Source organism: Ips typographus, linkage group LG12 (assembly GCF_016097725.1).
Source record: "Ips typographus isolate SLU linkage group LG12, UJ_Ityp_2.0, whole genome shotgun sequence".
Taxonomy (NCBI): Eukaryota; Metazoa; Arthropoda; class Insecta; order Coleoptera; family Curculionidae; genus Ips; species Ips typographus.
Window position 1 is genome coordinate 2987304 of NC_138433.1, and position 288358 is coordinate 3275661.

The 288358-nt window shown below is 36.8% G+C and overlaps 3 protein-coding genes and 1 long non-coding RNA gene across 12 annotated transcripts in view; 2 read left to right on the forward strand and 2 right to left on the reverse strand.

Annotated features, from left to right (window-relative positions):
- Positions 1-13550: 13550 nt before the first annotated feature.
- On the reverse strand, positions 13551-163005 carry pdm3 (POU-domain protein pdm3). Of its 4 annotated transcripts, none has more exons than XM_081990380.1 (12): positions 162764-163005; positions 117922-118055; positions 32533-32719; positions 32319-32471; positions 26881-27084; positions 22652-22804; positions 22292-22597; positions 22034-22214; positions 18763-18807; positions 18245-18328; positions 17995-18131; positions 13552-14016 (listed from the first exon to the last, which is right to left on the reverse strand). In XM_081990380.1, the coding sequence occupies exons 2-12, from the start codon at positions 118030-118032 to the stop codon at positions 13892-13894; spliced, it is 1686 nt and encodes a 561-aa protein (XP_081846506.1). In that variant the 5' UTR covers positions 118033-118055; positions 162764-163005; the 3' UTR covers positions 13552-13891. The 4 variants fall into 4 exon arrangements, with proteins under 4 accessions (XP_081846507.1, XP_081846506.1, XP_081846505.1 ...); XM_081990379.1 differs by having other exon boundaries at positions 17995-18146; XM_081990381.1 differs by lacking the exon at positions 18763-18807 and having other exon boundaries at positions 13551-14016; positions 17995-18146.
- Positions 163006-241851: 78846 nt separating this feature from the next.
- LOC145736591 (uncharacterized) lies at positions 241852-242791 on the forward strand. Its single transcript, XM_081991035.1, has one exon. The coding sequence runs from the start codon at positions 242012-242014 to the stop codon at positions 242651-242653; it is 642 nt and encodes a 213-aa protein (XP_081847161.1). The 5' UTR covers positions 241852-242011; the 3' UTR covers positions 242654-242791.
- A 9191-nt stretch (positions 242792-251982) lies between these two features.
- Hmt4-20 (Histone methyltransferase 4-20) overlaps positions 251983-288358 on the reverse strand; it is a 59355-nt gene continuing 22979 nt past the window's right edge. For 4 of the 6 annotated variants that reach the window (XM_081991162.1, XM_081991164.1, XM_081991163.1 and 1 more), the window contains 5 exons: positions 286304-286503; positions 286086-286242; positions 277530-277951; positions 270474-270743; positions 251983-264163 (listed from right to left, as the gene is read on the reverse strand). In XM_081991162.1, coding sequence (XP_081847288.1) covers positions 264044-264163; positions 270474-270743; positions 277530-277951; positions 286086-286242; positions 286304-286503 — 1169 coding nt within the window. In that variant the 3' untranslated portion in view covers positions 251983-264043. The remainder of the gene's footprint in view (positions 264164-270473; positions 270744-277529; positions 277952-286085; positions 286243-286303; positions 286504-288358) is intronic. The other 2 variants (XR_014180102.1, XM_081991165.1) reach the window with 2 other exon arrangements.
- Positions 284362-285432, forward strand: LOC145736765 (uncharacterized). Its single transcript, XR_014180103.1, has 3 exons — positions 284362-284421; positions 284704-284984; positions 285267-285432. It is a non-coding gene; the product is annotated as an uncharacterized LOC145736765 (long non-coding RNA).

Here is a 288358-nt window from a genome sequence, read left to right on the forward strand (position 1 = left end):
CTAATTGAAAAAAAAAAAATGTCCGCCAGCATTATTCGCTTTATTAGAAATAATTTGGCCTTCAATCGTAATTTTTTTTTTACCGACTTTGACGCCCTCTAGCGGCCGAACGGTGCAACGTATCAACGTCCGCTCCACGTCACGTGATAGCCCCATTCGTTAGCTTTCTTTTGTTATACGATGTGTTTATACCGGGTGTTTCAAATAAGCGAGTTATTCACGTTTGAATGCAGTAACGCATGGAGAAACTTAGAAAAAACTAGGTTTTTCATTTTTTGTCTATTCCGGACCTGTAAAAACAGGGACGGACTTAAGGCAGGGTTGCAATTTTTTGACGTGTCATTCCTGGGATTTTCCTTGATAATTCAGCGCAAAAACGACCTTGATACCTCTTTTACTTCCCGAGATATTCAGTTTTTTCTCATTTCAGCCCTGTGACAGGACGTCCTGGGCCGCCATTTTGAATTTTCTGTCAAAAAACAATGTTGCACCTCATTTTAAAGGAAATTTTCTGTTCATTTTGAAAATTGCAAACGAAATGGTGTCGCAGCCCGCCATTTTGAATTTTCTGTCAAAAAACCGTTATTTTTGATGTTCAAATTTTGACAGCACTTTTCTCCCTGACTGTACCTGATTTTTTAGTGTTTTTCCAGGTTGTTGGATAGGAAATTTAATGGAGATTCCAAAAATGTACAAAAAACACTCACTTTTCCCCTCCAAGTGTGTTTTACAAGCGATTTTGTCCCTGACTGTCTTTCAGACAGATCAAACTTTGACGCCGCTTTTCTCCCTGACTGTACTACATTTTTTAGTGTTTTTTCAGGTTGTTGGATAGGAAATTTAATGAGGATTCTAGAAATGTTCTTAAAACTGTCACTTTTTTACTCCAAGTGTGTTTTACAAGCGATTTTGTCCCTGACTGTCCTTCAAACAGTGTTTCAGACAGTTCAAACTTTGACACAGCTTTTCTCCCTGACTGTACCAAATTTTTTAGTGTTTTTCCAGGTTGTTGGATAGGAAATTTAATGAGGATTCCAAAAATGCACAAAAAACAGTCACTTTCCAACTCCAAGTGGGTTTTTCAAGCGATTTTGTCCCTGACTGTCATTCAAACAGTGTTTCAGACTGTTCAAATTTAACACCGCTTTTCTTACTGACTGTACCGAATTTTTTAGTGTTTTTCCAGGTTGTTGGATAGGAAATTTAATGGAGATTCCAAAAATGCACAAAAAACACTCACTTTTCCACTCCAAATGGGTTTTTCAAGCGATTTTGTCCCTGACTGTCTTTCAAACAGTGTTTCAGACTGTTCAAACTTTAACACCGCTTTTCTTACTGACTGTACTCGATTTTTTAGTGTTTTTCCAATTTGTTGGATAGGAAATTTAATGGAGATTCCAAAAATGCACAAAAAACACTCACTTTTCCACTCCAAGTGGGTTTTTCAAGCGATTTTGTCCCTGACTGTCTTTCAAACAGTGTTTCAGACTGTTCAAACTTTAACACCGCTTTTCTTACTGACTGTACCGAATTTTTTAGTGTTTTTCCAGGTTTTTGGATAGGAAATTTAATGGAGATTCCAAAAATGCACAAAAAACACTCACTTTTCCACTCCAAATGGGTTTTTCAAGCGATTTTGTCCCTGACTGTATTTCAAACAGTGTTTCAGACAGTTCAAACTTTAACACCGCTTTTCTTACTGACTGTACTAAATTTTTTAGTGTTTTTCCAGGTTGTTGGATAGGAAATTTAATGGAGATTCCAAAAATGCACAAAAAACACTCACTTTTCCACTCCAAATGGGTTTTTCAAGCGATTTTGTCCCTGACTGTCTTTCAAACAGTGTTTCAGACTGTTCAAACTTTAACACCGCTTTTCTTACTGACTGTACTCGATTTTTTAGTGTTTTTCCAATTTGTTGGATAGGAAATTTAATGGAGATTCCAAAAATGCACAAAAAACACTCACTTTTCCACTCCAAATGGGTTTTTCAAGCGATTTTGTCCCTGACTGTCTTTCAAACAGTGTTTCAGACTGTTCAAACTTTAACACCGCTTTTCTTACTGACTGTACTAAATTTTTTAGTGTTTTTCCAGGTTGTTGGATAGGAAATTTAATGGAGATTCCAAAAATGCACAAAAAACACTCACTTTTCCACTCCAAATGGGTTTTTCAAGCGATTTTGTCCCTGACTGTCTTTCAAACAGTGTTTCAGACTGTTCAAACTTTAACACCGCTTTTCTTACTGACTGTACTAAATTTTTTAGTGTTTTTCCAGGTTGTTGGATAGGAAATTTAATGGAGATTCCAAAAATGCACAAAAAACACTCACTTTTCCACTCCAAATGGGTTTTTCAAGCGATTTTGTCCCTGACTGTCTTTCAAACAGTGTTTCAGACTGTTCAAACTTTAACACCGCTTTTCTTACTGACTGTACTAAATTTTTTAGTGTTTTTCCAGGTTGTTGGATAGGAAATTTAATGAGGATTCCAAAAATGTACAAAAAACACTCACTTTTCCACTCCAAGTGTGTTTTACAAGCGATTTTGTCTCTGACTGTCTTTCAAACAGTGTTTCAGACTGTTCAAACTTTAACACCGCTTTTCTTACTGACTGTACCGAATTTTTTAGTGTTTTTCCAGGTTGTTGGATAGGAAATTTAATGGAGATTCCAAAAATGCACAAAAAACACTCACTTTTCCACTCCAAATGGGTTTTTCAAGCGATTTTGTCCCTGACTGTCTTTCAAACAGTGTTTCAGACTGTTCAAACTTTAACACCGCTTTTCTTACTGACTGTACTAAATTTTTTAGTGTTTTTCCAGGTTGTTGGATAGGAAATTTAATGAGGATTCCAAAAATGTACAAAAAACACTCACTTTTCCACTCCAAATGGGTTTTTCAAGCGATTTTGTCCCTGACTGTCTTTCAAACAGTGTTTCAGGCTGTTCAAACTTTGACACAGCTTTTCTCACTGACTGTACTAAATTTTTTAGTGTTTTTCCAGGTTGTTGGATAGGAAATTTAATGGAGATTTCAAAAATGCACAAAAAACACTCACTTTTCCACTCCAAGTGGGTTTTTCAAGCGATTTTGTCCCTGACTGTCTTTCAAACAGTGTTTCAGACTGTTCAAACTTTAACACCGCTTTTCTTACTGACTGTACTAAATTTTTTAGTGTTTTTCCAGGTTGTTGGATAGGAAATTTAATGAGGATTCCAAAAATGTACAAAAAACACTCACTTTTCCACTCCAAGTGTGTTTTACAAGCGATTTTGTCTCTGACTGTCTTTCAAACAGTGTTTCAGACTGTTCAAACTTTAACACCGCTTTTCTTACTGACTGTACTAAATTTTTTAGTGTTTTTCCAGGTTGTTGGATAGGAAATTTAATGAGGATTCCAAAAATGTACAAAAAACACTCACTTTTCCACTCCAAGTGTGTTTTACAAGCGATTTTGTCCCTGACTGTCTTTCAAACAGTGTTTCAGGCTGTTCAAACTTTGACACAGCTTTTCTCACTGACTGTACTAAATTTTTTAGTGTTTTTCCAGGTTGTTGGATAGGAAATTTAATGGAGATTTCAAAAATGCACAAAAAACACTCACTTTTCCACTCCAAGTGGGTTTTTCAAGCGATTTTGTCCCTGACTGTCTTTCAAACAGTGTTTCAGACTGTTCAAACTTTAACACCGCTTTTCTTACTGACTGTACTAAATTTTTTAGTGTTTTTCCAGGTTGTTGGATAGGAAATTTAATGAGGATTCCAAAAATGTACAAAAAACACTCACTTTTCCACTCCAAGTGTGTTTTACAAGCGATTTTGTCCCTGACTGTCTTTCAAACAGTGTTTCAGACTGTTCAAACTTTAACACCGCTTTTCTTACTGACTGTACTAAATTTTTTAGTGTTTTTCCAGGTCGTTGGATAGGAAATTTAATGAGGATTCCAAAAATGTACAAAAAACACTCACTTTTCCACTCCAAGTGTGTTTTACAAGCGATTTTGTCTCTGACTGTCTTTCAAACAGTGTTTCAGACTGTTCAAACTTTAACACCGCTTTTCTTACTGACTGTACTAAATTTTTTAGTGTTTTTCCAGGTTGTTGGATAGGAAATTTAATGGAGATTCCAAAAATGCACAAAAAACACTCACTTTTCCACTCCAAATGGGTTTTTCAAGCGATTTTGTCCCTGACTGTCTTTCAAACAGTGTTTCAGACTGTTCAAACTTTAACACCGCTTTTCTTACTGACTGTACCGAATTTTTTAGTGTTTTTCCAGGTTTTTGGATAGGAAATTTAATGGAGATTCCAAAAATGCACAAAAAACACTCACTTTTCCACTCCAAATGGGTTTTTCAAGCGATTTTGTCCCTGACTGTCTTTCAAACAGTGTTTCAGACTGTTCAAACTTTAACACCACTTTTCTTACTGACTGTACTAAATTTTTTAGTGTTTTTCCAGGTTGTTGGATAGGAAATTTAATGGAGATTCCAAAAATGCACAAAAAACACTCACTTTTCCACTCCAAATGGGTTTTTCAAGCGATTTTGTCCCTGACTGTCTTTCAAACAGTGTTTCAGACTGTTCAAACTTTAACACCACTTTTCTTACTGACTGTACTAAATTTTTTAGTGTTTTTCCAGGTTGTTGGATAGGAAATTTAATGGAGATTCCAAAAATGCACAAAAAACCCTCACTTTTCCACTCCAAGTGTGTTTTACAAGCGATTTTGTCCTTGACTGTCTTTCAAACAGTGTTTCAGACAGTTCAAACTTTGACACAGCTTTTCTCCCTGACTGTACCAAATTTTTTAGTGTTTTTCCAGGTTGTTGGATAGGAAATTTAATGAGGATTTCAAAAATGCACAAAAAACAGTCACTTTCCAACTCCAAGTGGGTTTTTCAAGCGATTTTGTCCCTGACTGTCTTTCAAACAGTGTTTCAGACAGTTCAAACTTTGACACCGCTTTTCTCTCTGACTGTACTAAATTTTTTAGTGTTTTTCCAGGTTGTTGGATAGGAAATTTAATGAGGATTCCAAAAATGCACAAAAAACAGTCACTTTCCAACTCCAAGTGGGTTTTTCAAGCGATTTTGTCCCTGACTGTCTTTCAAACAGTGTTTCAGACAGTTCAAACTTTGACACCGCTTTTCTCTCTGACTGTACTAAATTTTTTAGTGTTTTTCCAGGTTGTTGGATAGGAAATTTAATGAGGATTTCAAAAATGCACAAAAAACAGTCACTTTCCAACTCCAAGTGGGTTTTTCAAGCGATTTTGTCCCTGACTGTCTTTCAAACAGTGTTTCAGACAGTTCAAACTTTGACACCGCTTTTCTTACTGACTGTACCGAATTTTTTAGTGTTTTTCCAGGTTGTTGGATAGGAAATTTAATGGAGATTCCAAAAATGTACAAAAAACACTCACTTTTCCACTCCAAGTGTGTTTTACAAGCGATTTTGTCCTTGACTGTCTTTCAAACAGCGTTTCAGACTGTTCAAACTTTAACACCGCTTTTCTTACTGACTGTACTAAATTTTTTAGTGTTTTTCCAGGTTGTTGGATAGGAAATTTAATGGAGATTCCAAAAATGTACAAAAAACACTCACTTTTCCACTCCAAGTGTGTTTTACAAGCGATTTTGTCCTTGACTGTCTTTCAAACAGCGTTTCAGACTGTTCAAACTTTAACACCGCTTTTCTTACTGACTGTACTAAATTTTTTAGTGTTTTTCCAGGTTGTTGGATAGGAAATTTAATGGAGATTCCAAAAATGCACAAAAAACACTCACTTTTCCACTCCAAGTGGGTTTTACAAGCCATTTTGTCTCTGACTGTCCAGAAAAAAACAAAAATACTGAAACTCCATATTTATTTCCATATACAGTAGTACAATCTAGTTACGAACAATTACAGCACTTTCTTCCACACGTCACTTACTACATAAGTCTTAAATCGTACTAAATACAGTATTATTACTCTATATACATAAATATGTACAAATTTTAGTACAATCGCGGCAAAAAATAGAAACAAACATTGATTGATACGAGATTAGTCAAAAAAGGGGAAGTAAGTTTTGATTGTCCGATTTTTTTGATTTTTTTTTTCAAACTTAAATTTTTTTGCACCACCCTGTATATATAAAAAAATAAAATTCCACAAATCAAGGCCGCCTACCATCTAAAACGCTTTATGTACAATTTTACTTCTAAAAAGTACAATTTTTATGTATTTTTTCCTATTATATACACTTATGTACAATTTAGTGTACATTACATATATATGTTATAGGAACTTTGGTTTTTTTCCGAAAAAAAACACATTCACCCTGTATACTATACATATATATATAAAAATGTCAAGAAAAAAAAATAAATATATATTTAAGGGGCTGGGGAGGGGGGGAAATAAGGGGAAGGAGGGGGGTAATTCAAGTATATAAATCGTATACACCCGGTACATATACAGGATGACCACCCTGTACACGCAGCATATATATAGATATAGTAAATACACGAAAAATCACAGATTCGCCTTCAAACTGTGTTACTGACAGTTCAAATTTTGACAGCGTTTTTCTCTCTGACTGTACTCGATTTTTTAGTGTTTTTCTAGGTTAGGGGATAGGAAATTTAATGAGGATTCCAAAAATGTGCTTAAAACTGTCATTTTCTCACTCCAAGTGTGATTTACAGGCAATTTTGTCTCTGACTGTCCTTTCAAACTGCCTTTCTGACAGTTCAAACTTTGACAGCGTTTTTCTCCTTGACTGTACCAAATTTTTTACTGTTTTCTTATGTCATTGGATAGGAAATTTAATGAGGATTCCAAAAATGTGCTTAAAACTGTCATTTTCTCACTCCAAGTGTGATTTACAGGCAATTTTGTCCCTGACTGTCCTTTCAAACTGTGTCACTGACAGTTCAAATTTTGACAGCGTTTTTCTTCCTGACTGTACTCGATTTTTTAGTGTTTTTTTAGGTTAGGGAATAGGAAATTTAATGAGGATTCCAAAAATGTGCTTAAAACTGTCATTTTCTCACTCCAAGTGTGATTTACAGGCAATTTTGTCCCTGACTGTCCTTTCAAACTGTGTCACTGACAGTTCAAATTTTGACAGCGTTTTTCTTCCTGACTGTACTCGATTTTTTAGTGTTTTTCTAGGTTAGGGGATAGGAAATTTAATGAGGATTTCAAAAATGTGCTTAAAACTGTCATTTTCTCACTCCAAGTATGATTTACAGGCAATTTTGTCTCTGACTGTCCTTTCAAACTGTGTTTCAGACTGTTCAAACTTTAACACCGCTTTTCTTACTGACTGTACTAAATTTTTTAGTGTTTTTCCAGGTTGTTGGATAGGAAATTTAATGGAGATTCCAAAAATGTACTAAAAACACTCACTTTTCCACTCCAAATGGGTTTTTCAAGCGATTTTGTCCCTGACTGTCTTTCAGACAGTTCAAATTTTGACGCCACTTTTCTCCCTGACTGTACCGAATTTTTTAGTGTTTTTCCAGGTTGCTGGATAGGAAATTTAATGGAGATTCCAAAAATGTACAAAAAACACTCACTTTTCCACTCCAAGTGGGTGTTACAAGCGATTTTGTCCCTGACTGTCTTTCAAACAGTGTTTCAGACTGTTCAAACTTTAACACCGCTTTTCTTACTGACTGTACTAAATTTTTTAGTGTTTTTCCAGGTTGTTGGATAGGAAATTTAATGGAGATTCCAAAAATGTACAAAAAACCCTCACTTTTCCACTCCAAATGGGTTTTACAAGCGATTTTGTCCCTGACTGTCTTTCAAACAGTGTTTCAGACTGTTCAAACTTTAACACCGCTTTTCTTACTGACTGTACTAAATTTTTTAGTGTTTTTCCAGGTTGTTGGATAGGAAATTTAATGGAGATTCCAAAAATGTACAAAAAACACTCACTTTTCCACTCCAAATGGGTTTTTCAAGCGATTTTGTCCCTGACTGTCTTTCAGACAGTTCAAATTTTGACGCCACTTTTCTCCCTGACTGTACCGAATTTTTTAGTGTTTTTCCAGGTTGCTGGATAGGAAATTTAATGGAGATTCCAAAAATGTACAAAAAACACTCACTTTTCCACTCCAAGTGGGTGTTACAAGCGATTTTGTCCCTGACTGTCTTTCAGACAGTTCAAATTTTGACGCCACTTTTCTCCCTGACTGTACCGAATTTTTTAGTGTTTTTCCAGGTTGCTGGATAGGAAATTTAATGGGGATTCCAAAAATGTACAAAAAACACTCACTTTTCCACTCCAAATGGGTTTTTCAAGCGATTTTGTCCCTGACTGTCATTCAAACAGTGTTTCAGACTGTTCAAACTTTAACACCGCTTTTCTTACTGACTGTACTAAATTTTTTAGTGTTTTTCCAGGTTGTTGGATAGGAAATTTAATGGAGATTCCAAAAATGTACAAAAAACACTCACTTTTCCACTCCAAATGGGTTTTTCAAGCGATTTTGTCCCTGACTGTCTTTCAAACAGTGTTTCAGACAGTTCAAACTTTAACACCGCTTTTCTCCCTGACTGTACTGAATTTTTTAGTGTTTTTTCAGGTTGTTAGGTAGGAAATTCAATGAGGATTCCAAAAATGCACAAAAAACACTCATTTTTCCACTCCAAATGGGTTTTTCAAGCGATTTTGTCCTTGACTGTCTATCAAACAGTGTTTCAGACAGTTCAAACTTTAACACCGCTTTTCTTACTGACTGTACTAAATTTTTTAGTGTTTTTCCAGGTTGTTGGATAGGAAATTTAATGGAGATTCCAAAAATGCACAAAAAACACTCACTTTTCCACTCCAAGTGGGTTTTACAAGCCATTTTGTCTCTGACTGTCCAGAAAAAAACAAAAATACTGAAACTCCATATTTATTTCCATATACAGTAGTACAATCTAGTTACGAACAATTACAGCACTTTCTTCCACACGTCACTTACTACATAAGTCTTAAATCGTACTAAATACAGTATTATTACTCTATATACATAAATATGTACAAATTTTAGTACAATCGCGGCAAAAAATAGAAACAAACATTGATTGATACGAGATTAGTCAAAAAAGGGGAAGTAAGTTTTGATTGTCCGATTTTTTTGATTTTTTTTTCAAACTTAAATTTTTTTGCACCACCCTGTATATATAAAAAAATAAAATTCCACAAATCAAGGCCGCCTACCATCTAAAACGCTTTATGTACAATTTTACTTCTAAAAAGTACAATTTTTATGTATTTTTTCCTATTATATACACTTATGTACAATTTAGTGTACATTACATATATATGTTATAGGAACTTTGGTTTTTTTCCGAAAAAAAACACATTCACCCTGTATACTATACATATATATATATAAAAATGTCAAGAAAAAAAAATAAATATATATTTAAGGGGTGGGGGGGGGGGGAAATAAGGGGAAGGAGGGGGGTAATTCTAGTATATAAATCGTATACACCCGGTACATATACAGGATGACCACCCTGTACACGCAGCATATATATAGATATAGTAAATACACGAAAAATCACAGATTTGCCTTCAAACTGTGTTACTGACAGTTCAAATTTTGACAGCGTTTTTCTCTCTGACTGTACTCGATTTTTTAGTGTTTTTTAGGTTAGAGGATAGGAAATTTCATGAGGATTCCAAAAATGTGCTTAAAACTGTCATTTTCTCACTCCAAGTGTGATTTACAGGCAATTTTGTCTCTGACTGTCCTTTCAAACTGCCTTTCTGACAGTTCAAACTTTGACAGCGTTTTTCTCCTTGACTGTACCAAATTTTTTACTGTTTTCTTATGTCATTGGATAGGAAATTTAATGAGGATTCCAAAAATGTGCTTAAAACTGTAATTTTCTCACTCCAAGTGTGATTTACAGGCAATTTTGTCCCTGACTGTCCTTTCAAACTGTGTCACTGACAGTTCAAATTTTGACAGCGTTTTTCTTCCTGACTGTACTCGATTTTTTAGTGTTTTTCTAGGTTAGGGGATAGGAAATTTAATGAGGATTCCAAAAATGTGCTTAAAACTGTCATTTTCTCACTCCAAGTGTGATTTACAGGCAATTTTGTCTCTGACTGTCCTTTCAAACTGCCTTTCTGACAGTTCAAACTTTGACAGCGTTTTTCTCCTTGACTGTACCAAATTTTTTACTGTTTTCTTATGTCATTGGATAGGAAATTTAATGAGGATTCCAAAAATGTGCTTAAAACTGTCATTTTCTCACTCCAAGTGTGATTTACAGGCAATTTTGTCCCTGACTGTCCTTTCAAACTGTGTCACTGACAGTTCAAATTTTGACAGCGTTTTTCTTCCTGACTGTACTCGATTTTTTAGTGTTTTTCTAGGTTAGGGGATAGGAAATTTAATGAGGATTTCAAAAATGTGCTTAAAACTGTCATTTTCTCACTCCAAGTATGATTTACAGGCAATTTTGTCTCTGACTGTCCTTTCAAACTGTGTTTCAGACTGTTCAAACTTTAACACCGCTTTTCTTACTGACTGTACTAAATTTTTTAGTGTTTTTCCAGGTTGTTGGATAGGAAATTTAATGGAGATTCCAAAAATGTACTAAAAACACTCACTTTTCCACTCCAAATGGGTTTTTCAAGCGATTTTGTCCCTGACTGTCTTTCAGACAGTTCAAATTTTGACGCCACTTTTCTCCCTGACTGTACCGAATTTTTTAGTGTTTTTCCAGGTTGCTGGATAGGAAATTTAATGGAGATTCCAAAAATGTACAAAAAACACTCACTTTTCCACTCCAAGTGGGTGTTACAAGCGATTTTGTCCCTGACTGTCTTTCAAACAGTGTTTCAGACTGTTCAAACTTTAACACCGCTTTTCTTACTGACTGTACTAAATTTTTTAGTGTTTTTCCAGGTTGTTGGATAGGAAATTTAATGGAGATTCCAAAAATGTACAAAAAACCCTCACTTTTCCACTCCAAATGGGTTTTACAAGCGATTTTGTCCCTGACTGTCTTTCAAACAGTGTTTCAGACTGTTCAAACTTTAACACCGCTTTTCTTACTGACTGTACTAAATTTTTTAGTGTTTTTCCAGGTTGTTGGATAGGAAATTTAATGGAGATTCCAAAAATGTACAAAAAACACTCACTTTTCCACTCCAAATGGGTTTTTCAAGCGATTTTGTCCCTGACTGTCTTTCAGACAGTTCAAATTTTGACGCCACTTTTCTCCCTGACTGTACCGAATTTTTTAGTGTTTTTCCAGGTTGCTGGATAGGAAATTTAATGGAGATTCCAAAAATGTACAAAAAACACTCACTTTTCCACTCCAAGTGGGTGTTACAAGCGATTTTGTCCCTGACTGTCTTTCAGACAGTTCAAATTTTGACGCCACTTTTCTCCCTGACTGTACCGAATTTTTTAGTGTTTTTCCAGGTTGCTGGATAGGAAATTTAATGGGGATTCCAAAAATGTACAAAAAACACTCACTTTTCCACTCCAAATGGGTTTTTCAAGCGATTTTGTCCCTGACTGTCATTCAAACAGTGTTTCAGACTGTTCAAACTTTAACACCGCTTTTCTTACTGACTGTACTAAATTTTTTAGTGTTTTTCCAGGTTGCTGGATAGGAAATTTAATGGGGATTCCAAAAATGTACAAAAAACACTCACTTTTCCACTCCAAATGGGTTTTTCAAGCGATTTTGTCCCTGACTGTCTTTCAAACAGTGTTTCAGACTGTTCAAACTTTAACACCGCTTTTCTTACTGACTGTACTAAATTTTTTAGTGTTTTTCCAGGTTGCTGGATAGGAAATTTAATGGGGATTCCAAAAATGTACAAAAAACACTCACTTTTCCACTCCAAATGGGTTTTTCAAGCGATTTTGTCCCTGACTGTCTTTCAAACAGTGTTTCAGACTGTTCAAACTTTAACACCGCTTTTCTTACTGACTGTACTAAATTTTTTAGTGTTTTTCCAGGTTGCTGGATAGGAAATTTAATGGGGATTCCAAAAATGTACAAAAAACTTACTTTTCCACTCCAAATGGGTTTTTCAAGCGATTTTGTCCCTGACTGTCTTTCAAACAGTGTTTCAGACTGTTCAAACTTTAACACCGCTTTTCTTACTGACTGTACTAAATTTTTTAGTGTTTTTCCAGGTTGTTGGATAGGAAATTTAATGGGGATTCCAAAAATGTACAAAAAACACTCACTTTTCCACTCCAAATGGGTTTTTCAAGCGATTTTGTCCCTGACTGTCATTCAAACAGTGTTTCAGACTGTTCAAACTTTAACACCGCTTTTCTTACTGACTGTACTAAATTTTTTAGTGTTTTTCCAGGTTGTTGGATAGGAAATTTAATGGGGATTCCAAAAATGTACAAAAAACACTCACTTTTCCACTCCAAGTGGGTTTTTCAAGCGATTTTGTCTCTGACTGTCTTTCAAACAGTGTTTCAGACTGTTCAAACTTTAACACCGCTTTTCTTACTGACTGTACTAAATTTTTTAGTGTTTTTCCAGGTTGCTGGATAGGAAATTTAATGGGGATTCCAAAAATGTACAAAAAACACTCACTTTTCCACTCCAAATGGGTTTTTCAAGCGATTTTGTCCCTGACTGTCATTCAAACAGTGTTTCAGACTGTTCAAACTTTAACACCGCTTTTCTTACTGACTGTACTAAATTTTTTAGTGTTTTTCCAGGTTGCTGGATAGGAAATTTAATGGAGATTCCAAAAATGTACAAAAAACACTCACTTTTCCACTCCAAGTGTGTTTTACAAGCAATTTTGTTCCTGACTGTCTTTCAGACAGTTCAAATTTTGACGCCACGTTTCTCCCTGACTGTACCGAATTTTTTAGTGTTTTTCCAGGTTGTTGGATAGGAAATTTAATGGAGATTCCAAAAATGCACAAAAAACACTCACTTTTCCACTCCAAATGGGTTTTTCAAGCGATTTTGTCCCTGACTGTCATTCAAACAGTGTTTCAGACTGTTCAAACTTTAACACCGCTTTTCTTACTGACTGTACTAAATTTTTTAGTGTTTTTCCAGGTTGCTGGATAGGAAATTTAATGGGGATTCCAAAAATGTACAAAAAACACTCACTTTTCCACTCCAAATGGGTTTTTCAAGCGATTTTGTCCCTGACTGTCTTTCAAACAGTGTTTCAGACTGTTCAAACTTTAACACAGCTTTTCTTACTGACTGTACTAAATTTTTTAGTGTTTTTCCAGGTTGTTGGATAGGAAATTTAATGGGGATTCCAAAAATGTACAAAAAACACTCACTTTTCCACTCCAAGTGGGTTTTTCAAGCGATTTTGTCTCTGACTGTCTTTCAAACAGTGTTTCAGACTGTTCAAACTTTAACACCGCTTTTCTTACTGACTGTACTAAATTTTTTAGTGTTTTTCCAGGTTGCTGGATAGGAAATTTAATGGAGATTCCAAAAATGCACAAAAAACACTCACTTTTCCACTCCAAATGGGTTTTTCAAGCGATTTTGTCCCTGACTGTCATTCAAACAGTGTTTCAGACTGTTCAAACTTTAACACCGCTTTTCTTACTGACTGTACTAAATTTTTTAGTGTTTTTCCAGGTTGCTGGATAGGAAATTTAATGGAGATTCCAAAAATGCATAAAAAACACTCACTTTTCCACTCCAAGTGGGTTTTTCAAGCGATTTTGTCCCTGACTGTCTTTGAATTGTCAATTGTCTTGTCTAAATAAGGGAAAGGAGGGGGGTAATTCTAGTTAATAAATCGTATACACCCGGTACATATACAGGATGACCACCCTGTACACGCAGCATATATATAGATATAGTAAATACACGTAAAATCACAGATTTGCCTTATGGAAATAAGTTTTGATATGCCCCATACTAGACCATGCCTTTTGACATCATTCTGACGGTGTTTTTCAGCGCTTGACGCTTGTTGCAGAACCATATTCGGATCACTTCGCGCTCGTACCCGAGCTGGTGCGCCAGGCCGGTAATTTCGGTACCTGTAATCGGTAAGTGATTTCAAACCGTCATAACTCCGTTAGGAGAGCAGCTAAGGCGAAAGTGTATAGAAGGAAAGTTGTAGGGAATTTGATTCTCTACAAAAAAGGTTCTTTGCGATTTTTTTGTAGCTGGCTTGGTAAGGGAGGTATTTGGCGAAACAGTTGTAGAGGGCACTTAAGTGCCCTCAAACTCTTTTAGGTTGACAGTGAGAGGAAAAGTGTACAGAAGGAAAGTTGTAGGGAATTTAATTCTCTACCAAACTACTAAAGGGTGTTTTTGCCCTAAAGGGCTTGGTAAGGGAGATATTTAGTAAAAAGTATTGTGAGGCACTAAAGTGTGTCAAGCAGCCATTTAAGGGCTTGTAACTCCCTTGGGAGGGGAGTTATAGTAAAAGTGTATAGAAGGAAAGTTGTAGGGAATTAAATTCTCTACCAAACCAGTTAAGGGTGTTTTTGCCCTAAAGGGCTTGGTAAGGGAGATATTTAGTAAAAAGTGTCACCAGTTGGCCCAGCAAGGGGAGAGAAGTTATATGTATAGAAATATTCAAAAATTTCTCAAAATTACAAATTTTGAGAAACGCCATTTTTGCAGGAATGATAAGGTGACTCACCCTGTATATTCTGTAATTTTTTCCAGAATTTTAATCCTTCATTTAAGGGAGATACAGGGTGAAACACGCTAGTGTCACTTTGACAGTTACACCAATTTTCAAAAATTTCTCAAAAATCGCAATTTTTAATTGAGAAACGCCATTTTTTTTAGGAATAGTACTCACCCTGTAATTTTTTCAGATTTTTTTTAGCTTTTCGAGAAATACACGGTGAAACACGTTAGCAATCTTTTAAAGGCTTGTAATTCCCTTGGGAGAGCAGCTAGGGGAAAAGTGTACAGAAGTGAAGTTGTAGGGAATTTAATTCTCTACAAAACCACTAAAGGGTGTTTTTGCCCTAAAGGGCTTGGTAAGGGAGATATTAAGGAAAAAGTGCCGTGAGGCAGTAAAACGACACCACTTGGTGCGGGCAGCCATTTAAAGGTCTGTAACTCCCTTGGGACAGCAGCCAGGAAAAAAATTGATAGAAAGGAAGTTGTAGGGAATTAAATTCCCTACAAAATACCTTCACGGTGTTTTTCCCCTAAGTGGCTTGGTTAGGGAGTTATTAAGGAAAAAGTGCCGTGAGGCAGTAAAACGACACCACTTGGTGCGGGCAGCCATTTAAAGACCTCTAACTTCCTCGGGGGAGCAGCCAGGAAAAAAACTGATAGAAAGGAAGTTGTAGGGAATTAAATTCCCTACAAAATACCTTCACGGTGTTTTTCCCCTAAGTGGCTTGGTTAGGGAGTTATTAAGGAAAAAGTGCCGTGAGGCAGTAAAACGACACCACTTGGTGCGGGCAGCCATTTAAAGACCTCTAACTTCCTCGGGGGAGCAGCCAGGAAAAAAACTGATAGAAAGGAAGTTGTAGGGAATTAAATTCCCTACAAAATACCTTCACGGTGTTTTTCCCCTAAGTGGCTTGGTTAGGGAGTTATTAAGGAAAAAGTGCCGTGAGGCAGTAAAACGACACCACTTGGTGCGGGCAGCCATTTAAAGACCTCTAACTCCCTCGGGGGAGCAGCCAGGAAAAAAACTGATAGAAAGGAAGTTGTAGGAAATTAAATTCCTTACAAAATACCTTCACGGTGTTTTTCCCCTAAGTGGCTTGGTTAGGGAGTTATTAAGGAAAAAGTGCCGTGAGGCAGTAAAACGACACCACTTGGTGCAGGCAGCCATTTCAAGACCTGTAACTCCCTCGGGAGAGCAGTTAGAGGAAAAACTGATAGAAAGGAAGTTGTAGGGAATTAAATTCTCTACAAAAAAGATTCTTAGCATTTTTTTTGTAGCTTGCTTGGTAAGGAAGGTATTTGGCAAAAAAGTTGTAGAGTGCACTTAAGTGCCCTAAAACTCTCTTGAAGTGACAGCTAGAGGAAAAGTGCATAGAAGGAGAGTTGTAGGGAATTAAATTCCCTACCGAACCACTTAAGGGTGTTTTTGCCCTAAAGGGCTTGGTAAAGGAGATATTAAGGAAAAAGTGCTGTGAGGCAGCAAAATGTCACCACTTGGTGCGGGCAGCCATTTAAAGGCCTGTAATTCCTCAGGAGGAGCAGTTAGGGAAAAAACTGATAGAGAGGAAGTTGTAGGGAATTAAATTCCCTACCGAACCACTTAAGGGTGTTTTTGCCCTAAAGGGCTTGGTAAAGGAGATATTAAGGAAAAAGTGCTGTGAGGCAGCAAAATGTCACCACTTGGTGCAGGCAGCCATTTAAAGACCTGTAACTCCCTCGGGAGAGCAGTTAGAGGAAAAACTGATAGAAAGGAAGTTGTAGGAAATTAAATTCCTTACAAAATACCTTCACGGTGTTTTTCCCCTAAGTGGCTTGGTTAGGGAGTTATTAAGGAAAAAGTGCCGTGAGGCAGTAAAACGACACCACTTGGTGCAGGCAGCCATTTCAAGACCTGTAACTCCCTCGGGAGAGCAGTTAGAGGAAAAACTGATAGAAAGGAAGTTGTAGGGAATTAAATTCTCTACAAAAAAGATTCTTAGCATTTTTTTTGTAGCTTGCTTGGTAAGGAAGGTATTTGGCAAAAAAGTTGTAGAGTGCACTTAAGTGCCCTAAAACTCTCTTGAAGTGACAGCTAGAGGAAAAGTGCATAGAAGGAGAGTTGTAGGGAATTAAATTCCCTACCGAACCACTTAAGGGTGTTTTTGCCCTAAAGGGCTTGGTAAAGGAGATATTAAGGAAAAAGTGCTGTGAGGCAGCAAAATGTCACCACTTGGTGCGGGCAGCCATTTAAAGGCCTGTAATTCCTCAGGAGGAGCAGTTAGGGAAAAAACTGATAGAGAGGAAGTTGTAGGGAATTAAATTCCCTACCGAACCACTTAAGGGTGTTTTTGCCCTAAAGGGCTTGGTAAAGGAGATATTAAGGAAAAAGTGCCGTGAGGCAGCAAAATGTCACCACTTGGTGCGGGCAGCCATTTAAAGGCCTGTAATTCCTCAGGAGGAGCAGTTAGGGAAAAAACTGATAGATAGGAAGTTGTAGGGAATTAAATTCCCTACAAAAAAGGTTCTATGCGATTTTTTTGTAGCTCGCTTGGTAAGGGAGGTATTTGGCAAAAAAGTTGTAGAGGGCACTTAAGTGCCCTCAAACTCCCTTGGATTGACAGCTAGAGGAAAAGTGCATAGAAGTGAAGTTGTAGGGAATTTAATTCCCTACAAACCCACTAAAGGGTATTTTTGCCCTAAAGGGCTTGGTAAGAGAGATATTAAGGAAAAAGTGTCTTGAGGCAGCAAAACGTCACCAGTTGGTGCGGGCAGCCATTTAAGGGCTTGTAACTCCCTCGGGAGAGTAGTTAGAGGAAAAACTGATAGAAAGGAAGTTGTAGGGAATTAAATTCCCTACAAAAAAGGTTCTATGCGATTTTTTTGTAACGGGCTTGGTAAGGGAGGTATTTGGCAAAAAAGTTGTAGAGGGCACTTAAGTGCCCTAAAACTCTCTTGAAGTGACAGCTAGAGGAAAAGTGCATAGAAGAGAAGTTGTAGGGAAATTAATTCTCTACCGAATAACTTAAGGGGGATTTTGCCCTAAAGGGCTTAGTAAAGGAGATATTAAGGAAAAAGTGCCGTGAGGCAGGAAAATGTCACCACTTGGTGCGGGCACCCATTTAAGGGCTTGTAACTCCCTTGGGAGAGTAGTGAGGAAAAAAACTGATAGAGAGGAAGTTGTAGGGAATGAAATTCCCTACAAAACACCTTCACGCTGTTTTCTCCCTAAGTGGCTTGGTTAGGCAGTTATTTAGGGAAAACTTCTGGAGGAGCTTACAGTGGGACAACTAACTTTGACGGGCCGCCAAAAGGTCAATTTTAGGGTTAGAAAGTTGATTTTTTTACCAAAACGGTCCAGTTTAAGGGGGGAATTTTCCGGGAAACTTTCCACTCACCCGAAGGATGCGTGTTGCGCTCAAAATGGGCGTTGAGCAGTTCCAAAGCTTGTGGGGTAAACGAGGTTCGTCGTTTTCGTTTTTTCGACGGCTCGATGCCGATAAAGTCGGTCAAATGATTTTGGCCGCTTTTGTACCTAAAATCCATCGAACTATTAAAAAAAAAAAAAAAAAATTATTTAATTTTTTTTTTTTTTTTTAATTTTTATTTTTTTTTTTAATTTTTTTTTTTTTTTTAAATTTTTTTTACCTTTCTTCCGCCTCCTTCATCCACCGTTCCAGGACCGGCTTGATTTTTTGCGCACTTTTGGGCGTAATGTCCAATTTTTCAAACCTTCACAAAAAAAAAAATTAAAAATATACAGAGTGAACCAAAAAAAATCAAACAAAAATACTCAGTGACGTCTAAATGCGTAATTAAGCCCACCCTGTATACTAGAAAGGTCACGAGACTTTATTTTAGTGACGCAACAATATACAGGGTGTCCCAAATCAAGTTTTATACTTATATTTGTTTTTCTTTTTGATGACGTCACTGAATACTCGTTTGATTTTCACTCTATCAGTCAGGGCACTAGCATATCGTCGACTCGAAACTTTCTTCCGCACTTTTTTCCTATTTGTATTACTATATATACACACGTAATGACGTAAACAATATGCCAGTGCCCTGGCGCCATCTATACAGCACCGACTACACTATGCATAGGCTACTTAACAAAACGGTGAAACAAAAGAAAAAATGGCGAAAACAAGTGAATAACGTACATGGCTTGCTGTTGGGCAGCTGCAACCATCTGGGACGCCAGGGCACTGGGAACAAAATAGAAAGTAAGTTTTGAGTGTGAAAAAATACGGAAAAAAACCACTGGCGGAATTTTTTTTTGGGAAAAACCTTACAGGGTGGTCCGCACAAAGTTTGACGCCCTCTAGCCGCGTTATTTGTACCTCAACCACGTGATTTTAGGACGTTTTTGGAAAGCCTGAAATTTGCTCTACAAATTCGTTTATTTGTCATTTTGACGTATCTGTCAAAATAACCGAGTTATAGGCGGTTAAAGCCATGTGACAACATGTCAAAATTTCAATTTTTTTCTGAAAATGTACGAGCAACAAACAAACAACTTTGAGGCCCTCTAGCGGCGTTATTTGTACAGAGATCATATAATTTTAGGACATTTTTGGAAAGCTTAAAGTCTGCTCTACAAAATCGTTTATTTGTCATTTTGACGTATCTGTCAAAGTAACCAAGTTACAGCTGGTTGAAGCGATCTCACATACTGTCAAAAATTGTGATTTTTTCAAAAAAATGTACGAGCAATTTGGACGCCCTCTAGCGGCGTTATTTGTACCTCAATGACATAATCTTAGGACATTTTTGGAAAGCTTGAAATCTGCTCTACAAAATCGTTTATTTGTCATTTTGACGTATCTGTCAAAATAACCGAGTTACAGCTGGTTGAAACTGTTAAAGTTTGAAATGTGAACTAAAAATGTTTGAGCAATTTTGACGCCCTCTAGCGGCGTTATTTGTACCTCAATGACATAATTTTAGAACATTTTTGAAAAGCTTAAAGTCTGCTCTACAAAATCGTTTATTTGTCATTTTGACGTATCTGTCAAAATAACCGAGTTACAGGCGGTTTAAGGCCTGTGACAACATGTAAAAATTTCAAATTTTTCCTGAAAATATACGAGCAACTTTCAGGGCCCTCTAGCGGTGTTATTTGTACCTCAATCACATAATTTTAGGACATTTTTGGAAAGCTTAAAGTCTGCTCTACAAAATCGTTTATCTGTCATTTTGACGTATCTGTCAAAATAACCGAGTTACAGACAATTAAAGGCCTGTGACAACAGGTCAAAATTTCAAATTTTCCCTGAAAATGTATGAGCAACACTTTGAGGCCCTCTAGCGGCGTTATTTGTACTGCGATCACATAATTTTAGCACATTTTTGGAAAGCCTGAAATCTGCTCTATAAAACTGTTTATCTGTCATTTTGACATATCTGTCAAAATAACCGAGCTACAGCTGTTTAATCAAATTTGAGTTACTAACCAGCAAACTTGACGCCCTCTAGCGGTCAAACGGTCCAGCTTAACTGCGCCCGCTCAACGTCACGTGACAGCCCCATTCGTTGGCTATCTTTGGTCACATGCTGCGTCAATACAGAACGTTTCAAATAAGCAATTTAACGGACAAATGTAGCGTAAAACGAATTTTTGTGCGCAGGTTGATTTTTGACGCGCTTGTCAAATTTGACAGTTGACACTCACGGCGCAAGTTGGCCGGATTAAGAAGCCTACCTAGGGGAACGCCCATGAAATTTTTCAGAATTTTTCCTTTGACACTTTGCCCCCTAGGGGGCGCTCAATTTATGACGTAGGCGTGGTAGTCAGGGAGACTTTTAAACAGCTGTCAAATTTGACAGGAGTGACCTACGACCTTGAAATTTGGCACTGTGGTAGACCACACCCAGGAGGGTATTAAGCAGTTTTTTTCAAATTTTTCCGTTGCACCGTTTAGCCGCTAGGAGGCTCTCAGTCCAGACGCAGTCTCAGACTCAAAAATGTTGGTTAAGGAACTTTTAAACAGCTGTCAAATTTGACAGGAGTGACCTATCACCTTGAAATTTGGCACAGTGGTAGACCACACCCAGGAGTGTATTAAGCAGTTTTTTAAAAAATTTTCCGTTGCACCGTTTAGCCGCTAGGGGGCGCTCAGTCCAGACGCAGTCTCTGACTTAAAATTGTTTGGTTAAGGAACTTTTAAACAGCTGTCAAATTTGACAGGAGTGACCTATCACCTTGAAATTTGGCACAGTGGTAGACCACACCCAGGAGTGTATTAAGCAGTTTTTTTCAAATTTTTCCGTTGCACCGTTTAGCCGCTAGGGGGCTCTCAGTCCAGACGCAGTCTCAGACTTAAAAATGTTGGTTAAGGAACTTTTAAACAGCTGTCAAATTTGACAGGAGTGACCTATCACCTTGAAATTTGGCACTGTGGTAGACCACACCCAGGAGTGTATTAGACAGTTTTTTTAAAATTTTTCCGTTGCACCGTTTGTCCGCTAGGGGGCTCTAAGTCCAGACTAGTCTCTGACTTAAAATTGTTTGGTTAAGGAACTTTTAAACAGCTGTCAAATTTGACAGGAGTGACCTACCACCTTGAAACTTGGCACTGTGGTAGACCACACCCAGGAGGGTATTTGACAGTTTTTTTCAAATTTTTTGGTTGCACCGTTTGTCCGCTAGGGGGCGCTCAGTCCAGACGCAGTCTCAGACTTAAAATTGTTGGTTAAGGAACTTTTAAACAGCTGTCAAATTTGACAGGAGTGACCTACCACCATGAAACTTGGCACAGTGGTAGACCACACCCAGGAGTGTATTAGGCAGTTTTTTTCAAATTTTTCCGTTGCACCGTTTGTCCGCTAGGGGGCGCTCAGTCCAGACGCAGTCTCACACTCAAAATTGTTGGTTGAGGAACTTTTAAACAGCTGTCAAATTTGACAGGAGTGACCTATCACCTTGAAAGTTGGCACAGTGGTAGACCACACCCAGGAGTGTATTAAGCAGTTTTTTTCAAATTTTTCCGCTGCACCGTTTGTCCGCTAGGGGGCGCTCAGTCCAGACTAGTCTCTGACTCAAAAATGTTTGGCTAAGGAACTTTTAAACAGCTGTCAAATTTGACAGGAGTGACCTATCACCTTGAAATTTGGCACAGTGGTAGACCACGCCCAGGAGTGTACTAGACAGGTTTTTTCAAATTTTTCCGCTGCACCGTTTGTCCGCTAGGGGGCTCTCAGTCCAAACGTAGTCTCACACTCAAAAGTGTTGGTTAAGGAACTTTTAAATAGCTGTCAAATTTGACAGGAGTGACCTATCACCTTGAAACTTGGCACTGTGGTAGACCACACCCAGGAGTGTATTAAGCAGTTTTTTTCAAATTTTTCCGTTGCACCGTTTGTCCGCTAGGGGGCGTTGACTTTTAAATTTACTTTTTTGGCACATTCGGACCACCCTGGTACGCTACTGACCTGCAGATGGCGCTTTGACTGTAGGCGGGGCCTTCGGTGACGCTCAACGCCTGGCCTACTTGAGTCTGCGTCAATCCCAGCGAGAGTCTGCGCAATTTGAACGCTTTCGCGAAATCCTTGATTTCGTCCAAATTGATCCCATCTACCACGTTGCTATTGGTCTGATTGATGGTGGGCTGATCTGATTGGTTGAAATTTTGTTTTTTGACAAATGACAGATGACAAATGAAGCGTTCTGATTGGTGGGAGCAAACTTACTGGGCGAGTCAATCAACAAATCAGCTGTCGAACTGTCATTGCAGGGACTCAACGAGCTGGGCGATCGTTTCATGGTTGACGTTTCTGATACGCCTGCGCTGCTCCGCCCACCCTGAGGCGACGCTTTCGATTGGTAGAGGGGTTTGGCCTCCGGATAGGCCAGCCTATGGGGAGGCGTCTGCGATGCGGGGGGCGTGGCCTGCGCGGCCTGGTAGAGCTGCGATTGGCCGAGCAGCGGATGAGTGGCGGGGGGCAGGGGCGTTCCTATTGGCGGGAGGAGGGGCAGACCGTTATTAGTGGGCGGGGCTGTCAAAACCCACCAATTAGCAACGCAAAAAATGTAAACCAATCACAAATTACCTGAATTCATTAAGGGGCTCTGATTGGCCATCGCCTGTAGACTGGCCAGTGACGTTTGCATCATTTGGCCATTGTTCAAGGCCAAGTTGACCATTTGGTCGTTGCCGTTGATATGGTTCACTGGTATGGTGAGGATGGTTTGGGTGGCCAAACCTGGAAAAAACCATAAACATTAAAAATACATACAAAACCATTCAACCGGCTGTAACTCGGTTATTTTGACAGATACGTCAAAATGACAGATAAACAGTTTTGTAGAGCAGGTTTTAAGCTTTCCAAAAATGTCCTAAAATCATGTGATTGAGGTACAAATAATGCCGCTAGAGGGCGTCAAAGTTGCTCGTACAGTTTTTGGAAATATCTCAAACTTGAGTAGCTTCAAACACTGTAACTCGGTTATTTTGACAGATACGTCAAAATGACAAATAAACAGTTTTGTAGAGCAGACTTTAAGCTTTCCAAAAATGTACTAAAATCATGTGATTGAGGTACAAATAACGCCGCTAGAGGGCCTCAAAGTTATTCGTACCTTTTTGGAAAAAATTACAAATTTAAACAGGTTTCCACCTAGCTTCGACAGGCTGTAACTCGATTATTTTGACAGATACGTCAAAATGACAAATAAACAGTTTTGTAGAGCAGACTTTAAGCTTTCCAAAAATGTACTAAAATCATGTGATTGAGGTACAAATAACGCCGCTAGAGGGCCTCAAAGTTATTCGTACCTTTTTGGAAAAAATTACAAATTTAAACAGGTTTCCACCTAGCTTCGACAGGCTGTAACTCGATTATTTTGACAGATACGTCAAAATGACAAATAAACAGTTTTGTAGAGCAGACTTTAAGCTTTCCAAAAATGTCCTAAAATTATGCGATTAAACTACAAATAACGCCTCTAGAGGGCGTCAAAGTTGCTCGTACATTTTTTGAAAAAATCACAAATTTGAACAGGTTTCCACCTAGCTTCGACAGGCTGTAACTCGGTTATTTTGACAGATACGTCAAAATGACAAATAAACAGTTTTGTAGAGCAGACTTTAAGCTTTCCAAAAATGTATTAAAATCGTGTGATTGACATACAAATAACGCCGCTAGAGGGCGTCAAAGTTGCTCGTACAGTTTTTGAAAAAATCACAAATTTTAACAAGTTGCCACCTAGCTTCGACCGGCTGTAACTCGGTTATTTTGACAGATACGTCAAAATGACAAATAAACAGTTTTGTAGAGCAGACTTTAAGCTTTCCAAAAATGTCCTAAAATTATGCGATTAAACTACAAATAACGCCTCTAGAGGGCGTCAAAGTTGCTCGTACAGTTTTTGAAAAAATCACAAATTTTAACAAGTTGCCACCTAGCTTCGACCGGCTGTAACTCGGTTATTTTGACAGATACGTCAAAATGACATTGAAACAGTTTTGTGGAGCAGATTTCAGGCTTTCCAAAAATGTCCTAAAATTATGTGATTGAACTACAAATAACGCCTCTAGAGGGCGTCAAAGTTGCTCGTACAGTTTTTGAAAAAATCACAAATTTGAACAGGTTTCCACCTAGCTTCGACCGGCTGTAACTCGGTTATTTTGACAGATACGTCAAAATGACATTGAAACAGTTTTGTGGAGCAGATTTCAGGCTTTCCAAAAATGTCCTAAAATTATGTGATTGAACTACAAATAACGCCTCTAGAGGGCGTCAAAGTTGCTCGTACAGTTTTTGAAAAAATCACAAATTTGAACAGGTTTCCACCTAGCTTCGACAGGCTGTAACTCGATTATTTTGATAGATACGTCAAAATGTCAAATAAACAGTTTTGTAGAGCAGACTTTAAGCTTTCCAAAAATGTCCTAAAATTATGTGATTGAACTACAAATAACGCCGCTAGAGGGCGTCAAAGTTGCTCGTACATTTTTTGAAAAAATCACAAATTTGAACAGGTTGCCACCTAGCTTCGACCGGCTGTAACTCGGTTATTTTGACAGATACGTCAAAATGACATTGAAACAGTTTTGTAGAGCAGACTTTAAGCTTTCCAAAAATGTACTAAAATCATGTGATTGAGGTACAAATAACGCCGCTAGAGGGCCTCAAAGTTATTCGTACCTTTTTGGAAAAAATTACAAATTTAAACAGGTTTCCACCTAGCTTCGACAGGCTGTAACTCGATTATTTTGACAGATACGTCAAAATGACAAATAAACAGTTTTGTAGAGCAGACTTTAAGCTTTCCAAAAATGTCCTAAAATTATGCGATTAAACTACAAATAACGCCTCTAGAGGGCGTCAAAGTTGCTCGTACATTTTTTGAAAAAATCACAAATTTGAACAGGTTTCCACCTAGCTTCGACAGGCTGTAACTCGGTTATTTTGACAGATACGTCAAAATGACAAATAAACAGTTTTGTAGAGCAGACTTTAAGCTTTCCAAAAATGTATTAAAATCGTGTGATTGACATACAAATAACGCCGCTAGAGGGCGTCAAAGTTGCTCGTACAGTTTTTGAAAAAATCACAAATTTTAACAAGTTGCCACCTAGCTTCGACCGGCTGTAACTCGGTTATTTTGACAGATACGTCAAAATGACAAATAAACAGTTTTGTAGAGCAGACTTTAAGCTTTCCAAAAATGTCCTAAAATTATGCGATTAAACTACAAATAACGCCTCTAGAGGGCGTCAAAGTTGCTCGTACAGTTTTTGAAAAAATCACAAATTTTAACAAGTTGCCACCTAGCTTCGACCGGCTGTAACTCGGTTATTTTGACAGATACGTCAAAATGACATTGAAACAGTTTTGTGGAGCAGATTTCAGGCTTTCCAAAAATGTCCTAAAATTATGTGATTGAACTACAAATAACGCCTCTAGAGGGCGTCAAAGTTGCTCGTACAGTTTTTGAAAAAATCACAAATTTGAACAGGTTTCCACCTAGCTTCGACCGGCTGTAACTCGGTTATTTTGACAGATACGTCAAAATGACATTGAAACAGTTTTGTGGAGCAGATTTCAGGCTTTCCAAAAATGTCCTAAAATTATGTGATTGAACTACAAATAACGCCTCTAGAGGGCGTCAAAGTTGCTCGTACAGTTTTTGAAAAAATCACAAATTTGAACAGGTTTCCACCTAGCTTCGACAGGCTGTAACTCGATTATTTTGATAGATACGTCAAAATGTCAAATAAACAGTTTTGTAGAGCAGACTTTAAGCTTTCCAAAAATGTCCTAAAATTATGTGATTGAACTACAAATAACGCCGCTAGAGGGCGTCAAAGTTGCTCGTACATTTTTTGAAAAAATCACAAATTTGAACAGGTTGCCACCTAGCTTCGACCGGCTGTAACTCGGTTATTTTGACAGATACGTCAAAATGACATTGAAACAGTTTTGTAGAGCAGACTTTAAGCTTTCCAAAAATGTCCTAAAATCACGTGATTGAACTACAAATAACGCCGCCAGAGGGCGTCAAATCTTCCCACACATACTGTGCCCTGACTAAATATATGGTGACAATCAAACGTGTATTCGGTGACGTCATCCCCTGATAAAATACCCGGGGGGGGGATTCGACTTGCTCACGTGACCTTTCCCACTATACAGGGTGGACTAGATATTACACAGTGGTTTTCTAGATTGAACGACGTCACTGGATATTCATTTTTTTTTTTTTTTTTTTGGGTCACCCTGTTTATGTACAATTTTTTTTTGTAAAAGTTTGAAAAAGTGGACGGTCTGCGCTACTTTCAGCAAAAAAATCGAGTTTCCAACGTTAAAATTGACGTTTTGCCGGCCTGTCAAAGGTAAAGTTGTCCCACTGTAAGCTTCCTCAGCTCCTCCAGCAGTTTTCCCCCAATAACTCCCTAACCAAGCCACTTAGGGGATAAACACAGTGAAGGTGTTTTGTAGGGAATTTAATTCCCTACAACTTCCCTTCTATCACTTTTTTCTCTAACTGCTCTCCCGAGGGAGTTACAGGCCTTTAAACGGCTGCCTGCGCCAAGTGATGACTTTTTCCCGCCTCACGGCACTTTTTCCTTAATATCTCCCTCACGGAGCCACTTAGGGAAAAAACTCTTATTAGCTCTTTTGTAGGGAATTTAATTCCCTACAACTTTCCTTCTATACACTTTCCCCCTAACTGCGCTCCCTAGGGAGTTACGGAGCTTTTAAACAACTATATGAAATGTGACGTTTGATTGACAGTGACAGTTGACAGAACAATGACAGCGAGCGCCACCTACCTTGCGACGTCGGTATTAACAGTTGAGCGCCCTGAATGCCCTGCACCAACTGTCCAGAAGCCAGTATCAGTTGAGGCATGGGCGGCACTTGGTTGGGCGGCAACAAATGATTGGGCGGCGGTGGGTGGGGCAGCGATGACGTCACCGGCGGCTGGGCGTTCATCGTGGTGGTGACGTCACACGGCGGTCTTGGCGGCGCCGAACCTAGAAAAGTGATAGTGCTCGGTAACTCTAAAAGTGTAACTTCAATGGAGCGTAGCTCCGTTATTTGAGGAGTTAGAGCAAAAGTGCAAATAAATGGAGTTGTAGGGAATTTCACGCTCTACAACTTTGCTTCTAAGCACTTTTGCCCTAAAGGGCCTATTAAAGGAGTTACAGGCCGAAAACTGTTTGCAACGCACTCAGTAACTCTATAGAATATCTTCAACAGAGCGTAGCTCTGTAGCTCTGTTATTTGAGGGGTTAGAGCAAAAGTACAAATAAATGAAGTTGTAGGGAATTTCACGCTCTACAACTTTGCTTCTAAGCACTTTTGCCCTAAAGGGCCTATTAAGGGAGTTACAGGCCGAAAACTGTTTGCAACGCACTCAGTAACTCTTGAGAGTATCTTCAACAGAGCGTAGCTCTGTAGCTCTGTTATTTGAGGAGTTAGAGCAAAAGTGCAAATAAATGGAGTTGTAGGGAATTTCAGTGGTGATGTTTATTTTAGCGTATCTCCCACACAAGTCGACTTGGAACCCAGTTTCTGGGCTTGGGTAAAAGATACCGGAAAATGGACAACGGGAATGAATTCCCCGTCCCCAAATTAGTCGAAAACGACCCCTAACTCAGCTTTTTCTTACAGAGTGACCCTACGGCCAGTATTAAGACCCTACGGCCTATTAGGGTCAAAATTTCAAAGTTTTACCAGGAAATCGAGCAAAGTGTGGTTATATACTAAATCGGGGACGGGGATTTCAGTGGTGATGTTTATTTTAGCGTATCTCCCACACAAGTCGACTTGGAGCCTAGTTTCTGGGATTGGGTAAAAGATACCAGAAAATGGACAACGGGAATGAATTCCCCGTCCCCAAATTAGTCAAAAACGAGTACAAACTCAGCTTTTTCTTACAGAGTGACCCTACGGCCAGTATTAGGACCCTACGGCCAATTAGGGGCAAAATTCCAAAGTTTTACCAGGAAATCGAGCAAAGTGTGGTTATATACTAAATCGGGGACGGGGATTTCAGTGGTGATGTTCATTTTAGCGTATCTCCCACACAAGTCAAGTTGGAGCCCAGTTTCTGGGCTTGGGTAAAAGATACCGGAAAATGGACAACGGGAATGAATTCCCCGTCCCCAAATTAGTCGAAAACGAGTACAAACTCAGCGTTTTCTTGCAGAGTGACCCTACGGCCAGTATTAAGACCCTACGGCCTATTAGGGTCAAAATTTCAAAGTTTTACCAGGAAACCGAGAAAAGTGTGGTTATATACTAAATCGGGGACGGGGATTTCAGTGGTGATGTTTATTTTAGCGTATCTCCCACACAAGTCGACTTGGAACCCAGTTTCTGGGCTTGGGTAAAAGATACCGGAAAATGGACAACGGGAATGAATTCCCCGCACCCAAATTAGTCGAAAACGACCCCTAACTCAGCTTTTTCTTACAGAGTGACCCTACGGCCAGTATTAAGACCCTACGGTCAATTAGGGTCAAAATTTCAAAGTTTTACTAGAAAACCGAGCAAAGTGTGGTTATATACTAAATCGGGGGCGGGGATTTCAGTGGTGATGTTCATTTTAGCGTATCTCCCACACAAGTCGAGTTGGAGCCCAGTTTCTGGGCTTGGGTAAGAGATACCTGAAAACGGACAACGGGAATGAATTCCCCGTCCCCAAATTAGTCGAAAACGAGTACAAACTCAGCTTTTTCTTGCAGAGTGACCCTACGGCCAGTATTAAGACCCTACGGCCTATTAGGGTCAAAATTTCAAAGTTTTACCAGGAAATCGAGCAAAGTGTGGTTATATACTAAATCGGGGACGGGGATTTCAGTGGTGATGTTTATTTTAGCGTATCTCCCACACAAGTCGACTTGGAGCCTAGTTTCTGGGATTGGGTAAAAGATACCAGAAAATGGACAACGGGAATGAATTCCCCGTCCCCAAATTAGTCAAAAACGAGTACAAACTCAGCTTTTTCTTACAGAGTGACCCTACGGCCAGTATTAGGACCCTACGGCCAATTAGGGGCAAAATTCCAAAGTTTTACCAGGAAATCGAGCAAAGTGTGGTTATATACTAAATCGGGGACGGGGATTTCAGTGGTGATGTTCATTTTAGCGTATCTCCCACACAAGTCAAGTTGGAGCCCAGTTTCTGGGCTTGGGTAAAAGATACCGGAAAATGGACAACGGGAATGAATTCCCCGTCCCCAAATTAGTCGAAAACGAGTACAAACTCAGCGTTTTCTTGCAGAGTGACCCTACGGCCAGTATTAAGACCCTACGGCCTATTAGGGTCAAAATTTCAAAGTTTTACCAGGAAACCGAGAAAAGTGTGGTTATATACTAAATCGGGGACGTGGATTTCAGTGGTGATGTTTATTTTAGCGTATCTCCCACACAAGTCGACTTGGAACCCAGTTTCTGGGCTTGGGTAAAAGATACCGGAAAATGGACAACGGGAATGAATTCCCCGCACCCAAATTAGTCGAAAACGAGTACAAACTCAGCTTTTTCTTGCAGAGTGACCCTACGGCCAGTATTAAGACCCTACGGCCTATTAGGGTCAAAATTTCAAAGTTTTACCAGGAAACCGAGAAAAGTGTGGTTATATACTAAATCGGGGACGGGGATTTCAGTGGTGATGTTTATTTTAGCGTATCTCCCACACAAGTCGACTTGGAACCCAGTTTCTGGGCTTGGGTAAAAGATACCGGAAAATGGACAACGGGAATGAATTCCCCGTCCCCAAATTAGTCAAAAACGAGTACAAACTCAGCTTTTTCTTACAGAGTGACCCTACGGCCAGTATTAGGACCCTACGGCCAATTAGGGTCAAAATTTCAAAGTTTTACCAGGAAATCGAGCAAAGTGTGGTTATATACTAAATCGGGGACGGGGATTTCAGTGGTGATGTTTATTTTAGCGTATCTCCAACACAAGTCGAGTTGGAGCCTAGTTTCTGGGCTTGGGTAAAAGATACCGGAAAATGGACAACGGGAATGAATTCCCCGCACCCAAATTAGTCGAAAACGAGTACAAACTCAGCTTTTTCTTGCAGAGTGACCCTACGGCCAGTATTAAGACCCTACGGCCAATTAGGGTCAAAATTTCAAAGTTTTACTAGAAAACCGAGCAAAGTGTGGTTATATACTAAATCGGGGACGGAGATTTCAGTGGTGATGTTCATTTTAGCGTATCTCCCACACAAGTCGACTTGGAGCCTAGTTTCTGGGCTTGGGTAAAAGATACCGGAAAATGGACAACGGGAATGAATTCCCCGTCCCCAAATTAGTCAAAAACGAGTACAAACTCAGCTTTTTCTTACAGAGTGACCCTACGGCCAGTATTAGGACCCTACGGCCAATTAGGGGCAAAATTCCAAAGTTTTACCAGGAAATCGAGCAAAGTGTGGTTATATACTAAATCGGGGACGGGGATTTCAGTGGTGATGTTCATTTTAGCGTATCTCCCACACAAGTCAAGTTGGAGCCCAGTTTCTGGGCTTGGGTAAAAGATACCGGAAAATGGACAACGGGAATGAATTCCCCGTCCCCAAATTAGTCGAAAACGACCCCTAACTCAGCTTTTTCTTACAGAGTGACCCTACGGCCAGTATTAAGACCCTGCGGCCAATTAGGGTCAAAATTTCAAAGTTTTACCAGGAAACCGAGCAAAGTGTGGTTATATACTAAATCGGGGACGGGGATTTCAGTGGTGATGTTCATTTTAGCGTATCTCCCACACAAGTCGACTTGGAGCCCAGTTTCTGGGCTTGGGTAAAAGATACCGGAAAATGGACAACGGGAATGAATTCCCCGTCCCCAAATTAGTCGAAAACGACCCCTAACTCAGATTTTTCTTACAGAGTGACCCTACGGCCAGTATTAAGACCCTACGGCCAATTAGGGTCAAAATTACAAAGTTTTACTAGAAAACCGAGCAAAGTGTGGTTATATACTAAATCGGGGACGGGGATTTCAGTGGTGATGTTCATTTTAGCGTATCTCCCACACAAGTCAAGTTGGAGCCCAGTTTCTGGGCTTGGGTAAAAGATACCGGAAAATGGACAACGGGAATGAATTCCCCGTCCCCAAATTAGTCGAAAACGACCCCTAACTCAGCTTTTTCTTACAGAGTGACCCTACGGCCAGTATTAAGACCCTGCGGCCAATTAGGGTCAAAATTTCAAAGTTTTACTAGAAAACCGAGCAAAGTGTGGTTATATACTAAATCGGGGCCGGGGATTTCAGTGGTGATGTTCATTTTAGCGTATCTCCCACACAAGTCGAGTTGGAGCCTAGTTTCTGGGCTTGGGTAAGAGATACCTGAAAACGGACAACGGGAATGAATTCCCCGTCCCCAAATTAGTCGAAAACGAGTACAAACTCAGCTTTTTCTTGCAGAGTGACCCTACGGCCAGTATTAAGACCCTACGGCCAATTAGGGTCAAAATTACAAAGTTTTACCAGAAAACCGAGCAAAGTGTGGTTATATACTAAATCGGGGACGGGGATTTCAGTGGTGATGTTTATTTTAGCGTATCTCCCACACAAGTCCTGTTGGAGCCCAGTTTCTGGGCTTGGGTAAAAGATACCGGAAAATGGACAACGGGAATGAATTCCCCGTCCCCAAATTAGTCGAAAACGAGTACAAAATCAGCTTTTTCTTACAGAGTGACCCTACGGCCAGTATTAAGACCCTACGGCCAATTAGGGTCAAAATTTCAAAGTTTTACTAGAAAACCGAGCAAAGTGTGGTTATATACTAAATCGGGGACGGGGATTTCAGTGGTGATGTTTATTTTAGCGTATCTCCCACACAAGTCGACTTGGAGCCTAGTTTCTGGGATTGGGTAAAAGATACCAGAAAATGGACAACGGGAATGAATTCCCCGTCCCCAAATTAGTCGAAAACGAGTACAAACTCAGCTTTTTCTTGCAGAGTGACCCTACGGCCAGTATTAAGACCCTACGGCCTATTAGGGTCAAAATTTCAAAGTTTTACCAGGAAACCGAGCAAAGTGTGGTTATATACTAAATCGGGGACGGGGATTTCAGTGGTGATGTCCATTTTCTCGTAGCTCCCACACAAGTTGACTTGGAGCCCAGTTTCTGGGCTTGGGTAAGAGATACCTGAAAACGGACAACGGGAATGAATTCCCCGTCCCCAAATTAGTCGAAAACGAGTACAAACTCGGCGGGGTAATTTCAACACCAGAGGGCGCCACTTACTCGAATTAACGCTCAAATTCAACGGACCGTTGGCAACACTGGCGGTGGTGGTTTGCATGGTTGCCATACTGCTCAGATGCGACGCCAAACTGGTCACTTGCGGCAGCGTCTGGTGCAGCGACGCCAAGTTTTGCAGCGTTGCCAGGTTGGCCACTTTGAACGGAAAAACGCGCCGATTTAGCCAAATTTCCGGGGGAAAATCGTAAAAACTCACTGTTGCCATTCGACGGATGACCTGGAGCGGCCATTTTGACGTCCGAGTGATGCGCGCCGCCATCTTGTTGCGCCTGGGGCGCCATCTGCGGCCGATTGTTTGCGCACATTGACAGGTCGGTACAGTCGGCGCCGGCCGTCGCGGGCGACGGCGATCCTACGCTTGACGTGTCGGTACAGTCGCTTTCCTGTTGACAAATGACATCTGTCAGTTTGACAGTTACAACTTAACCAAACTTAACCGGTTTTTTAGTGTTTTTTCGGGTTATTGGATAGGAAATTTAATGAGGATTCCAAAAATGTGCTTAAAACTGTCATTTTGGCACTCCAAATGGGTTTTACAAGCGATTTTGTCGCTGACTGTCCTTTAAACAGTGTTTTTGACAGTTCAAGCTTTGACAGTGTTTTTCTCCCTGCCTGTACCCAATTTTTTAGTGTTTTTTCAGGTTATTGGATGGGAAATTTAATGAGGATTCCAAAAATGTGCTTAAAACTGTCATTTTGGCACTCCAAATGGGTTTTACAAGCGATTTTGTCGCTGATTGTCCTTTAAACAGTGTTTTTGGCAGTTCAAATTTTGACAGCGATTTTCTCCCTGACTGTACCCTATTTTTTAGTGTTTTTTTGATTATTGGATGGGAAATTTAATGAGGATTCCAAAAATGTGCTTAAAACTGTCACTTTGGCACTCTAAGTGGGTTTTACAAGCGATTTTGTCGCTGACTGTCCTTTAAACAGTGTTTTTGGCAGTTCAAGCTGTGACAGCATTTTTCTCCCTGACTGTACACGATTTTTTAGTGTTTTTTTAGGTTATTGGATGGGAAATTAAATGAGGATTCCAAAAATGTGCTTAAAACTGTCACTTTGGCGCTTTAAGTGGGTTTTACAAGCAATTTTGTCGCGGACTGTCCTTTAAACAGTGTTACTGACAGTGCAAACTTTGACCGCGTTTTTCTCCCTGACTGTACCCAATATTTTAGTGTTTTTTTGGTTATTGGATGGGAAATTTAATGAGGATTCCAAAAATGTGCTTAAAACTGTCATTTTCTCACTCCAAGTGGGTTTTACAAGCGATTTTGTCTCGGACTGTCCTTTAAACAGTGTTACTGACAGTTCAAATTTTGACAGCAATTTTCTCCCTGACTGTACCCGATTTTTAGTGTTTTTTTAGGTTATTGGATGGGAAATTTAATGAGGATTCCAAAAATGTGCTTAAAACTGTCATTTTGGCACTCCAAATGGGTTTTACAAGCGATTTTGTCGCTGATTGTCCTTTAAACAGTGTTTTTGACAGTTCAAGCTTTGACAGTGTTTTTCTCCCTGACTGTACCCAATATTTTAGTGTTTTTTTGGTTATTGGATGGGAAATTTAATGAGGATTCCAAAAATGTGCTTAAAACTGTCACTTTGACACTCTAAGTGGGTTTTACAAGCGATTTTGTCCCTGACTGTCTTTCAAACAGTGTTTCAGACAGTTCAAACTTTGACAGCAATTTTCTCCCTGACTGTACCCGATTTTTTAGTGTTTTTTTTAGGTTATTGGATGGGAAATTTAATGAGGATTCCAAAAATGTGCTTAAAACTGTCATTTTGGCACTCCAAGGGGGTTTTACAAGCGATTTTGTCGCGGACTGTCCTTTAAACAGTGTTTTTGGCAGTTCAAACTTTGACAGCGTTTTTCTCCCTGACTGTACCCGATTTTTTAGTGTTTTTTTAGGTTATTGGATTGGAAATTTAATGAGGATTCCAAAAATGTGCTTAAAACTGTCACTTTGGCACTCTAAGTAGGTTTTACAAGCGATTTTGTCGCGGACTGTCCTTTAAACAGTGTTACTGACAGTTCAAATTTTGACAGCAATTTTCTCCCTGACTGTACCCAATTTTTTAGTGTTTTTTCAGGTTATTGGATAGGAAATTTAATGAGGATTCCAAAAATGTGCTTAAAACTGTCACTTTGGCACTTCAAGTGGGTTTTACGGGCGATTTTGTCGCGGACTGTCCTTTAAACAGTGTTTTTGGCAGTTCAAAATTTGACAGCAATTTTCTTCCTGACTGTACCCAATTTTTTAGTGTTTTTTCAGGTTATTGGATGGAAAATTTAATGAGGATTCCAAAAATGTGCTTAAAACTGTCACTTTGGCACTTCAAGTGGGTTTTACGGGCGATTTTGTCGCGGACTGTCCTTTAAACAGTGTTTTTGGCAGTTCAAAATTTGACAGCAATTTTCTTCCTGACTGTACCCAATTTTTTAGTGTTTTTTCAGGTTATTGGATGGGAAATTTAATGAGGATTCCAAAAATGTGCTTAAAACTGTCACTTTGGCACTCAAAGTGGGTTTTACAGGCGATTTTGTCCCTGACTGTCTTTCAAACCGTGTTACTGACAGTTCAAACTTTGACAGCAATTTTCTCCCTGATTGTACCCAATTTTGTAGTGTTTTTTCAGGTTATTGGATAGAAAATTTAATGGGGATTCCAAAAATGTGCTTAAAACTGTCATTTTCTCACTCCAAGTGGGTTTTACAAGCGATTTTGTCCCTGACTGTCCTTTAAACTTTGACAGTCCATAACTCTGTCATTTTGACAGTTACACGGTGGTTCAATATACCAAATTGTAGCCCTTGAAATTCTCTCTCGACCACCCGGTATAGCGTCCATCGGCCGGTAGGGGAAGAGGGCGAAAACGGGGCTGAAAGGGGCGAAGGGGGTAATCTCCTACATATTTGATTAGCACGTATACAGGGGCGTGTCTAAATTATGTACAATGATTGGCAAGGATAACACAGTCTGTAATTTACAACTGGACAAATAGCGTCTAATTCAATTCTAATTAAGTACAGACGAGAGAACGATTGGGGTGGGGGGAGGGGGAGGGAGGGGAATCGATCAAACAGGGGAGGGGGGAGAAAAGGGGGTTAATTAGTTTAGGCAGCTCAGAGCCCTTCGATTCCCTCCAAAATCGCTTTGGACACCTCCATGGGAGGTGTCTGTCAAGTGTCAACTGTCAAAACTTGCGCGTCCATCGAGCTGTAAATGTGCCAGACACTTTGAAGAAAAACAACAGCTACAACCCCCGGTAACTCGGTTAACTGGCAAAATTTAGGAAAATGCCAGAAAACAAAAATTGTAGAGAATTTAATTCTCTACAAAAACACTAAAATAGTGTTTTGCCCTCCAAGGCATCAGAAGGGAGATATTTGCTTAAGAAAGTTTAGTGGGGAGGAAAGTGTGTTGAGTTGACTTTACGTAACTTCAACCCCCTGTAACTCGGTTAATTGGCAAAATTTAGGGAAATGCCAAAAAACAAAAATTGTAGACAATTTAATTCTCTACAAAAACACTAGAATAGTGTTTTGTCCTTAAGGGCTCCAGGAGGGAGATTTTTGCTTAGACAGTTTAGTGGGGGGGTAAAGTGTGTTGAGGTAGTTTTAAGTAACTACAACCCCCTGTAACCCGGTTAATTTGCAAAATTTAAGAAAATTCCAAAAAACAAAAATTGTAGAGAATTTAATTCTCTACAAAAACACTAAAATAGTGTTTTGCCCTTAAAGGCCTCTTAAGGGAGATATTTGCTTAAGAAAGTTTAGTGGGGCGGAAAGTGTGTTGAGATGACTTTACGTAACTTCAACCCCCCGTAACTTGGTTAACTGGCAAAATTCAGGAAAATGTCAAAAAACAAAAAGTGTAGAAAATTTAATTCTCCACAAAAACACTAAAATAGTGTTTTGCCCTTAAGAGCTCCAGAGGGGAGATATTTGCTTAAGAAAGTTTAGTGGGAAGGAAAGTGTGTTGAAATGACTTTACGTAACTTCAACCCCCTGTAACTCGGTTAATTGGCAAAATTTAGGAAAATGAAAAAAAACAAAAATTGTAGATAATTTAATTCTCTACAAAAACACTAAAATAGTGTTTTGTCCTTAAAGGCTCCAGAAGGGAGATTTTTGCTTAGACAGTTTAGTGTGGGGGTAAAGTGTGTTGAGGTAGTTTTACGTAACTACAACCCCCTGTAACCCGGTTAATTTGCAAAATTTAAGAAAATTCCAGAAAACAAAAATGGTAGAGAATTTAATTCCCTACAAAAACACTAAAATAGTGTTTTGCCCTCCAAGGCATCAGAAGGGAGATATTTGCTTAAGAAAGTTTAGTGGGGAGGAAAGTGTGTTGAGTTGACTTTACGTAACTTCAACCCCCTGTAACTCGGTTAATTGGCAAAATTTAGGAAAATGCCAAAAAAAAAAAATTGTAGATAATTTAATTCTCTACAAAAACACTAGAATAGTGTTTTGTCCTTAAGGGCTCCAGAAAGGAGATTTTTGCTTAGACAGTTTAGTGCGGGGGTAAAGTGTGTTGAGGTAGTTTTACGCAACTACAACCCCTTGTAACTCGCTTAATTTGCAAAATTTAGGAAAATTCCAGAAAACAAAAATGGTAGAGAATTTAATTCCCTACAAAAACACTAGAATAGTGTTTTGCCCTCAAAGGCCTCAGAACGGAGATATTTGCTTAGAAAGTTCAGTGGGAGCAAAATAAGTGGTTCAAAACACCAAAATGTCACAAGAATGACACCAGAACTCCACAAACTGTCTTTTGTTGATCAGAAACACTGTTACGCCACAGCGGCCTTTAAACTGTCTTCTGAGCCTTACCAGGGGATCTCAAACGGTTTTAACAGCTCAGAAACAAATGACTACACCATCAGAAGTTCTAAAACTGTTTTTTTAGTGGCTCAGAAACGCCAAACCATCCTCAGAATACTTCAAACTGTTTTTAAAAGATCAGAAACACCAAAATGTTACTATAGTGTCTTCTGATCCCGGAAACTGGTATCGCAGGTTCTCAAACTGTTTTTACTAGTTCAGAACAGCCATCAGTGGCTCTAAAACTGTCTTCTGATCTTTTCTCAGGTTCTCAGGAATTTACAAGTAGCGTCTAGTAGCTCAGAAGCACCCAAAATGACATCGGTGGCTCTCAAACGGTCTTCTGAGTCTGTAAAATGTTTGCAGTAGTTGTCAAACTGTTTTTCTTGCTCAGAAATGCAAAAAATGCTGTCAGTGACACTAAAACTGTCTTCTGAGCCTCGAAAGTGTTATAAGAGGTTCTCAAACGGTTTTTGCAAATTATTAAAAATTATAAAACTGTTTTTGACAGCTCAGAGGGCTCAATCTGTCTTCTGATCCACTAAAACGTCACCAAAAGTTCTCAGAAAGGTTTCCAGTAGCTCAGAAGCCCCAAAATGACATCGGTGGTTCTCAAACTGTCTACTGAGTCTCTAAAATGTCTGCAGTAGTTGTCAAACTGTTTTCATTGTAATGCTGCCAGTGCCTCTAAAACTGTATATCTCGGAAAGTAAACAATTTTGACGAGACTTTTTTGGGTCACCGTGTAGCTGCTGGCAAGCAGAATCGAATGACGTAACAATTTACAGGGTGTCCCATTTGATTTAAGTGACTTTTGACACTTTGAACGCAGTGACGTCACTTTCTACACCGAGCTAAGTTTGACTTTAACCTCAAATATCTCAGAATCCAGACACTTTTTGTCAAGACTTTTTTAGGTCACCCTGTAGCTGCTGGCAAGCAGAATCGAATGACGTAATAATATACAGGGTGTCCCATTTGATTTAAGTGACTTTTGACACTTTGAATGCAGTGACGTCACTTTCTTCACCGAGCTAAGTTTAAATTTAACCTCAAATATCTCAGAATCTAGACACTTTTTGTCAAGACTTTTTTGGGTCACCCTGCAGGCCTGGACGAGCAGAATCGAATGACGTAATAATATACAGGGTGTCCCATTTGATTTAAGTGACTTTTGACACTTTGAACGCAGTGACGTCACTTTCTTCACCGAGCTAAGTTTAACTTTAACCTCAAATATCTCAGAATCCAGACACTTTTTGTCAAGACTTTTTTGGGTCACCGTGTAGCTGCTGACAAGCAGAATCGAATGACGTAATAACATACAGGGTGTCCCAATTGAAATAAGGCACTTTTTCACCCTTGAAGACAGTCAGTGGTGAGTTATCCAGTGTCTCGCGCCATTTTCGCCGGTTTTTTTTTCAATTAAAAGCAAATTAATTAGGGAAATACTAAATAAACTGTCGTACGCCACTGATTCCCTTAAAATAGCCCCAATTCCGGCCTAATTTAGCGCAGGGGAGACGTTTTAATCAATAGCTTACATGTAGAGTTCTATTAGAGGCTGCCTTTGCAGACCACCGCTCTCTATTCTAAGATGACCGTCTCAGACCAATTCTCCCCCACCTTCCCCTCGCCCCCCCTGACCCTTAAAACAGCCCCCAGTTGCCGCCCCCGCCGCCCCTTCTCAGCAAAAAGGGGTCGTATTTCTCTTATTGCCCATACACACTGTCCATGGGGAACATCTGGCTGGATATACGGGGTGTCGCAACCGAAAATGCTGGTGACTGTCATTTGTCACGTGTCAACTGTCAGTGTCAAACGCTTAAACTGTCAAGGAAAGCGTCAAAATTGCTGCTGAGTGCTTGGGTAGAGTTTCCGGCCTGTAACTGCCTTAAACGGCCCTTTAGGGCAAAAATGCTAAGAAGCTCATTTATAGAGCGTGAAATTCCCTACAACTCTATTTATTTGCACTTTTGCTCTAACTCCTCAACTAACGGAGCTACGCTCTGTTAAAGCGATTCTAGGGAGTTACTGAGTGCTTGGAGGCAGTTTCCGGCCTGTAACTCCCTTAAACGGGCCTTTACGGCAAAAATGCTAAGAAGCTCATTTATAGAGCGTGGAATTCCCTACAACTCTATTTATTTACACTTTTGCTCTAACTCCTTAAATAACGGAGCTATGCTCTGTTGAACTTACACTTTAAAATATCTCCCTTCTGGAGCCCTCAAGGGTAAAACACTATTTTAGTGTTTTTGTAGAGAATTAAATTCTCTACAATTTTTGTTTTTTGGCATTTTATCTGATTTTTGCCAATTAACAGAGTTAAGCGACCTCAACACACTTTACCCCCACCCAAAATTTTGTTAAGAAAATATCTCCCTTCTGGAGCCCTTAAGGGTAAAACACTATTTTAGTGTTTTTGTAGAGAATTAAATTCTCTACAATTTTTGTTTTCTGGAATTTTCCAAAATTTTGCAAATTAACCGAGTTACGGGGGATTGTAGTAACGTAAAACTATTTCAACACACTTTCCTCTCCACTAAACTTTCCTAAGCAAATATCTGCCTTCTGGAGCCCTTGAGGGCAAAACACTATTTTAGTGTTTTTGTAGAGAATTAACTTCTCTACAATTTTTGTTTTCTGGAATTTTCCAAAATTTTGCAAATTAACCGAGTTACGGGGGGTTGTAGTTGCGTACAACGACCTCAACACACTTTACCCCCACACAAACTTTCTTAAGCAAATATCTCCCTTCTGGAGCCCTTAAGGGCAAAACACTACTTTAGTGTTTTTGTAAAGAATTAAATTCTCTACAATTTTTGTTTTTTGGCATTTACCTGATTTTTGCCAATTAACAGAGTTAAGCGACCTCAACACACTTTACCCTCACACTAAACTTTCTTAAGCAAATATCTCCCTTCTGGAGCCCTTGAGGGCAAAACACTATTTTAGTGTTTTTGTAGAGAATTAACTTCTCTACAATTTTTGTTTTCTGGAATTTTCCAAAATTTTGCAAATTAACCGAGTTACGGAGGGTTGTAGTTGCGTACAACGACCTCAACACACTTTACCCCCACACAAACTTTCTTAAGCAAATATCTCCCTTCTGGAGCCCTTAAGGGCAAAACACTATTTCAGTTTTTTTGTAGATAATTAAATTTTCTACAATTTTTGTTTTTTGGCATTTACCTGAATTTTGCTAATTAACCGAGTTACGGGGGGTTGTATTTACGTAAAACTACCTCAACACACTTTACCCTCACACTAAACTTTCTTATGCAAATATCTCCTTTCTGGAGCTCTTAAAGGCAAAACACTAATTTAGTGTTTTTGTAGAGAATTAAATTCTCTACAAGTATTGTTCCATGACATTTTTTTGAATTTTGCCAATTAACTGAGTTAAGCGACCTCAACACACTTTCCCCCCACACTAAACTTTCTTAAGCAAATATCTCCCTTCTGGAGCCCTTAAGTACAAAACACTATTTTAGTGTTTTTGTAGAGAATTAAATTCTCTACAATTTTTGTTTTCTGGCATTTTCCTGAATTTAGCTAATTAACCGAGTTACGGGGGGTTGAAGTTACGTAAAGTCATCTCAACACACTTTACCCTCACACTAAACTTTCTTAAGCAAATATCTGCCTTCTGGAGCCCTTGAGGGCAAAACACTATTTTAGTGTTTTTGTAGAGAATTAAATTCTCTACAAGTATTGTTCCATGACATTTTTCTGAATTTTGCCAATTAACCGAGTTAAGCGACCTCAACACACTTTCCCCCCACACTAAACTTTCTTAAGCAAATATCTTCTTTCTGGAGCCCTTAAGGACAAAACACTATTTTAGTGTTTTTGTAGAGAATTAAATTCTCTACAACTTTTGTTTTCTGGAATTTTCCTAAATTTTGCAAATTAACCGAGTTACGGGGGGTTGAAGTTACGTAAAACGACCTCAACACACTTTACCCCTACACTAAACTTTCTTAAGCAAATATCTCCTTTCTGGAGCCCTTAAGGACAAAACACTATTTTAGTGTTTTTGTATAGAATTAAATTCTCTACAATTTTTGTTTTTTGGCATTTTCCTGAATTTTGCCAATTAACCGAGTTACAGGGGGTTGAAGTTACGTAAAGTCATCTCAACACACTTTACCCTCACACTAAACTTTCTTAAGCAAATATCTGCCTTCTGGAGCCCTTAAGGGCAAAACACTACTTTAGTGTTTTTGTAAAGAATTAATTTCTCTACAATTTATGTTCCTTGACATTTTTGTAAATTTTGTCAATTAACCGAGTTAAGCAACCTCAACACACTTTACCCCTACACTAAACTTTCTTAAGCAAATATCTCCCTTCTGGAGCCCTCAAGGGTAAAACACTGTTTTAGTGTTTTTGTAGAGAATTAAATTCTCTACAATTTTTGTTTTTTGACATTTTCCTGAATTTTGCCAATTAACCGAGTTAAGCGACCTCAACACACTTTACTCCCACACTAAACATTCTTAAGCAAATATCTCCCTTATGGAGCCCTTAAGGGTAAAACACTGTTTTAGTGTTTTTGTAGAGAATTAAATTCTCTACAATTTTTGTTTTTTGACATTTTCCTGAATTTTGCCAATTAACCGAGTTACGGGGGGTTGAAGTTACGTAAAACGACCTCAACACACTTTACCCCTACACTAAACTTTCTTAAGCAAATATCTCCCTTCTGGAGCCCTTAAGTACAAAACACTATTTTAGTGTTTTTGTAGAGAATTAAATTCTCTACAATTTTTGTTTTCTGGAATTTTCCAAAATTTTGCAAATTAACCGAGTTACGGGGGATTGTAGTAACGTAAAACTATTTCAACACACTTTCCTCTCCACTAACCTTTCCTAAGCAAATATCTGCCTTCTGGAGCCCTTGAGGGCAAAACACTATTTTAGTGTTTTGGTAGAGAATTAAATTCTCTATAATTTTTGTTTTCTGGAATTTTCCAAAATTTTGCAAATTAACCGAGTTACGGGGGGTTGTAGTTACGTAAAACAACCTCAACACACTTTACCCTCACACTAAACTTTCTTAAGCAAATATCTCCCTTCTGGAGCTCTTAAGGGCAAAACACTATTTTAGTGTTTCTGTAGAGAATTAAATTCTATACAATTTTTGTTTCATGACATTTTCCAAAATTTTGCAAATTAACCGAGTTACAGGGGGTTGTAGTTACGTAAAACAACCTCAACACACTTTACCCTCACACTAAACTTTCTTAAGCAAATATCTCCCTTTTGGAGCCCTTAACGGCAAAACACTATTTCAGTGTTTTTGTAGAGAATTAAATTCCCTACAAGTTTTGTTCCTTGACATTTTCCCGAATTTTCCCAACTAACCGAGTTACGGGGGGTTGTAGTTGCGCACTGTTTCGGTCGAAATTGGCTTGAAACTACGTCCAATTTAAACGGGACTTACCGTTAAAAGCCAGTTTAAACGCCAGCCAAAAATGACCCTTAATGCCAATTATTTTTTTTTTTTCGAATTAAAACGCTCAGACAGGGGAGCAGGGGAAGGGAGGGCAAAACAAAACAAACACCGTCAAAGTTTGCAGTCCACTCGGAATCCAAACTTTACATAATCTATTCCGTTATATAATGATAATCAGGCAAGTCGGAGGGCATAATGGGGGGGGTCAAAGGGGCGCTACCCCCTTAACGAGGGGAAGGGAGGGGTAAAACCGGACCGAGCCGGAGAGCTCTTTGTGTAGTTAGTGTAATTAGAGCCAGGGTTTCGTACCGGCTACCTTATTTAAATGCAAATGAGCTTCATTTCGCAATATTAATGTTTCCCCACTAACCGCCCCTCCCCTCCCCATCCCCCCCTTGATTCGTGTATAGCCCCTTAAGGGGGGCGGGAAGGGTTAAGATGTCCGCGTGGTTGTCGGATTGCACTTAACCATTAAAATTCCATTCAGTTTTCCGGTATTTATGTCGCTAAACACCCAGTATATGGAAAAATTGCAAGAGTCAACTTTGACGCCCTCTAGCGGCCGAACGGTGCCACTTAGAGCCGCCCGCTCAACGTCACGTGATAGCCCCATTCGTTGGCTATCTTTGTTCATCTGACACGTTTATACAGAATGTTTCAAATAAGCGAGTTATTTGGGATTTTTTGCTAAAATGCACCGGAATTTTGCCCAAAATGATTAGTTGCGTTGGCCTACTATACTAAGCGCCGCCATTTTGGATTTCAACCTGTCAAAGTAGTCATTTTGACTAATTTCGGTCTGAAAAACCCGATTTTTACGTCCGTTTTGCTCTAAGTGTCATCGTTTCGGAACTAACCTAAAAAATATGACATTTTTGTTATTTTTGACAGTTTTCCGGGCGTGGCACCGTTAAAAAATGACATTTTGACAAATGACACTTTACGTCATGTTTGCAGTGTTAATCAAAAGATATTTAGGCAGTCAAAAAGAATTTTCAAAATTCAAATTTTTTTTCCAAAATTTGATGGGGTAACCCCTTTGAAAACTGTCAAGAAGACAGTTTTTAATTTTTCCAGCCCACACGGTACATTTTCCAAAAAAAGTTTGTAAAAGGTAAAAGTTGCGTTTTTCTAAGGTACATTCATGGTAAAAATTTGAAAGTTGTAACTCACCTACTTTTCGAGATATTTACAAAAATGTGCTAAAAAATTTGATCAACTTTGTCGCCCTCTAGCGGCCGAACGGTGCCACTTAGAGCCGCCCGCTCAACGTCACGTGATAGCCCCATTCGTTGGCTATCTTTGATCATCTGACATGTTTATACAGAATGTTTCAAATAAGCGAGTTATTTGGGATTTTTTGAGAAAGTGTACCAAAATTTTGCTCAAACTAACTGGTTTTCCTGGCCTACTATACTACACGCCGCCATATTGGATTTCAACCTGTCAAAGTGGCCATTTTGACTAATTTCGGTCTGGAGAACACGAATTTTGTGTCCGTTTTGCTCTAAATGTCCCCGTTTCAAAACTAACCTAAAAATATGACATTTTTGTTATTTTTTGACAGTTTTTCGGGCGTGGCACCGTTAAAAAATGACATTTTGACAAGTGACACTTTAAGTCATTTTTGTACCGTTAATACAAAGATATTTAGGCGGTCAAACTGAATTTTCAAAATTCAAATTTTTTTTCCAAAATTTGATGGGTAACCCCTTAAAACTGTCAAGAAGACAGTTTTTAATTTTTCCAGCCCACACGGTACATTTTTCAAAAAAAGTTTGTAGAAGGTAAAAGTTGCGGTTTACTAAGGTACATTCATGGTAGAAATTTGAAAATTATAACTCACCTAGTTTTCGAGATATTTACAAAAATGTGCTAAAAAATTTGATCAACTTTGTCGCCCTCTAGCGGCTAAACGGTGCCACTTAGAGTCGTCCGCTCAACGTCACGTGATAGCCTCATTTATTAGCTATCTTTGATCATCTGACACGTTTATACAGAATGTTTCAAATAAGTGAGTTATTTGGGATTTTTTGCTAAAATGCACCAAAATTTTGTCCAAAATGACTGGTTGCGCTGGCCTACTATACTAAGCGCCGCCATATTGGATTCAAAGCTGTCAAAGTGGCCATTTTGACTAATTTCGGTCTGAAAAACCCGAATTTTGCGTCCGTTTTGCTCTAAGTAGCACCATTTTGGAACTAACCTAAAAATATGACATTTTTGTTATTTTTTGACAGTTTTCCGGGCGTGGCACCGTTAAAAAATGACATTTTGACAAATGACACTTTACGTCATGTTTGTACCGTTAATCCACAGATATTTAGGCAGTCAAAGTGAATTTTCAAAATTCAAATTTTTTTTCCAAAATTTGATGGTGTAGCCCCTTTGAAAACTGTCAAGAAGACAGTTTTTAATTTTTCCAGCCCACACGGTACATTTTCCAAAAAAAGTTTATAAAAGATAAAAGTTGCGTTTCTCTAAGGTACATTTATGGTAAAAATTTGAAAATTCTAACTCACCTAGTTTTCGAGATATTTACAAAAATGTGCTAAAAAATTTGACCAACTTTGTCGCCCTCTAGCGGCCGAACGGTGCCACTTAGAGCCGCCCGCTCAACGTCACGTGATAGCCCCATTCATTAGCTATCTTTGTTCATCTGACACGTTTATACAGAATGTTTCAAATAAGCGAGTTATTTGGGATTTTTTGCTAAAATGCACCGGAATTTTGCCCAAAATGACTGGTTGCGTTGGCCTACTATACTAAGCGCCGCCATATTGGATTTCAACTGTCAAAGTGGCCATTTTGACTAATTTCGGTCTGAAAAACCCGAATTTAGCGTTCGTTTTGCTCTAAATGGCACCGTTTCGGAGCTAACCTCAAAAATATGACATTTTTGTTATTTTTTGACAGATTTTCGGGCGTGGCACCCTGAAAAGATGACATTTTGACAAATGACACTTTACGTCATGTTTTTACAGTTATTTAAAAGATATTTAGATAGTCAAAATAAATTTTCAACATTCAAAAATTGTTTTACAAAATTTGATGGGTTAGCCTCTTAAAACTGTCAAGAAAACAGTTTTTAATTTTTCCAGCCCACACGGTACATTTTTCAAAAAAAGTTTATAAAAGATAAAAGTTGCGTTTTTCTAAAGTACATTCATGGTAAAAATTTGAAAATTCTAACTCACTTAGTTTTCGAGATATTTACAAAAATGTGCTAAAAAATTTGATCAACTTTGTCGCCCTCTAGCGGCCGAACGGTGCCACTTAGAACCGCCCGCTCAACGTCACGTGATAGCCCCATTCATTGGCTATCTTTGTTCACCTGACACGTTTATACAGAATGTTTCAAATAAGCGAGTTATTTGCGATTTTTTGCTAAAATGCACCGAAATTTTGCCCAAAATGATTAGTTGCGTTGGTCTACTATACTAAGCGCCGCCATATTGGATTCCAACCTGTCAAAGTAGTCATTTTGACTAATTTCGGTCTGAAAAACCCGATTTTTACGTCCGTTTTGCTCTAAGTGTCATCGTTTCGGAACTAACCTAAAAAATATGACATTTTTGTTAGTTTTTGACAGTTTTCCGGGCGTGGCACCGTTAAAAAATGACATTTTGACAAATGACACTTTACGTCATGTTTGCAGTGTTAATCAAAAGATATTTAGGCAGTCAAAAAGAATTTTCAAAATTCAAATTTTTTTTCCAAAATTTGATGGGGTAGCCTCTTTGAAAACTGTCAAGAAGACAGTTTTTAATTTTTCCAGCCCACACGGTACATTTTCCAAAAAAAGTTTGTAAAAGGTAAAAGTTGCGTTTTTCTAAGGTACATTCATGGTAAAAATTTGAAAGTTGTAACTCACCTACTTTTCGAGATATTTACAAAAATGTGCTAAAAAATTTGATCAACTTTGTCGCCCTCTAGCGGCCGAACGGTGCCACTTAGAACCGCCCGCTCAACGTCACGTGATAGCCCCATTCATTATCTATCTTTGATTATCTGACACGTTTATACAGAATGTTTCAAATAAGCGAGTTATTTGCAATTGTTTGAGAAAGTGCACCAAAATTTTGTCCAAAATGACTGGTTGCGCTGGCCTACTATACTAAGCGCCGCCATATTGGATTTCAACTGTCAAAGTGGCCATTTTGACTAATTTCGGTCTGAAAAACCCGATTTTTACGTCCGTTTTGCTCTAAGTGTCATCGTTTCGGAACTAACCTAAAAAATATGACATTTTTGTTAGTTTTTGACAGTTTTCCGGGCGTGGCACCGTTAAAAAATGACATTTTGACAAATGACACTTTACGTCATGTTTGCAGTGTTAATCAAAAGATATTTAGGCAGTCAAAAAGAATTTTCAAAATTCAAATTTTTTTTCCAAAATTTGATGGGGTAGCCTCTTTGAAAACTGTCAAGAAGACAGTTTTTAATTTTTCCAGCCCACACGGTACATTTTCCAAAAAAAGTTTGTAAAAGGTAAAAGTTGCGTTTTTCTAAGGTACATTCATGGTAAAAATTTGAAAGTTGTAACTCACCTACTTTTCGAGATATTTACAAAAATGTGCTAAAAAATTTGATCAACTTTGTCGCCCTCTAGCGGCCGAACGGTGCCACTTAGAACCGCCCGCTCAACGTCACGTGATAGCCCCATTCATTATCTATCTTTGATTATCTGACACGTTTATACAGAATGTTTCAAATAAGCGAGTTATTTGCAATTGTTTGAGAAAGTGCACCAAAATTTTGTCCAAAATGACTGGTTGCGCTGGCCTACTATACTAAGCGCCGCCATATTGGATTTCAACTGTCAAAGTGGCCATTTTGACTAATTTCGGTCTGAAAAACCCGAATTTTGCGTCCGTTTTGCTCTAAGTAGCACCATTTTGGAACTAACCTAAAAATATGACATTTTTGTTATTTTTTGACAGTTTTCCGGGCGTGGCACCGTTAAAGAATGACATTTTGACAAATGACACTTTACGTCATGTTTGTACCGTTAATCCAAAGATATTTAGGCAGTCAAAACAAATTTCCAAAATTCAAATTTTTTTTCCAAAATTTGATGGGGTAACCCCTTTGAAAACTGTCAAGAAGACAGTTTTTAATTTTTCCAGCTCACACGGTACATTTTTCAAAAAAGCTTATATAAGGTAAAAGTTGCGTTTTACGAAGGTACACTCGTGGTAAAAATTTGAAATTTCTAACTCACCTAGTTTTCGAGATATTTACAAAAATATGCTAAAAAATTTGATCAACTTTGTCACCCTCTAGCGGCCGAACGGTGCCACTTAGAACCGCCCGCTCAACGTCACGTGATAGCCCCATTCATTAGCTATTTTTGATCATCTGACACGTTTATACAGAATGTTTCAAATAAGCAAGTTATTTGTGATTTTTGGGTAAACTGCACCAAAATTTTGCCCAAATTGACTGGTTTTCTTGGCCTACTATACTAAGCGCTGCCATTTTGTATTTCAACCTGTCAAAGTGGCCATTTTGACTAATTTCGGTCTGAAAAACCCGAATTTTGAGTCCGTTTTGCTCTAAGGGGCACCGTGTAGCCATTGACGGGCAGAATTGCACATACAGGGTGGCCCATATTTGGAATAGGGCAGTTTTTTAGGCATTTTTCTTGATTCAAGCCCGATATCTACGAAACGGAAATAGGAAAAATTTTGAAAAAATTTCAGGGTTAATCTACAAGGTCAGGGCTACTTTAAACCCAAATTTCAAGGTCGCAACCTGGAAACTGTCAATTTGACGTCGTTTCGAATGTTGCCACGTTCAGTGGCAAGTTTTAGCCAGTGTCGCCATTTTGTTTGAATATCTCCGAAAGGGTAAGAGGGAAAATTTTGAAAAAATTCCCTGATACACTACAACAGTCCACGCTTCTCCTGTAAAAATTGCAACCCTGTAGCTATACAGGGTGAGCCAGGGTAGAGGGTCAAACTTAACCAACCAGAAAAAAACCCATTAAAATTTTTCCTGGTATCTATGAATGGTCTGAAATTTATGCAAAGTAATCACGCGCCCATTGAGTTGGTATACGACCCATCGCAATGGTATGATTAGTATGGACGACGTCATTATTCACGTTTCGGTCTCGGATTGGTTTACGACCACCTCCGCTTGTTCCCCGAGATATATAATAATGGCCGACCGCTAATTTACCTTAATTACCATCTCATGGTAGCTGAAAACCAGCCCTAATATATTATACATAACCGGTACCGAGTACCATATGGACGATTTATGGGAGCGGTGGTACCTTTCGTCTGTGGCGCACGGTTTATGAGATATTGACAAATTTGGAAAAAAATTTCGTATTTTTGAGGTTAGCTCCGAAACGGTGCCATTTAGAGCAAAACCGACACAAAATTCGGGTTTTTCAGACCGAAATTAGTCAAAATGACTACTTTGACAGGTTGAAATCCAATATGGCGGCGCTTGGATAAATTAAATAAGCCAGGACAATCTGTCATTTTGAGTAAAATTTTGGTGCACTTTCTCAAAAAATTCCCAATAACTCGCTTATTTGAAACATCCTGTATAAACGTGTCAGATGATCAAAGATAGCTAATGAATGGGGCTATCACGTGACGTTGAACGGGCGGCTCTATGTGGCACCGTTTAGCCGCTAGAGGGCGACAAAGTTGATCAAATTTTTTAACACATTTTTGTAAATATCTCGAAAACTAGGTGAGTTAGAATTTTCAAATTTTTACCATGAATGTACCTTAGTAAAACGCAACTTTTACCTTCTACAAACTTTTTTTGAAAAATGTACCGTGTGGGCTGGAAAAATTAAAAACTGTCTTCTTGACAGTTTTCAAAGAGGCTACACTATCAAATTTTGGAAAAAAAAATTGAATTTTGGAAATTCAGTTTTACTGCCTAAATATCTTTGGATTAACGGTACAAACATGACTTAAAGTGTCATTTGTCAAAATGTCATTTTTTAAGGGTGCCACGCCCGGAAAACTGTCAAAAAATAACAAAAATGCCATACTTTTGAGGTTAGTTCCGAAACGGTGTCATTTAGAGCAAAACGGACAGAAAATTCGTGTTCTCCAGACCGAAATTAGTCAAAATGGCTACTTTGACAGGTTGAAATACAAAATGGCGGCGCTTAGTATAGTAGGCCAGCGCAACCAGTCATTTTGGGCAAAATTTCGGTGCACTTTACCAAAAAATCCCAAATAACTCGCTTATTTGAAACATACTGTATAAACGTGTCAGATGATCAAAGATAGCTAATGAATGGGGCTATCACGTGACGTTGAGCGGGCGGCTCTAAGTGGTACCGTTTAGCCGCTAGAGGGCGACAAAGTTGATCAAATTTTCTAGCACACTTTTGTAAATATTTCGAAAACTAGGTGAGTTAGAATTTTCAAATTTTTACCATGAATGTACCTTAGTAAAACGCAACTTTTACCTTTTATAAACTTTTTTTGAAAAATGTACCGAGTGGGCTGGAAAAATTAAAAACTGTTTTCTTGACAGTTTTCAAAGAGGCTACCCCATTAAATTTTGGAAAAAAAATTTGAATTTTGAAAATTCATTTTGACTGCCTAAATATCTTTGGATTACCGGTACAAACATGACGTAAAGTGTCATTTGTCAAAATGTCATTTTTTAACGGTGCCACGCCCGAAAAACTGTCAAAAAATAACAAAAATGTCATATTTTTGAGGTTAGTTTTGAAATGATGCTATTTAGAGCGAAACGGACGCTAAATTCGGGTTCACCAGACCAAAATTAGTCAAAATGGCCACTTTGACAGGTTGAAATCCAAAATGGCGACGGTTAGTATAGTAGGCAAGGGAGTTTAGTCATTTGGAGTAAAATTTTGGTGCACCTTTGCAAAAAATCGCAAATAACTCGCTTATTTGAAACATTCTGTATAAACGTGTCAGATGATCAAAGATAGCTAATGAATGGGGCTATCACGTGACGTTGAGCGGGCGGCTCTATGTGGCACCGTTTAGCCGCTAGAGGGCGACAAAGTTGGTCAAATTTTTTAGCACATTTTTGTAAATATCTCGAAAACTAGGTGAGTTAGAATTTTCAAATTTTTACCATAAATGTACCTTAGAAAAACGCAACTTTTATCTTTTATAAACTTTTTTTGAAAAATGTACCGTGTGGTCTGGAAAAATTAAAAACTGTCTTCTTGACAGTTTTCAAAGGGGCTACACCATCAAATTTTGGAAAAAAAATTTGAATTTTGAAAATTCAGTTTGACTACCTAAATATATTTAGATTAACACTGCAAACATGACGTAAAGTGTCATTTGTCAAAATGTCATTTTTTAACGGTGCCACGCCCGGAAAACTGTCAAAAAATAACAAAAATGTCATATTTTTTAGGTTAGTTTTGAAACGGTGCCATTTAGAGCAAAACGGACACAAAATTCGGGTTTTTCAGACCAAAATTAGTCAAAATGGTCACTTTGACAGGTTGAAATCCAATATGGCGGCGCTTAGTATAGTAGGCCAACGCAACCAGTCATTTTGGGCAAAATTCCGGTGCATTTTAGCAAAAAATCCCAAATAACTCGCTTATTTGAAACATTCTGTATAAACATGTCAGATGATCAAAGATAGCCAACGAATGGGGCTATCACGTGACGTTGAGCGGCCGGCTCTAAGTGGCACCGTTCGGCCGCTAGAGGGCGACAAAGTTGATCAAATTTTTTAGCACATTTTTGTAAATATCTCGAAAACTAGGTGAGTTAGAATTTTCAAATTTTTACCACGAGTGTACCTTCGTAAAACGCAACTTTTACCTTATATAAACTTTTTTGAAAAATGTACCGTGTGAGCTGGAAAAATTAAAAACTGTTTTCTTGACAGTTTTCAAAGGGGCTACCTACACCATACATTTTGGAAAAAAAAATTGAATTTTGGAAATTCATTTTGACTGCCTAAATATCTTTGGATTAACTCTGCAAACATGATGTAAAGTGTCATTTGTCAAAATGTCATTTTTTAACGGTGCCACGCCCGGAAAACTGTCAAAAAATAACAAAATGCCATATTTTTGAGGTTAGTTTTGAAACGGTGCTACTTGGAGCAAAACGGACACAAAATTCGTGTTCTCCAGATCGAAATTAGTCAAAATGGCCACTTTGACAGGTTGAAATCCAATATGGCGGCGCTTAGTATAGTAGGCCAGTGCAACCAGTCATTTTGGGCAAAATTTCGGTGCACTTTACCAAAAAATCCCAAATAACTCGCTTATTTGAAACATACTGTATAAACGTGTCAGATGATTAAAGATAGCTAATGAACGGGGCTATCACGTGACGTTGAGCGGGCGGCTCTAAGTGGTACCGTTTGGCCGCTAGAGGGCGACAAAGATGATCAAATTTTTTACCACATTTTTGTAAATATCTCGAAAACTAGGTGAGTTAGAATTTTCAAATTTTTACCATGAATGTACCTTAGTAAAACGCAACTTTTACCTTCTACAAACTTTTTTTGAAAAATGTACCGAGTGGGCTGGAAAAATTAAAAACTGTTTTCTTGACAGTTTTCAAAGAGGCTACCCCATTAAATTTTGGAAAAAAAATTTGAATTTTGAAAATTCAGTTTGACTGCCTAAATATCTTTGTATTAACGGTACAAACATAGCGTAAAGTGGCATTTGTCAAAATGTCATTTTTTAACGGTGCCCCGCCCGAAAAACTGTCAAAAAATAACAAAAATGTCATATTTTTAGGTTAGTTTTGAAACGGGGACATTTAGAGCGAAACGGACACGAAATTCGGATTTTCCAGACCGAAATTAGTCAAAATGGCTACTTTGACAGGTTGAAATACAAAATGGCGGCGCTTAGTATAGTAGCCAGGAAAACCAGTCAGTTTGAGCAAAATTTTGGTGCACTTTCTTAAAAAATCCCAAATAACTCGCTTATTTGAAACATTCTGTATAAACGTGTCAGATGATTAAAGTTAGCTAATAAGTGGGGCTATCACGTGACGTTGAGTGGGCGGTTCTATGTATCACCGTTTGGCCGCTAGAGGGCATCAAATTTGATAAAAAAATCCAAACACTTTGCCTGACCAGTTTTTCCTCAATAACTCGAAAACTAAAATCAATTTGGCAACGCGGCTTTCACTGGTCGAAAGAGCATTCAATTTGCCACATTTTCTCTAATTTGGACCACCCTGTAATTTTTACCATTTCGTAGATATTACAGGTGGAAGAGGAGACTACAACAGTCAAGTAGGTCAAGAAACCTCATTTTTCAATTTTCTCCAATTTTTTATTTTAATTATGCACAAATCTTAGAGATTTTAAATGGGACACCCTGTATATTTTGGAGTCGAAAAATGTACGATTTGGCAACAACAAAGCAAAAATTTCGCACAAAAGAATTGTCGCTTTGGCAACACTGTAGAAAAGCGACTTGGTCTGGTTTTACGAATGTGATCGATCTGACAACATTGCATTCAATCAAATTAGTCAATTACACGTCACAACTGTCAAAAATCCACCCATGAAACTATAAAATGCAATTAATGTGAACTTTTGTCACTTTATAGGTTTATGGAGAGGATTTTGACAGTTTTTCTGTACCAATAGAGGTATAAAGTTAAAAGTAGTTAAAAAAGTCATTTTGATTGACCAAAATCCAATATGGCCGCGGTTAGAAGGTTAAAGCAATACTACTACTTTAATCTGCAAAGCGTACTTTTGACGCCCTCTAGCGGCTAAACGGTATAAGAAACCAACGTATTGAGTCCCATTTTTGGAAACCTCACAGTCTGGACTATCTTTTACCTTCTTTGACTTTTTGACGTAAATTGTCAAATAACCGAGTTATTTACGGTTAAAGAACAAAGTAGTCAAAGCCACTGCTTTAGTCTGTAAAGGGAATTTTGACGCCATCTAGCGGCCAAACCGTTAAAGTTACAAGGTCATGTGACCATATTTTTAGAAACCCCACAGTCTGGACTATTTTTTACCTTCCTAGACTTTTTGACGTAAATTGTCAAATAACCGAGTTATTTAGATTTGAACGACAAAGTGCATTAAAAATTAATGCGAAAAACATAAATGAACGTTACTTGGGTTTGGGCGATTTGACAGCGTGATTGCCATTTTGGTTTTTTTTTTTGACAGTTGACACTTTATTGACAAGCAGGCGCTTAAAAACAGGACAAACGTCACAACTGTCAAAAAAATAACCCAACCAGAGGCTTCTGGCAGTTTTTAGACAGTTTCAGCAGTTTTTAGAGGCTTCTGGCAGATGTTAGACAGTTTTAGCAGTTTGTAGAGGCTTATGGCAATAAAGCGTTTCATGGGGAACATTTTCGGTTATTTGCTCTTTTTTCGTAACTCTAACCGTTTTCGAGTTATTAACCAAAATAAGTTAGTACAGAACAAAAATTGACATTGAAAATTTCCGTGCAGTTTTTGGCCAATAACTTCTTTCCCCGACTAAATACGACAAAATCTCAAATTAGCTTTCTTGAAGATCATTAAATTCCCTATAAAACTTTTTTTTAACGACAATTTTAGCTCCTCAAATAAAGGAGATATGAATTTTTAAAGTTGTTGGTATTTTAATTGCCTCAAAGTTGCTTAATTAAAATTTTTTTGTTTTTAGAGCCACTAAAATTTCAAACCTCTCTGTTTAAGTTATTTTTAGGATTTGGGGGAGTTTCGACCACTCAAAAGAACCGTTTTCAGCTCCTCTTTCCAGTGGTATGCGGCAAAAAAATCTAACCCCAAAAATACGTACAGGGTGTGGCAAAAACTGGACACACGTTACTTTTCACGCACCCCCTGTATACTGCCACTCGTTTTGGAGTTTTAAACTTACGTAGGCCGATTCAGCGTTTCAGGGGGAACATTTTTGGTTAGTTGCACTTTTTTTGTGACTCTAACCGTTTTCGAGTTATTAACCAAAATAAGTTAGTACAGAACAAAAATTGACATTGAAAATTTCCGTGCAGTTTTTGGCCAATAACTTCTTTCCCCGACTAAATACGACAAAAAGTCAAATTAGCTTTCTTGAAGAGCATTAAATTTCCTATTAAACGTTTTTTTAACGACAATTTTAGCTCCTTAAATAAAGGAGATATGAATTTTTAAATTTGTTGGTTTTTAATGGCCTCAAAGTTGCTTAACTGGATTTTTTTTGTTATTAGAGCCTCTCAAATTTCAAACCTCTCTGTTTCGGTTATTTTTGGGAGTTCAAAAGGTTTCGACCACTCAAAAGAACCGTTTTGAACTCCTCTTTCCAGTGGTGTGCGGCAAAAAAATCTAACCCAAAAAATACGTACAGGGTGTGGCAAAAACTAGACACACGTTACTTTCCACTCACCCCCTGTATACTACCACCCGTTTTGGAGTTTTAAATTTACGTAGTTCGATTCAGCGTTTCAAGGGGAACATTTATGGTTATTTGCACTTTTTTCGTAACTCTACCCTTTTTTGAGTTATTAACCAAATTAGGTTAGTATTGAACAAAAATTAACAGTCAAAATTCAAACCTCACTATTTTGGTGCACTTTCGCAAAAAATCGCAAATAACTCGCTTATTTGACACATTTTGGCAAAACACACCCAGAAAACAAAAGGAAGCTAAGAAATGGGGCTATCACGTGACGTTGACAGAACCGAGCTAAGTTGTACCGTTCGGCCGCTAGAGGGCGTCAAAGTTGCCGGACACATTTTGACTTAATAATTAAGTTGCGGTGTTATTCGAGATTTTAGGTTAAAACACTATACGGGGTGGTCAAAAGAGGATTTCACGGGCTAAAACTTGGTATACAAAACAGGCGTTACATGAAGTCACGATGGTCGAAATTCGCTTGAAATTGACTGCTCCCTTAATAGGAGTTTAGCGTAACAACGCCAAACAATCGCAAGCGAAAATCGACCTTACGGACAGACAAACCTTAGAAATACGCGTTTCTGACCGTGGAAGAAGCTATCAAAAGAGGATTTACACTGTAAAATGCAATTTCCACTATTTTCCAATTCATTTTAGCGGCTTTTCCCCAAATAGCTCCCACGATGGAATATATACTGAATGTATAAGGAATTTCGACAAAACTGAATTTTTATTAAAATGACCGCGGTCCGAATCAGCATAAATCCAATAAGAGTGAGAGAGAGAGGGGGGGGGATATTTCGTTTTGTGGGGAGGATTTCGTCTTTTCCGAGTCCATTTGAAAAATTTTTATTTAGATCATCGATATATTGAAATATTATGCGGTGGCCGTAGCCAATGCATAACAAATAGGTTAGGGGATGATTTTACCACCTCCCCCCCTCCCCTTTTTCCCCTCGTTTTAGCCCCCCTTACAGCCCCGTTAGCGGTGGAGAAGACCCTGAAAGTGTAAATCTGCCAGATGCCTCTAAGCGCCATTTGCAATTGCCAGAAGCCTCTAGAAACTGTCTAAAAGCTGTCAGAAGCCTCTGAAACTGCTAAAACTGTCTAATAGCTGCCAGAAGCCTCTAGCAGCCATTTTTACTGCCAGAAGCCTCTAGAAACTGCTGAAACTGTCTAACAGCTGCTAAAAGATTCTAAAAACTGCTAAAACTGTCTAATAGCTGCCAGAAGATTCTAGAAAGTGCTGAAACTGTCTAATAATAACCAGAAGCCCCTGGCAGCCATTTTTTTATTGCCAGAAGCCTCTAAAAACTGCTGAAACTGTCTAACAGCTGCCAGAAGATTCTAAAAAGTGCTAAAACTGTCTACAAGTTGCCAGAAGCCTCTAGCAGCCATTTTTTTATTGCCAGAAGCCTCTAGAAACTGCTAAAACTATCTAATAGCTGCCAGAAGCCTTTAGAAACTGCTGAAACTGTCTAATAGCTGCCAAAAGATTCTAAAAACTGCTAAAACTGTCTAATAGCTGCCAGAAGCCTCTGGCAGCCATTTTTTTATTGCCAGAAGCCTCTAGAAACTGCTGAAACTGTCTAATAGCTGCCAGAAGATTGTAAAAACTGCTAATACTGTCTAATAGCTGCCAGAAGCCTCTAGAAATTGCTGAAACTGTCTAAAAGCTGCGAGAAGATTCCAAAAACTGCTAAAACTGTCTAATAGCTGCCAGAAGCCTCTGGCAGCCATTTTTTGTTGCCAGAAGCCTCTAGAAACTGCTAAAACTATCTAATAGGTGCCAGAAGATTCTAAAAACTGCTAAAACTGTCTAATAGCTGCCAGAAGCCTCTGGCAGCCATTTTTTGTTGCCAGAAGCCTCTAGAAACTGCTGAAACTGTCTAACAGCTGCCAGAAGCCTCTAAAAACTGCTAAAAGTGTCTAAAAGCTGCCAGAAGCCTCTGGCAGCCATTTTTTTGTTACCAGAAGCGTCTAGAAACTGCTGAAACTGTCTAACAGCGGCCAGAAGATTTCAAAAACTGCTAAAACTGTCTAACAGCTGCCAGAAGCCTCTAGCAGCCATTTTTTTATTGCCAGAAGCCTCTAGAAATTGCTGAAACTGTCTAATAGCTGCCAAAAGATTCTAAAAACTGCTAAAACTGTCTAATAGCTGCCAGAGGCCTATGGCAGCCATTTTTTATTGCCAGAAGCCTCTAAAAACTGCTGAAACTGTCTAACAGCTGCCAGAAGATTCTAAAAAGTGCTAAAACTGTCTACAAGTTGCCAGAAGCCTCTAGCAGCCATTTTTTTATTGCCAGAAGCCTCTAGAAACTGCTAAAACTATCTAATAGCTGCCAGAAGCCTTTAGAAACTGCTGAAACTGTCTAATAGCTGCCAAAAGATTCTAAAAACTGCTAAAACTGTCTAATAGCTGCCAGAAGCCTCTGGCAGCCATTTTTTTATTGCCAGAAGCCTCTAGAAACTGCTGAAACTGTCTAATAGCTGCCAGAAGATTGTAAAAACTGCTAATACTGTCTAATAGCTGCCAGAAGCCTCTAGAAATTGCTGAAACTGTCTAAAAGCTGCGAGAAGATTCCAAAAACTGCTAAAACTGTCTAATAGCTGCCAGAAGCCTCTGGCAGCCATTTTTTGTTGCCAGAAGCCTCTAGAAACTGCTAAAACTATCTAATAGGTGCCAGAAGATTCTAAAAACTGCTAAAACTGTCTAATAGCTGCCAGAAGCCTCTGGCAGCCATTTTTTGTTGCCAGAAGCCTCTAGAAACTGCTGAAACTGTCTAACAGCTGCCAGAAGCCTCTAAAAACTGCTAAAAGTGTCTAAAAGCTGCCAGAAGCCTCTGGCAGCCATTTTTTTGTTACCAGAAGCGTCTAGAAACTGCTGAAACTGTCTAACAGCGGCCAGAAGATTTCAAAAACTGCTAAAACTGTCTAACAGCTGCCAGAAGCCTCTAGCAGCCATTTTTTTATTGCCAGAAGCCTCTAGAAATTGCTGAAACTGTCTAATAGCTGCCAAAAGATTCTAAAAACTGCTAAAACTGTCTAATAGCTGCCAGAGGCCTATGGCAGCCATTTTTTATTGCCAGAAGCCTCTAAAAACTGCTGAAACTGTCTAACAGCTGCCAGAAGATTCTAAAAAGTGCTAAAACTGTCTACAAGTTGCCAGAAGCCTCTAGCAGCCATTTTTTTATTGCCAGAAGCCTCTAGAAACTGCTAAAACTATCTAATAGCTGCCAGAAGCCTTTAGAAACTGCTGAAACTGTCTAATAGGTGCCAGAAGATTCTAAAAACTGCTAAAACTGTCTAATAGCTGCCAGAAGCCTCTGGCAGCCATTTTTTTATTGCCAGAAGCCTTTAGAAACTGCTGAAACTGTCTAATAGCTGCCAGAAGATTCTAAAAACTGCTAAAACTGTCTAATAGCTGCCAGAAGCCTCTGGCAGCCATTTTTTTATTGCCAGAAGCCTCTAGAAACTGCTGAAACTGTCTAATAGCTGCCAGAAGATTCTAAAAACTGCTAAAACTGTCTAAAAGCTGCCAGAAGCCTCTAGCAGCCATTTTTTTATTGCCAGAAGCCTCTAGAAACTGCTGAAACTGTCTAACAGCTGCCAGAAGCCTCTAAAAACTGCTAAAAGTGTCTAACAGCTGCCAGAAGCCTCTAGAAACTGCTAAAACTGTCTAATAGCTGCCAGAAGCCTTTAGAAACTGCTGAAACTGTCTAATACGTGCCAGAAGATTCTAAAAACTGCTAAAACTGTCTAATAGCTGCCAGAAGCCTCTGGCAGCCATTTTTTTATTGCCAGAAGCCTCTAGAAACTGCTAAAAGTGTCTAACAGCTGCCAGAAGCCTCTGGCAGCCATTTTTTTGTTGCCAGAAGCCTCTAGAAAGTGCTGAAACTGTCTAACAGCTGCCAGAAGATTCTAAAAACTGCTAAAACTGTCTATTAGCCGCCAGATGCGTCTGGCAGCCATTTTTTGTTGCCAGAAGCCTCTAAAAACTGCTGAAACTGTCTAACAGCTGCCAGAAGCCTCTCTCAAATCTCTAATTTATCTAGTTTTCGAGATTTAACATACAACGATGTTTAAAAAAAAGATCAATTTTCCCTGCCCTCTAGCGGCTAAACGGTGTAACATAGCGCCGCCCGCTCAACGTCACGTGATAGCTTCATTCGTTGGCTATCTTTGATCATCTGACACGTTTATACAGAATGTTTCAAATAAGCGAGTTATTTGCGACTTTTTGTGAAAGTGCACTGAAGTTTAACTAAAATAGAGAGGTTTGAATTTTTAGTGTATTTTGGTTAATAACTCCAAAACGGTTAGAGTTACGAAAAAAGTGCAAATAACCAAAAATGTTCCCCATGAAACACTGAATCGGCATAAGTAACTCTAAAACTCCAAAACGAGTGGCAGTATACAGGGGGTGTGTGAAAAGTAACGTGTGTCCAGTTTTTGCCACACCCTGTACGTATTTTTAGGGTTGGAAATTTTTGCCGCACACCACTGGACAGAGGAGCTCAAAACGGTTCATTTGAGTGGTCAAAACTGTCCCAAATCCCAAAAATAACCGAAACAGAGAGGTTTGAAGTTTGAGTGGCTCTAATAACAAAAAAATTCTAATTAAGCAACTTTGAGGCAATTAAAAAACCAACAACTTTAAAAATTCTCATCTCCTTTATTTGAGGAGCTAAAATTGTCGTTAAAAAAACGTTTTATAGGGAATTTAATGCTCTTCAAGAAAGCTAATTTGACATTTTGTCGTATTTGGTCGGGGAAAGGAGTTATTGGCCAAAAACTGCATTGAACTTTTAAATGTCAATTTTTGTTTTGTACTAACTTATTTTGGTTAATAACTCGAAAACGGTTAGAGTTACGAAAAAAGTGCTAATAACCAAAAATGTTCCCCATGAAACGATGAATCGACCCATATAACTTTAAAACTCCAAAACGGGTGATTAGTATACAGGGGGTGAGTGATAAGTAATGTGTGTCCAGTTTTTGCCACACCCTGTACGTATTTTTTGGGTTAGAAATTTCTGCCGTACACCACTGAAAAGAGGAGCTCAAAACGGTTCATTTGAGTGGTCGAAACTCCCCCAAATCCCAAAAATAACCGAAACAGAGAGGTTTGAAGTTTGAGTGGCTCTAATAACAAGAAAAAATCCAGTTAAGCAACTTTGAGGCAATTAAAAAGGAACAACTTTAAAAATTCATATCTCCTTTATTTGAGGAGCTAAAATTGTCGTTAAAAAAACGTTTTATAGGGAATTTAATGCTCTTCAAGAAAGCTAATTTGACATTTTGTCGTATTTAGTTGCGGAAAGGAGTTATTGACCAAAAACTGCACGGAAATTTTAAATGTCAAATTTTTGTTCAAAACTAACCTATTTTGGTTAATAACTCAAAAACGGTTAGAGTTACGAGAAAAGTGAAAATAACCAAAAATGTTCCCTATGAAACGCTGAATCGAACTACGTAAATTTAAAACTCCAAAACGAGTGGTAGTATACAGGGCGTGCGTGAAAAGTAACGTGTGTCCAGTTTTTGCCACACCCTGTACGTATTTTTTGGGTTACAATTTTTTGCCGCACACCACTGAAAAGAGGAGCTCAAAACGTTTTTATTTGAGTGGTTGAAACCTTCTGAACTCCCAAAAATAACCGAAACAGAGAGGTTTGAAATTTGAGTGGGTGTAAAAAATCAAATTTGGCAACTCGCGCAAACAAACCAACCAACTTTAAAATATCATATCTCCGAAACCGTTCAAGATATTCGAACGATTCTTGAACTGAGACCTAGTCAAGGACGTGGGGAATGTAGTGAAAAAGTTTGGTTAAGATCGGTGAAAAACCAGGGCCGCAATCGGGAAAATTGCAGTTCAGCTTCATGCAAAACGCAAAACTGCAATTTCTTGATAAAAAAAGCGGACAGGAGCAAACTGGTCCCGGTAATTTATATGTAAATTGTCCCCAGAGTTTATTTATTCCATTTCAAGCCAAAAAAAATCAACTTTTACTTATCAATCTACTGGGCGATTTAAAATGTGAAAAGTAACGTGTGTCCAGTTTTTGCCACACCCTGTACGTATTTTTAGGGTTAGAATGTTTTGCCGCAAACCACTGGAAAGAGGAGCTCAAAACGGTTCTTTTGAGTGGTCGAAACTCCCCCAAATCCCAAAAATAACCGAAATGGAGAGGTTTGAAATTTGAGTGGCTCTAATAACAAAAAAAATCCAGTTAAGCAACTTTGAGGCAATTAAAAACCAACAACTTTAAAAATTCATATCTCCTTTATTTGAGGAGCTAAAATTGTCGTTAAAAAAAAGTTTTATAGGGAATTTAATGATCTTCAAGAAAGCTAATTTGACTTTTTGTAGTATTTAGTCGGAGAAAGGGGTTATTGGCCAAAAACTGCACTAAAATTTTGAGTGTCAATTTTTGCTCAATACTAACTTCATTTGGATCATAACTCAAAAACGGTTCGAGTTACGAAAAAAGTGAAAATAACCAAAAATGTTCCCTATAGAACGCTGAATCGAACTACGTAAATGTAAAACTCCAAACCGAGTTGTTGTATACAGGGGGTGAGTGAAAAGTAACGGGTGTCCAGTTTTTGCCACACCCTGTACGTATTTTTTGGGTTATCATTTTTTGCCGCACATCACTGAAAAGAGGAGCTCAAAACGGTTCTTTTGAGTGGTTCAAACCTTCTGAACTCCCAAAAATAACCGAAACAGAGAGGTTTGAAATTTGAGTGGGTGTAAAAAATCAAATTTGTCAACTCGCGCAAACAAACCAAACCAACTTTAAAATATCATATCTCCGAAACCGTTCAAGATATTCGAGCGATTCTTGAACTGAGACGTAGTCAAGGACGTGGGGAATGTAGTGAAAAAGTTTGGTTAAGATCGGTGAAAAACCAGGGCCGCAATCGGGAAAATTGCAGTTCAGCTTCATGCAAAACGCAAAACTGCAATTTCTTGCTAAAAAAAGCGGACAGGAGCAAACTGGTCCCGGTAATTTATATGTAAATTGTCCCCAGAGTTTATTTATTCCATTTCGAGCCAAAAAAAATGAACTTTTACTTATCAATCTACTGGGCGATTTAAAATGTGAAAAGTAACGTGTGTCCAGTTTTTGCCACACCCTGTACGTATTTTGGGGGGTTAGAATTTTTTGCCGCACACCACTGGAAAGAGGAGCTCAAAACGGTTCTTTTGAGTGGTCGAAGCTCCCCCAAATCCCAAAAATAACCGAAACAGAGAGGTTTGAAATTTGAGTGGCTGTAATAACAAAAAAAATCCAGTTAAGCAACTTTGAGGCAATTAAAAACCAACAACTTTAAAAATTCATATCTCCTTTATTTGAGGAGCTAAAATTGTCGTTAAAAAAGCGTTTTATAGGGAATTTAATGCTCTTCAAAAAAGCTAATATGACTTTTTGTCGTATTTAGTCGGAGAAAGGAGTTATTGGCCAAAAACTGCACTAAAATTTTGAGTGTCAATTTTTGCTCAATACTAACCTAATTTGGATCATAACTCAAAAACGGTTCGAGTTACGAAAAAAGTGAAAATAACCAAAAATGTTCCCTATAGAACGCTGAATCGAACTACGTAAATTTAAAACTCCAAAACGGGTGGTAGTATACAGGGGGTGAGTGAAAAGTGACGTGTGTCCAGTTTTTGCCACACCCTGTACGTATTTTTTGGGTTAGAAATTTCTGCCGTACACCACTGAAAAGAGGAGCTCAAAACGGTTCATTTGAGTGGTCGAAACTCCCCCAAATCCCAAAAATAACCGAAACAGAGAGGTTTGAAATTTGAGTGGGTGTAAAAAATCAAATTTGGCAACTCGCGCAAACAAACCAAACCAACTTTAAAATATCATATCTCCGAAACCGTTCGAGATATTCGAGCGATTCTTGAACTGAGACGTAGTCAAGGACGTGGGGAATGTAGGGAAAAAGTTTGGTTAAGATCGGTGAAAAACCAGGGCCGCAATCGGGAAAATTGCAGTTCAGCTTCATGCGAAACGCAAAACTGCAATTTCTTGCTAAAAAAAGCGGACAGGAGCAAACTGGTCCCGGTAATTTATATGTAAATTGTCCCCAGAGTTTATTTATTCCATTTCGAGGAAAAAAAAATCAACTTTTACTTATCAATCTACTGGGCGATTTAAAATGTGAAAAGTAACGTGTGTCCAGTTTTTGCCACACCCTGTACGTATTTTTAGGGTTAGAATGTTTTGCCGCAAACCACTGGAAAGAGGAGCTCAAAACGGTTCTTTTGAGTGGTCGAAGCTCCCCCAAATCCCAAAAATAACCGAAACAGAGAGGTTTGAAGTTTGCGTGGCTCTAATAACAAAAAAAAATCCAGTTAAGCAACTTTGAGGCAATTAAAAACCAACAACTTTAAAAATTCATATCTTCTTTATTTGAGGAGCTAAAATTGTCGTTAAAAAAACGTTTTATAGGGAATTTAATGCTCTTCAAGAAAGCTAATTTGACTTTTTGTCGTATTTAGTCGGGGAAAGGAGTTATTGGCCAAAAACTGCATTGAACTTTTAAATGTCAATTTTTGTTTTGTACTAACTTATTTTGGTTAATAACTCGAAAACGGTTAGAGTTACGAAAAAAGTGCTAATAATCAAAAATGTTTCCCATGAAACTCTGAATCGAACTACGTAAATTTAAAACTCCAAAACGGGTGGCAGTATACAGGGGGTGAGTGAAAATTAACATGTGTCCAGTTTTTGCCACACCCTGTACGTATTTTTTGGGTTAGAATATTTTGCCGCACACCACTGGAAAGAGGAGCTCAAAACGGTTCGTTTGAGTGGTCGAAACTCCCCCAAATCCCAAAAATAACCGAAACAGAGAGGTTTGAAATTTGAGTGGCTCTAATAACAAAAAAAAATCCAGTTAAGCAACTTTGAGGCAATTAAAAAGGAACAACTTTAAAAATTCATATCTCCTTTATTTGAGGAGCTAAAAGTGTCGTTAAAAAAACGTTTTATAGGGAATTTAATGCTCTTCCAGAAAGCTAATTTGACTTTTTGTCGTATTTAGTCGGGGAAAGGAGTTATTGACCAAAAACTGCACGGAAATTTTAAATGTCAAATTTTTGTTCAAAACTAACCTATTTTGGTTAATAACTCAAAAACGGTTAGAGTTACGAAAAAAGTGAAAATAACCAAAAATGTTCCCTATAAAACGCTGAATCGAACTACGTAAATTTAAAACTCCAAAACGAGTGGTAGTATACAGGGGGTGAGTGAAAAGTAACGTGTTTCCAGTTTTTGCCACACCCTGTACGTATTTTTGGGGTTAGAATTTTTTGCCGCACACCACTGGAAAGAGGAGCTCAGAACGGTTCGTTTGAGTGGTCGAAACTCCCCCAAATCCCAAAAATAATCGAATCAGAGAAATTTGAAATTTGAGTGGGTGTAAAAAATCAAATTTGGCAACTCGCGCAAACAAACCAACCAACTTTAAAAATTCATATCTCCGAAACCATTCAAGATATTTGAACGATTCTTGAACTGAGACGTAGTCAAGGACGTGGGGAATGTAGGGAAAAAGTTTGGTTAAGATCGGTGAAAAACCAGGGCCGCAATCGGGAAAATTGCAGTTCAGCTTCATGCGAAACGCAAAACTGCAATTTCTTGCTAAAAAAAGCGGACAGGAGCAAACTGGTCCCGGTAATTTATATGTAAATTGTCCCCAGAGTTTATTTATTCCATTTCAAGCCAAAAAAAATCAACTTTTACTTATCAATCTACTGGGCGATTTAAAATGGCGGCGGCAAACCAGAAATCGGCTCGCTCGGGCCATTTAGCATTAGTTACGAGCCTCTCTTAATGACTTTTGAAAGCCAGTAGCCATAAAGCATCGCCTTTGCACATTGATACCTTCATGAATAGGTTAATATACTAAAGGCGCCCATGGAATGCGGCTACTTGGGCGTATATGCACGCCCATAGTTTTTTGCGACGTTGCCGCTTCTACGGGGACTCGTTTTGGTGAATTAGAGTTTGTGCGATCGAAAGTGAATTGAAAAAGCTTTCGATCGGTGGGTTGAATCACCCTGTAGCTGTCCTAGCAACCGAGCTGTGGACGATTCAAGTTGGCACTGTCCAAGAGTGTTTTTGATGGTAAATAACTCGGTTATTCGACGTTTGAGGTGAAAATGCAATACCGGGTGGTCAAACGAGAATTTCGAGGGCTTTAAAATGGTGTATTGAATCACCCTGTAGCTGTTATGGTAACGTAGCTAGGGGCTGTCAAATTGTTGTTTGTGGTTTTTTAGTAAGTATCTCGGGAACGTTTCAAGTTAGAAGTTTGGTATTTTTACCACAAACGCACACACGACCATTTTGCAGTATTTTTAGACAATTTCAAGCATTTTTGACGTCAATTAAACATTTCTAGGTTGTTCCAAACGTTTTAAGACAATTTTGAACATTTCTAGACAAGTTTGAACATTTTGAGACATTTCTGAACATTTTTAAGCATTTTTAGACAATTTCAAGCATTTTTGACGTCATTTAAACATTTATAGATTATTCCGGACATTTTAAGACAAATTTGAACATTTTGAGACATTTCTGAACATTTTTGAGCATTTTTAGACTATTTCAAACATTTTTGACGTCATTTAAACATTTATAGATTATTCCGGCCATTTTAAGACAAATTTGAACATTTTGAGACATTTCTGAACACTTTTCAGTATTTTTAGACTATTTTAAACATTGTTGCCGTCATTTAGACATTTCTAGGTTGTTCCAAACATTTTTAGATAATTTTGAACTTTTCAAGACATTTTTGAACATTTTGAACATTTATGCACATTTTTAAGCATTTTTAGACTATTTCAAACATTGTTGACATAATTTAAACATTTCTAGATTATTCCGGATATTTTAAGACAAATTTGAACATTTTTGAGTCAATTTTGAACATTTCTGAACCCATTTCAGCATTTTTAGATAATTTCAAACATTTTTGACGTTAATTAAACATTTCTAGGTTGTTACAAACATTTTTAGACAATTTTGAACATTTTAAGACATTTTTGAATATTTCTAGACAAATTTGAACATTTTGAGACATTTTTGAACATCTCTGAACGGTTTTCAGAATTTTTAGACTATTTTAAACATTGTTGGCGTCATTTAGACATTTCTAGATTGTTACAAACATTTTTAGACAATTTTGAACATTTTAAGACAATTTATGAAAATTTCTGAACGCTTTTTAGTATTTTTAGACTATTTCAAACATTTTTGACGTCAATTAATTATTTCTAGATTGTTCTGAACATTTTAACACAATTTTGAACATTTCTGAGACAATTTTAAACATTTTTGGACAAATTCTAACCTCCAAAAATACGTACAGGGTGTGGCAAAATTTGGACACACGTCAATTTTCACTCACCCCCTGTATACTACCACTCGTTTTGGAGTTTCAAAGTTATGTGGGTCGATTCAGCGTATCATGGGGAACATTTTTGGTTATTTGCACTTTTTTCGTAACTCTAACCGTTTTCGAGTTATTAACCAAAATAAGTTACTACAGAACAAAAATTGACATTTAAAATTTCCGTGCAGTTTTTGGCCAATAACTCCTTACCCCGACTAAATACGACAAAAAGTCAAATTGGCTTTCTTGAAGAGCATTAAATTTCCTATTAAACGTTTTTTTAACGCCAATTTTAGCTCCTCAAATAAAGGAGATATGAATTTTTAAAGTTGTTGGTTTTTAATTGCCTCAAAGTTGCTTAATTGGATTTTTTTTGTTATTAGAGCCACTCAAATTTCAAACCTCTTTATTTCGCTTATTTTTGGAAGTTCAGAAGGTTTCAACCACTCAAAAGAACCGTTTTGACCTCTTCTTTTCAGTGGTGTACGGCAAAATATTCTAACCCCAAAAATACGTGCAGGGTGTGGCAAAAACTGGACACACGTTACTTTTCACTCACCCCCTGTATACTACAACTCGTTTTGGAGTTTTAAATTTACGTAGTTCGATTCAGCGTTTCATGAGGAACGTTTTTGCCTATTTGCACTTTTTTCGTAACTCTAACCGTTTTCGAGTTATTAACCAAAATAAGTCAGTACAAAACAAAAATTGACATTTAAAATTTCCGTGCAGTTTTTGGCCAATAACTCCTTTCCCCGACTAAATACGACAAAAAGTCAAATTAGCTTTCTTGAAGAGCATTAAATTCCCTATAAATCGTTTTTTTAATGACAATTTTAGCTCCTCAAATAAAGGAGATATGAATTTTTAAAGTTGTTGGTTTTTAATTGCCTCAAAGTTGCTTAATTGGATTTTTTCTGTTATTAGAGCCACTCAAATTTCAAACCTCTCTATTTCGCTTATTTTTGGGAGTTCAGAAGGTTTCAACCACTCAAAAGAACCGTTTTGAGCTCCTCTTTCCAGTGGTGTGCGGCAAAAATTTCTAACCCAAAAAATACGTACAGGGTGTGGCAAAAACTGGACACACGTTACTTTTCACTCACCCCCTGTATACTACCACTCGTTTTGGTGTTTTAAATTTACGTAGTTCGATTCAGCGTTTCATGAGGAACATTTTTGCCTATTTGCACTTTTTTCGTAACTCTAACCGTTTTCGAGTTATTAACCAAAATAAGTTACTACAGAACAAAAATTGACATTTAAAATTTCCGTGCAGTTTTTGGCCAATAACTCCTTTCCCCGACTAAATACGACAAAAAGTCAAATTAGCTTTCTTGAAGAGCATTAAATTCCCTATAAAACGTTTTTTTAATGACAATTTTAGCTCCTCAAATAAAGGAGATACGAATTTTTAAAATTGTTCATTTTTAATTGCCTCAAAGTGGCTTAATTGGATTTTTTTTTTATTTGAGTCACTCAAACTTCAAACCTCTCTATTTCGGTTATTTTTGGGATTTGGGGGAGTTTCGACCACTCAAAAGAACCGTTTTGAACTCCTCTTTCCAGTGGTGTGCGGCAAAAAATTGTAACCCAAAAAATACGTGCAGGGTGTGGCAAAAACTGGACACACGTCACTTTTCACTCACCCCCTGTATACTACCACTCGTTTTGGAGTTTTAAAGTTACGTAGGCCGATTCAGCGTTTTATGGGGAACATTTTTGATTATTTGCACTTTTTTCTCAAACTCTAACCGTTTTTGAGTTATTGACCAAAATAGGTTAGTTTTGAACAAATATGTGGAGACTCAAAATTTCCGCGCAGTTTTTGGCCGATATCTCATTTATCTCACTAATTACAACAAAAAGTGTAATTATATGTTTTAAAGAGAATTAAATTTCCTATAAAACGTTTTTTTAAAAACAATTTTATCTCCTCAAATAAAGGAGATATGAGCGGTTGAAGTTGTTGGTGCAGTTGCACGTAAAGACTACTTTAGTGCTGCGGTGTAGTTTTTGGCTGCTATCTCCGTTACACGAACAAATACAGCAAAATATCAAATAATATTTTTTAAAAAGCATTAAATTCTCTACAAAAACCTTTTTTAAAGACAATTTTAGCTCCACAAATAACGGAGATACGAGCGTTTGAACTTTGGTTGTCACAGGGCTGTTATGCTCAAAAGTCAACTAAACATAAAAAAATCCATATCTCAGGAACTGAAAGAGGTAGCGGGGTGGTTTTTGCGTTGAATTACTTGGAAAACTGTCAGGAAAAACGTATAAAAAAAATCACAGTCCTACGTCAAGTCTTTCAGGCTTTTCACAGGGCTGGATGGGGGAAAAGTGCAATTTATCCATAAAATAAGAAAAAAATCAATATCTCACAAACCAAAACACTTACAGGGGTGGTTTTTGCTGTGAATTGTTGCAAAAACTGTCAAGAATGACATATCCAAAAATCACGGTCCTAGTTGAAATATAACCTAGTTTTCACAGGGCTGGAATATGAAAAGTGTGTGAAAAACTCAACTGAAAAAGAAAAATCCATATCTCAGGAACCAAAAGAGCTAGAAGGGTGGTTTTTTGTGTGAATTACTCAGAAAACTGTCAAAAATGACATGTCCAAAAATCACACTTGTACTCCTCTTTTTTGAGGGTTTTCACAAGGCTGGAATGGACAGAAGCAGAAAAAAGTCAATTAAACATGAAAAAATCGATATCTCAGGAACTAAAAGAGCTAGAGGGCTGTTTTTTTTGTGTGAATTGTTAAGAATACGTTCAGGAACAACATACCAAAAAATCACAGTCCTATTTGCAATATAACCTAGTTTTCACAGGACCGGAGTTGAAGAAAGTGCAATTTAGACAAAAAAAAACAACTTAACAAATAAAAATTCATATCTCAGGAACTAAAAGAGGTAGCAAAGTGGTTTTTGCTTTGAATTACACAGAAAACATTCAGGAAAATTATGTAAAAAAATTACAGTCCTAGGTTAAGGTTTTGATGGTTTTCACAGGGCCGGAATGGGAAAAATCTACAATTTAGGGTACTAAACATTAAAAAATCCTTATCTCGGGAACCAAACGAGTTAGAGGGGTGATTTTTGCTGTGAATTGTTCAAAACACTCTCAGGAAAAACATACTAAAAAATCACAGTCCTATTTTAAGTTTAACCTAGTTTTCACAGGGTTGGAATGGACAGTTGTGCAAGAAAGTCAACTAAACATTAAAAAATTCATATCTCGGGAACCAAAAGAGGTAGAGGGTTGGTTTTTCGTGTGAATTGTAGAGGAAACTGTCAAGAATGACATATCCAAATATGACACTTCTACTCCTGTTTTTAGAGGGTTTTCACAGGGCTGGAATGGACAGAAGCTGAAAAAAGTCAACCAAACTTAAAAAACCCATATCTCGGGAACCAAAAGAGGTAGCGGGGTGGTTTTTCGTGTGAATCGTAGAGAAAACTGTCAGGAATGACATATCCAAAAATCACACTTGTACTCCACTTTTTTGAGGGTTTTCACAAGGCTGGAATGGACCAAAGCAGAAAAAAGTCAATTAATCATAAAAAAATCGATATCTCAGGAACTAAAAGAGCTAGAGGGTTGGTTTTTTGTGTGAATTGTTAAGAATACATTCAGGAACAACATACCAAAAAATCACAGTCCTATTTGCAATATAACCTAGTTTTCACAGGACCGGAGTTGAAGAAAGTGCAAATTAGACAAAAAAAAACAACTTAACAAATAAAAATTCATATCTCAAGAACCAAAAGAGGTAGCAAAGTGGTTTTTGCTTTGAATTACACAGAAAACATTCAGGAAAATTATGTAAAAAAAATTACAGTCCTAGGTTAAGGTTTTGATGGTTTTCACAGGGCCGGAATGGGAAAAAAGTACGATTTAGGGTACTAAACATTAAAAATTCCATATCTCAGGAACCAAAAGAGTTATAGGGGTGGTTTTTTGTGTGAATTGTAGAGGAAACTGTCAAGAATGACATATTCAAAAAATGACACTTCTATTGACATTTTTAGTGTGTTTTCACAAGGCTGGAATGGACAGAAGCGGAAAAAAGTCAACTAAACTTAAAAAATCCATATCTCAGGAACCAAAAGAGTGAGAGGAGTGATTTTTTGTGTGAACTGTTAAGAATACACTTAGGAACAACATACCAAAAAATCACAGTCCTATTTGCAATATAACCTAGTTTTCACAGGACCGGAGTTGAAGAAAGTGCAAATTAGACAAAAAAAAACAACTTAACAAATAAAAATTCATATCTCAAGAACTAAAAGAGGTAGCAAAGTGGTTTTTGCTTTGAATTACGCAGAAAACATTCAGGAAAATTATGTAAAAAAATTACAGTCCTAGGTCAAGGTTTTGATGGTTTTCACAGGGCCGGAATGGTAAAAATCTACAATTTAGGGTACTAAACATTAAAAAATCCATATCTCGGGAACCAAACGAGTTATAGGGGTGATTTTTGCTGTGAATTGTTCAAAACACTCTCAGGGAAAACATACCAAAAAATCACAGTCCTACTTTAAGTTTAACCCAGTTTTCACAGGGTTGGAATGGAAAGTTGTGCAAGGAAGTCAACTAAACATTAAAAAATTCATATCTCGGGAACCAAAAGAGGTAGCGGGGTGTTTTTTTGTGTGAATTGTAGAGTAAACTGTCAAGAATGACATATCCAAATATGACACTTCTACTCCTGTTTTTAGAGGGTTTTCACAGGGCTGGAATGGACAGAAGCTGAAAAACGTCAACTAAACTTAAAAAAATCCATATCTCGGGAACCAAAAGAGGTAGCGGGGTGTTTTTTTGTGTGAATTGTAGAGAAAACTGTCAGGAATGACGTGTGCAAAAAATCGCATCCAAAATCCGATTTTTCGACCGTTTTCACAAGGCCGAACCGAACGCTCGTCCATAAATCAAACGGGGGACGCGTCCATGGAGCTATAAAACTGATGCGAGCGACAATTATTACGGTCGAATTTCTGCACAGGTGGACCGATATAGGACCGGCGAGACGTTTCGGCCAATAAATAGGAGAAAAAACTGTTTTTTTTTTTGTTTTCAAATGAGCGACCGGTGGGTGCATCCATCGCGGCTATCTCTGGAAAAATAATGGAAACGCGGAACGGAATAAACAAAAAATGCTCGCGCGGGTGGCTTTGGAGATAGCGGCCATTTTTAATAGACGACGTGGAGGAAAAAAAATCATAAAGGCCGCCGGCCAATAATGGTGATTTATACTGGACAGAAGCGGTCGGGATGTGGATGACTAATGCCCCCCCCCCCCCCCCTGGGCCCCTAAAACCGTACAAGTGGGAGGGGGGGGAGGAAAAGGGGGCCGAGAGACGGATACTTTATTATATTTTTACGGGAAATTTGAATAATGCGAATCGGCCGTAATTGGATGTCGTATTTTGCGCCCGAACGGCAAGAAACGCGTTATCCGCTTTGTTCGCTTTTTCCAGCCCCGTGAAAACCCTCGTAACCACCCGTCAGGATCGTGATTTTTGGATATGTCATTCCTGACAGTTTTCTCTATAATTCAAAGCAAAAACCACCCCGCTACCTCTTTTGGTTCCTGAGATATGGATTTTTTGAGTTTAGTTGACTATTTTCTGCTTATGTCCATTCCAACCCTGTGAAAACTAGGTTAAACTTCAAGTAGGACTGTGATTTTTTGGTATGTTTTCCCTGAGAGTGTTTTGAACAATTCACAGCAAAAATCACCCCTCTAACTCGTTTGGTTCCCGAGATATGGATTTTTTAATGTTTAGTACCCTAAATTGTACTTTTTTCCCATTCCGGCCCTGTGAAAACCATCAAAACCTTGAGCTATGACTGTGATTTTTTTTGCATGTTTTTCCTGAATGTTTTCTGCGTAATTCAAAGCAAAAACCACTTTGCTACCTCTTTTGGTTCCCGAGATATGGATTTTTTAAGTTTAGTTGACTTTTTTCTGCTTCTGTCCATTCCAGCCCTGTGAAAGCCCTAAAAAAATGTCAGTAGAGGTGTCATATTTGGATATGTCATTCTTGACAGATTTCTCTACAATTCAAAGCAAAAACCACTCCTCTCACTCTTTTGGTTCCCGAGATATGGATTTTTTAATGTTTAGTACCCTAAATTGTACTTTATTCCCATTCCGGCCCTGTGAAAACCTTCAAAACCTTGACCTAGGACTGTGATTTTTTTACACGTTTTTCCTGAATGTTTTCTGCGTAATTCAAAGCAAAAACCACTTTGCTACCTCTTTTGGTTCTTGAGATATGAATTTTTATTTGTTAAGTTGTTTTTTTTTGTCCAAATTGCACTTTCTTCAACTCCGGTCCTGTGAAAACTAGGTTTTAATGCAAATAGGACTGTGATTTTTTGGTATGTTGTTCCTAAGTGTATTCTTAACAGTTCACACAAAAAACCAGCCCTCTACCTCTTTTAGTTCCTGAGATATAGATTTTTTCATGTTTAATTGACTTTTTTCTGCTTCTGTCCATTCCAGTCCTGTGAAAACCCTCAAAAAAGTGGAGTACAAATGTGATTTTTGGATATGTAATTTTTGACAGTTTTCTCAATAATTCACACAAAAAACCACCCTTCTAGCTCTTTTGGTTCCTGAGATATGGATTTTTCTTGTTTAGTTGAGTTTTTCACACACTTTTCATATTCCAGCCCTGTGAAAAGTAGGTTATGTTTCAACTAGGACCGTGATTTTTGGATATATCATTCTTGACAGTTTTTGCAACAATTCACAGCAAAAACCACCCCTGTAAGTGTTTTGGTTTGTGAGATATTGATTTTTTTCTCTTTTTCTGGCTAAAATGCACTTTTCCCCCATTCCAGCCCTGTGAAAAGCCAGAAAGACTTGACGTAGGACTGTGATTTTTTTATACGTTTTTCCTGACAGTTCCAGACGCAAAAACCACCCCGCTACCTCTTTTAGTTCCTGAGATATGGATTTTTCTATGTTTAGTTGACTTTTGACCACAACAGCCCTGTGACAACCAAAATTCAAACGCTCGTATCTCCGTTATTTGTGGAGCTAAAATTGTTTTTAAAAAAGATTTTTGTAGAGAATTTAATGCTTTTTAAAAAATATTATTTGAGGTTTTGTTGTATTTGTTCGTGTAACGGAGATATCAGCCAAAAACTACACCGCATCACTAAAGTAGTCTTTACGTGCCACTGCACCAACAACTTCAACCCCTCCTATCTCCTTTATTTGAGAAGATAAAATTGTTTTTAAAAAAACGTTTTATAGGAAATTTAATTCTCTTTAAAACATATAATTACACTTTTTGTTGTAATTAGTGAGATAAAGGAGATATCGGCCATAAACCGCACGGAAATTTTGAGTGTCCATATGTTTGTTCAAAACTAACCTATTTTGGTCAATAACTCAAAAACGGTTAGAGTTACGAAAAAAGTGCAAATAACGAAAAATGTTCCTCGTGAAACGCTGAATCGGCCTGCGTAACTTTAAAACTCCAAAACGGGTGGTAGTATACAGGGGGTGAGTGAAAAGTAACGTGTGTCCAGTTTTTGCCACACCCTGTACGTATTTTGGGGGTTAGAATTTTTTGCCGCACACCACTGAAAAGAGGAGCTCGAAACGGTTCTTTTGAGTGGTCGAAACTCCCCGAACTCCCAAAAATAACCGAGATACAGGGTGTCCAAGTTTTAATTCTAATTTTGTGCAAAAAGTGCATGAAACCAGTTTTGGGTAAATATCTCAGAAACGGTTAAAGTTACAAAAAATTGACAAGAGAGCAAAAATGTTCCCAATGACCTGCTGCATCCAACCATGTAAGTTTCAGCGTCAATTTTTGCTCCTAATATACAGGGTGTGCACGGAAAGTGCAGTGCTTCCCTTGTTTTGACCACCCTGTAAGCAGTTTTTCAGATAGATTTTTTTCCTCAACACCATTGGAAAGAGCAGTTCAAGACGGTTCTTTTGAGTGGTTGAACCACCCGAAAGTCCCAAAAATAACCGAAATACAGGGTGTCCAAATTTTAATTCAAATTTTGTGTAAAAAGTGCATGAAACCAGTTTTGGGTAAATATCTCAAAAACGGTTAAAGTTACAAAAAAAGTCAAAATACCAAAAACGTTCCTAACCAACCACTGAATCGAACTACGTAACGTTCAAACCTCAATACTGTTGTTGGTATACAGGGTGAGCGCGCAAATACAAGTAATTCTAGTTTTTGCTACACCCTGTATATATTTTTTAAAATAGCATTTTTTGCTTTACACCGTTGGAAAGAGCAGTTCAAGACGGTTCTTTTGAGTGGTTGAACCACCCGAAAGTCCCAAAAATAACCGAGATACAGGGTGTCCAAGTTTTAATTCAAATTTTGTGTAAAAAGTGCATGAAACCAGTTTTGGGCAAATATCTCAGAAACGGTTAAAGTTACAAAAAATTGACAAGAGAGCAAAAATGTTCCCAATAAACTGCTGCATCCAGCCATGTAAGTTTCAACGTCAATTTTTGCTCCTAATATACAGGGTGAGCACGAAAAGTACAGTGCTTCCCTTATTTTGACCACCCTGTAAGCAGTTTTTCAGATAGATTTTTTTCCTCAACACCATTGAAAAGAGCAGTTCAAGACGGTTTTTTTGAGTGGTTGAACCACCCGAAAGTCCCAAAAATAACCGAGATACAGGGTGTTAAAGTTTCAGAGTAATTTTTGAGTTAAATTTACAAAAAGTGCATTAAAAGAGTTTTTGGTAAATATCTCAGAAACGGTAAAAGTTACAAAAAATTGACAAAAGAGCAAAAATGTTTCTAATAAACTGTTGCATCCAACCATGTGAGTTTCAACGTCAATTTTTGCTCCTAATATACAGGGTGTGCACGAAAATTATAGTGGTTCCCTTATTTTGACCACCCTGTAAGCAGTTTTTAAGATAGATTTTTTTCCTCAACACCATTGGAAAGAGCAGTTCAAGACGGTTTTTTTGAGTGGTTGAACCACCCGAAAGTCCCAAAAATAACCGAGATACAGGGTGTTAAAGTTTCAGACTACTTTTTGGGATAAACTTACAGAAAGTGCATTAAAACAGTTTTGGGTAAATATCTCAGAAACGGTTAAAGTTACAAAAAATTCACAAGAGAGCAAAAATGTTCCCAATGACCTGCTGCATCCAACCATGTGAGTTTCAACGTCAATTTTTGCTCCTAATATACAGGGTGTGCACGGAAAGTGCAGTGGTTCCCTTATTTTGACCACCCTGTAAGCAGTTTTTCAGAGAGATTTTTTTCCTCAACACCATTGAAAAGAGCAGTTCAAGACGGTTTTTTTGAGTGGTCGAACCACCCTGAAGTCCCAAAAATAACCGAGATACAGGGTGTTCAAGTTTCAGAGTAATTTTTGAGTTAAATTTACAAAAAGTGCATCAAAACAGTTTTTGGTAAATATCTCAGAAACGGTTAAAGTTACAAAAAATTTAAAAGAGAGCAAAAATGTTCCCAATGACCTGCTGCATCCAACCATGTAAGTTTCAGCGTCAATTTTTGCTCCTAATATACAGGGTGGGCACGGAAAGTGCAGTGGTTCCCTTATTTTGACCACCCTGTAAGCAGTTTTTAAGATAGATTTTTTTGCTCAACACCAGTGGAAAGAGCAGTTCAAGACGGTTTTTTTGAGTGGTCGAACCACCCGAAAGTCCTAAAAATAACCGAAATACAGGGTGTACAAATTTTAGGTACTAATTTTGGATAAAACTTAAAGAAAGTGCATTAAAACAGTTTTGGGCAAATATCTCAGAAACGGTTAAAGTTACAAAAAATTTAAAAGAGAGCAAAAATGTTCCCAATGAACTGTTGCATCCAGCCATGTAAGTTTCAACATCAATTTTTGTTGCCACTATACAGGGTGGGCACGGAAAGTACAGTGCTTCCCTTATTTTGACCACCCTGTAAGCAGTTTTTAAGATAGATTTTTTTCCTCAACACCATTGGAAAGAGCAGTTTGAGACGGTTTTTTTGAGTGGTCGAACCACCCGAAAGTCCCAAAAATAACCGAGATACAGGGTGTTAAAGTTTCAGACTACTTTTTGGGATAAACTTAAAGAAAGTGCATCAAAACAGTTTTGGGCAAATATCTCAGAAACGGTTAAAGTTACAAAAAATTGACAAGAGAGCAAAAATGTTCCCAATGACCTGCTGCATCTAACCATGTGAGTTTCAACGTCAATTTTTGCTCCTAATATACAGGGTGTGCACGGAAATTGCAGTGGTTCCCTTATTTTGACCACCCTGTAAGCAGTTTTTAAGATAGATTTTTTTGCTCAACACCACTGGAAAGAGCAGTTTAAGACGGTTCTTTTGAGTGGTTGAACCACCCTGAAGTCCTAAAAATAACCGAGATACAGGGTGTTCAAGTTTCAGTGTAATTTTTGGGATAAATTTACAAAAAGTGCATTAAAAGAGTTTTTGGCCAAAATCTCAGAAACGGTGAAAGTTACAAAAAATTTAAAAGAGAGCAAAAATGTTCCCAATGAACTGCTGCATCCACCCATGTGTCAATTTTTGCTCCCAATATACAGGGTGGGCACGAAAAGTGCCCAATTCTTTTGACCACTCTGTAGCTTTTAATCGTCACAAAAACCTCCCCCCTCGTCTGGACTGTGAGGGGAAGGGGGGGCAGAAATTCTCGTTCCTGGAACTGTAATCTTATTAAATTTACATATTAATCAACGGATTTTAATTATCCCCCCTCCCCCCTGCCCCTTCTTTGCTCCAACCCCCCCTTTCCCCCCCCTCCCCCAGCACAACGCGTCGCCGTAATTTACATTAATCCAATAATTGCATGGAGGTTTGCTAATTAGAAATTCAAATGAGGTAAAAGGGGGGGTAAGGGGGGGGGAAGGGTTGCACTGGGGGGGGGAGGGGAAGTTCACCCTTTCGCTTGAGAAGCAAACTGGCCCCCCCAAACCCCCCCCCACCCCCCCAAAGTCCCCCCGTTTCTGTCCGAATCACATCGATTTACACGTATTTCGACAACTGGTCACGTGACCGTAAAAGTTTTCATTTTTTTCCCCTTAAACGACGTTTCTTCCGCATGCGCTATACCGGGTGGTCACTAGAGAATTTCACGGGCTACAAATCGGTATTTTGAACCACCCTGTAAGTGGAAAAATAACCGAGTTAGGGGCTGTCAAAGTGTCAACTGTCACAATTTAGTAAACTCACTTTTTGACATTAAATAACTCAGTTAGTTGACGTTTTAGGTAAAAATGCTATACCGGGTGGTCTAAAGAGAATTTCAAGGGCTACAAATTGGTATATTGAAACACCCTGTAACTGTCAAAATAACCGAGTTATTGGCTGTCAAAGTGAAAACTGTCGAATTGAAACTTTACCGCAAACAACTCAGTTTTAACAGTAAATAACGCAGTTATTTGACGTTTTAGGTAAAAATGCTATACAAGGTGGTCAAAAGAGAATTTCAAGGGCTACAAATTGGTATATTGAAACACCCTGTAACTGTCAAAATAACCGAGTTATTGACAATAGAATGGAGTAGTTTACAGGGTGATTCATTGAATTTCTAACATCTCCGTAACTTGTTTATTATTGATTTTATGAACAAATTACTATAAATAATAATAATAAATTATTATTTCTAGATAATCATTTTGTATACAGGGTGTCCCAAATTTGAGCAACAAACCAAACTTGGAGGAAGCAGAAATTCCCAATTTGAGCGAAATTTTGGTGCACTCTTCCAGAAAATCGTCCATAACTCGCTTATTTGAAACACCCTGTATAAAACCACCGTATAACAAAATGAAGCTAATGAATGGGGCTATCACGTGACGTTGAGCAGACTACGCTAAGTGCCACCGTTTGGCCGCTAGAGGACGTTAAAGTTGACTCTCGTTTTTTTGCAGTTTTTCGTCAATATCTCAGGAACTTTGCAGGTTAGAGGTTTGAAATTTTTATCACAAACGCACCTCGATGGGTTGCAACTTTTACCTTCTATACACTTTTTTGGTACCATGCACCCAGTGACCGTGAAAAATTAAAAACTAGAATTGTCAAGAAATTTCAAGGGTGGTACCTTCTGATTGTTGTCAGAAAATTTTTAATTTAAAAAAATTTTTTTTACTGCCTAAATACCTTCTGGTTAATCGTAGAATAGTGACGTAAACTGTCATTTGTCTAAATGTCACTTTTTAAAGGTGCCACGCCCTAAAAACTGTCAAAATTGACCTACTGTCAAGGTCACCTCCAAAACAGTGTCAATTAGAGCAAAATGGAGGTCAAATTCGTGTTCCTGAGGTTGAAATTAGTTAAAAACGTCACTTTGACAGGCCAAAATCCATTATGGCCGCGGTTAGTATAGTAGGCCCAAAAAAAACACAAATTTGGGCAAAATTTTCGTGCATTTTCCCAGAAAATCGTCCAAAACTCGCTTATTTGAAACACCCTGTATAAAACCACCGTACAACAAAATGAAGCTAATGAATGGGGCTATCACGTGACGTTGAGCAGACTACGCTAAGTGCCACCGTTTGGCCGCTAGAGGACGTTAAAGTTGACTCTCGTTTTTTTGCAGTTTTTCGTCAATATCTCAGGAACTTTACAGGTTAGAGGTCTGAAAATTTTATCACAAACGCACCTCGATGGGGTGCAACTTTTACCTTCTATACACTTTTTTGGTACCATGCACCCAGTGACCGTGAAAAATTAAAAACTAGAATTGTCAAGAAATTTCAAGGGTGGTACCTTCTAATTGTTGTCAGAAAATTTTTAATTTCGAAAAATTTTTTTGACTGCCTAAATACCTTCTGGTTAATCGTAGAATAGTGACGTAAACTGTCATTTGTCTAAATGTCACTTTTTAAGGGTGCCACGCCCTAAAAACTGTCAAAATTGACCTACTGTCAAGATCATCTCCGAAACGGTGTCAATTAGAGCAAAATGGAGGTCAGATTCGTGTTCCTGAGGTTGAAATTAGTTAAAAACGTCACTTTGACAGGGCAAAATCCATTATGGCCGCGGTTAGTATAGTAGGCCCAAAAAAACCTAAATTTGGGCAAAATTTTCGTGCATTTTCCCAGAAAATCGTCCATAACTCGCTTATTTGAAACACCCTGTATAAAACCACCGTACAACAAAATGAAGCTAGTGAATGGGGCTATCACGTGACGTTGAGTAGACTACGCTAAGTGCCACCGTTTGGCCGCTAGAGGACGTTAAAGTTGACTCTCGTTTTTTTGCAGTTTTTCGTCAATATCTCAGGAACTTTGCAGGTTAGAGGTTTGAAATTTTTATCACAGACGCACCTCGATGGGTTGCAACTTTTACCTTCTATACACTTTTTTGGTACCATGCACCCAGTGACCGTGAAAAATTAAAAACTAGAATTGTCAAGAAATTTCAAGGGTGATACCTTCTGATTGTTGTCAGAAAATTTTTAATTTCGAAAAATTTTTTTGACTGCCTAAATACCTTCTGGTTAATCGTAGAATAGTGACGTAAACTGTCATTTGTCTAAATGTCATTTTTTAAAGGTGCCACGCCCTAAAAACTGTCAAAATTGACCTACTGTCAAGGTCATCTCCGAAACGGTGTCAACTAGAGCAAAATGGAGGTCAGATTCGTGTTTCTGAGGTTGAAATTAGTTAAAAACGTCACTTTGACAGGGCAAAATCCATTATGGCCGCGGTTAGTATAGTAGGCCCAAAAAAACCCAAATTTGGGCAAAATTTTCGTGCATTTTCCCAGAAAATCGTCCATAACTCGCTTATTTGAAACACCCTGTATAAAACCACCGTACAACAAAATGAAGCTAGTGAATGGGGCTATCACGTGACGTTGAGCAGACTACGCTAAGTGTCACCGTTTGGCCGCTAGAGGACGTCAAAGTTGACTCACGTTTTTTGCAGTTTTTCCTCAATATCTCAGGAACGTTTCAGGTTAGCGGTCTGAAATTTTTACCACAAACGCACCTTGATGGGATGCAACTTTTACCTTCTATACACTTTTTTGGTACCATGCACCCCGTGACCGTAAAAAATAAAAAACTAAGATTGTCAAGAAATTTCAAGGGTGGTACATAAATTTTCGTGTACTTTTCCAGAGAAAATCATCTATAACCCGCTTATTTGAAACATTCTGCTAAAATACACCGGATAACAAAAGAAAGCTAATGAATTAGGCTATCACGTGACTTTGACCGGACCAGGCTAAGTGCCACCGTTCGGCCGCTAGAGGGCGTCAAAATTGACTAACACACATTTTGCTAAATATCTCAAAAACGCCTTAAGTTAGAAAGTTGAAATTTTTACAATGCAAGCAGCTCACCAAGACGCAATTTACAAGCAGTGTGATTTAAGAAAAAAAAAAAATTAAAAAATCCCATCCTTAAGTCAATTAAGACTCCCCCCCCTTAAGGGTCCCCTTCCCCTCGCCCTTTTTCAGTCCGATTTCCCAATCGATTTTCTATTACACAACCAAACTAAGTATATATCGCTCGGGGCCTTAATTTGTCTTGTTTCTTGCCCCAGCATGTTATTTCCGTGCCGGCAAATACAATTACCCCGACTGGGCTAAGGGTGCGAATGTGTTCGAACCCTTTTTTCACCCCTTTCGACTATTGGAATCGACGAAAAAATTGCACACGCCGAAAGCCCGGTAAAAGTAGTACAAAACCTGAAATTTTCAAAATTTTACCTCTTACCGTTTTCGAGATATTTAATTTCGAACGTTTAGTTTGAAAAAACCGAAAAAGTATCTAACCTAAGTTTTTGCCCGATTACGGACCTGTCATGCATTTGTCATTAATGAAAATTTTTACCGGAGGTACTCCTGACATGTGACAGTTTATGACAGAAATTTGGCGACTGTCACTTGTCAGGTTTTTGACAGAGAAAATGTCAAACTTTGGACTGAACGTATTTAGTACACTACTGAGTCACAGACCGGCATTTTGACAGATTACGGCCCTGTCAGACAACTGTCATTAATTAAATTTTTACTGGAGGTAGCCCTGGCATGTGACAGTTTATGACAGAAATTTGGCGACTGTCACTTGTCAGGTTTTTGACAGAGAAAATGTCAAACTTTGGACTGAAAGTATTTAGTACACTACTGAGTCACAGACCGGCATTTTGACAGATTACGGACCTGTCATGCAACTGTCATTAATAAAATTTTTACTGGAGGTAGCCGTGACATGTGACAGTTTATGACAGAAATTTGGCGACTGTCACTTGTCAGGTTTTTGACAGAGAAAATGTCAAACTTTGGACTGAAAGTATTTAGTACACTACTGAGTCACAGACCGGCATTTTGACAGATTACGGACCTGTCATGCAACTGTCATTAATGAAATTTTTACTGAAGGTAGCCGTGATATGTGACAGTTTATGACAGAAATTTGGCGACTGTCACTTGTCAGGTTTTTGACAGAGAAAATGTCAAACTTAATGCTAAAAGTGATTGGTAAACCAACGACAGTGACTGGCATTTTGACAGATTACGGCCCTGTTAGGCAACTGTCATTAATGAAATTTTTACTGGAGGTAGCCCTGACATGTGACAGTTTATGACAGAAATTTGGCGACTGTCACTTGTCAGGATTTTGACAGAAAAAATGTCAAACTTTGGACTGAACGTGTTTAGTACACTAATGAGTCACAGACCGGAATTTTGACAGATTACGGCCCTGTCATGCAACTGTCATTAATGGAATTTTTACTGGAGGTAGCCCTGACATGTGACAGTTTATGACAGAAATTTGGCGACTGTCACTTGTCAGGTTTTTGACAGAGAAAATGTCAAACTTAGTGCTAAAAGTGATTGGTAAACCAACGACAGTGACTGGCATTTTGACAGATTACGGACCTGTCATGCAACTGTCATTAATGGAATTTTTACTGGAGGTAGCCGTGACATGTGACAGTTTATGACAGAAATTTGGCGACTGTCACTTGTCAGGTTTTTGACAGAGAAAATGTCAAACTTTGGACTGAACGTATTTAGTACACTACTGAGTCACAGACCGGCATTTTGACAGATTACGGACCTGTCATGCAACTGTTATTAATGAAATTTTTACTGGAGGTAGCCCTGGCATGTGACAGTTTATGACAGAAATTTGGCGACTGTCACTTGTCAGGTTTTTGACAGAGAAAATGTCAAACTTAGTGCTAAAAGTGATTGGTAAACCAACGACAGTGACTGGCATTTTGACAGATTACGGACCTGTCATGCAACTGTCATTAATGAAATTTTTACTGGAGGTAGCCCTGACATGTGACAGTTTATGACAGAAATTTGGCGACTGTCACTTGTCAGGATTTTGACAGAGAAAATTTCAAACTTTGGACTGAAAATATTTAGTACACTACTGAGTCACAGACCGGCATTTTGACAGATTACGGCCCTGTCATGCAACTGTCATTAATGGAATTTTTACTGGAGGTAGCCCTGACATGTGACAGTTTATGACAGAAATTTGGCGACTGTCACTTGTCAGGTTTTTGACAGAGAAAATGTCAAACTTAGTGCTAAAAGTGATTGGTAAACCAACGACAGTGACTGGCATTTTGACAGATTACGGCCCTGTTAGGCAACTGTCATTAATGAAATTTTTACTGGAGGTAGCCCTGACATGTGACAGTTTATGACAGAAATTTCGCGACTGTCACTTGTCAGGTTTTTGACAGAGAAAATGTCAAACTTTGGATTGAAAGTATTTAGTACACTACTGAGTCACAGACCGGCATTTTGACAGATTACGGACCTGTCATGCAACTGTCATTAATGAAATTTTTACTGAAGGTAGCCCTGACATGTGACAGTTTATGACAGAAATTTGGCGACTGTCACTTGTCAGGTTTTTGACAGAGAAAATGTCAAACTTAGTGCTAAAAGTGATTGGTAAACCAACGACAGTGACTGGCATTTTGACAGATTACGGACCTGTCATGCAACTGTCATTAATGAAATTTTTACTGGAGGTAGCCCTGGCATGTGACAGTTTATGACAGAAATTTCGCGACTGTCACTTGTCAGGTTTTTGACAGGGAAAATGTCAAACTTTTCGCTGTCAGAAAATCGTGAAAAAACAACTTGGCAACGTCGTTTTTGTAGGGGAAATCGGGCAATAATGTCCCCTCTCCCCCCTCAAGACACCTCATCAGTCAGAGTCATTACGAACACAGATAATTAATTACATTTACTCTCCCACCTTCGTTTGAATTGCATAACATTAATTTCCCCCCCTCTCCTCGCCCCCCCCCCCGAGCCCTGCGACGTTGCCGCTTCGCCCAAATTTACGTCATAAAACGGAGAACACCGTAAATAGGGGGATTTTTGATAAAACGTGGCAACGTCGCCAAAAAGGGCTACAATCAACGTTTCTCATTATGCGAAACAGAAGGGGGTGAGGAAAGTGGGGGAAGGGGGGGGTGAAGAGGGTGTTTAGGGGAATAAAGAGACGAATAAATTATAATTCGTAATTGCCCTCGAACTTAGGGGGTGGTGGATTTCCAAAGGGGGGGGGGAGGGACAAGGCCCTTAACCCTTGAAACTAGCTTTTAAAATCTTTTGTAATTTGACAGCCTGTAACTCAATTATTTTGACAGTTACCGGGTGGTTTTTTTAGACCAAATTGTAGGCCTTGGAATTCTCTTTTGACCACCCTGTATAACATTTTTTCCTAAAACGTCAAATAACTGAGTTATTTAGTGTTAAAAGTGATTTGACAACAAAATGTGTGAGTCAATTTTGACGCCCTCTGGCGGCCAAACGGTGACACTTAGCGTAGCCTACTCAACGTCACGTGATAGCCCCATTCGTTAGCTTCATTTTATTATCCAGTGGTTTTATACATGGTGTTTCAAATAAGCGAGTTATGGGCGATTTTCAGGGAAAATGCACGAAAATTTGGCCCAAATTTGGGTTTTTTTTGGGCCTACTATACTGACCGCGGACATATTGGATTTTGCCCTGTCAAAGTGACGTTTTTAACTAATTTCAACCTGGGGAACACGAATTTGACCTCCATTTTGCTCTAATTGACACTGTTTTGGAGGTGACCTTCACAGTAGGTCAATTTTGACAGTTTTTAGGGCGTGGCACCTTTAAAAAGTGACATTTAGACAAATGACAGTTTACGTCACTATTCTACGCTTAACCTGAAGGTATTTAGGCAGTCAAAATAATTTTTTAAAATTAAAAATTTTCCGACAACAATCAGAAGGTACCACCCTTGAAATTTCTTGACAATTCTAGTTTTTAATTAGTTTTACGGTCACTGGGTGCATGGTACCAAAAAAGTGCATAGAAGGTAAAAGTTGTGACCCATCGAGGTGTGTTTGTGATAAAAATTTCAGGCCTCTAACCTGAAACCTTCCTGAGATATTGAGAAAAAACTGAAAATAAACGAGAGTCAACTTTGACGCCCTCTAGCGGCCAAACGGTGACACTTAGCGCAGTCTGCTCAACGTCACGTGATAGCCCCATTCGTTAGCTTCATTTTGTTGTACGGTGGTTTTATACAGGGTGTTTCAAATAAGCGAGTTATGGGCGATTTTCAGGGAAAATGCACGAAAATTTTGCCCAAATTTGGGTTTTTTTGGGCCTACTATACTGACCGCGGCCATAATGGATTTTTCCCAGTCAAAGTGACGTTTTTGACTAATTTCAACCTCAGGAACACGAATCTGACCTCCATTTTGCTCTAATTGACACCGTTTCGGAGATGACCTTGACAGTAGGTTAATTTTGACAGTTTTTAGGGCGTGGCATCTTAAAAAAAATGACATTTAGACAAATGACAGTTTACGTCACTATTCTACGCTTAACCTGAAGGTATTAAGGCAGTCAAAATAATTTTTTAAAATTAAAAATTTTCTGACAACAATCAGAAGGTACCACCCTTGAAATTTCTTGACAATTCTAGTTTTTAATTAGTTTTACGGTCACTGGGTGCATGGTACCAAAAAAGTGCATAGAAGGTAAAAGTTGTGACCCATCGAGGTGTGTTTGTGATAAAAATTTCAGGCCTCTAACCTGAAAGGTTCCTGAGATATTGAGGAAAACTACTGAAAAACAACTTTGACGCCCTCTAGCGGCCAAACGGTGGCACTTAGCGTAGCCTGCTCAACGTCACGTGATAGCCCTGTTTGGTAGCTTTCTTTTGTTTTCTGACGCGTTTTACCAGATTTTTTCAAATAAACTAGTTATGGACGATTTTCTGACACAGTGCACCTAAACAGGACTTACCAAGTTAGGATACTGAGTGAAAGGGAAAATTCAAAAATTCACCCTGTCCATACAGGGTGAGCTAGAAAACTGAAATTTTTACCGTTAATAGAGGACAGGGTGTAGTACTAGCACACCAAGTTTCGTCGCGCTGGGTTCATCAGGAGCGGAGCTATGACGTTTCAAACATTATCAGCTACGCCACTGGTTTATGCGATTTAATTATGCAACAAAATGGACGCCACTGGGGCAATAACAAATTTCCAACGATATTTAGCATTAAAACGAGTTAATAATTCAAATTCCTGGCATTCTAAGGCAAAAACTCGATTACCGAGTAAGTAAATGAGATAATCAAAGATATTGGTTGCATTTACGATTAATTTGTAAATAATCGTACATTTCCGACCGAGAAAACTAATTAAATGACCTTTCACTTGCTGGGTATATCGGGAAAAACAACTTTTACCCGCTAGGTGGCGCCCCCCTGGCAAAATTCAGTTCCGCCATTTTGTTTCCATAACTCCGCCATTTTGAAAGATGGAATTTTGCTCAAAAATTCTACTTAACCTTCAAGGTCAAGGCTATCTTGACCTAAAAAATCAAGGTTCTAACCTTAAAACTGAATTTGTGACGCCATTTTGAATGTTACGTTGCACAGTCAAATGGTTGGGGCAGTGACGCCATTTTGTTTCAAAAACTGTGTTATTTTAGGACAATTTTGGAAAAAAATGTTTGACAGCTGTCAACCTGACCTGTCACAATAAGTGTGCAAAATTTGACAGCTGTCACTTTCCTACAAGTCTGTCAAAAATGGTGTTGAAGCACTAAACAAGAAATTTCCAGTTTTGTCATCGAGTAACTTTGACGTGACATATCTCAGAAACTTGTCAAAGAATCGAGCTGCAATTTTTGACAGCTGTCAAACCTGACCTGTCAGAAAAAGTGTGCAAAGTTTGACAGCTGTCACTTTCCTACAAGTCTGTCAAAAATAGTGTTGAAGCACTAAACAAGAAATTTCAGTTTTGTCATCGAGTAACTTTGACGTGCAATATCTCAGAAACTTGTCAAAGAATCGAGCTACAATTTTTGCCAGCTGTCAACCTGACCTGTCAAAATAAGTGTGCAAAATTTGACAGCTGTCACTTTCCTACAAGTCTGTCAAAAATAGTGTTGAAGCACTAAACTAGAAACTTCCAGTTTTGTCATCGAGTAACTTTGACGTGCAATATCTCAGAAACTTGTCAATGAATCGAGCTGTCATTTTTTGACGGCTGTCAACCTGACCCGTCAGAATAAGTGTGCAAAATTTGACAGCTGTCACTTTCCTACAAGTCTGTCAAAAATAGTGTTGAAGCACTAAACAAGACATTTCCAGTTTTGTCATCGAGTAACTTTGACGTGCAATATCTCAGAAACTTGTAAATGAATCGAGCTGTAATTTTTGACAGCTGTCAACCTGACCTGTCAAAAGGAGTGTGCAAAGTTTGACAGCTGTCACTTTCCTACAAGTCTGTCAAAAATGGTGTTGAAGCACTAAACAAGACATTTCCAGTTTTGTCATCGAGTAACTTTGACGTGCAATATCTCAGAAACTTGTCAATGAATCGAGCTGCAATTTTTGACAGCTGTCAAACCTGACCCGTCACAATAAATGTGCAAAATTTGACAGCTGTCACTTTCCTACAAGTCTGTCAAAAATGGTGTTGAAGCACTAAACAAGAAATTTCCAGTTTTGTCATCGAGTAACTTTGACGTGCAATATCTCAGAAACTTGGTAATGAATCGAGCTGTCATTTTTTGACGGCTGTCAGCCTGACCTGTCACAATACGTGTGCAAAATTTGACAGCTGTCACTTTCCTACAAGTCTGTCAAAAATGGTGTTGAAGCACTAAACAAGACATTTCCAGTTTTGTCATCGAGTAACTTTGACGTGCAATATCTCAGAAACTTATTTATGAATCGAGCTGCAATTTTTGACAGCTGTCAAACCTGACCTGTCAGAAAAAGTGTGCAAAGTTTGACAGCTGTCACTTTCCTACAAGTCTGTCAAAAATAGTGTTGAAGCACTAAACAAGACATTTCCAGTTTTGTCATCGAGTAACTTTGACGTGCAATATCTCAGAAACTTATTTAAGAATCGAGCTGCAATTTTTGACAGCTGTCAAACCTGACCTGTCAGAAAAAGTGTGCAAAGTTTGACAGCTGTCACTTTCCTACAAGTCTGTCAAAAATAGTGTTGAAGCACTAAACAAGACATTTCCAGTTTTGTCATCGAGTAACTTTGACGTGCAATATCTCAGAAACTTGTCAATGAATCGAGCTGTAATTTTTGACAGCTGTCAAACCTGACCCGTCAGAAAAAGTGTGCAAAGTTTGACAGCTGTCACTTTCCTACAAGTCTGTCAAAAATAGTGTTGAAGCACTAAACAAGACATTTCCAGTTTTGTCATCGAGTAACTTTGACGTGCAATATCTCAGAAACTTGTCAATGAATCGAGCTGAAATTTTTTGACAGCTGTACACCTGACCTGTCAAAAGGAGTGTGCAAAGTTTGACAGCTGTCACTTTCCTACAAGTCTGTCAAAAATAGTGTTGAAGCACTAAACAAGAAATTTCAGTTTTGTCATCGAGTAACTTTGACGTGCAATATCTCAGAAACTTGTCAATGAATCGAGCTGCAATTTTTACCAGCTGTCAAACCTGACCCGTCACAATAAATGTGCAAAATTTGACAGCTGTCACTTTCCTACAAGTCTGTCAAAAATGGTGTTGAAGCACTAAACAAGAAATTTCCAGTTTTGTCATCGAGTAACTTTGACGTAACATATCTCAGAAACTTGTAAATGAATCGAGCTGTAATTTTTGACAGCTGTCAACCTGACCTGTCAGAAAAAGTGTGAAAAATTTGACAGCTGTCACTTTCCTACAAGTCTGTCAAAAATAGTGTTGAAGCACTAAACAAGAAATTTCCAGTTTTGTCATCGAGTAACTTTGACGTGCAATATCTCAGAAACTTGTCAATGAATCGAGCTGCAATTTTTGACAGCTGTCAAACCTGACCCGTCACAATAAATGTGCAAAATTTGACAGCTGTCACTTTCCTACAAGTCTGTCAAAAATAGTGTTGAAGCACTAAACAAGAAATTTCCAGTTTTGTCATCGAGTAACTTTGACGTAACATATCTCAGAAACTTGTAAATGAATCGAGCTGTAATTTTTGACAGCTGTCAACCTGACCTGTCAGAAAAAGTGTGAAAAATTTGACAGCTGTCACTTTCCTACAAGTCTGTCAAAAATAGTGTTGAAGCACTAAACAAGAAATTTCCAGTTTTGTCATCGAGTAACTTTGACGTGCAATATCTCAGAAACTTGTCAATGAATCGAGCTGCAATTTTTGACAGCTGTCAAACCTGACCCGTCACAATAAATGTGCAAAATTTGACAGCTGTCACTTTCCTACAAGTCTGTCAAAAATGGTGTTGAAGCACTAAACAAGAAATTTCCAGTTTTGTCATCGAGTAACTTTGACGTGCAATATCTCAGAAACTTGGTAATGAATCGAGCTGTCATTTTTTGACGGCTGTCAGCCTGACCTGTCACAATACGTGTGCAAAATTTGACAGCTGTCACTTTCCTACAAGTCTGTCAAAAATGGTGTTGAAGCACTAAACAAGACATTTCCAGTTTTGTCATCGAGTAACTTTGACGTGCAATATCTCAGAAACTTGTCAATGAATCGAGCTGCAATTTTTGACAGCTGTCAAACCTGACCTGTCAGAAAAAGTGTGCAAAATTTGACAGCTGTCACTTTCCTACAAGTCTGTCAAAAATGGTGTTGAAGCACTAAACAAGAAATTTCCAGTTTTGTCATCGAGTAACTTTGACGTGCAATATCTCAGAAACTTGTCAATGAATCGCGCTGCAATTTTTACCAGCTGTCAAACCTGACCCGTCACAATAAATGTGCAAAATTTGACAGCTGTCACTTTCCTACAAGTCTGTCAAAAATGGTGTTGAAGCACTAAACAAGAAATTTCAGTTTTGTCATCGAGTAACTTTGACGTGCAATATCTCAGAAACTTGTCAATGAATCGAGCTGCAATTTTTGACAGCTGTCAAACCTGACCCGTCACAATAAATGTGCAAAATTTGACAGCTGTCACTTTCCTACAAGTCTGTCAAAAATAGTGTTGAAGCACTAAACAAGAAATTTCCAGTTTTGTCATCGAGTAACTTTGACGTAACATATCTCAGAAACTTGTAAATGAATCGAGCTGTAATTTTTGACAGCTGTCAACCTGACCTGTCAGAAAAAGTGTGAAAAATTTGACAGCTGTCACTTTCCTACAAGTCTGTCAAAAATAGTGTTGAAGCACTAAACAAGAAATTTCCAGTTTTGTCATCGAGTAACTTTGACGTGCAATATCTCAGAAACTTGTCAATGAATCGAGCTGCAATTTTTGACAGCTGTCAAACCTGACCCGTCACAATAAATGTGCAAAATTTGACAGCTGTCACTTTCCTACAAGTCTGTCAAAAATGGTGTTGAAGCACTAAACAAGAAATTTCCAGTTTTGTCATCGAGTAACTTTGACGTGCAATATCTCAGAAACTTGGTAATGAATCGAGCTGTCATTTTTTGACGGCTGTCAGCCTGACCTGTCACAATACGTGTGCAAAATTTGACAGCTGTCACTTTCCTACAAGTCTGTCAAAAATGGTGTTGAAGCACTAAACAAGACATTTCCAGTTTTGTCATCGAGTAACTTTGACGTGCAATATCTCAGAAACTTGTAAATGAATCGAGCTGTAATTTTTGACAGCTGTCAACCTGACCTGTCAAAAGGAGTGTGCAAAGTTTGACAGCTGTCACTTTTCTACAAGTCTGTCAAAAATAGTGTTGAAGCACTAAACAAGAAATTTACAGTTTTGTCATCGAGTAACTTTGACGTGCAATATCTCAGAAACTTGTCAATGAATCGAGCTGCAATTTTTGACAGCTGTCAAACCTGACCTGTCAGAAAAAGTGTGCAAAATTTGACAGCTGTCACTTTCCTACAAGTCTGTCAAAAATGGTGTTGAAGCACTAAACAAGAAATTTCCAGTTTTGTCATCGAGTAACTTTGACGTGCAATATCTCAGAAACTTGTCAATGAATCGCGCTGCAATTTTTACCAGCTGTCAAACCTGACCCGTCACAATAAATGTGCAAAATTTGACAGCTGTCACTTTCCTACAAGTCTGTCAAAAATGGTGTTGAAGCACTAAACAAGAAATTTCAGTTTTGTCATCGAGTAACTTTGACGTGCAATATCTCAGAAACTTGTCAATGAATCGAGCTGTAATTTTTGACAGCTGTCAAACCTGACCTGTCAGAAAAAGTGTGCAAAGTTTGACAGCTGTCACTTTCCTACAAGTCTGTCAAAAATAGTGTTGAAGCACTAAACTAGAAATTTCCAGTTTTGTCATCGAGTAACTTTGACGTGCAATATCTCAGAAACTTGTCAATGAATCGAGCTGTAATTTTTGACAGCTGTCAACCTGACCCGTCAGAATAAGTGTGCAAAATTTGACAGCTGTCACTTGGATGCAAGTCTGTCAAAAATTGCAAAAACTCACATCTCTATACAAGAGTTTTCAGTTTAGTTGTCAAGTAACGATACCAGTGAGCTGTAATTTTTGACAGCTGTCAAACCTGACCTGTCAATTTAAATGGGCAAAATTTGACAGCTGTCATTCTTAGCAAAATTCTATCTTTCAAAATGGCGGAGTTATGGAAACAAAATGGCGGCACTAGCAAAACGGACAATTGACTGTGCAGCGCAACTTTCAAAATGGCGTCAAAAAGTCAGTTTTAAGGTTAGAAACTTGATTTTTTAGGTCAAGATAGCCATGACCTTGAAGGTTAAGTGGAATTTTTAAGCAAAATTCTATCTCTCAAAATGGCGGAGTTATGGAAACAAAATGGCGGTCAATACATGGTACCACCCCTGTTATGGGAAAAACCTTCTCGGGACGCCACTGGATGAGCGTAATTGCGTTTCTATAATTCGATTTCTAGTCTCGTTGCCGGGTCCCTTTTTAATTAGTATCGAACGCCTTGGATTGGTTTGACCTTGGGGGGGGGGGGAGAAGAAAAAGGGGTGGGGGTGAGGTTTAGAGAGTAGTTGCGAGAGTGAAATTTTAAGGGGACCACCCCCTAACCTTACTTTGTATCTCAGCCAAATTTCAGCCAAATCGGCCTTAAGGTTCCCGAGTTATGGTACCTTAAGCTTTTTGACAGCCAGTGGCGTAGTTGCTCCTGTTTGACAGGTCAGAGCTGCGCTCCTGATGAACCGAGCGCGACGAAACTTGGTCTGCTAGTGCTACACCCTTTCCTCTATTAACAGTAAAAATTTCAGTTTTCTAGCTCACCCTGTATGGACGGGGTGAATTTTTGAATTTTCTCTTTCACTCAGTAACTTAACTTGGTAAGTCCTGTTTAGGTGCACTGTGCCAGAAAATCGCCCATAACTAGTTTATTTGAAAAATTCTGGTAAAACGCGTTAGAAAACAAAAGAAAGGTACGAAACAGGGCTATCACGTGACGTTGAGCAGGCTACGCTAAGTGCCACCGTTTGGCCGCTAGAGGGCGTCAAAGTTGTTTTTCAGTAGTTTTCCTCAATATCTCAGGAACCTTGCAGGTTAGAGGGCTGAAATTTTTATCACAAACGCACCTTGATGGTACGCAACTTTTACCTTCTATACACTTTTTTGGTACCATGCACCCAGTGCCCGTAAAAAATTAAAAAATGGAATTGTCAAGAAATTTCAAGGGTGGTACTTTCAGATTGTTGTCAGAAAATTTTTAATTTAAAAAAACTATTTTGACTGCCTTAATACCTTCAGGTTAAGCGTAGAATGGTGACGTAAACTGTCATTTGTCTAAATGACGTTTTTTAAAGGTGCCACGCCCTAAAAACTGTCAAAATTGACCTATTTTCAAGGTCATCTCCGAAATGGTGTCAATTAGAGCAAAATGGAGGTCAAATTCGTGTCCCTGAGGTTGAAATTAGTCAAAAACGTCACTTTGACAGGACAAAATCCATTATGGCCGCGGTCAGTATAGTAGGCCCAAAAAAAACCCAAATTTGGGCAAAATTTTCGTGCATTTTCCCAGAAAATCGTCCAAAACTCGCTTATTTGAAACACCCTGTATAAAACCACCGTACAACAAAATGAAGCTAACGAATGGGGCTATCACGTGACGTTGAGCAGACTACGCTAAGTGCCACCGTTTGCCCGCTAGAGGGCGTCAAAGTTGACTCTCGTTTTTTTGCAGTTTTCTATCAATATCTCAGGAACCTTTCAGGTTAGAGGTGTGAAATTTTTTTCCCAAACGCACCTCGATGGTACGCCACTTTTACCTTCTATACACTTTTTTGCTACCATGCACCCAGTGACCGTGAAAAATAAAAAACTAAAATTTGAAAAAACAATCAAAACTCCACTCCTGATGAACCGACCGGGCCGAAACTTGGTATACGAGTACCACCCACTTTGGTCTACGTACCCTGAAAATTTCACATTTTTAGCTCACCCTGTATAGACAGGGTGGATGTTTTTTGTTCCCTGTCATTTTCTAGCTTCACTGGAACACTTTCCAGACACTTTAAACCCGTTTAAGCTGAATAACTCGGTTGTTTTTTGGGCTAGAAGTCTGAAATTTACAGGATACAACCACCTGACCACCCTGTATATGCGTGCCAAATTTCAGCCAAATCGGCCTGAAACTGTCCAAGTTATGGGCTTTAAGATATCTCTCCATCATAATGGAGAGTTATCTTAAAGGGCATAACTCCGGTTTGGTTGCACCTACAAAGCTGAAATTCGGCACTTAGGTACTTAGGGTGAGAAGGTATGTTGGTGCAAAAAACCATCCCCACCACCCAAACCGTTTTTGAGATATTTTTGTTTTCAGGTTTACGCGTGAAAATTGGGTGTTTTCTTTAAAGCGCTGTAACTTTAAGAGTTTCGCTTGGAATCTGGTGAAATTGGATGGACAGAAGCACATGGCCACCCTGTATATGCGTGCCAAATTTCAGCCAAATCGGCCGGAAACTGTCCAAGTTATGGGCTTTAAGATATCTCTCCATTGTAATGGAGAGTTATCTTAAACGCCGTAACTCCCTTAATTTTGGTCGTAGCAAGCTGAAATTTGCAGGACAGCTCCCTGGAACCGTCCCGGACTTGTGTGCCAAATTTCAGCTCGATCCGTTGAAAACGCCGGCAACAGTTTACCGAAAACAATTATCACCCCCAAAACTCCAAAACTGGACATCAAAGTGGTCGTTCGAACCCCCTGAAGGCATCGAAAAGGGTCAAAGCGAGAAAGGGAGGGGAACGTGGAGAAAATGGAGAAAAGGGGGAGGGGGGGGAAATAGTTAAAACCCCCCCTGGGGGCTTCTTTAAACTTAATTTTGAACAGCGTTGCCATTTACCGCGTTAAAACCAGAAAAACTCAAAAAAGGGCGTGGTTAGTGTTGGAAATAGTGTTTTTCACTTTTTTCCCCTTCAATTGACTTATAAAGTGTGTCAAGAAGGCGAAAACGCGATTTTCAACTAAAGTGTCTATTTAGTGTTCCAGATGTCTGGATAGTGTTGGAAATAGTGTTTTTCACTTTTTTCCCCTTCCCTTGACTTATAAAGTGTGTCAGGAAGGCGAAAACGCAATTTTCAACTTAAGTGTCTATTTAGTGTTCCAGATGTCTGGATAGTGTTGGAAATAGTGTTTTTCACTTTTTTCCTCTTCCATTGACCTATAAAGTGTGTCAGGAAGGCTAAAACGCGATTTTTAACTAAAGTGTCTATTTAGTGTTCCAGACGTCTGGATAGTGTTGGAAATAGTGTTTTTCACTTTTTTTCCCTTCCATTGACTTATAAAGTGTGTCAGGAAGGCGAAAACGCGATTTTCAACTAAAGTGTCTATTTAGTGTTCCAGATGTCTGGATAGTGTTGGAAATAGTGTTTTTCCCTTTTTTTCCCTTCCCTTGACTTATAAAGTGTGTCAGGAAGGCGAAAACGCGATTTTCAACTAAAGTGTCTATTTAGTGTTCCATATGTCTGGATAGTGTTGGAAATAGTGTTTTTCACTTTTTTCCCCTTCCCTTGACTTATTAAGTGTGTCAGGAAGGCGAAAACGCGATTTTCAACTAAAGTGTCTATTTAGTGTTCCAGATGTCTGGATAGTGTTGGAAATAGTGTTTTTCACTTTTTTCCCCTTCCCTTGACTTATAAAGTGTGTCAGGAAAGCTAAAACGTGATTTTTAACTAAAGTGTCTATTTAGTGTTCCAGATGTCTGGATAGTGTTGGAAATAGTGTTTTTCACTTTTTTCCCCTTCAATTGACTTATAAAGTGTGTCAGGAAGGCTAAAACGCGATTTTCAACTAAAGTGTCTATTTAGTGTTCCAGATGTCTGGATAGTGTTGGAAATAGTGTTTTTCACTTTTTTCCCCTTCCATTGACTTATAAAGTGTGTCAGGAAGGCGAAAACGTGATTTTCAACTAAAGTGTCTATTTAGTGTTCCAGATGTCTGGATAGTGTTGGAAATAGTGTTTTTCACTTTTTTCCCCTTCCCTTGACTTATAAAGTGTGTCAGGAAGGCAAAAACGCGATTTTCAACTAAAGTGTCTATTTAGTGTTCCAGATGTCTGGATAGTGTTGGAAATAGTGTTTTTCACTTTTTTCCCCTTCCATTGACTTATAAAGTGTGTCAGGAAGGCGAAAACGCGATTTTCAACTAAAGTGTCTATTTAGTGTTCCAGATGTCTGGATAGTGTTGGAAATAGTGTTTTACAGTTTTTTCCCCTTCCCTTGACTTATAAAGTGTGTCAGGAAGGCTAAAACGCGATTTTCAACTAAAGTGTCCATTTAGTGTTCCAGATGTCTGGATAGTGTTCGAAATAGTGTTTTTCACTTTTTTCCCCTTCCCTTGACTTATAAAGTGTGTCAGGAAGGCGAAAACGCGATTTTTAACTTAAGTGTCTATTTAGTGTTCCAGATGTCTGGATAGTGTTGGAAATAGTGTTTTTCACTTTTTTCCCTTTCTATTAACTTATAAAGTGTGTCAGGAAGGCTAAAACGCGATTTTCAACTAAAGTGTCTATTTAGTGTTCCAGATGTCTGGATAGTGTTGGAAATAGTGTTTTTCACTTTTTTCCTCTTCCATTGACCTATAAAGTGTGTCAGGAAGGCTAAAACGAGATTTTCAACTAAAGTGTCTATTTAGTGTTCCAGATGTCTGGATAGTGTTGGAAATAGTGTTTTTCACTTTTTTCCCCTTCCATTGACTTATAAAGTGTGTCAGGAAGGCTAAAACGCGATTTTCAACTAAAGTGTCTATTTAGTGTTCCAGATGTCTGGATAGTGTTGGAAATAGTGTTTTTCACTTTTTTCCCCTTCCATTGACTTATAAAGTGTGTCAGGAAAGCTAAAACGTGATTTTCAACTAAAGTGTCTATTTAGTGTTCCAGATGTCTGGATAGTGTTGGAAATAGTGTTTTTCACTTTTTTCCCCTTCCCTTGACTTATAAAGTGTGTCAGGAAGGCTAAAACGTGATTTTCAACTAAAGTGTCTATTTAGTGTTCCAGATGTCTGGATAGTGTTGAAAATAGTGTTTTTCACTTTTTTCCCATTCTATTAACTTATAAAGTGTGTCAGGAAGGCTAAAACGCGATTTTCAACTAAAGTGTCTATTTAGTGTTCCAGATGTCTGGATAGTGTTGGAAATAGTGTTTTTCACTTTTTTCCCCTTCCCTTGACTTATAAAGTGTGTCAGGAAAGCTAAAACGTGATTTTTAACTAAAGTGTCTATTTAGTGTTCCAGATGTCTGGATAGTGTTGGAAATAGTGTTTTTCACTTTTTTCCCCTTCCCTTGACTTATAAAGTGTGTCAGGAAAGCTAAAACGTGATTTTTAACTAAAGTGTCTATTTAGTGTTCCAGATGTCTGGATAGTGTTGGAAATAGTGTTTTTCACTTTTTTCCCTTTCTATTAACTTATAAAGTGTGTCAGGAAGGCTAAAACGCGATTTTCAACTAAAGTGTCTATTTAGTGTTCCAGATGTCTGGATAGTGTTGGAAATAGTGTTTTTCACTTTTTTCCCCTTCCATTGACTTATAAAGTGTGTCAGGAAGGCGAAAACGTAATTTTCAACTAAAGTGTCTATTTAGTGTTCCAGATGTCTGGATAGTGTTGGAAATAGTGTTTTTCACTTTTTTCCCTTTCCATTGACTTATAAAGTGTGTCAGGAAGGCTAAAACGCGATTTTCAACTAAAGTGTCTATTTAGTGTTCCAGATGTCTGGATAGTGTTGGAAATAGTGTTTTTCACTTTTTTCCCCTTCAATTGACTTATAAAGTGTGTCAGGAAGGCTAAAACGCGATTTTCAACTAAAGTGTCTATTTAGTGTTCCAGATGTCTGGATAGTGTTTATTAGTGTTGCGAGTTGTCTAAGTAGTGTTTAAAGTTGAAACTGATTTGTTTTTACATTAGGAAAGTGTCTATATAGTGTAAATGGCGTGGTTAGTGTTGGAAATAGTGTTTTTCACTTTTTTCTCCCTATAAAGTGTGTCAGAAAGGCTAAAACGTGATTTTCAACTAAAGTGTCTATTTAGTGTTCCAGATGTCTAGATAGTGTTCGAGATGTCTTAAAACGGTTTCAAAATGTTTAAAATGTCTAGAGAGTGTTTAAAACGTTTTCAAAGTGTCTAAAGTGTCTATTAGGTATTCTAAAAGTGTTCAAAGTGTCTAGAAAGGTTCTCAAAATGTCTAGAAATTGTTCCAAGATGTCGAAAATGTCTAGAAAGTGTTCAGAAATGTTCAAAATGTTCTTAGATGTCTAAACTGTCTAGAAAATATTCAAGGTGTCTTTAAAGTGTCGAGAAAGTGTTCCAAGATGTCTAGAAAGTGTTCAAAGATGTTTAAAATGTCTAAAAAATGTTCTAAGATGTCTAAACTGTAAAGAAAATGTTCAAGGTGTCATTAACGTGTCTAGAAAGTGTTCAGAAATTTTCAAAATATTCTTAGATGTCTAAACTGTCTAGAAAGGGTTAGAAATGTTCAAAAGTGTCTAGAAAGTTCTAAAACGTCTAGAAAGTATTCAAAAATGTTCAAAATGTCTAGAAAATGTTCAGAAATGTTCAATATGTTCTAAGATGTCTAAATTGCCTAGAAAGTGTTCAAAGATGTTCAAAATGTTTAGAAAATGTTCAAGGTGTCTTTAAAGTGTCGAGAAAGTGTTCAAGGTGTCGTAAAAGTGTCGAGAAAGTGTTCCAAGATGTCAAAAATGTTTAGAAAGTGATCAGAAATGTTCTTAGATGTCTAAACTATCTAGAAAGTGTTCAGAAATGTTCAAAATGTTCTTAAAGTGTCTAGAAAGTATTCAAAAATGTTCAAAATGTCTAAAAAATGTTCTAAGATGTCTAAACTGTCTAGAAAATGTTCAAGGTGTCTTAAAAGTGTCGAGACAGTGTTCCAAGATGTCAAAAATGTCTAGAAAGTGATCAGAAATGTTCTTAGATGTCTAAACTGTCTAGAAAATGTTCAAGGTGTTTTAAAATGTCTAGAAAGTGTTCAGAAATGTTCAAAATGTTATTAAAGTATCTAGAAAGTTCTAAAAGTCTAGAAAGTATTCAAAATGTCTAACAAATGTTCTAAGATGTCTAAACTGTCTAGAAAATGTTCAAGGTGTCTTAAAAGTGTCGAGAAAGTGTTCCAAGATGTCTAGAGAGTGTTCAGAAATGTTCAAAATATTCTTAGATGTCTAAACTGTCTAGAAAGTGTTCAAAGATGTTCAAAATATCTAAAAAATGTTCTAAGATGTCTAAACTGTCTAGAAAATGTTCAAGGTATCTTTAAAGTGTTCTAAAATGTCTAAAATATCTAGAAAGTGTTCAGAAATGTTCCAAGATGTCTAAACTGTCAAGAAAATGTTCAAGGTGTCTTTAAAGTGTTCTAAAATGTCTAGAAAGTGTTCAAAGATGTTCAAAATGTCTAAAAAATGTTCCAAGATGTCTAAAATGTCTAGAAAGTGTTCAGAAATGTTCAAAATGTTCTTAGATGTCTAAACTATCTAGAAAGTGTTCAGAAACGTTCAAAATATTATTAAAGTGTCTAGAAAGTTCTAAAATGTCTAGAAAGTGTTCAAAAATGTTAAAAATGTCTAAAAAATGTTCCAAGATGTCTAAATTGTCTAGAAAATGTTCAAGGTGTGTTTAAAGTGTCGAGAAAATGTTCCAAGATGTTTAAAATGTCTAGAAAGTGTTCAGAAATGTTCAAAATGATCTTAAAGTGTCTAGAAAGTTCTAAAATGTCTAGAAAGTGTTCAAAAATGTTAAAAATGTCTAAAAAATGTTCTAAGATGTCTAAATTGTCTAGAAAATGTTCAAGGTGTCTTAAAAGTGTCGAGAAAGTGTTCCAAGATGTCTAAAATGTCTAGAAAGTGTTCAGAAACGTTCAAAATATTATTAAAGTGTCTAGAAAGTTCTAAAATGTCTAGAAAGTGTTCAAAAATGTTAAAAATATCTAAAAAATGTTCTAACATGTCTAAAATGTCTAGAAAGTATTCAAAAATGTTAAAAATGTCTAAAAAATTTTCTAAGATGTCTAAACTGTCTAGAAAATGTTCAAGCTGTCTTTAAAGTGTTCCAAGATGTCTAAAATGTCTAGAAAGTGTTCTAAGATGTCTAAAATGTCTAGAAAGTATTCAAAAATGTTAAAAATGTCTAAAAAATGTTCTAAGATGTCTAAAATGTCTAGAAAGTGTTCAAAAATGTTAAAAATGTCTAATAAATGTTCTAAGATGTCTAAACTGTCTAGAAAGTGTTCTAAGATGTCTAAAATGTCTAGAAAGCGTTTCAAACTGTCAAAAGTGTCTAGAAATAAAGCCATAGAGCTCAAAATGTCTAGATTATAAAATTAGGTTAGGTTTTAGGTTAAGTCGAGTTTTTGATCGTTTTAAAAGCTAGAAAAACACCAATCGAGGTATAAATGTATCTCAAATAGGTTAGATTCAGTGGTTTCATCAATAAAAAACCAAAAAAAAACACCATGGAGCTATAAAAATGCATAAATAAATCGTAATTACTGAATAATGGGGGGGGGGCGGTTGATGATGCGCGATTGGTCCGAAACGAGGTTCGTACGGTTGCCAAACAACCCGAAAAAATGAATTTTATTAAAAATCAATACGCGGGGGCCACATTCGCGTGTTTTTTTTTTATTTTTTTTTTAATTCAAACTGATTGAAGCCGGTACAGGGGCGGACGGGGTGAAATTAGCCCCAAAAAAAAAAAAATTACGTAAAATTCCAGTGGCGCACTAGACATTTTGTTTTCAACAAAAATTTTAACCAACCACAGGGACTAATTTAGCACGCACCTGAAAAATGGAAAAAAAAATTTTGAAATCCAGGGGCGTAACGAAGAATTAAAAAAAAAAAATTTTTTTACCTGACTGTCAGTTTCAAGTTTATTTTTCCACCTGACTGTACTTAATTTTTCAGTGTTTTTCCAGGTTATTGGATAGGAAATTTGATGAGGATTCCAAAAATGTGCTTAAAAGTGACACTTTTCCACTCCAAGTGGGTTTTGCAAGCGATTTTGTCCTTGACTGTCCTTTCAAACTGTGTTTCTGTCAGTTAAAAGTTTAACTTAATTTTTCTGCCTGACTGTACTTAATTTTTTAGTGTTTTTTTAGGTTATTGGATAGGAAATTTAATGAGGATTCCAAAAATGTGCTTAAAACTGTCACTTTTCCACTACAAGTGGGTTTTGCAAGCGATTTTGTCCCTGACTGTCCTTTCAAACTGTGTTTCTGTCAGTTTAAAGTTTCAGTTAATTTTTCTACCTGACTGTACTTAATTTTTTAGTGTTTTTCCAGGTTATTGAATAGGAAATTTGATGAGGATTCCAAAAATGTGCTTAAAACTGTCACTTTTCCACTCCAAGTGTGTTTTACAAACGATTTTGTCCCTGACTGTCCTTTCAAACTGTGTTTCTGTCAGTTCAAATTTTGAGATCGTTTTCTACCTGACTGTACTTAATTTTTTAGTGTTTTTCCAGGTTATTGAATAGGAAATTTGATGAGGATTCCAAAAATGTGCTTAAAACTGTCACTTTTCCACTCCAAGTGTGTTTTACAAACGATTTTGTCCCTGACTGTCCTTTCAAACTGTGTTTCTGTCAGTTCAAATTTTGAGATCGTTTTCTACCTGACTGTACTTAATTTTTTAGTGTTTTTCCAGGTTATTGAATAGGAAATTTGATGAGGATTCCAAAAATGTGCTTAAAAGTGTCAATTTTTCACTCCAAGTGTGTTTTACAAACGATTTTGTCCCTGACTGTCCTTTCAAACTGTGTTTCTGTCAGTTCAAATTTTGAGATCGTTTTCTACCTGACTGTACTTAATTTTTTAGTGTTTTTCTAGGTTATTGGATAGGAAATTTAATGAGGATTCCAGAAATGTGCTTAAAACTGTCACTTTTCCACTCCAAGTGTGTTTTACAAACGATTTTGTCCCTGACTGTCCTTTCAAACTGTGTTTCTGTCAGTTCAAATTTTGAGATCGTTTTCTACCTGACTGTACTTAATTTTTTAGTGTTTTTCCAGGTTATTGAATAGGAAATTTGATGAGGATTCCAAAAATGTGCTTAAAATTGTCACTTTTCCACTCCAAGTGGGTTTTACAAGCAATTTTGTCCCTGACTGTCCTTTCAAACTCTGTTTCTGTCAGTTCAAATTTTGACTTCGTTTTTCTACCTGACTGTACTTAATTTTTTAGTGTTTTTCTAGGTTATTGGATAGGAAATTTAATGAGGATTCCAGAAATGTGCTTAAAACTGTCACTTTTCCACTCCAAGTGTGTTTTACAAACGATTTTGTCCCTGACTGTCCTTTCAAACTGTGTTTCTGTCAGTTCAAATTTTGAGATCGTTTTCTACCTGACTGTACTTAATTTTTTAGTGTTTTTCTAGGTTATTGGATAGGAAATTTAATGAGGATTCCAGAAATGTGCTTAAAACTGTCACTTTTCCACTCCAAGTGTGTTTTACAAACGATTTTGTCCCTGACTGTCCTTTCAAACTGTGTTTCTGTCAGTTCAAATTTTGAGATCGTTTTCTACCTGACTGTACTTAATTTTTTAGTGTTTTTCCAGGTTATTGAATAGGAAATTTGATGAGGATTCCAAAAATGTGCTTAAAATTGTCACTTTTCCACTCCAAGTGGGTTTTACAAGCAATTTTGTCCCTGACTGTCCTTTCAAACTCTGTTTCTGTCAGTTCAAATTTTGACTTCGTTTTTCTACCTGACTGTCCTTAATTTTTTAGTGTTTTTCCAGGTTATTGGATAGGAAATTTGATGAGGATTCCAAAAATGTGCTTAAAGTTGTCACTTTTCCACTCCAAGTGTGTTTTAAAAGCAATTTTGCTCTTGACTGTCCTTTCAAATTGTGTTTCTGTCAGTTCAAAGTTTAACTTAATTTTTCCACCCGATTGTACTTAATTTTTTATTGTTTTTTTAGGTTATTGGATAGGAAATTTAATGAGGATTCCAAAAATGTGCTTAAAACTGTCACTTTTCTACGCCAAGGGTGTTTTACAAACGATTTTGTCCTTGACTGTCCTTTCAAACTGTGTTTTTGTCAGGTGAAATTTTAACTTTATTTTTCCACCTGACTGTACTTAATTTTTTAGTGTTTTTACAGGTTATTGGATAGGAAATTTGATGAGGATTCCAAAAATGTGCTTAAAAGTGTCAATTTTTCACTCCAAGTGGGTTTTACAAGCAATTTTGTCCCTGACTGTCCTTTCAAACTGTGTTTCTGTCAGTTGAAACTTTGACTTTGTTTTTCTACCTGACTGTACGCAATTTTTTAGTGTTTTTTTAGGTTATTGGATAGGAAATTTGATGAGGATTCCAAAAATGTGCTTAAAAGTGTCAATTTTTCACTCCAAGTGGGTTTTACAAGCAATTTTGTCCCTGACTGTCCTTTCAAACTGTGTTTCTGTCAGTTGAAACTTTGACTTTGTTTTTCTACCTGACTGTACGCAATTTTTTAGTGTTTTTTTAGGTTATTGGATAGGAAATTTGATGAGGATTCCAAAAATGTGCTTAAAACTCTCACTTTTCCACTCCGAGTGTGTTTTACAAGCGATTTTGTCCCTGACTGTCCTTTCAAACTGTGTTTCTGTCAGTTCAAATTTTGACTTCGTTTTTCTACCTGACTGTCCTTAATTTTTCAGTGTTTTTTTAGGTTATTGGATAGGAAATTTGATGAGGATTCCAAAAATGTGCTTAAAGTTGTCACTTTTCCACTCCAAGTGTGTTTTAAAAGCAATTTTGCTCTTGACTGTCCTTTTAAATTGTGTTTCTGTCAGTTCAAAGTTTAACTTAATTTTTCCACCCGATTGTACTTAATTTTTTAGTGTTTTTTTAGGTTATTGGATAGGAAATTTAATGAGGATTCCAAAAATGTGCTTAAAACTGTCACTTTTCCACTCCGAGTGTGTTTTACAAGAGATTTTGTCCCTGACTGTCCTTTCAAACTGTGTTTCTGTCAGTTCAAAGTTTAACTTCGTTTTTCTACCTGACTGTACTTAATTTTTTAGTGATTTTCCATGTTATTGGATAGAAAATTTAATGAGGATTCCAAAAATGTGCTTAAAACTGTCACTTTTCCTCTCCAAGTCTGTTTTACAAGCGATTTTGTCCTTGACTGTCCATTCAAACTGTGTTTCTGTCAGTTCAAAGTTTAACTTTATTTTTCTACCTGACTGTACTTAATTTTTTAGTGATTTTCCATGTTATTGGATAGAAAATTTAATGAGGATTCCAAAAATGTGCTTAAAACTGTCACTTTTCCGCTTCAAGTGTGTTTTACAAACGATTTTGTCTTTGACTGTCCTTTTAAACTGTGTTTCTGTCAGTTCAAAGTTTAACTTAATTTTTCTACCTGACTGTACTTAATTTTTTAGTGTTTTTTTAGGTTATTGGATAGGAAACTTAATGAGGATTCTAGAAATGTGCTTAAAACTGTTACTTTTCCACTCCAAGTGTGTTTTACAAGCGATTTTGTCCCTGACTGTCCTTTCAAACTGTGTTTCTGTCAGTTCAAAGTTTAACTAAATTTTTTAGTGTTTTTTTAGGTTATTGGATAGGAAATTTGATGAGGATTCCAAAAATGTGCTTAAAACTGTCACTTTGGCACTCTAAGTGGGTTTTACAAGCGATTTTGTCCTTGACTGTCCAAAAAAACTATAAAACCACTAAAAAGTAACTAATTTAGCACGCCCCTGGTTAAATATAACTGAAAAAAAAAATTTTTGGTACGCCCCTGTGTGTCCTGTTTGGACCAAATTAAAACCCTTTTAATTGACATTTGACAGACCCAAATTGCGCGTACGTCAAACTGTCAAAAAACGTCAAAATTTCACAGTAAAAACACTCGTACAGTAGTAAAAATTGAAGTGCGGTTAAGCCCATTTTGACAGCTCGTAACTCTGTCATTTTGACAGCTAATGAGGTCCGGTTTGGAACAAATTAAAGCCCTTTCAATTGAAATTTGACAGACCCAAATTGCGCGTACGTCAAGCATGTCAAACTGTCAAGAAACGTCAAAATTTGACACTAAAAACACTCGTACAGTAGCAAAAATTGAAGTGCTGTTAAGCCCATTTTGACAGCTCGTAACTCTGTCATTTTGACAGCTAATGAGGTCCGGTTTGGAACAAATTAAAGCCCTTTCAATTGACATTTGACAGACCCAAATTGCGCGTACGTCAAGCATGTCAAACTGTCAAGAAACGTCAAAATTTGACACTAAAAACACTCGTACAGTAGGAAAAATTGAAGTGCTACTTTGACAGCTCGTAACTCTGTCATTTTGACAGCTAATAAGCTCCAGTCAGGATCAAATTAAAGCCCTTTCAATTGACATTTGACAGACCAAAATTGCCAGTACGTCAAGCTGTCAAAAAAGTGACAATTTTCCAATAAAAGCAACAAGTGCGCATACAGGAAAAATCAAAGTAAATTGCACTCACGTCATCAGTCAATTATATAAAAAAAAAAAAAATTAAAAACACTAAAAAGTGATTAATTTAGCACGCCTCTGGATGACCGGTGGCTAAAAAAAAAAATTTTTTTTTTTTTCTAAAATTTTTTTTGGTACGCCCCTGTGCATGTCCGGTTCGGGTGGAAAAAATGCCATGCGCAGAAAAAGCTGATGCCGCGGACTAATCACAAAGAAATAAAAAAAAAAATAAACGCGGCGGCCGATAACATCCCCCCCCCCTTCCCCTACCCCCTCCAGCGGCGCCCCTGACCATCCCCCCCCCCCTTCCTATAACTGATTTTCGCGAACATATATATATACACACACGCGGGTATAAAAGCTCAAAAACCAATAGTCTGTCATTTGTTTTCTTCTCCCACCTCCCCCCCCCCCCTTCCTGCCCCTTTCCGCCCCCCCCCCCCGCCACCCCTGTACCGCGTGTGTGAGGGAGAAAAATTAATTGAGGTCACTCTCGTCCTCTTTTTTTGGTTTCTCTTCATTTGTGCAGAGGTGGAAAGTTGTTTTTCGTTGTTTTGAGGGGGTGAACACTTTCTAGACACTTTAGACACTTTCAAGACATCTTAGAACACTTTCTAGACATTTTAAAACATTTTCAGGACACTTTAGACATTTTTTAGACACTTTAGACATCTTTAACACTTTCTAGACACTATGGACACTTTTAAGACATCTTAGATCACTTCCTAGACATTTTGTAACATTTTCAGGACAGTTTAGACATCTCAGAACACTTTCTAGACATTTAGTAATATTTTCAAAAAAAAAAATTCTAAAAATGTTTATTTTAGAGAAAAATGTCTTAAAAGTGTTTTAATATGTCTAATTAGTGTTCTGGCTAGTAAAACTGCAGCCAAACTGTCTAAAAAGTGTTCCTAATGTCCAATTAGTGTTCAAACAATCTAAAAACTGTAAATTGCACCAAAAAAGTTCTGAAAGTATTTATTGTAGAAAAAAATGTCTTAAAAGTGTTTTAACACGTCCAATTAGTGTTTTAACTATTTTGGCAGTTGGAAAGCTGTCTAAAAAGTATTCTTAATGTTCAAAGTGGCAAAAAACCATAAACTGCACAAAAAAAAAGTTTAATTTTATTTTTTCACCTGACTGTACTTAATTTTTTAGTGTTTTTTTAGGTTATTGGATAGGAAATTTGATGAGGATTCCAGAAATGTGCTTAAAACTGTCACTTATCCACTGCAAGTGTGTTTTACAAGCGATTTTGTCCCTGGCTGTCCTTTCAAACTGTGTTTCTGTCAGTTCAAATTTTAACTTAATTTTTCTACCTGACTGTACTTAATTTTTTAGTGTTTTTCCATGTTATTGGATAGGAAATTTGATGAGGATTCCAAAAATGTGCTTAAAACTGTCACTTTTCCACTGCAAGTGAGTTTTACAAGCGATTTTGTCCTTGACTGTCCTTTCAAATTGTGTTTTTGTCAGGTGAAATTTTAACTTTATTTTTCCACCTAACTGTACTTAATTTTTTAGTGTTTTTTTAGGTTATTGGATAGGAAATTTAATGAGGATTCCAAAAATGTGCTTAAAACTGTCACTTTTCCACTCTAAGTGTGTTTTACAAGCGATTTTGTCCCTGACTGTCCTTTCAAACTGTGTTTCTGTCAGTTCAAACTTTAACTTTATTTTTCTACCTGACTGTACTTAATTTTTTAGTGTTTTTTTAGGTTATTGGATAGGAAATTTGATGAGGATTCCAAAAATGTGCCTAAAACTGTCACTTTTCCACTGCAAGTGAGTTTTACAAGCGATTTTGTCCCTGACTGTCCTTTCAAACTGTGTTTCTGTCAGTTCAAAGTTTAACTTAATTTTTCTACCTGACTGTACTTAATTTTTTAGTGTTTTTCCAGGTTATTGGATAGGAAATTTGATGAGAATTCCAAAAATGTGCTTAAAACTGTCACTTTTCCTCTGCAAGTGTGTTTTACAAGCAATTTTGTCCTTGACTGTCCGTTCAAACTGTCTTTCTGTCAGTTCAAAGTTTAACTTTATTTTTCTACCTGACTGTACTTAATTTTTTAGTGTTTTTTTATGTTATTGGATAGAAAATTTAATGAGGATTCCAAAAATGTGCTTAAAACTGTCACTTTTCCACTCCAAGTGGGTTTTACAAGCGATTTTGCCCTTAACTGTCCATTCAAACTGTGTTTCTGTCAGTTCAAAGTTTAACTTCGTTTTTCTACCTGACTGTACTTAATTTTTTAGTGATTTTCCATGTTATTGGATAGAAAATTTAATGAGGATTCCAAAAATGTGCTTAAAACTGTCACTTTTCCTCTCCAAGTCTGTTTTACAAGCGATTTTGTCCTTGACTGTCCATTCAAACTGTGTTTCTGTCAGTTCAAAGTTTAACTTAATTTTTCTACCTGACTGTACTTAATTTTTTAGTGTTTTTCCAGGTTATTGGATAGGAAATTTGATGAGAATTCCAAAAATGTGCTTAAAACTGTCACTTTTCCACTCCAAGTGTGTTTTACCAGCAATTTTGTCCCTGACTGTCCTTTCAAACTGTGTTTCTGTCAGTTCAAAGTTTAACTTTATTTTTCTACCTGACTGTACTTAATTTTTTAGTGTTTTTCCATGTTATTGGATAGGAAATTTGATGAGGATTCCAAAAATGTGCTTAAAACTGTCACTTTTCCACTACAAGTGTGTTTTACAAACGATTTTGTCTTTGACTGTCCTTTTAAACTGCGTTTCTGTCAGTTCAAACTTTAACTTTATTTTTCTACCTGACTGTACTTAATTTTTTAGTGTTTTTCCAGGTTATTGGATAGGAAATTTGATGAGGATTCCAAAAATGTGCTTAAAACTGTCACTTTTCCACTCTAAGTGTGTTTTACAAGCGATTTTGTCCTTGACTGTCCTTTCAAACTGCGTTTCTGTCAGTTCAAACTTTAACTTTATTTTTCTACCTGACTGTACTTAATTTTTTAGTGTTTTTCCATGTTATTGGATAGGAAATTTGATGAGGATTCCAAAAATGTGCCTAAAACTGTCACTTTTCCACTGCAAGTGAGTTTTACAAGCCATTTTGTCCTTGACTGTCCTTTCAAATTGTGTTTTTGTCAGGTGAAATTTTAACTTTATTTTTCCACCTGACTGTACTTAATTTTTTAGTGTTTTTTTAGGTTATTGGATAGGAAATTTAATGAGGATTCCAAAAATGTGCTTAAAACTGTCACTTTTCCACTCTAAGTGTGTTTTACAAGCGATTTTGTCCTTGACTGTCCTTTCAAACTGCGTTTCTGTCAGTTCAAACTTTAACTTTATTTTTCTACCTGACTGTACTTAATTTTTTAGTGTTTTTTTAGGTTATTGGATAGGAAATTTAATGAGGATTCCAAAAATGTGCTTAAATTTGTCACTTTTCCTCTCCAAGTGTGTTTTACAAGCGGTTTTGTCCCTAGCTGTCCTTTCAAGCTGTGTTTCTGTCAGTTCAAATTTTGACTTCGTTTTTCTACCTGACTGTACTTCATTTTTTAGTGTTTTTCCATGTTATTGGATAGGAAATTTAATGAGGATTCCAAAAATGTGCTTAAAACTGTCACTTTTCCACTACAAGTGTGTTTTACAAACGATTTTGTCTTTGACTGTCCTTTTAAACTGCGTTTCTGTCAGTTCAAACTTTAACTTTATTTTTCTACCTGACTGTACTTAATTTTTTAGTGTTTTTCCATGTTATTGGATAGGAAATTTGATGAGGATTCCAAAAATGTGCTTAAAACTGTCACTTTTCCACTACAAGTGTGTTTTACAAACGATTTTGTCTTTGACTGTCCTTTTAAACTGCGTTTCTGTCAGTTCAAACTTTAACTTTATTTTTCTACCTGACTGTACTGAATTTTTTAGTGTTTTTCCATGTTATTGGATAGGAAATTTGATGAGGATTCCAAAAATGTGCTTAAAACTGTCACTTTTCTACTCCAAGTATGTTTTACAAGCGATTTTGTCCTTGACTGTCCTTTCAAACTGTGTTTCTGTCAGTTCAAAGTGTCATAGATGTCTAATTAGTGTTCGACGACATCTAATTAGTGTCCGAAACGTTGAAACACAAAAGCGTCAGTTTCAAAACTGTTTTGGATTTAAAAAATTGTGATTTCCAGAAAAAAAATCTTAAAAGTGTCGTAGATGTCTAATTAGTGTTCGACGATGTCTATTTAGTGTCCGAAACGTTAAAACACTATTGCTTCTATTTCAAAAGTGTTTTGAGTAAAAAATCCGGATGTCCAGGAAAAAAATGTCTTAAAAGTGTCGTAGATGTCTAATTAGTGTCCAACGATGCCTAATTAGTGTTCAAATCGTTGAAACACAAAAGCGTCAGTCTCAGAACTGTTTTGGATTTAAAAAATTGTGATTTCCAGAAAAAAAATCTTAAAAGTGTCGTAGATGTCTAATTAGTGTTCGACGATGCCTAATTAGTGTTCAAATCGTTGAAACACAAAAGCGTCAGTTTCAAAACTGTTTTGGATTTAAAAAATTGTGATTTCCAGAAAAAAAATCTTAAAAGTGTCGTAGATGTCTAATTAGTGTCCAACGATGTTTATTTAGTGTTCGTAACGTTGAAACACAATTGCTTCTATTTCAAAAGTGTTTTGAGTAAAAAATCCGGATGTCCAGGAAAAAAATGTCTTAAAAGTGTCGTAGATGTCTAATTAGTGTCCAACGATGCCTAATTAGTGTTCAAATCGTTTAAACGCAAAAGCGTCAGTCTCAGAACTGTTTTGGATTTAAAAAATTGTGATTTCCAGAAAAAATGTCTTAAAAGTGTCGTAGATGTCTAATTAGTGTTCGACGATGCCTAATTAGTGTTCAAATCGTTGAAACACAAAAGCGTCAGTTTCAAAACTGTTTTGGATTTAAAAAATTGTGATTTCCAGAAAAAAAATCTTAAAAGTGTCGTAGATGTCTAATTAGTGTTCGACGATGTCTATTTAGTGTTCGTAACGTTGAAACACAATTGCTTCTATTTCAAAAGTGTTTTGATTAAAAAATCCGGATGTCCAGGAAAAAAATGTCTTAAAAGTGTCGTAGATGTCTAATTAGTGTCCGACGATGTCTATTTAGTGTTCGTAACGTTAAAACACTATTGCTTCTATTTCAAAAGTGTTTTGAGTAAAAAATCCGGATGTCCAGGAAAAAAATGTCTTAAAAGTGTCGTAGATGTCTAATTAGTGTTCGACGATGTCTATTTAGTGTTCGTAACGTTAAAACACTATTGCTTCTATTTCAAAAGTGTTTTGAGTAAAAAATCCGGATGTCCAGGAAAAAAATGTCTTAAAAGTGTCGTAGATGTCTAATTAGTGTTCGACGATGTCTATTTAGTGTTCGTAACGTTGAAACACAATTGCTTCTATTTCAAAAGTGTTTTGATTAAAAAATCCGGATGTCCAGGAAAAAAATGTCTTAAAAGTGTCGTAGATGTCTAATTAGTGTCCGACGATGTCTATTTAGTGTTCGTAACGTTGAAACACAATTGCTTCTATTTCAAAAGTGTTTTGAGTAAAAAATCCGGATGTCCAGGAAAAAAATGTCTTAAAAGTGTCGTAGATGTCTAATTAGTGTTCGACGATGCCTAATTAGTGTTCAAATCGTTGAAACACAATTGCTTCTATTTCAAAAGTGTTTTGATTAAAAAATCCGGATGCCCAGAAAAAATGTCTTAAAAGTGTCGTAGATGTCTAATTAGTGTTCGACGATGCCTAATTAGTGTTCAAATCGTTGAAACACAAAAGCGTCAGTTTCAGAACTGTTTTGGATTTAAAAAATTGTGATTTCCAGAAAAAAAATCTTAAAAGTGTCGTAGATGTCTAATTAGTGTTCGACGATGTCTATTTAGTGTTCGTAACGTTGAAACACAATTGCTTCTATTTCAAAAGTGTTTTGAGTAAAAAATCCGGATGTCCAGGAAAAAAATGTCTTAAAAGTGTCGTAGATGTCTAATTAGTGTCCAACGATGCCTAATTAGTGTTCAAATCGTTTAAACGCAAAAGCGTCAGTCTCAGAACTGTTTTGGATTTAAAAAATTGTGATTTCCAGAAAAAATGTCTTAAAAGTGTCGTAGATGTCTAATTAGTGTTCGACGATGTCTATTTAGTGTTCGTAACGTTGAAACACTATTGCTTCTATTTCAAAAGTGTTTTGATTAAAAAATCCGGATGTCCAGGAAAAAAATGTCTTAAAAGTGTCGTAGATGTCTAATTAGTGTCCAACGATGCCTAATTAGTGTTCAAATCGTTTAAACGCAAAAGCGTCAGTCTCAGAACTGTTTTGGATTTAAAAAATTGTGATTTCCAGAAAAAAAATCTTAAAAGTGTCGTAGATGTCTAATTAGTGTTTCAGCAAACTGAAAACAGTAAATGGCACCAAAAAATACAACTTAAGAAAATAAATTCTTGAAAAGGTTTCACTGCGATAAAAGCTGTCTTAAAAGTGTCGTAGATGTCTAATTAGTGTCTGACGATGTCTAATTAGTGTTCGAGCCACCAAAACCGTTCAAAATCGTTTCAAATCAACAAAATAGCGTCTTAGGAACGTAATTTATGTCAGAAAAAAACAAAACACGACCGACAGCAGCAATTATTAATGCATTTGCTTGGCTTGGAATATGATGATGAAATTAGAAATCCGATTTGGTCATATATAATTAATATTAGATTTTAATTATTTAATTAACCGTAGTGGATATATAATTTAAGACTTAATGGCGGTAGAAAGGAAAAATATGATATTAGAGAGATATCGCACCGGTAACGTGACGTTGAAATGGTGGCGAACGGTGCTGAACCTCTCTATTATTTGGTAAAATGTGGTTCGATTCGCTCCGTTAATTGGTTATGTGGATTTTTCGCATTCCGTGTGCGAAAAGTGGTTGTTTACGCACTGGAATTACGTCATACGTGACGTTTTTTGGTGATTTTTTTTTTTTGATTTAACACAGAGGAACACTAATTAGACATTTTGAACACTTTCTAGGCATTTTTTTGTGAAATTTACCTTAATTCACTTTTTTTTTATTGTCTGAGAGTGTTTTTGCGAGTTTTTCACTTTGAAACACTAATTAGACATTTTGAACACTTTCTAGACATTTTTTGTAAAATTTACCAATTTTGATTTTTTTCACTTTTTTTAATGTTAAAAAGTTTTTTTTGCTAGTTTTTGGCTTTGAAACACTTTTTAGACATTTCCAACACTGTCCAGACTCTTTTTCTGAAACTTAACCCAAGTTGAAGTTACGGTTTAATCGACAAGGACAGTCCGTGACAAAATCGGCTGTAAAACCCACTTGGAGTGAGAAAATGGCTGTTTAAAGTACATTTTTAGAATCCTTACTAAATTACCTATTTAATGACATAAAAAAACATTACAAAATTCGGTACAGTCAGGGAGAAAAGCGGTGTCAAAGTTTGAACTGCCAGAAACACAGTTTGAAAAGACAGTCAGAGACAAAATCACGTGTAAAACCCACTTGGAGTGGGAAAATAACAGTTTTAAGTACATTTTTGGAATCCTTATTAAATTTCCCATCTAATGACGTAAAAGACATTACAAACTCAGGTACAGTCAGGGACAAAAGCGGTGTCAAAGTTTGAACTGTCAGAAACACAGTTTGAAAGGACAGTCCGCGACACAATCACGTGTAAAACCCACTTGGAGTGGAAAAATGACAGTTTTAAGCACATTTTTGGAATCTCCATTAAATTTCCCATCTAATGACGTAAAAAAACATTACAAAATTAGGTACAGTCAGGGAGAAAAACGGTGTCAAAGTTTGAACTGCCAGAAACACAGTTTGAAAAGACAGTCAGAGACAAAATCACGTGTAAAACCCACTTGGAGTGGGAAAATGACAGTTTTAAGCACATTTTTGGAATTCTCATTAAATTTCCTATCCAATGACGTAAGAAGCATTACAAAATCCGATACAGTCAGGGAGAAAAGTGGTGTCAAAATTTGAGCTGTCAGAAACACAGTTTGAAAAGACAGTCCGGGACAAAATCACGTGTAAAACCCACTTGGAGTGGGAAAATAACAGTTTTAAGTACATTTTTGGAATCCTCGTTAAATTTCCCATCTAATGACGTAAAAGACATTACAAATTCAGGTACAGTCAGGGAAAAAAGCGGTGTCACAATTTGAATTGCCAGAAACACAGTTTGAAAGGACAGTCCGCAACAAAATCGCCTGTAAAACCCACTTGCAGTGGGAAAATGACAGTTTTAAGCACATTTTTGGAATCCTCATTAAATTTCCTATCCAATGACGTAAGAAGCATTACAAAATCCGATACAGTCAGAGAGAAAAGTGGTGTCAAAATGTGAGCTGTCAGAAACACAGTTAGATAGAACAGTCCGTGACAAAATCGCCTGTAAAACCCACTTGGAGTGGGAAAATGACAGTTTTAAGCACATTTTTGGAATCCTCATTAAATTTCCCATGCAATGACGTAAAAAAACATTACAAAATTAGATACAGTCAGGGATAAAAGCGGTGTCAAAGTTTGAACTGTCAGAAACACAGTTTGAAAAGACAGTCAGGGACAAAATCACGTGTAAAACACACTTGGAATGGGAAAATGACAGTTTTAAGTACATTTTTGGAATTCTCACGAAATTTCCCATCCAATGACGTAAAAAAACATTACAAAATCAGGTACAGTCAGGGAGAAAAGCGTTGTCAAAGTTTTGACTGTCAGAAACACAATTTGAAAGGACAGTCCGCGACAAAATCGCCTGTAAAATCCACTTGGAGTGGAAAAATGACAGTTTTAAGCACATTTTTGGAATCCCCATTAAATTTCCCATCCAATGACGTAAAAAGCATTACAAAATTAGGTACAGTCAGAGAGAAAAGCGGTGTCAAAGTTTTAACTGTCAGAAACACAGTTTGAAAGGACAGTCCGCGACAAAATCTCCTGTCAAACCCACTTGTAGTGGGAAAATGACAGTTTTAAGCACATTTTTCGAATCCTTATTAAATTTCCTATCCACTAACTTAGAAAAACACTAAAAAATCCTGTACAGTCAGGGTCAAAGCGCTGTCAAAGTTTGAACTACAAATATGTTAGCACAATCCTGTCAGTTTTTAGAAAATAACTCGGTTAGGAAGCCCGATAGGGCCGAAAGTTATTGAAGTGACTTTGTAGGGAATGAAATTCCCTACAACTTTACCTCTTTACACTATTTTGCTAACTCGCCAAATAAGCGAGTTACGGGGGGTGGAAATTACAAGAAATTGTCCACCCTGTAGCTCAGCTCCTGATGATCCGATCAAAACGAAACTTTGTACACTAGTACAACACACTTTAATTCCACCGCTCGTGTAAATTTCAGCCGTGTATCTCACCCTGTAGGGACAGGGTGAATTTTTGAATGCAAAACATGCCATTCGGTCATAATCCCTAAATTAACCCTTTGTGGACATTTTTAGGTTATAATTATAACCTACAAACGAATTAAGGGTAAATTAGGCGTAATCTACCAAAGGAATCGACGAAACTTTAAAATCTGCAGATTTCTTATCTTTTTCGGATTTAATGAGCAGTTTGGCAACATGCAATCCGGCTATAAGTCGTAGCAAGCCTTGGTTTTGATGGTTTTTTTCGGTTAAAACCGTAATTAACGAGGGTGGTTCGTGAAAGTTCGGCTAATTACACGACCAGAATGACACGAAAAAATTTGATTGGACGTTAAGTCGATTTTTGCTTGAAATTAATCGGCGTTTTAATGGGAAATCCCATTTAAACGGCGTTTCGTTTCAAGGGAATTTCGACCGAAATGAAATGTAGCCGAGCTACAATTTTTTGCACATTCAACCCCCCGTAACTCGCTTATTTGGCGAGTTAGCAAAAAAGCGTAAAGAGGTAAAGTTGTAGGGAATTTCATTCCCTACAAAGTCACTTCAGTAACTTTCCGCCCTATCGGGCTTCCTAACTGAGTTATTTCCTAAAAACTGACAGGACTGTGCTAACATATTTGCAGTTCAAACTTTGACAGCGCTTTTCTCCCTGACTGTACCGTTTTTTTTTTGTGTTTTTTTACGTCACTGGATGGGAAATTTAATGAGAATTCCAAAAATGTGCTTTAAACTGTCATTTTCTCACTCCAAGTGGGTTTTACAGGCGATTTTGTCCCTGACTGTCTTTTCAAACTGTGTTTCTGACATTTAAAACTTTGACACCGCTTTTCTCCCTGACTGTAGCTGATTTTGTAATGTTTTTTGCGTCATTGGATAGGAAATTTAATGGGAATTCCAAAAATGTGCTTAAAACTGTCATTTTCCTACTCCAAGTGGGTTTTACAGGCGATTTTGTCACGAACTGTCTTTTCAAACTGGATTTCTGACAGTTCAAACTTTGACATCGCTTTTCTCCCTGACTGTACATAATTTTGTAATGTTTTCTTACGTCATTGGATAGGAAATTTAATGAGGATTCCAAAAATGTGCTTAAAACTGTCATTTTCCTCCTCTAAGTGGGTTTTACATGCGATTTTGTCGCGGACTGTTTTTTCAAAATGTGTTTCTGTCAGTTCAAACTTTGACACCGCTTTTCTCCCTAACTGTACCTGATTTTGTAATGTTTTTTGTGTGATTGGATAGGAAATTTAATGAGGATTCCAAAAATGTGCTTAAAACTGACATTTTTCCACTGGAAGTGGATTTTACAGGCGATTTTGTCGCGGACTGTCCTTTCAAACTGTGTTTTTGACAGTTCAAACTTTGACACCCTTTTTCTCCCTGACTGTACCTAATTTTGTAATGTTTTTTGCGTCATTAGATGGGAAATTTAATGAGGATTCCAAAAATGTGCTTAAAACTCTCATTTTCCCACTCCAGGTGGGTTTTACAGGCTATTTTGTCCCGGACTGTCTTTTCAAACTGTGTTTCTGACAGTTCAAACTTTGACACCCTTTTTCTCCTTGACTGTACTTAATTTTGTAATGTTTTTTGCTTCATTAAATAGGAAATTTAATGAGGATTCCAAAAATGTGCTTCAAACTGTCATTTTCTCACTCCAAGTGGGTTTTACAAGTGATTTTGTCTCTGACTGTCTTTTCAAACTGTGTTTCTGACAGTTCAAATTTTGACCCCGCTTTTCTCCCTGACTGTACCCGATTTTGTAATGCTTTTTACGTCATTGGATAGGAAATTTAATGAGGATTCCAAAAATGTGCTTAAAACTGTCATTTTCCTCCTCTAAGTGGGTTTTACAGGCGATTTTGTCGCGGACTGTCCTTTCAAACTGTGTTTCTGGCAGTTCAAACTTTGACACCGCTTTTCTCACTGACTGTACCTGATTTTGTAATGTTTTTTGCGTCATTAGATGGGAAATTTAATGAGGATTCCAAAAATGTGCTTAAAACTGTCATTTTTCCACTCCAAGGGGGTTTTACAAGCAATTTTGTCGCGGACTGTCCTTTAAACCGTAATTTCAGCTTGAGTTAATTAAAAAAAATTTTGACAGTTTTGACAGTTACTGACAACTGTCAAAATTAGAGTTCAAATGACAGCGAAAAATTGAAAAAAAAACAGAGATGGGCGAAAAACCAGGAGTGTAGTAGAAAAGGACACTGAATAACTTAACTGACAGATTATTTATCAGGAAAAACTTTACTTCACTCTAGCTTTTTTCTGGGTAAAGTTACCAAAAAAACTTACAGAAGCAAAGTTGTAGGAAATTTAATTCTCTACAAAAATGTCAGAAATCAATTTTTTCCTAAAAGCACTCCTTACTGAATTATTTGCAAAAAAAAAACTATTATAACCGTGTCGGTTATCATGAAAAACTTTATTTCCTCCTAACTTTTTTGTGAGTACACTTACCAAAAAATCTTACAGAAGAAAAGTTGTAGAAAATTTAATTCTCTATAAAAATGTAGGGAAGAAATTTTTTCCTTAAAGCACTCCTTACTGAGATATTTGCAAAAAAAAACTATTATAACCGTATCGGTTAATCATGAAATTTTTTATTTCCTCCTAACTTTTTTGTGAGTACCCTTACCAAAAAAACTTACAGAAGCAAAGTTGTAGGAAATGTAATTCTCTACAAAAATGTAAGGAAGCAATTTTTTCCTAAAAGCACTTCTTACTGAGATATTTGCAAAAAATACTATTATAACCTATCGGTTAATCATGAAAATGGTTATTTCCTCCTAACTTTTTTGTGAGTACCCTTCTCAAAAAAACTTACAGAAGCAAAGTTGTAGGAAATGTAATTCTCTACAAAAATGTAAGGAAGCAATTTTTTCCTAAACGCACTCCTTACTGAGATATTTGCAAAAAAAACTATTATAACCATATCGGTTATCAGGAAAAATTATATTTTCTCCTAACTTTTTTGTGAGTACCCTTACCAAAAAAACTTAAAGAAGTAAAGTTGTAGAAAATTTAATTCTCTACAAAAATGTAAGGAAGAAATTTTTTCCTAAAAGCACTCCTTACTGAGATATTTACAAAAAAAACTATTATAACCGTATCGGTTATCATGAAATTTTTTATTTCCTCCTAACTTTTCTGTGAGTACACTTACTAAAAAAACTTACACAAGCAAAGTTGTAGGAAATTTAATTCTCTACAAGAATGTAAGGAAGCAATTTTTTTCTAAAAGCACCCCTTACTGAGATATTTACAAAAAAAACTATTATAACCGTATCGGTTATCATGAAATTTTTTATTTCTTCCTAACTTTTTTGTGAGTACCCTTCTCAAAAAAACTTACAGAAGCAAAGTTGTAGGAAATTTAATTATCTACAAGAATGTCAAAAATAAATGTTTTCCTAAAAGCACTCCTTACTGAGATATTTGCAAAATAAACTGTTATAACCATATCGGTTAATCATGAAATTTTTAATTTCCTCCTAACTTTTTTGTGAGTACCCTTACCAAAAAAACTTACAGAAGCAAAGGTGTAGGAAATTTAATTCTCTACAAGAATGCAAGAGAGCAATTTTTCTCTAAACCCACTCCTAAGCGAGATATTTTAAAAAAACTATTCTAACCCACTTAAGGGTTATTTTCGCTTGCCAGGACCACTGCTTTTTACGGGAAATCCCGTTAAAAGCGCAAATTGCTTCGAGGCAATTTGCGCCTTATTGACCGCGGTTTTTCCCCGAAAAAATCAAACAAAACTCACCTCATCTTTGACGGATAAATGAGCGGGAATTGTGGGCACGCGCAACGACATTGTGGCCCCCGAGGGGCCCAACATTTCGCCGTTTTCCTCCTCCACGCTGCCTTCGGCCATATCAGCCTCGCATCCTGATTCGTCTGCAAAAAAAAAAAAAAAAAATTGACATTTGACAGCTGTCAAAAGTGACACACAATTTTTGACGTTTGACAGCCGTCAAAATTGTCGTAATTTGCCCCCATTTTTACGTAACGTAATTTGACACCTAACCCATGGATTTTGACTAAAATGTCATAATGTGACAGCTGTCAAACCTGTTTTTTTTTGACAAATATGACATTTGTTGTGGAATTGGGAGAATTATTAGCTGGTCGTGTCGATTGACCGAAACTGTCATAATTTAGGGGATATTCTGTATTTGACAGCTGTCAAACTTTAAAATAAGTGGTTGGAGTAAAAGAAAAGTAAACACCCAGTAAAATTCAAATTATACAGGGTGTTTCACTGTGATTGGTAGAGTTTTTGGCACGGTTTTGTAGAGAATTTCAAGGGCTTCAATCCGGTCAAAACCAGAACCTTGTAACTGTCAAAATGACAGAGTTACGAGCTGTCAAAGTGGACTTTGACAAACCGAAACGGTGACTTTGACACTTTTCGCTTTGACCTTGAATAACTTGGTTATTCGAAGAGTGACGTCACAAAGTCACTGAATGTCAAAGATAGTCCAGACTGTGAGCTTTCCAAAAATATGATCACATGATCTGGTAAGTGTCACCGTTTGGCCGCTAGAGGGCGTTAAAGTCACACCTGTCAAATCAAAACAGTCACTTTGACACTTCCTGCTTTGACCTTGAATAACTTCGTTATTCGAAGAGTGACGTCACAAAGTCACTGAATGTCAAAGATAGTCCAGACTGTGAGGTTTCCAAAAATATGATCACATGACCTGGTAAGTGTCACCGTTTGGCCGCTAGAGGGCGTTAAAGTCACACCTGTCAAATCAAAACAGTCACTTTGACACTTCCTGCTTTGACCTTGAATAACTTCGTTATTCGAAGAGTGACGTCACAAAGTCACTGAATGTCAAAGATAGTCCAGACTGTGAGGTTTCCAAAAATATGATCACATGACCTGGTAAGTGTCACCGTTTGGCCGCTAGAGCGCGTCAAAGTCACGTCTGTCAGACCAAAATGACACTTACTTCTTTGACATTGAATAACTTTGTTATTCGAAGAGTGACGTCAAAAAGTCACTGAATGTCAAAGATAGTCCAGACTGTGAGGTTTCCAAAAATATGATCACATGACCTGGTAAGTGTCACCGTTTGGCCGCTAGAGCGCGTCAAAGTCACGTCTGTCAGACCAAAATGACACTTACTTCTTTGACATTGAATAACTTTGTTATTCGAAGAGTGACGTCAAAAAGTCACTGAATGTCAAAGATAGTGCAGACTGTGAGCTTTCCAAAAATATGATCACATGACCTGGTAAGTGTCACTGTTTGGCCGCTAGAGGGCGTCAAAGTCACACCTGCCAAATCAAAACAGTGACTTTGATACTTCCTGCTTTGACCTTTAATAACTTTGTTATTCGAAGAGTGACGTCACAAAGTCACTGAATGTCAAAGATAGTCCAGACTGTGAGGTTTCCAAAAATATGATCACATGACCTGGTAAGTGTCACCGTTTGGCCGCTAGAGGGCGTTAAAGTCACACCTGCCAAATCAAAACAGTCACTTTGACACTTTCTGCTTTGACCTTGAATAACTTCGTTATTCGAAGAGTGACGTCACAAAGTCACTGAATGTCAAAGATAGATCAGACTGTGAGCTTTCCAAAAATATGATCACATGACCTGGTAAGTGTCACCGTTTGGCCGCTAGAGCGCGTTAAAGTCACACCTGTCAGCCAAGAAGAGTGATTGTGACACTTCGCGCTTTAACCGTTACTAACTCGGTTATTTGACAAGTTACGTCAAAATGTCACTGAAAGTAAAAGATAGTCCAAACTATGGGCTTTCCAAAAATGTGACTAAACATGGTGGTAAGCGCTTCCGTTTGGCCGCTAGAGGGCGTCAAAGTCAGAAATTTTTTTCACCACTAAAAATAGGAAAATTTCGGCTTTTGACGTCTCCCTCACCCCTATTTCGTTCAACCCCCTTTTGTAAGGGGGTAACCAGCTGACTTTTAATTGATTATTCAACCCCATTCAGCCTCTACAGTCTTTTGTTTCGGTCACGCACTCTTTTATTATCCACCCGTGCTCCATGGGGCAATTAATCCCCGATGATGGTCGAAAAAACGAAACTGGGGGGGAAGGGAAACCGTTAAAACCACCCCCCGCCTATACCAAACAATTAATGAAAACGGGTGAGAACAATAGTAATTGTATGTACAGAGAAAATCAAATTAATTGGCAATGACGTCATCAACTGACGCACAATTTGTGTGTGTCAAAAGTCAATTGAACGGGCTTTAATTTGGTCCAAACTGCACCTCAATAACTGTCAAAATGACAGAGTTACGAGCTGTCAAACTGGGAGTAACAACACGAATTTTTGCAAACCTATTGATTGTATTTACTGTCAAATTGTGACGTTATTTGACAGTTTGACGTGCAAACAAATTGGGTCTGTCAAAAGTCAATTGAACGGGCTTTAATTTGGTCCAAACTGCACCTCAATAACTGTCAAAATAACAGAGTTACGAGCTGTCAAACTGGGAGTAACAACACGAATTTTTGCAAACCCATTGATTGTATTTACTGTCAAATTGTGACGTTATTTTGACAGTTTGACGTGCAAACAAATTGGGTCTGTCAAAAGTCAAATGAAAGGGCTTTAATTTGGTCCAAACTGCACCTTAATAACTGTCAAAATGACAGAGTTACGAGCTGTCAAACTGGGAGTAACAACACGAATTTTTGCAAACCCATTGATTGTATTTACTGTCAAATTGTGACGTTATTTGACAGTTTGACGTGCAAACAAATTGGGTCTGTCAAAAGTCAATTGAACGGGCGTTAATTTGGTCAAAACTAGACCTCCATAGCTGTCAAAATAACGAAGTTATGAGCTGTCAAAATGAGCTTGACAACACCGAAATTTGTACCGCTGCTTACTTGTTGTTACTGTCAAATTGTGACGTTATTTGACAGATTGTCGTATAAACAACTTGGGTCTGTCAAAAGTGAATTCACAGGACGTTTATCCGGTCAAAACTGGAACCTTCAAACTGACAAAATGACAGGACTACGAGTTTCTTGGTACTTTTACTTTGACTGCTCATAATTCTGTCATTTTGACAGTTACGTCACTCTAGTTTTGACCAAAATGTAGGTATTTAAATTGTCTTTTGACAGTGGTAAAAAGTCCACAAAGTTAACTGTCAAAATAACGTCAAAATTTGACAATACAAACAGTATTGCACTTGTTGGTGTCACTCAAACTTGGTTCATTTTGACAGCTAATATTTTAGTCATTTTGACAGTTACGTCACTCTAGTTTTGACCAAAATGTAGCTCTTTAAATTGTCTTTTGACAACCGTAAAAAGTCTATAATGTCAACAGTCAAAATAACGTCAAAATTTGACAATAAAAACAACATTGCACTTATTGGTGTCACTTAAACTTGGTTCACTTTGACAGCTAATAATTCTGTCATTTTGACAGTTACGTCACTCTAGTTTTGACCAAAATGTAGGTCTGTAAATTGTCTTTTGACAATCGTAAAAGTTATATAGTGTCAACTGTCAAAATAACGTCAAAATTTGACAATAAAAACAGCATTGCACTTATTGGTGTCACTCAAACTTGGTTCACTTTGACAGCTGATAATTCAGTCATTTTGACAGCTACGTCACTCCAGTTTTGACCAAATTGTAGGTATTTAAATTGTCTTTTGACAACCGTAAAAAGTCTATAATGTCAACTGTCAAAATAACGTCAAAAATTGACAATAACAACAGCATTGCACTTGTTGGTGTCACTCAAACTTGGTTCACTTTGACTGCTCATAATTCTGTCATTTTGACAGCTACGTCACTCCAGTTTTGACCAAAATGTAGGTATTTAAATTGTCTTTTGACAACCGTAAAAAGTCTATAATGTCAAAATAACGTCAAAATTTGACAATAACAACAGTATTGCACTTGTTGGTGTCACTCAAACTTGGTTCAATTTGACTGCTCATAAATCTGTCATTTTGACAGTTACGTCACTCCAGTTTTGACCAAAATGTAGGTATTTAAATTGTCTTTTGACAACCGTAAAAAGTCTATAATGTCAACTGTCAAAATAACGTCAAAATTTGACAATACAAACAGCATTGCACTTGTTGGTGTCACTCAAACTTGGTTCACTTTGACAGCTAATAATTCAATCATTTCGACAGTTACGTCACTCTAGTTTTGACCAAAATGTAGGTCTGTAAATTGTCTTTTGACAATCGTAAAAGTTATATAGTGTCAACTGTCAAAATAACGTCAAAATTTGACAAAAAAAAACAACATTGCACTTGTTGGTATCACTCAAACTTGGTTCACTTTGACTGCTCATAATTCTGTCATTTTGACAGTTACGTCCCTCTAGTTTTGACCAAAATGTAGCTCTTTAAATTGTCTTTTGACAACCGTAAAAAGTCTATAATGTCAACAGTCAAAATAACGTCAAAATTTGACAATAAAAACAGCATTGCACTTATTGGTGTCACTCGACTTGGTTCACTTTGACAGCTCATAATTCTGTCATTTTGACAGTTACGTTACTTCAGTTTTGACCAAAATGTAGGTCTGTAAATTGTCTTTTGACAATCGTAAAAGTTATATAGTGTCAACTGTCAAAATAACGTCAAAATTTGACAATAAAAACAACATTGCACTTGTTGGTATCACTCAAACTTGGTTCACTTTGACTGCTCATAATTCTGTCATTTTGACAGTTACGTCCCTCTAGTTTTGACCAAAATGTAGCTCTTTAAATTGTCTTTTGACAACCGTAAAAAGTCTATAATGTCAACAGTCAAAATAACGTCAAAATTTGACAATAAAAACAGCATTGCACTTATTGGTGTCACTCGACTTGGTTCACTTTGACAGCTCATAATTCTGTCATTTTGACAGTTACGTTACTTCAGTTTTGACCAAAATGTAGGTCTGTAAATTGTCTTTTGACAATCGTAAAAGTTATATAGTGTCAACTGTCAAAATAACGTCAAAATTTGACAATAAAAACAACATTGCACTTGTTGGTGTCACTTAAACTTGGTTCAGTTTGACAGCTCATAATTCTGTCATTTTGACAGTTACGTCACTCTAGTTTTGACCAAAATGTAGGTCTGTAAATTGTCTTTTGACAATCGTAAAAATTCTATAATGTCAATTGTCAAAATAACGTCAAAATTTGACAGTAAAAACAAAATTGCACTTGTTGGTGTCACTCAAACTTGGTTCAATTTGACAGCTGATAATTAAGTCATTTTGACAGGTATGTCACTCCAGTTTTGACCAAATTGTAGGTCTGTAAATTGTCTTTTGACAATCGTAAAAATTCTATAGTGTCAACTGTCAAAATAACGTCAAAATTTGACAATAAAAACAACATTGCACTTATTGGTGTCACTTAAACTTGGTTCACTTTGACAGCTAATAATTCTGTCATTTTGACAGTTACGTTACTTCAGTTTTGACCAAAATGTAGGTATTTAAATTGTCTTTTGACCACCGTAAAAAGTGTATAACGTCAACTGTCAAAATAACGTCAAAATTTGACAATAAAAACAACATTGCACTTATTGGTGTCACTTAAACTTGGTTCACTTTGACTGCTTATAATTCTGTCATTTTGACAGGTATGTCACTCCAGTTTTGACCAAAATGTAGGTCTGTAAATTGTCTTTTGACAATCGTAAAAGTTATATAGTGTCAACTGTCAAAATAACGTCAAAATTTTACAATAAAAACAACATTGCACTTATTGGTGTCACTTAAACTTGGTTCACTTTGACAGCTGATAATTCTGTCATTTTGACAGATACGTCACTCTAGTTTTGACCAAAATGTAGGTATTTAAATTGTCTTTTGACAACCGCAAAAAGTCTATAATGTCAACTGTCAAAATAACGTCAAAATTTGACAATATAAACAGCATTGCACTTGTTGGTGTCACTCAAACTTGGTTCACTTTGACTGCTCATAATTCTGTCATTTTGACAGTTACGTCACTCTAGTTTTGACCAAAATGTAGGTATTTAAATTGTCTTTTGACAACCGTAAAAAGTCTATAATGTCAACTGTCAAAATAACGTCAAAATTTGACAATAAAAACAACATTGCACCTATTGGTGTCACTCAAACTTGGTTCACTTTGACAGCTCATAATTCAGTCATTTTGACAGTTACGTCACTCTAGTTTTGACTCAATTGTAGCTCTTTAAATTGTATTTTGACAACCGTAAAAAATGTATAATGTCAATTGTCAAAATAACGTCAAAAATTGACAATAAAAACAGCATTGCACTTGTTGGTGTCACTCAAACTTGGTTCACTTTGACTGCTAATAATTCTGTCATTTTGACAGCTACGTCACTCCAGTTTTGACCAAAATGTAGGTATTTAAATTGTCTTTTGACAGTCGTAAAAAGTTTATAATGTCAACTGTCAAAATAACGTCAAAATTTGACAATAAAGACAACATTGCACTTGTTGGTGTCACTCAAACTTGGTTCAATTTGACTCCTCATAATTCTGTCATTTTAACAGTTACGTCACTCCAGTTTTGACCAAAATGTAGGTCTGTAAATTGCCTTTTGACAACCGCAAAAAGTTTATAACGTCAACAGTCAAAATAACGTCAAAATTTGACAATAAAAACAACATTGCACCTATTGGTGTCACTCAAACTTGGTTCACTTTGACAGCTCATAATTCTGTCATTTTGACAGTTACGTCACTCTAGTTTTGACCAAAATGTAGCTCTTTAAATTGTCTTTTGACAACCGTAAAAAGTCTATAATGTCAACTGTCAAAATAACGTCAAAATTTGACAACAAAATCGACATTGCACCTATTGTGATTTAAAAATCAATTCATTGATACAGAAAAAATCAAATTAAATTGCAATGACGTCATCAACAAAAATGTCACTTGTCTCTCGGTGACGTCATCCGCAAATTACTTTAATTCTGTGTGTATATATATATATAATATAAATGGGAGGGGGGGGGGAATAAAATCACGTGACCTTGGCGTCGTCGGCGTCGTCGAGAGCGAAAGTGCACGTGCGGTGGCGTCGCGACGCCACGTGAGTAAGGTTAGGGTCGAGACGCGGAAAGCCCGGAAAGAAATTCCAGTTTTTTGCCCCGTTTCCCCCCTCCCCCCCATTCCCCTCCCCTCCCCTCCTTTCCCCTTCCCCTCCCGCCGTCCCCCAAACCGACGCTCGACGTCGTCGGCGTCGGCACGAAAGATTCTTTTCGATTTGATTCGCCGACCTTGTTTCAACACCTGATGACGTCACGTGTTGCATTTGTTTTGACTGTACTAAGAAAAAATTACTATCACACATTAGGTCGAAATTTGCTTGAAACTTTTACGGACACATATGGGATTTACAATTGAAAATCGCGTTAATGACGGGCGAAAATGAGCCTTAATGATTTCCGTGCACCGTTCCGTTCAATCGTCCATAACTCGCTTATTTGAAACATTCTGGTAAAACACACCAGAAAACAAAAGAAAGCTTACGAATGGGACTATCACGTGACGTTGACAGGACCCGGCTAAGTGCCACCGTTTGGCCGCTAGAGGGCGTCAAAGTTGACTCTCATTTTATCGTCCATAACTCGCTTATTTGAAACATTCTGTATTTTTACACCAGAAAACAAAAGAAAGCTAATAAACAGGGCTATCACGTGACGGTGACAGGACGTCGCTAAGTTTCACCGTTTGGCCGCTAGAGGGCGTGAAAGTTGACTCTCATTTTTTAGTAGTTTTTTCTCAATATCTCGAAAACGCTTCAAGTTAGAGGTTCACAAATTTTTACCACAAACGTACCGTGATGGTAGGCAACTTTCACCTTCCATACACTTTTTTGGTACCATGCACCGTTTGACCTTGAAAAATTAAAAACTAAAACTGTCAAGAAACTTTAGGGGTGGTACCTAAATTTCCGTGCACTTTTCCAGAAAATCTTGAATAACTCGCTTATTTGAAACATTCTGTATTTTTACACCAGAAAACAAAAGAAAGTTTACGAATGGGGCTATCACGTGACGTTGACAGGACGTCGCTAAGTGCCACCGTTTGGCCGCTAGAGGGCGTCAAAGTTGACTCTCATTTTTTAGTACTTTTTTCCCCTCCCCCCCCCCTTTCCCCTTCTCCCCCCGCCGTCCCCCAAACCGACGCTCGACGTCGTCGGCGTCGGCACGAAAGATTCTTTTCGATTTGATTCGCCGACCTTGTTTTAACACCTGATGACGTCACGTGTTGCATTTGTTTTGACTGTACTAAAAAAAAATGACTATCACACATTAGGTCGAAATTTGCTTGAAACTTTTATGGACACATATGGGATTTATTATTGAAAATCGCGTTAATGGCGGGCGAAAATGAGCCTTAATGATTTTAAGGCACCGTTCCGTTCAATCGTCCATAACTCGCTTATTTGAAACATTCTGGTAAAACACACCAGAAAACAAAAGAAAGCTTACGAATGGGGCTATCACGTGACGTTGACAGGACCCGGCTAAGTGTCACTGTTTGGCCGCTAGAGGGCGTCAAAGTTGACTCTCATTTTATCGTCCATAACTCGCTTATTTGAAACATTCTGTATTTTTACACCAGAAAACAAAAGAAAGCTAATAAACAGGGCTATCACGTGACGTCGAGCAGACTCAGCTAAGTGCCACCGTTTGACCGCTAGAGGGCGTCAAAGTTGACTCTCATTTTTTTAGTAGTTTTTTATCAATATCTCGAAAACGCTTCAAGTTAGAGGTTTACAAATTTTTACCTCAAACGTACCGTGATGGTAGGCAACTTTAACCTTCCATACACTTTCTTGGTACCATGCACCGTTTAACCTCAAAAAATTAAATACTAAAACTGTCAAGAAACTTTAGGGGTGGTACCTAAATTTCCGTGCACTTTTCCAGAAAATCGTGAATAACTCGCTTATTTGAAACATTCTGTATTTCTACACCAGAAAACAAAAGAAAGCTAATAAACAGGGCTATCACGTGACGTCGAGCAGACTCAGCTAAGTGCCACCGTTTGGCCGCTAGAGGGCGTCAAAGTTGACGAAATTTTCGCATCGACAACTGAATGAAATAACGTTTTTAGCGTTACGGTAAACGTTAAACCCGATGCAACCACACTCTAATAAAGTCATTAGTGCATTCGGTATTGGTCGCGTAGGCGTTGAAACAAATGAAATGCAATTCGTAGTAGCTGGTCGCATTTAATAACATTATTTAGCATTAATTATGGTTTTGACGTGTTTTTCTAATGAAAATCGAGTGACCGGTATTGGCAATGTTGCCACATATCAATGTGTTCAATTTGGCAACGGCGCCTCGAAGACCGGAAATCGTGCGCGGTTACTCATTTTTGATTTGCATCGAAAGTAATCCTGCACTAGTGATTTAACTGATTATTACTGAACCGGTTAGTAATCTACAGGGTGTTGCTATACACCGTTGAAAAGCCCGTTTTATTGGCTACACACTGATATATAAAACTTTATACAGGGTGTGGCAAATAAGTGAGTTATTTAGGTTTGAATGAACCAGTGCACTTAAAAAATTCAAAATTTTTTTGGTCAACTTTGACGCCCTCTAGCGGCTAAACGGTTCACTCAATAATCCAATGTTGCCATATTTTTAAAAAGCCCATTTTATTGGCTACACACTGATATATAAAACTTTATACAGGGTGTGGCAAATAAGTGAGTTATTTAGGTTTGAATGAACCAGTGCACTAAAAAAGTTCAAAATTTTGTAGGTTAATTTTAACGCCCTCTAGCGGCTAAACGGTTTACCAAATAATCCAATGTTGCCACATTTTTAAAAAGCCCATTTTACTGGCTATCCACTGACGTCACTACATATATACAGAGTGAGGCAAATAAGCGAGTTATTCAGGATTGAACAGACCAGTGCACTAAAAAAAATCAAAATTTTGTAGGTCAACTTTGACGCCCTCTAGCGGCTAAACGATTCACCCGATAATCCAGTGTTGCCATATCTTTCAAAAGCCCATTTCATTGGCTATCCAATGACGTAACTACATATATACAGAGTGAGGCAAATAAGTGAGTTATTTAGGTTTGAACAAACCAGTGCACTAAAAAAGTTCAAAATTTCGTAGGTTAACTTTGACGCCCTCTAGCGGCTAAACGGTTCACCACATTATCCAATGTTGCCATATCTTTGAAAAGCCCATTTCATTGGCTATTCACTGATGTAACTACATATATACAGAGTGAGGCAAATAAGTGAGTTATTTTGGTTTGAACAAACCAGTGCAGTAAAAAAATTCAAAATTTTGTAGGTTAACTTTGACGCCCTCTAGCGGCTAAACGGTTTACCAAATAATCCAATGTTGCCACATTTTTAAAAAGCCCATTTTACTGGCTATCCACTGATGTAACTATATATATACAGAGTGAGGCAAATAAGTGAGTTATTTAGGTTTGAACAAACCAGTGCACTAAAAAAGTCCAAAATTTTGTAGGTTAACTTTGACTCCCTCTAGCGGCTAAACGATTAACCCGATAATCCAATGTTGCCATATTTTTAAAAAGCCCATTTCATTAGCTATCCACTGACGTAACTACATATATACAGAGTGATGCAAATAAGTGAGTTATTTAGGTTTGAATGAAGCAGTGCACTCAAAAAAATCAAAATTTCGTAGGTTAACTTTAAGGCCCTCTAGCGGCTAAACGGTTCACTCAAGAATCCAATGTTGCCATATCTTTGGAAAGCCCATTTTACTGGCTATCCAATGACGTAACTACATATATACACAGTGAGGCAAATAAGTGAGTTATTTAGGTTTGAATGAAGCAGTGCACTCAAAAAAATCAAAAATTCGTAGGTTAACTTTGACGCCCTCTAGAGGCTAAACGATTCACTCAATAATCCAGTGTTGCCATATCTTTCAAAAGCACATTTTACTGGCTATCCACTGATGTAGCTACATATATACAGAGTGAGGCAAATAAGTGAGTTATTCAGGATTGAACAGACCAGTGCACTAAAAAAAATCAAAATTTTGTAGGTCAACTTTGACGCCCTCTAGCGGCTAAACGGTTCACTCAATAATCCAATGTTGCCACATTTTTAAAAAGCCCATTTTACTGGCTAGCCACTGACGTCACTACATATATACAGAGTGAGGCAAATAAGTGAGTTATTTAGGTTAGAATGAACCAGTGCACTAAAAAAGTTCAAAATTTCGTAGGTTAACTTTGAGGCCCTCTAGCGGCTAAACGGTTTACCAAATAATCCAATGTTGCCACATTTTTAAAAAGCTCATTTTACTGGCTATCCACTGACGTAACTACATATATACAGAGTGTGGCAAATAAGTGAGTTATTTAGGTTTGAATGAAGCAGTGCACTTAAAAAATTCAAAATTTTTTTGGTCAACTTTGACGCCCTCTAGCGGCTAAATGGTTCACTCAATAATCCAATGTTGCCATATTTTTGAAAAGCCCATTTCATTGGCTATTCACTGATATAACTACATATATACAGAGTGAGGCAAATAAGTGAGTTATTTAGGTTAGAATGAACCAGTGCACTGAAAAAGTTCAAAATTTCGTAGTTTAACTTTGACGCCCTCTAGCGGCTAAACGGTTTACCAAATAATCCAATGTTGCCATATTTTTGAAAAGCCCATTTTACTGGCTATTCACTAGTGTAACTACATATATACAGAGTGAGGCAAATAAGTGAGTTATTTAGGTTTTAATGAACCAGTGCACTAAAAAAGTTCAAAATTTTGTAGGTCAACTTTGACGCCCTCTAGCGGCTAAACGGTTTACCAAATAATCCAATGTTGCCACATTTTTAAAAAGCTCATTTTACTGGCTATCCACTGACGTAACTACATATATACAGAGTGGGGCAAATAAGTGAGTTATTTAGGTTTGAACAAACCAGTGCACTAAAAAAGTTCAAAATTTCGTAGGTTAACTTTGACGCCCTCTAGCGGCTAAACGGTTCACCACATTATCCAATGTTGCCATATTTTTAAAAAGCCCATTTTATTGGCTACACACTGATATATAAAACTTTATACAGGGTGTGGCAGATAAGTGAGTTATTTAGGTTTGAATGAACCAGTGCGCTTAAAAAATTTGAAATTTTTTTTGGTCAACTTTGACGCCCTCTAGCGGCTAAACGGTTCACTCAATAATCCAATGTTGCCATATTTTTAAAAAGCCCATTTTATTGGCTACACACTGATATATAAAACTTTATACAGGGTGTGGCAAATAAGTGAGTTATTTAGGTTTGAATGAACCAGTGCACTAAAAAAAGTTCAAAATTTCTTAGGACAACTTTGACGCCCTCTAGCGGCTAAACAGTTCACCCGATAATCCAGTGTTGCCATATCTTTCAAAAGCCCATTTCATTGGCTATCCAATGACGTAACTACATATATACAGAGTGAGGCAAATAAGTGAGTTATTTAGGTTTGAACAAACCAGTGCACTAAAAAAGTTCAAAATTTCGTAGGTTAACTTTGACGCCCTCTAGCGGCTAAACGGTTCACCACATTATCCAATGTTGCCATATCTTTGAAAAGCCCATTTCATTGGCTATTCACTGATGTAACTACATATATACAGAGTGAGGCAAATAAGTGAGTTATTTTGGTTTGAACAAACCAGTGCAGTAAAAAAATTCAAAATTTTGTAGGTTAACTTTGACGCCCTCTAGCGGCTAAACGGTTTACCAAATAATCCAATGTTGCCACATTTTTAAAAAGCCCATTTTACTGGCTATCCACTGATGTAACTATATATACAGAGTGAGGCAAATAAGTGAGTTATTTAGGTTTGAACAAACCAGTGCACTAAAAAAGTCCAAAATTTTGTAGGTTAACTTTGACTCCCTCTAGCGGCTAAACGATTAACCCGATAATCCAATGTTGCCATATTTTTAAAAAGCCCATTTCATTAGCTATCCACTGACGTAACTACATATATACAGAGTGATGCAAATAAGTGAGTTATTTAGGTTTGAATGAAGCAGTGCACTCAAAAAAATCAAAATTTCGTAGGTTAACTTTAAGGCCCTCTAGCGGCTAAACGGTTCACTCAAGAATCCAAAGTTGCCATATCTTTGGAAAGCCCATTTTACTGGCTATCCAATGACGTAACTACATATATACACAGTGAGGCAAATAAGTGAGTTATTTAGGTTTAAACAGACCAGTGCACTCAAAAAAATCAAAAATTCGTAGGTTAACTTTGACGCCCTCTAGAGGCTAAACGATTCACTCAATAATCCAGTGTTGCCATATCTTTCAAAAGCACATTTTACTGGCTATCCACTGATGTAGCTACATATATACAGAGTGAGGCAAATAAGTGAGTTATTCAGGATTGAACAGACCAGTGCACTAAAAAAAATCAAAATTTTGTAGGTCAACTTTGACGCCCTCTAGCGGCTAAACGGTTCACTCAATAATCCAATGTTGCCACATTTTTAAAAAGCCCATTTTACTGGCTAGCCACTGACGTCACTACATATATACAGAGTGAGGCAAATAAGTGAGTTATTTAGGTTAGAATGAACCAGTGCACTAAAAAAGTTCAAAATTTCGTAGGTTAACTTTGAGGCCCTCTAGCGGCTAAACGGTTTACCAAATAATCCAATGTTGCCACATTTTTAAAAAGCTCATTTTACTGGCTATCCACTGACGTAACTACATATATACAGAGTGTGGCAAATAAGTGAGTTATTTAGGTTTGAATGAAGCAGTGCACTTAAAAAATTCAAAATTTTTTTGGTCAACTTTGACGCCCTCTAGCGGCTAAATGGTTCACTCAATAATCCAATGTTGCCATATTTTTGAAAAGCCCATTTCATTGGCTATTCACTGATATAACTACATATATACAGAGTGAGGCAAATAAGTGAGTTATTTAGGTTAGAATGAACCAGTGCACTGAAAAAGTTCAAAATTTCGTAGTTTAACTTTGACGCCCTCTAGCGGCTAAACGGTTTACCAAATAATCCAATGTTGCCATATTTTTGAAAAGCCCATTTTACTGGCTATTCACTAGTGTAACTACATATATACAGAGTGAGGCAAATAAGTGAGTTATTTAGGTTTTAATGAACCAGTGCACTAAAAAAGTTCAAAATTTTGTAGGTCAACTTTGACGCCCTCTAGCGGCTAAACGGTTTACCAAATAATCCAATGTTGCCACATTTTTAAAAAGCTCATTTTACTGGCTATCCACTGACGTAACTACATATATACAGAGTGGGGCAAATAAGTGAGTTATTTAGGTTTGAACAAACCAGTGCACTAAAAAAGTTCAAAATTTTGTAGGTCAACTTTGACGCCCTCTAGCGGCTAAACGGTTTACCAAATAATCCAATGTTGCCATATCTTTGAAAAGCCCATTTCATTGGCTATCCAATGACGTAACTACATATATACAGAGTGAGGCAAATAAGTGAGTTATTTAGGTTTAAACAGACCAGTGCACTCAAAAAAATAAAACATTCGTAGGTTAACTTTGACGCCCTCTAGCGGCTAAACGGTTCACTCAATAATCCACTGTTGCCATATTTTTAAAAAGCTCATTTTACTGGCTATTCACTGATGTAACTACATATACAGAGTGATGCAAATAAGTGAGTTATTTAGGTTTGAATGAAGCAGTGCACTAAAAAAATTTAAAAATTCGTAGGTTAGCTTTGACGCCCTCTAGCGGCTAAACGGTTCACTGAATAATACAATGTTGCCATATCTTTGAAAAGCCCATTTCATTGGCTATCCAATGACCTAGCTAAATATATACAAAGTGTCCCAAATAAGGCAGATAATTAGCATTGAATGAAACAGTGTACCAAGCAACATACGAGCAGGAGGAAAACCGGCAACACCGCCCGTAAAACGAAAAAACCTTAATTAAACATGATTAATGATGATAATTAGGGGCGACTGAATCACACAAGCCTCTTAATGATTTTTGAACCGTTTTTTCGCTGAGTAAGCCTTCAAAATGTGGCAACACCGCCTGCGAGAGAAAAAATGGCGTCCTTGAACTTGACCCAAAACTTTTCCGTCTGGATTTCACGGGGGAAATCTTAATAGTTAAGGGGGGTGGGGAAAATTCCGTCTGGGGAGGGACCGATTGCATGGAAATGGTCCAGACAGATAATTTGGTTTTTTGTGCATATCTCGAAAACCGGTTAATTTACAGGGTTGAAATTTTGGGACAAAAAGGAGCTGGGAAAACGGCAACTTTTACCACTTATACACTTTTGACGTATCTGTCACCGTTTGACCGGAAAAAAATGAAAACTTTACAATTGTGCCTCAAGTTCAGGGTCGTAAGGTTTAATTTTGCTTGGCAAAATTATGCGTTTTAATGGGAAATTCCATTAGGTTGGTTATTTGTTTCAAGGGAATTTCGACCGTAATGATTTAGAATTTTTTTAATTTTTGATATTTTACACCCGCTGGTTTAACCGTCAATAACTGGGTTATTTGACAAGTTACGTCAAAATGACACTGAAGGTGAAAGATAGTCCAGAATGTGAGCTTTACAAAAATATGGTCACATGACTTGATAACTGTCACCGTTTGGCCGCTAGAGGGCGTCAAAGTCACACTTGCCACACCAAAACAACAGTTTTGACACTTTTTACTTTGACTTTAAATAACTTCGTTATTCGAAAAGTCACGTGAAAAAGTTATGGAAGGTGAAAGATAGTCCAGAATGTAAGCTATCCAAAAATATGATCACATGACCTGATAAGTGTCACCGTTTGGCCGCCAGAGGGCATCAAAGTCACACCTTGTCAGCCAAGAACAGTAATTTTGACACTTCGGCGTTTAACCGTTGCTAACTCGGTTATTTGACAAGTTACGTCAAAATGACACTGAAGGTGAAAGATAGTCCAGAATGTAAGCTATCCAAAAATATGGTCACATGACTTGATAAGTGTCCGCGTTTGGCCGCTAGAGGGCATCAAAGTCACACCTTGTCTGCCAAAAACAGTGATTTTGACACTTCGTGCTTTAACCGTTACTAACTCGGTTACTTGACAAGTTACGTCAAAATGACACTGAAGGTGAAAGATAGTCCAGAATGTAAGCTATCCAAAAATATGGTCACATGACTTGATAACTGTCACCGTTTGGCCGCTAGAGGGCATCAAAGTCACACCTTGTCAGCCAAGAACAGTGATTTTGACACTTCGTGCTTTAACCGTTACTAACTCGGTTACTTGACAAGTTACGTCAAAATGACACTGAAGGTGAAAGATAGTCCAGAATGTGAGCTTCCGAAAAATATGGTCACATGACTTGATAACTGTCCGCGTTTGGCCGCTAGAGGGCATCAAAGTCACACCTTGTCTGCCAAAAACAGTGATTTTGACACTTCGTGCTTTAACCGTTACTAACTCGGTTATTTGACAAGTTACGTCAAAATGACACTGAAGGTAAAAGATAGTCCAGAATGTAAGCTATCCAAAAATATGGTCACATGACTTGATAACTGTCACCGTTTGGCCGCTAGAGGGCATCAAAGTCACACCTTGTCAGCCAAGAACAGTGATTTTGACACTTCGTGCTTTAACCGTTACTAACTCGGTTACTTGACAAGTTACGTCAAAATGACACTGAAGGTGAAAGATAGTCCAGAATGTGAGCTTCCGAAAAATATGGTCACATGACTTGATAACTGTCACCGTTTGGCCGCTAGAGGGCGTCAAAGTCACACCTTGTCAGCCAAGAACAGTGATTTTGACACTTCGTGCTTTAACCGTTACTAACTCGGTTATTTGACAAGTTACGTCAAAATGACACTGAAGGTAAAAGATAGTCCAGAATGTAAGCTATCCAAAAATATGGTCATATGACTTGATAAGTGTCACCGTTTGGCCGCTAGAGGGCATCAAAGTCACACCTTGTCAGCCAAGAACAGTGATTTTGACACTTCGGGCTTTAACCGTTACCAACTCGGTTATTTGACAAGTTACGTCAAAATGACACTGAAGGTGAAAGATAGTCCAGAATGTGAGCTTTACAAAAATATGGTCACATGACTTGATAACTGTCACCGTTTGGCCGCTAGAGGGCGTCAAAGTCACACTTGCCACACCAAAACAACAGTTTTGACACTTTTTACTTTGACTTTAAATAACTTCGTTATTCGAAAAGTCACGTGAAAAAGTTATGGAAGGTGAAAGATAGTCCAGAATGTAAGCTATCCAAAAATATGATCACATGACCTGATAAGTGTCACCGTTTGGCCGCCAGAGGGCATCAAAGTCACACCTTGTCAGCCAAGAACAGTAATTTTGACACTTCGGCGTTTAACCGTTGCTAACTCGGTTATTTGACAAGTTACGTCAAAATGACACTGAAGGTGAAAGATAGTCCAGAATGTAAGCTATCCAAAAATATGGTCACATGACTTGATAAGTGTCCGCGTTTGGCCGCTAGAGGGCATCAAAGTCACACCTTGTCTGCCAAAAACAGTGATTTTGACACTTCGTGCTTTAACCGTTACTAACTCGGTTACTTGACAAGTTACGTCAAAATGACACTGAAGGTGAAAGATAGTCCAGAATGTAAGCTATCCAAAAATATGGTCACATGACTTGATAACTGTCACCGTTTGGCCGCTAGAGGGCGTCAAAGTCACACCTTGTCAGCCAAGAACAGTGATTTTGACACTTCGTGCTTTAACCGTTACTAACTCGGTTATTTGACAAGTTACGTCAAAATGACACTGAAGGTAAAAGATAGTCCAGAATGTAAGCTATCCAAAAATATGGTCATATGACTTGATAAGTGTCACCGTTTGGCCGCTAGAGGGCATCAAAGTCACACCTTGTCAGCCAAGAACAGTGATTTTGACACTTCGGGCTTTAACCGTTACCAACTCGGTTATTTGACAAGTTACGTCAAAATGACACTGAAGGTGAAAGATAGTCCAGAATGTGAGCTTTACAAAAATATGGTCACATGACTTGATAACTGTCACCGTTTGGCCGCTAGAGGGCGTCAAAGTCACACTTGCCACACCAAAACAACAGTTTTGACACTTTTTACTTTGACTTTAAATAACTTCGTTATTCGAAAAGTCACGTGAAAAAGTTATGGAAGGTGAAAGATAGTCCAGAATGTAAGCTATCCAAAAATATGATCACATGACCTGATAAGTGTCACCGTTTGGCCGCCAGAGGGCATCAAAGTCACACCTTGTCAGCCAAGAACAGTAATTTTGACACTTCGGCGTTTAACCGTTGCTAACTCGGTTATTTGACAAGTTACGTCAAAATGACACTGAAGGTGAAAGATAGTCCAGAATGTAAGCTATCCAAAAATATGGTCACATGACTTGATAAGTGTCCGCGTTTGGCCGCTAGAGGGCATCAAAGTCACACCTTGTCAGCCAAGAACAGTGATTTTGACACTTCGTGCTTTAACCGTTACTAACTCGGTTACTTGACAAGTTACGTCAAAATGACACTGAAGGTAAAAGATAGTCCAGAATGTAAGCTATCCAAAAATATGGTCACATGACTTGATAACTGTCACCGTTTGGCCGCTAGAGGGCATCAAAGTCACACCTTGTCAGCCAAGAACAGTGATTTTGACACTTCGTGCTTTAACCGTTACTAACTCGGTTACTTGACAAGTTACGTCAAAATGACACTGAAGGTGAAAGATAGTCCAGAATGTGAGCTTCCGAAAAATATGGTCACATGACTTGATAACTGTCACCGTTTGGCCGCTAGAGGGCGTCAAAGTCACACCTTGTCAGCCAAGAACAGTGATTTTGACACTTCGTGCTTTAACCGTTACTAACTCGGTTATTTGACAAGTTACGTCAAAATGACACTGAAGGTAAAAGATAGTCCAGAATGTAAGCTATCCAAAAATATGGTCATATGACTTGATAAGTGTCACCGTTTGGCCGCTAGAGGGCATCAAAGTCACACCTTGTCAGCCAAGAACAGTGATTTTGACACTTCGGGCTTTAACCGTTACCAACTCGGTTATTTGACAAGTTACGTCAAAATGACACTGAAGGTGAAAGATAGTCCAGAATGTGAGCTTTACAAAAATATGGTCACATGACTTGATAACTGTCACCGTTTGGCCGCTAGAGGGCGTCAAAGTCACACCTGCCAAATCAAAACAGTGACTTTAACACTTCCTGCTTTGACCTTGAATAACTTCGTTATTCGAAGAGTGACGTCACAAAGTCACTGAATGTCAAAGATAGAACAGACTGTGAGCTTTCCAAAAATGTGATCACATGACATGGTAAGTGTCACCGTTTGGCCGCTAGAGGGCGTCAAAGTCACACCTGTCAGCCAAGAAGAGTGATTGTGACACTTGCGCTTTAACCGTTACTAACTCGCTTATTTGACAAGTTCCGTCAAAATGACACTGAAGCTGAAAGATAGTCCAGAATGTAGGCTTTCCAAAAATATGATCACATGACTTGATAACTGTCCGCGTTTGGCCGCTAGAGGGCGTCAAAGTCACACTTGTCAGACCAAAACAACAATTTTGACACTTTTTACTTTGACTTTAAATAACTTCGTTATTCGAAAAGTCACGTGAAAAAGTTATGGAAGGTGAAAGATAGTCCAGAATGTACGCTATCCAAAAATATGGTCACATGACTTGATAACTGTCCGCGTTTGGCCGCTAGAGGGCATCAAAGTCACACCTTGTCTGCCAAAAACAGTGATTTTGACACTTCGTGCTTTAACCGTTACTAACTCGGTTATTTGACAAGTTCCGTCAAAATGACACTGAAGCTGAAAGATAGTCCAGAATGTAGGCTTTCCAAAAATATGATCACATGACTTGATAACTGTCCGCGTTTGGCCGCTAGAGGGCATCAAAGTCACACCTTGTCAGCCAAAAACAATGATTTTGACACTTCGGGCTTTAACCGTTACTAACTCGCTTATTTGACAAGTTACCTCAAAATGACACTGAAGCTGAAAGATAGTCCAGAATGTAGGCTTTCCAAAAATATGGTCATATGACATGATAAGTGTCACCGTTTGGCCGCTAGAGGGCATCAAAGTCACACCTTGTCAGCCAAGAACAGTGATTTTGACACTTCGGGCTTTAACCGTTACCAACTCGGTTATTTGACAAGTTACGTCAAAATGACACTGAAGGTGAAAGATAGTCCAGAATGTGAGCTTTACAAAAATATGGTCACATGACTTGATAACTGTCACCGTTTGGCCGCTAGAGGGCGTCAAAGTCACACCTGCCAAATCAAAACAGTGACTTTAACACTTCCTGCTTTGACCTTGAATAACTTCGTTATTCGAAGAGTGACGTCACAAAGTCACTGAATGTCAAAGATAGAACAGACTGTGAGCTTTCCAAAAATGTGATCACATGACATGGTAAGTGTTACTGTTTGGCCGCTAGAGCGCGTCAAAGTCACGTCTGTCAGACCGAAATGACACTTATTGCTTTGACATTGAATAACTTTGTTATTCGAAGAGTGACGTCACAAAGTCACTGAATGTCAAAGATAGAACAGACTGTGAGCTTTCCAAAAATGTGATCACATGACATGGTAAGTGTCACCGTTTGGCCGCTAGAGGGCGTCAAAGTCACACCTGTCAGCCAAGAAGAGTGATTGTGACACTTGCGCTTTAACCGTTACTAACTCGGTTATTTGACAAGTTACGTCAAAATGACACTGAAAGTAAAAGATAGTCCAAATTATGGGCTTTCCAAAAATGTGACTAAACATGGTGGTAAGCGCTTCCGTTTGGCCGCTAGAGGGCGTCAAAAGTCGCACCTTTACTTTATTAATTTACTCTTGTCGGGGCAAATTTAGAAAGAAAAACACCCCGCAAATGGACCGTGGCTAAATGTTTACAACCCCCCCCTGAATGGAATAAAGCGAAAAGAGGGAAAGTTGCCGGGAAAAGGTCGATTCAAAAAGAAAATCCTCGGAAAACCCTTTATACAACCAACCAGGCCGGAATTTCTATGGAAACTTGTTGATTCCGCACTGAACTACAAACGCGAGTTTCCGGCCTGTACTAACTGGCACAAGCCCAGTTTTTCCCTCCTTGTCGCACCCGTTTCCAGCTGATCGCCCTTTCTCTCTCTCTTTCAGTTTTCTTTGGCTTTCTGGTTCGTAAAGGTGCGAAGCTTTTCAAGTCGACGAGGATTATCTCGATCTTTCGCGCTTTTGGCTTCATTTTGCTGGGGGGGTTGACAGCGGTCTCGCGCCCCTTTTTTGTCGTTTTAAGGGTGGTTTTATTGGCGCGAATTAAGTGGGTATTGTTTGGCGCCCTCTAGCGGCCAAACGGAAGCGCATACCACCATGTTTAATCGCATTTTTGGAAAGCTCGTAATGTGGGCTATCTTTTACCTTCTTTGACATTTTGACGTAGCTTGTCAAATAACCGAGTTATTAACGGTTAAAGCAAAAAGTGTCAAAATCACTGTTTTAGTCTGACAAGGTTGTCTTTACCGCCCTCTAGCGGCCAAACGGACCAACCAACAACCTTGTCAAGTCATATTTTTGAAAAGCTCTCAGTCTGGACTATCTTTTACCTTCAGTGTCATTTTGACGTAACTGTTTAAATAACCGAGTTATTAACGGTTAAATAATAAGGTGTCAAAAATAACTGTTTTAGTCTGACAGGCTTGTCTTTGCCGCCCTCTAGCGGCCAAACGGACCAACGAACAACCTTGTCAAGCCATATTTTTGGAAAGCTCTCAGTCTGGACTATCTTTTACCTTCACTGTCATTTTGACGTAACTTGTCAAATAACCGAGTTATTAACGGTTAAAGCAAAAAGTGTCAAAATCACTGTTTTAGTCTGACTGGCTTTCTTCACCGAGCTAAGTTTAAGTTTAACCTCAAATATCTCAGAAACCAGACGCTTTTTGTCTGGACTTTTTTGGGTCACCGCGTAGCTCTGGACGAGCAGAATCCAATGACGTAACAATATACAGGGTGTCCCATTTGATTTAAGTGACTTTTGACACTTTGAACGCAGTGATGTCACTTTCTTCACCGAGCTAAGTTTAACTTTAACCTCAAATATCTCAGAAACCAGACACTTTTTGTCAGGACTTTTTTAGGTCACCGTGTAGCTCTGGACGAGCAGAATCCAATGACGTAACAATATACAGGGTGTCCCATTTGATTTAAGTGACTTTTGACACTTTGAACGCAACGACGTCACTTTCTTCACCGAGCTTAGTTTAACTTTAACCTCAAATATCTCAGAAACCAGACACTTTTTGTTAGGACTTTTTTGGGTCACCGCGTAGCTTTGGACAAGCAGAATCGCATGACGCAACAATATACAGGGTGTCCCATTTGATTTAAGTGACTTCTGTCACTTTGAACGCAGTGACGTCACTTTCTTAACCGGGCTAAGTTTAACTTTAACCTCAAATATCTCGGAAACCAGACACTTTTTGTCAAGACTTTTTTGGGTCATCGTGTAGCTGCTGGAAAGCAGAATCGAATGACGCAACAATATACAGGGTGTCCCATTTGATTTAAGTGACTTCTGACACTGAACGCAACGACGTCACTTTCTTCACCGAGCTAAGTTTAACTTTAACCTCAAATATCTCGGAAACCAGACACTTTTTGTCGAGACTTTTTTGGGTCACCGCGTAGCTCTGGACGAGCAGAATCGAATGATGTAACAATATACAGGGTGTCCCATTTGATTTAAGTGACTTTTGACACTTTAAACGCAGTGACGTCACTTTCTTCACCGAGCTAAGTTTGAATTTAACCTCAAATATCTCAGAAACCAGACACTTTTTGCTAGGACTTTTTTGGGTCACCGCGTAGCTCTGGACAAGCAGAATCGAATGACGCAATAATATACAGGGTGTCCCCTTTGATTTAAGTGACTTTCGACACTTTGAACGCAACGACGTCACTTTCTTCACCGAGCTAAGTTTGAATTTAACCTCAAATATCTCAGAAACCAGACACTTTTTGTCAGGACTTTTTTGGGTCACCGCGTAGCTCTGGACGAGCAGAATCGAATGACGTAACAATATACAGGGTGTCCCATTTGATTTAAGTGATTTCTGACACTTTGAACGCAACGACGTCACTTTCTTCACCGAGCTAAGTTTAACTTTAACCTCAAATATCTCGGAAACCAGACACTTTTTGTCAAGACTTTTTTGGGTCACCGCGTAGCTCTGCACGAGCAGAATCGCATGACGCAACAATATACAGGGTGTCCCATTTGATTTAAGTGACTTTCGACACTTTGAACGCAACGACGTCACTTTCTTCACCGAGCTAAGTTTGAATTTAACCTCAAATATCTCAGAAACCAGACACTTTTTGTCAGGACTTTTTTGGGTCACCGCGTAGCTCTGGACGAGTAGAATCGAATGACGTAACAATATACAGGGTGTTCCATTTGACTTAAGTGACTTTTGACACTTTGAACGCAACGACGTCACTTTCTTCACCGAGCTAAGTTTAACTTTAACCTCAAATATCTCAGAAACCAGACACTTTTTGTCAGGAATTTTTTGGGTCACCGTGTAGCTGCTGGAAAGCAGAATCGAATGACGTAACAATATACAGGGTGTCCCATTTGATTTAAGTGACTTTTGACAGTTTGAACGCAGTGACGTCACTTTCTTCACCGAGCTAAGTTTAACTTTAACCTCAAATATCTCAGAAACCAGACGCTTTTTGTCAAGACTTTTTTGGGTCACCGCGTAGCTCTGCAGGAGCAGAATCGAATGACGCAACAATATACAGGGTGTCCCATTTGATTTAAGTGACTTTTGACACTTTAAACGCAGTGACGTCACTTTCTTCACCGAGCTAAGTTTAACTTTAACCTCAAATATCTCGGAAACCAGACACTTTTTGTCAGGAATTTTTTGGGTCACCGTGTAGCTCTGCAGGAGCAGGATCGCATGACGCAACAATATACAGGGTGTCCCATTTGATTTAAGTGACTTTTGACACTTTGAACGCAGTGACGTCACTTTTTCTACCGAGCTAAGTTTAACTTTAACCTCAAATATCTCAGAAACCAGACACTTTTTGTCAAGACTTTTTTGGGTCACCGCGTAGCTCTGGACAAGCAGAATCGAATGACGCAACAATATACAGGGTGTCCCATTTGATTTAAGTGACTTCTGACACTTTGAACGCAACGACGTCACTTTCTTCACCGAGCTAAGTTTAACTTTAACCTCAAATATCTCAGAAACCAGACACTTTTTGTCAGGACTTTTTTAGGTCACCGTGTAGCTCTGGACGAGCAGAATCCAATGACGTAACAATATACAGGGTGTCCCATTTGATTTAAGTGACTTTTGACACTTTGAACGCAACGACGTCACTTTCTTCACCGAGCTAAGTTTAACTTTAACCTCAAATATCTCAGAATCTAGACACTTTTTGTTAAGACTTTTTTGGGTCACCGTGTAGCTCTGGACGCGCAGAATCCAATGACGCAACAATATACAGGGTGTCCCATATCATTTTCGTGACTTTTGCCACTTTCAAACACTCTGGTTATTCAGCTCGCCAAATCGTCCAATAACATAACCTAATTTAGTATTTGCGCAGAGAAAATGCGTCAGAGAGGCGAAATTTTTATTCATTCTTAATTTAGCCTACTTAACCCTAGTTAAGCTGGAAATTATGTCAACATTGTTAACGACAATCAAAGAACGTACGTAATACGAATTACCATACCGCAAATAACCGTAAATTAATGCGATACTGGGTGAGTTTGTTGGGCAATCGGTCCATTTTGCTTGGGAAACATTGAAAAACGCATTTCAGAGACCGTAAGGTCGAAATTCGCATCAAACTCCCCCCCCCGTATCCTTATGGGATTTGTAGGAGTGACGTTAAGCGAATTGAACCCTTATGTCAAACCAGTGTCACGTTCCTATTCAATTGTCAATAACTCGCTTATTTGAAACATTCTGATAAAACGCACTGAATAACGAAATGAAGGTGATTAATGGGGCTATCACGTGACGTTGAGCGGGCACGGCTAAGTTGCCCCGTTTGGCCGCTAGAGGGTGTCAAAGTTGACCTAATTTTTTTGTGGTTTTTTCTCAATATCTCAGGAACGGTACTAGCTAGAGGTTTGAAATTTTTACCACAAACGCACCTCGATGGGACGCAACTTTTACCTTCTACATACTTTTTTGGTACCGTGCACCGTTTGACCTTGAAAAATTAAAAACTAGAATTGTCAAGAAATTACAAAAGGGGGGGGGGGGAGCAGAATTTCAAGGTCATCTCCGAAACCGTGCCGTTTCCAGCAAATTGGACGTCAAATTCGCGTTCCCCAGGTTGAAATTAGTCAAAAAAGTCACTTTGATTGAGCAAAATCCGATATGGCCGCGTTTAGTTATAGTAGGCCCAAAAATTCCTAATTTACGCTAAAATTTCGTGCAATTTTCCAAAAAACCGTCCGTAACTCGCTTATTTGAAACACTCTGTATAAACACATTGTATAACAAAATGAAGCTAGTAAATAGGGCTATCACGTGACGTTGAGCGGGCACGGCTAAGTTGCCCCGTTTGGCCGCTAGAGGGTGTCAAAGTTGACCTAATTTTTTTGTGGTTTTTCCTCAATATCTCAAAAACGTTTCAGGTTAGAGGTTTGTAATTTTTTTTACAAACGCACCTCGATGGGGCGCAACTTTTACCTTCTATATACTTTTTTGGTACCGTGCACCGTTTGGCCGAAAAAAAATAAAAACCTAAAATATTAAAAATATTAAAGGGTGGTACCCAGAAATTTTTTTGGAAAAATTTTGAATTTTGAAAATTATTTTTCACCCTACCAATAGTGTTGGAAAGAAGGTTGTCAAGTTATTTTAAGGTGTCACAAAGGAAAAACCGCCCTTATAACAGAACCACGCCCTAAAAAGTGTCAAGAAATGTCAAAAATGACATTTTTCAAGGTCAGCGTCATAAACGAGACTACTTGGAACCCAACCAGGACCGGATTCGCATTTTTCAGGCTAAAATTGGTGGGAAAACGTCACTTTGAAGGATTTCAATTCAAAATGGCGGCGGTTAATACGAAACGCCAAAAAAATCACTAATTTACGCTAAAATTTCGTGCAATTTTCCAAAAAACCGTCCATAACTCGCTTATTTTAAACACTCTGTATAAACACACCGTATAACAAAATGAAGCTAATGAATGGGGCTATCACGTGACGTTGAGCGGGCACGGCTAAGTTGCCCCGTTTGGCCTCTAGAGGGCGTCAAAGTTGACTTAATTTTTTTGTGGTTTTTCCTCAATATCTCAAAAACGTTTCAGGTTAGAGGTTTGAAATTTTTTTTACAAACGCACCTCGATGGGGCGCAATTTTTACCTTCTATATACTTTTTTGGTACCGTGCACCGTTTGGCCGAAAAAAAATAAAAACTTAAAATATTAAAAATATTGAAGGGTGGTACCCAGAAATTTTTTTGGAAAAATTTTGAATTTTCAAAATTATTTTTCACCGTACAAATAGTGTTGGAAAGAAGGTTGTCAAGTTATTTTAAGGTGCCACAAAGGAAAAACCGCCCTCATAACAGAACCACGCCCTAAAAAGTGTCAAGAAATGTCAAAAATGACATTTTTCAAGGTCAGCGTCATAAACGAGACTACTTGGAACCCAACCAGGACCGGATTCGCATTTTTCAGGCGGAAATTGGTGGGAAAACGTCACTTTGAAGGATTTCAATTCAAAATGGTGGCGGTTAATACGAAACGCCAAAAAATCACTAATTTACGCTAAAATTTCGTGCAATTTTCCAAAAAACGTCCATAACTCGCTTATTTGAAACCCTCTGTATAAACACACCGTATAACAAAATGAAGCTAATGAATGGGGCTATCACGTGACGTTGAGCGGGCACGGCTAAGTTGCCCCGTTTGGCCGCTAGAGGGTGTCAAAGTTGACCTAATTTTTTTGCAGTTTTTTCTCAATATCTCAAAAACGTTTCAGGTTAGAGGTTTGTAATTTTTTTTACAAACGCACCTCGATGGGGCGCAACTTTTACCTTCTATATACTTTTTTGGTACCGTGCACCGTTTGGCCGAAAAAAAATAAAAACCTAAAATATTAAAAATATTGAAGGGTGGTACCCAGAAATTTTTTTGAAAAAATTTTGAATTTTGAAAATTATTTTCCACCCTACAAATAGTGTTGGAAAGAAGGTTGTCAAGTTATTTTAAGGTGTCACAAAGGAAAAACCGCCCTTATAACAGAACCACGCCCTAAAAAGTGTCAAGAAATGTCAAAAATGACATTTTTCAAGGTCAGCGTCATAAACGAGACTACTTGGAACCCAACCAGGACCGGATTCGCGTTTTTCAGGCTGAAATTGGTGGGAAAACGTCACTTTGAAGGATTTCGATTCAAAATGGCGGCGGTTAATACGAAACGCCAAAAAATCACTAATTTACGCTAAAATTTCGTGCAATTTTCCAAAAAAACGTCCGTAACTCGCTTATTTGAAACACTCTGTATAAACACATTGTATAACAAAATGAAGCTAATGAATGGGGCTATCACGTGACGTTGAGCGGGCACGGCTAAGTTGCCCCGTTTGGCCGCTAGAGGGTGTCAAAGTTGACCTAATTTTTTTGTGGTTTTTCCTCAATATCTCAAAAACGTTTCAGGTTAGAGGTTTGAAATTTTTTTTACAAACGCACCTCGATGGGGCGCAACTTTTACCTTCTATATACTTTTTTGGTACCGTGCACCGTTTGGCCGAAAAAAAATAAAAACTTAAAATATTAAAAATATTGAAGGGTGGTACCCAGAAATTTTTTTGGAAAAATTTTGAATTTTCAAAATTATTTTTCACCCTACAAATAGTGTTGGAAAGAAGGTTGTCAAGTTATTTTAAGGTGTCACAAAGCAAAAACCGCCCTTATAACAGAACCACGCCCTAAAAAGTGTCAAGAAATGTCAAAAATGACATTTTTCAAGGTCAGCGTCATAAACGAGACTACTTGGAACCCAACCAGGACCGGATTCGCATTTTTCAGGCTGAAATTGATGGAAAAACGTCACTTTAAAGGATTTCAATTCAAAATGGTGGCGGTTAATACAAAACGCTAAAAAATCACTAATTTACGCTAAAATTTCGTGCAATTTTCCAAAAAACCGTCCGTAACTCGCTTATTTGAAACACTCTGTATAAACACATTGTATAACAAAATGAAGCTAATGAATGGGGCTATCACGTGACGTTGAGCGGGCACGGCTAAGTTAGACCGTTCGGCCGCTAGAGGGCGTCAAAGTTGACTGAAATTTTTTGTACAATTTTGTAATTATCTCGGAAGTGGTTTAGGTTAGAGGTATGATATTTTTACCATAAATGCACCTCAGTAAGACGCAACTTTTACTTTATGTACACTTTTTTCGTACCACCCACCGTTTGGCCGGAAAAAAATGAAAACCTAAAACGTTCAAAGGAAGTGTGGAATCCAAAAATTTTGTTGGTCAATTTTCAAAATTTTAAAAACTCCTTTTTTTTTCAAGAAAATCGGCTTTTTGCAATTTCCAGAGTAATTTAAGATCAATTTTCAATTTTTAACTTGTCATTTTCTTTCAGTTTTTTTTCAAAAAGTTAATTTTTTCAATTTAAAAAATTTTCAAAATTTTCAAAAAGTGACTTTTCTATGAAAATCAATTCTTTGCAATTTTTAGAGTAAATTAAGATTAATTTGCAATTGTTTTTTACCATTTTCTCCCAGTTTATCCATTTTAAAAAAATAATTCAAAATTTCCAAAAAATTAATTTTTTTCAAGAAAATTGAATTTTTGCAGTTTCCAGAGCAATTTAAAATCAATTTTCAATTTTTAACTTGTCATTTTCTTTCAGTTTTTTAATTTTAAAAAATTTTAAATTTGTTAAAAAAGTGAATTTTTTTAATTTAAAAAATTTTCAAAATTTTCAAAAAGTGTCTTTTTCATGAAAATCAATTTTTTTGCAATTACTAAAGTCATTTAAGATCATTTTGCAATTTTTTTTCCCATTTTCTCCCAGTTATTCCATTTTAAAAAAAAATTCAAAATTTCCAAAAAAATTATTTTTTTCATGGAAATCGACTTTTTGCAATTTCTAGAGTCATTTAAGATCGATTTGCAATTTTTAACTTGCCATTTTCTTTCAGTTTTTTCATTTTAAAAAATTTAAATTTTTTTCAAAAAGTGAATTTTTTTAATTTAAAAAATTTTCAAAATTTTCAAAAAGTGTCTCTTCTATGAAAATCAATTATTTGCAATTTCTAGAGTCGTTTAAGATCAATTTGCAATTTTTTTATTTCCCAATTTCTCCCAGTTTTTCAATTTAAAAAAAAATATTCAAAATTTCCAAAAAATTAATTTTTTTCAAAGAAATAGATTTTTTGCAATTTCCAGAGTAATTTAAGATTAATTTTCAAATTTTAACTTACCATTTTCTTACAGTTTTTTCATTTTCAAAAATTTAAATTTTTTTTAAAAAGTGAATTTTTTTTTTTTTAATTTTCAAAAAGTTTCTCTTCTATGAAAATCAATTCTTTGCAATTTCTAGAGTCATTTAAGATTGATTTGCAGTTTTTAATTTACCATTTTCTCCCAGTTTTTTTATTTTGAAAAATTTCAAAATTTCCAAAAAGTGATTTTTTTATGAAAATCAATTCTTTGCAATTTCTAGAGTCATTTAAGATCGATTTGCAATTTTTAATTTATAATTTTTACCCAGTTTTTTAATTTTCAAAAATTTTCAAAATTTCTAAAATTTTTAAAAAATGTCTTTTTCCATGAAAATCAATTCTTTGCAATTTCTAGAGACCTTTAAAATCAATTTGCAATTTTTTTATTTAAAATTTTCACCCAGATTATATATATAATACAAAATCAGGTACAGTCAGAGAGAAAACGTTGTCAAAATTTGAACTGTCAGAAACACAGTTTGAAAAGACAGTTTGCGACAAAATCGCCTATGAAACCCACTTCGAGTGGGAAAATCATAGTTTTAAGCACATTTTTGGAATTCTCATTAAATTTCCTATCCAATGACGTAAAAAACATTACAAAATCAGGTACAGTCAGCGAGAAAAGCGGTGTCAAAGTTTAAACTGCCAGAAACACAGTTTGAAAGGACAGTCTGCGACAAAATCACCTGTAAAACCCACTTGGAGTAGAAAAGTGACAGTTTTAAGCACATTTTTGGAATTCTCATTAAATTTCCTATCCAATGACGTAAAAAAACATTACAAAATCAGATACAGTCAGGGAGAAAAGCGGGGTCAAAGTTTGAACTTTCAGAAACACAGTTTGACCGGACAGTCTGCGACAAAATCGCCTGTAAAACCCACTTGGAATGGGAAAATTACAGTTTTAAGCACATTTTTGGAATTCCCATTAAATTCCCTATCCAATGACGTAAAAAAAACATTACAAAACCAGGTACAGTCAGGGAGAAAAGCGGGGTCAAAGTTTGAACTGCCAGAAATACAGTTTGAAAGGATAGTCAGGGACAAAATCACCTGTAAAACCCACTTGGAGTGGGAAAATGACAGTTTTAAGCACATTTTTGGAATTCTTATTAAATTTCCTATCCAATGACGTAAAAAACATTACAAAATCTGGTACAGTCTGGGAGAAAAGCGGTGTCAAAGTTTAAACTGCCAGAAACACAGTTTGACAGGACAGTCTGCGACAAAATCGCCTGTTATACCCACTTGGAGTGGAAAAATGACAGTTTTAAGCACATTTTTGGAATTCTCATTAAATTTCCTATCCAATGACGTAAAGAAACATTACAAAACCAGGTACAGTCAGGGAGAAAAGCGGGGTCAAAGTTTAAACTGCCAGAAACACAGTTTGACAGGACAGTCTGCGACAAAATCGCCTGTAAAACCCACTTGAAGTAGGAAAATGACAGTTTTAAGCACATTTTTGGAATTCCCATTAAACTTCCTATCCAATGACGTAAAAAACATTACAAAATCAGGTACAGTCAGCGAGAAAAGTGGTGTCAAAGTTTAAACTGCCAGAAACACAGTTTGAAAGGACAGTCCCCGACAAAATAACTTGTAAAACCCACTTGGAGTAGGAAAAAGACAGTTTTAAGCACATTTTTGGAATTCTTATTAAATTCTCTATCCAATGACGTTAAAAAACATTATAAAATCAGGTACAGTCAGGGAGAAAAACTCACTGTCAAAGTTTGAATAGCAAAAAACACTATTTTCGACAAATAACTTAGAATTTAAAGGTTATAATCAGTGAAGGTAAAAAATAGTCCAGACTGTGAGCTTTCCAAAAATATGATCATATGACCTGATAAGTGTCACCGTTTGGCCGCTAGAGGGCGTCAAAGTCACACCAACACAGTAACTAACTGTTTTTTTTTTTGTGTGAGTCTAGTTCCGTTATGTGAGGAGTTACAAAAAAAGTGTAAATAAGGAAAGTTGTAGCAAATTTAATCCTCTACAAGATTGTATTCAAGCGTTTCGGCCCTTGAGTGCCTCCTCAAGGAGTTACGGGGCAAAAAGTGACGCAATGCACTTTCCAATCCCACTCAATTTGCACGATTAATCGAATCGAAACGTTCGAATCAGTGGCCCCAAAACTGTTTTCCGTCCACCCTGTACACGAGATATGTGCAACACTTACGCCAGATGGCGTCTATCACGGAAAAAGTGTATATTTTGGGTGATTTACGTTCGGACATTGGGAAAATAATTAGTTTTTTGCTATTGTTTATTAGTACTGGGCGTTATAATTAATTAGTTTTATTGTAAATCTATAAATAAATATGAAAAACGCGTATGTGGGCAAAATAATGGCCGACAAATGACTAATATAACACACCTTTGCATAATTTTCTGTGTGCGATCACGTGCTGATCCTGATGATGACTGAAATGAGCCACGTTTCGATTAATTGGGAATTTTTTTTTCTTAAATAAAATTTGATTAATTAATTAATTTATTTGTTAATTTTCAATTAAAACTACGCCACAGAATTAGCATTATTAAAGTAATTTTTGAGTAATTTACCAAAAAAATAATTTTTGAGTGAGTTTTTCTCCCTGACTGTACCTGGTTTTGTAATGTTTTTTACGTCCTTAGATGGGAAATTTAATGAGGATTCCAAAAATGTGCTTAAAACTGTCATTTTCCCACTCCAAGTGGGTTTTACAGGTGATTTTGTCCCTGACGATACTTTCAAACTGTGTCTCTGGCAGTTCAAACTTTGACCCCGCTTTTCTCCCTGACTGTACCTGGTTTTGTAATGTTTTTTACTTTATTGGATAGAAAATTTAATGAGGATTCCAAAAATGTGCTTAAAACTGTCATTTTCTTCCTCCAAGTGGGTTTTACAAGTTATTTTGTCGCGGACTGTCCTTTCAAACTGTGTTTCTGGCAGTTTAAATTTTGACACCGCTTTTCTCCCTGACTGTACCTGATTTTATAATGTTATTTACGTCATTGGATAGGAAATTTAATGAGGATTCCAAAAATGTGCTTAAAACTGTCATTTTCCCACTACAAGTGGGTTTTACAGGCAATTTTGTCGCAGACTGCCCTTTCAAACTGTGTTTCTGTCAGTTCACACTTTGACCCCGCTTTTCTCCCTGACTGTACCTGATTTTGTAATGTTTTTTACGTCATTGGGTGGGAAATTTAATGAGGATTCCAAAAACGTGCTTAAAACTGTCATTTTCCGACTCCAAGTGGGTTTTACAGGCGATTTTATCGCGGACTGTCCTTTCAAACTGTGTTTTTAGCAATTCAAACTTTGACACAGTTTTTCTCCCTGACTGTACCTGGTTTTGTAATGTTTTTTTACGTCATTGGATAGGAAATTTAATGAGAATTCCAAAAATGTTCTTAAAACTGTCATTTTTCCACTCCAAGTGGGTTTTACAGGTGATTTTGTCCATAACGATACTTTCAAACTGTGTTTCTGGCAGTTCAAATTTTGACATCGCATTTCTCCCTGACTGTACCTGATTTTGTAATGTTTTTTACGTCATTGGATAGGAAATTTAATGGGAATTCCAAAAATCTGCTTAAAACTGTAATTGTCTTACTCCAAGTGGGTTTTACAGGTGATTTTATCGCGGACTGTCCTTTCAAACTGTGTTTCTGCCAGTTCAAACTTTGACCCCGCTTTTCTCCCTGACTGTACCTGATTTTGTAATGTTTTTTTACGTCATTAGATAGGAAATTTAATGAGGATTCCAAAAATGTTCTTCAAACTGTCATTTTACCACTACAAGTGAGTTTTACAGGCTATTTTGTTGCAGACTGTCCTTTCAAACTGTGTTTCTGACAATTCAAATTTTGACATCGTTTTTCTCTCTGAGTGTACCTGGTTTTGTAATGTTTTTTACGTTGTTGGATGGGAAATTTAATGGGAATTCCAAAAATGTGCTTAAAGCTGTCATTTTCCCCCTCCAAGTGGGTTTTACAGGTGATTTTGTCGCAGACTGTCCTTTCAAACTGTGTTTCTGGCAGTTCAAACTTTGACACCGCTTTTCTCGCTGACTGTACCCTATTTTTTTAGTGTTTTTTACGTCATTGGATGGGAAATTTAATGGGAATTCCAAAAATATGCTTAAAACTGTCATTTTCCCACTCCAAGTGGGTTTTACAGGTGATTTTGTCCCTGACGATACTCTCAAACTGTGTTTCTGACAGTTCAAACTTTGACATCGCTTTTCTCCCTGACTCTACCCAACTTTTTAGTGTTTTTTTATGGTTTTGGATAGGAAATTCAATGAGGATTCCAAAAATGTGCTTAAAACAGTCATTTTGTCACTCCAAGTGGGTTTTACAGGCTTCCTGACTGATCCTGGACACTTTTTTACCTTGTAACTCCTTAAGGGCAAAAACACCCCAATACAACCCGGTAGAGAACGACTTTTCTGTAATTTTACTGAAAATTTCAGCTTTCCAAGTCTCCACCAGTATACAGGGTGATTTTTTGAATTAAAAATACCATTAAGGTCCAAATTCCCTCGAAACTCGGCGCTGCTTTAATACGGATTTCCCATAAGAACGGCCAATCGGAGCGAGCAAATTTGAACCTTACGAAACAAATTCACCGGCAATTGTCTGCGGAAATCCTTTTAGGGTACATTTACCGACCGAAAGCTAAATTTATCGAAGGGTTAACGGCTATTTCGCTATCGCCACACTAAATAGCTATTATTTCCCTTTTAACTCCATTATTTATGCAAAATAGGCGATTTAATGCGTCAGATTCGGCATAATTATTTATTATTTACGATTTGTTTTGATATTATTATCGTTAATTGCTCGATTTAACACTTTAAACACCTCAAAAGTGAATTGATTAATTTGCGGACATTAGCGCCCTCTGGCGGTGCCAGTTTCGCCCCGATCGGCTCCTCAGGAATCAGGAATTACAGAGAAAAGTGCGTTTAATACATGTGCAAAGTTTCGTCCCGCTCGGTTCATCAGGGACGGAGCAGTACCAATTTGTTTGTAGTGATTAGTGATTTTATGGTGAAGCAACTTTGACGCCCTCTAGCGGCCAAACGGTATAACCAATCAACTCATGGGGGGATATTTTTGGAAAGCTTGTAATCTGCACTATCTTTTGTTTTCTATGACATTTTGACGTATCTTGTCAAGTAAGGGAGTAAATTAGGGTGAAAGCAGCGGGTGTCTAAAAATTAGTGATTTTATGGTGAGAAGCAACTTTGACGCCCTCTAGCGGCCAAACGGTATAACCAATCAACTCATGGGGGGATATTTTTGGAAAGCTTGTAATCTGCACTATCTTTTGTTTTCTATGACATTTTGACGTATCTTGTCAAGTAAGGGAGTAAATTAGGGTGAAAGCAGTGGGTGTCTAAAAATTACTGATTTTATGGTGAAGCAACTTTTACTAACTTTTTGAATTCAAAAAATCACCCTGTATACAGGTGAAGGCCTAGAAAACTGAAATTTTCAGTAAAATTACAGGAAAGTGTGTTTAATAAATGTGCAAAGTTTCGTACGGGTCGGTTCATCAGGAACCTGTATAGTACCACTTAAAATCAGCTAAAGCACTGAAAAATCAGTCACAAATCACAGTTTTTGATTTTTCCAGGACAAACGGTACGTTTTTCGAAAAAACTGTTCTAGCACGAAAAGTTGCGTTTTACGACGGTACATATACGGTAAAAATTTCAAAATTGTAACTTTAGTAGTTTTCGAGATATTTGCAAAATATAGTTTTTATCAAATTTGACGCCCTCTAGCGGCCAAACGGTGCCACTTAGAGCCGCCCGCTCAACGTCACGTGATAGCCCCATTTATTAGCTATCTTTGATCATCCGACACGTTTTTACAGGATGTTTCAAATAAGCGAGTTATTTGGGATTTTTGGTAAAGTGCACCGAAATTTTGGCCAAAATGACTGGTTTACCTGGCCTACTATACTGACAGCCGCCATATTGGATTTCAACCTGTCAAAGTGGCCATTTTGACTAATTTTGGTCTAAAAAACCCGAATTTTGTGTTCGTTTTGCTCTAAGTGGCACCGTTTCGGAGTTAACCTAAAAAATATGACATTTTTGTTATTTTTTGACAGTGTTTAGGGCGTGGCACCGTTAAAAAATGACATTTTGACAAATGACACTTTACGTCATGTTTGTACCGTAAATCCAAAGATGTTTAGGCGGTCAAACTGAATTTTCAAAATTCAAATTTTTTTTCCAAAATTTGATGGGGTAACCCCTTTGAAAACTGTCAAGAAGACAGTTTTTAATTTTTCCAGCCCACACGGTACGTTTTTCAAAAAAAGTTTATATAAGATAAAAGTTGCGTTTTACCAAGGTACACTCGTGGTAAAAGTTTGAAAATTCTAACTCACCTAGTTTTCGAGATATTTACAAAAATGTGCTAAAAAATTTAATCAACTTTGTCGCCCTCTAGCGGCTAAACGGTGCCACTTAGCGCCGCCCGCTCAACGTCACGTGATAGCCCCACTCATTAGCTATCTTTGATCATCTGACACGTTTATACAGAATGTTTCAAATAAGCGAGTTATTTGAGATTTTTTGGTAAAGTGCACTGAAACTCTGCCCAAACTGACTGGTTTACGTGGCCTACTATACTGACAGCCGCCATATTGGATTTCAACCTGTCAAAGTGGCCATTTTGATTAATTTCGATGCGGAAAACCTGAATTTCGTGTTCGTTTTGCTCTAAATGGCACTGTTTCGAACATAACCTCAAAAATATGATTTTTTACGTCAAATAAGTGACGTGTTAACTTTGACAGCTTGTAACTCGGTTATTTTGACAGTTACAGAGTTCTAGTTTGGACCACTGTGTAGCCCTTAAAATCCTCTGTAATCCCCTATTAAATAATTACAGCAAAATGTGTACTGTTAGGGAGCTATTGCATAAAAACCACCAAACTTCTGAAAACGTCAAATAAGCAGTGTTAATTTTGACAGCTCGTAACTCGGTTATTTTGACAGTTACAGGGTTCTAGTTTGGACCACTGTGTAGCCCTTAAAATCCCCTGTAATCCTCTATTAAAGTTTTAGAGCAAATGTGTACTGTTAGGGAGTTATTGCATGAAAACCACCAAACTTCAGAAAACGTCAAACAAGCAGTGTTAACTTTGACAGCTCGTAACTCGGTTATTTTGACAGTTACAAGGTTCTAGTTTGGACCATTGTGTAGCCCTTAAAACCTTCTATAATCCCCTATTAAACAATTAAAACAAACGTGTACTGTTAGGGAGCTATTGCATGTTGCACAGCTTCTTCAACTTTTCTTCATTCAACTAGGCTTACTTCAATAATTCACCCTGTCTAAACGGAGCCAGCTAGAAAGCTGAAATTTGCAGGTTAAGCGCACCAAATTGGATCCTACCAAACACCCAAGTTTCGTCACGATCGGTCCCTCAGGAACCAAATTACACGCACATTTTCCTCTTACCTACAAAAAACAGCAAAAAGCACGAAATTTCGCTTCGAAAATCCTTCAAAGCCAAACCGAGATTAATAACAAATAATAAAATCGAATATTCGGAAGCATTAGGACCACTTGTGTAATAAATTGAGCAAATTTGTTAACAGCCTGTTCTGCATTAAAGCATTAACAAGAAATTAACGAAACAAACTCGGCATTATTATAACAAATTTGACTAATAAATCGCGTAATGGGAGCGAAAGAGACGGCAATATATACGAATCGAGTGAAATTGATCGAAATTCGCGTAAACTACCAAGTTTTCGGTCGTTAAACTTGATTTAAATGGCCTTAAAAGCTCAATTAAGGAACCCTGAAGGGGATTTTTGAAAACATTTAGGACGCCACTGGGTTTTTTGTGGTTTTTCAATTTTTTTTAGGTTGGGTAACTCAAAATACAACTTTTAGCTCTCTTGCATTTTTGCTGTGCTTGGCGTCGTTTTTGAGATAAAAAATTATCAAAGTTTGTGTGCTAAAGCACTTTTTTGTGCTTTGACAGAGTTTTTAGGGAATTTCTCCCTGAGGAGGCCCTTTAGGGCAAAAGTGCTTTAACACAATCTTGTAGAGCGTAAAATTCCCTGCAACTTTCCTTATTAACACTTTTTCGATATTTCTCAAAATAACCGAGTTGTACTTGGTTAAACTTGTTTTACAGCACTTTTTTGTGCTTTAACAGCGTTTTTCTTCTTGACTGTACACGATTTTTTAGTGTTTTCCAGGTTACTGGATAGGAAATTTAATAAGAATTCCAAAATGTGCTTAAAACTGTCATTTTCCTACTCCGGGTGGTATTTACAGGCGATTTTGTCGCAGACTGTCCTTCCAAATTGTGTTTCTGACAGTTTAAATTTTGACATCGCTTTTCTCCCTGACTGTACCTGATTTTGTAATGTTTTTTTACGTCATTGGATAGGAAATTTAATGGGGATTCCAAAAATGTGCTTAAAACTGTCATTTTCTCACTCCAAGTGGGTTTTACAGGCAATTTTGTCCCTGACTGTCCCTTCAAACTGCCTTTCTGACAGTTCAAATTTTGACAGCGTTTTTCTCCCTGACTGTACTCGATTTTTTAGTGTTTTTCTAGGTTAGGAGATAGCAAATTTAATGAGGATTTCAGAAATGTGCTTAAAACTGTCATTTTCCCACTCCAAGTGGGTTTTACAGGCGATTTTGTCCCTGACTGTCTTTCAAACTGTGTTTCTGCCAGTTCAAACTTTGACACCGCTTTTCTCCCTGACTGTACCCAATTTTTTAGTGTTTTTTTACGGTTTTGGATAGGAAATTCAATGAGGATTCCAAAATGTGCTTAAAACTATCATTTTCCTACTCCAAGTGGGTTTTACAGGCAATTTTCTCCCTGACTGTCCTTTCAAACTGTGTTTCTGACAATTTAAATTTTGACAGCATTTTTCTACCTGACTATACCCAATTTTTTAGTGTTTTTCCAGGTTATTGGATAGGAAATTTAATGAGGATTTCAAAAATGTGCTTAAAACTGTCATTTTCTCACTCCAAGTGGGTTTTACAGGCGATTTTGTCCCTGACTGTCCTTTCAAACTGTGTTTCTGACAATTTAAATTTTGACAGCATTTTTCTACCTGACTATACCCAATTTTTTAGTGTTTTTCCAGGTTATTGGATAGGAAATTTAATGAGGATTTCAAAAATGTGCTTAAAACTGTCATTTTCTCACTCCAAGTGGGTTTTACAGGCGATTTTGTCCCTGACTGTCTTTCAAACTGTGTTTCTGCCAGTTCAAACTTTGACACCGCTTTTCTCCCTGACTGTACCCAATTTTTTAGTGTTTTTTTACGGTTTTGGATAGGAAATTTAATGAGGATTTCAAAAATGTGCTTAAAACTATCATTTTCCTACTCCAAGTGGGTTTTACAGGCAATTTTCTCCCTGACTGTCCTTTCAAACTGTGTTTCTGACAATTTAAATTTTGACAGCATTTTTCTACCTGACTATACCCAATTTTTTAGTGTTTTTCCAGGTTATTGGATAGGAAATTTAATGAGGATTTCAAAAATGTGCTTAAAACTGTCATTTTCTCACTCCAAGTGGGTTTTACAGGCGATTTTGTCCCTGACTGTCCTTTCGAACTATGTTACTGACAATTTAAATTTTGACAGCATTTTTCTCCCTGACTATACCCAATTTTTTAGTGTTTTTCCAGGTTATTGGATAGGAAATTTAATGAGGATTCCAAAAATGTACTTAAAACTGTCATTTTCTCACTCCAAGTGGGTTTTACAGGCAATTTTGTCCCTGACTGTCCATTCAAACTGTGTTACTGACAGTTCAAACTTTGACACCGCTTTTCTCCCTGACTGTACCCAATTTTTTAGTGTTTTTTTACGGTTTTGGATAGGAAATTCAATGAGGATTCCAAAATGTGCTTAAAACTATCATTTTCCTACTCCAAGTGGGTTTTACAGGCGATTTTGTCGCAGACTGTCCTTTCAAACTTTCTTTCTGACAGTTCAAAGTTTGACACTGTTGTTCTACCAGACTGTACTAAATTTTGTAGTGTTTTTTGAGGTTATTGGATGGAAAATTTAGTGAGGATTCCAAAAATATGCTTAAAACTGTCATTTTCCCACTCCAAGTGGGTTTTACAGGCAATTTTCTCCCTGACTGTCCTTTCAAACTGTGTTTCTGACAATTTAAATTTTGACAGCATTTTTCTACCTGACTATACCCAATTTTTTAGTGTTTTTCCAGGTTATTGGATAGGAAATTTAATGAGGATTTCAAAAATGTGCTTAAAACTGTCATTTTCTCACTCCAAGTGGGTTTTACAGGCGATTTTGTCCCTGACTGTCCTTTCAAACTGTGTTTCTGACAATTTAAATTTTGACAGCATTTTTCTACCTGACTATACCCAATTTTTGAGTGTTTTTCCAGGTTATTGGATAGGAAATTTAATGAGGATTTCAAAAATGTGCTCAAAACTGTCATTTTCCCCCTCCAAGTGGGTTTTACAGACAATTTTGCCCCTGACTGTCCTTTCAAACTGTGTTACTGACAGTGCAAACTTTGACAGCGTTTTTCTCCCTGACTGTACCCAATTTTTTAGTGTTTTTCCAGGTTATTGGATAGGAAATTTTATGAGGATTTCAAAAATGTACTTAAAACTGTCATTTTCCCACTCCAAGTGTGTTTTACAGGCGATTTTGTACCAGACTATCCTTTATATCTAACACAAATCAGCAATATGGCAAAACTAAATGAAACGTTTGAAAATTCACCAAAATTACAGTTTTTAGGTAAAAATCACGCTCCTAACCTAGAAACTGACATTTTGACAGCCTGTCAAAGATGGCGCTGTTTGTTCACTAAACCAGCAGGTACTTACGGATTTTAGTGAAAAATAAGTACGCCCCTGGTTTTTTTGGTGGTTTTCAATTTTTTTCTATGTTAACCAGTTCAAAATACAACTTTTTGCTCTCTTGTATTTTTCTCTTATTTTGCTTCCTTTTTTGAGAAAAAAATTATTAAAAGTTCAGTGGCGTGTCACTGCTCTCCACAGCTACTTAGCAATTATTGAAAAAATCAGTACGCCCCTGGCATTTTTAGTGGTTTTCAATTTTTTCTTGGGTCAAGCAACTCAAAATACAACTTTTTGCTTTCTTGCATTTTTCTCGTATTTTGCTTCCTTTTTTGAGAAAAAAATTATTAAAAGTTCAGTGGCGTGTCACTGCTCTCCACAGCTACTTACCAATTATTGAAAAAACCAGTACGCCCCTGGCTTTTTTGGTGGTTTTCAATTTTTTCTTGGGTCGAGCAACTCAAAATACAACTTTTTACTCTCTTGCATTTTTCCCGTATTTCGCTTCGTTTCCGAGTTAAAAAAAAATTAAAAAAAGTCGTTCATTAAGGTCGAAATTCGTTTGTCGCAAATCGCCATTCTAACGGCAATTGCCGTACTAATGACCGTTTGTGGTATGGAAAAGTCGACCTTGCGGTTTCAAAAAATTTGTTTTTTTCCCACGCATTCAACAGTTAACACCCTGTATACGAATAATCTAATTAATGATTAATTAGTTTTGGTTCTTAAAATGATATGATCTAATTGTTCACGGTAATTCCACTATTAATTTTCCCTTCTGTGCTGTATAATTGGCCGAAAAAAATTAGAAATCATCATCATTTGCATTACGTAAAGCGTCGGTATACATAATTGGACGTGGTTAATCAGAAAATTTCGGGTTTTTTTTAACAAACCGAACGAATTAAATTAATTTCCTCGAAATCGGGTGCATATAATTGTGCACGGTTTATGATTGGGTAAGTAGAGGATTTCACTGGCTACACAACGGTCCAAACTAGAGCTCTCTAACTGTCAAAATAACCGAGTTACGAGCTGTCAAAGTTTACACTGCTTATTTGATGTTTTCTGAAGTTTGGTGGTTTTTATGCAATAACTCCCTAACAGTACACATTTACTGTAGTATTTTAATAGGAGTTTAAAGATAATTTTAAGGGCTACACAATGGTCTAAACTAGAACTTTGTAACTGTCAAAATAACCGAGTTACGAGCTGTCAAAGTTAACCTTGCTTATTTGACGTTTTCTGAAGTTTGGTGGTTTTCATGCAATAACTCCCTAACAGTACACATTTCCTGTAGAATTTTAATAGGGGATTACAGAAGGTTTTAAGGGTTACACAGTGGTCCAAACTAGAACTCTCTAACTGTCAAAATAACCGAGTTACGAGCTGTCAAAGTTAACCTTGCTTATTTGACGTTTTCTGAATTTTGGTGGTTTTCATGCAATAACTCCCTAACAGTACACATTTGCTGTAGAATTTTAATAGGGGATTACAGAAGATTTTAAGGGCTACACAGTGGTCCAAACTAGGGTTCTGTAACTGTCAAAAGAACCGAGTTACGAGCTGTCAAAGTTAACCTTACTTATTTGACGTTTTCTGAATTTTGGTGGTTTTCATGCAATAACTCCCTAACAGTACACATTTGCTGTAGAATTTTAATAGGGGATTACAGAAGGTTTTAAGGGTTACACAGTGGTCCAAACTAGACCTCTCTAACTGTCAAAATAAGCGAGTTACGAGCTGTCAAAGTTAACACTGCACTTATTTGACGTAAAAAATCATATTTTTGAGGTTATGTTCGAAACAGTGCAATTTAGAGCAAAAAGAACACGAAATTCGGGTTTTCCGCACCGAAATTAATCGAAATGGCCACTTTGACAGGTTGAAATCCAATATGGCGGCTGTCAGTATAGTAGGCCAGGTAAACCAGTCCTTTTGGGCAGAATTTCAGTGCACTTTACCAAAAAATCCCAAATAACTCGCTTATTTGAAACATTCTGTATAAACGTGTCAGATGATCAAAGATAGCTAATAAATGTGGCTATCACGTGACGTTGAGCGGGCGGCTCTAAGTGGCACCGTTTAGCCGCTAGAGGGCGACAAATTTGATTAAATTTTTTAGCACATTTTTGTAAATATCTCGAAAACTAGGTGAGTTAGGATTTTCAAATTTTTACCACGAGTGTACCTTGGTAAAACGCAACTTTTATCTTTTATAACCTTTATTTGAAAAATGTACCGTGTGGGCTGGAAAAATTAAAAACTGTCTTCTTGACAGTTTTCAAAGGGGGCTACCCCATCAAATTTTGGAAAAAAAATTTGAATTTTGAAAATTCAGTTTGACCACCTAAATATCTTTGGATTTACGGTACAAACATGACGTAAAGTGTCATTTGTCAAAATGACAGTTTTTAAGGGTGCCACGCCCGGAAAACTGTCAAAAAATAACAAAAATGTAATTTTTTTTAGGTTAGCTCCGAAACGGTGCCATTTAGAGCAAAACGAACACAAAATTCGGGTTTTTCAGACCAAAATTAGTCAAAATGGCCACCTTGACAGGTTTTAATCCAATATGGCGACGCTCAGTATAGTAGGCCAGGTAAACTAGATATTTTGGCCAAAATTTCGGTGCGCTTTCTCAAAAAATTGCAAATAACTCGTTTATTTGAAACATTCTGTATAAACGTGTCAGATGATTAAAGATAGCTAAGGAATGGGGCTATCACGTGACGTTGATCGGGCTGAGCTAAGTGGCACCGTTTAGCCGCTAGAGGGCGTCAAAGTTGATTAAAAATTTTCGGTGCACTTTTTTTTAGGTCTAATTTAAGGTCAAAATGTCGCACTTTTTTCTATGTTTACCTCATAAATATTTTAGTAAAATTCATTTTTCTGGGTCTATTTCACTCATATTTTGAGGTTAATTTTTAGGAAAATTTTCCCTAATTTTTTTTCTAAATTTTTTGGTTAAATTAGGTTAGGTTAGGGCATTTTTGGGATAATTTTCTCGTGCTTTTCCACTCAGTTTTTAGGTCAATTTTTGGTATTTTTAAACCTATTTTTAGGTTAGATTAGGTTAGAATTTTAAACTAATTTTTAGGTCAATTTTTTTCAAATTTTTAGGTCAATTTTTGGAAATTTTCTGATTTTTAAGTTAGGTTAGGATTAGAATTTCTCACTAAATTTTAGGTCAATTTTCCGACAGTTTTTACTCAAATTTTTAGGTCAATTTTTAGGAAATTTCTACGACAATTTTTTATGATTTTTTTGAGAATTTTTCCCTAATTTTTGAGGTCAATTTTCTGACACTTTTCCAGTAATTTTTAGGTCAATTTTCTGCAAATTTTTAGGTTAATTTTTGGGAATTTTCTTACACTGATTTATAGGTTAGGTTAGATTAGAATTTCTCACTATATTTTAGGTCAATTTTTTTGAATTTTTCAGGTCAATATTTCTGATTTTTTCGACGATTTTTCCCTAATTTTTAGGTCAATTTTTGGGAATTTTCTTAAACTGATTTTTAGGTTAGGTTAGATTAGAATTTCTCTCTACATATTAGGTCAATTTTTTGGAATTTTTCAGGTCAATACTTGTGATTTTTTGCAGAATTTTTCCCTAATTTTGAGGTCAATTTTCTGATACTTTTCCACTAATTTTTAGGTCAATTTTTTGCAAATTTTTAGGTCAATTTTTAGGAATTTTTTTAAACTGATTTTTAGGTTAGGTTAGGATTAGAATTTCTCACTAAATTTCAGGTCAATTTTTAGATCATTTTTCATTCATTTTTAAGGTCAATTTTCAGGTATTGTTTGACTCATTTTTACGTTAATTTAGGTTAGATTTTTTCACTAATGTTTAGAACATTTTTAGCTTAATTTTTGAGGTCAATTTTCAGACACATTTTCACTAATTTTCAGGTCAATTTTTTTGGAAATTTTTTAAACTTTTTCACTAAATTTTAGGTCAATTTTCTGAACAGTTTTTCATTCATTTTTAAGGTCAATTTCCATGAAATTCTTCACTAATTTTTAGGTCAATTTTCTGACAGTTTTCACTCAAATTTTTAGGTCAATTTTCTGACAGTTTTTACTCAAATTGTTGGGACAATTTTTAGACCATTTTTCATTAATTTTTCAGGGATTTTTTGACTCATTTTAGGGTTAGGTTAGGTCAGAATTTTCCACTAATTTTTGAGGTCAATTTTCGGCACTTTTTCACTATTTTTTTAGGTCAATTTTTAGGAATTTTCCAAAAATCAAAAAATCAAAAAAAACTCACCCGAATGTCCAAAACTGTGTTGGGCAGCTAGTCCGTACCAATTTTGCAAAAATCCCGCCGTTTTGGAGCGTTTTCCCGCGAAAAAAACCGCCGAATTTCCCACCAAAAATCACCACCGCAAATTTTTTGGCGCCATTTTTTCGTCCACAAAACAAAAACCACGTGACTGACGTAATATATATGACGTAGCTAGAGGGCGCGCGCGTCCAATCACCGCGCAATACACCAAACAACTGACGATCGTCGTCGTCGCGGCTCACTCTTCGCTGTTTCCGCGGACTTGAGGGGGCGGGGCGTAAGGGGGGGGGGTGGGTAAAGGGGTAAGTCGCATCCCCCCCCTCTTCTCTACACCACCCCCCCCACCCCCCACCAACCCCCGCCGTTATCATGGCCACGCATGAGCAAGAATTGTAATTAGATTCGAATGTCCAGTTTCGTATTTTAGGTGGGGGGGGTGGGGGGTGGTTTTCGGCTCTTCGGGGGGTTGAAAGGGGTGGGAGGGGGGTGGTAAAAGGGGACGACGCTCTATTTATGAATTATTGCGAATATGAGGGGAGATTGATCGTTTTGCCCCCCCCCACCGGGGGGGGAGGGGAAAGGGTAATCGCTCAGACGTCCAGTAGTCGATTAAGACGTTTTCTAAATGGGACACCCTGTATATTGTTACGTCATTCGATTCTGTTCGTCCAGACCTACAGGGTGACCCAAAAAAGTCTTGACAAAAAGTGTCTGGATTCTGAGATATTTGAGGTTAAAGTTAAACTTAGCTCGGTGAAGAAAGTGACGTCACTGCGTTCAAAGTGTCAAAAGTCACTTAAATCAAATGGGACACCCTGTATGTTGTTACGTCATTCGATTCTGCTCATCCAGACCTACAGGGTGACCTAAAAAAGTCTTGACAAAAAGTGTCTGGATTCTGAGATATTTGAGGTTAAAGTTAAACTTAGCTCGGTGAAGAAAGTGACGTCACTGCGTTCAAAGTGTCAAAAGTCACTTAAATCAAAAGGGACGCCCTGTATATTATTACGTCATTCGATTCGGCTCAGTCAGACCTACAGGGTGACCCAAAAAAGTCTTGGAAAAATTGTTTAGTTAACGAGATATACAGGGTGAAACGTATCATTACTCTCAACCCCAAACCGGTTTTAGTTGCATTCAAACCCCAAAATCGGCACTATTTTAAATGGGACACCCTGTATATTATTACGTCATTCGATTCGGCTCGTCCAGGCCTACAGGGTGACCCAAAAAAGTCTTGGGAAAATTGTTTAGTTTACCAGATATACAGGGTGAAACGTGTCATTACTCTCTACTCCTAAATCTGTTTCAGTTGCATTCAAACACCAAAACCGGCACTATTTTAAATGGGACACCCTGTATGTTATTACGTCATTCGATTCTGCTCAGTCAGACCTACAGGGTGACCCAAAAAAGTTTTGTTAAAATTGGTTAGTTTACCAGATATACAGGGTGAAACGTGTTATTACTCTCAACCCCAAACCTGTTTCAGTTGCATTCAAACCCCAAAACCGGCACTATTTCAAATGGGACACCCTGTATATTGTTACGTCATTCGATTCTGTTCGTCCATACCTACAGGGTGACCCAAAAAAGTCTTGACAAAATTGTTTAGTTTACCAGCTATACAGGGTGAAACCTGAAAGTATTCTCAACGCCAAAACCTGTTTTAGATCCATTCAAACCCAAAAACTGGCACTATTTCAAATGGGACACCCTGTATATTGTTACGTCATTCGATTCTGCTCGTTCAGACCTACAGGGTGACCCAAAAAAGTCTTGTTAAAATTGTTTAGTTTACGAGATATACAGGGTGAAACGTGACATTACTCTCAACCCCAAAGCGGCTTCAGTGGCATTCAAACCCCAAAACCGACACTATTTCAAATGGGACACCCTATATATTGTTACGTCATTCGATTCTGCTCATCCAGACCTACAGGGTGACCTAAAAAAGTCTTGACAAAAAGTGTCTGGATTCTGAGATATTTGAGGTTAAAATTAAACTTAGCTCGGTGAAGAAAGTGACGTCACTGCGTTCAAAGTGTCAAAACTCACTTAAATCAAATGGGACACCCTGTATATTATTACGTCATTCGATTCGGCTCAGTCAGACCTACAGGGTGACCCAAAAAAGTCTTGGAAAAAGTGTTTCGTTAACGAGATATACAGGGTGAAACGTGTCATTACTCTCAAACATTTTGACATTGACATTTGTCAGTTGTCATTTTTAACGAGTTTGGTGTCTTTTTGTGCTTTGACGCAGTTTTTCAGGAATATCTCCTAGGGGAGACCCTTTACGGCAAAACCACCTTAATACAATCCTGTAGAGAAGGAAATTCCCTACAACTTTCCCCATTTAAACTTTTTTGATATTTTTCCAAATAACCGAGTTACACTGTGTTGACTAGTTCAGGGTCTTTTACAGCACTTTTTCGTGCTTTGACTCAGTTTTTAGGGAATATTTCCCTGAGGAGGCCCTTTAGGGCAAAAGTGGTTTAATATAATCTTGTAGAGCGTAAAATTCTCTACAACTTTCCTTATTTACGCTTTTTGATATTTTTCCAAATAACCGAGTTACACTAGGTTAAACGTGTTTAGGGTCTTTTAAAGCACTTTTTTGTGCTTTAACTCAGTTTTTAGGGAATAATTCCCTGAGGAGGCCCTTTCGGGCAAAAGTGCTTTAATACAATCTTGTAGAAAATGAAATTCCCTACAACTTTCCCTATTAACATTTTTTTGATATTTTTCCAAATAACCGAGTTTCACTGGGCTAAACGTGTTCAGGGTCTCTTAAAGCACTTTTTTGTGCTTTGACTCAGTTTTTAGGAAATATCTTCCAGAGTAGTGCAAATTTTGACACTTTTATCTTGAAAATGACAATTGTGATAAGCGTAATGACAGATTATGACATTAGTCATTTTCAATTATGACATTTGACCTTGAAAACTATCGTTTCAATGTCAAAATGACTAGTTTTTGAATTTATCCAATTTTTACTTGAAATTTTGACAGTTTCAGCTTTAGAATGATGAGTTTTGACAATTTGACCTCGAAATTTGTCATTTTTAATTTTATTGTTTTTTTGGATAATATTTTAACCAATTTTACTTTTATTTTGACACTTTCAGTGCGATAATGTCAGTTTTGACAGGTGAAATGACAAATTATGACACTTTGTTAACTGAATTTTGACACTTGACATTAAAAATGACAGTTTCAATGTCAAAATAACATTTTTGTTTTGTTTTTAAATTTTCCAATTTGTACGCCAAATTTTGACACTTTCAGCCAGATAATGACAGTTTTGACACTTTTTTACATTTAACGTGGAAAATTGCTAATTTAGAGTTAAAATGACAGTTTTGTCTCGCCCGTCAAATTGCCCAATTGTCACATTAAACTATGACAGTTTCACTCAAAAAATGACAGTTTTGACAGGTAAAATACCTGTTTTTGACATTTTTCTTCCTAAGTTTTGACATTTGACATTGACATGAGCCGTTTCACTGTCAAAATGCTACTTTCATCTTGTTTTGCAAATTTTCCAATTTTTGACAGTTTTGACAAATAGAATGACACTTTGTTAACTGAATTTTGACATTTGACATTAAAAATGACAATTTCAATGTCCAAATTAAGTTTTTGTTTTGTTTTTAAATTTTCCATTTTTTACGCCAAATTTTGACACTTTCAGCCAAATAATGACAGTTTTGACACTTTTTGACATTTAACGTTGAAAATTTGCTATTTTAGAGTTAAAATGACAGTTTTGTCTTGCCCAATTGTCAGATTGAACTATGACAGTTTCACTCAAAAAATGACAGTTTTGACAGGTAAAATACCTGATTTTGACATTTTTCTTTATAAGTTTTGACATTTGCCGTTTCACTGTCAAAATGCTACTTTCATCTTGTTCTGCAAATTTTCCAATTTTTGACAGTTTTAAAATCAGAATGACAGTTTTGACAAATAGAATGACACTTTGTTAACTGAATTTTGACATTTGACATTAAAAGTGACAGTTTCAATGTCAAAATAACATTTTTGTTTTGTTTTTAAATTTTCCAATTTGTACGCCAAATTTTGACACTTCCAGACAGATAATGACAGTTTTGACACTTTTTTACATTTAACGTGGAAAATTGCTAATTTAGAGTTAAAATGACAGTTTTGTCTCGCCCGTCAAATTGCCCAATTGTCACATTAAACTATGACAGTTTCACTCAAAAAATGACAGTTTTGACAGGTAAAATACCTGTTTTTGACATTTTTCTTCCTAAGTTTTGACATTTGACATTGACATGAGCCGTTTCACTGTCAAAATGCTACTTTCATCTTGTTTTGCAAATTTTCCAATTTTTGACAGTTTTGACAAATAGAATGACACTTTGTTAACTGAATTTTGACATTTGACATTAAAAATGACAATTTCAATGTCCAAATTAAGTTTTTGTTTTGTTTTTAAATTTTCCATTTTTTACGCCAAATTTTGACACTTTCAGCCAAATAATGACAGTTTTGACACTTTTTGACATTTAACGTTGAAAATTTGCTATTTTAGAGTTAAAATGACAGTTTTGTCTTGCCCAATTGTCAGATTGAACTATGACAGTTTCACTCAAAAAATGACAGTTTTGACAGGTAAAATACCTGATTTTGACATTTTTCTTTATAAGTTTTGACATTTGCCGTTTCACTGTCAAAATGCTACTTTCATCTTGTTCTGCAAATTTTCCAATTTTTGACAGTTTTAAAATCAGAATGACAGTTTTGACAAATAGAATGACACTTTGTTAACTGAATTTTGACATTTGACATTAAAAGTGACAGTTTCAATGTCAAAATAACATTTTTGTTTTGTTTTTAAATTTTCCAATTTGTACGCCAAATTTTGACACTTCCAGACAGATAATGACAGTTTTGACACTTTTTTACATTTAACGTGGAAAATTGCTAATTTAGAGTTAAAATGACAGTTTTGTCTCGCCCGTCAAATTGCCCAATTGTCACATTAAACTATGACAGTTTCACTCAAAAAATGACAGTTTTGACAGGTAAAATACCTGTTTTTGACATTTTTCTTCCTAAGTTTTGACATTTGACATTGACATGAGCCGTTTCACTGTCAAAATGCTACTTTCATCTTGTTTTGCAAATTTTCCAATTTTTGACAGTTTTGACAAATAGAATGACACTTTGTTAACTGAATTTTGACATTTGACATTAAAAATGACAATTTCAATGTCCAAATTAAGTTTTTGTTTTGTTTTTAAATTTTCCATTTTTTACGCCAAATTTTGACACTTTCAGCCAAATAATGACAGTTTTGACACTTTTTGACATTTAACGTTGAAAATTTGCTATTTTAGAGTTAAAATGACAGTTTTGTCTTGCCCAATTGTCAGATTGAACTATGACAGTTTCACTCAAAAAATGACAGTTTTGACAGGTAAAATACCTGATTTTGACATTTTTCTTTATAAGTTTTGACATTTGCCGTTTCACTGTCAAAATGCTACTTTCATCTTGTTCTGCAAATTTTCCAATTTTTGACAGTTTTAAAATCAGAATGACAGTTTTGACAAATAGAATGACACTTTGTTAACTGAATTTTGACATTTGACATTAAAAGTGACAGTTTCAATGTCAAAATAACATTTTTGTTTTGTTTTTAAATTTTCCAATTTGTACGCCAAATTTTGACACTTCCAGACAGATAATGACAGTTTTGACACTTTTTGACATTTAACGTGGAAAATTGCTAATTTAGAGTTAAAATGACAGTTTTGTCTCGCCCGTCAAATTGCCCAAGTGTCACATTGAACTATGACAGTTTCACTCAAAAAATGACAGTTTTGACAGGTAAAATACCTGTTTTTGACATTTTTCTTCCTAAGTTTTGACATTTGACATTGACATGAGCCGTTTCACTGTCAAAATGCTACTTTCATCTTGTTTTGCAAATTTTCCAATTTTTGACAGTTTTGACAAATAGAATGACACTTTGTTAACTGAATTTTGACATTTGACATTAAAAATGACAATTTCAATGTCCAAATTAAGTTTTTGTTTCGTTTTTAAATTTTCCATTTTTTACGCCAAATTTTGACACTTTCAGCCAAATAATGACAGTTTTGACACTTTTTGACATTTAACGTTGAAAATTTGCTATTTTAGAGTTAAAATGACAGTTTTGTCTTGCCCAATTGTCAGATTGAACTATGACAGTTTCACTCAAAAAATGACAGTTTTGACAGGTAAAATACCTGATTTTGACATTTTTCTTTATAAGTTTTGACATTTGCCGTTTCACTGTCAAAATGCTACTTTCATCTTGTTCTGCAAATTTTCCAATTTTTGACAGTTTTAAAATCAGAATGACAGTTTTGACAAATAGAATGACACTTTGTTAACTGAATTTTGACATTTGACATTAAAAGTGACAGTTTCAATGTCAAAATAACATTTTTGTTTTGTTTTTAAATTTTCCAATTTGTACGCCAAATTTTGACACTTCCAGACAGATAATGACAGTTTTGACACTTTTTGACATTTAACGTGGAAAATTGCTAATTTAGAGTTAAAATGACAGTTTTGTCTCGCCCGTCAAATTGCCCAAGTGTCACATTGAACTATGACAGTTTCACTCAAAAAATGACAGTTTTGACAGGTAAAATACCTGTTTTTGACATTTTTCTTCCTAAGTTTTGACATTTGACATTGACATGAGCCGTTTCACTGTCAAAATGCTACTTTCATCTTGTTTTGCAAATTTTCCAATTTTTGACAGTTTTGACAAATAGAATGACACTTTGTTAACTGAATTTTGACATTTGACATTAAAAATTACAATTTCAATGTCCAAATTAAATTTTTGTTTTGTTTTTAAATTTTCCATTTTTTACGCCAAATTTTGACACTTTCTGCCAAATAATGACAGTTTTGACACTTTTTGACATTTAACGTTGAAAATTTGCTATTTTAGAGTTAAAATGACAGTTTTGTCTTGCCCAATTGTCAGATTGAACTATGACAGTTTCACTCAAAAAATGACAGTTTTGACAGGTAAAATACCTGATTTTGACATTTTTCTTCATAAGTTTTGACATTTAACATTGACATTTGCCCTTTCACTGTCAAAATGCCACTTTCATTTTGTTTTGCAAAATTTCCAATTTTTGACCGTTTTACATTCAATATGACAGTTTTGACAAATGAATGACATATTTTGACAATTTGACATTGACATTTGCCGTTTCACTGTCAAAATACTACTTTCATCTTGTTCTCCCAATCGTCCAATTTTTTTGACAGTTGCAGATTCAGAATGACAGTTTTTTGAAAAAAAAATAAAAAAATTTTTGGTTCATTTGTAGGGGAATGCAATTCACCCTGTATCTTCGGTCCTGATGAACCGATCGAGTCGAAACTTTGCACGCTAATACACCACACTGCACTCTAGCGCTCCAGTAAATTTCAGATTTTTCCCCCGTCCCGTTTGTACAGGGTGAATTTTTGAATCGGCACTAGTGGGGCGAGGGGGGGGGGTAGGTTTACACCGTGACACTGTCCCACAAAAACCGTTCTAAAACCGGTGTAAACGTAATCTAAATGCAAATCGTTCTTATGTTAATTCGCTCGGGTCTGCGCCCATTAATTTTAAGTAGCCTATAATTAAATTCTATATTATTTTCCCTTATGAGGAGGTTGAGGGGGGTGGAGGAGGGAGAGGGGAAAGCAGTTTTGATGGATGTTTCACTGGCTTATTATTTTGTTAATTAAAAAAAAAAAATGGCGATTTTTAATCCACTCTGTATAGTGTATAGTGGGGCCCAATAAAAAAAAAAAAAAAAAATTAAATTTATGGTACAAATGAGGGTTTTTTCGATATAATGTATAATTAGGCTGCAAAGTGGGTTCAGCCCCCTGTAACTCGGTTATTTGAAAAAATATCAAAAAAGTTTAAATAAGGAAAGTTGTAGGGAATTTTCTTCTCTACAGGGTTGTATTAAGGTGGTTTTGCCCTAAAGGGCCTCCTTAGAGAGATATTTCATAAAAACTGTGACGAAGCACGAAAAAGTGCTGTAAAAGACCCTGAACCAGTCAACACAGTGTAACTCGGTTATTTGGCAAAATATCAAAAAAGTTTAAATAAGGAAAGTTGTAGGGAATTTCCTTCTCTACAGGATTGTATTAAGGTAATTTTGCCCTAAAGGGTCTCCTCAGGGAGATATTTCATAAAAACTGCGTCAAAGCACAAAAAACTGCTTGAAAAGACACCAAACTCGTTAAAAATGACAACTGACAAATGTCAATGTCAAAATGTTTGAAGTTTTATGTCATTCTATTTGTCAAAACTGTCATTTTGAATATACAACTGTCAAAAATTGGAAATTTTTCAGAATCAGATGAAAGTGGCATTTTGACAGTGAAACGGCTAATGTCAATGTCAAAACTTATGAAGAAAAATGTCAAAATCAGATATTTTGCCTGTCAAAACTGTCATTTTAACTCTAAATTAGCAATTTTCCACGTTAAATGTCAAAAAGTGTCAAAACTGTCATTATCTGTCTGAAAGTGTCAAAATTTGGCGTAAAAATTGGAAAATTTAAAAACAAACCAAAAATGTTATTTTGACATTGAAACTGTCATTTTTAATGTCAAATGTCAAAGTTCAGTTAACAAAGTGTCATTCTATTTGTCAAAACTGTCATTCTGATTTTAAAACTGTCAAAAATTGGAAAATTGGCAAAACAAGTTGAAAGTGGCATTTTGACAGTGAAACGGCTCATGTCAATGTCAAATGTCAAAACTTATGAAGAAAAATGTCAAAATCACGTATTTTACCTGTCAAAACTGTCATTTTTTGAGTGAAACTGTCATAGTTTAATGTGACAATTTGACGGGCGAGACAAAACTGTCATTTTACCTCTAAAATAGCAATTTTCAACGTTAAATGTCAAAAAGTGTCAAAACTGTCATTATCTGTCTGAAAGTGTCAAAATTTGGCGTTAAAAAATGGACATTTTAAAAACAAAACAAAAATGTTATTTTGACATTGAAACTGTCATTTTTAATGTCAAATGTCAAAATTCAGTTAACAAAGTGTCATTCTATTTGTCAAAACTGTCATTCTGATTTTAAAACTGTCAAAAATTGGAAAATTTGCGGAACAAGTTGAAAGTGGCATTTTGACAGTGAAACGGCAAATGTCAATGTTAAATTGTCAAAATGTTAGAAGTCTAATGTCAAAAAATGTCATTCTATTTGTCAAAACTGTCATTCTGAATATACAACTGTCAAAAATTGGAAATTTTGCAGAATCAGATGAAAGTGGCATTTTGACAGTAAACCGGCTCATGTCAATGTCAAATGTCAAAACTTATGAAGAAAAATGTCAAAATCAGATATTTTGCCTGTCAAAACTGTCATTTTAACTCTAAATTAGCAATTTTCCACGTTACATGTCAAAAAGTGTCAAAACTGTCATTATCTGTCTGAAAGTGTCAAAATTTGGCGTAAAAATTGGAAAATTTAAAAACATAACAAAAATGCTATTTTGACATTGAAACTGTCATTTTTAATGTCAAATGTCAAAATTCAGTTAACAAAGTGTCATAATTTGTCATTTCACCTGTCAAAACTGACATTATCTCGCTGAAGGTGTCAAAATAAAAGTAAAATTGGTTAAAATATTATCCAAAAAAAAAACAAGAAAATTAAAAATGACAACTGACAAATTTCGAGGTCAAATTGTCAAAATGTCAAAATCTGTCATTACACTTGTCAAAACTAATCATTCTGAAGCTGAAACTGTCAAATTTCAAAGTGACGGCTGGGAAATTTAGCGGTGCTTATATTTAAGGTCAACTGTCAAAAATTCAAGTGAAAAATTGTCATAATATGTCATTGTGCTTGTCAAAACTGTCAATGTCAAGCAAAAAATGTCAAAATTTCAAGTAAAAATTGGATAAATTCAAAAACTAGTCATTTTGACATTGAAACGATAGTTTTCAAGGTCAAATGTCATAATTGAAAATGACTAATGTCATAATCTGTCATTACGGTTATCACAACTGTCATTTTCAAGACAAAAGTGTCAAAATTTGCACTACTCGGGAAGATATTTCCTAAAAACTGAGTCAAAGCACAAAAAAGTGCTATAAAGGACCCTGAACACGTTTAACCCACTGTAACTTGGTTATTTGGAAAAATATCAAAAAAGTGTTAATAAGGAAAGTTGTAGGGAATTTTATCCTCTACAAGATTGTATTAAGGTGATTTTGCCCTAAAGGGCCTCCTCAGGGAAATATTCCCTAAAAACTGAGTCAAAGCACAAAAAAGTGCTTTAAAAGACCCTAAACACGTTTAACTCACTATAACTTGGTTATTTGGAAAAATTTCAAAAAAGCGTAAATAAGGAAAGTTGTAGGGAATTTTACGCTCTACAAGATTGTATTAAAGCACTTTTGCCCTAAAGGGCCTCCTCAGGGAAATATTCCCTAAAAACTGAGTCAAAGCACAAAAAAGTGCTTTAAAAGACCCTGAACACGTTTAACTCACTATAACTTGGTTATTTGGAAAAATTTCAAAAAAGTGTTAATAAGGGAAGTTGTAGGGAATCTCATCCTCTACAAGATTGTATTAAGGTGCTTTTGCCCGAAAGGGCTTCCTCAGGAAAATATTCCCAAAAAACTGAGTCAAAGCACAAAAAAGTGCTTTAAAGGACACTGAACACGTTTTATCCAGTGTAACTCGGTTATTTGGAAAAATATCAAAAAAGTGTTAATAAAGAGAGTTGTAGGGAATTTTACGCTCTACAAGATTGTATTAAAGTGCTTTTGCCCTAAAGGGCCTCCTCAGGGAAATATTTCCTAAAAACTGAGTCAAAGCACAAAAAAGTGCTTTAAAAGACCCTGAACACGTTTAACCCAGTGTAACTCGGTTATTTGGAAAAATTTCAAAAAAGTGCTAATAAGGAAAGTTGTAGGGAATTTTATCCTCTACAAGATTGTATTAGGGTGCTTTTGCCCGAAAGGGCCTCCTCAGGGAAATATTTTTTAAAAACCGAGTCAAAGCACAAAAAAGTGCTTTAAAAGACACTGAACACGTTTAACCCAGTGTAACTCGGTTATTTGGAAAAATATCAAAAAAGTTTTAATAAAGAAAGTTGTAGGGAATTTTACGCCCTACAAGATTGTATTAAGGTGCTTTTGCCGTAAAGGGCCTCCTCAGGGAAATATTCCCTAAAAACTGCGCCCAAGCACAAAAACCACCCCCCTGCCCCCTCAGCATTAATTCAAAGCCTTCCAGATACACCTTGAATCAATCTGGCAACGTTGCCCGTCCAGAAATCACTTGCAGAACGTCCCATAAACATTCCCCAAATGAATTTACTAGGGAAATGCGTGTTTTTGACACTGTTCCACGCGATTTACGAGGTTTACTGCTATATACAGGGTGTCTCAATTAATTGGCGTGTTTTGGGCCTGAACGAGCTGTGTATAATATACAGGGTGTCCCTAATATATTTGAAATTCAGGGGCAGTCACAGTCTAAACACCGTTGAAAATTTCATTTCGATATTCCTAACCGTTTTTGAGATATTTAGCCCAAAACCAGACTGGCAAACATTCTCGAATTTTTTCCGGCAAAATTAGCCGTTTTTCGGCAAAAATGCACAGAAGGTGAAAGTTTCCCCACACCACGCTCTATACACCCTAGAAATATCATTGTTCTAGCTCTAACCGTTTTCGAGATATTTAGCCCAAAACCAGCCAGAGTTTCCAGACTGGCAAACATTCTAGAATTTTTTCTGGCAAAATTAGCCGTTTTTCGGAAAAATTGCACAGAAGGTGAAAGTTTCCCCACACCACGCTTTATACACCCTAGAAACGTCATTGTTCTAGCTCTAACCGTTTTCGAGATATTCAAGAAAAACCAACAGGTCAGTGGCAAAAAGTGTGATACATCCACCCTATTTACACCACCCTGTATAAACGGGGTGAGCCAAAAAAATCTGAAAATCACTGGAGAGGTCGAGGAGGGTGTTTTTTTAGTACTGTGCCAAGTTTCGACAAGATCGGTTCATCAGAACCTAAGATACAGGGTGATTCTTCCGATTGAAATCAACTGGGAATTTTGTTCACCCTGTATAAACCGAGAAAGTTGCAGTGGTTGTGTAGTATGATTCAGAAATTTACTGAAAACTGGCAACATTGCCACATTGAGACATTTGTGGCAATTTGGCAACGCTGACGCGTTACAAACACTTTTTTTTTCTGGGTTTCTTCATGGGCATGAAACACCCTGTATATGGTGGATACTGGCTGTTACGGGCAAAAAAAATCATATTTTTGGAAACCTCATTGTCGGGACTATCTTTTACCTTTTCTGACATTTTGTCGTAACTTGTCAAATAACCGAGTTATAAGCTGTCAAAATGAAGAATGTCAAAATCGCTGTTTTGATCTGGAAAGCTGAGTTTTGACGCCCTCTAGCGGCCAAACCAGCAAAGGAAATGTCAGAAAAAATCATATTTTTGGAAACCTCATAGTCTGGACTATCTTTTACCTTTTCTGACATTTTGACGTAACTTGTCAAATAACCGAGTTATTAACTGTCAAAGTGAAAACTGTCAAAAGGGTGAAAATCGCTGTTTTGTTCTGGAAAGCTCAAATTTGACGCCCTCTAGCGGCCAAACCAGCAAAGGAAATGTCAGAAAAAATCATATTTTTGGAAACCTCATAGTCTGGACTATCTTTTACCTTTTTTGACATTTTGACGTAACTTGTCAAATAACCGAGTTATTAACTGTCAAAGCAAATAATGTCAAAATCGCTGTTTTGGTCTGGAAAGCTCAATTTTGACGCCCTCTAGCGGCCAAACCAGCAAAGAAAATATCAGAAAAAATCATATTTTTGGAAACCTCATAGTCCGGACTATCTTTTACCATCCATGACATTTTGACGTAACTTGTCAAATAACCGAGTTATTAACTGTCAAAGTGAAGACTGTCAAAATCGCTGTTTTGGTCTGGAAAGCTCAAATTTGACGCCCTCTAGCGGCCAAACCAGTAAAGGAAATGTCACAAAAAATCATATTTTTGGAAACCTCATAGTCTGGACTATATTTTACCATTATTGACATTTTGACGTATATTGTCAAATAACTGAGTTATTAACTGTCAAAATAAAGACTTTCAAAATAGTCAAAATCGCTGTTTTAGTCTGGAAAGCTTAGTTTTAACGCCCTCTAGCGGCGAAACCAGCGAAGGAAATGTCACAAAAAGTCATATTTTTGAAAACCTCATAGTCCGGACTAAATTTTACCATCCATTACATTTTGACGTAACTTGTCAAATAACCGAGTTATTAACTGTCAAAGCAAATAATGTCAAAATCGCTGTTTTGGTCTGAAAAGCTGAGATTTGACGCCCTCTAGCGGCCAAAAGAGCCAAACAAAAGTCTCAAAAAACCATATTTTTGAAAAGCTGATAGTATGGACTGTCTTTTACCATCCTTGACATTTTCACATAACTTGTCAAATAACCGAGTTATTAACTGTCAAAATGAACCCTGTCAAACGGGTCAAAATCGCTGTTTTGGTCTAGAAAGCTCAGATTTTGACGCCCTCTAGCGGCCAAACCAGCAAAGGGAATGGGACAAATAGTCATATTTTTGGAAACCTCCTAGTCTGGACTATCTTTTACCATCCGTGACATTTTGACGTAATTTGTCAAATTACCGAGTTATTAACTGTCAAAATGAAGACTGTCAAAAGGGACTAAATCGCTGCTTTGATTCAGAAAGCTGAATTTTGACACCCTCTAGCGGCCAAACCAGCAAATAAAATGTCACAAAAAATCATATTTTTGGAAACCTCCTAGTCTGGACTATATTTTACCATCCTTGACATTTTGACATAACCTGTCAATTAACCGAGTTATTAACTGTCAAAAGGAAAAATTTCAAAATTGCTTTTTTGGCTTGAAAAGCTGAGATTTGACGCCCTCTAGTGCCCAAACCAGCAAAGGAAATGTCACAAAAAATCATATTTTTGGAAACCTCATAGTCTGGACTATCTTTTACCTTCTATGACATTTTGACGTAACTTGTCAAATAACCGAGTTATTAACTGTCAAAGTGAAAACTGTCAAAAGGGAGAAAATCGCTGTTTTGGTCTGGAAAGCTCAGATTTTGACGCCCTCTAGCGGCCAAACCAGCAAAGGGAATGGGACAAATAGTCATATTTTTGGAAACCTCATAGTCCGGACTATCTTTTACCTTCTATGATATTTTGACGTAACTTGTCAAATAACCGAGTTATTAACTGTCAAAGCGAAAAGTGTCAAAAGGGTCAAAATCGCTGTTTTGGTCTGGTAAGCTCAGTTTTGACGCCCTCTAGCGCCCAAACCAGTAAAGAAAATGTCACAAAAAATCATATTTTTGAAAACCTCCTAGTCTGGACTATCTTTTACCTTCTATGACATTTTGACGTAACTTGTCAAATAACCGAGTTATGAACTGTCAAACCGAACACTGTCAAAATAGTCAAAAGACGTTTGCGCTGTTGCCAAACCAATTAAACACGTTTAAATCAGTACCAGAGAAGAATTTGCCATTTTTTCGATTCGATACCGTTACGAGCCGGTATTTTACCATAAAAACGATTTAAAAAATATTAAAAACGCAAATTGTTTCGCCCAGAAAAGGGTGCAAAAAAAAGGGGTATTAAATCATTATGTATAGGGAAAACAGGGGATTAAGTGACAACGTCGCTCTATTTTTTTCAAATTAAGGGCTTAGTGGACCAAAATGAGTTTGTTTCGAAAAAAAAATCATTAAATTTTACATCAATTTCGTCTCGGTATTTAATTAGTTGCGCATATTAAACAGTGGCTTAGAAAGTATTCAGGGGGGGGAGGGAGGGGGATGGTGTAAACGCAGACAGTTCCGTTCCTGACGAACCGATCTGGCCGAAACTGCGTTTGCTAATACCCCACACTTTACTCTACTTCTGGTGAAAATTTCAGATTTTTTCCTCACTCGGTTTATACAGGGTGAGTGTTTGAATTTGTTGATTACCGAAAGTGGGGGAATGTGCGCACTTCCCACTTTAACACCCAAATAACTCGGTTATTTTAACAGCTACAGGGTGGTTCAAAATACCAGTTTGTAGCCCTTGAAATTCTCTTTTGACCACCCTGTATAGAGATTTTCCGTAAAATGTCAAATAAGTGAGTTATTTAATGTTGAAGCGAAGAATGTCAAATAGGGTCAATTGGTCGGGAAAGTTCAATTTTAACGCCCTCTAGCGGCCAAACAAGCGAAGAAAATGTCACAAAAAGTCATATTTTTGGAAACCCCATAGTCTGGACTATCTTTTCCCTTCCCGGGCATTTTGCGGTAACTTGTCAAATAACCGAGTTATTAACTGTCAAAGTGAAAAGTGTCAAAATTGCTGTTTTGGTCTGGAAAGCTGTCTGGATTTGACCGAATCCAAATAACTCGGTTGTTTTTGACAGATTTGACAGTTGTGACAGATGCTACGTATTCAGGATGCTGTTTGACAGCAGTCACGTGCAGCGCAACTGTCAAAATCGCCTCCATCGAGCTGTAAAGTGGTATTTTGTTTGTTTCACTACAATTTCGGTAAAACGCTCATTTAAATTGTATTTTATAGTTTTATGGTTGACAGGTTTGACAGTTGTGACACTGCTGAGTATTTGGGATGTCGTTTGACAGCTGTCAATGCAGCTCAACTGTCAAAATCGCATCCATCGAGCTGTAAAGTGGTATTTTGTTTGTTTTACTACAATTTAGGTAAAACACTCATTTAAATTGTATTTTATAGGTTTATGGTTGACAGATTTGACAGTTGTGACACTTCTACGTATTTGGGATGTTGTTTGACAGCTGTCACGTGCAGCACAACTGTCAAAATCGCATCCATAAAGCTGTAAAGTGGTATTTTGTTTGTTTTACTACAATTTTGGTAAAACGCTCATTTAAATTGTGTTTTATAGTTTTATGGTTGACAGTTTTGACAGTTGTCACTCATTGGGACAGTTGGGATGTTGTTTGACACTTTACAATCTGACAATTACGTCAAAACTGTCAAAAACTTTTTCCGTTGAGCTATAAAGTGCATTTTAAGTTTGAGTAACAGAAAAATCAAAATTTTTACTTTGACAGCTCTTTTGAGGCTCAATTTGACAGTTTTGACGTAACTGACAGATGTCACGTGACACCGTGACACGTCACAACTGTCAAAAAACCGCTCCCATGAAGCTATAAAGTGCATTTTAGCGTTGGTGGAAAACGACGGTAGGCTGATGCAATATACCAGTCGAATATGTTTTTCTGTATTTAGAAATTTAGTTTTAAATTTTTTTACGGTCAAACGGTAAAAAATGTTATATTTTCTAAAAGTTGCATGCACAGTAAAAATTTGACACTCCTAACTCAAACCGTTTTCGAGATATTCGAGAAAATGTCTGAAAAACATTAATCCACTTTGGCGCCTTCTAGCGGCCAAACGGGGCAACGTAGCCGCGCCCGCTTAACGTCACGTGATAGCCCCATTCATTAGCTTTCTTTTGTTATACGGTGCGTTTATACAGAGTGTTTGAAATAAATGAGTTATTAACGATTTAAGGGGAGAATGCACTGAAAATTAGCCCAAAATGACTGGTTCTCTTGGCCTACTACATTAAGTGCCGCCATATTGGATTTTAACCTGTCAAAATTGCTATTTTGAGTAATTTTGATATGAGGAACACGAATCTGATGTTTATTTTGGTCCAAAGGGCACCGTTTCGGAACTAACCTAAAAAAAATGGCATTTTTGTTATTTTTTGACAGTTTTCCGGGCGTGGCACCTTTAAAAAATGACATTTTGACAAATGACACTTTACGTCACGTTTTTACCATTCTGCCAAAGGCATTTAGGCAGTGAAAATGAAATTTCAAAATTCAAATTTTTTTCCGAAAATTTGACGGGGAGGACCCCTTGAAAAATGTCAAGAAAACTAGTTTTTGATTTTTCCCCGCCAAACAGTACGTTTTTGGAAAAAAGTGTATATTAAGGAAAAGTTGCGTTTTACTGCGGAGCATCCATGGTAATAATTTGACACCTTTAACTTACTCAGTTTCTGAGATATTTACAAAAATGTTGCTTAAAAAATAATCAATTTTGATGCCCTCTAGCGGCCAAACGGGGCAACGTAGCCGCGCCCGCTTAACGTCACGTGATAGCCCCATTCACTAGCTATCTACGATCATCTGACGTGTTTTTACAGAAAGTTTGAAATAAGCGAGTTATGGACGATTTTTGGGAAAAGTGCACTGAAATTTTGTCGAAATCAAGCTTTTTCCTGGCCTACTATACTGACCGCGGCCATATTGGATTTCAACCTGTCAAAATGACTTTTTCTACTAAACTTGACCTGAGGAACGTGAATTTAATGTCGGTTTTGCTCTAACTACCGCCATTACGTCACAACTGTCAAAAAAACCGCTCCCATGAAGCTATAAGTCCATTTTAGCGTTAGTGGAAACCAAAACGACGGTAGGCTGATGCAATATGCCAGTCGAATGTGTTTTTCTGCATTTTGAAACTGGATTTCATCATTTTGAGGGTAATTATTCGACTATTTCAGCAATTTTTAGTATAAAATCTCAATAATTCAGGAATTTCATTCTGTGTCGTATTTTTCTGTATTTAGAAATTTTTGTTTTTAATTTTTCACGGTCAAACGGTAAGTTTTACGAAAAAAGGTTAGGTTTTCTAAAAGTTGCAGTCAGATGAGGTGAATACACAGTAAAATTTTGCCGCTCCTACCTCAAACCGTTTTTGAGATATTCGAGAAAATGTCCGAAAAAAGTTTGTCAACTTTGACGCCCTCTGGCGGCCAAACGGGGCAACTTAACCGCGCCCGCTCAACGTCACGTGATAGCCCCATTCATTAGCTTTATTTCGTTATACGGGGTGTTTAGACAGAATGTTTGAAATAAATGAGTTATTAACGATTTTATGGGAGAATTCACTGAAAATTAGCCCAAATATGTAATTTTTACACCAAGTTATGAAAGTGTGATTTTGACAGTTGCCACTTTGACAGCCAATAACTCGGTTATTTTGACAGTTAGAAAGGTCTAGTTTGGACCACTGTGTAGCTATTGAAATCCTCTTTTGACCACCCTGTATAGTATTTTTTCCTAAAATGTTAAATAACCGAGTTATTTTCACACAAAAGTTATTGAAGTGTGAACGTGACAGTTTCCACTTTGACAGCCAATAACTCGGCTATTTTGACAGCTAGAGAGGTCTAGTTTGGACCAGTTTAAAGCCCTCGAAGTCCCCTATCGACCACCGGGTATACGTGGTCGCTGTCACGTGATTTTACCCGCAATTTTCACAAATTTAGTCGCTCGCGCAATTATACCAAAAACCGACTGGGACGGAAAAAAGCGATTTTTTCAATTCGGCAACCAACAACAGTTCGTCAATTCCCTGTTGGGCTATCAGGGAGAGGAAATTCAGGCCGCGTTTGAATAATTAGCTCCTGCCTCGACCGTTTTTATTTCACAAATAAATTATGGACCTTCCCCTCCCCCTTACTTCAGCCCCCCCTTCCCCTACATTCGGTCCCCTTTTACACCCCCCCCCGCCCCCCCTCATATGCACGTCGCTGGCCTCTGGCGGAGATAATTTCCCTCAATGCAAAAAAATTTGCATTTTAAATTTTCCTGTTTATTGCACGACTATGTATAGGTTGAGGGGGTTGTTTGACAAAAATTTGGACACTTTCGGTTTTTGACAATTTTTCGCGGCCGCACGGTGCATAGTAGGCCGAACGCGTACATAACCTAAAAGTTGCGTGTCGCCGAGCTGCGTGCGTGGTGAAAATTTCAAATTTCTATCTCTTACCGTTTTCGAGATACGGAGGAAAAACCGCTGAACTACCGCGGGTGTCAAAGTCAACCGAATTGCCACTTTATAGCTTTATGAGTGCCATTTTGACAGTTGTCACATTTGATTCGTTTGTTTTTCACGTATTTTAAACTGTCATCAAAGTGACAACTGTCAAAATCGGTACAATAAAGCTATAAAACAACAAAACAGACTTTAAAAAATGTAAATGTGTAAAGGTCAACTGAATTGCACTTTATAGCTTTATGAGTGACATTTTGACAGTTGTCACATTTGATTCGTTTGTTTTACACGCATTTTGAACTGTCATTAAAGTGACAACTGTCAAAATCACTCCCATGAAGCTATAAAACAACAAAACAGACTTCAAAAATTGTAAATGTGTAAAGGTTAACTGAGTTGCACTTTATAGCTTTATGAGTGACATTTTGACAGTTGTCACATTTGGTTCGTTTGTTTTTCACGTATTTTGAACTGACATAAAAGTGACAACTGTCAAAATCGGTACAATAAAGCTATAAAACAACAAAACAGACTTTAAAAAATGTAAATGTGTAAAAGTCAATTGAATTGCACTTTATAGCTTTATGAGTGACATTTTGACAGCTGTGATATTTAGGCAGTATGTTTTCCACGTATTTTAAACTGTCATAAAGGTGACAACTGTCAAAATCGGTACAATAAAGCTATAAAACAACAAAACACACTTTAAAAAATGTAAATGTGTAAAGGTCAACTGAATTGCACTTTATAGCTTTATGAGTGACATTTTGACAGTTGTCACATTTGATTCGTTTGTTTTCCACGTATTTTAAACTGTCATAAACGTGACAACTGTCAAAATCGGTACAATAAAGCTATAAAACAACAAAACAGACTTTAAAAAATGTAAATGTGTAAAGGTCAACTGAATTGCACTTTATAGCTTTATGAGTGATATTTTGACAGTTGTCACATTTGATTCGTTTGTTTTTCACGTATTTTAAACTGTCATCAAAGTGACAACTGTCAAAATCCGTACAATAAAGCTATAAAACAACAAAATACATTTTAAAAATTGTAAATGTTTACAGGTCAACTGAATTGCACTTTATAGGTTTATGAGTGACATTTTGACAGTTGTCACATTTGATTCGTTTGTTTTTCACGTATTTTAAACTGTCATCAAAGTGACAACTGTCAAAATCCGTACAATAAAGCTATAAAACAACAAAACACACTTTAAAAAATGTAAATGTGTAAAGGTCAACTGAATTGCACTTTATAGCTTTATGAGTGCCATTTTGACAGTTGTCACATTTGGTTCGTTTGTTTTTCACGTATTTTGAACTGACATAATAGTGACAACTGTCAAAATCGGTACAATAAAGCTGTAAAGCAACAAAACACACTTTAAAAATTGCAAATGTGTAAAGGTAAACTGAATTGCACTTTATAGCTTTATGAGTGACATTTTGACAGTTGTCACATTTGATTCGTTTGTTTTTCACGTATTTTAAACTGTCATCAAAGTGACAACTGTCAAAATCCGTACAATAAAGCTATAAAACAACAAAATACATTTTAAAAATTGTAAATGTTTACAGGTCAACTGAATTGCACTTTATAGGTTTATGAGTGACATTTTGACAGTTGTCACATTTGATTCGTTTGTTTTTCACGTATTTTAAACTGTCATCAAAGTGACAACTGTCAAAATCCGTACAATAAAGCTATAAAACAACAAAACACACTTTAAAAAATGTAAATGTGTAAAGGTCAACTGAATTGCACTTTATAGCTTTATGAGTGACATTTTGACAGTTGTCACATTTGGTTCGTTTGTTTTTCACGTATTTTGAACTGACATAATAGTGACAACTGTCAAAATCGGTACAATAAAGCTGTAAAGCAACAAAACACACTTTAAAAATTGCAAATGTGTAAAGGTAAACTGAATTGCACTTTATAGCTTTATTAGTGACATTTTGACAGTTGTGACATTTGATTCGTTTGTTTTCCACGTATTTTAAACTGTCATAAACGTGACAACTGTCAAAATCGGTACAATAAAGCTATAAAACAACAAAACACACTTTAAAAAATGTAAATGTGTAAAGGTCAACTGAATTGCACTTTATAGCTTTATGAGTGACATTTTGACAGTTGTCACATTTGATTCGTTTGTTTTCCACGTATTTTAAACTGTCATAAACGTGACAACTGTCAAAATCGGTACAATAAAGCTATAAAACAACAAAACAGACTTTAAAAAATGTAAATGTGTAAAGGTCAACTGAATTGCACTTTATAGCTTTATGAGTGATATTTTGACAGTTGTCACATTTGATTCGTTTGTTTTTCACGTATTTTAAACTGTCATCAAAGTGACAACTGTCAAAATCCGTACAATAAAGCTATAAAACAACAAAATACATTTTAAAAATTGTAAATGTTTACAGGTCAACTGAATTGCACTTTATAGCTTTATGAGTGACATTTTGACAGTTGTCACATTTGATTCGTTTGTTTTTCACGTATTTCGAACTGTCATCAAAGTGACAACTGTCAAAATCGGTACAATAAAGCTATAAAACAACATAACAGACTTTAAAAAATGTAAATGTGTAAAGGTCAACTGAATTGCACTTTATAGCTTTATGAGTGCCATTTTGACAGTTGTCACATTTGGTTCGTTTGTTTTTCACGTATTTTGAACTGACATAATAGTGACAACTGTCAAAATCGGTACAATAAAGCTGTAAAGCAACAAAACACACTTTAAAAATTGCAAATGTGTAAAGGTAAACTGAATTGCACTTTATAGCTTTATTAGTGACATTTTGACAGTTGTGACATTTGATTCGTTTGTTTTCCACGTATTTTAAACTGTCATCAAAGTGACAACTGTCAAAATCCGTACAATAAAGCTATAAAACAACAAAACACACTTTAAAAAATGTAAATGTGTAAAGGTCAACTGAATTGCACTTTATAGCTTTATGAGTGACATTTTGACAGTTGTCACATTTGGTTCGTTTGTTTTTCACGTATTTTGAACTGACATAATAGTGACAACTGTCAAAATCGGTACAATAAAGCTGTAAAGCAACAAAACACACTTTAAAAATTGCAAATGTGTAAAGGTAAACTGAATTGCACTTTATAGCTTTATTAGTGACATTTTGACAGTTGTGACATTTGATTCGTTTGTTTTCCACGTATTTTAAACTGTCATAAACGTGACAACTGTCAAAATCGGTACAATAAAGCTATAAAACAACAAAACACACTTTAAAAAATGTAAATGTGTAAAGGTCAACTGAATTGCACTTTATAGCTTTATGAGTGACATTTTGACAGTTGTCACATTTGATTCGTTTGTTTTCCACGTATTTTAAACTGTCATAAACGTGACAACTGTCAAAATCGGTACAATAAAGCTATAAAACAACAAAACAGACTTTAAAAAATGTAAATGTGTAAAGGTCAACTGAATTGCACTTTATAGCTTTATGAGTGATATTTTGACAGTTGTCACATTTGATTCGTTTGTTTTTCACGTATTTTAAACTGTCATCAAAGTGACAACTGTCAAAATCCGTACAATAAAGCTATAAAACAACAAAATACATTTTAAAAATTGTAAATGTTTACAGGTCAACTGAATTGCACTTTATAGCTTTATGAGTGACATTTTGACAGTTGTCACATTTGATTCGTTTGTTTTTCACGTATTTCGAACTGTCATCAAAGTGACAACTGTCAAAATCGGTACAATAAAGCTATAAAACAACATAACAGACTTTAAAAAATGTAAATGTGTAAAGGTCAACTGAATTGCACTTTATAGCTTTATGAGTGCCATTTTGACAGTTGTCACATTTGGTTCGTTTGTTTTTCACGTATTTTGAACTGACATAATAGTGACAACTGTCAAAATCGGTACAATAAAGCTGTAAAGCAACAAAACACACTTTAAAAATTGCAAATGTGTAAAGGTAAACTGAATTGCACTTTATAGCTTTATTAGTGACATTTTGACAGTTGTGACATTTGATTCGTTTGTTTTCCACGTATTTTAAACTGTCATAAACGTGACAACTGTCAAAATCGGTACAATAAAGCTATAAAACAACAAAACACACTTTAAAAAATGTAAATGTGTAAAGGTCAACTGAATTGCACTTTATAGCTTTATGAGTGACATTTTGACAGCTGTCACATTTGATTCGTTTGTTTTACACGTATTTTGAACTGTCATCAAAGTGACAACTGTCAAAATCGGTACAATAAAGCTATAAAGCAACAAAACACACTTTTAAAAATGTAAATGTGTGAAGGTCAACTGAATTGCACTTTATAGCTTTATGAGTGACATTTTGACAGTTGTCACATTTGATTCGTTTGTTTTACACGTATTTTGAACTGTCATCAATGTGACAACTGTCAAAATCGGTACAATAAAGCTATAAAACAACAAAACAGACTTTAAAAAATGTAAATGTGTAAGTGTCAACTGAATTGCACTTTATAGCTTTATGAGTGACATTTTGACAGCTGTCACATTTGATTCGTTTGTTTTACACGTATTTTGAACTGTCATCAAAGTGACAACTGTCAAAATCGGTACAATAAAGCTATAAAGCAACAAAACACACTTTTAAAAATGTAAATGTGTGAAGGTCAACTGAATTGCACTTTATAGCTTTATGAGTGACATTTTGACAGTTGTCACATTTGATTCGTTTGTTTTACACGTATTTTGAACTGTCATCAATGTGACAACTGTCAAAATCGGTACAATAAAGCTATAAAACAACAAAACAGACTTTAAAAAATGTAAATGTGTAAGTGTCAACTGAATTGCACTTTATAGCTTTATGAGTGACATTTTGACAGCTGTCACATTTGATTCGTTTGTTTTACACGTATTTTGAACTGTCATCAAAGTGACAACTGTCAAAATCGGTACAATAAAGCTATAAAGCAACAAAACACACTTTTAAAAATGTAAATGTGTGAAGGTCAACTGAATTGCACTTTATAGCTTTATGAGTGACATTTTGACAGTTGTCACATTTGGTTCGTTTGTTTTTCACATATTTTAAACTGTCATAAACGTGACAACTGTCAAAATCTGTCTCAGAAATGAAAACAACAAAATATACTTGACAGAAAAGTAAATTCGAACAAAATGTCAAATTTGCCGCTCAATATCTCAGAAACTACTAATTTTAGCGAAAAATGTCTAACTTGCAAAAAGTTTCCTATTGGTCCGTACAGCCACGTGACCAAGTTTGACTTTGACAACTTTGACAATTCGTGACGTATGCATTAAAACGTCACTGCATGACTGTGACTAACTTAACTCAAACAAAATGTCAATTTTCTGGTCGATATATCAGAAACTAGTAATTTTAGCGAAAAATGCCTAACTTGCAAAAAGTTTCCTAGTGGGCCATTCAGTCACGTGACCGATTGGATTTGTGACATTTCTGACAGCTGACAGTCGAGATCGTCATTTTTCCGGGTCGACTCGCCCGGCAACTGTTCGGCGTTTGGCTGGTCGCGGGAGGCCGCGGAAAAAAAGTGAATTTTTCTATCAATACCATTATCGACCAATCAGAATGCGGCAAATCGACTCGTTGGGCGTGCACAATTCGAATATAAAACCTTAATTAATATTTTAGGCATTTTATTTCGTATGCAAAAATAATAAAAAAAATATATACGCGCCTCGCATTATATTCGCCGTTTTTTTTTTCCTATATTTTGCATGTAAAATCCATTAATTTTTATTCGGAAACTGACTGAAAAAAAAAAAAACTAAATCTCTTTAATTATTCCATTAATAAAAAACGAGGCATTTGGGAGAAAAATTCCGATATCAAATTGTATTTTTCGTTGTTAAATTAATAATTTACAAAGAAAAATCGAATTTTTTCATGAATTTGGTGTAGTTTTCGTCATTTTACCAGTTTCGGTGCGATCGGTTCATCGGGAACCTGTGTATTTTGCCTCGTAAATGAAACAATTTTTTTTTGGTTTTATTGGAAAATCCACCCTGTATGATGAAATGGTGCCACTTAGAGCAAAACGAATACGAAATTTGGGTTTTTCAGACTGAAATTAATCAAAATGGCCACTTTGGCAGGTTGAAATCCAATATGGCCGCGGTCGGTATAGTAGGCCAGGAAAAAGCTTGATTTCGACAAAATTTCGGTGCACTTTTCCAAAAAATCGTCCGTAACTCGCTTATTTCAAACTTTCTGTAAAAACACGTCAGGTGATCGTAGATAGCTAATGAATGGGGCTATCACGTGACGTTGAGCGGGCGTGGCTAGGTTGCCTCGTTTGGCCACTAGAGGGCGTCAAAGTTGATTAACTTTTTTCGGACACTTTCCTAAATATCTCCAACACGATTCGAGTTGGGCGTTTGAGATTAATAATACCAAAAACTGTTGAAATAGTCGCATAATTACTCTTAAAATGATGAAATCCAGTTTTAAAATGTAGAAAAACACATTCGACTGGCATATTGCATCAGCCTACCGTCGTTTAGGTTTCCACTAACGGTAAAATGGACTTATAGCTTCATGGGAGCGATTTTTTGACAGTTGCGACGTAATGGCGGTAGTTAGAGCAAAACCGACATTAAATTCGTGTTCCCCAGGTCAAGTTTAGTAGAAAAAGTCATTTTGACAGGTTGAAATCCAATATGGCCGCGGTCGGTATAGTAGGCCAGTTAAAAGCTTGATTTCGACAAAATTTCAGTGCACTTTTCCAAAAAATCGTCCATAACTCGCTTATTTCAAACTTTCTCTAAAAACATGTCAGATGATCGTAGATAGCTAGTGAATGGGGCTATCACGTGACGTTGAGCGGGCGCGGCTAGGTTGTTCCGTTTGGCCGCTAGGAGGCGTTAAAGTTGATAATTTTTTAAGCAACATTTTTGTAAATATCTCAGAAACTGCCTAAGCTAGAGAGGTCAAATTTTTACCATAGATGCTCCGCAGTAAAACGCAACTTTTCCTTAATATAAACTTTTTTCCAAAAACGTACTGTTTGGCGGGGAAAAATCAAAAACTAGTTTTCTTGACATTTTTCTAGGGGTCTCCCCGTCAAATTTTCGGAAAAAAATTTGAATTTTGAAAATTCATTTTGACTGCCTAAATTCCTTTGGCAGAATGGTAAAAACGTGACGTAAAGTGTCATTTGTCAAAATGTCATTTTTTAAGGGAGCCACGCCCGGAAAACTGTCAAAAAATAACAAAAATGTCATATTTTTTAGGTTATGTCCGAAACGGTGCCTTTAAAAGCAAAATAAACATCAGATTCGTGTTCCTCATATCAAAATTAATCAAAATAGCAATTTTGACAGGTTGAAATCCAATATGGCGGCACTTAATGTAGTAGGCCTAGAGAACCAGTCATTTTGGTCTAATTTTCAGTGCATTCTCCCCTTAAATCGTTAATAACTCATTTATTTCAAACACTCTGTATAAACACCCCGTATAACAAAAGAAAGCGAATGAATGGGGCTATCACGTGACGTTAAGCGGGCGCGGCTAAGTTTCCCCGTTTGGCCGCTAGAAGGCGCCAAAGTGGATTAATGTGACATTTTCTCGAATATCTCGAAAACGGTTTGAGTTAGGAGTGTCAAATTTTTACTGTGCATGCAACTTTTAGAAAATATAACATTTTTTACTGTAGAACTTACCGTTTGACCGTGAAAAATTTAAAACTAAATTTCTAAAGACAGAAAAACAGATTCGACTGGTATATTGCATCAGCCTACCGTCGTTTTGGTTTCCACTAACGCTAAAATGCACTTTATAGCTTCATGGGAGCGGTTTTTTGACAGTTGTGACGTAGGCATCATGGCGCACAGTGTCCTGGTGTCACGTGACATCTGTCAGTTACGTCAAAACTGCCAAATTGTGCGTCAAAAGAGCTATCAATGTAGAAACTTGGATTTTTCGTTACTCAAAGTAAAATGCAATTTATAGGTTCATGGGAGCGGTTTTTTGACAGTTTTGCCGCTGATATCTGATTAGAAATTTTTGACAGTAACTGAGTGAAATTTGACAGCTGTCACTTGTCTACAACTGTCAAAAATTGCCTTTTACAGCTGTTTTCACATAAATATCAACAAATCACACACTGGGAACGTTTAATGGACGATATCTCGGAAACTGCTTGGCCGATCAAGTTGAAATTTTTGACAGCTGTCAGTCTAACCTTTGATAGGAACTGAGTGAAATTTGACAGCTGTCACTTGTCTACAACTGTCAAAAATTGTCTTTTACAGCTGTTTTCACGTAAATACCAACAAATCGCACACTGGGAACGTTTAATGGACGATATCTCGAAAACTGCTTTGCCGATCAAGTTGAAATTTTGACAGCTGTCAAAACCGAACCTTTGACAGTAACTGAGTGTAATTTGACAGCTGTCACTTGTCTGGAACTGTCAAAAATTGTCTTTTACAGTTGTTTTTACATAAATATCAACAATTAACAGACTGGGAACGTTTAATGGACGATATCTCGGAAACTGCTTGGCCAGTCAAGTTGAAATTTTTGACAGCTGTCAACCTAACCTTTGACAGTAATTGAGTGAAATTTGACAGCTGTCACTTGTCTACAACTGTCAAAAATTGCCTTTTACAGCTGTTTTCACATAAATATCAACAAATCACGCACTGGGAACGTTTAATCGATGATATCTCGAAAACTGCTTGGCCGATCAAGTTGAAATTTTTGACAGCTGTCACTTGTCTACAACTGTCAAAAATTGTCTTTTACAGTTGTTTTTACATAAATATCAACAATTAACAGACTGGGAACGTTTAATGGACGATATCTCGGAAACTACTTGGCCGATCAAGTTGAGATTTGTGACAGCTGTCAATCTAACCTTTGACAGTAACTGAGTGAAATTTGACAGCTGTCACTTGTCTACAACTGTCAAAAATTGTCTTTTACAGCTGTTTTCACAAAAATATCAACAAATCACACACTGGGAACGTTTAATCGATGATATCTCAAAAACTGCTTGGCCGATCAAGTTGACATTTTTGACAGCTGTCAAAACCAAACCTTTGACAGTAACTGAGTGAAATTTGACAGCTGTCACTTGTCTACAACTGTCAAAAATTGTCTTTTACAGCTGTTTTCACAAAAATATCAACAAATCACACACTGGGAACGTTTAATGGACGATATCTCGAAAACTGCTTGGCCGATCAAGTTGAAATTTTTGACAGCTGTCAATCTAACCTTTGGCAGTAACTGAGTGTAATTTGACAGCTGTCACTTGGTTACAACTGTCAAAAATTGTCTTTTACAGCGGTTTTCACGTAAATACCAACAAATCGCACACTGGGAACGTTTAATGGACGATATCTCGAAAACTGCTTGGTCGATCAAGTTGAAATTTTTGACAGCTGTCAATCTAACCTTTGGCAGTAACTGAGTGTAATTTGACAGCTGTCACTTGTCTACAACAGTCAAAAATTGTCTTTTACAGTTGTTTTCACGTAAATATCAACAAATCACACACTGGGAACGTTTAATGGACGATATCTCGGAAACTACTTGGCCGATCAAGTTGAAATTTTTGACAGCTGTCAAAACCAAACCTTTGACAGGAACTGAGTGAAATTTTACAGCTGTCACTTGCCTACAACTGTCAAAAATTGTCTTTTACAGCTGTTTTCACGTAAATATCAACAAATCGCACACTGGGAACGTTTAATGGACGATATCTCGGAAACTGCTTGGCCGATCAAGTTGAAATTTTTGACAGCTGTCAAAACCAAACCTTTGACAGGAACTGAGTGAAATTTGACAGCTGTCACTTGCCTACAACTGTCAAAAATTGTCTTTTACAGCTGTTTTCACATAAATATCAACAAATCACACACTGGGAACGTTTAATGGACGATATCTCGAAAACTGCTTGGCCGATCAAGTTGAAATTTTTGACAGCTGTCAATCTAACCTTTGACAGTAACTGAGTGAAATTTGACAGCTGTCACTTGTCTACAACTGTCAAAAATAATTGTCTTTTACAGTTGTTTTCACGTAAATATCAACAAATCACACACTGGGAACGTTTAATGGACGATATCTCGAAAACTGCTTGGCCGATCAAGTTGAAATTTTTGACAGCTGTCAAAACCAAACCTTTGACAGTAAATGAGTGAAATTTGACAGCTGTCACTTGTCTACAACTGTCACTAAAAAATGTTTAAAACATTTTAGTCAAGTTTAATTGAATGACAGTTTTTGGCCATTTTTCTGGTGTTTTGACCACTGTGCCGTTGCGAAATCTCCACTTTTCCGTCATTTCGAGACCGGTTCGACAATCCTAGATTAAATTACGTTAGCGACGTGATCTGGAAATGTCACCCGGTGTAAATATACAGGGTAATGAAAAATTACGATTATTGCTATTTAATTTAAATATCGATCGAACCGAAAACAACTTAATATTGATCGAGGTACGCAGACTGAAATGGAAAGGTGCGGACCACGCCCTGAACCAGAATCGACCCGCTGGTACAGTGGGAATCGAAGCAAATTGCGATGACGTCACGCTCCACAACCATAACCGCAAATAACTCGGTTATTGGACACCCGCCGTAAACCATACATAGGGTGGTTGAAAGAGGATTAAAAGGGCTACAAATTGATATATTGCGCCACCCTGTAACTGTCAAATTAACCGAGTTATGAGCTGTCAAAGTGAAAACTGTCAAAAAATGTGTACGAGGAACTTTGACGCCCTCTAGCGGCGTTATTTGTACTTAAACCGCACGATTTTAGGACATTTTTGGAAAGCCTGAAATCTGCTCTACAAAACTGTTTATTTGTCATTTTGACGTATCTGTCAAAGTAACCAAGCTACAGCCAGTTGAAGCGAGCGGGCAACATGTTTAAATTTGAGGTTTTTCCAAAAAATGTACTAGCAACTTTGACGCCCTCTAGCTGCGTTATTTGTACTAAAACCGCATGATTTTAGGACATTTTTGGAAAGATTGAAATCTTTTCTACAAAACTGTTTATTTGTCATTTTGACGTATCTGTCAAACTAACCAAACTACAGCCAGTTGAATTGAGGTTTTTCCAAAAAATGTACTAGGAATTTTGACGCCCTCTACAGGCGTTATTTGTACTTAAACCACATGATTTTTACACATTTTCGGAAAGCTTGAAATCTGCTCTATAAAACTGTTTATTTGTCATTTTGACGTATCTGTCACACTAACCGATCTACAGCCAGTTGAAGCGAGCGGGCAACATGTTTAAATTTGAGGTTTTTCCAAAAAATGTACGAGCAACTTTGACGCCCTCTAGCGGCGTTTTTTGTACTTAAACCGCATGATTTTAGGACATTTTTGGAAAGCTTGAAATCTTTTCTACAAAACTGTTTATTTGTCATTTTGACGTATCTGTCAAACTAACCAAACTACAGCCAGTTGAAGCAAGCTGGCAACATGTTTAAATTTGAGGTTTTTCCAAAAAATGTACGAGCAACTTTGACGCCCTCTAGCGGCGTTATTCGTAACGAAACCACATGATTTTAGGACATTTTTGGAAAGCCTGAAATCTGCTCTACAAAACTGTTTATTTGTCATTTTGACGTATCTGTCAAAATAACCGATCTACAGCCAGTTGAAGCGAGCTGGCAACATGTTTAAATTTGAGGTTTTTCCAAAAAATGTACGAGCAAGTTTGACGCCCTCTAGCGGCGTTATTTGCACTTAAACCACATGATTTTAGGAAATTTTTGGAAAGCTTGAAATCTGCTCTATAAAACTGTTTATTTGTCATTTTCACGTATCTGTCAAACTAACCAAACTACAGCCTGTTGAAGTGAGCTGGCAACATGTTTAAATTTGAGGTTTTTCCAAAAAATGTACGAGTAAGTTTGACGCCCTCTAGCGGCGTTATTTGTACCTCAACCATACGATTTTAGGACATTTTTGGAAAGCTTGAAATCTGCTCTACAAAACTGTTTATTTGTCATTTTGACGTAAATGTCAAAGTAACCGAGTTACAGCCAGTTGAAGTGAGGTGACAAGATGTTTAAATTTGAGGTTTTTCCAAAAAATGTACGAGCAACTTTGACGCCCTCTAGCGGCGTTATTTGTACCTCAACCACACGATTTTAGGACATTTTTGGAAAGCTTGAAATCTTCTCTACAAAACTGTTTATTTGTCATTTTGACGTATCTGTCAAACTAACCGATCTACAGCCAGTTGAAGCGAGCTGGCAACATGTTTAAATTTGAGATTTTTCCAGAAAATGTACGAGCAACTTTGACGCCCTCTAGCGGCGTTATTTGTACTTAAACCGCATGATTTTAGGACATTTTTGGAAAGCTTGAAATCTGCTCTACAAAACTGTTTATTTGTCATTTTGACGTATCTGTCAAACTAACCAAACTACAGCCTGTTGAAGTGAGCTGGCAACATGTTTAAATTTGAGGTTTTTCCAAAAAATGTACGAGTAAGTTTGACGCCCTCTAGCGGCGTTATTTGTACCTCAACCATACGATTTTAGGACATTTTTGGAAAGCCTGAAATCTGCTCTACAAAACTGTTTATTTGTCATTTTGGCGTATCTGTCAAAGTAACCGAGCTACAGCCAGTTGAAGAGAGCTGGCAACATGTTTAAATTTGACATTTTTCTAAAAAAAGTACGAGCAAGTTTGACGCCCTCTAGCGGCGTTATTTCTACTTTAACCACATGATTTTAGGACATTTTTGAAAAGCTTGAAATCTGCTCTACAAAACTGTTTATTTGTCATTTTGACGTATCTGTCAAACTAACCAAACTACAGCCTGTTGAAGTGAGCTGGCAACATGTTTAAATTTGAGGTTTTTCCAAAAAATGTACGAGCAACTTTGACGCCCTCTAGCGGCGTTATTTGTACCTCAACCACACGATTTTAGGACATTTTTGGAAAGCTTGAAATCTGCTCTACAAAACTGTTTATTTGTCATTTTGACGTATCTGTCAAAGTAACCGAGCTACAGCCAGTTGAAGAGAGCTGGCAACATGTTTAAATTTGACATTTTTCCAAAAAATGTACTAGCAACTTTGACGCCCTCTTGCGGCGTTATTTGTACTTAAACCGCATGATTTTAGGACATTTTTGGAAAGCCTGAAATCTGCTCTACAAAACTGTTTATTTGTCATTTTGACGTATCTGTCACACTAACCGATCTACAGCCAGTTGAAGCGAGCGGGCAACATGTTTAAATTTGAGGTTTTTCCAAAAAATGTACGAGCAACTTTGACGCCCTCTAGCGGCGTTATTTGTACTTAAACCGCATGATTTTAGGACATTTTTGGAAAGCTTGAAATCTTTTCTACAAAACTGTTTATTTGTCATTTTGACGTATCTGTCAAACTAACCAAACTACAGCCAGTTGAAGCAAGCTGGCAACATGTTTAAATTTGAGGTTTTTCCAAAAAATGTACGAGCAACTTTGACGCCCTCTAGCGGCGTTATTCGTAACGAAACCACATGATTTTAGGACATTTTTGGAAAGCCTGAAATCTGCTCTACAAAACTGTTTATTTGTCATTTTGACGTATCTGTCAAAATAACCGATCTACAGCCAGTTGAAGCGAGCTGGCAACATGTTTAAATTTGAGGTTTTTCCAAAAAATGTACGAGCAAGTTTGACGCCCTCTAGCGGCGTTATTTGCACTTAAACCACATGATTTTAGGAAATTTTTGGAAAGCTTGAAATCTGCTCTATAAAACTGTTTATTTGTCATTTTGACGTATCTGTCAAAGTAACCGAGTTACAGCCAGTTGAAGTGAGGTGACAAGATGTTTAAATTTGAGGTTTTTCCAAAAAATGTACGAGCAACTTTGACGACCTCTAGCGGCGTTATTTGTACCTCAACCACACGATTTTAGGACATTTTTGGAAAGCTTGAAATCTTCTCTACAAAACTGTTTATTTGTCATTTTGACGTATCTGTCAAACTAACCGATCTACAGCCAGTTGAAGCGAGCTGGCAACATGTTTAAATTTGAGATTTTTCCAGAAAATGTACGAGCAACTTTGACGCCCTCTAGCGGCGTTATTTGTACTTAAAACACATGATTTTAGGACATTTTTGGAAAGCTTGTAATCTGCTCTATAAAACTGTTTATTTGTCATTTTGACGTAAATGTCAAAGTAACCGAGCTACAGCCAGTTGAAGTGAGCTGGCAACATGTTTAAATTTGAGGTTTTCCAAAAAATGTACTAGAAATTTGACGCCCTCTAGCGGCGTTATTCGTACTTAAACCCTATGATTTTAGGACATTTTTGAAAAGCCTGAAATCTGCTCTATAAAACAGTTTATTTGTCATTTTGACGTATCTGTCAAAGTAACCAAGCTACAGCCAGTTGAAGCGAGCGGGCAACATGTTTAAACTTGAGGTTTTTCCAAAAAATGTACGAGCAACTTTGACGCCCTCTAGCTGCGTTATTTGTACTAAAACCGCATGATTTTAGGACATTTTTGGAAAGCTTGAAATCTTCTCTACAAAACTGTTTATTTGTCATTTTGACGTATCTGTCAAAGTAACCGAGCTACAGCCAGTTGAAGAGAGCTGGCAACATGTTCAAATTTGAGATTTTTCCAAAAAATGTACGAGCAACTTTGACGCCCTCTAGCGGCGTTATTTGTACTGAAACCGCATGATTTTAGGACATTTTTGGAAAGCTTGAAATCTGCTCTATAAAACTTTTTATTTGTCATTTTGACGTATCTGTCAAACTAACCAAACTACAGCCTGTTGAAGTGAGCTGGCAACATGTTTAAATTTGAGGTTTTTCCAAAAAATGTACGAGTAAGTTTGACGCCCTCTAGCGGCGTTATTTGTACCTCAACCATACGATTTTAGGACATTTTTGGAAAGCCTGAAATCTGCTCTACAAAATTGTTTATCTGTCATTTTGACGTATCTGTCAAATTAACAAAATAAACCGTCAAATTAACAAAATAAACCGTGTTGGGAAGAATGTTTGAAATATTTAAATTGTACACTCTGTATCTTTGTTCCTGATGATCCGATCGCGACGAAACTTGGTTTGCGAGTAAAACGGACTTTCCGCTACAAATTCCGAGAATTTCCCATTTTTTAATTAAAAATAAAGATCTTATACAGAGTGTTTGGGCGTGGCTGGCCAGGTCAGCACATTAATAAGGCGGAATTAATTAATTACTAAATTATAAATAGCAATTTCAGCAAAATGGCGGTTGTACCCGTCGAAGGAGTTCCCTGAAGATGGCCCGCATACATAAATTAATACCGGGTGATCCGTTTTTGCGAACCAAACGATCGATTACCACTTAAAACCATAAAGTGAGGCTTCAAACGTCGGTAACTCGGTTATTTTGACAGATACGTCAAAATGACACATAAACTGACAGATAGAGCGGACTGTGGTCTTTCAGAAAGTATTTGGCGGAAAATGGCGTAACTGTCAGGATAACGCCGCTAGGGGGCGTCAAAGCTCAACCAATCAGTTGTAAAAGTCAAAATTTGTGTCAATTTAAAAAAGCCGTTGCTTCGATCAAGTTGACATTTTTGACATCTGTCAATCTGACATATGACAGTATTTGTGTCAATTTTGACAGCTGTCAAAGGCGCCACAGGAATTTTTTCAAAACAATTACTGTTCTAGAGCAAGTAATGTCAAATTGTCCCAGCATCTGGTATAAGTATCGATATCTCAGAAAGTGGTAGATTAGTTGGGCTAAAATTTTTGACAGTTGTCAACTGGACCTGTCAAAATATGTGTGCAAAATTTGGCAGCGGTCACTTTCCTACAACTCTGTCAAAAAAATGTCAAAAATTAACAAATTAAATTTAAACATGTTGCCAGCTCGCTTCAATTGGCTGTAGATCGGTTAGTATGACAGATACGTCAAAATGACAGATAAACAGTTTTGTAGAGCAGATTTCAAGCTTTCCAAAAATGTCCTAAAATCATATAATTTAAGTACAAATAACGCCGCTAGAGGGCGTCAAAGTTGCTCGTACATTTTTTGGAAAAATCTTAAATTTAAACATGTTGCCAGCTTGCTTCAACTGGCTGTAGCTCGGTTAGTTTGACAGATACGTCAAAATGACAAATAAACAGTTTTGTAGAGAAGATTTCAGGCTTTCCAAAAGTGTCCTAAAATCATGCAATTTAAGTACAAATAACGCCGCTAGAGGGCGTCAAAGTTGCTCGTACATTTTTTGGAAAAATCTTAAATTTAAACATGTTGCCAGCTTGCTTCAACTGGCTGTAACTCGGTTATTTTGACAGATACGTCAAAATGACAAATAAACAGTTTTGTAGAGCAAATTTCAAGCTTTCCAAAAATGTCCTAAAATCGTGTGGTTTAGGTACAAATAACGCCGCTAGAGGGCGTTAAAATTGCTAGTACATTTTTTGGAAACATCTAATTTTTTGACACAGTTTTTCGGCAATATCTCCCTAACGCGGCCCTTTAGGGCAAAAGCACCTGAATACAATCTTGTAGAGAATGAAATTCCCTACAACTTTCCCTAATTGCACTTTTCTCATATTCCTCCAAATAACCGAGTTACGCTCGATTGAACTTGTTCCAGTCGATTTTGTGTGGTAAACACCCCAAAAACCGGTTTTCTCGCAGTATTTGCGATTTATATTGCAATCTCGAAGGCAAAACCAACAGACGAGTCGAATCGACAGTTTTTCTGGCCAATTTTCGGTGATTTTTAATTTTTGTACGATTTTTCCAGGGGCAGGGGGGGTGTTCAGGGTAGGGGAAGGGGGGGTAAATTGCCTTCAATTTCGGAACGTTCTGACCGCACTTTGAAAATGAAACATCGAATGCGCCTTTTTCCCGCAAAAACGCATTAAAATCGAACAAAATCCAAATGAAAACTCGACCGCAACACCAAAACGAGAGCAAAATTGTCTTTTTTTTTGCCAAAACTGTCTTCCTCAGTCGATTTTTTTTAGGTTATCGAGTTGTTTTTCTGATCCAGTCGTGATTTCGGCCATTTTCGTCTAGTTTTTCTTGTCACGTGACTGTCTAGCTAAATAGTGTTCTAAAACCACGTGACAACTGTCAAAAACGTCAAACTGTACTCCAAAGTTGCAAAAATTTGGTTTTAGAACAGTTTTCCTGCAATTTTCGATGTAAAACGTGTTTCTGAGATTTATGACAGTTATTTTGACAGTAGTCACGTGACCGTCTAGCTAAATAGTGTTTTAGAACCACGTGACAACTGTCACTAACGTCAAAACTGTCAAATTGTGCTAAAAAATTGCAAAAATCTGGTTTTAGAACAGTTTTCCTGCAGTATTCGATGTAAAAGGTGTTTTTGGGATTTATGACAGTTATTTTGACAGTAGTCACGTGACCCTCTAGCTAAATAGTGTTTTAGAACCACGTGACAACTGTCACTAACGTCAAAACTGTCAAACTGTACTCACAAGTTGCAAAAATCTGGTTTAGAACAATTTTCCTGCAGTATTCGATGTAAAACGTGTTTTTGAGATTTATGACAGTTATTTTGACAGTAGTCACGTGACCTTCCAGCTAAATAGTGTTCTAAAACCACGTGACAACTGTCACTAACGTCAAAACTGTCAAATTGTGCTAAAAAATTGCAAAAATCTGGTTTTAGAACAGTTTTCCTGCAGTATTCGATTTAAAACGTGTTTTTGAGATTCATGACAGCTATTTTGACAGTAGTCACGTGACCGTTTAGCTAAATAGTGTTCTAAAACCACGTGACAACTGTCACAAACGTCAAAACTGTCAAATTGTGCTCCAAAGTTGCAAAAATCTGGTTTTAGAACAGTTTTCCTGCAGTATTCGATGTAAAACGTGTTTTTGGGATTTATGACAGTTATTTTGACAGTAGTCACGTGACCGTCAAGCTAAATAGTGTTCTAGAACCACGTGACAACTGTCACTAACGTCAAAACTGTCAAACTGTGCCCAAAAGTTGCAAAAATCTGAGTTTAGAACAGTTTTCTTGAAATATTCGATGTAAAACGTGTTTTTGGGATTTATGACAGTTTTTCTGACAGTAGTCACGTGACCTTCTAGCTAAATAGTGTTCTAAAATCACGTGACAACTGTCACTAACGTCAAAATTGTCAAATTGTGCTCAAAAGTTGCAAAAATTTGGTTTAGAACAGTTTTCTTGCAGTATTCGATGTAAAACGTGTTTTTGGGATTTATGACAGTTATTTTGACAGTAGTCACGTGACCGTCAAGCTAAATAGTGTTCTAGAACCACGTGACAACTGTCACAAACGTCAAAACTGTCAAATTGTGCTCAAAAGTTGCAAAAATCTGGTTTTAGAACAGTTTTCCTGCAGTATTCGATGTAAAACGTGTTTTTGGGATTTATGACAGTTATTTTGACAGTAGTCACGTGACCTTCTAGCTATATAGTGTTCTAAAACCACGTGACAACTGTCACAAACGTCAAAACTGTCAAATTGTGGTCCAAAGTTGCAAAAATCTGACCGTTTCAGAGATATTCGACTTTTTTGATTTTTTTTTGGAAATTTCCATCAAAATTTAAAAAATGTTGTATCTCCGTCATTTTTTTGGTTTAAGCGACCGTAAAAAGCTCAAAATGTTCATTTTAAACTGCTCTTTCTCCTCGTGCTAAGTGCAACACGATTAGACATATACAGGGTGTTCAAAAAACAGTTAAATTTTGAACTTAAGTTCTGCTTGTTGTGAGCGCGTTTACACAATACTAAATTGGTGTAAACCTAGCCAGTTGGGTGCAGAAAGTCATTCTGAACATTTTTGGTCCTTTACAAAATTTCCCTAACTCTAACCGTTTTCGAGATATTCGACTTTTTTCCCACTAATAACAGCGTTTTAAATCACCCTAAACCAGTTCAACCAATCGTAACTCGGTTATTAGGAAAAATATCAAAAAAGCGTAAATAAGCAAAGTTGTAGGGAATTTTACCCTGTACAAGAGTGCGTTAAAGCACTTTTGCCCTAAAGGGCCTCCTCAGGGAGATATTCTAGAAAAACCTGGTCAAATCGCGAAAAAAGTGCTGCAAAATCGTAGTTTCCTTTCCTCCCCACCAGGTGACGCCAGTCACAAGAGGGAAAAATTCAAAACTACTTTCCCGGGGTAGTTTTTTCCCCCCAACACGCCGGTAAGGTTAGATTTTCCATATCTCTTACCGTTTGCCCCAAAAAAAAAAAATTGTCAAGAAATAGGTAATTTTTGAAATTGTCCAGAAAACGGTTATTGTCTTTAATGGTAATTTTTTTGAGGTTATGACCCTAAATTTGGTGTTTTTTGGTGCAAAAACCCTGTCGGTCACACCCTGTAGTAATGTTAGGTTAAGTGAGGTTAGGAATTATCGATTTTACTAATTTTTTTTTAAAAAAAATTGAATTAACCGCATTCACGCCATCTGTTAGTCCAGCGGCCTCAAATCAGGCCGGTAAGTGTTGTTTGTTTATCAAAAACGCATAAATACCGATAGTAGGCCTATAATAAAACAACAGGCCGGAAAAATGCACGATAATTAACGTGATAACTTGCTCGAACGACTTTTCAATTTCTACCTGGCCTCTGTTCAAGTTCAGTCAGTTAACGGCCGTTATTTATGCATAATACGCCCATTTAGGGAGTGTTTGCCTTTGCCGTTAAGTTACCGTAACGCTATTTTGCTTCCAGTGCGCAAAAAACCCCATTCGACTAATTCAACTGCATCAGCCTACCGTCGTTTTAAATAGCTGCCATTCTGGCAGTTCCTGATGAACCGATCTGGACGAAACTAGGTACGCAAGTAAAACGCGCTTTACTCTATACAGGGTGACAAATTTCAGCTTTCTACCCCGCCCCGTTTATACAGGGTGGTTCTTTGAATTATAGTTTTTTAAAAATTTTTGGGAAACAGTTTTTGACAATTTTTTACGCATTAACTCCCTAAGTGTGAATGTGAAATTTTAACACGGGATTAAAGAGAATTTCAAGGGCTACACAGTGGTCCAAACTAGACCTCTGTAACTGTCAAAATAACCGAGTTATAAGCTGTCAAAGTTAACCCAGCTAATTTGACGTATACGGGGGTTTTTCACGCTATACCTCCCTAATAGTAGACATTTGCAGATACCACGTGGTTGTGGAAGATAGATTATTTAAACAGTCACGTGACTACTGTCAAAATAACTGTCATAAATCCTCACTAACGTCAAAACTGTCAAACTGTACTCACAAGTTGGAAAAATCTGGTTTTAGAACAGTTTTCCTGCAGTATTCGATGTAAAACCTGTTTTTGGGATTTATGACAGTTATTTTGACAGTAGCCACGTGACCGTCTATGTAAATAGTATTTCAGAATCACGTGACAACTGTCACTAACGTCAAAGCTGTCAAATAATGCTCACAAGTTGCAAAATTCTAAGTTTAGAACAGTTTTCTTGCAGTATTTATAATAAGACGTGTTTTTGGGATATATGACAGTTTTTTTGACAGTAGTCACGTGACCGTCTAGCTAAATAGTGTTCTAAAATCACGTGACAACTGTCACTAACGTCAAAACTGTCAAATTGTGCTAAAAAATTGCAAAAATCTGGTTTTAGAACAGTTTTCTTGCAGTATTTGATATGAAACGTGTTTTTGGGATTTATGACAGTTATTTTGACAGTAGTCACGTGACCTTCTAGCTAAATAGTGTTCTAGAACTACGTGACAACTGTCACTAACGTCAAAACTGTCAAATTGTGCTAAAAAATTGCAAAAATCTGGTTTAGAACAGTTTTCGTGCAATATTCGATATGAAACGTGTTTTTGAGATTTGTGACAGTAATTTTGACAGTAGTCACGTGACCTTCTAGCTAAATAGTGTTCTAAAACCACGTGACAACTGTCACAAACGTCAAAACTGTCAAATTGTGCTAAAAAATTGCAAAAATTTGGTTTTAGAGCAGTTTTCTTGCAGTATTCGATGTAAAATGTGTTTTTGGGATTTATGACAGTTATTTTGACAGTAGTCACGTGACAGTCTAGCTAAACAGTGTTCTAGAACCACGTGACAACTGTCACAAACGTCAAAACTGTCAAATTGTGCTCAAAAGTTGCAAAAATCTGGTTTTAGAACAGTTTTCCTGCAGTATTCGATTTAAAACGTGTTTTTGAGATTCATGACAGCTATTTTGACAGTAGTCACGTGACCGTTTAGCTAAATAGTGTTCTAAAACCACGTGACAACTGTCACAAACGTCAAAACTGTCAAATTGTGCTCCAAAGTTGCAAAAATCTGGTTTTAGAACAGTTTTCCTGCAGTATTCGATGTAAAACGTGTTTTTGGGATTTATGACAGTTATTTTGACAGTAGTCACGTGACCGTCAAGCTAAATAGTGTTCTAGAACCACGTGACAACTGTCACTAACGTCAAAACTGTCAAACTGTGCCCAAAAGTTGCAAAAATCTGAGTTTAGAACAGTTTTCTTGAAATATTCGATGTAAAACGTGTTTTTGGGATTTATGACAGTTTTTCTGACAGTAGTCACGTGACCTTCTAGCTAAATAGTGTTCTAAAATCACGTGACAACTGTCACTAACGTCAAAATTGTCAAATTGTGCTCAAAAGTTGCAAAAATTTGGTTTAGAACAGTTTTCCTGCAGTATTCGATGTAAAACGTGTTTTTGGGATTTATGACAGTTATTTTGACAGTAGTCACGTGACCGTCAAGCTAAATAGTGTTCTAGAACCACGTGACAACTGTCACAAACGTCAAAACTGTCAAATTGTGCTCAAAAGTTTCACAAATCTGGTTTTAGAACAGTTTTCCTGCAATATTCGATGTAAAACGTGTTTTTGGGATTTATGACAGTTATTTTGACAGTAGTCACGTGACCTTCTAGCTAAATAGTGTTCTAAAACCACGTGACAACTGTCACAAACGTCAAAACTGTCAAATTGTGGTCCAAAGTTGCAAAAATCTGACCGTTTCAGAGATATTCGACTTTTTTGATTTTTTTTGGAAATTTCCATCAAAATTTAAAAAATGTTGTATCTCCGTCATTTTTTTGGTTTAAGCGACCGTAAAAAACTCAAAATGTTCATTTTAAACTGCTCTTTCTCCTCGTGCTATGTGCAACACGATTAGACATATACAGGGTGTTCAAAAAACAGTTAAATTTTGAACTTAAGTTCTGCTTGTTGTGAGCGCGTTTACACAATACTAAATTGGTGTAAACCTAGCCAGTTGGGTGCAGAAAGTCATTCTGAACATTTTTGGTCCTTTACAAAATTTCCCTAACTCTAACCGTTTTCGAGATATTCGACTTTTTTCCCACTAATAACAGCGTTTTAAAACACCCTAAACCAGTTCAACCAATCGTAACTCGGTTATTAGGAAAAATATCAAAAAAGCGTAAATAAGCAAAGTTGTAGGGAATTTTACCCTGTACAAGAGTGCGTTAAAGCACTTTTGCCCTAAAGGGCCTCCCCAGGGAGATATTCTAGAAAAACCTGGTCAAATCGCGAAAAAAGTGCTGCAAAATCGTAGTTTCCTTTCCTCCCCACCAGGTGACGCCAGTCACAAGAGGGAAAAATTCAAAACAACTTTCCCCGGGGTAGTTTTTTCCCCCCAACACGCCGGTAAGGTTAGATTTTCCATATCTCTTACCGTTTGCCCCAAAAAAAAAAAATTGTCAAGAAATAGGTAATTTTTGAAATTGTCCAGAAAACGGTTATTGTCTTTAATGGTAATTTTTTTGAGGTTATGACCCTAAATTTGGTGTTTTTTGGTGCAAAAACCCTGTCGGTCACACCCTGTAGTAATGTTAGGTTAAGTGAGGTTAGGAATTATCGATTTTACTAATTTTTTTTTAAAAAAAATTGAATTAACCGCATTCACGCCATCTGTTAGTCCAGCGGCCTCAAATCAGGCCGGTAAGTGTTGTTTGTTTATCAAAAACGCATAAATACCGATAGTAGGCCTATAATAAAACAACAGGCCGGAAAAATGCACGATAATTAACGTGATAACTTGCTCGAACGACTTTTCAATTTCTACCTGGCCTCTGTTCAAGTTCAGTCAGTTAACGGCCGTTATTTATGCATAATACGCCCATTTAGGGAGTGTTTGCCTTTGCCGTTAAGTTACCGTAACGCTATTTTGCTTCCAGTGCGCAAAAAACCCCATTCGACTAATTCAACTGCATCAGCCTACCGTCGTTTTAAATAGCTGCCATTCTGGCAGTTCCTGATGAACCGATCTGGACGAAACTAGGTACGCAAGTAAAACGCGCTTTACTCTATACAGGGTGACAAATTTCAGCTTTCTACCCCGCCCCGTTTATACAGGGTGGTTCTTTGAATTATAGTTTTTTAAAAATTTTTGGGAAACAGTTTTTGACAATTTTTTACGCATTAACTCCCTAAGTGTGAATGTGAAATTTTAACACGGGATTAAAGAGAATTTCAAGGGCTACACAGTGGTCCAAACTAGACCTCTGTAACTGTCAAAATAACCGAGTTATAAGCTGTCAAAGTTAACCCAGCTAATTTGACGTATACGGGGGTTTTTCACGCTATACCTCCCTAATAGTAGACATTTGCAGATACCACGTGGTTGTGGAAGATAGATTATTTAAACAGTCACGTGACTACTGTCAAAATAACTGTCATAAATCCTCACTAACGTCAAAACTGTCAAACTGTACTCACAAGTTGGAAAAATCTGGTTTTAAAACAGTTTTCCTGCAGTATTCGATGTAAAACGTGTTTTTGGGATATATGACAGTTTTTTTGACAGTAGTCACGTGACCGTCTAGCTAAATAGTGTTCTAAAACCACGTGACAACTGTCACTAACGTCAAAACCGTCAAATTGTGCTAAAAAATTGCAAAAATCTGGTTTTAAAACAGTTTTCCTGCAATATTCGATGTAAAACGTGTTTTTGGGATTTATGACAGTTATTTTGACAGTAGTCACGTGACCGTCAAGCTAAATAGTGTTCTAGAACCACGTGACAACTGTCACTAACGTCAAAACTGTCAAACTGTGCCCAAAAGTTGCAAAAATCTGAGTTTAGAACAGTTTTCTTGAAATATTCGATGTAAAACGTGTTTTTGGGATTTATGACAGTTTTTCTGACAGTAGTCGCGTGACCGTCAAGCTAAATAGTGTTCTAAAACCACGTGACAGCTGTCAAAAACGTCAAAACTGTCAAACTGTGCTCCAAAGTTGCAAAAATTTAGTTTTAGAAGAGTTTTCCTGCAATTTTCGATGTAAAACGTGTTTCTACGATTTCTGACAGTTATTTTGACAGTAGTCACGTGACCTTCTAGCTAAATAGTGTTCTAAAACCACGTGACAACAGTCACAAACGTCAAAATTGTCAAATTGTGCTCAAAAGTTGCAAAAATTTAGTTTTAGAACAGTTTTCCTGCAATATTCGATGTAAAACGTGTTTTTGGGATTTATGACAGTTATTTTGACCGTAGTCACGTGACCTTCTAGCTAAATAGTGTTCTAAAACCACGTGACAACTGTCACTAACGTCAAAACTGTCAAATTGTGCTAAAAAATTGCAAAAATCTGGTTTAGAAGAGTTTTCCTGCAATTTTCGATGTAAAACGTGTTTCTAAGATTTCTGACAGTTATTTTGACAGTAGTCACGTGACCGTCAAGCTAAATAGTGTTCTAAAACCACGTGACAACTGTCACTAACGTCAAAACTGTCAAACTGTACTCACAAGTTGCAAAAATCTGGTTTAGAACAGTTTTCTTGCAGTATTTGATATGAAACGTGTTTTTGGGATTTATGACAGTTATTTTGACAGTAGTCACGTGACCTTCTAGCTAAATAGTGTTCTAAAACTACGTGACAACTGTCACAAACGTCAAAACTGTCAAATTGTGCTCAAAAGTTTCACAAATCTGGTTTTAGAACAGTTTTCCTGCAATATTCGATGTAAAACGTGTTTTTGGGATTTATGACAGTTATTTTGACAGTAGTCACGTGACCGTCTAGCTAAATAGTGTTCTAAAACCACGTGACAACTGTCACAAACGTCAAAACTGTCAAATTATGCTAAAAATTGCAAAAATCTGGTTTTAGAACAGTTTTCTTGCAGTATTTATAATTAGACGTGTTTTTGGGATATATGACAGTTTTTTTGACAGTAGTCACGTGACCTTCTAGCTATATAGTGTTCTAGAACCACGTGACAACTGTCACAAACGTCAAAACTGTCAAATTATGCTAAAAATTGCAAAAATCTGGTTTTAGAACAGTTTTCCTGCAATATTCGATGTAAAACGTGTTTTTGGGATTTATGACAGTTATTTTGACATTAGTCACGTGATTGTTTAAATAATCTATCTTCCACAACCACGTGATATCTGCAAATGTCTACTATTAGGGAGGTATAGCGTGAAAAACCCCAATATACGTCAAATAAGCAGTGTTAACTTTGACAGCTCGTAACTCGGTTATTTTGACAGTTACAGAGTTCTAGTTTGGACCACTGTGTAGCCCTTGAAATTCTCTTTAATCCCGTGTTAAAACTTCACATTCACACTTAGGGAGTTAATGCATAAAAAACTTTCAAAAACTGTTTCTAAAAATTTTTTAAAAACTATAATTCAAAGAACCACCCTGTATAAACGGGGCGGGGTAGAAAGCTGAAATTGGTCACCCTGTATAGAGTAAAGCGCGTTTTACTTGCGTACCTAGTTTCGTCCGGATCGGTTCATCAGGAGCCGCCAGAATGGCAGCTATTTAAAACGACGAAACGACGGTAGGCTGATGCAGTTGAATTAGTCGAATGGGGTTTTTTGCGCACTGGAAGCAAAATAGCGTTACGGTAACTTAACGGCAAAGGCAAACACTCCCTAAATGGGCGTATTATGCATAAATAACGGCCGTTAACTGACTGAACTTGAACAGAGGCCAGGTAGAAATTGAAAAGTCGTTCGAGCAAGTTATCACGTTAATTATCGTGCATTTTTCCGGCCTGTTGTTTTATTATAGGCCTACTATCGGTATTTATGCGTTTTTGATAAACAAACAACACTTACCGGCCTGATTTGAGGCCGCTGGACTAACAGATGGCGTGAATGCAGTTAATTCAATTTTTTTTGAAAAAAAAATAGTAAAATCAATAATTCCTAACCTCACTTAACCTAACATTACTACAGGGTGTGACCGACAGGGTTTTTGCACCAAAAAAACACCGAATTTAGGGTCATAAAATCAAAAAAATTACCATTGAAGACAATCACCGTTTTCTGGACAATTTCAAAAATTACCTATTTCTTGACAATTTTTTTTTTTTGGGGCAAACGGTAAGAGATATGGAAAATCTAACCTTACCGGCGTGGTGGGGGGAAAAAATTACCCCGGGAAAGTAGTTTTGACGTTTACCCTCTTGTGACTGGCGTCACCTGGTGGGGAGGAAAGGAAACTACCATGTTGCAGCACTTTTTTCGCGATTTGACCCGGTTTTTCTAGAATATCTCCCTGGGGAGGCCCTTTAGGGCAAAAGTGCTCTAACGCACTCTTGTACAGGGTGAAATTCCCTACAATTTTGTTTATTTACGCTTTTTTGATATTTTTCCTAATTAGAGAGTTACGATTGGTTGAACTGGTTTAGGGTGTTTTAAAACGCTGTTATTAGTGGGAAAAAAGTCGAATATCTCGAAAACGGTTAGAGTTAGGGAAAATTTGTAAGGGCCCAAAAATGTTCAGAATGACTTTCTGCACTCAACTGGCTAGGTTTACACCCAATTAGAATTGTGTAAACTTGCTCACAACAAGCAGAACTTAAGTTCCAAATTTGGCTGTTTTTTTTGTGTTTTTTGAACACCCTGTATACGTCTAATCGTATGGCGGATAGCACGAGGTGAAAGATCAGTTTAAAACGAACATTTTGAGCTTTTTACGGTCTCTGAAACCCTAAAAATGGCGGAGATACAAAATTTTCAAAATTTTGATGTAAGTTTCCAAAAAAAAGTCAAAAAAGTCGAATATCTCGGAAACGGTTAGAGTTACGGAAATTTTCTAAGAGAGCAAAAATGTTCAGAACGACTTTCTGCACCCAAAAGGCTGGGTTTACATCCACTTAAAGGTGTGTAAACGCGCTCACAACCAGCAGAACTTAAGTTACAAATTTAACTGTTTTTTGTACACCCTGTATATGTCTAATCGTGTTGCGGGTAGCACGAGGCGAAAGAGCAGTTTAAAACGAACATTTTAAGCTTTTTACGGACGCTGAAACCTGAAAAATGGCGCAGATACGAAATTTTCAAAATTTTGATGTAAATTTCCAAAAAAAAGTCAAAAAAGTCGAATATCTCGGAAACGGTTAGAGTTACGGAAATTTTGTAAGAGACCAAAAATGTTTAGAAAGACTTTCTGCACCCAACAGGCTGGGTTTACACGCACTTAAAATTGTGTAAATGAGCTCACAACTAGCAGAACTTAAGTTACAAAATTTTACTGTTTTTTTGTGTTTTTTGAACACCCTGTATATGTCTTATCGTGTTGCGGGCAGCAGGAGGTGAAAGATCAGTTCAAGACGAACATTTTAAGCTTTTTACGGACGCTGAAACCCGAAAAATAGCGGAGATACGGAATTTTCAAAATTTTGATGTAAATTTCCAAAAAAAAGTAAAAAAAGTCGAATATCTCGGAAACGGTTAGAGTTACGGAAAATTTGTAAGAGACCAAAAATGTTCAAAACGACTTTCTGCACCTAACTAGCTGGGTTTACACCGCTAAAATCGTTAAAAAAAAACAATTTCAATTTCCGAGATATTTACGAGCAACCAAAAGTAAAAAAAACCACCCTGTCCATACAGGGTGAGCTAAAAATCTGAAATTTCTACCACATGCAGACCCAAGTTGGGGCTATTAACGAGCCAAGTTTCGTCCAGATCGGTTCATCAGAGTTCACCGTACAACCGCACTGAATCAGCTTAATCGCTTCATGTTTACATAATGCGTTGCTTAGCATAATTATTTTTTGCCTCTCGTCAAAAATTCGTATTTTATCCGAACCAAACCGACAATTACCACGTCAGATTCGAGTGATTAATACTCGGTAATTTTTGCTTGTAAAATCAGGTTGATTGGTAATTACCTGGGCTGCCCCTGATTATTATTGTCAAATTACATTCTCAGGTATGTTGATTTGATGTTTTAAATTAATAACGGAAAACCGGATCAGGGTCGTGCCACCCTGTATAGACGGGGAATTTCATGCTCTACAAGATTGTATTGAGGGGCTTTTGCCCTCAAGGGCCTCCTCAGGGAGATATTGGCTGAAAAGTGTGTTGAAGCACAAAAAAGTGCTCTAAAAGACCCCAGCATTTTTAACCGAGTGTAACTCGGTTATTTGGGGAAATATAGAAAAAGTGTCAATAAGGAAAATTGTAGGGAATTTCATCTTCTACAAGATTGTATTAAGGGGCTTTTGCCCTAAAGGGCCTCCTCAGGGAGATATTCCCTAAAAACTGTGTTGTAGCACAAAAAAGTGCTCTAAAACAAGTTTATCTAAGTTTAACTCGGTTATTTGGGGAAATATCAAAAAAGTGTAGATAAGGGAAATTGTAGGGAATTTTATCTTCTACAAGATTGTATTAAGGGGCTTTTGCCCTAAAGGGCCTCCTCAGGGAGATATTTCCTAAAAACTGTGTTGTAGCACAAAAAAGTGCTCTAAAACAAGTATAACCAAGTTTAACTCGGTTATTTGGGGAAATTTCGAAAAAGTGTCAATAAGGTGAATTGTAGGGAATTTTACTTTCTACAAGATTGTATTAAGGGGCTTTTGCCCTTAAGGGCCTCCTCAGGGAGATATTCCCTTTAAACTGTGATGTAGCACAAAAAAGTGCTGTAAAACAAGTTTAACCAAGTGTAACTCGGTTATTTGGGGAAATATCAAAAAAGTGTAAATAAGGGAAATTGTAGGGAATTTTATCTTCTACAAGATTATATTAAGGGGCTTTTGCCCTAAAGGGCCTCCTTAGGGAGATATTTCCTAAAAACTGTGTTGTAGCACAAAAAAGTGCTCTAAAACAAGTTTAACCAAGTGTAACTCGGTTATTTGGGGAAATATCAAAAAAGTGTAAATAAGGAAAATTGTAGGAAATTTCATCTTCTACAAGATTGTATTAAGGGGCTTTTGCCCTAAAGGGCCTCCTTAGGGAGATATTCCCTAAAAACTGTGTTGTAGCACAAAAAAGTGCTCTAAAACAAGTTTAACCAAGTTTTACTCGGTTATTTTGGGAAATATCAAAAAAGTGTAAATAAGGAAAATTGTAGGGAATTTCATTTTCTACAAGATTGTATTAAGGGGCTTTTGCCCTAAAGGGCCTCCTTAGGGAGATATTCCCGAAAAACTGTGTTGTAGCACAAAAAAGTGCTCTAAAACAAGTTTAACCAAGTGTAACTCGGTTATTTGGGGAAATATCAAAAAAGTGTAAATAAGAGAAATTGTAGGGAATTTCATCTTCTACAAGATTGTATTAAGGGGCTTTTGCCCTAAAGGGCTTCCTCAGGGAGATATTGGCTAAAAACTGTCGCAAAACACTCGTTGGCTGTATTTGACACTTTTCGGACAATTTTCACTTCTTATGACGTCATTTCTGACAATTTCTAGATGAAAACAGTCTCTGTGACGTCATTTGACTACATTAAGACACCAGAAATGCCTAAAAAGTCAATTTTGACAACTCAAACACAGAAAAACAGTTGTGGACTGTATTTCATTGTTTTCTGACGTCATTTTTGACAGTTTCTAGACAGGAATTTCAGTTAAAAGTCGTTTTTGACAACTCTAAGACAGAAAAACAGTTTTTAACAACATTTGACACTTTTCAGTCCTTCTGACATTACTTTTATTGACAAAAGTGTCAAAATCTGTTATTAGGCTGAAAAACAAGACAAAACAAGTCATTTTGACATTGAAACGGTAATTTTCCAGGTTAAATGTCTAAATTTAGATAGAAATCTGTCAAAATCAGGTAAGCCATATGTCACAAGTGTCATTTTCCGACTAAAAGTGTCAAAATTCAACGTGAAATTTGTCAGAATGTAAACCAAACAGTGCTCGGAAAGACCCTAAACAAGTTTAACTCAGCATAACTCGGTTATTTGAAAAAATATCAAAAAAGTGCTAATAAGGAAAGTTGTAGGGAATTTTATTATCTACAAGATTGTATTAAGGTACTTTTGCCCTCAAGGGCCTCCTCAGGGAAATATTCCATAAAAACTGAGTTAAAGCACAAAAAAGTGCTCTGAAAGACCCTAAACAAGTTTAACTCATCATAACTCGGTTATTTGAAAAAATATCAAAAAAGTGCTAATAAGGAAAGTTGTAGGGAATTTTATTATCTACAAGATTGCATTAAGGTACTTTTGCCCTAAAGGGCCTCCTCAGGGAAATATTCCATAAGAACTGTGTCAAAGCACAAAAAAGTGCTCTGAAAGACCCTAAACAAGTTTAACTCAGCGTAACTCGGTTATTTGGAAAAATATCAAAAAAGCGTAAATAAGGAAAGTTGTAGGGAATTTCATCCTCTACAGGATTGTATTAAGGTGCTTTTGCCCTAAAGGGCCTCTTCAGGAAAATATTCCCTAAAAACTGAGTCAAATCACAAAAAAGTGCTTTAAAAGACCCTGAACACGTTTAACCCACTGAAACTCGGTTATTTGAAAAAATATCAAAAAAGTGCTAATAAGGAAAGTTGTAGGGAATTTTATTATCTACAAGATTGTATTAAGGTACTTTTGCCCTAAAGGGCCTCCTCAGGGAAATATTCCATAAGAACTGTGTCAAAGCACAAAAAAGTGCTCTGAAAGACCCTAAACAAGTTTAACTCAGCGTAACTCGGTTATTTGGAAAAATATCAAAAAAGCGTAAATAAGGAAAGTTGTAGGGAATTTCATCCTCTACAGGATTGTATTAAGGTGCTTTTGCCCTAAAGGGCCTCTTCAGGAAAATATTCCCTAAAAACTGAGTCAAATCACAAAAAAGTGCTTTAAAAGACCCTGAACACGTTTAACCCACTGAAACTCGGTTATTTGAAAAAATATCAAAAAAGTGCTAATAAGGAAAGTTGTAGGGAATTTCATCTTCTACAAGATTGTATTAAGGTACTTTTGCCCTCAAGGGTCTCCTCAGGAAAATATTCCCTAAAAACTGAGTCAAATCACAAAAAAGTGCTTTAAAAGACCCTGAACACGTTTAACCCAGTGTAACTCGGTTATTTGGAAAAATATCAAAAAAGTGTTAATAAGGAAAGTTGTAGGGAATTTTACGCTCTACAAGATTGTATTAAGGTGCTTTTGCCCTAAAGGGCCTCCTCAGGGAAATATTCCATAAAAACTGAGTTAAAGCACAAAAAAGTGCTCTGAAAGACCCTAAACAAGTTTAACTCAGCATAACTCGGTTATTTGAAAAAATATCAAAAAAGTGTTAATAAGGAAAGTTGTAGGGAATTTTATTATCTACAAGATTGCATTAAGGTGCTTTTGCCCTAAAGGGCCTCATCAGGGAGATATTCCCTAAAAACTGAGTCAAATCACAAAAAAGTGCTTTAAAAGACCCTGAACACGTTTAACCCAGTGTAATTCGGTTATTTGGAAAAATATCAAAAAAGTGTTAATAAGGAAAGTTGTAGGGAATTTTACGCTCTACAAGATTGTATTAAGGTACTTTTGCCCTCAAGGGCCTCCTCAGAGAGATATTGGCTAAAAACTGTCAAAGCACAAAAAAGTGCTGTAAAACAAGTTTAGCCAAGTTTAACTCGGTTATTTGGGGAAATATCATAAAAAACAAACAACATAACCCCAAATAACCTTCCGGACTCGTAGTATAACACGGCTCACCCTGTATATACAGTAAAATAACGTGATTCACCCTGTATATACAGTAAAACAGCCTCATTACGCCCTTTTCCATGTAATTTCCCAATATACGTAACGATGACGTGTTCGTGACGTGTTTATGCGATATTGGACGCCATTTTGTGTCATTATTATGCATTTTACGTCATCAATTATTCAAAATGGCATCGTTGGTAATTATGGGGATTTTTTTGAAGCGATTTTGCGACAAATGTCTTCAATAATGCACGTTTTTACGTTATTTTAGGTAATTTTCTTGGATACACCATTCAGTCGTGGCGATTCGATAATTTGCCAATTTTCCATGAAAATTTAATGGTTTTTCGTACCGTTTTAGCGTTTCCATACGATTTTCCTTTGGTTTTCGCGTTAATTTCCATTGAAAATCGTTTATTATCAGGAAATTGTTCAAAGTTTCAAGAACAAGTTTGACGCCCTCTAGCGGCCAAACCGTCAAAGTTACCAGGTCATGTGACCATATTTTTAGAAACCTCACAATCTGGACTATCTTTTACTTTCCATGACTTTTTGACGTAAATTGTCAAATAACCGAGTTATTTACGGTTAAAGAAAAAAGTAGTCAAAATCACTCCTTTAGTCTGTAAAGAAGAAATTTAACGCCCTCTAGCGACCAAACCGTCAAAGTTACCAGGTCATGTGACCATATTTTTAGAAACCTCGCAGTCTGGACTATCTTTTACTTTCCTTGACTTTTTGACGTTAATTGTCAAATAACCGAGTTATTTACGGTCAAAGAAAAAAGTAGTCAAAATCACTTCTTTAGTCTGTAAGGGAGAATTTTGACGCCCTCTAGCGGCCAAACCGTCAAAGTTACATGGTCATGTGACCATATTTTTAGAAACCTCACAGTCTGGACTATCTTTTACCTTCTTTGACGTTTTGACGTAAATTGTCAAATAACCGAGTTATTTACGGTTAAAGAAAAAAGTAGTCAAAATCACTCCTTTAGTCTGTAAAGAAGAAATTTAACGCCCTCTAGCGACCAAACCGTCAAAGTTACCAGGTCATGTGACCATATTTTTAGAAACCTCGCAGTCTGGACTATCTTTTACTTTCCTTGACTTTTTGACGTTAATTGTCAAATAACCGAGTTATTTACGGTTAAAGAAAAAAGTAGTCAAAATCACTTCTTTAGTCTGTAAGGGAGAATTTTGACGCCCTCTAGCGGCCAAACCGTCAAAGTTACATGGTCATGTGACCATATTTTTAGAAACCTCACAGTCTGGACTATCTTTTACTTTCCTTGACTTTTTGACGTAAATTGTCAAATAACCGAGTTATTTGAGGTTAAGGCAAACGTAGTAGTCAATTTTCAGTTTGGTGGTCAAGTCTTTGACGTGGCATATCTCAGAAAATTAATGGCGAATTGAACTGTCATTTTTAACAGATGTCAAATGGACCCGTCAGAATAAGCATGTCAAATTTGACAGCTGTCACTTTTCAACAAGTCTGTCAAAAAATTCCCAACAAATTAACAAGATAATCAACAAATTGGCAAAATTAAACGAAAAGTTTGCAAATTTACCAAAATTTCAGTTTTTAACTTAAAAATTTGATTTTTTTACTAAAATGCAGCTTAAACGTGAACCTGAAAGTATTTAGAGAGAGAAAGTTGATTTTCAAAATACAAAATTTTTGACAAAAATTCAAAACGTTCCTGAGATATTTGAGAAAAACTACTAAAAAAATTTGTCAATTTTGACGCCCTCTAGCGGCCAAACGAAGCAACTTAGCCGATTCCCTACAGTTTTTCTTCTTACAGTTTTTTCGATTTTTGTCAAAATAACGGAGTTCTGATTGGTTGAATTTTGAAACTGGTTCTCTCCAAGCACTTTAGTGTTTTAAGGGCAGTTTTCCCTCAATATTTCCCTAGGACGACCACTTAGGGCAAAAGTGCCTTAATACAATCTTGTAGACAATGAAATGCCCTACAACTTTCATTCTTACAGTTTTTTTGATATTTTTTCAAATAACTGAATTATGATTGGTTGAATTTTGAAACTGGTTCTCACCAAGCACTTTAGTGCTTTAAGGGCAGTTTTCCCTAAATATTTCCCCAGGACGACCTCTTAGGGCAAAAGTGCCTTAATACAATCTTGTAGACAATGAAATTCCCTACAACTTTTACTCTTACAGTTTTTTTGATATTTGTCAAAATAACGGAGTTATGATTGGTTGAATTTTGAAACTGGTTCTCTCCAAGCACTTTAGTGCTTTAAGGGCAGTTTTCCCTAAATATTTCCCTAGGACGACCACTTAGGGCAAAAGTGCCTTAATACAATCTTGTAGACAATGAAATTCCCTACAAATGTACATACAGGGTGTCCCAAAAAAAGCATTTTTTTTCTTCTAAATTATCTAAAATCAACCCTTTTCAAATTAATTATAATCCCTTATTTAGGAGTGGCGCCCCCTATCGGGGACATTAATTATTAGGGCGAAATCGTTCAAATAAAAGTTTGGGACGCCCTGTTTAGCATAATATTCCTGTTTCACCCGATTGCTAATCCGTGCACTCATCGCCACCCTGCTTAGAGGGGGAGAGCCCTTTTAAATTAGAACAGGCCCGGACTAAATTAATTTTTTACGGCCAAACGGTGCTTTTAACCGAAAAATTGTGTATTGAGGAAAAGTTGCGTTACATTTGGGTGCACGCGTGGTAAAATTTCCACAGTTCCAACTGGAACCGTTTCCGAGATATTCAGGAAAAAGTTCGAAAAAAAATTTTTGGTCAACTTTGACTCCCTCTAGCGGCCAAACCGTACAACCTAGCCTGGTCCGGTCGACGTCACGTGATAGCCCCATTCATTAGCTTTCTTTTGTTATTCAGTGTGTTTTACCAGAATGTGTCAAATAAGCGAGATATTTAGGTTTAAAGTGGAAAATGAAGGTAAAGTTTGCAAAAAGTCAACTAAACCTTAAAAATCCCATATCTCGGGAACTAAAAGAGCTAGAGGGGTGGTTTTTGCTGTGAATTATTAAGGACACTTTCAGAAACAACATACAAAAAAATCACAGTGTTATTAGAAATATAACCTAGTTTTCACAGGGTTGGAATGAAAAAAGTTAAAAAAAAGCAACTAAACCTAAAAAATCCCATATCTCGGAAACCAAAAGAGTTAGAGGGGTGGTTTTTGCTGTGAATTATTAAGGACACTTTCAGAAACAACATACAAAAAAATCACAGTCCTACTTGGAAGATAACCTATTTTTCACAGGGTTGGAATGAAAAAAAGTTTAAAAAAAGTCAACTAAACGTTAAAAATCTCATATCTCGGGAACCAAAGGAGTTAGAGGGGTGATTTTTGCTGTGAATTGTTAAGGACACTTTCAGAAACACCATACAAAAAAATCACAGTGTTATTAGAAATATAACCTAGTTTTCACAGGGTTGGAATGAAAGAAAGTTTGAAAAAAGTCAACTAAACCTAAAAAATCCCATATCTCGGGAACCAAAAGAGTTAGAGGGGTGGTTTTTGCTGTGAATTGTTAAGGACACTTTCAGAAACAACTTGTAAAAAAATCACAGTCCTACTAGAAACATAACCTAGTTTTCACAGGGCTGGAATGAAAGAAAGTTAAAAATAAGCAACTGAACATAAAAAAATCCATATCTCGGGAACCAAAAGAGTTAGAGGGGTGATTTTTGCTGTGAATTATTAAGGACACTTTCAGAAACAACTTGTAAAAAAATCACAGTCCTACTTGGAACATAACCTAGTTTTCACAGGGTTGAAATGAAATGAAATTTGAAAAAAGTCAACTAAACGTTAAAAATCCCATATCTCGGGAACCAAAAGAGTTAGAGGGGTGATTTTTGCTGTGAATTATTAAGGACACTTTCAGAAACAACTTGTAAAAAAATCACAGTCCTACTAGAAACATAACCTAGTTTTCACAGGGTTGGAATGAAAGAAAGTTTGAAAAAAGTCAACTAAACGTTAAAAATCCCATATCTCGGGAACTAAAAGAGTTAGAGGGGTGATTTTTGCTGTGAATTATTAAGGACACTTTCAGAAACAACTTGTAAAAAAATCACAGTCTTACTAGAAACATAACCTAGTTTTCACAGGGTTGGAATGAAAGAAAGTTTGAAAAAAGTCAACTAAACCTAAAAAATCCCATATCTCGGGAACCAAAAGAGCTAGAGGGGTGGTTTTTGCTGTGAATTGTTAAGGACACTTTCAGAAATAACTTGTAAAAAAATCACAGTCCTACTAGACACATAACCTAGTTTTCACAGGGCTGGAATGAAAGAAAGTTAAAAATAAGCAATTAAACATAAAAAAATCCATATCTCAGAAACTAAAAGAGTTAGAGGGGTGGTTTTTGCTGTGAATTATTAAGGACACTTTCAGAAACAACATACAAAAAAATCACAGTCCTACTTGAAACATAACCTAGTTTTCACAGGGTTGGAATGAAAGAAAGTTTGAAAAAAGTCAACTAAACGTTAAAAATCCCATATCTCGGGAACCAAAAGAGTTAGAGGGGTGATTTTTGCTGTGAATTATTAAGGACACTTTCAGAAACAACATACAAAAAAATCACAGTCCTACTAGAAACATAACCTAGTTTTCACAGGGTTGGAATGAAAAAAAGTTTAAAAAAAGTCAACTAAACGTTAAAAATCTCATATCTCGGGAACCGAAAGAGTTAGAGGGGTGGTTTTTGCTGTGAATTGTTAAGGACACTTTCAGAAACAACATACAAAAAAATCACAGTGTTATTAGAAATATAACCTAGTTTTCACAGGGTTGGAATGAAAGAAAGTTTGAAAAAAGTCAACTAAACCTAAAAAATCCCATATCTCGGGAACCAAAAGAGTTAGAGGGGTGGTTTTTGCTGTGAATTGTTAAGGACACTTTCAGAAACAACTTGTAAAAAAATCACAGTCCTACTAGAAACATAACCTAGTTTTCACAGGGCTGGAATGAAAGAAAGTTAAAAATAAGCAACTGAACATAAAAAAATCCATATCTCGGGAACCAAAAGAGTTAGAGGGGTGATTTTTGCTGTGAATTATTAAGGACACTTTCAGAAACAACTTGTAAAAAAATCACAGTCCTACTTGGAACATAACCTAGTTTTCACAGGGTTGAAATGAAATGAAATTTGAAAAAAGTCAACTAAACGTTAAAAATCCCATATCTCGGGAACCAAAAGAGTTAGAGGGGTGATTTTTGCTGTGAATTATTAAGGACACTTTCAGAAACAACTTGTAAAAAAATCACAGTCCTACTAGAAACATAACCTAGTTTTCACAGGGTTGGAATGAAAGAAAGTTTGAAAAAAGTCAACTAAACGTTAAAAATCCCATATCTCGGGAACTAAAAGAGTTAGAGGGGTGATTTTTGCTGTGAATTATTAAGGACACTTTCAGAAACAACTTGTAAAAAAATCACAGTCTTACTAGAAACATAACCTAGTTTTCACAGGGTTGGAATGAAAGAAAGTTTGAAAAAAGTCAACTAAACCTAAAAAATCCCATATCTCGGGAACCAAAAGAGCTAGAGGGGTGGTTTTTGCTGTGAATTGTTAAGGACACTTTCAGAAATAACTTGTAAAAAAATCACAGTCCTACTAGACACATAACCTAGTTTTCACAGGGCTGGAATGAAAGAAAGTTAAAAATAAGCAATTAAACATAAAAAAATCCATATCTCAGAAACTAAAAGAGTTAGAGGGGTGGTTTTTGCTGTGAATTATTAAGGACACTTTCAGAAACAACATACAAAAAAATCACAGTCCTACTTGAAACATAACCTAGTTTTCACAGGGTTGGAATGAAAGAAAGTTTGAAAAAAGTCAACTAAACGTTAAAAATCCCATATCTCGGGAACCAAAAGAGTTAGAGGGGTGATTTTTGCTGTGAATTATTAAGGACACTTTCAGAAACAACATACAAAAAAATCACAGTCCTACTAGAAACATAACCTAGTTTTCACAGGGTTGGAATGAAAAAAAGTTTAAAAAAAGTCAACTAAACGTTAAAAATCTCATATCTCGGGAACCGAAAGAGTTAGAGGGGTGGTTTTTGCTGTGAATTGTTAAGGACACTTTCAGAAACAACATACAAAAAAATCACAGTCCTACTTGGAACATAACCTAGTTTTCACAGGGTTGGAATGAAAAGAAGTTTGAAAAAAGTCAACTGAACGTTAAAAATCCCATATCTCGGGAACCGAAAGAGTTAGAGGGGTGGTTTTTGCTGTGAATTGTTAAGGACACTTTCAGAAACAACTTGTAAAAAAATCACAGTCCTACTAGACACATAACCTAGTTTTCACAGGGTTGGAATGAAAAAAGTTAAAAAAAAGCAACTAAACATAAAAAAATCCATATCTCAGGAACTAAAAGAGTTAGAGGGGTGGTTTTTGCTGTGAATTGTTAAGGACACTTTCAGAAACAACATACAAAAAAATCACAGTCCTACTTGGAACATAACCTATTTTTCACAGGGTTGGAATGAAAAAAAGTTTAAAAAAAGTCAACTAAACGTTAAAAATCTCATATCTCGGGAACCGAAAGAGCTAGAGGGGTGGTTTTTGCTGTGAATTGTTAAGGACACTTTCAGAAACAACATACAAAAAAATCACAGTCCTACTTGGAACATAACCTAGTTTTCACAGGGTTGGAATGAAAAGAAGTTTGAAAAAAGTCAACTGAACGTTAAAAATCCCATATCTCGGGAACCGAAAGAGTTAGAGGGGTGGTTTTTGCTGTGAATTGTTAAGGACACTTTCAGAAACAACTTGTAAAAAAATCACAGTCCTACTAGACACATAACCTAGTTTTCACAGGGTTGGAATGAAAAAAAGTTTAAAAAAAGTCAACTAAACGTTAAAAATCTCATATCTCGGGAACCGAAAGAGTTAGAGGGGTGGTTTTTGCTGTGAATTGTTAAGGACACTTTCAGAAACAACTTGTAAAAAAATCACAGTCTTACTTGGAATATAACCTAGTTTTCACAGGGTTGGAATGAAAGAAAGTTTAAAAAAAGTCAACTAAACGTTAAAAATCTCATATCTCGGGAACCGAAAGAGCTAGAGGGGTGGTTTTTGCTGTGAATTGTTAAGGACACTTTCAGAAACAACATACAAAAAAATCACAGTCCTACTTGGAACATAACCTAGTTTTCACAGGGTTGGAATGAAAAGAAGTTTGAAAAAAGTCAACTGAACGTTAAAAATCCCATATCTCGGGAACTAAAAGAGTTAGAGGGGTGATTTTTGCTGTGAATTATTAAGGACACTTTCAGAAACAACTTGTAAAAAAATCACAGTCCTACTAGAAACATAACCTAGTTTTCACAGGGTTGGAATGAAAGAAAGTTTGAAAAAAGTCAACTAAACCTAAAAAATCCCATATCTCGGGAACCAAAAGAGCTAGAGGGGTGGTTTTTGCTGTGAATTGTTAAGGACACTTTCAGAAATAACTTGTAAAAAAATCACAGTCCTACTAGACACATAACCTAGTTTTCACAGGGCTGGAATGAAAGAAAGTTAAAAATAAGCAATTAAACATAAAAAAATCCATATCTCAGAAACTAAAAGAGTTAGAGGGGTGGTTTTTGCTGTGAATTATTAAGGACACTTTCAGAAACAACATACAAAAAAATCACAGTCCTACTTGAAACATAACCTAGTTTTCACAGGGTTGGAATGAAAGAAAGTTTGAAAAAAGTCAACTAAACGTTAAAAATCCCATATCTCGGGAACCAAAAGAGTTAGAGGGGTGATTTTTGCTGTGAATTATTAAGGACACTTTCAGAAACAACATACAAAAAAATCACAGTCCTACTAGAAACATAACCTAGTTTTCACAGGGTTGGAATGAAAAAAAGTTTAAAAAAAGTCAACTAAACGTTAAAAATCTCATATCTCGGGAACCGAAAGAGTTAGAGGGGTGGTTTTTGCTGTGAATTGTTAAGGACACTTTCAGAAACAACATACAAAAAAATCACAGTCCTACTTGGAACATAACCTAGTTTTCACAGGGTTGGAATGAAAAGAAGTTTGAAAAAAGTCAACTGAACGTTAAAAATCCCATATCTCGGGAACCGAAAGAGTTAGAGGGGTGGTTTTTGCTGTGAATTGTTAAGGACACTTTCAGAAACAACTTGTAAAAAAATCACAGTCCTACTAGACACATAACCTAGTTTTCACAGGGCTGGAATGAAAGAAAGTTAAAAATAAGCAACTAAACATAAAAAAATCAATATCTCAGGAACTAAAAGAGTTAGAGGGGTGGTTTTTGCTGTGAATTATTAAGGACACTTTCAGAAACAACATACAAAAAAATCACAGTCTTACTAGAAACATAACCTAGTTTTCACAGGGTTGGAATGAAAGAAAGTTTGAAAAAAGTCAACTAAACCTTAAAAATCTCATATCTCGAGAACCGAAAGAGTTAGAGGGGTGGTTTTTGCTTTGAATTGTTAAGGACACTTTCCGTAACAACATACAAAAAAATCACAGTCCTACTTGGAACATAACCTAGTTTTCACAGGGTTGGAATGAAAGGAAGTTTGAAAAAAGTCAACTAAACCCAAAAAATCCCATATCCCGGGAACCAAAAGAGTTAGAGGGGTGGTTTTTGCTGTGAATTGTTAAGGACACTTTCAGAAACAACTTGTAAAAAAATCACAGTCCTACTAGACACATAACCTAGTTTTCACAGGGTTGGAATGAAAGGAAGTTTGAAAAAAGTCAACTAAACCTAAAAAATTCCATATCTCGGGAACCAAAAGAGTTAGAGGGGTGATTTTTGCTGTGAATTATTAAGGACACTTTCAGAAACAACATACAAAAAAATCACAGTCTTACTTGGAATATAACCTAGTTTTCACAGGGTTGGAATGAAAGGAAGTTTGAAAAAAGTCAACTAAACGTTAAAAATCTCATATCTCGGGAACCAAAAGAGCTAGAGGGGTGGTTTTTGCTGTGAATTGTTAAGGACACTTTCAGAAACAACTTGTAAAAAAATCACAGTCCTACTTGAAACATAACCTAGTTTTCACAGGGTTGGAATGAAAGAAAGTTTGAAAAAAGTCAACTAAACCTAAAAAATCCCATATCTCGAGAACCGAAAGAGTTAGAGGGGTGGTTTTTGCTGTGAATTGTTAAGGACACTTTCAGAAACAACATACAAAAAAATCACAGTCCTACTTGGAATATAACCTAGTTTTCACAGGGCTGGAATGAAATGAAGTTTGAAAAAAGTCAACTAAACCTAAAAAATCCCATATCTCGGGAACCAAAAGAGTTAGAGGGGTGGTTTTTGCTGTGAATTGTTAAGGACACTTTCAGAAACAACATACAAAAAAATCACAGTCCTACTAGACACATAACCTAGTTTTCACAGGGTTGGAATGAGGGAAAGTTTGAAAAAAGTCAACTAAACCTAAAAAATCCCATATCTCGGGAACTAAAAGAGTTAGAGGGGTGGTTTTTGCTGTGAATTGTTAAGGACACTTTCAGAAACAACATACAAAAAAATCACAGTCTTACTAGAAACATAACCTAGTTTTCACAGGGTTGGAATGAAAGAAAGTTTGAAAAAAGTCAACTAAACCTAAAAAAACCCATATCTCGGGAACCAAAAGAGTTAGAGGGGTGGTTTTTGCTGTGAATTGTTAAGGACACTTTCAGAAACAACATACAAAAAAATCACAGTCCTACTTGGAACATAACCTAGTTTTCACAGGGCTGGAATGAAAAAAGTTAAAAAAAAGCAACTAAACATAAAAAAATCCATATCTCAGGAACTAAAAGAGGTAGCGGGGTGGTTTTTGCGTTGAATTGTTAAGGACACTCCCCGGAATCCAAAAATCCAAAAAAATCCGACTATTAAGGCCACAAACGAATTGGACCGAACCTTATTCAGTCCGTCTCTGTCGGAAGCGCGTCCTAACCCCTTCGTCATCTCGAAAGACGTAATTATAATATTTCCCTAATAAGCGGAGAGAGACAGAGACAGAACTGACTCACGCAAAAGTAAATTATACATTGAAAAGGCTTTAATATAATGAATTCATTCATATGCATGAGGGTGAGAGAGAGAGAGAGAGGGAAGGAGAATGTCGGCAATATTTGGTCCTGGCGCTTTTGTAATGAAATGAATTTATGCAAGGCTGTAATGCGGGAATGTTTAGCATACAGCCCTAGTTCACTTGTCCTTTCCCCCTCGCCCCTGTCCCGGCCCCGAAAACATCCTTCTGTGTGGCTGGAGAATATCTCCAATTCCACTTTCCGCCCCGCGTTTGCCCCCTTTACTGCATCTGTCGGTAGGAACTAATCATATTTTTGGAAAGCTCGTAATGTGCACTATCTTTTACCTTCTCTGACTTTTTGACGTAACTTGTCAAATAACCGAGTTATTCACTGTCAAAGGGAACATTGTCAAAATGACCGGTCGGTCTGACACGCTGGGTTTTGGTGCCCTCTAGCGGTCAAATTAGTAACGATATAGTCTCATGTAATCATATTTTTGAAAACTTCATAGTCAGGACTATCTTTTACCTTCTCTGACATTTTGACGTAACTTGTCAAATTGCCGAGTTATTAACTGTCAAAAAGACGATTGTCAAAATAGTTAACAGGGCAGTTTTGGTAGAACCAGCTGGGTTTTGGCGCCCTCTAGCGGCCAAACCAGTAACGATACAGTTTTATGTGATCATATTTTTGGAAACCTCATAGTCTGTACTATCTTTTACCTTCTTTGACATTTTGACGTAACTTGTCAAATAACCGAGTTAATAACTTTCACTTTTTGGCGTCCTCTACCGGCCAAAACAGGAAAGATACAGCTTCATGTAATCATATTTTTGAAAACCTCGTAATCTGGACTATCTTTTACCTTCTTTGACATTTTGACGTAACTTGTCAAATAACCGAGTTATTCACTGTCAAAGGGAACATTGTCAAAATGACCGGTCGGTCTGACACGCTGGGTTTTGGCGCCCTCTAGCGGCCAAACCAGTAACGATATAGTTTTATGTAATCATATTTTTTAAAACTTCATACTCTGTACTATCTTTTACCTTCTTTGACATTTTGACGTAACTTGTCAAATAACCGAGTTATTAACTGTCAAAAGGAACGATTGTCAAAATGGTCATTTGGTATGACAAGGTGAGTTTTGGCGCCCTCTAGCGGCCAAAAAAACAAAGATACAGCTTCATGTAATCACATTTTTGGAAACCTAGTAATCTGGACTATCTTTTAGCTTCTTTGACATTTTGACGTAACTTGTCAAATAACCGAGTTATTAACTGTCAAAAAGACGATTGTCAAAATAGTTTACAGGGCAGTTTTGGTAGGACCAGCTGGGATTTGGCGCCCTCTAGCGGCCAAACCAGTAACGATATAGTTTTATGTAATCATATTTTGGGAAACTTCATAGTCAGGACAATCTTTTACCTCCTTTGACATTTTGACGTAACTTGTCAAATAACCGAGTTATTAACTGTCAAAAATAAGATTGTCAAAATGGTAATTTGGTATGACAAGGTGAGGTTTGTTGCCCTCTAGCGGCCAAACCAGTAACGATATAGTTTTATGTAATCATATTTTTGGAAACTTCATACTCTGTACTATCTTTTAATTTTCTTGACATTTTGACGTAACTTGTCAAATAACCGAGTTATTAAATGTCAAAAGAAACGATTGTCAAAATGGTCATTTGATCTGACATTTGTATAGTTTCATGGAAGGATTTTGACAGTTGTGACGTTTCAAACCCACTTCTGTCTGTTGTAAATGTGGCAACAAGTATGACTAGATAAAGTTGTTGGTTTGACCGTTTGACCGCCAGAGGGCGTTAAAGTCAGGCCTGAACAGTAAAAGTCAGACTGAAACAGTAATTTTGACACTTTTTGCTTTGACGTTTAATATTTCGGTTATTTAAAGAGTTACGTCAAAATGACACTGAAAGTGAAAGATAGTCCAGATTCAGAGCTTTCCAAAAACATGACTAGATAAGATAGTTGGTTTGTCCATTTAGCCGCTAGAGGGCGTCAAAGTTAACCCTGTCAAACTGAAACAGTGATTTTGACACTCTATGCTTTGACGTTTAATAACTCGTTGATTTGAAGGGTTACGTCAAAATGACACTGAAGGTGAAAGATAGTCCAGATTCAGAGCTTTCCAAAAATATGACTAGATAAGGTGGTTGGTTTGTCCTTTTGGCCGCTAGAGGGCGTCAAAGTTTGTCAAACTGAAACAGTGATTTTGACACTTTTTTTTGACGTTTAATAATTGTCAAAACAAGACAACAAGTGTTTTCGCCCAGTTACGCCGAACCGACCGCACAGTGTTGCAAAATTGACACGAAAAGCGTACGAATGCGGACTACAATCCCCTATACGGTGATTTAGTAGGGGCAGAGGGGGTGGCGAGAACAGGGGAAGGGGGGGGATGGAAAATCGCGAATGCATCGAGATGGCCAGGGCGAAATTTAAAAAAAAATCCGATATACGAGGCCGGTCCCTCATTTCAGATTTCTATGGACGCCTCCCCCTCCCCCTCCCACCCCCTCCTCAACCCCCTCCACCTATTTTTTCAATCGCTAATCTACACCGTGCATTGCCTTATTGATTTGTCCCGATGTATCATTTGTTTTTTTCACGGCCATCCCCGAAAAATGGACGGTGTAAACCCAGTCGAAACTGGGACGAAGAGAAGTTACAGTTACTGACAGGTTTGACTTTGACGCCCTCTACCGGCCAAACGGTCCAATCAACCACCTTATCTGGTCATATTTTTGGAAAGCTCTGAATCTGGACTATCTTTCACCTTCAGTGTCATTTTGACGTAACTCCTTAATTAAGCGAGTTAATAAAGGTCAAAGCGAAAAGTGTCAAAATCACAGTTTCAGTCTGACAGGTTTAAATTCAACGCCCTCTAGCGGCCAAACGGCCAAACCAATCACCTTATCTGGTCATATTTTTGGAAAGCTCTGAATCTGGACTATTTTTCACTTTAAGTGTCATTTTGACGTAACTCTTTAAATAACCGAGTTATTAAACGTCAAAGAAAAAAGTGTCAAATTAACTGTGTTTGGCTGACAGGCTTGATTTTAACGCTCTCTAGCGGCCAAACGGCCAAACCAACCACTTTATCTAGTCATATTTTTGGAAAGCTCTGAATCTGGACTATCTTTCACTTTCAGTGTCATTTTGACGTAACTCTTTAAATAACCGAAATATTAAATGTCAAAGCAAAATGTGTCAAAATCACTATTTCAGTCTGACAGGCCCGACTTCGACGCCCTCTAGCGGCCAAACGGTCCAACCAACGACTTTATCTAGTCATATTTTTGGAAAGCTCTGAATCTGGACTATTTTTCACTTTAAGTGTCATTTTGACATAACTCTTCAAATAACCGAGTTATTAAACGTCAAAGCAAAAAGTGTCAACTAACCTAACCTAACCTAACCTAACCTAACCTAACCATAGACATATAAAATATAGTTTATGTGGCTTGTCTTTATTCTATTGTCAGTCAGGTGACGTCATAAATACGATTTCTGTCTATATATTGTCAAAAATAACGTCAGGAGAACTGAAAAATGTCCGAAAAGTGTCAAAAACAGTAAACAAACGTTTGTCTGTCTTAGATTTGTCAAAATTGACTTTCAAAGTATTTCCGGTGTCTTAAAATTGTCAAGTGACATCTTAAAGACTGTGCCTGTCTAGAAATTGTCAGAAATAACGTCAAAAGGATTAAAAAATGTCCAAAAAGCGTCAAGTACAGCCAACAACTATTTGTTTGTCTTAGAGTTGTCAAAATTGACTTTTAAAGCATTTATAGTGTCTTTAAATTGTCAAGTGACGTCATAAAGTCCGTTTCTGTCTAAAAATTGTCAAAAATGACGTAAGAAAGACTGAAAAATGTCTAAAAAGTGTCAAATACAGCCAACAACAGTTTTTCTGTGTTAAAATTGTCAAAATTAACTTTGAAAGCATTTATAGTGTCTTGAAATTGTCACGTGACGTCATAAAGACCGTTTCTGCCTAGAGATTGTCAGAAATAATGTCAGAGAGACTGAAAAAAGTGTCAAATCCTGCCAACAACAGTTTTTCTGTATTAGAGTTGTCAAAATTGACATTTTAAAGTATTTCTGGTATCTTTTAATAGTCAAATGACGTCATAGAGGCCGTTTCTATCAAAAAATTGTTAGAAATAACGTCAGAACGACTGAAAAATGCCTAAAAAGTGTCAAATACAGTCAACAACAGTTTTTCGGTGTTAGAATAGTCAAAATTGACGTTTGAAGCCTTTTTAGTGTCTTGAATTAGTCAAATAAAGTCACAGAGACCGATTCTGACTAGAATTTGTCAGAAATGACGTCAAAGGGATTGAAAACTGTTCAAAAAGCGTCAAATACATTGAAAATATGTTTTTCTGTCTGGAGTTGTCAAAATTGACTTTTAAAGCATTTCTGGTGTCTTGAAATTGTCAAATGACGTCATAGAGACCGTTTCTATTAAGAAACTGTCAGAAATGACGTCGGAACTACAGAAATATGTCTAAAAAGTGTCAAATACAGCCAAAAACTGTTTTTCTTTGTTAAAGTTGTCAAAATTGACGTTTGAAACATTTCTAGTGTCTTAAAATTGGCAAGTGACATCTTAAAGACTGTGTCTGTCTAGAAATTGTCAGAAATGACGTCAAAAAGAATTAAAACTGTTCAAAAAGCGTCAAATATAGTAAAAATATGTTTTTCTGTCTAGAGTTGTCAAAATTGACTCTTAAAGCATTTCTGGTGTCTTGAAATTGTCAAATGACGTCACAGAGACCGCTTCTGACTAAAATTTGTCAGAAATGACGTCAAAGGGATTGAAAACTGTTCAAAAAGCGTCAAATACAGTCAAAATATGTTTTTTTGTCTGGAGTTGTCAAAAATGACTTTTAAAGCATTTCTGGTGTCTTGAAATTGTCAAATGACGTCATAGAGACCGTTTCTATTTAGAAACTGTCTCTATGACGTCATAGAGACCGTTTCTATTTAGAAACTGTCATAAATGACGTCGGAACTACAGAAATATGTCTAAAAAGTGTCAAATACAGCCAAAAACTGCTTTTCTTTGTTAAAGTTGTCAAAATTGACGTTTGAAGCCTTTTTGTGTCTTGAATTAGTCAAATAACGTCACAGAGACCGATTCCGACTAGAATTTGTCAGAAATGACGTCAAAAGGATTGAAAACTGACCAAAAAGTGTCAAATACAGTGAAAAAAGTTTTTCTGTCTGGAGTTGTCAAAATTGACATTTGAATCATTTCCGGTGCCTTGAAATAGTCAAATGACGTCATAGAGACCGGTTATGTCTTGAAATTGTCAAAAATAACGTCAGAACCACTGAAAAATGCCTAAAACGTGTCAAATACAGCCAAAAACTGTTTTTCTTTGTTAAAGTTGTCAAAATTGACGTTTGAAGTATTTCTAGGGTCTTAAAATTGTCAAGTGACATCTTAAAGACTGTGTCTGTCTAGAAATTGTCAGAAATAACGTCAGCGAGACCGAAAAATGTCTAAAATGTGTCAAATATAGCCAACAACAGTTTTTCCGTGTTAGAATTGTCAAAATTGACGTTTAGAGCGTTTCTAGTGTCTTAAAATAGTCAAATAACGTCAAAGCGACCGTTTCTGACTAAAATTTGTCAGAAATGACGTCAGAACGACTGAAAAATGCCTAAAAAGTGTCAAATATAGCCAATAACTATTTGTTTGTCTTAGAATTGTCAAAATTGACTTTGAAAGCATTTCTAGTGTCTTTAAATTGTCAAGTGACGTCATAAAGACCGTTTCTGTCTAGAGATTGTCAGAAATAACGTCAGAAAGACTGAAAAATGTCAGAGAAGCTTCAAATACTGTTCAAAAGTGTTTGTCAGTCTTGGAGTTGTCAAAATTGACTTTTAAAGCATTTCCGGTGTCTTAAAATTGTCAAATGTCGTCACAGACACTGTTTCTGTCTAAACATTGTCAAAAACGACTGAAAAGTGTCATGAATACAATCACCAACCGGTTTTCCTTGTTAGAGTTGTCAAAAATTGACTTTAAAGGCATTTCAGGTGTCTTGATATAGTCAAGTGACAATTTTCAGGATATTGGCCTGCTTTTCAATTGTTTTGACTGTTTGAAATCAAACGACAGATGACACTTGACGTTTGCAGCGTTGCCTGTCAATGTCAATCTGTCAAATGTCATTTCCTCGAATCGGCCACCTAAGCGCTCGCACTAATCTAAAACCGACTCTTTTTCCGATATTTTTTCACCCCCGCCCCACTTTACCTCCCGCCCCTCGTGCAAGCCGCCCCTTACCGCCCCCCCCCCTCCCCACATTTGAGGGGGACCGCTGTCCAGGACCTATTGGTTAATGCCGATTGGTTTTTTTGCCTTTTTTTTAATTTTTAATGTGTACAGATTTATTGTTATATGTAGTTATGACTTTTCCACCCCCCTCCCCTCTTTTACCCCCCTTTTAGCCCCCCCTTCCCCCCCGAACAACCGTATATATACATTATTTACAGATGAATATTTATTTTTGCTGCAGACATTTTTTTATTTTTTTTTAAATTTTAAACGCGATGCGTATCGAAATTAAGCGTTTTTTTTACTCCCCCTCCCCCTGGCGGGGGAGGGGGGGAGAAAAATCACTGTTTCAGTTTGACTAACTTTGACGCCCTCTAGCGGCCAAACGGACAAACCAACAACCCTGTCAAGTCATATTTTTGGAAAGCTCTGAATCTGGACTATTTTTCACTTTGAGTGTCATTTTGACGTAACCCTTCAAATCAACGAGTTATTAAACGTCAAAGCATAGAGTGTCAAAATCACTGTTTCAGTTTGACAAGGTTAACTTTGACGCCCTCTAGCGGCCCAACGGACAAACCAACAACCCTGTCAAGTCATATTTTTGGAAAGCTCTGAATCCGGACTGTCTTTCACTTTGAGTGTCATTTTGATGTAACTTCTCAAATCAACGAGTTATTAAACGTCAAAGCATAGAGTGTCAAAATCACTGTTTCAGTTTGACAAGGTTAATTTTGACGCCCTCTAGCGGCCAAACGGACAAACCAACAACCCTGTCAAGTCATATTTTTGGAAAGCTCTAAATCTGGACTATCTTTCACTTTGAGTGTCATTTTGACGTAACCCTTCAAATCAACGAGTTATTAAACGTCAAAGCTTAGAGTGTCAAAATCACTGTTTCAGTTTGACAAGGTTAATTTTGACGCCCTCTAGCGGCCAAACGGACAAACCAACAACCCTGTCAAGTCATATTTTTGGAAAGCTCTAAATCTGGACTATCTTTCACTTTGAGTGTCATTTTGATGTAACTTGTCAAATCAACGAGTTATTAAACGTCAAAGCATAGAGTGTCAAAATCACTGTTTCAGTTTGACAAGGTTAATTTTGACGCCCTCTAGCGGCCAAACGGACAAACCAAGAACCCTGTCAAGTCATATTTTTGAAAAGCTCTGAATCTTGACTGTCTTTCACTTTGAGTGTCATTTTGATGTAACTTGTCAATTCAACGAGTTATTAAACTTCAAAGCATAGAGTGTCAAAAACATTGTTTCAGTTTGACAGGGTTAACTTTGACGCCCTCTAGCGGCCAAACGGACAAACCAACCACCTTATCTAGTCATATTTTTGGAAAGCTCTGAATCTGGACTATCTTTCACTTTGAGTGTCATTTTGACGTAACCCTTCAAATCAACGAGTTATTAAACGTCAAAGCTTAGAGTGTCAAAATCACTGTTTCAGTTTGACAAGGTTAATTTTGACGCCCTCTAGCGGCCAAACGGACAAACCAACCACCTTATCTAGTCATATTTTTGGAAAGCTCTGAATCTGGACTATCTTTCACTTTGAGTGTCATTTTGACGTAACCCTTCAAATCAACGAGTTATTAAACGTCAAAGCTTAGAGTGTCAAAATCACTGTTTCAGTTTGACAAGGTTAATTTTGACGCCCTCTAGCGGCCAAACGGACAAACCAACCACCTTATCTAGTCATATTTTTGGAAAGCTCTGAATCTGGACTATCTTTCACTTTGAGTGTCATTTTGACGTAACCTTTCAAATTAACGAGTTATTAAACATCAAAGCTTAGAGTGTCAAAACCACTGTTTCAGTTTGACAAGGTTAACTTTGACGCCCTCTAGCGGCCAAACAAGAGGGAATTTTTTATTTTATTTTTTGTTTTTTAGTGTATATAGATATAGTTGAGTGTGCGTGTGCGTTTAGAATATATTTTTTTAATGCGTTTCCATTCTAATTTAGCACAATTTATGCATGAAAAAACAAATAAATTGCAACTCGAACATCGCAGACCGTTTCCGGCCTGTAACTCCCTTAAACGGCCCTTTAGGGCAAAAATGCTAAGAAGTTAATTTGTAGAGCGTGAAATTCCCCACAACTCTCTTTATTTACAGTTTTGCTGTAACTCCTCAAATAACGGAGCTACGCTACTCTGAACTTACACTTTGGAGTTACTGTAGCACTTGGGTGCATTGGAGACAGTTTCCGGCCTGTAACTGCCTTAATAGGCCCTTTAGGGCAAAAATTCTTAGAAACTAATTTGTAGAGCGTTAAATTCCCTACGACTTTAATTATTTACACTTTTGCTGTAACTCCTCAAATAACGGAGCTACGCTCTGTTGAACTTACATCATGGAGTTACCGACCAATCACAAACTGTATTTGATGACTGCATTTCACAGTTTTCGGACATTTTTCAATCTTTCCAACGTCATTTTTGACAATTTATAGTCATAACCTGCCTCTATGACGTCATTTAACTGTTTAAAGACACCAAAAATGCTTCAAACGTCAATTTTGACAACTCTATCCCACAAAATCAGCCGTTGAGTGTTTTTGACACTTTTTAGACATTTTTTAGTCCTTCTGACGTCATTTCGGTTTATATGACGTCATTTCGGTTTATATGACGTCATTTGACTACTTCAAGACACACCAAATGCTCCAAACGTCAATTTTGACAACTCTAAAACAGAAAAGTCGTTGTTGACACTTTTTAGACATTTTCCAGTCCTTATGACGTCATTTCGAACAAATTTTAGACTGAAACAGTTTATATGACGTCATTTGACAACTTCAAGACACCAGGAATGCTTCAAACGTCAATTTTGACAACTCTAACACAGAAAAGTCGTGGTTGACTGTATTTGACACTTTTTTGACATTTTTTAGTCCTTCTGACGTTATTTCTGACAAATTCTAGACCGAAACGGATTACATGCCGTCATTTGACAACTTCAAGACACCAGGAATGCTTAAAACGTCAATTTTGACAACTCTAAAACAGAAAAGTCGTTGTTAACTGTATTTGACACTTTTTAGATATTTTTCAGTCCTTCTGACGTCAATTCTGACAAATTATAGTCAGAAACGGTTTATATGACGTCATTTGACTACTTCAAGACACCAGGAATGCTTAAAACGTCAATTTTGACAACTCTAACACAGAAAATTGTTGTTGACTGTATTTGACACTTTTTAGACATTTTTCAGTCCTTTTGACGTCATTTCTGACAAATTCTAGACCGAAACAGTTTATATGACGTCATTTGACTACTTCAAGACACCACAAATGTTGCAAACGTCAATTTTGACAACTCTAAAACAGAAAAGTCCTTGTTGACTGTATTTGACACTTTTTTGACATTTTTCAGTCCTTCTGACGCCATTTCTGACAAATTCTAGACCGAAACAGTTTATATGACGTCATTTGACTAGTTCCATTCACCAAAAATGCTTCAAACGTCAATTTTGACAACTCTAACCCACAAAATCAACCGTTGAGTGTATTTGACACTTTTTCGACATTTTTTAGTCATTCTGACGTCATTTCGGACAAATTCTAGACCGAAACGGTTTATATGACGTCATTTGACTGCTTCAAGACACCAAAAATGCTCCAAACGTCAATTTTGACAACTCTAACACAGAAAATTGTTGTTGACTGTATTTGACACTTTTTTGACATTTTTTAGTCCTTCTGACGTCATTTCTGACAAATTATAGTCATAAACGGTTTATATGACGTCATTTGACTACTTCAAGACAACAGGAATGTTTCAAACGTCAATTTTGACAACTCTAACACAGAAAAACATATTTTTACTGTATTAATACAAGAAGAGTAAATTTAAGTTTAACTAACCGTAACTCCTTTATATGAAGAGATATCCAGAAAATAGAAGAAACAAGAATTGTAGAAAATTTAATTCTCTACAAAAGAGAAAAAGAGCAATTTTGCTATAAATGGTCGTTTAAAGGAGATATGAGCCAAAAAAGAGAGAGTGGGAGTAGTAAATAAAGAAGAGTAACTAAAACTTACCGTAACTCCTTTATATGAAGAGATATCAAGAAAATAGAAGAAACTAAAATTAACGAAAATTTAATTCTCTACAAAAAAGGAAGATAGCAATTTTGCCATAAATGGTCGTTTAAGGGAGATATTTGCCAAAAAAGAGAGACAGAGAGAGAGTGTGAGTAGTAAATAAAGAAGAGTAATTTTAACTGACAGTAACTCCGTTACATGAGGAGATATCAAAAAAATGAAGAGAACAAAAATTTTAGAAAATTCAATTCTCTACAAAAAAGAAAGAGAGCAATTTTGCGATAAATGGTCGTTTAAAGGAGATATTTGCAAAAAAAACAAAAATTTCAAATGGGACATCCTGTATATTGTTAGGTTGGGAAAACCGTGGAAATGCAGCAAAACGGTGTGCAAAAAAAAAAAACCGTGTTTTTTTGCAATATAAACGAATTGGCAATTTAACTTCCCCCCCCTCCCTTACCCAAAGTTTCAGGGGGAGCTGTTGTGGGGGAGGGGGGGTAAAAATTCAATTCCCCCGGGGGCGAAAAAATTTCATTATAAATACATTTTAAATATATTCCACTCCCGATACATTTATATAGAGTTTCAATTAAAAATTAACGGGAATATGTGCGTATTTTTCCAAACAATATACAGGGTGTCCCATTTGAAATTTTTGGTTTTTTGCAAATATCTCCCTTAAACGACCATTTATGGCAAAATTGCTCTCTTTCTCTTTTGTAGAGAATTAAATTTTCTACAATTCTTGTTTCTTTAATTTTCCTGATATCTCTTCACATAAAGGAGGTACAGTTAGTTAAAGTTACTCTTCTTTATTTACTACTCACACTCTCTCTTTTTTGGCAAATATCTCCCTTAAACGACCATTTATGGCAAAATTGCTCTCTTTCTCTTTTGTAAAGAATTAAATTTGCTACAATTCTTGTTTCTTTAATTTTCTTGATATCTCTTCATATAAAAGAGTAACGGTTAGTTTTAGTTACTCTTCTTTATTTACTACTCACACTCTCTCTTTTTTGGCAAATATCTCCCTTAAACGACCATTTATGGCAAAATTGCTCTCTTTCTCTTTTGTAGAGAATTAAATTTTCTACAATTATTGTTTCTTTAATTTTCCTGATATCTCTTCACATAAAGGAGGTACAGTTAGTTAAAGTTACTCTTCTTTATTTACAACTCACACTCTCTTTTTTGGCAAATATCTCCATTAAACGACCATTTATGGCAAAATTGCTCTCTTCCTCTTTTGTAGAGAATTAAATTTTCTACAATTCTTGTTTCTTTAATTTTCTTGATATCTCTTCATATAAAGGAGGTACAGTTAGTTAAAGTTACTCTTCTTTATTTACTACTCACACTCTCTTTTTTTGGCAAATATCTCCCTTAAACGACCATTTATGGCAAAATTGCTCTCTTTCTCTTTTGTAGAGAATTAAATTCTCTACAATTCTTGTTTCTTTAATTTTCTTGATATCTCTTCATATAAAGGAGTTACGCTTAATTTTAGTTACTCTTCTTTATTTCCAACTCACACTCTCTCTTTTTTGGCAAATATCTCCCTTAAACGACCATTTATGGCAAAATTGCTCTCTTTCTCTTTTGTAGAGAATTAAATTTTCTACAATTCTTGTTTCTTTAATTTTCTTGATATCTCTTCATATAAAGGAGTTACAGTTAGTTAAAGTTACTCTTCTTTATTTACAACTCACACTCTCTTTTTTGGCAAATATCTCCATTAAACGACCATTTATGGCAAAATTGCTCTCTTTCTCTTTTGTAGAGAATTAAATTTTCTACAATTCTTGTTTCTTTAATTTTCTTGATATCTCTTCATATAAAGGAGTTACGCTTAGTTTCAGTTACTTTTCTTTATTTCCAACTCCCACTCTCTCTTTTTTGGCAAATATCTCCCTTAAACGACCATTTATGGCAAAATTGCTCTCTTTCTCTTTTGTAGAGAATTAAATTTTCTACAATTCTTGTTTCTTTAATTTTCTTGATATCTCTTCATATAAAGGAGTTACAGTTAGTTAAAGTTACTCTTCTTTATTTACAACTCACACTCTCTTTTTTGGCAAATATCTCCATTAAACGACCATTTATGGCAAAATTGCTCTCTTTCTCTTTTGTAGAGAATTAAATTTTCTACAATTCTTGTTTCTTTAATTTTCTTGATATCTCTTCATATAAAGGAGTTACGCTTAGTTTCAGTTACTTTTCTTTATTTCCAACTCCCACTCTCTCTTTTTTGGCAAATATCTCCCTTAAACGACCATTTATGGCAAAATTGCTCTCTTTCTCTTTTGTAGAGAATTAAATTTTCTACAATTCTTGTTTCTTTAATTTTCTTGATATCTCTTCATATAAAGGAGTTACAGTTAGTTAAAGTTACTCTTCTTTATTTACAACTCACACTCTCTTTTTTGGCAAATATCTCCATTAAACGACCATTTATGGCAAAATTGCTCTCTTTCTCTTTTGTAGAGAATTAAATTTTCTACAATTCTTGTTTCTTTAATTTTCTTGATATCTCTTCACATAAAGGAGGTACAGTTAGTTAAAGTTACTCTTCTTTATTTACAACTCACACTCTCTTTTTTGGCAAATATCTCCCTTAAACGACCATTTATGGCAAAATTGCTCTCTTTCTCTTTTGTAGAGAATTAAATTTTCTACAATTCTTGTTTCTTTAATTTTCTTGATATCTCTTCATATAAAGGAGTTACGCTTAGTTTCAGTTACTTTTCTTTATTTCCAACTCCCACTCTCTCTTTTTTGGCAAATATCTCCCTTAAACGACCATTTATGGCAAAATTGCTCTCTTTCTCTTTTGTAGAGAATTAAATTTTCTACAATTCTTGTTTCTTTAATTTTCTTGATATCTCTTCATCTAAAGGAGGTACAGTTAGTTAAAGTTACTCTTCTTTATTTACTACTCACACTCTCCATTTTTTGGCAAATATCTCCCTTAAACGACCATTTATGGCCAAATTGCTCTCTTTCTCTTTTGTAGAGAATTAAATGCTCTACAATTATTGTTTCTTTAATTTTCTCGATATCTCTTCATATAAAGGAGTTACGATTAGTTTCAGTTACTCTTCTTTATTTACTACTCCCACTCTCTCTTTTTTGGCAAATATCTCCCTTAAACGACCATTTATGGCAAAATTGCTCTCTTTCTCTTTTGTAGAGAATTAAATTTTCTACAATTCTTGTTTCTTTAATTTTCTTGATATCTCTTCATCTAAAGGAGGTACAGTTAGTTAAAGTTACTCTTCTTTATTTACTACTCACACTCTCCATTTTTTGGCAAATATCTCCCTTAAACGACCATTTATGGCCAAATTGCTCTCTTTCTCTTTTGTAGAGAATTAAATGCTCTACAATTATTGTTTCTTTAATTTTCTCGATATCTCTTCATATAAAGGAGTTACGATTAGTTTCAGTTACTCTTCTTTATTTACTACTCCCACTCTCTCTTTTTTGGCAAATATCTCCCTTAAACGACCATTTATGGCAAAATTGCTCTCTTTCTCTTTTGTAGAGAATTAAAGTTTCTACAATTCTTGTTTCTTTAATTTTCTTGATATCTCTTCATATAAAGGAGGTACAGTTAGTTAAAGTTACTATTCTTTATTTACAACTCACACTCTCTCTTTTTTGGCAAATATCTCCATTAAACGACCATTTATAGCAAAATTGCTCTCTTTCTCTTTTGTAGAGAATTAAAGTGTCTACAATTCTTGTTTCTTTAATTTTCTTGATATCTCTTCATATAAAGGAGGTACAGTTAGTTAAAGTTACTATTCTTTATTTACAACTCACACTCTCTCTTTTTTGGCAAATATCTCCCTTAAACGACCATTTATGGCAAAATTGCTCTCTTTCTCTTTTGTAGAGAATTAAATTTTCTACAATTCTTGTTTCTTTCATTTTCTTGATATCTCTTCATATAAAAGAGTTACGGTTAGTTCTAGTTACTCTTGTATTGCGCCCTCTATTTTGCAGACAAAACGTGTTTTTTTTTTTTTTTAAATTAAATATCGACGAAACGGTCCAAATTAGCCCCCCCTTCCCCCGCTTTTGTCCGGTAGCAGCCCCCCCATCCCCTGCGAACCTTTTAATTAAAGCAAATTTAATTGTAATGCGTAGCGGCAACGTCGCATACCTTAAAATGACGTCACCGGTATGGTAGACAATATACAGGGTGTCCGCAAACTTAACGAGACCGTTTCAGTCTAGGAATTGTCAGAAATGACGTCAGAACAACTGAAATATGTCCGGAAAGTGTCAAATTCTGTTTTCCTGGGTTTGAGTTGTCAAAATTGACGTTTGAAGCGTTTCTGGTGTCTTGAAATAGTCAAATGACGTCATAGAGACCGTTTTAGTCTAAAAATTGTCAGAAGTGACGTCAGAAGAACTGAAATATGTCCGGAAAGTGTCAAATACTGTTTTTCTGGGTTTGAGTTGTCAAAATTGACGTTTGAAGCATTTATGGTGACTTGAAATAGTCAAATGACGTCATAGAGACCGTTTTAGTCTAAAAATTGTCAGAAGTGACGTCAGAACAACTGAAACATGTCCGGAAAGTGTCAAATACAGTTTTTCTGGGTTTGAGTTGTCAAAGTTGACGTTTGAAGCATTTCTGGTGTCTTGAAATAGTCAAATGACGTCATAGAGATTGTTTTTGACTATAAACTGACAGAAATGACGTCAGAAGGAATGAAACATGTCCGGAAAGTCTCAAATACTGTTTTTCTGGGTTTGAGTTGTCAAAAATGACGTTCGAAGCGTTTCTGGTGTCTTGAAATAGTCAAATTACATACGGCAATTCATTTTTTACTCATTTGACAACTTCAAGACAAGCAGAATGCTATGACAGTCAATTTTGACAATTTTAAGACAAAAAAGCAGTTTTTAACCTTATTTGACAACTCCAAGACTAAAAAAGTCGAATATCTCGGAAACGGTTAGAGTTACGGAAATTTTGCAAGAGACCAAAAATGTTCAGAATGACTTTCTGCACCCAACTGGTTAGGTTTACACCCAATTAGAATTGTGTAAACGCGCTCACAACTAGCAGAACTTAAGTTCCAAATTTAACTGTTTTTTGAACACCCTGTATATGTCTAATCGTGTTTCGGGTAGCACGAGGTGAAATAGCAGTTCAAGACAAACATTTTAAGCTTTTTACGGTCGTTGAAACCCGAAAAATGGCGGAGATACGAAATTTTCAAAATTTTGATGTAAATTTACAAAAAAAAGTCAAAAAAGTCGAATATCTCGGAAACGGTTAGAGTTACGGAAATTTTGCAAGAGACCAAAAATGTTCAGAACGACTTTCTGCACCCAATTGGCTGGGTTTACACCCACTTAAAGTTGTGTAAACGCGCTCACAACTAGCAGAACTTAAGTTCCAAATTTAACTTTTTTTTTTGTTTTTTGCACTCCCTGTATACGTCTAATCGTGTTGCGATTGATACGAGGTGAAAGAGCAGTTCAGGACGAACATTTTGAGCTTTTTACGGTAGCTGACACCCGAAAAATGGCGGAGATATGAAATTTTCAAAATTTTGATGTAAATTTCCAAAAAAAAGTCGAATATCTCGGAAACGGTTAGAGTTACGGAAATTTTGTAAGAGACCAAAAATCTTCAGAACGACTTTCTGCACCCAACTGGCTGACTTAGAATTGTGTAAACGCGCTCAAAACTAGCAGAACTTAAGTTCCAAATTTAACTGTTTTTTGAACACCCTGTATACGTCTAATCGTGTTACGGTTGATACGAGGTGAAAGAGCAGTTCAAGACGAACATTTTGAGCTTTTTACGGTCGCTGAAACCCTAAAAATGGCGGAGATACGAAATTTTCAAAATTTTGATGTAAATTTCCAAAAAAAAGTCAAAAAAGTCGAATATTTCGGAAACGGTTAGAGTTACGGAAATTTTGAAAGAGACCAAAAATGTTCAGAACTTCTTTCTACATTCAATTGGCTGGGTTTACACCCACTTAGAATTGTGTAAACGCGCTCACAACTAGCAGAACTTAAGTTCCAAATTTAACTGTTTTTTTGTGTGTTTTTTGCACACCCTGTATACGTCTAATCGTGTTACGATTGATACGAGGTGAAAGAGTAATTTAAGATGAACATTTTGAGCTTTTTACGGTCGCTCAAACCCGAAAAATGGCGGAGATACGGAATTTTCAAAATTTTGATGTAAATTTCCAAAAAAAAAAGTCAAAAAAGTCGAATATCTCGGAAACGGTTAGAGTTACGAAAATTTTGCAAGAGACCAAAAATGTTCAGAACGACTTTCTGCACCCAACTGGCTGGGTTCACACCCATTTAAAATTGTGTAAACGCGCTCACAATTAGCAGAACTTAAGTTCCAAATTTTACTGGTTTTTTTTTTTTTTAACACCCTGTATATGTTGTATAGCTTGGCTAGAACGACCGTATACGTCACACTTTGACGTTTACTTTCCACCACATTTTAGTACCGGAAAATCAATTTGGCCCACCCTGTACATGGAGAACAATAAATTGAGTTTCTTGACATATGGTGGATGCGCCGTTTAAAAATCCTCCGGGGCAAAGTTTTATTATACAGGGTGGACCAAAAGCAGTTTCCCAAACACGAAAATATGTTACAGGGTGGTCAAAGTGTGAATTTTTGTTAGTTTTTCATCTTTTTACAGGTTTTTTAGGGAAATTTTGTGAAAACTGCTTTAGAAAGGTTGATTAGGCCAAATTTAGGCTTTTTAGGCCCAGAAAGCTTTATCTGACAGTTTTAGGCTAAGAAATCCAGTTCTGGTTAAGCTTACCTGCTTATTTGACTAAAAAAATCAAGGTCGTAAAGTCAAAATGGCGGATTTGACAGCCTGTCAAAGACTACGTTGCACAATTAGACAGCGCAGCCATTTTGCTTAAATATCTCCGGAACTACTGGAGAGAATACTTTGAAAAAAATACCACAAAAACCGTCAGGGTCATGGCTACCTAGAACCAAAAAATCAAGGTCGTAAAGCCAAAATGGCGGATTTGACAGCCTGTCAAAGACAACGATGCACCAACCGTGCTTGCTTGGTTAAGGCCGCCATTTTGTTTAAATATCTCCGGAAATAAAAGAGGGAACATTTTCAAAAAATTTACCAATAATCTTCAAGGTCATGGCTACCTGAAACCAAAAAAATCAAGGTCGTAAAGTCAAAATGGCGGATTTGACAGCCTGTCAAAGACTACATTGCACTAACTGTGCTTGCTTGGTTAAGGCGGCCATTTTGTTTAAATATCTCCGGAAATAAAAGAGGGAGAATTTTGAAAAAAAATCACCAATAATCTTCAAGGTCATGGCTACCTTGAACCAAAAAAATCAAGGGCGTAAAGTCAAAATGGCGGATTTGACAGCCTGTCAAAGACTACATTGCACTAACTGTGCTTGCTTGGTTAAGGCCGCCATTTTGTCTAAATATCTCCGGAAATAAAAGAGGGAACATTTTCAAAAAATTTACCAAAAATCTTCAAGGTCATGGCTACCTGAAACCACAAAAATCAAGGGCGTCAGGACAAAATGGCGGATTTGACAGCGCGTCAAATGCGGAGCAACCAGAAGTGACGTCAGTGTGACGCAACTCGACCGGTTGGTCAATGGGAAGGTTTGCTTAAATAACGTCATCGTGACGTCACTGTTTTTTTTTGCACTCAAACATTTGAATTTTTTTGACCACCCCGTATATTCTACGCGTTCCCTCTCTAGAAGTAAGAAATTTTCAACTTGGCAACGCTGCGAAAGAAAAGTGACGCAAAAGTGACAGTTGACAGTTTTGGCAACCCTGCGTCACTTCCAACCTCACAAATAGGGAAATATAACCTCATTTCTAGTGCATTGTTTATGTTTTAACAGGAATTTTAGTAAAAATAGGGTATTTCAGTGGTTTAGGGTAGTAAAATAGTGAAAAAAGCGGTTTTCAGTCGTTTAAAGGTGAAAAAAGGATGAAAAACCGAGCGAAAAAGTCGAAAATCACTTTCGACGAGGAAGTGGTAACCAAACAGGACGCAAAGGACATTATACAGGGGGAAAACAGTGCCAAACCAAACAGGAAGAGAAAACGCAACATTGTGGCAGAAAACAGTGCTGATTTACCGGGCAAAAGAACAGAAGAAGACAGAGAAGGGGGGCTAAAACGCCAAGTTAAAAAGAAACAGAAACAACCCACCGAACCACCGGAAAACGAACCAAACAAGGAACCAGACAAGAAGGAGAAAAAGGAGTCAAACCGAGCGAAAAAACGCAAAAAACACGCCGAATTACAGCAACAAATCAAACAGAAAACCGAACAGGAACTACAACAGAAAGCCCTCAACTATCTCTCGAAATGGCAACACTGCAAACAGGAATGGAAATTTGAGAAACTGAGACAGGTGTGGTTGCAACAGAACCTTCTGGACCCCACCAGAGTACCCGAAGAGTACTGGAGTGCCGCTTTGCAGTATTTCAGCGGTTCCGAGGGGCGGTCGAGGCAAGTCGTACTGGAAATGTGCCTTAAAGTGATCGAAGTTGGTGAGGATGATCAGAGTGAGGAGTGCGAAGTGAAAGTGAAACGAGCTCGAGATTTGGTGCAACATTTACAGTGATCGGTCCGTTTTTCTTGGTGTAAATTGTGCTTTTTTCGTTTTTTGTGTTGGCCAAACTGCTTGACAACCCTGTTACCTGTCAAATGTTTTGAGGTTATGACAAAATTTGGAAAAAAAAGGGGTTTTTTTAGCTTAAAATTGTTTTTTTTTTTTTAAATCACCCGCTTGGAGGATTATTATTAATACTGTTAAAGCTCCAGAAATTTGATCACCCTGTAACTCGGTTATTTTTAGGGAGTTCAGGGTGGTTGAACCACTCAAATTAACCGTCTTGAGCTCCTCTTTCCTGTGGTGTAAAGCAAAAAATTCTAACTGAAAAATTGCGTACAGGGTGACCAAAAACAATCAATTATCCTAATTTTCATGCACACCCTGTATACTGAAAGCAAAAACGGTGCTTTAAACTTACAGTGCTGGTTTAAGAAGTTGATTAGGAACATTTTGTTCTCTTTCAAAATTTTCGTAACTTTCACCATTTTTGAGATATTTAGCAAAAACTGGTTTGATGCAACAAGTTTTGAAATTGTGATTTGAACACCCTGTAACTCGGTTATTTTTGGGTAGTTCAGGGTGGTTGAACCACTCAAATTAACCGTCTTGAGCTCCTCTTTCCTGTGGTGTAAAGCAAAAAATTCTAACTGAAAATTTGCGTACAGGGTGACCAAAAACAGTCAATCACCACACTTTTCATGCACACCCTGTATACTGAAAGCAAAAACGGTGCTTTAAACTTACGGTGCTGGTTTAAGGAGTTGATTAGGAACATTTTTGCTCTCTTTCAAATTTTTCCTAACTTTCACCATTTTTGAGATATTTAGCAAAAACTGGTTTGATGCAACAAGTTTTGTAATTGTGATTTGAACACCCTGTAACTCGGTTATTTTTGGGACTTCAGGGTGGTTGAACAACTCAAATTAACCGTCTTGAGCTCCTCTTTCCAGTGGTGCAAAGCAAAAAATTCTATGCAAAAAATTGAGTACAGGGTGACCAAAAACAGTCAATCACCCTACTTTTCATGCACACCCTGTATACTGAAAGCAAAAACGGTGCTTTAAACTTACGGTGCTGGTTTAAGAAGTTGATTAGGAACATTTTTGTTCTCTTTCAAATTTTTTGTAACTTTCACCGTTTTTGAGTTATTTTGAAAAAACTGGTTTGATGCAACTAATTTTCAAATTTGTGGTTTAAAATTTGAACACCCTGTAACTCGGTTATTTTTAGGGAGTTCAGAGTGGTTCAACCACTCAAATTAACCGTCTTGAGCTCCTCTTTCCAGTGGTGTAAAGGAAAAAATTCTAACCAAAAAATTGAGTACAGGGTGACCAAAAACAGGCAATCACCATACTTTTCATGCACACCCTGTATACTGGAAGCAAAAACGGTGCTTTAAACTTACGGTGCTGGTTTAAGGAGTTGATTAGGAACATTTTTGCTCTCTTTCAAATTTTTCGTAACTTTCACCGTTTTTGAGTTATTTAGCAAAAACTGGTTTGATGTAACAAATTTTCAAATTTGTGGTTTAAAATTTGAACACCCTGTAACTTGCGTTATTTTTACGAATTTAGGGTGGTTCAACCACTCAAATTAACCGTCTTGAGCTCCTCTTTCCAATGGTGTAAAGCAAAAAATTCTAACTGAAAAATTGCATACAGGGTGACCAAAAACAGGCAATCACCACACTTTTCATGCACACCCTGTATACTGAAAGCAAAAACCGTGCTTTAAACTTACAGTGCTGGTTTAAGGAGTTGATTAGGAACATTTTTGTTCTCTTTCAATTTTTTTGTAACTTTCACCGTTTTTGAGTTATTTTGAAAAAACTGGTTTGATGTAACAAATTTTCAAATTTGTGGTTTAAAATTTGAACACCCTGTAACTCGATTATTTTTGGGGATTTCAGGGTGGTTCAACCACTCAAATTAACCGTCTTGACCTCCTCTTTCCAGTGGTGCAAAGCAAAAAATTCTAACTGAAAAATTGCGTACAGGGTGACCAAAAACAGGCAATCACCACACTTTTCATGCACACCCTGTATACTGGAAGCAAAAATGGTTCTTCAAACTTACGGTACTAAATCAAGTAAATGATTAGGAACATTTTTGTTCTCTTGCAAATTTTTCGTAACTCTCACCGTTTTTGAGATATTTAAGAAAAACTGATTTATATGATTTCATTTTGAGTTGGCCAAACTGCTTGACAGCTGTCACATGTCAATCGCCTCTGTCAAATTTTTGACATTTAACCCCCCAACAGGCCGTAGAATATTTTTGTGGTCAAGTCAGTGTTCAAAAGTACAGTTTTTGGGACACTGTGTTGTCCCGTCCACTAACCTAAAAATGTACAGAGTGTCCCATTTTATTTTTGTGATATTTTTTGACATTTTTCGATTCCTGGTAGCCTTGACGGTTTTGTGGTGGTTTTTTCAGAATTTTTCCTCCATCCGTTCCCGAGATATTCAAGCAAAATGGCGGCGCTGTCTAATTGTGCAACGTAGTCTTTGACAGGCTGTCAAATCCGCCATTTTGACTTTACGACCTTGATTTTTTTGGTTTCAGGTAGCCATGACCTTGAAGATTATTGGTAAATTTTTTGAAAACGTTCCCTCTTTTATTTCCGGAGATATTTAAACAAAATGGCCGCCTTAACCAACCAAGCACAGTTTGCGCAACGTAGTCTTTGACAGGCTGTCAAATCCGCCATTTTGGCTTTACGGCCTTGATTTTTTGGTTCTAGGTAGCCATGATCTTGACGGTTTTTGTGGTATTTTTTTCAAAGTATTCTCTCCAGTAGTTCCGGAGATACTTAAGCAAAATGGCGGCGCTGTCTAATTGTGCAACGTAGTCTTTGACAGGCTGTCAAATCCGCCATTTTGACTGTACGACCTTGATTTTTTTAGTCAAATAAGCAGGTAAACTTAACCAGAACTGGATTTCTTAGCCTAAAACTGTCAGATAAAGCTTTCTGGGCCTAAAAAGCCTAAATTTGGCCTAATCAACATTTCTAAAGCAGTTTTCACAAAATTTCCCTAAAAAACCTGTAAAAAGATGAAAAACTAACAAAAATTCACACTTTGACCACCCTGTAACATATTTTCGTGTTTTTGGGAAACTGCTTTTGGTCCACCCTGTATAATAAAACCTTGCCCCGGAGGATTTTTAAACGGCGCATCCACCATATGTCAAGAAACCCAATTTATTGTTCTCCTTGTACAGGGTGGGCCAAATTGATTTCAACACAAAATTTCATGTTTTTACTGTTTTCTCGGGTTTCTTATGCTGCTACGCCCCTGTATTAACTCTAATCAGGCTGATTTTTTTTACTGTGGATTAAGTACAGTCTAAGCTACCAGCTGACGCAAAAATCACTCAAATCGGACGGTTAGAATGTGAGTTACGGCGTTTTTACCGTTCGCGGACACTAAATTCCACATTTTTACAGTTTTCTCGGGTTTCTTATGCTGCTACGCCCCTGTATTAACTCTGATCAGGCTGATTTTTTTACTGTGGATTGAGTACAGTCTAAGCTACCAGCTGACGCAAAAAACACTCAAATCGGACGTTTAGAATGTGAGTTACGGCGTTTTTACCGTTCGCGGATACTAAATTCCACATTTTTACAGTTTTCTCGGGTTTCTTATGCTGCTACGCCCCTGTATTAACTCTGATCAGGCTGATTTTTTTACTGTGGGTTGAGTACAGTCTAAGCTACCAGCTGACGCAAAAATCACTCAAATCGGACGTTTAGAATGTGAGTTATGGCGTTTTTGCCGTTCGCGGACACTAAATTTCACATTTTTACAGTTTTCTCGGGTTTCTTATGCTGCTACGCCCCTGCATTAACTCTGATCAGACTGATTTTTTTACTGTGAATTGAGTACAGTCTAAGCTACCAGCTGACGCAAAAATCACTCAAGTCGGACAATTAGAATGTGAGTTATGGCGTTTTTCCGTTCGCGGACATTAAATTTCACATTTTTACAGTTTTCTCGGGTTTCTTATGCTGCTACGCCCCTGTATTAACTCTGATCAGACTGATTTTTTAATGTAGAATGAGTACAGTCTAAGCTACCAGCTGACGCAAAAATCACTCAAATCGGACAATTAGAATGTGAGTTATGGCGTTTTTGCCGTTCGCGAACACTAAATTTCACATTTTTACAGTTTTCTCGGGTTTCTTATGCTGCTACGCCCCTGTATTAACTCTAATCAGGCTGATTTTTTTACTGTGAATTGAGTACAGTCTAAGCTACCAGCTGACGCAAAAATCACTCAAATCGGACGTTTAGAATGTGAGTTACGGCGTTTTTACCGTTCGCGGACACTAAATTCCACATTTTTACAGTTTTCTCAGGTTTCTTATGCTGCTACGCCCCTGTATTAACTCTGATCAAACTGATTTTTTTTACTGTGGATTGAGTACAGTCTAAGCTACCAGCTGACGCAAAAATCACTCAAATCGGACGTTTAGAATGTGAGTTACGGCGTTTTTACCGTTCGCGGACACTAAATTCCACATTTTTACAGTTTTCTCGGGTTTCTTATGCTGCTACGCCCCTGTATTAACTCTGATGGCTGATTTTTTTACTGTGGATTGAGTACAGTCTAAGCTACCAGCTGACGCAAAAATCACTCAAATCGGACGTTTAGAATGTGAGTTATGGCGTTTTTACCGTTCGCGGACACTAAATTTCATATTTTTACAGTTTTTCTCGGGTTTCTTATGCTGCTACGCCCCTGTATTAACTCTGATCAGACTGATTTTTTTAATGTAGAATGAGTACAGTCTAAGCTACCAGCTGACGCAAAAATCACTCAAATCGGACGTTTAGAATGTGAGTTATGGCGTTTTTACCGTTCGCGGACACTAAATTCCACATTTTTACAGTTTTCTCGGGTTTCTTATGCTGCTACGCCCCTGTATTAACTCTGATCAGGCTGATTTTTTTACTGTGAATGAGTACAGTCTAAGCTACCAGCTGACGCAAAAATCACTCAAATCGGACGTTTAGAATGTGAGTTATGGCGTTTTTGCCGTTCGCGGACACTAAATTCCACATTTTTACAGTTTTCTCGGGTTTCTTATGCTGCTACGCCCCTGTATTAACTCTGATCAGACTGATTTTTTTAATGTAGAATGAGTACAGTCTAAGCTACCAGCTGACGCAAAAATCACTCAAATCGGACGGTTAGAATGTGAGTTATGGCGTTTTTTACCGTTCGCGGACACTAAATTTCACATTTTTACAGTTTTCTTGGGTTTCTTATGCTGCTACGCCCCTGTATTAACTCTGATCAGGCTGATTTTTTTACTGTGGATTAAGTACAGTCTAAGCTACCAGCTGACGCAAAAAATCACTCAAATCGGACAATTAGAATGTGAGTTATGGCGTTTTTACCGTTCGCGGACACTAAATTTCACATTTTTACAGTTTTCGCAGGTTTCTTATGCTGCTACGTCCCTGTATTAACTCTGATCAGGCTAATTTTTTTACTGTAAATTGAGTACAGTCTAAGCTACCAGCTGACGCAAAAATCACTCAAATCGGACGTTTAGAATGTGAGTTATGGCGTTTTTACCGTTCGCGGACACTAAATTCCACATTTTTACAGTTTTCTCGGGTTTCTTATGCTGCTACGCCCCTGTATTAACTCTGATCAGGCTGATTTCTTTTACTGTGGATTGAGTACAGTCTAAGCTACCAGCTGACGCAAAAATCACTCAAATCGGACGTTTAGAATGTGAGTTATGGCGTTTTTACCGTTCGCAGACACTAAATTTCACATTTTTCAGTTTTCTCAGGTTTCTTATGCTGCTACGCCCCTGTATTAACTCTGATCAAACTGATTTTTTTAATGTAGAATGAGTACAGTCTAAGCTACCAGCTGACGCAAAAAACACTCAAATCGGACGTTTAGAATGTGAGTTATGGCGTTTTTTGCCGTTCGCGGACACTAAATTTCACATTTTTACAGTTTTCTCGGGTTTCTTATGCTGCTACGCCCCTGTATTAACTCTGATCAGGCTGATTTTTTTACTGTGAATTGAGTACAGTCTAAGCTACCAGCTGACGCAAAAATCACTCAAATCGGACGTTTAGAATGTGAGTTATGGCGTTTTTTGCCGTTCGCGGAAACAAAATTTCACATTTTTACAGTTTTCTTGGGTTTCTTATGCTGCTACGACCCTGTATTAACTCTGATCAGGTTGATTTGTTTACTCTGGATTGAGTACAGTCTAAGCTACCAGCTGACGCAAAAAACACTCAAATCGGACGTTTAGAATGTGAGTTATGGCGTTTTTGCCGTTCGCGGACACTAAATTTCACATTTTTACAGTTTTCTCGGGTTTCTTATGCTGCTACGCCCCTGTATTAACTCTGATCAGACTGATTTTTTTAATGTAGAATGAGTACAGTCTAAGCTACCAGCTGACGCAAAAATCACTCAAATCGGACGTTTAGAATGTGAGTTATGGCGTTTTTACCGTTCGCGGACACTAAATTCCACATTTTTACAGTTTTCTCGGGTTTCTTATGCTGCTACGCCCCTGTATTAACTCTGATCAGGTTGATTTGTTTACTCTGAATTGAGTACAGTCTAAGCTACCAGCTGACGCAAAAATCACTCAAATCGGACGTTTAGAATGTGAGTTATGGCGTTTTTGCCGTTCGCGGACATAAATTTCACATTTTTACAGTTTTCTCCGGTTTCTTATGCTGCTACGCCCCTGTATTAACTCTGATCAGGCTGATTTTTTTACTGTGGATTGAGTACAGTCTAAGCTACCAGCTGACGCAAAAATCACTCAAATCGGACGTTTAGAATGTGAGTTACGGCGTTTTTACCGTTCGCGGACACTAAATTCCACATTTTTACAGTTTTCTCAGGTTTCTTATGCTGCTACGCCCCTGTATTAACTCTGATCAAACTGATTTTTTTACTGTGGATTGAGTACAGTCTAAGCTACCAGCTGACGCAAAAATCACTCAAGTCGGACAATTAGAATGTGAGTTATGGCGTTTTTTCCGTTCGCGGACACTGAATTCCACATTTTTACAGTTTTCTCGGGTTTCTTATGCTGCTCCGCCCCTGTATTAACTCTGATCAGACTGATTTTTTTAATGTAGAATGAGTACAGTCTAAGCTATCAGCTGACGCAAAAATCACTCAAATCGGACGTTTAGAATGTGAGTTATGGCGTTTTTGCCGTTCGCGGACACTAAATTTCACATTTTTACAGTTTTTCTCGGGTTTCTTATGCTGCTACGCCCCTATATTAACTCTGATCAGACTGATTTTTTTACTGTAAATTGAGTACAGTCTAAGCTACCAGCTGACGCAAAAATCACTCAAATTGGACGTTTAGAATGTGAGTTATGGCGTTTTTTGCCGTTCGCGGACACTAAATTTCATATTTTTACAGTTTTCTCGGGTTTCTTATGCTGCTACGACCCTGTATTAACTCTGATCAGGCTGATTTTTTTACTGTGGATTAAGTACAGTCTAAGCTACCAGCTGACGCAAAAAACACTTAAATCGGACGTTTAGAATGTGAGTTATGGCGTTTTTTTCCGTTCGCGGACACTAAGTTTCACATTTTTACAGTTTTCTCGGGTTTCTTATGCTGCTACGCCCCTGTATTAACTCTGATCAGACTGATTTTTTTACTGTGAATTGAGTACAGTCTAAGCTACCAGCTGACGCAAAAATCACTCAAATCGGACAATTAGAATGTGAGTTATGGCGTTTTTTCCGTTCGCGGACATTAAATTTCACATTTTTACAGTTTTCTCGGGTTTCTTATGCTGCTACGCCCCTGTATTAACTCTGATCAGGCTAATTTTTTTTACTGTAAATTGAGTACAGTCTAAGCTACCAGCTGACGCAAAAATCACTCAAATCGGACGTTTAGAATGTGAGTTATGGCGTTTTTGCCGTTCGCGAACACTAAATTTCACATTTTTACAGTTTTCTCGGGTTTCTTATGCTGCTACGCCCCTGTATTAACTCTGATCAGGCTGATTTTTTACTGTGAATTGAGTACAGTCTAAGCTACCAGCTGACGCAAAAATCACTCAAATCGGACAATTAGAATGTGAGTTATGGCGTTTTTTCCGTTCGCGAACACTAAATTTCACATTTTTACAGTTTTCTCGGGTTTCTTATGCTGCTACGTCCCTGTATTAACTCTGATCAGACTGATTTTTTTAATATAGAATGAGTACAGTCTAAGCTACCAGCTGACGCAAAAATCACTCAAATCGGACGTTTAGAATGTGAGTTATGGCGTTTTTGCCGTTCGCGGACACTAAATTCCACATTTTTACAGTTTTCTCGGGTTTCTTATGCTGCTACGCCCCTGCATTAACTCTGATCAGGATGATTTTTTTACTGTGGATTGAGTACAGTCTAAGCTACCAGCTGACGCAAAAATCACTCAAATCGGACGTTTAGAATGTGAGTTATGGCGTTTTTTACCGTTCGCGGACACTAAATTTCACATTTTTACAGTTTTCTCGGGTTTCTTATGCTGCTACGCCCCTGTATTAACTCTGATCAGACTGATTTTTTTAATGTAGAATGAGTACAGTCTAAGCTACCAGCTGACGCAAAAATCACTCAAATCGGACAATTAGAATGTGAGTTATGGCGTTTTTTACCGTTCGCGGACACTAAATTTCACATTTTTACAGTTTTCGCAGGTTTCTTATGCTGCTACGCCCCTGTATTAACTCTGATCAGGCTGATTTTTTTACTGTGGGTTGAGTACAGTCTAAGCTACCAGCTGACGCAAAAATCACTCAAATCGGACAATTAGAATGTGAGTTATGGCGTTTTTTTCCGTTCGCGGACATTAAATTTCACATTTTTACAGTTTTCTCGGGTTTCTTATGCTGCTACGCCCCTGTATTAACTCTGATCAGGCTAATTTTTTTTACTGTAAATTGAGTACAGTCTAAGCTACCAGCTGACGCAAAAATCACTCAAATCGGACGTTTAGAATGTGAGTTATGGCGTTTTTGCCGTTCGCGGACATAAATTTCACATTTTAGAGTTTTCTCCGGTTTCTTATGCTGCTACGCCCCTGTATTAACTCTGATCAGGCTGATTTTATTACTGTGGATTGAGTACAGTCTAAGCTACCAGCTGACGCAAAAAACACTCAAATCGGACGTTTAGAATGTGAGTTTGGAGGCTTATTCTTGCAGTAAAACGTACAAACAACTTACCTGGCTTTCTGGGACGCGGATAAGGGGTAGGGAAAATGGATTTAGGTCAGGACGGTGGGCAGGCCAAACGGACAACCTGAAAACAATCGAAACGACCAAATTAGCACAGAAATTTTCCTTTTTTTTTTAATATTCTCGTTATCACCTTAAAATGTACTAAATAAATGCCAGGAACAGTACCAACTATTACAAAAATTATATAAAGGAAGTGAGGGGGGGGGGGGTGAGAAACTGTCAAATGTCAGGTTGACAGGTGTCAAAAGTTTCCTGCCAATCGGTGCTCTAGTTTGGGAGCGATTGCAGAGCAAAGTTGTTGGTTGCCTTAACTTGAGTGTTTGACAATTTTTTGACAGGAGTGCAGGAAAGTGACAGCTGTCAAACTTGGCACAGTTACTGTGACAGGTCAGAGTGACACGTGTCAAAAATGTCAGCCCCCTCCATCCGGTACTTTCTGAGATATCCACAATTAACTCGGCTGCATGCAAAAAACTGGCAATTACTCAATTCAGGACATTAGTTGCTTTGAAATTCTCCTGCTGCGCTTGCGCGCAGGTGACAGCTGTCAAATTCGGCACGAAAACTGTCAAATGTCAGGTTGACAGGTGTCAAAAGTTTCCTGCCAATCGGTGCTCTAGTTTGGGAGCGATTGCAGAGCAAAGTTGTTTGTTGCCTAAACTCGAGTGTTTCTGACAAGTGACAGCTGTCAAACTTGGCCCAGTTACTGTGACGGGTTTGGTTGACATCTGTCACTTTCTGAAATGTCAATACAGTCAACTAAATTATAGTGGGGGGGAGAGGGGGGGGGAACACTTAAAACATATACAGGGCGGACAAATATCAACGGTAATTTTACATCTATTACATTTTACACTGTCAGTATTACTATATATATTTACACGAGTGCATTAAAAGTGACATACAGGGTGGATTTTTTTTTTTTAGAGGAGGGGGGTGGGGGGGGGGGGGAAATAAGGTTTGATAAGTGTACAACATATAGCGCAAGGGGGAAATTGTTATTATTTTTAGTGGCTTAAACCTAATTTCCTTAAAATTACTTTTAAATGTAATAATTATGACAAAAATAAGTGAAAAAATATATTTACACAAATACTCGAAAAAAACAGGTTTTTTAGGTTAAAAATGGGTTTTTTTTGACTCGCCAGCCGATTGGACGATTATTATTGATACTGTCAAAGAATTTGATTTAAATTGAACAAATTTGGTCAAAATGTGGTTTAAAATTTGAACACCCTGTAACTCGGTTATTTTTTCGAGTTCAGGGTGGTTCAACCACTCAAATTAACCGTCTTGAACTCCCCTTTTCTGTGGTGTAAAGCAAAAAAATTCTATCTAAAAAAATGCGTACAGGGTGACCAAAAACAGGCAATCACCATACTTTTCATGCACACCCTGTATACTGGAAGCAAAAACGGTCCCGCAAACTTACGGTGCTGAGTTAAGGAGTTGATAAGGAACAATTTTGCTCTCTTGTACATTTTTCGTAACTGTCACCGTTTCTGAGATATTTAGCAAAAACTGGTTTGATGAGAATTAACGCCAGTAGAGAGTTACACGTCATTCTTGTCAATGCTGTCAACTGTCAACGTCACTGTCATATTTACTAAACAAAAATTTGATTTTGCCAGGAAAGTTCACTGCAACGTTGCCAAACGGTCATTTTGTGGAAACTCAATTTAAAATGCGACGTTGCCAAACGTTGTCATTGTGTATGTAAATAATTAAAATAATTTTCCAAAACATTCAGTACGAAATGCGTAAAAATCTAGGTCAAGAAAGGGCTACACGTCACTCTTGTCAAATGTCAAAAAAAATATCACTTTTACGTCAAATTTTGACAGATTAAACTTCAAAATGACAGTTCTGACAAGTCAAAAGTGTCAACCTAGATAACCTTGTTTGTTTACTAGACAGTTTTAGCAAACTAAATCAATCAATTTTTGAAAATTATTTCCATTCAATTTTGACAGGTTTTACGTCACATTTTGACAGTTTTAGGTCAAAAAATGACAGTTCTGACAAGTCTAAGTATAAACACCGACAATTGTGCTTTTAAACTTGGCAACGCTGCCTCGAGTCTATTGGAGAGTTTTAGCAACTTTCATCATGTTTTTACGTCAAATTTTGACAGATTAAACTTCAAAATGACAGTTCTGACAAGTCAAAAGTGTCAACCTAGATAACCTTGTTTGTCTATTAGACAGTTTTAGCAAACTAAATCAATCAATTTTTGTAAATTAATTCCATTAAATTTTGACAGGTTTTACGTCACATTTTGACAGTTTTAGGTCAAAAAATGACAGTTCTGACAAGTCTAAGTATAAACACCGACAATTGTGCTTTTAAACTTGGCAACGCTGCCTCGAGTCTATTGGAGAGTTTTAGCCACTTTCATCATGTTTTTACGTCAAATTTTGACAGATTAAACTTCAAAATGACAGTTCTGACAAGTCAAAAGTGTCAACCTAGATAACCTTGTTTGTTTACTAGACAGTTTTAGCAAACTAAATCAATCAATTTTTGTAAATTATTTCCATTAAATTTTGACAGGTTTTACGTCACATTTTGACAGTTTTAGGTCAAAAAATGACAGTTCTGACAAGTCTAAGTATAAACACCGACAATTGTGCTTCTAAACTTGGCAACGCTGCCTCGAGTCTATTGGAGAGTTTTAGCCACTTTCATAATGTTTTTACGTCAAATTTTGACAGATTAAACTTCAAAATGACAGTTCTGACAAGTCAAAAGTGTCAACCTAGATAACCTTGATTGTTTACTAGACAGTTTTAGCAAACTAAATCAATCAATTTTTGTAAATTATTTCCATTAAATTTTGACAGGTTTTACGTCACATTTTGACAGTTTTAGGTCAAAAAATGACAGTTCTGACAAGTCTAAGTATAAACACCGACAATTGTGCTTCTAAACTTGGCAACGCTGCCTCGAGTCTATTGGAGAGTTTTAGCCACTTTCATCATGTTTTTACGTCAAATTTTGACAGATTAAACTTCAAAATGACAGTTCTGACATGTCAAAAGTGTCAACCTAGATAACCTTGTTTGTTTACTAGACAGTTTTAGCAAACTAAATCAATCAATTTTTGTAAATTATTTCCATTAAATTTTGACAGATTTTACGTCACATTTTGACAGTTTTAGGTCAAAAAATGACAGTTCTGTCAAATCTAAGTATAAACACCGACAATTTTGCTTCTAAACTTGGCAACGCTGCCTCGAGTCTATTGGAGAGTTTTAGCCACTTGCGTCAAGTTTTTACGTCAAATTTTGACAGTTTTACGTTCAAAATGACAGTTCTGACAAGTTAAAAGTGTCAACCTAGATAACCTTGTTTGTTTACTAGACAGTTTTAGCAAACTAAATCAATCAATTTTGTAAATTATTTCCATTAAATTTTGACAGGTTTTACGTCACATTTTGACAGTTTTAGGTCAAAAAATGACAGTTCTGACAAGTTCAAGTATCAACACCGACAATTTTGCTTCTAAACTTGGCAACGCTGCCTCGAGTCTATTGGAGAGTTTTAGCCACTTTCATAATGTTTATACGTCAAATTTTGACAGATTAAACTTCAAAATGACAGTTCTGACAAGTCAAAAGTGTCAACCTAGATAACCTTGATTGTTTACTAGACAGTTTTAGCAAACTAAATCAATCAATTTTTGTAAATTATTTCCATTCAATTTTGACAGGTTTACGTTCAAAATGACAGTTCTGACAAGTTAAAAGTGTCAACCTAGATAACCTTGTTTGTTTACTAGACAGTTTTAGCAAACTAAATCAATCAATTTTTGTAAATTATTTCCATTAAATTTTGACAGGTTTTACGTCACATTTTGACAGTTTTAGGTCAAAAAATGACAGTTCTGACAAGTCTAAGTATAAACACCGACAATTGTGCTTTTAAACTTGGCAACGCTGCCTCGAGTCTATTGGAGAGTTTTAGCAACTTTCATCATGTTTTTACGTCAAATTTTGACAGATTAAACTTCAAAATGACAGTTCTGACAAGTCAAAAGTGTCAACCTAGATAACCTTGTTTGTTTACTAGACAGTTTTAGCAAACTAAATCAATCAATTTTTGTAAATTATTTCCATTAAATTTTGACAGGTTTTACGTCACATTTTGACAGTTTTAGGTCAAAAAATGACAGTTCTGACAAGTTCAAGTATAAACAACGACAATTTTGCTTCTAAAGTTGGCAACGCTGCCTCGAGGCTAATGGAGAGTTTTAGCCACTTGCGTCAAGTTTTTACGTCAAATTTTGACAGATTAAACTTCAAAATGACAGTTCTGACAAGTCAAAAGTGTCAACCTAGATAACCTTGATTGTTTACTAGACAGTTTTAGCAAACTAAATCAATCAATTTTTGTAAATTATTTCCATTAAATTTTGACAGGTTTTACGTCACATTTTGACAGTTTTAGGTCAAAAAATGACAGTTCTGACAAGTCTAAGTGTCAACACCGACAATTTTGCTTCTAAACTTGGCAACGCTGCCTCGAGTCTATTGGAGAGTTTTAGCCACTTGCGTCAAGTTTTTACGTCAAATTTTGACAGATTAAACTTCAAAATGACAGTTCTGACATGTCAAAAGTGTCAACCTAGATAACCTTGATTGTTTACTAGACAGTTTTAGCAAACTAAATCAATCAATTTTTGTAAATTATTTCTATTAAATTTTGACAGGTTTTACGTCACATTTTGACAGTTTTAGGTCCAAAAATGACAGTTCTGACAAGTCTAAGTATAAACACCGACAATTGTGCTTCTAAATTTGGCAACGCTGCCTCGAGGCTATTGGAGAGTTTTAGCCACTTGCGTCATGTTTTTACGTCAAATTTTGACAGATTAAACTTCAAAATGACAGTTCTGACAAGTCAAAAGTGTCAACCTAGATAACCTTGTTTGTCTATTAGACAGTTTTAGCAAACTAAATCGATCAATTTTTGTAAATTATTTCCATTAAATTTTGACAGGTTTTACGTCACATTTTGACAGTTTTAAGTCAAAAAATGACAGTTCTGACAAGTCTAAGTATAAACACCGACAATTTTGCTTCTAAATTTGGCAACGCTGCCTCGAGGCTAATGGAGAGTTTTAGCCACTTGCGTCAAGTTTTTACGTCAAATTTTGACAGATTAAACTTCAAAATGACAGTTCTGACAAGTCAAAAGTGTCAACCTAGATAACCGTGTTTGTCTATTAGACAGTTTTAGCAAACTAAATCAATCAATTTTTGTAAATTATTTCCATTCAATTTTGACAGGTTTTACGTCACATTTTGACAGTTTTAGGTCAAAAAATGACAGTTCTGACAAGTCTAAGTATAAACACCGACAATTGTGCTTCTAAACTTGGCAACGCTGCCTCGAGTCTATTGGAGAGTTTTAGCCACTTGCGTCAAGTTTTTACGTCACATTTTGACAGTTTTACGTTCAAAATGACAGTTCTGACAAGTCAAAAGTGTCAACCTAGATAACCTTGTTTGTTTACTAGACAGTTTTAGCAAACTAAATCAATCAATTTTTGTAAATTATTTCCATTAAATTTTGACAGATTTTACGTCACATTTTGACAGTTTTAGGTCAAAAAATGACAGTTCTGACAAGTCTAAGTATAAACACCGACAATTGTGCTTTTAAACTTGGCAACGCTGCCTCGAGTCTATTGGAGAGTTTTAGCCACTTGCGTCAAGTTTTTACGTCAAATTTTGACAGATTAAACTTCAAAATGACAGTTCTGACAAGTCAAAAGTGTCAACCTAGATAACCTTGTTTGTCTATTAGACAGTTTTAGCAAACTAAATCAATCAATTTTGTAAATTATTTCCATTAAATTTTGACAGGTTTTACGTCACATTTTGACAGTTTTAGGTCAAAAAATGACAGTTCTGACAAGTTCAAGTATCAACACCGACAATTTTGCTTCTAAACTTGGCAACGCTGCCTCGAGTCTATTGGAGAGTTTTAGCCACTTGCGTCAAGTTTTTACGTCAAATTTTGACAGATTAAACTTCAAAATGACAGTTCTGACAAGTCAAAAGTACCAACCTAGATAATCTAGTTTGTCTACTAGACAGTTTTAGCAAACTAAATCAATCAATTTTTGTAAATTATTTCCATTAAATTTTGACAGGTTTTACGTCACATTTTGACAGTTTTAGGTCAAAAAATGACAGTTCTGTCAAATCTAAGTATAAACACCGACAATTTTGCTTCTAAACTTGGCAACGCTGCCTCGAGTCTATTGGAGAGTTTTAGCCACTTGCGTCAAGTTTTTACGTCAAATTTTGACAGATTAAACTTCAAAATGACAGTTCTGACAAGTCTAAGTATAAACAACGACAATTTTGCTTCTAAACTTGGCAACGCTGCCTCGAGTCTATTGGAGAGTTTTAGCCACTTGCGTCAAGTTTTTACGTCAAATTTTGACAGATTAAACTTCAAAATGACAGTTCTGACAAGCCCAAGTTCAAACTGGGATAATTTTCTTTCTAAATATAGGACGTAAAGTCACTGCATCAACCGTCAAAATGTTGACAGTTTCACCCCTACAAAATGACAGTTGACAACGTCAAATTTTTTGGACAGACGACGGAATTCCGCAAGCGGTTTTGACAGTATCAATAACAAAATTTCAGCTTTTTTTTCACTTAAAACCGAAAAAAATGACAGAATTCAGGCACATTTGACAGTTATAACCTCAAATTAACACAAAATGAAAAATTACAAATTTTTCCTAATTAATTACCTAAAAGCATCTAAATCGCTACAAAAAACATCCAAACATCACTTTAAACCCTATACACCCTGTATAAATGGATTTTGACAACTTTGACATTTGATTGCTGTCAAAGTCAAGTTGTTTCCAGTCAATTTTGGTTAGGTTAGGATGTAGTTATGCGCAGATACAGTGCGGTTCAAGGTAGACGACGATCTGACAGAAATGACAGATGACATCCCCCTCCCCCCCCCGTATGACATTTGACATTCTAAAGCCCGTTTTACACTTATATATTTACATAACATACACGCGTTTTATATCACATTTTTGTATAAGATTTTGTAAATATGTTTTTTTTTTTAAATTTAAAATAAATAGACAATTAAATGACAGTTACAAACGTCAAATTTGACGTTTCTTGCGATTGCGTCACTATACGAAATGCGTCAGACATTTTTTTCTTCTTTTTTGTCGTGTGTGATTCAGTAATACTGCGGTAAATTATGATTTTTTTTATTTTATATACAGGGTGAGTCGGTGGAAATTGACATACGAGAAAATACAGGGTGAATAACATTTTTTAGTTTGATAAATCGCCATTGCGCATCTGCACGGTGTCGAACGAATTTAAACAACTCACATGTCAGATTGACAGCTGTCAAATTTGGCACGAACACTGTCAAATGTCTGGTTGACAGCTGTCAAAAATTTCAGCTCATCGAGTGCGGTACTTTCAGCTGTCGAAAGTAAACCGATTTTGAGTTTGACATTTGTGACGTATTTGACCTTTGTCAGGCAAATTTTGACATTTGTGACGTATTTGACAGTTGTCACGTGATCCCAGAATATCATTTAAGCGGACTGGCACGTGACTAGTGTCAAATTGACAGCACTAAAGCAGTGAAAGTAGTATTTTTGTTGTGAAACATAAACTGAACTATACTTTGTCCCTATACGAGTCTACGAAAGCATTTTCTGACTATTTTGACATATTTGACAGGTGTCAGAAGACAATAGGATGCTATTCCCTCGGCTGTCACGTGACAGCTGTCAAAATAATCATTAAAAAAACTGGAAAATCAAGTTTTGGCTTAGAAACTGCCTGGTTTGTCCTTTTGACGTTTGTCAGGCAAATTTTGACATTTCTGACGTATTTGACAGTTGTCACGTGACTCTACATATCATTTAAGCGTACTGGCACGTGACTAGTGTCAAATTGACAGCACTAAAGCAGTGAAAGTAGTATTTTGGTTGTAAAACATAAACTGACTCTATACGAGTCTACGAAAGCATTTTTTGACTATTTTGACATATTTGACAGGTGTCAGAAGACAATAGGACGCTATTTCCTCGAGTGTCACGTGACAACTGTCAAAATAATCATTAAAAAACTGGAAAATCAAGTTTTGGCTTAGAAACTGCCTGGTTTGTCCTTTTGACGTTTGTCAGGCAAATTTTGACATTTCTGACGTATTTGACAGTTGTCACGTGACTCTACATATCATTTAAGCGTACTGGCACGTGACTAGTGTCAAATTGACAGCACTAAAGCAGTGAAAGTAGTATTTTGGTTGTAAAACATAAACTGACTCTATACGAGTCTACGAAAGCTTTTTTTACCGGTTTTGACATATTTGACAGGTGTCAGAAGACAATAGGACGCTATTTCCTCGGATGTCACGTGACAACTGTCAAAATAATCATTAAAAATCTGGAAAATCAAGTTTTGGCTTAGAAACTGCCTGGTTTGTCCTTTTGACATTTGTCAGGCAAATTTTGACATTTCTGACGTATTTGACAGTTGTCACGTGACCCCAGAATATCATTTAAGCGTACTGGCACGTGACTAGTGTCAAATTGACAGCACTAAAGCAGTGAAAGTAGTATTTTTGTTTTAAAACATAAACTGACTCTATACGAGTCTACGAAAGCATTTTTTGACTGTTTTGACATATTTGACAGGTGTCAGAAGACAATAGGACGCTATTTCCTCGAGTGTCACGTGACAACTGTCAAAATAATCATTAAAAAACTGGAAAATCAAGTTTTGGCTTAGAAACTGCCTGGTTTGTCCTTTTGACATTTGTCAGGCAAATTTTGACATTTCTGACGTATTTGACAGTTGTCACGTGACCCCAGAATATCATTTAAGCGGACTGGCACGTGACTGAGTTTTACCTTGAATCACCCTGTATACAAATATATATATGTATAATTTAAATAAATATTAAGATTATTTGATAATGAAACGTGTTTTTCTCATGCTCGAAACTTGGTATCACTGTCATTTTTTTGACAGCGCAGCCATTTTGAAAAAGTGTCAAATTGTTTGACAGTCGACAACTTTGACAGCACCTGTCAAACCTGCGACACTGTGAAAGAAGAGCCTACGAAGATACACAGTGTAGAATTTAAAAATGTGTACGTTTTACCTCAAACCAACTACGGATATTTCAAAAATTCACCCTTTATATACAGGGTGAGCTAAAAATCTGAAAAAAACTGTCTAATACACTCCTGGGCGTGGTCTACAACTGTGCCAAGTTTCAAGGTCGTAAGTCACTCCTGTCAAATTTGACAGCTGTTTAAAAGTTCCTCAACCAACAATTTTGAGTATGAGACTACGTCTGGACTGAGAGCCCCCTAGCGGACAAACGGTGCATTGGAAAAATTTGAAAAAAACTGCCTAATACACTCCTGGGCGTGGTCTACAACTGTGCCAAGTTTCAAGGTCGTAGGTCACTCCTGTCAAATTTGACAGCTGTTTAAAAGTTCCTCAACCAACAATTTTGAGTCTGAGACTGCGTTTGAACTGAGAGCCCCCTAGCGGACAAACGGTGCATTGGAAAAATTTGAAAAAAAACTGTCTAATACACTCCTGGGTGTGGTCTACAACTATACCAAGTTTCAAGGTCGTAGGTCACTCCTGTCAAATTTGACAGCTGTTTAAAAGTTCCTCAACCAACAATTTTGAGTCTGAGACTGCGTTTGAACTGAGAGCCCCCTAGCGGACAAACGGTGCATTGGAAAAATTTGAAAAAAACTGCCTAGTACACTCCTGGGCGTGGTCTACAACAGTGTCAAGTTTCAAGGTCGTAGGTCACTCCTGTCAAATTTGACAGCTATTTAAAAGTCTCGTTAACCAAACAATTTTGAGAGTCTGAGACTGCGTTTGGACTGAGAGCCCCCTAGCGGCTAAACGGTGCGTTGGAAAATTTTTAAAAAAACTGTCTAATACGCTCCTGGGTGTGGTCTACAACTGTGCCAAGTTTCAAGGTCGTAGGTCAATCCTGTCAAATTTGACAGTTATTAAGAAATCTCCCTGACTACCACGCCATAAGTCTCTACGTTATAAATTGAGCGCCCCCTAGGGGGCAAGCTGTCAAAGTAAAAATTCTGATAACATTCAAGCGTGTTCCCCTAGGTAGGCCCCCTAATTCTGCCAACTCGTTGCGCGGTGAGTGTCAGCTGTCAAATTTGACAAGCGCGTCAAAAATCAACCTGAGCACAAAATTCGTTTTACGATACATTTGTCCGTTAAATTGCTTATTTGAAACGTCCTGTATAGACACATCGTGTGACCAAAGATAGCCAGGGAATGGGACTGTCACGTGACGTTCAGCGGGCGCAGTTAAGTTGGACCGTTTGATCGCCAGAGGGCGTCAAATTTGCTGGTCAGTAACTCAAATTTGATTGAACAGCTTCAACCGGCTGTAACTCGGTTATTTTGACGGATACGTCAAAATGACAGATAAATAGTTTTGTAGAGCACATTTCAAGCTTTCCAAAAATGTGCTAAAATCATGTGATTGACGTACAAACAACTCCGCTAGAGGGCGTCAAAGGTGCTCGTACATTTTTTGTAAAAGATTCAAATTTGAACAGGTTTCAATCTCGCTTCAACCAGTCATAACTTGGTTATTTTGACAGATACGTCAAAATGACAGATAAACGATTTTGTAGAGCAGACTTTAAGCTTTCCAAAAATGTCCTAAAATCATGTGATTGACGTACAAACAACGCCGCTAGAGGGCGTCAAAGTTCCTCGAACATTTTTAGTTAACATTTCAAACTTTAACAGTTTCAACCAGCTGTAACTCGGTTATTTTGACAGATACGTCAAAATGACATTTAAACGATTTTGTAGAGCAGACTTTAAGCTTTCCAAAAATTTCCTAAAATCAAGTGATCGGAGTACAAACAACGCCGCTAGAGGGCGTCAAAGTTGCTCGAACATTTTTAGTTAACATTTCAAACTTTAACAGTTTCAACCGGCTGTAACCCGGTTATTTTGACGGATACGTCAAAATGACAGATAAACAGTTTTGTAGAGCACATTTCAAGCTTTCCAAAAATGTGCTAAAATCATGTGATTGACGTACAAACAACACCGCTAGAGGGCGTCAAAGTTGCTTCGAACACTTTTAGTGAACATTTCAAACTTTGACAGGTTCAACCAGCTGTAACTCGGTTATTTTGACAGATACGTCAAAATGACAGATAAACGATTTTGTAGAGCAGACTTTAAGCTTTCCAAAAATGTGCTCAAATCATGTGATTGACGTACAAACGATGACGCTAGAGGGCGTCAAAGTTGCTCCTACATTTTTTTTGGAAAAATCACAAATTTGAACAGGTTTCAATCTCGCTTCAACTGGTCATAATTTGGTTATTTTGACAGATACGTCAAAATGACAGATAAACGATTTTGTAGAGCGGACTTTAAGCTTTCCAAAAATGTCCTAAAATCATGTGATTGACGTACAAACAACGCCGCTAGAGGGCGTCAAAGTTCCTCGAACATTTTTAGTTAACATTTCAAACTTTAACAGTTTCAACCAGCTGTAACTCGGTTATTTTGACAGATACGTCAAAATGACATTTAAACGATTTTGTAGAGCGGACTTTAAGCTTTCCAAAAATGTCCTAAAATCATCTGATTGACGTACAAACAACGCCGCTAGAGAGCGTCAAAGTTGCTCGAACATTTTTAGTTAACATTTCAAACTTTAACAGTTTCAACCAGCTGTAACTCGGTTATTTTAACAGATACGTCAAAATGACAGATAAATAGTTTTGTAGAGCACATTTCAAGCTTTCCAAAAATGTCTTAAAATTGTGCGGTTGAGGTACAAATAACGCCGCTAGAGGGCGACAAAGTTGCTGAAGTCATCGCGATCACCAGATTTATGTCCTGGGGATTTTTTTTCAAGTTTCCAAGCATGAGAATTACCATTGAATCCATCGATTGAATGGTAATTAAAAAATGAAATTAACGTTAACCGATCGAAAAAATTGGAACTATAAACGCAATTAAGTGTGTGATTTTGTCTTCTGAGGTTCAGTCAATCTGACTTTTAAGGTTACGAAGGCTGTCAAAACCGATATGAGCGCGTTATCACGAGTCGCCGTTGGTGGCGCTAGTGGACGGTATATCGATCGTGTGACTTTCGTTGCCAAAAATCAGTCGAAGTCTTTTCATCGGCAGTTGCGGTACTTCTTCTCTCTCCTCCTGGTGCTGACCAAAAAAATTGTCAATTATTGCTGACGTGAAAAACTTGAATATTAAACAAATAAAATAAAATTTATAATAAAAAAAAAAGAAAAAATATAAATAAAAATTAAATTTTAAATAAATAATAATAATAATAATTAATAAAAATAATAATTATAAATAATAATAATAATAATAATAATTATTAATAATAATAATAATTTTTTTATTTTTTTAATTAAATTTTTATGTATTTTAATTAAATGTCAAAAAAAGTTAAAATTTAGTTAAAAATTATTATTATTATTGAAAAAATGTTATTTTAAATTAAAAGAAATTTTATTTTAAATTAAAAGAAATTTTAATTAGATTTATGGGTTCATTGCTGATGTGAAAAACTTGAATATTAAACAAATAAAATAAAATTTATTCTTAATTAATTTATTAATAAAATATATATTTTTTTATTTTAATTTATTTTTTTTTATTAAAAGAATTTTTTTCGACGATTACGAAGTTGAAAACGCAAGTTAATTATTAAAATAAAAAAAATAATAATAATTTATTTTATTTTTTTAATTTAATTTTTATGTATTTTAATTAAATGTCAAAAAAAGTTAAAATTTAGTTAAAAATTATTATTATTTTTGAAAAAATGCTATTTTAAATTAAAAGAAATTTTAATTAGATTTATGGGTTCATTGCTGATGTGAAAAACTTTGAAGTTGAAAGCGCAAGTTAAATATTAAAATGAAAAAAAAAATAATAATAATAATTTTTTTTATTTAATTTTTATTTTCCTTTAATTAAAAATAAAAAAATAATTAAAATTTTTTTAAAAATTATTATTTTTGAAAAAATTTTATTTTAAATTAAAAGAAATTTTAATTAAAAAATTATTAATTTCTTTTTAAATTAAAAGAAACTTTTTGATTTATGGGTTCATTGCTGATGTGAAAAACTTTAAAGTTGAAAGCGCAAGTTAAATATTAAAATAAAAAAAAAAATAATAATTTTTTTTTAAATTTAATTTTTATTTCTTTTAAATTAAATATCAAAAAAAATAAACAATTTATTTAAAAACTATTATTATTTTTGAAAAATTTTTATTTTAAATTAAAAGAAATTTTAATTAAAAAATTATTAATTTCTTTTTAAATTAAAAGAAACTTTTTGATTTATGGGTTCATTGCTGATGTGAAAAACTTTAAAGTTGAAAGCGCAAGTTAAATATTAAAATAAAAAAAAAATCAAATTTTTTTTTAAATTTAATTTTTATTTCTTTTAAATTAAATATCAAAAAAAATAAACAATTTATTTAAAAACTATTATTATTTTTGAAAAATTTTTATTTTAAATTAAAAGAAATTATAATTAAAAAATTATTTAATTTTTTTTTAATAAAAGAAACTTTTGAGACGATTAACGTTGATTTATGGGTTCATTGCTGATGTGAAAAACTTTGAAGTTGAAAACGCAAGTTAAATATTAAAATGAAAAAAAAAAAATATATATATTTTTTTTAAATTAAATATCAAAAAAAAACTAAAAATTTATTTAAAAATTATTATTATTTTTGGAAAAATTTTATTTTAATTTAAAAGAAACTTTAATTAAAAAGTTATTATTTTTTTTTAATAAAAGAAACTTTTGCGACGAATAACGTTGATTTATGGGTTCATTGCTGATGTGAAAAACTTGGACGTTGATCTTAAAACTGGATTTTTGACGCCATTTTGAAGGTTTAGCTGCATAGTTACTAGTGGGCTAGTGCCGCCATTTTGCTTCAAAAACTCGGCCATTTTAAAAGATAAAATTTTTGAAAAAAATTCCACTTAACCTTCAAGGTCAAGGCTATCTTAACCTAAAAAAATCAAGGCTCTAACCTTAAAACTGAATTTTTGACGCCATTTTGAAAGTTGCGCTGCACAGTCAATTGACCGTATAGCTAGTGCCGCCATTTTGTTTCCATAACTCGGCCATTTTGAAAGATACAATTTTGCTAAGAGTGACAGCTGTCAAATTTTGCACACTTATAATGACAGGTCAGGTTTGACAGCTGTCAAAAATTACAGCTCACTTTATCGTTACTTGACAACTAAACTGAAAACTCTTGTATAGAGATGTGGGTTTAAGCAATTTTTGACCGACTTGTAGGAAAGTGACAGATGTCAAATTTTGAACACTTATTGTGACAGGTCAGATTGACAGCTGTCAAAAATTGCAGCTCGATTCATTAGCGACGTTCTGAGATATTGCACGTCAAAGTTACTCGATGACAAAACTGAAATTTCTTGTTTAGTGCTTCAACACTATTTTTGACAGACCTGTTGGAAAGTGACAGCTGTCAAATTTTGCACACTTATTGTGACAGGTCAGCTTGACAGCTGTCAAACATTTTTTTCCAAAAATTGTCCTAAAATAACAGAGTTTTTGAAACAAAATGGCGGCACTGTCCAACCATTTGACTGTGCAGCGCAACTTTCAAAATGGCGTCACAAATTCAGTTTTAAGGTTAGAACCTTGATTTTCGGGGTCAAGATAGCCTTGACCTTAAAGGTTAAGTGAAATTTTTAAGCAAAATTCTATCTTTTAAAATGACCGAGTTTTTGAAGCAAAATGGCGGCACTGGTAAAGCGGACAGTTGACTGTGCAGCGCAACTTTCAAAATGGCGTCACAAATTCAGTTTTAAGGTTAGAGCCTTGATGTTTCTAGGTTAAGATAGCCTTGACCTTGAAGGTTAAGTAGAAATTTTTTCCAAAATTCTCTCTCTCAAAATGGCCGAGTTTTTGAGACAAAATGGCGGCACTAGCCAAACAGTCAATTGACTGTGCAGCGCAACTTTCAAAATGGCGTCACAAATTCAATTTTAAGGTTAGAACCTTGATTTTTTTAGGTTAAGATAGCCTTGACCTTGAAGGTTAAGTGGAATTTTTTACCAAAATTCCATCTCTCAAAATGGCCGAGTTATGGATACAAAATGGCGGCACTAGCTAAACCGTCACTTTACTGTGCAGCGCAACTTTCAAAATGGCGTCAAAAATTCAGTTTTAAGGTTAGAGCCTTGATTTTTTTAGGTCAAGACAGCCTTGACCTTGAAGGTTAAGTAGAATTTTTTTCCAAAATTTTATCTTGTAAAATGGCCGAGTTTTTGAAACAAAATGGCGGCACTAGCCAAATGGACAGTTGACTGTGCAGCGCAACTTTCAAAATGGCGTCACAAATTCACTTTTAAGGTTAGAGCCTTCATTTTTTTAGGTTAAGATAGCCTTGACCTTGAAGGTTAAGTAGAATTTTTTTCCAAAATTTTATCTTGTAAAATGGCCGAGTTTTTGAGACAAAATGGCGGCACTAGCCAAACGGTCACTTGACTATGCAGCTAAAACTTCAAAATGGCGTCAAAAATTCAATTTTAAGGTTAGAACCTTGATTTTTTTAGGTTAAGATAGCCTTGACCTTGAAGGTTAAGTGGAATTTTTTACCAAAATTCCATCTTGTAAAATGGCCGAGTTTTTGAGACAAAATGGCGGCACTAGCCAAATGGACAGTTGACTGTGCAGCGCAACTTTCAAAATGGCGTCACAAATTCAGTTTTAAGGTTAGAACCTTGATTTTTTTAGGTTAAGATAGCCTTGACCTTGAAGGTTAAGTAGAATTTTTTTCCAAAATTCTCTCTCTCAAAATGGCCGAGTTATGGAAACAAAATGGCGGCACTAACTAAACCGTCACTTTACTGTGCAGCGCAACTTTCAAAATGGCGTCAAAAATTCAGTTTTAAGGTTAGAGCCTTCATTTTTTTAGGTTAAGATAGCCTTGACCTTGAAGGTTAAATAGAATTTTTTTCTAAAATTCTCTCTCTCAAAATGGCCGAGTTATGGATACAAAATGGCGGCACTAGCTAAACCGTCACTTTACTGTGCAGCGCAACCTTCAAAATGGCGTCAAAAATTCAATTTTAAGGTTAGAACCTTGATTTTTTTAGGTTAAGATAGCCTTGACCTTGAAGGTTAAGTAGAATTTTTTTCCAAAATTCTCTCTCTCAAAATGGCCGAGTTATGGATACAAAATGGCGGCACTAGCCAAACAGTCAATTGACTGTGCAGCGCAACTTTCAAAATGGCGTCACAAATTCAATTTTAAGGTTAGAACCTTGATTTTTTTAGGTTAAGATAGCCTTGACCTTGAAGGTTAAGTAGAATTTTTTTCCAAAATTCTCTCTCTCAAAATGGCCGAGTTATGGAAACAAAATGGCGGCACTAACTAAACCGTCACTTTACTGTGCAGCGCAACTTTCAAAATGGCGTCAAAAATTCAGTTTTAAGGTTAGAGCCTTCATTTTTTTAGGTTAAGATAGCCCTGACCTTGAAGGTTAAGTGGAATTTTTTACCAAAATTCCATCTCTCAAAATGGCCGAGTTTTTGAGACAAAATGGCGGCACTAGCTAAACGGTCACTTGACTATGCAGCTAAAACTTCAAAATGGCGTCAAAAATTCAATTTTAAGGTTAGAGCCTTGATTTTTTTAGGTTAAGATAGCCTTGACCTTGAAGGTTAAGTAGAATTTTTTTCCAAAATTTTATCTTGTAAAATGGCCGAGTTTTTGAAACAAAATGGCGGCACTAGCCAAACGGTCAATTGACTGTGCAGCGCAACTTTCAAAATGGTGTCACAAATTCAGTTTTAAGGTTAGAGCCTTCATTTTTTTAGGTTAAGATAGCCTTGACCTTGAAGGTTAAGTAGAACTTTTTTCCAAAACTTTATCTTGTAAAATGGCCGAGTTTTGGAGACAAAATGGCGGCACTACCTAAACGGTCAATTGACTGTGCAGCGTAACCTTCAAAATGGCGTCAAAAATTCAGTTTTAAGGTTAGAACCTTGATTTTTTTAGGTCAAGATAGCCTTGGCCTTGAAGGTTAAGTGGAATTTTTTTCCAAAATTCTCTCTCTCAAAATGGCCGAGTTATGGATACAAAATGGCGGCACTAGCTAAACGGTCACTTGACTGTGCAGCTAAAACTTCAAAATGGCGTCAAAAATTCAATTTTAAGGTTAGAGCCTTGGTTTTTTTAGGTTAAGATAGCCTTGACCTTGAAGGTTAAGTGGAATTTTTTTCCAAAATTCTCTCTCTCAAAATGGCCGAGTTATGGAAACAAAATGGCGGCACTAGCCAAACGGTCAATTGACTGTGCAGCGCAACTTTCAAAATGGCGTCAAAAATTCAATTTTAAGGTTAGAACCTTGATTTTTTTAGGTTAAGATAGCCTTGACCTTGAAGGTTAAGTTGAATTTTTTTCCAAAATTCCATCTCTCAAAATGGCCGAGTTATGGATACAAAATGGCGGCACTAGCTAAACCGTTACTTTACTGTGCAGCGCAACTTTCAAAATGGCGTCAAAAATTCAGTTTTAAGGTTAGAGCCTTGATTTTTTTAGGTCAAGACAGCCTTGACCTTGAAGGTTAAGTAGAATTTTTTTCCAAAATTTTATCTTGTAAAATGGCCGAGTTTTTGAAACAAAATGGCGGCACTAGCCAAATGGACAGTTGACTGTGCAGCGCAACTTTCAAAATGGCGTCACAAATTCACTTTTAAGGTTAGAGCCTTCATTTTTTTAGGTTAAGATAGCCTTGACCTTGAAGGTTAAATAGAATTTTTTTCTAAAATTCTCTCTCTCAAAATGGCCGAGTTATGGATACAAAATGGCGGCACTAGCTAAACGGTCACTTGACTATGCAGCTAAAACTTCAAAATGGCTTCAAAAATTCAATTTTAAGGTTAGAGCCTTCATTTTTTTAGGTTAAGATAGCCTTGACCTTGAAGGTTAAGTAGAATTTTTTTCCAAAATTTTATCTTGTAAAATGGCCGAGTTTTTGAGACAAAATGGCGGCACTACCTAAACGGTCAATTGACTGTGCAGCGCAACTTTCAAAATGGCGTCACAAATTCAGTTTTAAGGTTAGAGCCTTGATTTTTTTAGGTCAAGATAGCCTTGACCTTGAAGGTTAAGTAGAATTTTTTTCCAAAATTTTATCTTGTAAAATGGCCGAGTTTTTGAGACAAAATGGCGGTACTAGCCAAATGAACAGTTGACTGTGCAGCGCAACTTTCAAAATGGCGTCACAAATTCAGTTTTAAGGTTAAAACCTTGATTTTCGGGGTCAAGATAGCCTTGACCTTGACTGTTAGGTTAGACTAAATAAAAATAGCGTAAAACCAAAAATTCAACATTTTTTCGCCCACTAAAAAAACCGCTTCTAAAAGTCAAAGTTTTTCACATCAGCCACAACTAAAAAAACCAAAAAATTCAACTTTTTTTGTAAATATCTCAGAAACTTACCTTCAAACGACGATCGCGCTTCCGGTCCTTCGACTTGTGCCGCTTCTTGCGATGCGCATTCGCCGAATTGGATTCCTCCTCCTCCTCCTCCGCCTCCTCCACTCCCTCCACCCTCAACACTTCGTACTCCCTCTCCAAGTAATCGTCTCCCATGTTGCTGCCCAATTCGATTACTTCGTCCAAAACGGGGCTGCGTTTCATTCTTAGCGTTAGTTTCAGTCTTCCGCCGCATTTTTCCGGTGTTTTCTCCACAGCTTGCTCGTTACTCGCCTACAATGTCCAATTGTTAGCCATAATCGGTTGTTTCTACTTTGCGATTGGTCAAAATAGGCAGCAAACTCAAAAAATTGCTTTAAACCACACATACGTAAAAAACGTATATGAACTTGTGGTCCTTCGAAGCAAATCATTGTGTTTTGCTCGAAGGACCAAATTACCTAAAATAGTAAGGAAAACGTCCAAAATGAGGATTTCTGGTTTAAAAAAGGGAAATCAGGCTTGAAATGCAACGAAAACAGGAAATACTGTAAAATGCCGTTTATAGGTACGTTAACTAATGGTCCTTCAGGCCGGATGAGCAAATTAACCGATTCGAAGGACCAAATGTACGGAAAACGTGAAAAATGAGGATTTATTGAGTTTTTAATTTTTTTGGTAGTTTTATAGCTTTATGGATCGACTTTTGACAGTTGCGACATTTGTGACAGATCAAACTACGTCAGAAACAAACTGTCAAATGTCATAAATGTCAAAATTTTACTTGTGGAGCTGTAAAATGTAGTTTATTTAAGTTTTATAGCTTTATGGTTGGAATTTTGACAGTTTTGACGTGTACCTGTACGTTTGACAGGTCAGTTGAACTGTCATTGTACCAAAAAATGTCAAAATCCAGGTCGCAAGACCATGAAACTATAAAAAATCCCTGAAACTCCACAAACATTGTGGAAAGTGTGTGGAAACCATTTTATATGTTTATGGTTGGAATTTTGACAGTTTTGACGTGTACCGGTAGGTTTGACAGGTCACTTGAACTGTCATTCTACCAAAAAATGTCAAAATCCGGGTCGCAAGACCATGAAACTATAAAAAATTCCTGAAACCCCACAAACATTGTGGAAAGTGTGTGGAAACTATTTTATAGGTTTATGGTTGGAATTTTGACAGTTTTGACGTGTACCGGTAGGTTTGACAGGTCACTTGAACTGTCATTCTACCAAAAAATGTCAAAATCCAGGTCGCAAGACCATGAAACTATAAAAAATTACTGAAACCCCACAAACATTGTGGAAAGTGTGTGGAAACCATTTTAGAGGTTTATGGTTGGAATTTTGACAGTTTTGACGTGTATCTGTGAGGTCACTTGAACTGTCATTCTACCAAAATATGTCAAAATCCAGGCTGCAAGACCATGAAACTATAAAAAAATTCCAGAAACTCCACAAACATTGTGGAAAGTGTATGGAAACCATTTTATATGTTTATGGTTGGAATTTTGACAGTTTTGACGTGTACCTGTAGGTTTGACAGGTCACTTGAACTGTCATTCTACCAAAAAATGTCAAAATCTAGGTCGCGAGACCATGAAACTATAAAAAATTACAGAATCCCCATAAATGTTAAGGAAATCATTTTATAGGTTTATGGTTGGAATTTTGACAGTTTTGACGTGTACATGAAGGTTTGACAGGTCACTTGAACTGTCATTGTACCAAAAAATGTCAAAATCCAGGTCGCAAGACCATGAAACTATAAAAAATTCCTGAAACTCCACAAACATTGTGGAAAGTGTGTGGAAACCATTTTATAGGTTTATGGTTGAAATTTTGACAGTTTTGACGTGTACTGGTAGGTTTGACAGGTCACTTAAACTGTCATTGTACCAAAAAATGTCAAAATCCAGGTCGCAAGACCATGAAACTATAAAAAATTCCTGAAACTCCACTTACATTGTGGAAAGTGTGTGGAAACCATTTTATAGGTTTATGGTTGGAATTTTGACAGTTTTGACGTGTACCGGTAGGTTTGACAGGTCACTTGAACTGTCATTCTACCAAAAAATGTCAAAATCTAGGTCGCGAGACCATGAAACTATAAAAAATTACAGAATCCCCATAAATGTTAAGGAAATCATTTTATAGGTTTATGGTTGGAATTTTGACAGTTTTGACGTGTACATGAAGGTTTGACAGGTCACTTGAACTGTCATTGTACCAAAAAATGTCAAAATCCAGGTCGCAAGACCATGAAACTATAAAAAATTCCTGAAACTCCACAAACATTGTGGAAAGTGTGTGGAAACCATTTTATATGTTTATGGTTGGAATTTTGACAGTTTTGACGTGTACCGGTAGGTTTGACAGGTCACTTGAACTGTCATTCTATCAAAAAATGTCAAAATCCAGACCGCAACACCATGAAAGTATAAAAAATTCCTGAAACTCCACAAACATTGTGGAAAGTGTGTGGAAACCATTTTAGAGGTTTATGGTTGAAATTTTGACAGTTTTGACGTGTACCTGAAAGTTTGACAGGTCACTTCAACTGTCATTTTACCAAAAAATGTCAAAATCCAGGTCGCAAGACCATGAAACTATACAAAATTACAGAATCCCCATAAATGTTAAGGAAATCATTTTATAGGTTTATGGTTGGAATTTTGACAGTTTTGACGTGTACATGAAGGTTTGACAGGTCACTTGAACTGTCATTGTACCAAAAAATGTCAAAATCCAGGTCGCAAGACCATGAAACTATAAAAAATTCCTGAAACTCCACAAACATTGTGGAAAGTGTGTGGAAACCATTTTATATGTTTATGGTTGGAATTTTGACAGTTTTGACGTGTACATGAAGGTTTGACAGGTCACTTGAACTGTCATTTTACCAAAAAATGTCAAAATCCAGGTCGCAAGACCATGAAACTATAAAAAATTCCTGAAACTCCACAAACATTGTGGAAAGTGTGTGGAAACCATTTTATATGTTTATGGTTGGAATTTTGACAGTTTTGACGTGTACCTCCACGTTTGACAGGTCACTTGAACTGTCATTCTACCAAAAAATGTCAAAATCCAGGTCGCAAGACCATGAAACTATAAAAAATTCCTGAAACCCCAGAAACATTGTGGAAAGTGTGTGGAAACCATTTTATAGGTTTATGGTTGGAATTTTGACAGTTTTGACGTGTACCTGTAGGTTTGACAGGTCACTTGAACTGTCATTGTACCAAAAAATGTCAAAATCCAGGTCGCAAGACCATGAAACTATAAAAAATCCCTGAAACCCCAGAAACATTGTGGAAAGTGTGTGGAAACCATTTTATAGGTTTATGGTTGGAATTTTGACAGTTTTGACGTGTACCGGTAGGTTTGACAGGTCACTTGAACTGTCATTCTACCAAAAAATGTCAAAATCCAGGTCGCAAGACCATGAAACTATAAAAAATTCCTGAAACTCCACAAACATTGTGGAAAGTGTGTGAAAACCATTTTATATGTTTATGGTTGGAATTTTGACAGTTTTGACGTGTAGTTGTAAGTTTGACAGGTCACTTGAACTGTCATTCTACCAAAAAATGTCAAAATCCAGGCCGCAAGACCATGAAACTATAAAAAATTACTGAAACTCCACTTACATTGTGGAAAGTGTATGGAAACCATTTTATAGGTTTATGGTTGGAATTTTGACAGTTTTGACGTGTACCGGTAGGTTTGACAGGTCACTTCAACTGTCATTCTACCAAAAAATGTCAAAATCCGGGTCGCAAGACCATGAAACTATAAAAAATTACAGAAACTCCACAAACATTGTGGAAAGTGTGTGGAAACCATTTTATATGTTTATGGTTGGAATTTTGACAGTTTTGACGTGTACCTGAAAGTTTGACAGGTCACTTCAACTGTCATTGTACCAAAAAATGTCAAAATCCAGACCGCAAGACCATGAAACTATAAAAAATTACTGAAACTCCACTTACATTGTGGAAAGTGTATGGAAACCATTTTATAGGTTTATGGTTGGAATTTTGACAGTTTTGACGTGTACCGGTAGGTTTGACAGGTCACTTGAACTGTCACTCTACCAAAAAATGTCAAAATCCGGGTCGCAAGACCATGAAACTATAAAAAATCACTGAAACCCCACAAACATTGTGGAAAGTGTATGAAAACCATTTTATAGGTTTATGGTTGGAATTTTGACAGTTTTGACGTGTGCCTGTACGTTTGACAGGTCACTTGAACTGTCACTCTACCAAAAAATGTCAAAATCCGGGTCGCAAGACCATGAAACTATAAAAAATCACTGAAACCCCACAAACATTGTGGAAAGTGTGTGGAAACAATTTTATATGTTTATGGTTGGAATTTTGACAGTTTTTCACAATTTTATATGGGACACCCGGTATATTATTACGTCATTCGATTCTGCTCGTCAGCAGCTACAGGGTGACCCAAAAAAGTCCTGTCAAAATTGTTTAGTTTCCGAAATATACAGGGTGAAACGTGTCATTAATCTCAACTTCAAACTTGATTCAGCGCTACATTCAAATTCAAAAAACTGCACTATTTCAAATGGGACACCCTGTATATTATTACGTCATTCGATTCTGCTCGTCAGCAGCTACAGGGTGACCCAAAAAAGTCTTGTCAAAATTGTTTAGTTTACGAGATATACAGGGTGAAACGTGACATTACTCTCAACTTCAAACTTGATTCAGCGCTGCATTCAAATTCAAAAAACTGCACTATTTCAAATGGGACACCCTGTATATTATTACGTCATTCGATTCTGCTCGTCAGCAGCTACAGGGTGACCCAAAAAAGTCCTGTCAAAATTGTTTAGTTTCCGAAATATACAGGGTGAAACGTGTCATTAATCTCAACTTCAAACTTGATTCAGCGCTGCATTCAAATTAAAAAAACTGCACTATTTCAAATGGGACACCCTGTATATTATTACGTCATTCGATTCTGCTCGTCAGCAGCTACAGGGTGACCCAAAAAAGTCCTGTCAAAATTGTTTAGTTTCCGAAATATACAGGGTGAAACGTGTCATTAATCTCAACTTCAAACTTGATTCAGCGCTGCATTCAAATTAAAAAAACTGCACTATTTCAAATGGGACACCCTGTATATTATTACGTCATTCGATTCTGCTCGTCAGCAGCTACAGGGTGACCCAAAAAAGTCCTGTCAAAATTGTTTAGTTTCCGAAATATACAGGGTGAAACGTGTCATTAATCTCAACTTCAAACTTGATTCAGCGCTGCATTCAAATTAAAAAAACTGCACTATTTCAAATGGGACACCCTGTATATTATTACGTCATTCGATTCTGCTCGTCAGCAGCTACAGGGTGACCCAAAAAAGTCCTGTCAAAATTGTTTAGTTTCCGAAATATACAGGGTGAAACGTGTCATTAATCTCAACTTCAAACTTGATTCAGCGCTGCATTCAAATTCAAAAAACTGCACTATTTCAAACGGGACACCCTGTATATTATTACGTCATTCGATTCTGCTCGTCAGCAGCTACAGGGTGACCCAAAAAAGTCTTGTCAAAATTGTTTAGTTTACGAGATATACAGGGTGAAACGTGACATTACTCTCAACTTCAAACTTGATTCAGCGCTGCATTCAAATTCAAAAAACTGCACTATTTCAAATGGGACACCCTGTATATTATTACGTCATTCGATTCTGCTCGTCAGCAGCTACAGGGTGACCCAAAAAAGTCTTGTCAAAATTGTTTAGTTTACGAGATATACAGGGTGAAACGTGACATTACTCTCAACTTCAAACTTGATTCAGCGCTGCATTCAAATTCAAAAAACTGCACTATTTCAAATGGGACACCCTGTATATTATTACGTCATTCGATTCTGCTCGTCAGCAGCTACAGGGTGACCCAAAAAAGTCTTGTCAAAATTGTTTAGTTTACGAGATATACAGGGTGAAACGTGACATTACTCTCAACTTCAAACTTGATTCAGCGCTGCATTCAAATTCAAAAAACTGCACTATTTCAAATGGGACACCCTGTATATTATTACGTCATTCGATTCTGCTCGTCAGCAGCTACAGGGTGACCCAAAAAAGTCTTGTCAAAATTGTTTAGTTTACGAGATATACAGGGTGAAACGTGACATTACTCTCAACTTCAAACTTGATTCAGCGCTGCATTCAAATTAAAAAAACTGCACTATTTCAAACGGGACACCCTGTATATTATTACGTCATTCGATTCTGCTCGTCAGCAGCTACAGGGTGACCCAAAAAAGTCTTGTCAAAATTGTTTAGTTTACGAGATATACAGGGTGAAACGTGACATTACTCTCAACTTCAAACTTGATTCAGCGCTGCATTCAAATTCAAAAAACTGCAATATTTCAAATGGGACACCCTGTATATTATTACGTCATTCGATTCTGCTCGTCAGCAGCTACAGGGTGACCCAAAAAAGTCTTGTCAAAATTGTTTAGTTTACGAGATATACAGGGTGAAACGTGACATTACTCTCAACTTCAAACTTGATTCAGCGCTGCATTCAAATTAAAAAAACTGCACTATTTCAAATGGGACACCCTGTATATTATTACGTCATTCGATTCTGCTCGTCAGCAGCTACAGGGTGACCCAAAAAAGTCTTGTCAAAATTGTTTAGTTTACGAGATATACAGGGTGAAACGTGTCATTAATCTCAACTTCAAACTTGATTCAGCGCTGCATTCAAATTCAAAAAACTGCACTATTTCAAATGGGACACCCTGTATATTATTACGTCATTCGATTCTGCTCGTCAGCAGCTACAGGGTGGCCCAAAAAAAATCTCGTCAAAATTGTTTAGTTTACGAGATATTTGAGGTCAAAGTTGGTCTTAACTCTGCGAAGAAATTGCTTGCTAAAGTGGCTCAAAAGTCGATAATTTCAAATGGGACACCCTGTATATTTTTAGATCAGTGGATTGCGCACACTCGGAGCTACACGGTGACCCAAAAAATGCCAAAAAAAACGATCTAGTTTTCGAGATATTTAAAGTTTTCTCAAAAATAACTCACCTCATTAGAACTCCAATTATCACACTCCTCCTCACACTTTGCGCTGTCTGAAACCGCCCTCATTACGTCATCGACTGCCTCAATACTCTCTTCTCTTTCCGCACTATCCTCCTCCTTTTTGCGCAACGGAACGATTACGTCACTGGCGGCGTCGTCGCGAAACTCGTACACGTCACTGGCGCGCGCCGCGTCACAACTGTCACTGGTGACGTGTGCGCGCGGCGGCGTTGCCGGCTCTTTTAACCGTTTCGCTTTGTGTTTTTTCCGGCGATTTCGCCGCAAATTGCACGTGGTCGCGATGGAATGGTTGTTGTTGTTGGCGACGTAGACGTGGCAACCCTGCGCCAGTTTCGGCGCCGCCTCCGACGCCAGACATTTGTGATTCCGGAGCGTGATTCCGGTCGACTCTTCCGACTCATTTGCTGCAAATTAAAAGCGTAAAAATAGCGACAACGAAACGATCTGACAACGTGTCAAAATTTGTGATTTTTCCAAAAAAAAAATTTTTTTAGGAAACTTTGACGCCCTCTAGCGGTGTTATTTGTAGCATTACTGCCTGATTTTAGGACATTTTTGGAAAGCTTGAAATGTGCTCCACAAAACTGTTTCTCTGTCATTTTGACGTATCTGTCAAAATAATCAAGTTACGGCCGGTTGAAGCGAGGCGGTAACCTGTTAAAATTTGGGATTTTTTTTAAATTTACGAGCAACTTTGACGCCCTCTAGCGGCGTTATTTGTCATGCGATCACACGATTTTAGTACATTTTTAGAACGCTTAAAGTGTGCCTTACAAAAGTGTTTCTTTGTCATTTTGACGTATCTGTCAAAATAACCGAGTTACATGTAGTTAAGACAAGCTGTCAAAATTTGAGATTTTTCCAAAAAATGTACGAGAAACTTTGACGCCCTCTACCGGCATTATTTGTACACCGATCGCATAATTTTACGACATTTTTAGAAAGCTTGAAGTGTGTCTTACAAAAGTGTTTCTCTGTCATTTTGACGTATCTGTCAAAATAACCGAGTTACAGCTGGTTGAAGCGATCTGACAACCTGTCAAAATTTGCGATTCCGTTTTAGACTTTCTGAAACATTTTCAGGCCTTTTTCAACATTTTTAGATATTTTGCAACATTTCTAAATTTGCAGCAACATTTTTAGACTTTCTGAAACATTTTCATGCCTTTTTAGATATTTTGCAACATTTCTGAACTTTCAGTAACATTTGTAGACTTTCCGAAACATTTTCAGGCCTTTTAACATTTTTAGATATTTTGCAACATTTCCAAACTTTCAGTAACATTTTTAGAATTTCTAAAACATTTTCAGGCCTTTTTCAACATTTTTAGATATTTTGCAACATTTTTAAACTTTCAGTAACATTTTTAGACTTTCTCGAACATTTTCAGGCCTTTTTCAACATTTTTAGATATTTTGCAACATTTCTGAACTTTCAGTAACATTTTTAGAATTTCTGAAACATTTTCATGCCTTTTTAGATATTTTGCAATATTTCTGAACTTTCAGTAACATTTTTAGACTTTCTCGAACATTTTCAGGCCTTTTTCAACATTTTTAGACTTTCTGAAACATGTCCAGTCCTTTTTCAACATTTTCAGATATTTTGCAACATTTCTGAACTTTCAGTAACATTTTTAGACTTTCTAGAACATTTTTTGACATTTTGAAACATGTCTAAATTTGCAGCAACATTTTTAGACTTTCTGGAACCTTTTTAGGTCCTTTTCAATATTTTTAGATATTTTGCAACATTTTTAAATTTTCAGCAACATTTTTAGACTTTCTGAAACATTTTCAGGCCTTTTTCAATATTTTTAGATATTTTGCAACATTTCTGAACTTTCAGTAACATTTTTAGACTTTCTGAAACATTTTCAGGCCTTTTTCAACATTTCTAGATATTTTGCAACATTTCTAAATTTGCAGCAACATTTTAAGGCTTTCTAGAACATTTTCAGGCCTTTTTCCACATTTTTAGATATTTTGCAACATTTATAAACTTTCAGTAACATTTTTAGACTTCCTGAAACATTTTCAGGCCTTTTTCAACATTTTTAGATATTTTGCAACATTTCTAAACTTTCAGTAACATTTTTAGACTTTCTGGAACATTTTCAGACCTTTTTCAACATTTTTAGATATTTTGCAACATTTCTAAACTTTCAGTAACATTTTTAGACTTTCTGGAACATTTTCAGGCCTTTTTCAACATTTTTAGATATTTTGTAACATTTCTGAACTTTCAGTAACATTTTTAGACTTTCTGAAACATTTTCAGGCCTTTCTCAACATTTTTTGATATTTTGCAACATTTCTAAACTTTCAGTAACATTTTTAGACTTTCTGAAACATTTTCAGGCCATTTTCAACATTTTTAGATATTTTGCAACATTTCTGAACTTTTAGTAACATTTTTAGACTTTCAGGCCTTTTTCAACATTTTTAGATATTTTGCAACATTTCTAAACTTTCAGTAACATTTTTAGACTTTCTGAAACATTTTCAGGCCATTTTCAACATTTTTAGATATTTTGCAACATTTCTGAACTTTTAGTAACATTTTTAGACTTTCAGGCCTTTTTCAACATTTTTAGATATTTTGCAACATTTCTAAATTTGCAGCAACATTTTTAGACTTTCTAGAACATTTTCAGGCCTTTTTCAACATATTTAGATATTTTGCAACATTTCTAAACTTTCAGTAACATTTTTAGACTTTCACGAACATTTTCAGGCCTTTTTCAACATATTTAGATATTTTGCAACATTTCTAAACTTTCATTAACATTTTTAGACTTTCACGAACATTTTCAGGCCTGTTTCAACATTTTTAGATATTTTGCAACATTTATAAACGTTCAGTAACATTTTCAGACTTTCTGGAACATTTTCAGGCCTTTTTCAACATTTTTAGATATTTTGCAACATTTCTAAACTTTCAGTAACATTTTAGACTTTCTAGAACATTTTCTGGCCTTTTCCAACATTTTAAAATATTTTGCAACATTTCTAAACTTTCAGCAACATTTTTAGACTTTCTAGAACATTTTCAGGCCTTTTTCCACATTTTTAGATATTTTGCAACATTTCTAAACTTTCAGTAACATTTTTAGACTTTCTGGAACATTTTCAGGCCTTTTTCCAAATTTTTTGATATTTTGCAACATTTCTGAACTTTCAGTAACATTTTCAGACTTTCTGGAACATTTTCAAGCCTTTTTCCACATTTTTAGATATTTTGTAACATTTCTGAACTTTCAGTAACATTTTTAGACTTTCTGAAACATTTTCAGGCCTTTTTCGACATTTTTAGACTTTCTGAAACATTTTCAGGTCTTTTTCAACATTTTTTGATATTTTGCAACATTTCTAAACTTTCATTAACATTTTTAGACTTTCACGAACATTTTCAGGCCTGTTTCAACATTTTTAGATATTTTGCAACATTTATAAACGTTCAGTAACATTTTCAGACTTTCTGGAACATTTTCAGGCCTTTTTCAACATTTTTAGATATTTTGCAACATTTCTAAACTTTCAGTAACATTTTAGACTTTCTAGAACATTTTCTGGCCTTTTCCAACATTTTAAAATATTTTGCAACATTTCTAAACTTTCAGCAACATTTTTAGACTTTCTAGAACATTTTCAGGCCTTTTTCCACATTTTTAGATATTTTGCAACATTTCTAAACTTTCAGTAACATTTTTAGACTTTCTGGAACATTTTCAGGCCTTTTTCCAAATTTTTTGATATTTTGCAACATTTCTGAACTTTCAGTAACATTTTTAGACTTTCTGAAACATTTTCAGACCTTTTTCAACATTTTTAGATATTTTGCAACATTTCTGAACTTTCAGTAACATTTTTACACTTTCTGAAGTATTTTCAGGTCTTTTTCAATATTTTTAAACTTTCTACAACATTTTTTGAGATTTTGAAACATTTCTAAATTGGCAGCAACATTTTTAGACTTTATAAAACATTTTCAGGCCTTTTTCAACATTTTTAGGTATTTTGCAACATTTCTGAACTTTCAGTAACATTTTTAGACTTTCTGAAACATTTTCAGACCTTTTTCAACATTTTTAGATATTTTGCAACATTTTTAAATTTTCAGCAACATTTTTAGACTTTCTGAAACATTTTCAGGCCTTTTTCAACATTTTTTAGATATTTTGCAACATTTCTGAACTTTCAGTAACATTTTTAGACTTTCTAGAACATTTTTAAAGCTTTTATAACATTTTCAGGTCTTTTTCAACATGTTTAGATATTTTGCAACATTTCTAGACTTTTTGACAGTTTTGACATACTGATAAGTGACACTCGAGGACACTGTCAAAATCTACACTGTCAGAGGGTAAAGTGGAGTTTTAGCAATATTGACAATATTTAGCGTATTTTGACAGTTCTGTCATTTGTTCAACAGGAAGCGTCCCCGAGTGTCACCTATCAACTGTCACACATGTCAAAACTGTCAAAAATACCATCCAGTCGAGTTTGTACTCGTTTTCGATTAACTTGGGGACGGAAAATTCACTCCCGTTGCCAGATTTACGATATCTCCAAAACTGACAGAGTTAACCACTTTTTTGCAAAAAACTCGAGCTGTGTGAGAGGTACGTGAAATCTGACTGCGGATTTGAATTCAGCGACCCCAAATTAGTCAAAAACGAGTGGTCACTCAAGGGGTCCAAGTCAAAAAATAACAAAATTACATTTTTGCGAGGTTGCCAAGTGATGAAACCTAACTTTTTTGCTATTCAAGCTAGAGCGTTCATCTCAACGTCATTTTATGCTAAAATTGCCTGGAAAACACGCTGGTGCAGTCGGTTTCACGATATCTGCAAAACTGACAGAGTTAACCAAGTTTTTGCAAAAAGCTCGAGCTGTGCGAGAGGTACGTGAAATCTGACTGCGGATTTGGATTCAGCGACCCCAAATTAGTCGAAAACGAGTGGTCACTCAAGGGGTCCAAATTAAAAAATAACAAAATGACAGTTTGTGCAACGTTGCCACGCTACAAACCTAACTTTTTTGCTATTTAAGCTAGAGCGTTCATCTCAACGTCATTTTATGCTAAAATTGCCTGGAAAACACGCTAGTGCAGTCGGTTTGACGATATCTCCAAAACTGACAGAGTTAACCAAGTTTTCGCAAAAAACTCGAACTGTGTGAGAGGTACGTAAAATCTGACTGCGGATTTGGATTCAGCGACCCCAAATTAGTCGAAAACGAGTGGTCACTCAAGGGGTCCAAATTAAAAAATAACAAAATGACAGTTTGTGCAACGTTGCCACGCCACAAACCTAACTTTTTTGCTATTTAAGCTAGAGCGTTCATCTCAACGTCATTTTATGCTAAAATTGCCTGGAAAACACGCTAGTGCAGTCGGTTTGACGATATCTCCAAAACTGACAGAGTTAACCAAGTTTTCGCAAAAAACTCGAACTGTGTGAGAGGTACGTAAAATCTGACTGCGGATTTGGATTCAGCGACCCCAAATTAGTCGAAAACGAGTGGTCACTTGAGGGGTCCAAGTCAAAAAATAACAAAATTACATTTTTGCGAGGTTGCCAAGTGATGAAACCTAACTTTTTTGCTATTTGAGCTAGAACGTTCATCTCAACGTCATTTTATGCTAAAATTGCCTGGAAAACACGCTAGTGCAGTCGGTTTGACGATATCTCCAAAACTGACAGAGTTAACCAAGTTTTTGCAAAAAACTCGAACTGTGTGAGAGGTACGTGAAATCTGACTGCGGATTTGGATTCAGCGACCCCAAATTAGTCGAAAACGAGTGGTCACTTGAGGGGTCCAAGTCAAAAAATAACAAAATTACATTTTTGCGAGGTTGCCAAGTGATGAAACCTAACTTTTTTGCTATTCAAGCTAGAGCGTTCATCTCAACGCCATTTTATGCTAAAATTTCCTGGAAAACACGCTGGTGCAGTCGGTTTGACGATATCTCCAAAACTGACAGAGTTAACCAAGTTTTTGCAAAAAACTCGAACTGTGTGAGAGGTACGTGAAATCTGACTGCGGATTTGGATTCAGCGACCCCAAATTAGTCGAAAACGAGTGGTCACTTGAGGGGTCCAAGTCAAAAAATAACAAAATTACATTTTTGCGAGGTTGCCAAGTGATGAAACCTAACTTTTTTGCTATTCAAGCTAGAGCGTTCATCTCAACGCCATTTTATGCTAAAATTTCCTGGAAAACACGCTGGTGCAGTCGGTTTGACGATATCTCCAAAACTGACAGAGTTAACCAAGTTTTTGCAAAAAACTCGAACTGTGTGAGAGGTACGTGAAATCTGACTGCGGATTTGAATTCAGCGACCCCAAATTAGTCAAAAACGAGTGGTCACTTGAGGGGTCCAAGTCAAAAAATAACAAAATTACAGTTTGTGCAACGTTGCCAAGTGATAAAACCTAACTTTTTTGCTATTTGAGCTAGAACGTTCATCTCAACGTCATTTTATGCTAAAATTCCCTGGAAAACACGCTGGTGCAGTCGGTTTGACGATATCTCCAAAACTGACAGAGTTAACCACTTTTTTGCAAAAAACTCGAGCTGTGTGAGAGGTACGTGAAATCTGACTGCGGATTTGGATTCAGCGACCCCAAATTAGTCGAAAACGAGTGGTCACTCAAGGGGTCCAAATTAAAAAATAACAAAATGACAGTTTGTGCAACGTTGCCACGCTACAAACCTAACTTTTTTGCTATTTAAGCTAGAGCGTTCATCTCAACGTCATTTTATGCTAAAATTGCCTGGAAAACACGCTGGTGCAGTCGGTTTCACGATATCTGCAAAACTGACAGAGTTAACCAAGTTTTTGCAAAAAACTCGAACTGTGTGAGAGGTACGTAAAATCTGACTGCGGATTTGAATTCAGCGACCCCAAATTAGTCGAAAACGAGTGGTCACTTGAGGGGTCCAAGTCAAAAAATAACAAAAGTACAATTAGTGCAACGTTGCCAAGTGACAAAACCTAACTTTTTTGCTATTTAAGCTAGAGCGTTCATCTCGACGTCATTTTATGCTAAAATTTCCTGGAAAACACGCTAGTGCAGTCGGTTTGACGATATCTCCAAAACTGACAGAGTTAACCAAGTTTTTGCAAAAAGCTCGAGCTGTGCGAGAGGTACGTAAAATCTGACTGCGGATTTGAATTCAGCGACCCCAAATTAGTCGAAAACGAGTGGTCACTCAAGGGGTCCAAATTAAAAAATAACAAAATGACAGTTTGTGCAACGTTGCCACGCTACAAACCTAACTTTTTTGCTATTTAAGCTAGAGCGTTCATCTCAACGTCATTTTATGCTAAAATTGCCTGGAAAACACGCTGGTGCAGTCGGTTTCACGATATCTGCAAAACTGACAGAGTTAACCAAGTTTTTGCAAAAAACTCGAACTGTGTGAGAGGTACGTAAAATCTGACTGCGGATTTGAATTCAGCGACCCCAAATTAGTCGAAAACGAGTGGTCACTTGAGGGGTCCAAGTCAAAAAATAACAAAAGTACAATTAGTGCAACGTTGCCAAGTGACAAAACCTAACTTTTTTGCTATTTAAGCTAGAGCGTTCATCTCGACGTCATTTTATGCTAAAATTCCCTGGAAAACACGCTGGTGCAGTCGGTTTGACGATATCTCCAAAACTGACAGAGTTAACCACTTTTTTGCAAAAAACTCGAGCTGTGTGAGAGGTACGTGAAATCTGACTGCGGATTTGGATTCAGCGACCCCAAATTAGTCGAAAACGAGTGGTCACTCAAGGGGTCCAAATTAAAAAATAACAAAATGACAGTTTGTGCAACGTTGCCACGCTACAAACCTAACTTTTTTGCTATTTAAGCTAGAACGTTCATCTCAACGTCATTTTATGCTAAAACTGCTTGGAAAACACGCTAGTGCAGTCGGTTTGACGATATCTCCAAAACTGACAGAGTTAACCAAGTTTTTGCAAAAAGCTCGAGCTGTGCGAGAGGTACGTAAAATCTGACTGCGGATTTGAATTCAGCGACCCCAAATTAGTCGAAAACGAGTGGTCACTCAAGGGGTCCAAATTAAAAAATAACAAAATGACAGTTTGTGCAACGTTGCCACGCTACAAACCTAACTTTTTTGCTATTTAAGCTAGAACGTTCATCTCAACGTCATTTTATGCTAAAACTGCTTGGAAAACACGTTAGTGCAGTTGGTTTGACGATATCTGCAAAACTGACAGAGTTAACTAAGTTTTTGTAAAAAACTCGAACTGTGTGAGAGGTACGTGAAATCTGACTGCGGATTTGAATTCAGCGACCCCAAATTAGTCGAAAACGAGTGGTCACTTGAGGGGTCCAAGTCAAAAAATAACAAAATTACATTTTTGCGAGGTTGCCAAGTGATGAAACCTAACTTTTTTGCTATTTGAGCTAGAACGTTCATCTCAACGTCATTTTATGCTAAAATTGCCTGGAAAACACGCTAGTGCAGTCGGTTTGTCGATATCTCCAAAACTAACAGAGTTAAGTGAAACTTACCAAGTTTTCCACTCTCGTGACAGTCATTGAAACACTTATTCTGTTGGGTGGCATCGCAAACGGGATCGTTATCGCTAAACACGCTCGGGCAACTGCTCGTGTTACTCTGCAGATCATCGAGTAGATTCGATCTGACCAGATCGGCTTGCAATAATTCCTGTAAAACAAAAACGATTTTAACCCAAACATTTCCAAAAAAAAATGGGAAAAATCATCACTTGATTGGCCTTTTGGGCTTCTCTTCTTTGTAAACGGGCCGTTCTCGATGTGACCGCATTTTTTCCCGTTTCTCCGTTGATCGCGGCCTTTTTTTCCGTACAACTTTTGTGGTGTTGGTTTTCGCCATTATTCGATCCGGAACTGCTACGACTCGAACGTTTCATCCGTTGGAATTCGGTGATGTCTGCAAATTTACAACCTACAACAGATTTGACAGTTGACGTGACAGATTTGACAGTCGTAGTTGACAGATTTGACAGTTGTCGTGACAGATTTGACAGTCGTAGTTGACAGATTTGACAGTTGACGTGACAGATTTGACAGTCGTAGTTGACAGATTTGACAGTTGACGTGACAGATTTGACAGTCGTAGTTGACAGATTTGACAGTTGTCGTGACAGATGACAGTCGTAGTTGACAGATTTGACTCTTGTAGTGACAGATTTGACAATTGTCGTAACAGATTTGACTGTTGTAGTTGACAGATTTGACAGTTGTCGTGACAGATGACAGTCGTAGTTGACAGATTTTACAGTTGTCGTGACAGATTTGACAGTTGACGTGACAGATATGACAGTTTCAGTCGACATATTTGACAGTTGTTGTGACAGCTTTGACAGTCGTAGTTGACAGATTTGACAGTTGACGTGACAGATATGACAGTCGCAGTTGACATATTCGACAGTTGTCGTGACAGATTTGACAGTTGTAGTACTTATGGTGGCGTCAAAACGGATCAAACATTTGTGTTACATTTTTCTGCGGTGTTTTGTTTAGGCCTGAATAACTGTCATATTTGACAGGCCAAGAGTAAAGTTTTATATGCCGATGGATAGCCAGAGAAATGGGCTTTCCAAAGATATGACCATATGGATTGATTGGTTGACTCGTTTCGCCGCCAGGGGGTGTTAAACTTGACCAATGTTTTCTGTTCAATTTTTCTGCATCGTTTGGTTTAAACCTGAATAACTGTCAAATTTGACAGATAAGGTGTGAAGTTTTATACGTCGATGGATAGCCAATAAAATGGGATATCCAAAGATATGGCAACATGGGTTGATAGCTTCAAACGTTTGGCCGCTAGGGGGCGTCAAAGTTGACCATTATTTTCTATTTAATTTTCGTGCACTGTTTCGTTTGAACCTAAATAACTGTCAAATTTGACTGACAAGGTGGGAAGTTTTATACGTCGATGGATAGCCAATGAAATGGGCTATCCAAAGATATGGCAACATGGGTTGATAGCTTCAAACGTTTGGCCGCTAGGGGGCGTCAAAGTTGACCCTTATTTTCTATTCAATTTTCGTGCACTGTTTCGTTTGAACCTAAATAACTGTCAAATTTCACTGACAAGGTAGGAAGTTTTATACGTCGATGGATAGCCAATAAAGTGGGCTATCCAAAGATATGGTAACATGGGTTGATAGCTTGAAACGTTTAGCCACTAGAGGGCGTCAAAGTTGACCAATATTTTCTATTCATTTTTCGTGCACTGATTCGTTTGAATCTAAATAACTGTCATATTTGACTGACAAGGTATGAAGTTTTATACGTCGATGGGTAGCCAATAAAGTGGACTATCCAAAGATATGGCAACATGGATTGATAGCTTCAAACGTTTGGCCGCTAGAGGGCGTCAAAGTTGACCAATGTTTGAAAAACAACAAAAAAACAAAAAATTGGATATCTCAGGAAGTAAAAGAGGTATCAAGGTCGTTTTTGCACTGAATTATCAAGAAAAGTCCCAAGAATGACATATCAACAAATGGCAACACTGCCTTAAGTCTGTCCCTGTTTTTACAGGGCTGGAATGGGCAAAATTGCAACCAGGCAAAAACGACACTGGAACAGAAAAAATTGAATATCTTGGGAAGTAAAAGAGATATCAAAGTCGTTTTTGCGTTGAATTATCAAGGAAAGTCCCAAGAATGACATATCCACAAATCACTGTTTGTCGGTTAAGTCCTCCCAGGTTTTCACAGGGCCGGAATGAAAAAATTTGAAAAAAAACCTTAAATATGACACTTAAAGAGAAAAAATTCCTGGTAAAATAC

What these genes read in the sequence shown, in the direction of transcription:
- pdm3 (XM_081990379.1), bottom strand. Translation starts at nt 118,032, where the DNA reads ATGGCCGAAGGCAGCGTGGAGGAGGAAAACGGCGAAATGTTGGGCCCC. An exon ending in GAATTTGAGCGTTAATTCGA is followed by an intron (nt 27,085 to 32,318) that starts GTAAGTGGCGCC and finishes TCACTTTTCTAG; the next exon opens with GTTCGGCGCCGCCAAGACCG. An exon ending in AGTCAAAGCGCCATCTGCAG is followed by an intron (nt 18,808 to 22,033) that starts GTCAGTAGCGTA and finishes TTTTGTTCCCAG; the next exon opens with TGCCCTGGCGTCCCAGATGG.
- LOC145736591 (XM_081991035.1), top strand. Translation starts at nt 242,012, where the DNA reads ATGAAAAACCGAGCGAAAAAGTCGAAAATCACTTTCGACGAGGAAGTG.